Genomic DNA, 263,910 nt, shown 5'->3' on the forward strand with positions numbered 1-263,910 from the left:
AATAAGTGTTGCAGCCAGAACTTGTGTTAAGAACCGGTTCTGTCCCCGCTTTGTAAGTTAAACTAAACACACAATTCCTCCCCGGAATGTGGGTTTGAAGTGCACACCATTTCTCCCCGCTTTGTGCAGTGGAAGTTTACACACATTTCTCCTCGGTTTGTTCAGTGAAAGTGTACACACATTTCTCCCCTTTTTGTAGGTTTAATGCGTAATTTTTTTTTCAAGTTAACAGAAAAAAAAAGTTACAACTGTATTGAACACATATTAATATACTTTCTAAAACAAAAATTAAGTCTCCAACATGTGTGTAAATGTGTGTAAATCAGCCTCCCCGCAATGTATGTTCATTTCTCACCTCCCCGTTTGTTACCTTGTTCCAGTATGTGTGTGTGTATGTGTGTATGTCTGTGAACACGATAACTCCATTCCTAATCAACCGATTGACTTGAAATTTTAAACTTAAGGTCCTTATACCATGAGGACCCGACAATAGGGAATTCAATAAAATTCAATTCAAGATGACGGAAAAAATGACGGATAATTACTAAAAACCCATGTTTCTCACGATTTTCTCAAAAACGGCTCTAACGATTTTCTTTAAATTCATACCATGGATAGCTATTTATAAGCCCTATCAACTGACATGAGTCTCATTTCTGGGAAAATTGCAGGAGCTGCGTAATATTCTCGAGAAAAATGGCGGATATATTACTAAAAAACCATGTTTTTCACGGTTTTCTCGAAAACGGCTCTAACGATTTTCTTCAAATTCATGCCATGAATAGCTATTTATAAGCCTTATCAACTGACATGAGTCTCATTTCTGAGAAAATTGCAGGAGCTGCGTAATATTCTCGAGAAAAATGGCGGATAATTACTAAAAAATCATGTTTTTCACGGTTTTCTCGAAAACGGCTCTAACGATTTTCTTCAAATTTATACCATGGATAGCTATTTGTAAGCCCTATCAACTGACATGAGTCTCATTTCTGGGAGAATTGCAGGAGCTGCGTGATATTCTTGAGAAAAATGGCGGATAATTACTGAAAAACCATGTTTTTCACGGTTTTCTCAAAAAATACTCGACTGATTTATTTGAAATTCATACTCTGTATAGTTATTCATCAGCTCCATCAACTGGCATGAGTCTCCTTTCTGGGAAACTAATGGGGGCGTTCACCCCATCCTTGAGAAATGGACTTTGTAACCTCCTTCTCGTGCATGAGGTAGGTAGGTAGGTAGAGCAGTCTATAAAAATAACACATAGTCGAGATATTTCATCTGTAGAACAGCTGTTTTGACGACTTTTGAAAAATCATCGGATTTTACAATTCACACAAAGGGAAAAGTACTCTGAAAACAATTATATACTCACATATTATACAGTAGTCTGATCGTAGTTTCAAATAATTATGTTGCCGCCAATCGTCGTTATGTTATTTCTCTAAATTATTGTCGTTTAAAGAATGAGGCTCCCAGTTCAATGAGCAAGGAAAGTTGTGTGAGTGTACCACACCAGATTTTTTGGCGTACAGCGCATGAAGATGATATTCCAAAGTTGAAATAACCCTCTTAATTTCATAGATTCATCTTGAATTTTTCAATGATATTTCCATTGTTTCCATCATCAATGTTCTTATTCGGCTTGTTGTAACGGAGAGATTGGATTAGTCATTAAAAATCGATTATATAGTTCTATATGCGTTTGGGAAAACGCACCAGAAATCATGCAGGTTTTTCTTTGGAGGGCACTGGAGAACTCATTTTTCGGCGTACAGCGCATGAAGATGATATTCCAAAGTTGAAATAACCCTCTCAATTTCATAGATTCAAAATTACTCTGTATCTCTTGCACAGAAAAATTTATAATAGTTATAATTTGAAGTTTATAACTAAAAAAAAGCGTTTTAGGGGAAAATTTTATGAAACAAAAATTGTGGAGGAAGATTTTTAGAATATTTTCGTTCGAAAAGACGAATGAGTATCAATCAGATGACAAGTGGATTATATTATTCCATTGCATGCATTACACAGATGTCTAGAGAAGCCAGTGAACAGGTGACACCAGATACTTGTGGATGAGAAAATCATCACTTTCTCACTACATGAGGTCTACTGTTCACAGAACTACTAGCTCTATAGTCTGATTAATCCTATCTTCAAAGTAGATGCTCTGGACCCCTGACTGGATCGTCCTAGCATATGATAAAAATATGACATAACATTTAAAATTTGGTAGGTGTGTTCAGTTGGCCCTTCAGAGGCGCAATAAGAACGGATTTGGGAAAATTTCAAAAGATACGCCCAAAATCTGCGTTTTTTAGCGTTTTCTCAGTTTTATCGAAAACAAATCGGATTGAATTCGGTACAGAGGTTCCGCTGCGGTCTACATGCAGGCGAGCGAAGCGAGCCTGCTGATCCCATTTTTGGACAATCCAGTCGGGGGTCCAGAATTTGGTACAGAGGTTCCACTGAGGTCTACAGGCTGGCGAGCGAAGCGAGCTCGCTGATCTCATTTTTGGACGACCCAGTCGGGGGTCCAGGGGGCGGATTCCCCTGGCTAGACGGATATGGCAAGCGAAGCGAGCCTGACGGCTAGTAGTGATATAATAGTGTATTTATAATAAAGGTAGGCGCACACAGATCGTCATCGGACGGACGGCACGCATCGGACGGATCGTACTTTTTTGAGGTGCTGCGCACACTAGTCGTCATCGGAGCAATGGCATTTTAGTTCATTGCAACGTATGTAGAGTCGAGTGTGAATTAGGAATTGAATGAACAAATATTACAGTATATAAGACTGTAACTTAGTTACAGTATCACTTAGTGATGGATAGCAGTAGCGAAGAAGAAGTTATAATTGTTACTAAAACAATGTCTCAACTACTCAACTGATTAACTTGAAATTAATGTTGTGTATTGATTCTTAATTCACAGAGGATGGTTATTATTTAAGTTTGTTAGCTGAAGATGAAGAAGAGGTACAGCGACAGTAACCATTTCATTTATGGTTTTCTATATTTCGATTGAAAACTTATGAAGACGTTTAAATTAGCATTGACAAAAGGCAAAATTTCCAACTATAGTCATTCTCTTAAGTGTCATTATGCATAATATCGTATGCTCTTTTCTGGTGAGATTATGAAATTCTATGTATTCTAATATTATAATATAGTAAATATTCATTACCAACCAATTATAGTACATTTATATAATACAGTATATTAATAGCTGATATTTTACTCTACTGTATTTTGATACATTATTATGTTAAGGACATAGTTAGTTTTGATACTGATTTAGGACATATTTGATAACAATTAAAACTTTATTATATATTTTCAAAAAAGTTAAAACCCTATCAAATATTTATTTCTACACTCCAACACAATATACGAGGGAATAAATAAATGCCGGTGAGTCATTGAATACGATCGGAGTCGTCGGCTTCAATGCTCCTCTCGGAATTCCTGATGGCATTTCCGATCTACGATGCGTACGATGCGGATAGGTATAAGCACTTCACTTGAAAACAATGCAACAAATCTAATCGTCCGATCCGTCCGATGCTTGCCGTCCGTCCGATGACGATCTGTGTGCGCCTACCTTGATACTTCTATTGTGATATCGGAGTATGGAGGAATTCCTTTTCCTTATTTATATTATTCTTAAAATTAAAAATTTCAAAAAAACCTTGTGTATACATCGACGCGCAATTCAAAAAGGAATATTCCAACCAAATCTCATAGGATTTTATCAATGCGTTCAGCCGTAAATGCGTTACATACATACAAGCAAAAGAAAATCCGAGTTAAGTCTTTACAGGGAAATTGCTGAATACTTCTATCCTATACTATTAAACGAGCAACTTCTGTTTATATGTTTGTATTTCACCGGATCTCGAAAACGGCTCTAACGATTCTCACGAAATTCAGAATATAGTAGGTTTATAATATAAAGATTCGATTGCACTAGGTCTCATCCCTGGGAAAACTCGCTGATAGACATTAAAAGGTTAATTATTATCATTCATCCTTGGAAAAACAGCTGATAACAATTATTATTTCGTCGTCTGTTGGTGATGGAAGTGAGTGAGCGAGTTCATGTGTGTGGGACTGTGTCAAAATATTATGACTCAGCTGTTGAACTTTTGTAATCATTCAATCAGGTACTTAGTGCCGGTTGCAAAAAAGCCGGGTTATTTTCAATCTTGATTAATTCCAGTAGAACCATCGTTTTGAAATGGTCTTCTCTGATTTGGTTCACGTGAAGTTAATCAGGATTTAAATTTAACCGGCTTTTGTGCAACTGGGCCTTTGTGAGGGAAATTTTTGCATTCCTCTGGAAATTAATCTCAATTTACTGTGATTAGATAGAAGATTTGTGTATGAATGTTATTATAATTTCTTCTTTCGTAATAAATTGTTTATGCTTCTGTACTCCAGAGCGAAGCTCGGTCCCCAATATTTCGTTTTAACCCTCAACTGGTGACGTGTCAAGCTTGTGACATATCTGCTGATGCTGGGTCTGGTAGATCCATTTTGATAATCCTATTATATTAAGCGAGCAATTTCTGTTTTTTTATGTATTTATATCTGGTTATTCATGTTCGACGGATCTCGAAAACGGCTCTAACGATTTTACAAAATTTGGAACATAGTAGGTTTATGATATAAGAATTCGATTGCACTAGGTCTCATCCTTGGGAAAACTCGCTGAACGACATAAAAAGGATAATTCATCCTTGGCTGAAACAGCTGTGGATAGTAAAAAAGTGAGTGAGCAAGTGAGTATGAGAAAAATCAAAATATCGCATCCCCGAAATTCATAAGATGTGTTCTGTTTATCAATAAATAAAAATATCGGGCACCGAACTTCGCTCGTTATTTTTATTTATTAATGAACAGAACACAATCCTCTAGAATGATCGTGTTTATATTTAACAGCTGGCTATAATTATGTCATCTTATGAATTTCGGGGATGCGATATTTTGATTTTTCACATACTCACTTTTTTACTATTAGTCCAGTCAAGGAAAGGTTATAGAGGGAAAAGTTGGGAAGACAATTTTTGACCCTACAGTCCTGTTAAGGGTAGTGAGGAGGTAAACATATCAAAAGTCCCCACCCCTACCCCCTGTGCTAAGGGGGTGGAAGTGGTTTAAAGGTACCATTTCTTGGTTTATCGCATAAAATTCAAAAACTATGTATCTTAAGGACTTGACTGTCATATAAAATATTGAAGCTTACATAATTTCCTACAATATTTATGGTACAACTTTTTTTATATCTCCTATAATTATCGAGATATCCGCTCTTGAAGGTGTGACATTTTTGAAAAAAACATGTTTGCCACCAATTTTTTTCTATTTTCGCTCTTATAACTTTTCAAAAATCGATGGAAAAAATTCATGTCGATTATAAGCTTATAGAGCATTAAATTCTCTTCAATTTGATGTATAATTTCACACATTTACAAATTTCCCTATACCTTCTGCAGCAGCTTTAGTGTTGAGTGTGAAATCTCCATTTTTGCAACAATAGACCAATTGACAACGGAATTTGGAGGGAATGTTTTAAACAAAATTTTTGACTCTGCAGCTTTGTTGAGACTAGTTAGGAGGAGAACGTATCAAAAGTCCCCATTCCTAACTCATGTGCTAAGGGGATGAGGGTAGTTTAAAAGTTGCAATTTTCAGCGTTTTGCTTCCACGCTCATATCTTGAGAACAATGCGTTCAACAGACATTACCAACTATTCAAAAATAAAGCTTGATAAATTCTCTAAACTTTTTGTTCAATAGAATTTTTAGTAGAATTTTTCAGTAGAAGTTTCATGCGAGAAACCAAAAAATGATACCTTCAAACCACCCCCACCCTCTTAGCACAGTGGGTAGGGGTGGGGACTTTTGATATGTTTACCTCCTTACTACCCTTAACAAAACTGTGGGGTCAAAAATTGTCTTCCCAACTTTTCCCTCTACACCCTTTTCTGAGCATTCATTGCCTGGACTATATCCACAAACGACGAGAGTCTCAGCTGTTTCAGCCAAAGATGAATTATCCTTTTAATGTCGTTCAGAGAGTTTTCTCAAGGATGAAAACTAATGCAATCAAATTTTTATATCATAAACTTACTATGTTCCAAATTAAGTGAAAATCGTTAGAGCTGTTTTCGAGATATGTTGAACATAAATATATAAACATATACCCATATAACCATATAACCACGTAACCGTATAAATAAATAAATAAATAAATAAATATATATATATATATATATATATAATATATATATATATATATATATATAGAAGTTGCTCGCTTAATATAATAGGATAACGAGCGAAGCTCGGTGCTCCGATATTTTCAGTAAAACGACATCCATTTAAAGAAAATATAGTTTCTTGCAAGTGTATGTCAAAACATACAACTGTTGGAAGGCAACGTGGTTGTTTTTGTAATGTAAGCTGCAACTCATTTTCAAATATTAATTTATATTTTCAAAAAGTTGATGTACAAATTTGAAATAAGAAAAATTTGTGTTTGAAAAAAATTCAACAGCAGTGTATAGACAAGAACGGACGCCATTCAATAAATGTCATTTCTCGTACGTAATCAATTTTATCAAAATTTTCATCTTTCCTATTATAAAATTGGCAACATTGAAAGTACACACTAGAAGAATAATAATTCAGTTCCGTTTAAAAATGAGTGTGTAAATGCTACTTCAAATTATACATACTTCTTCCCACAACCTTATATAATCCAATGAATAGGTGTTACCTACTACCACTGTGAATTTGTATTTTGATAAGTCTATTTCTTGGCTGATAGAATCTTTCAGTATTTCTTCCTGGAGTCTTTGCTAGAGGTTATTCCTATCAGTGGCGGCTTTAAGGTGAAAAAGTAGGTACAGCCCAATAATGAGTAACAAATCGACCCCCCCCCTGTTATTAGATAACTCCCCCCCCTTCACGGATGGCTGAATCAATTCATATTTTATCATACACGTATATCAGAAAAATAATATAAACTGGTGGTCTGTTGAATCGGAAACAAAACAGTCTATTTAAATAATAGCTCCTTCATAACCATGAGTTACTCTTGTACCATGCATGATTGCTGGAAGTTTCTTCGGTCAGCACCACTTCCATCGGCCAATTTTTTAGTACGATGAATTGGTTGAGGCTTTTTGACAGCTAACAAATCTTTTCTGTCCTTTTCTTTCCACTTGGAAAACGGTGTTTCAATTAACAAGCAAACTAAATCGTTTTTAGGCTCCATGTTTTACGTTATTCAATTCACACTCATAACTTTAAGAACACAACAGCATGAGTCACCACGCGTGTTGCCACCAACAATCTAACATAACCTCAACAGGAGGAAATAGGACAGTTATGGAAAGAGAACGTCCTCAACGTGTACTAAGATGACCGACCTAAGCGAATACCTACAATAATGAGGATAGTAGGGCAGCCAAGAGGCAACCTACCATAAGCGGGTAGTACCTGGGCTATGAGTCATCATCACACTGAAGCTATGAAGCGAGCAAGCCGTTGTCATGGCAACCAAGCCATAGGTGCTGCCAGCTAGTCGGATCTGACATTGGGCTGTACCACAGAGAAGAAATTTTTACTCCTTCTACTTTGTGGCTGTACCTGGCTGCAATACAATAGTCATCTTTCGAACAGTGCTGCCACCAAAATGCATTCGCAGTGTTGCTAGCAAGCAGTAATGTACCAGCAATATTGTACGGTATGATATTTTTTCACTGCATTTACATTATATTCTAAGATCACAAATAAATATAAGGATATTTTATTAAGAAACCCAATATTTATTTGAAAACATATTGCACTATTTTCCTTCTTCAACTAGATAATTGAATTGATATTTTTATTTTTAAAAACTTGGTACGTCCGGCTGTACTTGCTGCCCCTGAAGAGCCGCCACTGTTCCTAATTAAACCTTGGGGTGAGAAGTACAGATTCAATATGAGTTGCATATTAATAAATTTACTTTTCTTCAAATTAGATGCACAATTTATTGTTTCTGATCGGTTTTTCTGCAGCCATCCAACCAAAAAAAGGTCACAGGAAAAGGATTGCAAATAATGATGAAGAAGCTAAGTCATAGAAAATGTTCTATTAAAGTTTGATAATTTATACACATTTGTACAAAATAATCATTAATTTACAATTGCATTGGTACAACTATCCTATCCGCACATAGTGGATAGAAATAAAGTCATGTTAAATAAATACATTACATTTAGAAATACAAGTAATTGGATGATTAGAATGACAATGACACATACACACTCACATTAATAAAAATTATAAAAATAATTCACATCTCTTAGTGATCAGATAAAACTATGATATAAGAGAGGTAACATATTTACAGTCATTAATAGGCTAATCTATGATAGGTTTTCCAAACATTCAAATTTTAAAGAGACATCCAATAAACACTTTATATTGTAATAATAGAAAAATTTACACATATCAACGATTGATTGAATTTTTCTATCTAGATTGAAATTATTAAAAAGTAGTGTTTGAATCCATTTATTACCGTACCAATGAAGTGATGAATTCTTACACCAATAATTTTAAAATTCACTACAATCACTCAGTTTTAGAAGGATAGATTCTTAAATAGATGATAAGATCTCTTGAAGTACAGCTCAATCATAAGTAAATCGAAACTAAGAACTCTAGCTTAACTAATATTCATCCATCAAATTCTAATATTATTTTTACAGTTATTCGAATGAATGTGATTTACAAAACTATGAAATTTGAACTGTAGGAAATAATATTGTAGAAAGCTACGACACCGAACTCTAATCATCTAAAACATATTATATGAACAGTTGGAAAATCATTAAAGATTCGTTTTCCAAACTAACACATCAATTTATCGCACAGATCATTAAGAATGAAGCATTCTCTTTGAGAATGCGCTTTGGAATTGCCGAATCATTCAATCAATCAATTTTTTTCCAAATCAGTCGTTTAGATTCTATATTCTTTTGTACGGTAAAAGCTACTCTATAATATTTCCTCAAACGAGCATTTGGTAAGATTTTCTATTGTAAGATCATTCTTGATCGAACCAGCAATATAAGACTCGCTATTTCCACATCAAAAGAGCGTTTCATGATTGCAACGAATTCATTTATACACTGAGCATAAATTGTCAATTTGAATGACAACCATCTCATTCTAGAAATTGAATAGACTGAGTCAATCCTAAAAGACTCAGTCAATCAAAAAATGGAAATGAAACGGATTGAATCTCGATCAATGCAAGTTCCCAAATATTAATGCACCATTACATTTGGTAGCTTCATGCTACAAAAACAATAATACATAATAGAAGATGTAGCCTGGTTTATCATGATTCATCAAGACTCAATTTTTTTAAAAAGGCTCATAGGGATCAAGAAGAAATTCAATTTTATTAGATCAATATCTGTTTTTGACTTGGAATGGAAGGATACAAGTGACTTGATGGTAAACATGAAAAAAAGACTGGATCATTCATAAACAAACCTTAATCAAATAGGATTTTGTGCTTTTTAGATTGGGGATTGAAGATTGAACATTCAAATGAAATTCTTTTAGCATTCCAAAGAAAAAAAATATAGCCTATTCCGAGCAGCTTGTTCACGATCAGTTTGCATCAAATTGAATAATACTTGGAATCTTGAATCTTCAAGAGTTCTTGACAATAATATAAATGTCTTGTCAGTAACTTTATATAATTTATGGGGTGAGAAATTTGATCGTATCCAAACCGCTCCAAAACACATAAATTATAGTTCACATCACATCTCTTCAACTAATTAATACACTCCATAATCCATACACCTGGATATAAGGCTGCCACTAACGGTAGAACATGCATGTACATGCACGGTTAACATGCCACACACATCTTCATCATCATGTATGTATTGTCATCAGCGAGAGTCTTCCAACATAAAATCATCAACCAATAACAATAAATAAATATCTGGAAAATTACAAATTATGATGATGGAAGAATAATTCAACCTCAAATAAAGCAGCCAAGGAAAAATGAAAATCGGAGATACAAAAGCCTAACCCAAAAAAATTGTTCTCGAATCCTTTCGCTATCATGACGCAACATTGTATGACATCATGTGTATCATGCATGTTCTACCGTTGGTGGCCAGCCTTAGAGAAGCAAGCCCACATAAATTATTTATTTTTTCAGCAAACAAACTGATAAGATAATCCCTGATAAACTACGATATCGCTTTAATACAATAATAGCATCAGCCAATTCGTTCTCGTTAACTGATTTTCATGAACGTCTCAGATTGTAGCAAAACTACAACCTGTCACAATACATCTACACTGTTTTGGAAAACCTCATGTAGTAAAGCGATCAGTCTTTTGTATATTACAGTAATTATGATGATATCATGATGATTGTTCAATAATCACAACAATATCTCCATAATCAACCATGAAATAACCCGAAATAAAATCAAGAACGTCCATGGAACACCTGAAAGCTCACTCAACGACATTACACAGGCTATCACATATATTATAATTCCTGTTTAGGAGAGCTAGTACACTAATCAAGACAAAATCAGTTCGAAGTAACATCGAATAGTCCCTGAAAGTACAGCACATCACACAAGAAGCGTTCACAACAAGCAATCAATCTCTTCGAATTTGGACAAATGAGTATCTCTGACTAGTCTATGAGACGACACGGAACACTGCGGCAAGAGTCAGCAGCAGGCTTGGCTGCCACATTAGTTTTGATGAGCTGGCTGCAACCAATTCCATGTCAACATGTGGTTCGGATGGATAATCTGCAACAAACAGAGAGAATATTAATCAATATGATATTCACATTGAAGAAATCATCACACTCTACCACCCACCTTGGCGACTTCAAGATTCGATGATAAACACTTTACAATATTTCATTCAATAAATGAATTTTGTATGTGAGTAACTTGTTACAAGTTACATAGTTTGAATGAATTACATAAGCCTTCGTTATATATTACAAAGCCTAGAATTATTATAAAAACACAATATATGACTTTTTATGTCTATTACTTGTTCCAAAGGTGGTATAGATACATTCATCCAAATCAGAAAGGCTCTATTGCAATCAATATTAATTGGATATCCAGAAGTACTCTGGATAGATAGATAGATAGATAGTTAAATATGTCTTTATTTGCACTTTATAACATTACAAGTGATGTGGGTGAAGTTTTGGCAATAAAAGCCCCGTCTTTCACTCGACCCACACTCTGGAGAGAGACATGGATTGATGCTAGTGGTCTTCTTAATCCAATTAGAGGATAGAGGAGTAGAAGACCTATGATCTAGTCCACTTTCTCATTTTAACAATATAGTTTTCTGTCCAAAAATTTTTGAATTTGATAAGATAAGAATAAAAAATAATCATTCATCTCTTATCTGTATTTATTGCGGATTGGAAATTCAAAATCTCAAGATGAGAGACATAATTTGCGAGGCAGTTGATGGAAGATAATATTTTACCATAGGTATCCTCACTCGGTCCTCTCGTGTAAAACTGCATTGACTCGGAGACCTCATTCCAGCCATAACGATTCTTTGCTTGAACAATAGCTTCGTAAACAGATCCAGATTCCAGGTTTCTGATGTCATAAGACATCACATGAGAGAAGGTTTCACCGTTGGATGGCTTCAGAATCACATCATGCCAGTTGCCTGGGTGATGTGGAGTCTCATTTATCTGAAACAACATTAGTACTGTAGTCCTATTCATTTATCTTGTATACTAGCTTTGGATTTACTGTATATAGTGACTACCATTTATAGTGGCTACTATAGTGACTAATATGAGTGACAACCATGTTGGTTCAACTTGAATATCGATTAGGTCTATAAGTGAAAATTTATTATGAAAGTGAGTATCATGATCTCGAGACTTATCGCAACTTTGCACATTGTTTATATTTTCAAACCTACAATAAAATTGATGAACTTCGATGTAACAGTCCTCAATTTATACTATCGAGGAACACAGTGTTTCATTATTACATAGTATCGCTTCACACTCAAGGTGGGAGAAGATGAAATCAGCTCAGATGCAGTGTGATAAGTCGGTTAGCGATTGCTTGCTGAAACAAACATCTAGCCAAAGATACCGGCGTCGTCTTTGTACCGTTTCTCTGAACTGTAAGTCGTTCCTTCTCTCTCATTCTCTCTCTCTTTCCCTCACTCTCTCACACTCATTATTACATGTCATTATTACATAGTATAACAATGCTTCTTGGATATTTGGGCCTCTTTTTCGGGCTCATGGGGAAGGAATTGTAACCTGGAAACCCCCCACTCACCTTCCAGTCGAATTAGCCAACAAGGTGAATTATGAGTGATGAGAACCAGGAAACAGACAAGAATAGAGTTTCTTTTAGTCTCTTTATTGTATGGAACCAGAATGCTTGATTTCATTATTATTGGACACACTAGGTCAATCAAAAGCTTGCGAATCATCTATCTATTTAATTCCAGTGTTAGGAGTAACTACACTATTATTTTATTGATGAGAATTTACGGAGAATTACACACAAATACAAGTTTGATACAGAGATTAACTAGAGGAATACCTGCAAACAACAACCACAATACACATTGAAAACAAAATGAAAAGAATGGGGTGCAAAAAAAGGGCAGAAGATTGAGAGGTTTTCCAACTATGGTTATACATGTACTAGGAAAACCTTCAATCCTTGTTCAAAATTTAAAATATTTAAATTCAAAATAAATTTATTAAATTCCAAAATATTTGATTGATTCATCTATAAGCAAAATAAGAGAAATTTAAGTGGAAATAATCATCTCAAGAAAATTTATAACATATATGAAGGCAGTATAGTTTTCCAGTGCCTCTATCCGAAATTGACAATTTCGATTCAGGTCGATCGGAAGGTTTCCATCAAACATCCAATTGCCTATTACATTTTCATCATCTATACTGCAAGTAATTCAAGCAATTACAATACCGTACTTACACCCTGTTTTGAAATGGACTGTAAACTTTTTATCCCGATTAAATGCACAAAGAAGGATTTTCTGGAAAGAAGGCTTCTCCAATAGGTTCTCGTGGAATTTAATCATGATTAAATGTTAACAGGCTTTTGTTCAACCGGGCACACTGCTTTTTAATCTGCTGTTTCAACTCAGAATTTATCAACACTTCAAAATCAATTGCATATTATGTTTTTCAGATTTAATTATTCAATTTACCATCAACTTCCTGTAGAGTAGCCTGACTTCCTCAAGTGGTGGGTAACTCTCCAGTTGCCAAGTCAAGTTGTAACTGTCTCTGGATCTACTGTATGGTAAACTGTTGAACTGTGCAGGGCTTGGTCTTCCTAGAAATCAAAATATATTATGAATAATATAAATAGATCCTTAAAATTATAATCTATCTTTCATTGAGAATATTGTAATTCAACCTATATACTAAACGACTTAGAATGTCTTAATAAACAGGTCTGAGATCGAGAAGTCAAGATCATCTTGTTTATTCTTGTCTTAATGAGAATACTTCAGTATTCAATGTAAATAAGAATACCTCGTCAATAATAACGATAATTTATAGATTCTATGACCTTTTTGTCACCATTTGGCACAAAAAATACATGAATTATTACAGTTTTTCACAAAGGGTTCGTCACGAGAAACAGACGTTTTATAAACATATCACTTCTCCACATTTGTCAGCGTGAAAATGTACAACATCTTGGAGGTATTATTTTTCATGAATTAATAGTTCAAAATACAACATGTTAACTACATGTATGTAGTACTTATTACTGACAATGAGTAGGATTTTATCTTAAAATTATTGCGGAGTGTTGTTAATTTATGAAGCGTACCTCTTCCATGGCGGACCCTAATCTTACTAATAAAGAGAAGGATTGTCTTATTCATGTTCGAGATAGAAGATACACGAATGACGCATTATCACTCTTATGAACTAATGAAATGATTAACTTGCATTTTAACATGAAGATTTACGTTCTGTTTAATACTGCTAATCCCAAGCAAGACAGTATGTTATTCTCCACTACTACTCCCAAATATTTCATGCTGAGTCTTCAATTGAACAAAAATCACAACTTGTGTTATTCCTATTGCAATGATCCACTTGCCTGGGATTAATAATGCAGTGTCATTAGCAAAACAGTATAATCATTTTATAAAGAGGGAGATATCCACTAATAATAATAAGTTATATACTACTAACCTAATTATAAATAGTATGACAAGAATGCACAAAAATAATATGAGAGTCACAAAAATAGTATGAAAAACATACAACAACAAACCTGATAATTCCATGTATTTTTTTGCTTTCCCGAGAGTGTTTTCAGCAACACAACTATAGTTGCCAAAATCAGAGCTTTGGACGTTGCGAATGGTTAGCGTATGTTTATTCCCTCTCGATTCCATGGTTCTCCTCTCTGTTGGTTCTAGTGGAAAGCTGTCTTGGTACCACAGTGTCTAGAAGAAAATATCGAAATTAGTCGAACTATAGGCATTTCATGTATGTATTATTTTAATGTATTTCAATTCAAATCTGCGAATATTCTGAGATTGAAAAATATAAGCACTCTGCTTAAATATATAACTTCTATAATAATATAAACACTATAGTCTAATTTGTAGTAGCAGAAGCCTTTATATCGGGGGAGTTGAAAGCATTACATTTGAATCATCGTTTTATGATGCTATCATCACTTTCCAACTGTAGGCTATAATATGGTTTATGCCAGGTTGACTGAGGTTACCAAGTAAGATCAATTTCTATTACTGTTGAGTACAATGCTAAGTAGGAATAGTCTAACACCTCACTTCGATGTTGTAAATTTACTTAGAGTGAATCACTGCTAAATTGCAATAAAATTCCACAAAGATCTATAATGAAGTAGCAACCAGAATGTTATCTCATTATTGTGATGGATTTGTGACTGTGAACACTGAAAGGCCCGGTTGCACAACAGCCGGTTAAATTTTAACCGTGATTAATTTCACGAGAGACAATCAGAGGAAGCGTATTTGGAAAGACTGCTTCTCTGATTGGTTCTCGTGGAATTAATCACGGTTAAAATTTAACTGGCTGTTGTGCAACCAGCACAAAGTCTTAATTCCATATCAGAAGTATGGTACTTCTATCACCTCCACTATCAATATAACACACACAAAAATGCATTCTCAATAAATGATCAAGTAGCAATTCATCAATTTAGTCTCATACTACAGCATAATATTATATCCAAGGATATTTTTGTAGAGCTTACGTTTGGATGCGGTTCACCATGAACAATGCAAACCAGTTGTGCTTCATAGCCTTCTCCTGAGTGAACCCAGCTTCTTTCTACCTCGACTTCTGGCGGATCTGTTGAAAGATATTCTTCTATTAGGATTTCAAAATGAGATAATAATTATTGTGCTGGTTAACAAAATAAATGTGTCAGGAACCCTGAGCACTTTGAGAAAAGGGATAATTTACACTATTTTTTGTGAGATTCTGTTTTATAGATGGATGAAATTACAGATTACACTGTACATTTTACAATGAGCTTGTGAGTACTCGTTTGACTTTTTCTCATATTTCTCAAAATCCCCTCGGGTGAATCTTCCAATCCATCATCACTATTATTCTGGAGAGAAGAATAAGACTGAATCAGTCATAATGCAGTGATTCCAGTCATTTGGTGCCCCGGCACAGATCAGCAGATTTTAACTATCTAAATTGTGCCTCCTGAGCACTTTCATGTTCCATCCCGAAGAGAGTTGTTCTTGCAATTTTCCCGACTACTCAGCAAGTACCCAAACTTCTCCAACCGGTGTCAACGATTGAAGTCAAAAGCAGAGAGGAAGATTTCGCCAGAACACAATGAATTGCAAATTAGCCGCTTTGTCAAGAAGAGAGTGAAGAGAATAGAAAGAATAAATCCACAAACACAACCCTCCAAATAGTCAAGTTCAGACTGTAAAAGGGTTGAACACCGCACTTTGAGCGCGCACATAAGCAGTTAATTAATTGAGAGAGAACAGCAGCGCCTGTCTTGAGTAAACCGGGTGTAGTTCCCTTTGGTTTGAAGCACGAGATCACGTTGAGCATGAAAATAGGAGGGAGGAGCGAGCAATTACCCAAGGGGAGAAATATCGAGAAGTACGGCCATTCAGTTTTGTTCAGGGAAGGGACACCGGTGTTCTTGCGAGGTCTTCCTAACCACATCCCCTTCAATTTTCTAGGCAGCTTCAATTCCATATCTGAATTTCATAGGTATGGTCGATCTTGTCCTATCTATAAACTGGAATAACAACGACAGTTTCATCAAGAATGAATTATGTATGCGAGTAAATGAAGCTGGATCAAGTTTTTTGTAAGCTTATGGAAGAGAATCTCTTCGAAGTTTGGACAGTCGGAAAACTATATTTACGGGGAATCCAGTCACTTTACTTGGAGGTCCAATTCTTTTGACATATACCAATAGGTCTATTTAATTGATAGAACGGGAATTACTCTCCAATAATTTGACGCTAACGATTTTTTAGATCTGAAATGATATTACACTTTGAAAAAATTGCAACGCAAGAAAAAATGTTACAGGCTCAGTTCGTATGAATACAGATTTTTTTGATAATTTAAGACTGGAATTGAACTTAAGACTAGTCTAATCTAAGATCAGGTAATTGATTACATAACTTTACTGTCCGTGTAATTGTACAATATTTACTCTCAGTACAAGACATTTTCGGGCACATGCTGCATGGAATAATTTTCTCATCCATGCAAATGTTGTATCCAATGAGAATAGGCTATTGAGAATAAGTATTGTTAATTGAATAGTGTATGTAAAGTACATTGATAAACAAACAATATCGGGGAACCGAGCTTCGCTCGTTATTTTTATTAATAAGCAGAACACAATTCTCTAAAATGATCGTGTTTATATTTTACAGCTGGCTATATGTCAGCTTATGAACTCCGCGGATGCGATATTTTGAATTTCCATAGAATCAATCGTTCACTTTTCACTATCCACAGGCGACGAAAGTCTTAGCTGTTTCAGGCAAGGATGAATTATTCTTCTAATAATTAGCGAGTTTTCCCAAGGATGAGACCTAGTGGAATCGAATTTTTATATCATAATCCTACTATGTTCCAAATTTCGTGAAAATATTGTTAGAGCCGTTTCGAGATCCGTTGAACATAAGTAACCAGATATGAAAATATAAACAGATATACAGAATTTGCACGCTTAATATAATAGGATTTATGCTATTAGAACAATTGGTGAAGTGGATTGATAATGTGGAATTTCTATGAATATTGGTGAATAGTATCTAATTTGACATGAATATTGGTGAAAAGTATCTAATTCGACATGAATATGTGAAACGTAGTGGATTATTGAACCTGAATCAGCTTATTAATATGCCATTACACAATAGTACCTAAATTATATTCAACAGTAAGAAAAATTATCAATCAACAATACCATTCTTATCATCATCATATTTTCAATAGATTGTTAGCCATACTTTGTAGTGCAGGCATATACTTACCATTACACATTTAAAAATATCAACTCATATCTTAATACGTTATCTGAGCTACATTCAGACTAATAACTAACGTTTCGTAATCTAAATATGCAACCAGCTGCTAAAGAGTCAGTTTACTGAGTGCACTGTGGAGTCATTTATCGATTCACCAACTACAGAAATAAATCAGCACCGAACGGAATACTCTTCTCCAACATCTCAGTTCAAACTTTTCGATAACGTAAGCTTATTCTAAGAGTTTTGTTAAAGCCAAACATTGGTTCACTCTCTCCTGAATCCATCCAATGTAAAGAGTTTCCCTGTACTTTCTTATGTTAAGTTTCAAAGGAAAGTCCTAAAGAATACAAGCCACTCATGAGTGTGCTATTTCTACAGATATGACTGCGAGAAGTTAATGTGACTGAATGACACTATAAAGTTTTGGGAGAATGATTTATCTTATTCTTAATTTTTTTTCGAAAGTGTGTCAACAAGGGAAGTGTCTCAACAGTGAGCTCTAATGTTGAACATGCAACGAAACAGAATGTTAATTCGAATTATTTATTATCATGGGAGCTTTGCATACATTTTGAAGGTGCTTAGACCAACATGGACCCTGTAGCACTGAGAAGGTTTAAGAGTGCAGTAGTGACCTGAACAACAGCCCTATTCTGGATATAAATTATGTCGTTGATCGTAAATGCCGAGCGCAGTCTAGACATGAAATTCTCTCGTAAAAATTCATTTGCAGAGTCCAAGAAGCCACAAATCGCTAATTTCTTTTCTGACGTAAGAGCACGCGATGTCAGTGCTCCTATCTCACCCATTGTTTTTATCGGCTGTAAATCTGGTTCCTGGATCCTCCTCTTACTACGGCCAACGAATGTGGAGCATGTGCGTGTATGCATTCATTTACCCGTCAAGTAGTTAACTTTATTTGTCGAGTTGGGTTTTCTACAACATTTGAGTGCAATTCTCTGTTAAAGAATGTCTTCAACTTTGTTAGTGATAATTTTGTAGAAGGTATTTTTATAAGTGTTCTTAGAGAGCCTGTACAAGAATTGTGGATCAGAATATTATAATTTAAAAATAATTTTTTAACTGATGATTCAAACTTGAAGGATCATGAAGGCTTCAGAGTTTGAAAAGCAACAAACGAAAAAGTTCAAGCTGTACTCCTACGAGTACTCATGCTCGCATCATGTGAGTACACGAATTAGAAATAATTCGATGAACGGCAGCATAAACAGAGTGAGTTAAGAATTATTATTTTCTATAATATCTGAATAATAATTTTCGAACTATTGGAAAGTAGATGATGAGTAAGAGCTCGATCATAGCCCGTGCAAATACAGATCTCAGACTGTCGTAATTTCATTATTTCAAAAAGAGAAAAAGAGAGAAATTCTTATCAAATAACAGAAAAATACAGTTTTCCCATTGGAACTACTTACTTAAACTCACCAAGCTACATAAATTATTCTCATATCTCAAGTTCGTGATTCTCAAGTCTTCCAAAGAAACCCACATATTAAGTTACTCTGGAAATTTTCCTTCCGCACTCACTGCACTTGATAAACTTTTATATAATGGGGCTTTATATAGATTCCTCATAACTCAACTAGCAATTTTCATAAATAAATCAAATCAAATTTGATTGATTTGATTCATTTATGAATGACTTCTAAGATTCCTTCAACCCTTTTTCATATTTATTCACCAACAGCATTTCAACGAAAGCATCAATATGAATGGATACTGTGGTGATATTCAATTCCCAACTACTTATTCAACTGAAACAATAAAATAGTATGTCAAAAATAATGTGTCAAATGAATTAGAAGGGGATGAAGGGCTGTAATAATATTTCAATCGAGGGGAAAGAGATTTAATAGCGGAGACACTCATAATTAATTCCAATCAAATAACCTAAGCAACTAATTTGATTTCACGCATTTCGAAAAGAATCTGTATTTTTTCAAGCTCTTGAAAGACGATAACTCAGGAAAACTCAGTCTGTGGCATTAAGACAAGAAGTGGTCGGAGCACGGAGGTCCATTTGTATCATGCTGCGGCAGCTCTCTGTTCTTCTGGAGCGCGCGTAAACCTTGAATTTTTCCAGGGTCTTTGGGAGCTCATCCGGAAAAATAGCCGAAGCTCCCGATACCTTGAAGAGTCTCTTCGTTTGTACTTACCCGGAACGTTTTCACCTGAGTCCTCCCTCATTTCTATAGAGAGCTGAATCCCCCGAACCCCTCCAGTCAAGCCTCGAGAGACTTTCATTTGCAAAGCAAAACGCTCCTAACCTTCCATTCGAATGTTTCAATATTTCGATATGCATTATTCATGGCTAGGAAAGGAGAAAACAAGCAGAAGCAGAAACGACTTTTCTCTTTGCGCAAACGAGAGCTAAACAGACCACTCGGCAAAGCGGAGAAGAAGTGAGGCAAATTAGCAGGAAGGATCCAGGAAGGTTTATTTTGGTTCTAAGCGCTCTACAAAGCGGAGAAAACATACTATGCCACTGCTGTCTTTATTTGAACTGAATTTTTTTATTTTTTTTCAACTTGCCACTGGCTTATTCCATCCCTGTGATCAACTTGATTAATTGTGTTAATTGATACTAACAAACATTGATTTGTAACTCACGAAAGATATTCAGGATACCTAGAGATGTCTCTCTGTTTCCAATAGCGAAATTTTCTTGTATTAGTAACAAAAATTGAACATACAGAGTGTAGATATTTCGTTGCCCTTCGAAAAATCAACGAAGCATACAATGTGACTTGAAATTTTTCAGATAATCAGCAAAAACCAGAAAGCAGCAAAACATAACAATAAGAACCGGAGAACTAGGAGAATTACGAGATTTTCAGTTTTCGAGAATCGTGGAGTTATCTGAAAATATTTTTACGAAAACTACTACAGACTACTTTCACGCATCCAAAGAATATAATGAAATTACTGGAATCCAAAAAACGGAACAAAAAATCAGAATACATCTGCAAAGTTCAAAACATTTTTGAATGTTCTCTAAACAATCACAATTCCCAATGAAATGTTTTTCACCCATAAACATCAGCTAAAATTTGAGAATGTGATAAATTTAGGATTCTAACGAAGCCTCGAATATTTTTTGGAACTACTCATTTAAAGTCGTCTCTTTCGTTAATTATTATAATAATTGTAACGTCAATGGCAATCGAGAGCATTTTCACAGTTTTATTATGAAGCGATGAGGGGGAACGGAGAAAGAAGTAAAAAGAAGATAAAAGCATGAACGGAAGATAAGAAAATCGTGAAACTCTTGGCTGTACAAGTCCCTCTCAAAGATCCGTAATAGTCTTGAGAAGCTTTTGAAAATCTTCCAGTCTCAACTCCTCATGTATTTTTACGCTTCTTTCTTCAGTTAATATGCAGAAAGAGCGAGCTCCATTAATTTGTAGCTCTACGTTCCATCTCCTGTCTCTTTAAACCTCCCATCCCTTGAAAAAATCCACTAGTTAAAACAAATTAAACTGATATGCAATGCAAATCGAGAAGACGCAACCTCGACAAAGTCAAGAGTCACTCTCAAGAATAATTAGTTTGCATAATTATTATAAAGTCGTCAAAGTTTTAATTCCAACAATGCCCTAAATCTTATAATCACTGTCGTCGTTCCATTATTTGTTGTCTTTAAAGATGACGATGTAAATTCATTTCTGTGCTTATTTAAGAGAGCATCTCGCATAAATTATTCAATAATGCCTGCCCTGGTACGAAGAAGTTTCATGTATATTCCATCAGGCTGAACATTTCAGAAATAATTATTCAATTGGACCCAAACCAACTTCCACATTGGTGAGATCACCAAACCATCCAGCTAATCATTATAGTTTTGGTGTACAAACCTCAAAATGAACGTATAAGGAGTGAACAAGTACTTCTTATCTGTTTTTGGTAGACTTCTTTCATTTTCAATTTGAATTCATAATATCGGTCTTTCTCAAAAAAATCAATTGAAACTTTGATCAAAAAATGATTCCAATTGTGACAAGGCAATTAATATTAGAATGTGGTGTTATAGAAAGAGTGAAGAGCCACATAACTTGGATCCACTATGAATAAATGAACAACGGGATAATTCACAAGAGATAAAAGTGCCAAATTGAAGTGTGTTAATAAGGATGGCATCAATCTTAAAAAGTAGAGATCTGCGATTGAATACTAAAGTTAGAATGTTTTGCTACTATGTTTTTTTCGGTATTGCTATATGGGGTCGAGTCATGGACACTGACAGAAGCTGCAACAAAAAGATTGGAGGCGTATGAGATGTGGCTGTATAGGAGAACGTTTAGGGTTTCATGGATGGATCGTGTGACAAATGCCGAAATTTTTAGAAGAATGGCCAAAGAAAGAGAGCTTCTGAATAGTATACAAGCGAGAAAGTTGCAGTAATTGGGGCATATCTCATCACCAATATACCAGAAGGCACTATACCAGAGACATTTCAATCATTTAGCACCAAAATTATATATTCTACTTCATGCACACTTTAAACAGATAAATCATCCTAGAAAGTTAAAAACAATAGTACACAATTGGTTGATGAGCAAATGAAGACAGAACATAGAAAACATTATATCAAACAATTTACCACCTAATGACTCACTAAACAGTAACTAATTAATAATCCGCACAAAAAACCTACTCTAGAACATGGTACGCCATAGTAGAGTAGGTCAATTTCCATACAGAAAACATGTAGAGGACAAATAAAGTTATAAGAAATTTTTATTGTAACTAACTATTGTATGTAATTGTAATTTATCTAATACTTTCTGTAATTGATGTAGTAGTTTTAGTCTTTTTTTTCTTGGGGGAAATAAACATTTATTTATTTATCTTTTATTTTTATCATGAGAAACCTAAACCTTTATCATTTCCTAGAGGCACGTTGCAAGGGAGAGTAATGGGGAAGAGAAGGGTCGGCAGAAGAAGAATTTCATGGCTCAAAATTTGAGAGCTTGGTTCTTCTCGAACACCACGAAATGGTTTGGTGCAGCTGTGGATAGGATGAAACTAGCCACCATGATAGCCAGCGTCTGGAAGTGGACAGGCACATGAAGAGAAATTTTGATTTGAAAATTCAATGGAAGAATGAAATCTTCTTCTATCAATTCATCTATTCCAAATTTTAATTGTGAGAATCCAGCTTCATACTACTTGTTTATTAGGCTACTAACGAGGTTTACTGTTTGAAAATATCATTTTTGAGTTCAGTAGCCACCATGTAGTACCAATTTGCTATTGCAAGAGAATCATTTTTTTATTGTTTCTATTGAAAATAGTTACTAGGACTAACCATTTATTTCGTTCTCTTATTTCTTATCCTAAAATATTATCTTTTATTGCTAAAGTATTCCAGTGAAGCCTACAGTTCCAATCTATAATTTCACTACTTTGAATTCTTTTACTAAACTTTTTTTCTCTTCACTAGCACTACACCAACTCGAAGGGCTTTGTTCTCTTCAACCTCCTTGTGAGTTCAGTGTTGTCTGAAGTGTTCAGTGTTGATGAAGACGTCTTATCTCGCTGGTTAAATAGGGGTTGTGCAGATTTCGGTGCAAATCGCTGCTCCTTATGTACCAGGGCGCATTAACCATTTTCCGCAGTATTTTGTTTTGGAATGTTTGAATCTGGTTGATGTTAGAAGTTCTAGAGCAGCCTCAATGATAAAATCTATAGGTCCAGACAAGTTTTAAATTTTTTTTTGTAAATCAATATTTTGTTGTCCGATGATAGTTGCGATTCTCGGCCCAACAGCCAATAGATTTTACTGTATTTGAGTCCTAGCTCGCTCCTTTTCATCCTGATAAGTTCTTCCCATTTCAACTTGGCGTCAAGAATCATTCCAAGGTATTTTGCTGTGTTGCTGTATGTTACTACATTCCCATTCAGATTTATTCAAACATTGATATTTTTGTTTGTGAAGTTTATATGAATGGACTTCATCTCATTCAATCGTATTCTCCATTTTTTAGTACAGTCACTGAATTGTTTGCTAGCATTCTGTAGTTTTGTGGCTGCTTCTTGTACTGTTTCCCCTTCTGCCAGTATTGCAGTATCATCAGCAAAAGTAGCAATTGTCACTGCATCCAATTCAGGAAGATCGCTTGTGTACAGCAAATAAAGAACTGGTCTAAGAACACTACCTTGTGGAACTCCAGCACTTATTTCCTTCAATTCAGAGACGTCATCACCATGCTTTACTCTGGAAAATCTGTTGGTGATGTACAATTTTAAAAGTTTAAAAACTGTGTGGGAAGAATTTTATGAAGCTTATTGATCAGTCATTTATGCCACACTTTGTCAAATACCTGTGCCACATTAAGTAAGATTGCTGAGCATATAGGTTTTTTCTCTAATGAGTTCTCTATTACATTGGTGATTCTATGTACTTGCTCCAGGGTTGAGTACTTCTGCCTGAAGCGAGAGAATGAATAACAATGATTTTGTTTGCCACTAACTTTATCAAATATAGATTCTTTCCATCTAACTTCGAAATCCTAGTGAAAAAGTACTGTAAATGTAATTTCATATGTTATGAATATGAGTGTTGGTTAACTATATATTCTGATTCCTTATAAATCTGATTACCTTATTCCTTTTTCCTAATTCCTCATTATTCTGATTACTACATAAATCTGATTCCTTTTATTGTTCATCTGGCGTGCCACAGGGCTCTCATCTTGGGCCTCTAATTTTTCTATTATTTATTAATGATCTTCCTTCATATATTAAAATTCTTCTTGCCTCATGTACGCTGTCGATGTCAAACTACTCACAGAAATAAAAAAATGTCAATGATTGCATTAACCATCAGAGGGGTGTTGATAGTTTATTAATCTGGTGTAAAACTGATAAACCGAAAATAAATGTGGCCGAGTGCAAAGTTATTAGTTTCACTCGACAGTTGTCTCCTTTTGGAAATATATATGATATTGGTGGCACCCCTTTGGAAGAGATGAAAACTTTCAAGATCTTGGTGAAGTGTTTACCTATGATTTCACTTTTAATTGTCATGTGGACTTCATATGCGGAAGGGCTAATCAGCAGATGGGTTTCATCTTAAAGACATCCTCACATCTAGTGATGTTGCCCCTCTCTTATTCTTATATAAGTCACTAGTTAGAAATCTCCTAGAATATGCCTCTGAGATCTGGAGTCCATATTGCCATAATGGCCAAATTCTCATTCTGGAGCGTTTACGGAACAAATTTCTAAGATTTATATGTATTACAAGAAGTTTACTGTCTACTATCCATTTGATTTCCCAACTGATACGCTGAGGTGTATATTCGGAATGGAAACATTAAAATCAAGGAGGGATGTCAGATCCCTTATTTTCCTTTACAATTCACTAAACAATGGAATAGATTCTGCTTATTTACTTCCTGAACTCAATATCTACATCTAAACCATAGCTCGTCGTTCTTCATTTCCTTTTCTTGTAGCACGCTCCAGAACAGAAAGTCATTATAACTCTCCAATTAATAGAATCCAGAGGCTTTTCAATCTCTTTTCTGGGCGCCTAGACTTCTTTTGGTGCGCTTGTGGCAGATTCCGCAACAATCTGAAGGGCTTAATTTAGGATAGATATTTGTGGCCAGGTTTCCGCATGACAATTTTCTTTTTTTATGACATTTTTTTCTTCTCAGTGCCCACATGATTCTCTGTTCTGTATTACATGGTTTGTGTCCATGTAAGATATTTTAAGTGCATATTTTCCCACCTCTCATCTTTTTTCTTGGAAAGTAGTTTCAGCGATAAATATGAAATAGAGTTTTTGTTTCATAAAAAATCATATTTCTATTGAAAAGACGCTTTCTTGTTATTTAATTTATTTTGTTCTTATTTTATCTTACTCTTGTTTCATTCTTAGCTTGTTATTTATTTTAAATCTAATTCCTGAATGAAGAATGTTGTAATGTTTCAAGGAGACATATAAGGGTTTAACCTGTTGTCTCCATGTATGTATTTATGCAAATAAATAAATAAATATTAGTGAACTCGTGATATTACAACTGATCACCTTGTGGAATGACAGATTCCTTCCTCTTTGAGCCGACCAGATAGATGGTCTTCATGGTAATTTGCTTTGGAATAGATAGATGGAAAGGAGTTGTGATGAGGGAGGCTGATGTCTTTAATAGCGAATTAATAAACAAAGGTTCCTTAGTAGTTAGAAGGTTACAACGCCGTTGTCATCCATTCGGCGATAAGTGATAGAATGTGATGAATAACTCACGTCGGATTTCCCCCTTCCAATCAGTATCCCTAGTGAGGGGAATAAAGGAAGGCCAGAAGCCGAGTCCTGGAGGTTTGATTACGGCCCAGCATGCGTCCATGCCACTGCCTGGGGACTACGGCTGAATTGATTACATCATCGCAGGATCAGATTGCAGCGGCAGAGCTGGATTATCAGCGCCGGTAAGCCACTGTTTGTCCACACGTTAAAGTCCAATGAATAATCCTTTGAAGCTGTTAGCTATTGCACCTCTACTGGATATACGATAACCGCTTAACGTTTTTTTTCCATTCATGATAAACACCAGTGATTTGCCATCAGAATTGGAAAAGTGGGCTTTAGACCAATCGCTCGTGAGTGATGCCTCAATTCCATTGTTGTTTGGTTTTACATAAGCCTTCCAGATTTCTCTCTTGATTAAAGTGCCTTATTTTTGTTATTTGATGTCACAACGATACACATGTCATTAAGTTGAGGTATGTGAGTTTGTAGGCGCTCAACTGTACGATATTGAATATTATACTCTCAGAATCTATCTCAGATGGAACTATTGAATCTATCGGGTTAAACCTATCTGGATGGGGGCATGGAACGGTCAAGAGAGAAAAATTGTGATTACCTTTTAAAATGAAAGAATTTGCTAAAGGAATAGTTAGCGACCGAGCGATAAAGCTTACTTATCAATAACTGTATATTTGATAAGAGTACCGTTCTGTACTGAATATTTTTCTAGGAAAATTATTCAATAAAATTATAATTATTTTGCAAATAAAGCACAAATTATTTACGAATTGCTCATTGATTTTGAGGTTACACTTTGTTTACTATCGATCAGATGTTTTTAAAACAGTTCGAACGCAGCTGACTGATTCAAAGTATTGTCAATGTCACGCTGGCTTCACGTAAGATATAATACCATCTCTAAAAATCAAAACTATCCATAAAGGATCAAGAATTTCAAATAAAAAAATAAAATGTATGTGTTATCGTTGAAATTATTTATTATTTAAGAAATTATATTATATGTCAGGTCTTATTGTAACTAAATAGGTCATAGCATGAAATTATATTATTGATAAACGACAGAAATTAATTATAACAGTCTCAAACCTAATAAAAATTGTATAAGAATATTAATTTATTAATGATTTAATTCAACTGAACCACATGGTAATTAAATCTCTTTGGCAGGTCTAAGCCAATCACAGTGCATAGAAATAGCACCAAGAAGGTGATCGTTTGAAAGCAACACATGTTAATCTATTATCAGACAACAACCCTGCCTTATCATTTACGCTAGCACATGTACATTGTATGAGAGGAACTATGTCTATAAGATTAAGCAGTTTTAAGAATTACATGAATTGAATTATTATTGTAATTAAAAGAATTATATTCTACTGCTTGCCACTGACGTCATGTCTACGTCACAAGCGTTCTACCAATGGCAAATTTTTATGCAAATTATTACATCGAGATTCTGAGAAGCAAGGTCTAGCCTAGAAGCTTGGAGAAAGGACAGCTCTTCCCTTTTGAAATCCTCACCGTTCAGACCTCTTTTTATAGTTACCAAGACCTATTTGTGAAAATTTCTTGTTCGATTTTAAATGTTCTATCTGTGAGCCGATATTTTAGGCCAATCTATTTGTTATTTGTAAATTTCTGTTTTCCTCAATCGATAAATTTAAAAGTTTAAAGTAAATTATCCCATAATTAATTTGGTGAAGGAAATATTAAATTAAAATTCCCCACGTGCTGAAACCGAAGCCTGGATTGCCGCCGATCAAACGATTTTTGATCTAAAGAAGAAAACCACGACCGCCAAGGAAATTCACGTGAGTTATAAGTTTTAAAAGGGGCCCCAATCTACGCTTCGAAAATATTTCAGTGCAGAAAAACATAAATTTTTCTTCGTTAAATTATTGGCCACGCCGACAAGCGCTTTTAGCATTTAAGAGCCTAGAATTTATTCAATATTTAATTCATACGAACTTTGTAGTTGATTAACTATCCTCCGCTGCCTGAACCACGACCCCGAGCATTTTTAAAAATATTTTATAAATTCATTTTTTTTTCATTATTTTTTCAAAAACTGTTAAACTTTATCAATTGTAAAATTCTGTCGAATCACGCATGGTATCAAGCAAGCACAAGAACATTTTTTAACTCCTTGTTAATGCTAAATTATTATCAACCTGTAAATCAAATTCTGAATCTGCACTGTATGATTACATATTTTATTGTAATATATTTCAGTTTTGTTAATTCGCTTTCTGAGTTCGATTATTTCTTAAGCCTGTCAATTATTGTGTCTGATACGTTCTATATCATCAAGAACCGATCGAATACGATCATTGGAATAATTGAATTAAGCTGGATATTGGAACAGGTCTAAGTGGATGTAGCGAGTGGGGTCAGATCGAGATATTTATTCTTTGTCCTTACCTGCTCATATATCAGCTTTTATCTGTTACCTACCTCGACTTTGGAGCGAACGCATCAATTGTACAGCAGTGGCAGCCATAGATCATATAAATTCCTACAATAGAGCTTAAAATCCGACAAGACTCTGTTCTCGAAATATATTCTGAACGATATTTGGTCCAAATACCGTATTTTTAATCCTTCAGAACTTATTAGAGACGCAGTCCCGTAAATTATCTACATCGGGATTTTTGCTCGACCTGTATGATTTTGTATGCTCATTCTTCACAGGTAATAATTTTAAGGTATCCGTATTCAGTGTTTAGCGTCCGCTACACTACTTATAAAAATTTCATCATTATACAATCTGTCATTAGAAGAATCAAGGGTGAGCGAGCGTTTAGGCCTCCCGCGATTCCGACAATTGTATGAATCTTGTAGTGAATCAATCAGTCTGGTGTTCACTCAGCGTCCACACACGCATTGCAAAATTTATAGCCTCTACACCATTGACTCAGTACAAGATTCACCCTACATGTGTGAAGCCGTTAAAAAACGCACCACATGATTTGGCGCCCCAACGTGGGGCATTGAAGAGGTGGATGATCGACTATGAGGATTATTTAGTTGCTCAGTATACTATAGCGCTGACAACGGGAAAATTTTTTGAAAAATTCATGGTTGTGAATTTCTTTGAATTTAGTATTAACTGTTCACTGTTATATAAAATAACAAGTCGTACCATACCCAATTTTTGAACAGAAAAGAAATTTATCGATTGATGAATTTCTAGAGAAAGAATCGAACTCAGAATTTTATTATTGTGTTATTCGAAAATTGGTCATACTATAAGTCATAGGTTTAAGAAATACCACAAGAAAGGTCATATTATTTGAAGAAATATTAGGTCTATATTGAAACAATTTATAAATATTTACAGAAAAGAGGATTGAAGTTATTTACATTTTTAAAAGTTTTTAAAACATAAAGAGGGAAGTAAAATTAAATCACGGATATATTGCGGAATAATTCAAACAAACACTGCCCCTTTTATATAAAAATTTGCAAAGAACACTAGCCTATATATTGAATTGCGGCAAGAAATTATAAAAGTAAGATATTTATAATAATAGTAATAATAAATTATAAGAGGCGTACCTGTATTACCGCATAAGTGTTCACTGTGTATCCTGTATGTTCTTGTCATTTTTATGTTAACGATATTGCTAACTTGACTCATTTTATCACTGAACACATTGCTAAACCACTTTTTCTGTATTTCACTCACTACGAAGCTATCACAATTTCTATTGGATTTCTTATTAATTATTTTGTATATCACAACACTTTCACGTTTATTCACTGCACACTTTCGTTGCGCTATTTTTCCGCAAACTATGGCAGGAAACGACCAGGTCAATCCAAGTCTGTCGGACACCGAAGACATCTCACCCGATTGTTCGCCGCCATCTGCATCTGCCACCGCATCCGCCGATTTCCATCCACATATACTGGATGACTTGTCATCGACGCAGGTGGAGGAGAGCTGCATTCTAGTGGAGGATCCGTTGGCCGCCCAAGAGACAGAGGATGTCACGCGGGATAAACGCCCATGCATTGCCGTTCCAGAAGTCCGGACGCCCGCATCTCATGTCATAGAACCATTGCCGCCAACCAAAGACCACACACCCGCCCCTTCCGTGTTACAGATGAGTCTCATCCTGGAAGCATTGAACAATATGATCAAAGAAAGGAAACAACTGAACGAAACACTAAACAATATAAATAAGAACTACGACCAAATAAAGGAAGTCAAACAAGCAAGCGGACGTGATACATGTATGGAAGACCAACCTACCGAAAATGTCAAGCTGAAGTCGCGCCGCACCCTGCAGAACGCCGAGAGGGACCGGACGACATCGCCCGCCAAGCTGAGGACGTCATCCAGGGCATAGAGGGACATCCTGTACCACCGCGCGCCGGACACCAGGAATCCAAGGACGTTGCCCGCCGAGTGGAAGAGCAGCCCGGACCGCCGACCGCCCACATCACCGTCCATCCACCGAGGACAGCGCCTGCAACATATGAACCCAGCATTCATGAAGATAGTCCAATAAACAATAGAAATAAAACAAAAACCCACCACAAATCAAAGTCACAACCAAACCCGAAAACCTATAAATCAAAACCATACACAAGCAGCAAAACAATTCAAGAAAGAAGAAAAATATCTGAAAGGATCTATCTACACCGCCGTCATGTTAGGCTGAAATCCCACATCAAACTCCCTACCAGCATGCAAGGAAAAAGGAAGACCATATCAAGAAGGACCTACAACCACCGCAGTCATGTCCGGTTAAAATCAAACAGACTGTACACCGGCATGCAAAAAAGAAAAAAATTATTTGAAAAAACACACAGACACCACCGGCATGTAAGGTTTAAGAATATCAAACTGCATGTTACCGGCCGACCAAGAGGAAATGAATTTGTAGGAAATGATTTACACCACAGGCACATTCGTTTTAAGCCAAGTTTGATAAAACGGATAGTTGCAAATCGGAATTGGACCTTTGAATAATACCGAAATCAAATTTAGATGGGGGCTTGAGGAAATAATAATCTTTTAATCAACTGGAAGCTACGTTGTGAATCACATGAATTATCAAACACTTCATATTCACAGCCTACCCATCGAATCATATCTTTGCAGACCAGCGTTTTCTACTGCAGCCTAATCAACAACATAACATAACTTCGCCGCATCTCAGCTAATAAGGGAATATTATTAATTCACATCAAATGAAGAAACTATTATCAACTCTAAGTCAACTAATTAATAATCCGCACAAAAAACCTACTCTAGAACATGGTACGCCATAGTAGAGTAGGTCAATTTCCATACAGAAAACATGTAGAGGACAAATAAAGTTATAAGAAATTTTATTGTAACTAACTATTGTATGTAATTGTAATTTATCTAATACTTTCTGTAATTGATGTAGTAGTTTTAGTCTTTTTTTTCTTGGGGGAAATAAACATTTATTTATTTATCTTTTATTTTTATCATGAGAAACCTAAACCTTTATCATTTCCTAGAGGCACGTTGCAAGGGAGAGTAATGGGGAAGAGAAGGGTCGGCAGAAGAAGAATTTCATGGCTCAAAATTTGAGAGCTTGGTTCTTCTCGAACACCATGAAATGGTTTGGTGCAGCTGTGGATAGGATGAAACTAGCCACCATGATAGCCAGCGTCTGGAAGTGGACAGGCACATGAAGAGAAATTTTGATTTGAAAATTCAATGGAAGAATGGAATCTTCTTCTATCAATTCATCTATTCCAAATTTTAATTGTGAGAATCCAGCTTCATACTACTTGTTTATTAGGCTACTAACGAGGTTTACTGTTTGAAAATATCATTTTTGAGTTCAGTAGCCACCATGTAGTACCAATTTGCTATTGCAAGAGAATCATTTTTTTATTGTTTCTATTGAAAATAGTTACTAGGACTAACCATTTATTTCGTTCTCTTATTTCTCATCCTAAAATATTATCTTTTATTGCTAAAGTATTCCAGTGAAGCCTACAGTTCCAATCTATAATTTCACTACTTTGAATTCTTTTACTAAACTTTTTTTCTCTTCACTAGCACTACACCAACTCGAAGGGCTTTGTTCTCTTCAACCTCCTTGTGAGTTCAGTGTTGTCTGAACTGTTCAGTGTTGATGAAGACGTCTTATCTCGCTGGTTACATAGGGGTTGTGCAGATTTCGGTGCAAATCGCTGCTCCTTATGTACCAGGGCGCATTAACCATTTTCCGCAGTATTTTGTTTTGGAATGTTTGAATCTGGTTGATGTTAGAAGTTCTAGAGCAGCCTCAATGATAAAATCTATAGGTCCAGAAAAGTTTTAAAATTTTTTTTGTAAATCAATATTTTGTTGTCCGATGATAGTTGCGATTCTCGGCCCAACAGCCAATAGATTTTACTGTATTTGAGTCCTAGCTCGCTCCTTTTCATCCTGATAAGTTCTTTCCATTTCAACTTGGCGTCAAGAATCATTCCAAGGTATTTTGCTGTGTTGCTGTATGTTACTACATTCCCATTCAGATTTATTCAAACATTGATATTTTTGTTTGTGAAGTTTATATGAATGGACTTCATCTCATTCAATCGTATTCTCCATTTTTTAGTACAGTCACTGAATTGTTGCTAGCATTCTGTAGTTTTGTGGCTGCTTCTTGTACTGTTTCCCCTTCTGCCAGTATTGCAGTATCATCAGCAAAAGTAGCAATTGTCACTGCATCCAATTCAGGAAGATCGCTTGTGTACAGCAAATAAAGAACTGGTCTAAGAACACTACCTTGTGGAACTCCAGCACTTATTTCCTTCAATTCAGAGACGTCATCACCATGCTTTACTCTGGAAAATCTGTTGGTGATGTACAATTTTAAAAGTTTAAAAACTGTGTGGGAAGAATTTTATGAAGCTTATTGATCAGTCATTTATGCCACACTTTGTCAAATACCTGTGCCACATTAAGTAAGATTGCTGAGCATATAGGTTTTTTCTCTAATGAGTTCTCTATTACATTGGTGATTCTATGTACTTGCTCCAGGGTTGAGTACTTCTGCCTGAAGCGAGAGAATGAATAACAATGATTTTGTTTGCCACTAACTTTATCAAATATAGATTCTTTCCATCTAACTTCGAAATCCTAGTGAAAAAGTACTGTAAATGTAATTTCATATGTTATGAATATGAGTGTTGGTTAACTATATATTCTGATTCCTTATAAATCTGATTACCTTATTCCTTTTTCCTAATTCCTCATTATTCTGATTACTACATAAATCTGATTCCTTTTATTGTTCATCTGGCGTGCCACAGGGCTCTCATCTTGGGCCTCTAATTTTTCTATTATTTATTAATAATTTTCCTTCATATATTAAAATTCTTCTTGCCTCATGTACGCTGTCGATGTCAAACTACTCACAGAAATAAAAAAATGTCAATGATTGCATTAACCATCAGAGGGGTGTTGATAGTTTATTAATCTGGTGTAAAACTGATAAACCGAAAATAAACAAAGTTTATTTGAAAAAATGTGTAAATCTAACCTTGAAATACAGAATCGATAGGAAAATCTATTCAGAACCAAAGCCTGTTCGATAATTTTCTTCGTCCCAACAACCAATGTGTGCGAAATCACAGAGTCAATGTATAGGAATCAAAGCAATATCGTTATTCAATTATTGTAACCTATTATTTAATGTGGAATTATATATAAAAAAAAAACGCAACCAAAAATATATATTTATGTTAATTTGCACGAAATGCGCATGTTCTGTGTTATATGAATGTATCTCTAAAAAACTCCAAAGAAAATGAAATTCTTACCTTCAAATGTGAAATTTATTACTGTTGCATCAAAAGATCATGAATTGAAATTCAAATTGATAAATATAATCTTAAAGACTTAATATTTGTAACCAACATTGATAAAAATCAAGAAAGCCATTTCAAGTGTAACCCTGTTTGTACGCAACATACTAAGCGCAGATAAGAAATTGCTCGAGTCAAACGGTAGACGATTGTCAAGTCACCGAAGTAAAATCACACTCTCACCCAATTTATGTAAAACCCAAACCAAAGAGTCGAAACTTGTAATAACCATGAAAAAATGACGAAAATCTATATTTGTTGCAAATACTGTTCAAATCTTAAGAAGTAATACGTGAAATCTTGTATATTTGTTATAGTTATGGGTCTGCTCATAAGCCACCCGTGAATGGAAGTTGTGGAGTTGTTTTAATGAAGGATCCAAAGAGACCTCATTAATTATTGTATTTCGATTGTATCCAATGAAAGGAACAATCAATTATTTATTTTCTCGTAGCCAAAAGTGCACGATATATTGTTTTTAGTGTTAAGTGTGGAGTTTTCGTAGAAGTAAGGAGATGAAATAGTGTATTCATCACAATATCGGATTTTTCAAATAGTCATTGTTTCGACTCATCTCCCAATTACCTATTTAAAATATCCTGGGGGCTTTTGTGTGATGAATCTTTCAAATAGATCTCATGAAAAGAGAGAAAAATTGTGATTACCTTTTAAAATGAAAGAATTTGCTAAAGGAATAGTTAGCGACCGAGCGATAAAGCTTACTTATCAATAACTGTATATTGATAAGAGTACCGTTCTGTACTGAATATTTTTCTAGGAAAATTATTCAATAAAATTATAATTATTTTGCAAATGAAGCACAAATTATTTACGAATTGCTCATTGATTTTGAGGTTACACTTTGTTTACTATCGATCAGATGTTTTTAAAACAGTTCGAACGCAGCTGACTGATTCAAAGTATTGTCAAATGTCACGCTGGCTTCACGTAAGATATAATACCATCTCTGAAAATCAAAACTATCCATAAAGGATCAAGAATTTCAAATAAAAAAATAAAATGTATGTGTTATCGTTGAAATTATTTATTATTTAAGAAATTATATTATATGTCAGGTCTTATTGTAACTAAATAGGTCATAGCATGAAATTATATTATTGATAAAACGACAGAAATTAATTATAACAGTCTCAAACCCAATAAAAATTGTATAAGAATATTAATTTATTAATGATTTAATTCAACTGAACCACATGGTAATTAAATCTCTTTGGCAGGTCTAAGCCAATCACAGTGCATAGAAATAGCACCAAGAAGGTGATCGTTTGAAAGCAACACATGTTAATCTATTATCAGACAACAACCCTGCCTTATCATTTACGCTAGCACATGTACATTGTATGAGAGGAACTATGTCTATAAGATTAAGCAGTTTTAAGAATTACATGAATTGAATTATTATTGTAATTAAAAGAATTATATTCTACTGCTTGCCACTGACGTCATGTCTACGTCACAAGCGTTCTACCAATGGCAAATTTTTATGCAAATTATTACATCGAGATTCTGAGAAGCAAGGTCTAGCCTAGAAGCTTGGAGAAAGGACAGCTCTTCCCTTTTGAAATCCTCACCGTTCAGACCTCTTTTTATAGTTACCAAGACCTATTTGTGAAAATTTCTTGTTCGATTTTAAATGTTCTATCTGTGAGCTGATATTTTAGGCCAATCTATTTGTTATTTGTAAATTTCTGTTTTCCTCAATCGATAAATTTAAAGGTTTAAAGTAAATTATCCCATAATTAATTTGGTGAAGGAAATATTAAATTAAAATTCCCCACGTGCTGAAACCGAAGCCTGGATTGCCGCCGATCAAACGATTTTTGATCTAAAGAAGAAAACCACGACCGCCAAGGAAATTCACGTGAGTTATAAGTTTTAAAAGGGGCCCCAATCTACGCTTCGAAAATATTTCAGTGCAGAAAAACATAATTTTTCTTCGTTAAATTATTGGCCACGCCGACAAGCGCTTTAGCATTTAAGAGCCTAGAATTTATTCAATATTTAATTCATACGAACTTTGTAGTTGATTAACTATCCTCCGCTGCCTGAACCACGACCCCGAGCATTTTTAAAAATATTTTATAAATTCATTTTTTTTTCATTATTTTTTCAAAAACTGTTAAACTTTATCAATTGTAAAATTCTGTCGAATCACGCATGGTATCAAGCAAGCACAAGAACATTTTTTAACTCCTTGTTAATGCTAAATTATTATCAACCTGTAAATCAAATTCTGAATCTGCACTGTATGATTACATATTTTATTGTAATATATTTCAGTTTTGTTAATTCGCTTTCTGAGTTCGATTATTTCTTAAGCCTGTCAATTATTGTGTCTGATACGTTCTATATCATCAAGAACCGATCGAATACGATCATTGGAATAATTGAATTAAGCTGGATATTGGAACAGGTCTAAGTGGATGTAGCGAGTGGGGTCAGATCGAGATATTTATTCTTTGTCCTTACCTGCTCATATATCAGCTTTTATCTGTTACCTACCTCGACTTTGGAGCGAACGCATCAATTGTACAGCAGTGGCAGCCATAGATCATATAAATTCCTACAATAGAGCTTAAAAGCCGACCAGATAGATGGTCTTCATAGTAATTTGCTTTGGAATAGATAGATGGAAAGGAGTTGTGATGAGGGAGGCTGATGTCTTTAATAGCGAATTAATAAACAAAGGTTCCTTAGTAGTTAGAAGGTTACAACGCCGTTGTCATCCATTCGGCGATAAGTGATAGAATGTGATGAATAACTCACGTCGGATTTCCCCCTTCCAATCAGTATCCCTAGTGAGGGGAATAAAGGAAGGCCAGAAGCCGAGTCCTGGAGGTTTGATTACGGCCCAGCATGCGTCCATGCCACTGCCTGGGGACTACGGCTGAATTGATTACATCATCGCAGGATCAGATTGCAGCGGCAGAGCTGGATTATCAGCGCCGGTAAGCCACTGTTTGTCCACACGTCAAAGTCCAATGAATAATCCTTTGAAGCTGTTGGCTATTGCACCTCTACTGGATATACGATAACCGCTTAAGGTTTTTTTCCCCATTCATGATAAACACCAGTGATTTGCCATCAGAATTGAAAAAGTGGGCTTTAGACCAATCGCTCGTGAGTGATGCCTCAATTCCATTGTTGTTTTGTTTCACATAAGCCTTCCAGATTTCTCTCTTGATTTAAGTGCCTTATTTTTGTTATTTGATGTCACAACGATACACATGTCATTAAGTTGAGGTATGTGAGCTTGTAGGCGCTCAACTGTACGCTATTGAATATTATACTCTCAGAATGTATCTCAGATGGAACTATTGAATCTATTGGGTTAAACCTATCCGGATGGGAGCATGGAACGGTCAAGAGAGAACAATACCCCTCCTTCAACGCTGGTGGAATGAGAAACAATACTGTCAACCCATGTCAATTCTCAACCAATATTAATCAATGGATCTCTTAATGCTCCATTCTGAAGGTTCGGAAGCAAAAAATATATTTTCAAAACCTACTTCAAAATCCACCAGTCTGGTCCACAAATTACAACTCGACATAATAATTATATGTATCGTTTACAAAAAATCAATTAGCACAAGGATATTAGTTCTTTTGTCTAATATTAGAATGGGCTCAAAATTGTGTTCCATAATGATGGAATACAACTATTTTTCTAAATTTGATAATAATGACTTGAAAATTATGTTTTGAAACAATTATGTACATCTCTGATACGAGTTATAAAATCGTTATATACTAAAATAATTTATTGTGTGAAACACACCATCTAATTTCAGGATTTGGTTTTCACCACAGGACGAGCATAATATCATTTGATTCGCAATTCGATTGTACATCAATAAAAAATGCTATATGCCTTCACTGTTTAGATCTTTGTCGCATCTTGATAAGCTCTGCAGGAACTCCATGTTACACCAAAAGCTACAGAGTATAGACTGTCCAATAGTTGGAAATAGCTTTGATAGACCTGTACACGGAAATAGGAATCCCCGAGTAAAAGTCCAAGTGTGGAATAATGTCTCTAAACGTAAGGATGGGGGCATACGCTTCATTGCACAAGGGTCGAAAATGTGCTAAATCTACCTGCCAAAGGGTCTTGCAGTTGGATTGTTCTCGCTTAACCGTCCCATGCCACCATTCAGATGAGTTTTACCCAATCTATCTCAGAAAACTTCATCCAAAGTAATCATTTAGCGCTAATCAGTCAATACTCTAAAATTATATATTAAAAAGGTTCTGAGGAAACACGAATCTCCGGTATGATGTATTGATGAAAAAATATATATTTTGTTGATTACTTTGATCAGCAATAGGTTTTGCTATCCCTGAAAGGCCAACGAGAAGCAATTTTGTGTTATGAATTGATTCGAAAACTCTAACAATGGAGAGAACATTCGACAAAATAATCTAAAAGCTGATTGCTATCTTCTGAAAATACCTTTGAACAGCTATAATATTCTCACATACTGGGAATAGAAGTAAACCCAGGTTGCAGGTTCGATCAGGACTACCCGTTTCGAAAGTTATTACAAACAAAGACTCAATTCACTTATTGGAAAAATTAAATTCTTGGAAAAATCAACTAAATGTTAATAACCGAGATGTAGTCTCCACAATAAGACATGATTGAGCTTATTCATTTGCTTACTCATGGAAATTAGTGAGAACACTTCCTCTTCCACATTGATATAGCTGTTGCATCAAAAAATTCATGAAACATCAATCATCAGCTAAATCATTATCCATTGATCATCTGCATTACAAATCATTTTGAGAACGTATTGGCATTCCATTGTCACCATTCATTGACCATCTAGGACGGAAAGGTTCGAAGATAAGGAGTAACAATTCCAGACTTAGAAGAAGATTCCTGGGCTTATTTACCCCTTCCACAGCATTAAAACGCTGATATGCATAGTAAATATTTATTATTATTGTCAACCAGCTGAGATTTTAGCCAGCTATCCAAGCGAAACCGCTTTGCAAGCCTCACAACTCATGATACAAAGTTTCTCAAACTGTTTGGTGCAATGATAAATTGTTTTCACTCCGTTTTTTCTTTGATAATTCGATGAAGAAATCATATTGTACGTTAGAAAAATTTGATACTCGTGACTGAGCACTATTTTCTGATACTTATCGATACATAAGTCATTAACATTTCGTTCAACAGCACTCAATCGTAGTTTGCCAATTATCAGGAATACGTCAGACTGCCATCTCAGTTTGCTTCCTTCTACCTCAACCCACCACCACACCAAACAACTACTAGGGATCTTCTCTTTAGTCCACTACTTCACGATATTTGTGAGAAGATTTGGCCTCAAGTCCCCGGCTCTAGCTGCAACAGACAAGTTACAGCGTTCCCTCCAGCTGCTGGATTTGATTATTATAATCCAGGGTTAATAATCCTCAGTCCAAGTCCGCTCCTACATTCTACATGCATCTACCTGCCTCTACCCTCCACCACTGAGAGTTCATAACAAATTCTATTGTTTCATGATCTATTTAAATGTTAGTTGTTTTCAAGAGGGAGAGAATATATTGTGTTATGTAGAGGAGGAAAGTTGTGATAATCTTACACAGAACGTGCAGCTGCATGTCGACAGTGATGGGTTCACCGACTCCATTGGAGGCCGTGCACTGATAGACACCCGCCTGGTGTCTGTCCACCTTCTCCAATGTGATCGAGAAGCCCTCCAACGCCTTTTCTCCACTTGGTAGGGAATCATCCTGTTCAACAGACAACGAAACATATTCAATTTGTAATAACTTCCATCAGAATGACAATAAATGAGTACATAGTACAGTGTAAGCTTGCATAATTGTTAACATCGTTGGACCGACATCTGCTTTGAAGTTCAAAGGGGTTTCTGTTTTCTGCCGCTGACCTTCACACTACAGCACACTGCAGTGTACATAGGTGAAGCTCAGCTCGCGACAGGTCTTGAATGAACTTTACCCTATTACCCGTATTTATAATCGATTTATAAGGAAGTTATCTGCAAAATAAGCTTCAAAAACTTCAGGAAAACATTTTAATGAATAATTGAGTTGATTCGCTTTTGTTTTCTGTCCAAAATTTTCTGTAAACATTCAATAAGTTGATTGTTTTTGAAGGTTTGATAATGTCCAAAAGACAAGTTCCAACTTGATCTCAAATTATGTCTGTCCACTGGAATTTCATGCCTGGATTATCATAGCTCACACCAATAGATGGATCATAATTACTTGTTTAGTCTATTTTCATTAGTTGCCTGGACAGAATACATTTGTAATTTAGTCAATGGCCTAATACCATATTTGTATGATAAATGGAAATTCAATTTCAATTTTCCAACTTTGAGTAGCGGGTTATTAAATGTCAGTTATATAGCCATTTGGAAGCTGAGGTAGAGGCAATAAGGAAAATTAGGTCGAGAGTGATCTTTGAGCGATGAGGTGGAGGAGGTAGAGGAGATAAGTTGGTGTGTGGATCGGTGTGGCGTACAGGTGAGCTGAGCGATTATCCAGTTAAGCTGGGCTTTAACAGGCAGTAATGGACGCAGCTGGCTGTCAGTCCATCCGTGGCTTGGCCCGGTCCTAATTAAGCAAAGAGATTCATTATCGATGCACACAGGGCGTCAAGTCGTGACCGAATTGCTCTCTCTCTCTCTCTCTCTCTCTACTAGATTTTCTCTTCCTCTCACTCACTTCCAACCACAAACATCCATAAGCGCACAGGCGTTCAACCACACAGTAATAAGAACTTGGAATCACCATAGTGGTAATTTACATATCATAGCGATCCATTACAAGGGAAACTGTTATGAGGGTAAGACTAACAATACTCCAATTTTTAGAGGAATACGGTTATATAAAAAATATAATAGTACCTACTGTAACAATGAAGAAGAGCTGATTATGATAAACCTAATCTGATCCCTGTATGTATTTTATGATGCGAGAGAATTCCATCAGTAATCCTCTTGTACCGAAGAATAATGTTCGGTGATTCTCTATGAAGCAGGTCACTGCAGCCTGGAAACCTCCACTTTGGTTTTTACCTAACTTGATAATTAAAATAGTCCGTTTTGCTCGACGAAGTATCGAATTGTATAAATTGTCCGCTAATTATTGTAGGCTACCTATACTGCCCATATTATCAGACATATAAATCAATCCATACGATACACATATTCCAATAAATTACTAATACATTTGCATCTAATTACTCAAAAATAACTGTATTGTATGATTTATAGAATAAATTAATATAGCTCATTATGAATGAGTTAACGGGTATTTGTGAAGATAGCGTTAGCCCTTGAGCTAGAAAGGAGTTGAAGGTAAAAATCTATCTAACGAAGACTCATTTGATAATTCTCTGATAATTTTTTTGGGGCAATTATTAGATTGAGATTCATTATTGTAATCAACTACCTACTTGCTTAGAGAGAATGATTTGTGACCTATCTGGCTTGGAAACACATTGAGCTGTAAGTCGCGGCATGATATTTCAGTAATTACTACTAAGCATAGGCCTACTCGCCAATGGCGTAGAAAAACAATCGTAATTGAGAGGACTGTTATTAGTAATCTACGTTATGATGAGTATTATTACGAGTTCTGCATTTTCATATCCGAGTCGAACCCGTTCCATGTAAACTGGCTTCTAAACTCATGATTTAATACCTATCCATGAACTTTTAATTGGATGGCTACTCTTAGTTTTTCCATATTTATCGCAGTGTTTGAGGATAACAAGACAGGTCGGGTTACGCTTGTCATAGCACTAATGAACTTCGTATTCCACCGTGAATAATAAATAATTCGAAAACTGCGTCGGTTCAGTCCAATGTTGGTGGGTCAAGTGCTATGGACGATTGGGATTCGCTTTAAAAGCCAAACTGCAACAGATTATTGTTTTGTCTCTGTCTCTCATGATATTGTAGCAGGGGAAAATGGAAAATTGTATTTAAAATTATTTTACTTGCGTTGTGGAATTAAGGTACTGGGAAACATTTCAATTTTTTGTCTATTTAGTTTTTTTCAATGCATACATTGAAGGAGTGTCAATGAGGAACTTACTATACCTAACTTTATGAACCACATGAGGCTATTATTAGTGACTTCTATCATTCATAATCAATATCAATATCAATATTTATAATAATAAGAACTTGATAGAGCGTGGCTATGAAATGAATCAACGATTACAAAAATGTTCCATGTTTGTTTCCAGTAAATTTGAGCGTGGTTGAATTAGGTACTCAACCATCCTTTCCACTCATGCATTCTTTAAAATTGTTCAATGTTCGTCACATTGTCTTAAGGAACACTTTTTATTTCAGTTATTTATTCATAATGTCTCTTAGTGTATATTTCGTCAATAGTGTAAACACTTGACTTATGACAATGACCCATATGATGTTTGTCGAAAATTTATAAAGTGGGCCAATGACTGACCGAAAAAGGTTGATCAGATGAGGAACGATTTCAAGGCGGAATTGATGAAAAATGACATGATTAAATTCCAGAGAGGTTTATGACAATTTTCAGACACTAATATTCATGTCTGATGTTCACAGAACCACAAATCTGCCAATCAGCGAGCTGCGAATGAAGAGTTGTACATCATTTGTTTCATCGAATTGCTGAGCCGTCTCTGACATGGAATTCGTTACTCAGCATCGTAAATCGCGAATCAATCATCGAATATACGGTGGCGAATACACGCCGTGATCTATGGCAGTCGTCAGTCATATGTCTGTTGTAGTATCTCATCCGAATCGGGAATTCTTCACAAAGCTCTATGGTGATAGAATATTTCGCACCTAGGGCCGAAAATGAGACTTTTCCGGCTCGAAATCGGTTTTCAAGTTCGAGGCCGTAGGCCGAGGACTAGAAAAGATTGAGAGCCGGAAAAACATTTTTACCCATGGTGCGAACGCTATTTTTCGCCACACAGAAATATAAACAATATATATATATATATATATATATATATATATATATATATATATATATATATATATATATATTTATTACTTTATTTTTGAATTACTGATTAATCATATTATGTATTAATTCAAATGTTATTATAATCGATGAGTGATGATTCTTTTGTAGAGTTTAATGATCTGTTGGAGGTTCCGAACAAAATTAGCATTTTCCATCAAAATATTAGAAGTTTACGTGAAAACTTTGATCGATTTTCCATTTACTTACACTCTTTAATAACTAAACCAGCTGTCATTGTTTTATCAGAGATTTGGATATTGGATTTTGAAACGGATTCCTATCAGTTGGACAGTTACAATCAGTATACGAAATGCAATAATACGTACAGATCAGGTGGTGTATTAGTGTTTGTTTCGAAAAAGTATTCGGTTACTTCAATACCGTTAGATATGATAGCAGCCGATGCAATCAAGGTTACTCTTGATCTCGCCTCTGGTCGCAAATTCTCTGTTATCGCTGTTTATCGTCTTCATTCAGTATCTGTGTCAACTTTTATTGAGCAGCTTAACGATATTTTACCTTCATTCAATGATAGAAATTTAATGCTAATAGGCGATATAAATTTATGCTTACTTGAATCTTCGCGAATTGTAGACAAATACCAGACTTTAATGAGTAGCCACGGCTTCACGCAACTATTAAATTCTCCCACACGTGGTAATCGATGTATAGATCATATCTATCTCAGGTCAAGAGACAATATATTATCTGAGGCCCATGTATTATCTTCTGGTCGTAGTGATCATGATGCAACTATCTTAATAAAAATCAGAAAACTAAAACTATTGATAGGACTTTGCTTTCTAATCTGTTGAAAAATGCAGTTTGGACTGAAGTTTTCAATACAATGGATGTGTCTGATGGATTTGATATATTTTTAAAAACTTTTCACGAAATAGTAAATAAAGCCACCATTGAGAGTAGTAAATTAAATGAAATAAATAATGTCAAGATTTTGAAACCCTGGATGACGGTTGAGCTATGTAAGAGACAGCATCATAGAAATCGGTTGTATAAAAAAGTAAAGAAAAATCCACTAAATTTTAGATTGAAAAGAGAATTTGACATTTTTGCATTTAAATTTAAACAGGATATGGCAAATAGGAAGAACCAATACTACCATAATTTGTTTGATATGAATAACCCACGAAAACAATGGGATACAATTAATAAAGTTTTGGGTACAGCGAATAATAAGAAAAATGCCCTTTATTCAATTAGGACATTTGACAATCCACATTTGACTGTTCAGCAACCGCTTGAAGTGGCTGAGGAGTTTAATAAATTTTTCGTCACAATTGTAGAAAAGCTTATCGATCAAATCGATGACTCTAGCAATATGAACCCTTCTGATTTTAATAAAATGTTTCCTCCACTTTCTGTGCAAAACTCCTTTTTCTTTTTCCCAACTTCTGTAGATGAGGTAAAACGAATAATTTCTCAATTGAATCAAAATAAAGCATCTGGAATTGATGGTATATCAGCGTTTATCGTTAAACTTTCCAGTGAATTCATAAGTCCTGTGCTAGCTCATTTGATCAATCTAAGTTTTGAAAGTGGTGAATTTCCCGCATGCTTGAAGAGGGCGGTAGTCATCCCATTATTTAAAAAAGGTGATTGCATGGATTTGAATAATTATAGGCCTATTTCACTATTATCTGTGTTCTCGAAAATTATAGAAAAAATAGTTAAAGAAAGAATTCAAAAATTCTTCAATTTAAATAATTTTCTGAGTGAGAACCAATATGGCTTTATTGAGAAGAAATGTACAGAAGATGCATTATTATCTTTCTGTTCAGGAATTTTCAATGGGCTAAACAAAAACTTGAATGTCTTGGGCCTGTTCATTGATATAACCAAAGCTTTTGACTCTGTGGACCATAACATTTTTTGCATAGATTGAGGGAGGCTGGAATAAGAGGCATTGCTTCAAACTGGTTCAAAAGTTTCTTGGTGGGCAGAAGCCAGTGTGTTCGGGTTAAGAATGTTCTGAGCTCTTATTGAACATCCCATGTGGGGTACCCCAGGGCTCGGTATTAGGACCAATTTTATTCCTGGTGTATATAAATAAATTATGCGCAAGTAATCTGAGTGGAACAGTTACTTGTTTTGCGGATGATACGGCTCTGCTATATTGTGAAAAAGAAATTGATACGGCAACTTCTAAGATGCAAAGTGACTTAGATTGGATAAAAATTTGGTTCTCAGTGCATAGGTTGGCTCTGAGTACTAAAACCGAATTTGTCCGTTTCTCTTTGAGATCAAAGCCCATCTTGCAGGTTCCCTTACTATTCAAGTGTGGTGTCTGCCTATCTAATCTTAAAATATCAAATATCTTGGTTTAGAGCTTGATGAGAACTGCAATTGGAAGGTTCACATCCAATCACTCAAAAAGCACATGAATATGATGCTTCGTAAATTTTATTTATTGAAATTCATTTGCCCTAGAAAAATTCTGAGATCTGTTTATTTCGCTATTGCAAATAGCAAGCTTCAATATGGGCTGAGCTGTTGGGGGGGGGTGCATATAAAACTAATTTAAACTCTATACTTATTGCACAAAAAAGATTGATTCGAATGATGACATCATTACATAGGAGAGCTCATTCATTTCCCTACTTCCAGGCCTTGGATATATTGCCTTTAAGGCATTTATATATTTTCAGGGTCTTGAGAATATTCTTTTTAAGAAGTGGTCAGATTACAGGGAATGCCTTAGTTTTCTCAAACAGATTGAGAGACAGAAATTTGGTTGTTCTTGCAAACCCTTCATGTGAAGCCTTCAAACGGTTTTACGATTACAGTGCTCCAAATTCCTTTAATAAGTTACCTCTACATATTACATCCACAGGCTCACTGATAACATTTTTGAAGAAATTGAAGCACTTTTCATTCAATTTTGATTTTGATGAGATTGAGGAGTTCTTTTCACATGAATTTTTTTTTACATTCTTTTGGGAATTTCTACTATTGCTTCCTAGGCTTCTAACGATTTTTCTGTCTCAGGATTTTTATTTATCTATTTTTTCATTGATATATTATGACTTTAGTTCATATATTAATATAAAAATGTATTTATCTATTTTTTCATTGATATATTATGACTTTAGTTCATATATTAATATAAAAATGTATTTGTCCTCAAATTCTTCTTAATTTATTTTCCTAGGATTGTATTATACCTTTTGGTTTCTATAAATAACTTCTGTAATGTTCACTCCTTTCAATAAATTTTCTGTGAATAGACAAAGATTTTCTGTTAATTTTTTTTCGAGGGTTCTGTCTCTTGCAAAGGTCAAATAGTTTAATTTTCAGAGTAGGTAACTTCAACTCAGCTAATAGCTTACAAAGTACCTTAATCATAACTCTGACGCTACATAATGTTTTTGTTAGTTTTTAATTATTTTCATTTATATAAATAGTATAAGAAGATAATATTATATTATGTATTTTAGTTTTTATTTTTTCAAAATTATTGTACTGATTTTTTAAGTTCAATTACTTTTGTTTGTAAATTGTCAGTGTTATGAATAAATTTCAATTTCAATTTCAATTTCAATTTCAAATTTCAATATATATGAGAATAATTGTTTATTAAGCACTTGCAAAAGCAAAAGTGGAAGGTCATAGCTCTATAGTGAGGTCCACGTTATAATAACAGTATTTGATCAACTTTGGTTTTGCTATCCTTTTCTACCGACAAAGCCGGTGGTACTATCCTTTTCTAGGTCCACAACGATGCCAATTATGTTTCTGACAGTGTAGAAATATAATTAATTGATGCAGAGAATTGGCATAGCTATTCTCCTATCTTTATGTACTGCCATTATAACGTGGACCTTACTATGGCAAATCTGAGGTAATCTGAATATCAGGAAATTTTCCAAGTATTTTTATTTTTTATTCTGAATCGTCTGAATAACCTAAAAGATTATGTTCAATTATGTGGGAGGTTGGGTTTATACTTTTTTATTCTTTCAAATGACAATAAGATGATATTATAATGAATGTTTTAATTATTATTGAATAATAAACACAAATAATGAAAAGTTTTTTGATCAGCTGTTTTAGCACACTTGAAATTTGGCCAATCTGAATGTCAACGTCAACAATGCTTGTTGTTGTCGAGTTTGGAAGTTTAGGTTAGAAGTTCTATCCTACTCTGAAAATTGAATTTGAATAGTTTATAATATCTTATTTGTATTTCATTCATCCAAATAAAATTATAGTATCTTATTGCAAAATACTTTATTCAATTCTAGAAGCATAAACTGATTCCGTTTCATAAACTATTTTGTAAACACGTTCACATCAAATCAGAATCAGCTGACTTCAAGGTTATTTTACAGCCCTAGGGCCGTAAAAATTTTACTGGCCTGGTCAGAAAACAATCATTTTCGGCCTCCATATGACGCACGTAAACCAGCTCATTACATCCAAGTGGGGCGAAAAAGTTGTTATCGCTTTTATGGAGAGAGAAATATTAATATTTTTGCGTCAAATTTAAACAGAGAACAGTTTTCTTCAACTCATTAGAATCATCAACTTTCAAAGCAAAATCTTTTTTGATAGAATCTTGGCATTTTCTTAGTAGATTATGCTAAGAATGATGTTTATATCACGCAAAAAATACAGCAGACTAATTTGATTATATGACATAGACTTCCTAATCCATCCCATTATTGTTACATTCAGACTTCATTATTGTTGTTACATACATTCCGTAATATCTTATTTGCCGTAAAATAACCAGTTCAAATGGGAACTCTACCTAAAATAGTTATCCATAGCTACTACCTATGATATGCCAAGACTACAGCTAGTGTTCCTGTTCAGTCTCAGCATCGTAGATTGTTCGAATAAACATTCCCACTTACATGCGCGCACGTTTATATTGCTGAATGACGTTTAACTATCAACAATACAGTCGTACAGAGCCACTCGCACAATTGAGTTACCATGAGATTGTTGCTGCAGGCATCAGCAGTGCCTCAGCTGGCGTAATCTGAATGAGAATGCAGGTCAGAGCGTAAGGACTATACTGGATACTGACAACGGCAACCAGGGAAGAAATGCTGCTACTCTCCTGACCTAACAAGTACGACTTCTCGCACTTTACGAGCTGGCCGCTGCGCTCCGGGTGCAATTTGCAGATAATAAGCGTTCTGTTCCAACCCCACAACAATTACCCGACAAGTTACAGCCGCTTACCACCCGCACGTCAGTCGAGTCGCAACCTGTTCACTCTTCCATTATTTCCTTAACGCTATCTTGGCCCGATCCTGAAACCCGTACGTTTTTCTGTTTATTGACAAAAATGTAGGTTGAATTCCAAACTGGATGAAAGGCAATGGAAGAGAATTTCAAATTGTTGGATGGAAGAGGGATTCCTGTTTCTAGAATTGTAATTTGAATATGCTACCAGGTAATCCCGTCACAGAATTATTTAGATTAACTCTATGCCAAATTATTTACTACTACTCACTCCATCGAAATCATTTTGTTAAATTAGCTCCGGAATAATCCGGGAATTGATAGACATCAGGCTTCTGATCAATGAGGATGAATCCACTTCTATGAATAAGAGGCCTAATTCTAATACCTTCAAATTCCTCCAATTTTTCATTAAATTTAATATTGTCTCACTTCTCTATGATTCGCGATATACTTGTCTGATCGTATCGTTTCCTGATTAGCAAAAGTTATTTGATATTTAATGAAGGAAGATCAATCAAACCTGGGTCTCAAGTGTTGGACACATGACTGATGGAAACGCCACAGTGGACTCACAGAAGCAAACACGCTTCCAGCTCCCGCTGTTGAATTCCATTCTCTGTTTGCTTGGATGAATGAACAGTGGAAAGTGTAAGTATGGAAATTCGGGCGAGCAAGCCAATTTTGAAGCAACCTAAACTACCAAACGGCCTTCCGGGGGAATTGGCGTTAGATCGGGCTTTTCCGTTATTTCGTCCCAGGCGATAATGCTGGGCTGACGCCAGTTCATGATCAACCCTCTCGATCCTCTCCACTCCTCCATTCCGCTCAGAGCACGTCACTATAGCAGAGACGAGTCCCATGTCGATTGATGCAGTTCAAAACAAACCGACAAAAGAGCGCACGCTTGATCGATAGACGCACACAGATGGAGACAGCCGATTATTAATCATTGGTCCCACAGTTGACAAGAGTGCCTCAATGTGTGTTAGATTGTTAATCGCCAATCGCAGATATCTGATAGGACAACTTTTGGCATATTCAATCCGATTCCATAATTCCAAAGATTATTATGATATCAAATATCCATTCCAAAAAGAAACAGCAGAGTTTTTGGCCTTTCTAGCTTGAATTGATTATTTGAAAACAACTGCATAATACCATCCCAATTTATTGGGATGATATTCTTGGAAAGATCTAATAGCATAATACCATCCCAATTTATTGGGATAATATTCTTGGAAAGATCTACAAGGCACCTTGATATTGATCACTTATAGATATTATTCCCAGGAGAAGCTTGTAAAGCCGTATTTGACCTACGTATATGCCCAGCTGGCAGTCTGTCGGTAGAGCATGAGATATTTGAATATTTTTGATAACTTGACACCTGCTGAAATAGAAATAACATATGATTCTTACCAGCTCTTCAAGGAGCTTATACAAAATATTCTGCTAACAGTTACTGCAAGCTTATAGATATTATAAGTTTATTATTCAAGCTAGTATTACTTTATATTATTCAAGCTAGAAAGGCCAAAAACTCTGCTGTTTCTTTTTGGAATAAATATTTGATATCATAATCTTTGGAATTATGGAATCGGATTGAATATGCCAAAAGTTGTCCTATCAGATATCGGCGATTGGCGATTAACAATCTAACAAACATTGAGGCACTTGTCAACTGTGGGACCAGTGATTAATAATCGGCTGTCTCAATCTGTGTGCGTCTATCGATCAAGCGTGCGCTCTTTTGTCGGTTTGTTTTGAACTGCATCAATCGACATGAGACTCTCTGTCAATCGGCTGCTCTGTCAATCGGTAATTTTTACCACTGCTTTGACTAGTTCTGTAATTATAAATGTTAAAGAGGTTGTAATACTGCTTCGACTTAAGACTCTACTAAGTCTACTAAGACTCTGTATTCCAATCAATTTGATTTCAGTGATTGGGTTGAATCATTTAAATAAATCTTGAGAACATATTATTTCTGAAGATTTAGTGATCGATACTGTATATCGCTGATTCATCCAACTTATCCGATGAAGAATACAGTTGGTTGATAATTATTCTACTAATTTGTCAATAATGATAATAAAAAATACTAGTACAAGATTGATCATGCAAGAAGACAGGATTAAAAATGAAGAGAACACCATTCAATCAATAAATATATAATTACAATAAAATCAACGAGCAAAAAATAATATATGAAATAATAAATGCTAAAACAATATGAGAAAATACACAAGAAAAATAACACAGCTCGCTCAATTAATTCTCTTATTCTGCTCAATAGCATCAATTATCAATTTTCATAGTTTTTGTATCAGCATACATTTTACAGATTTCTATAGCTCGATTGTTTGACTCGCTTCTGCTTATCAACTTAGAATTTCATAATTCAAATTTTCAATAATATAAAATAATTCAATAATATTTGATACTTCAAATATAAAATCTCAAGGCATAGGTTCGGCCGTCAGTGGAAGTTAGATAAATAATTTATCTTATGAACTTTGAGCTTCTATAAATCTCATTATGCAAACAATAATACTGATATTTATGTACATTAACTGAGCATACTTAATAATCTCAAATAGTGATATATAATTTAACATTTAATTCTCATATGAACTCTTAATATGACTTTTCCCTTATTAATAATACTTGCGCAATTATCGTTGACTCAAGCTTGATTTTTAAGTTATACCCTCGACGAGCTGGCTTTATGAAAATTCTATCACTTTGTAGCCTCTTAAATAATCATGAACCCCCGTGTAGATTTTTCATAAATTTTTGATGATGGCCAGGATTCGTCTCATGTGTCCTAAGCCTTTTCTGGTGGGTTGCTGTCGTCCTCTCCAATGGGGATATTTAATTTAATAACTCATGTCATACAGAGACATCACTGAGTTATAAGAAGATATTTTCAATAACATAAATCAAAACTTAAACTTTTGTAAAAATTAATTAATGAACAATGAGGGATTCAGTCTAATGCTCTCATAATTGGTGGGTGTTCCTGGTGACCTCTGGCAAGCAAGTGGGCTGTTGGTCTTCCCCTATTCTCTTTCGAATATATTCCCCTTTTTAATTTACATGAAAATTAAATATTTTTTCCTATTGGTGGATTTCAAATAATCCCTGATGACGCAATTTGGTGCGGCCAAATAGTCCGCATTTCTAGAACATATTACTATCTTAAAATTGCATATCTTTATCCTTAATTCTTATTTCATTCTAATTACAATGTTTTATGTATCCTACAACACTTACAAATTTTTATGATTTTAATAACGACCATGTGGAAATTTTGAATTAAATAATTTTTAGCGCCGAGCAAATACTGTATTATGATTGGTACATCCCCAGACTGTAGTATGTATTAATGCACTCAAAATAATAAATCCCAATTCCTTTACCTTTTGTTTTGTTTTTAATAATTTTTGTTCATGCTATATGATACAATAAATATTTTTGTGTTTTCTCAATCGTTTTTGTGACATTTATTTGGCATGCTTAGTTTACAAACCCTCTTGTCCTCGTCTTAAGGAATGCTACCTAGATGCAATTTATTTTGCTAGCGTGTATCTAATTAAATTGTAGATGTTCAGCTTGGTCGTTATTGATATTGCCGACAAGCGTTGTTTATACCTAATAGATACCTAATAGGTATAGAACCTAACCTCAAATTCATACAATATATTATTATTTTATTGAATAATTGATTTTCATTGCAATTTGTTAGCCATAATCTTGGCTTCTCTAGTCGTTATCGTCTTATCTATATCTTCGATTGATAACACCATTGGTGACAGATATCTCTGCTATTCTGTCTGAGACCTAGTAATTCATTTCAGTTAATGAAATTTTTATTGGTATCAAAATGTACCGTCAGAAGCTTTAGCTGGTTAAAATTATTCGTCTAAATTGAAACATAAATAGTAAGCCAATGAATAATAATAAAAATGATAAATTGAGCCAATAAATAATAATTAATGTCAATGCATGCTTTTTCTATCAAACGATGGGGAAGTGTTCATTATTCATCAAAATAACAAATATCTGTCGAACTCTTCATTGGTCTTCCAATACCATATTTTGCTATTCACTTTACCAAATAAGTCATCAGTGGTATCAGATCAGAAGTGAACTCAACTTAGCTGATGAAAAACGTGTAACAAGCAATGTTTATTGCTGAGAAAGAGATGAGAAATCTTTTATTTTAAGGAGGAAGTTTTCATTCAATGAATAATTGACTATGAGAAGATTACATGTTTTTGATTGGATTATTTCGTTCTTGGAATAGTTCAAGGGATTTTGCGGCTCTTATTCTTGTTGGAATCAAAAGCTTATGGTGCGCTTATCACTACTTATAATAATTCCACGCAAACCCTTCTATTTCTTGGATAACGATGAATAAAATTAGAGAGTAATAGAGAATACAGAAAAAGCTGCATGAGAGAATGCAATCGATTTCTAGAAAAGAAAAACTACCACTGTTCAATTCAATCACCTCCATTTACCATAATACCATCTACTCTATCAACTTCACCAATTGAATTTATAGTTTGTTATGACCATGGTCTCCAGGAAATGGTCCCATGACACGAAGGAGTCCTTCTAGCGACGGTGCAATTGCCAAGGGGAAGTCTCCCCGGCCGGTAGCCCCATGTTTAATTCAGTTGGCTGGGCGAGCAGCCCTACGAAAAACCTCATAAGCACCTCAGCTATCTCCCCGGACACAGAGCAATATGTGGTCGACTAACAAACCGTGAATTATGGATATAATCATATTCATGATAAAAAAATCATAGTGTTCGTTCCTCAACTGCACTGCTCACTGCATTCTAACAAGCACCATCATGAATGTTGAAGGGGGTTCCGTTCTCGTATTATATCAGATTGTTTCTTTTCCCCCGATAAGCACTGAGAGCACCGAGTAATTGAAATGACTCGTGCTTTCAACAATTAACTTTTTCGAGTAATCTTCCTAGAATAACTTTGAAGAGAATAATATCCTTCAATGCTTTCTTGATGATGCAGCCCTAGTGTTATGTGAATATTTTGGACTTAAGTTCTGATAATACAAGAAGTACTGTCTCATTTAGTATCAACCTTCAACACCAACCTCTGATATTGATCTTACACTATTTATTACCGTGGAAGTCATATATTTGAATTTATAGTAATATCAAATAAATTCTAGTAATACCGAATAAACTGTTTGCAATGGTATTCCAGCAGCCTGTAATTTATATTTTCTGATTCCTATCGACTGTTTGCAATAGTATTCCAGCAGCTTGTGATTTAGATATTCTGATTCCTATTCAAATATTTTTTTCCAATGCTCATATTATGTTAGGTACTGATTCAATACTTTATTGCAATTTCATTTGGAACTTTGAATTTGTAGCAATATATAGAGTTTTTTCCAGCAAAATGGAAAACAATCTCAATTATTTTTTGTTGTATGGTTAAAAATATATTATTCCATTCAACTGAAAGGAGTTAGTCATCAGATACGTTACCAAATTCAAATGATGTGACATGCCTTGCGTTATAGTGATATAAGTACCTGTCATATTGGAAGCTAACTGATATGATTGCCATCAATGTATAATATACCCGAGCTATGTTCAGTCAATTCATGGAACAATAGATCCACATGATGTTTTAATTTCACGCTTGGAAATATTATGGGTGCCCTTGTTACGCGTATTTTCACACAGTTCTACAATTGATGCATTGAGTCATGAGAGGAGAGCTCTTCACGCTAATAGCAGAGGAATATTGTACTGTAGTTGAATGGATGGAAATGAGGCAATATGTTCAAGGATGAATACAGATAGATCTTACACGCTTTTGATGGATTTTGATGGACGGATTCACATAATATCATGTTGCCCCAAGTCGAATTCTCTAGAACATAATATACAGTTATAATATATTATGTTCAGTCTATTATCTTTAAAGGCAACGTTGTCTTCCATGGAAGTTGAAATCTGTTGAGCAAGCTGCAATGTATCAAGAAATTAATTTCTGGGAAGCGAAAGGACAACACCAAACCAATTAAATTTGGAGTTGAATCAAACATTTGAAGTCTGTGGAGAGCTGCTGTAATCAATGTATAGTGAAATTATCAACATCTAATCTATTATGTTTCTTACAGTACACTTAGCCTATAAAATGGACAGTGTCATAGTATGTGTAACAATACACACACTATTCAGTAGAGAGTGTAGCTACTGGAGTATCTGGAAAGTTGATTGGAGAAGTTATGTTCTAAAGGGGTTTGTGAATATCCGGACAATTAAAATAATTAAGTGAAAAATATTTCAAATTTTTGCAAAAACCAAGGAATCATTTTTTATCACAATAGAACCGAATGTAAACGCAGTTCAGCCACAGTTTTGTTGTAGCACATGAATTGAATAAGTGTAATTAGATCCAGTTGATCACAAACGAAAATTGGGAGAGTGTGCTGCTATATCAATATAAACAATATTCCGACCACTAATATACCGATTAGACTTTTTTCCTTTATTACTCTTTGAATGGTGAGAACTTTTCAACATTTTTTTGTTCATTTAAAGGAGAGTAATATGTTATTAGCGTGAGAGTGTGTAAAAATTCCAACAATACCTTAATCTGCGAGGTAATGTACATTCGAAACCAACACTTATCCAAAGTTGATAATCAAGGAGATTCAATAGTAATGATACTTCCAAACTGAATTTCATCTTGAAGAGAGATAAGGATGAAGAGTTTCACTCACCTTGCGAGACCAGAGAATGGTAGGAACGGGATTGCCCGATGCTTTACATTCCAAAGTGACAGTGCCCCCTTTGCGTGCCGTCAGCTGGCCGCTAGCTGGAGAGGTACGCACACTTGGAGGAACTGTAACCAATAATTTGTAATTGATGAATCATTCTTCCCTAAAAACAATCAACAAGAATAATTTATCAATAGAAAATCCTGGAAATAAATAAATTTAAAATAGTAAGCAATTGGAACAAGTTTGTTTCTCATTCGTGACTAGTAAAAGCTAGCATAGATTCCCAAAACATGCTGAGAGGTTCTTCTACTGTCGCTATATTTCAGATCACACTAGAGTTGCTAGTAGAGCACGTGATTATTCGCGATTAATTCGGGCTGATAGAAAACAGCAATAGGAAATAAAAATACACCACAATATAAGACTGTGATGAATGTATAAGACAATTATATATTATGTGAGAATATACAAGAAATGGTTCAATTTTACATGTAAGCTATCACTGTTTACTATTCACAATGCAAACTAATAAATTGAAGGAATTAGTTTATGGGTCTGAGTACTCCTAGATTGTAATGAATTGGCGTGGTAACCGATTAATATATGTTGAAGGTTTGACACGTTCATCCGAATGAACGTGTCAAACCAAAGTGAGAAGGCCTCTGACTTGTGATGTCTATTCTTGAAGAGCATTCAGGCGCCTAATGAGATAACCCTTGACCGGGCACTTCGCTGAATAAAGCGGAGTTTCGCCAAGAAAAAGATATTGTTGGCGCGTGACGTCATATAAGCTCACGAGTCCCCCCGCAATAACCCCCGCATAGAACCCCTCCACCACTCCTCAAAGCCTAAACTCGTGAGAAGGCCCTTGACGACTTACAAATACCTACGCGTAGATCTCCAAGCATTCGTGAGCTTTCCCAAATTACTGCCGCCGATGAATGCAACAGTAAATTGGACTATGATTTCAATTTAGTTTCAGAGTACTGTTGTGTGGATGACTTAATAAGATTGGATTGTTGAAGTGCAAAGAAAAATTTCACCAATCGAATAAATGATTTCTCCAGAAAGTTCCTCTCCATTCGAATTTATGGAGTGATATTGACCATTGTGAGAAAATGTTATATAATGGATCTGATCACATTTTACAGATGATGAGTGTTATTCATGACAGAATGTTGATCTTCATTGACAGTGAAGACTCCATTGAGAGACCATTTGAAGGTTTATTGAGGAAGATATAGTTCTCTTCGACCAATCGAAGAGATATCGTCCTCGACCAACTATAGTAATTTATTCAAGGGCTTATATTATCATCACCAAAAAACAAACGAAACAATTGGATCATCATGTATCAATCGATAGAGAACATTATTGAATTGTTGAACCCGAGTTCAAGTGAACTCGTTGAATAAAATTTTATGAAAAAAGAGAGACACATGAAAAGAGAGAGACACATTCATCGTAGTGATTCCCACAATCTCCCACCTCTTTTTCAGTGTGACATAAATTGGGCTGCTTGCTGCAATAAGTACAGAAATATTGTTATTACAGCTAGATCCAGCTGTACCAGCTTGTACCAGTACAAGAAGTACTATCACACATTCAGCTTTACTAGATCTCTTGTGTTGTCCAAGCAGTAAAGCACCGGCTTCACAATATTTACGACTGGAAATGGGTTTCTCTACAAGCCAGCACACGGTGTGGTGCGAAGCGATCCGGTATTGTTCTATCTTGCATCCAATAAATTCCAATTACCGTAAATGCAGGCAGCATTGAATCAAGAATGACTCAAGAAAATGGGTGCGATCTGTTGAACAATGAATACTTTAATAGACAGTGCTCTACTTTCTACAATAGAGAGTTTGGCTTATGTTTCTTTATACTTCTCTGGATACATTTTCCCATATCATGAAGGAGTAAAGCAATATTTTATAACGTGATAACGTATTAATGGATGGAATTATTGATATACTTTCAAACATAATTATATATTATATATTCATTATTCTTGCTTAAACAGTAGAAGAAGAGAGGTTCATGAGGAATGAAACTGGAGTATGTTAGATATACAGCACAGAAAGCAACGAAGCAGAGAACGAAGCGCAGAAAGAAACTTTGATGGGTTTTTGGAAGTTGATTACGGAGACTTAATTAGTGATGGAGTTGGAATAGTTGAAGCGGAGTGGCGCTGTGGAAACCGCCAAGGTCGCAGTGAAATCTATATGCAAATTGTGGTCTAGTTGCCTATGGTTGTTTCGGCAACAGTGGTGTAGCCCACCCCACAGGGCAGCCGCCGATAATCAAGCCCACGAGGGGAAGCTGATGAAAGGGAGTCCACAAAGCATGATGATACTTTCTCAATGACCTTCCACAATTACCGTGGGCTGTGGAATGACCTTTTTGCAGTGGTTGAGCTGAAAGACAATGGCGGGTGAGTGGAACCAGACCGATTGGCACGCGGTCAAGTGCCAGCCACATCAGTTTTTGACAAAGAGCAGGACGCCTCTTGATCAATTTCTATCAACTATGCTGCTCGTCCACTCATTGAAAATCTGCCGCATAGAAATTGGAGTGTATTGATTGGTTCTATTCAAATATATCATGGCGTTGTTGAATTCTATTTCGAATCTAACATGGGATAATAAATCATTCTTAAACCATAGTCGAGTAACTGAACTCATTTGGAGATATTTTTGAAGTTAACTAGCCTAATTATTAACCTACACATCATCATGTTTGTAGAATAATGCAAAATTTGTTCTAAAATTCACATGATATAAGAAAATATTCAATATAATCATTATTGTCATAACTGATATGAGCATCATTTTCACATTGCAAAAATTTTGTTTAGATTAGTTATCATTGCAAGGATTAGTCCATATATGTGGTATATATGGCTCTGTGAGCCTGGAGTTCAAAATATTCAAAAGGCAAATTGAATTGATCAATGTTGCTTCCAAATGTATTCAAAATAGGAACCATTTTTTCCCTTATTGTAGAAATTATTCCAATTAAAATTTGTGGATTGCAAGGAAGAAAAATGTGTAAAGCTGTAAACAATATTACTGTCATATTTTCGTTCGAATTGAACCAATTGAGGTTCTCAGAACCAATACGCCCAATTTATTATTGAAATAGCTTATTGGAAAAAATATCATCCGTAATATAAAGCTTATTATTATCCAATCGTGTAACAAAAGCAACTCGTTTTTCATTCTTATCAAGTTGCGTTATTTTCAAGTATCTATTTAGTTTTACGATCTCTATCGCCTTGGGTCCATTATGCAGATACTCGGTTTAAACGGAAAAATGTCAGCTGTTCCTATAAACCCGTAAGAAACATATTATGATAAATAATGCAACCTTACCTACAAGTAAACGTGCTTTATTGTTAAACGTAGTGTTAGCATATGGCCCTTAGCTGTTACACAAGATTCACTTCCATGGAGGAGTACTGAAGGCTGAACTGACACTGAACTATGGAAACTCCATGGTTATTGATGGCTCCTCTTCTGACTTTCTTCTAAAAGGCTTTTTACTGATACACTTTATTATTTTTGTTCTTTATTCTCATTGTTCATTGATTCATACAATAAGTGCATCATCAAAACACGTGTTTTATAGCCTACTATCACAGAGGTTTACCTATTATCTGTGATAATATCTATGTGACAACCTCAAGGAAAGTAGTTACTGATCTCGTTGGGAATGTACCTGTAGGAGCTATAAATCTGTGTTTTCTCACAGTTACTCGAGATAAAACATTTCGCATATTATATTGAAAATGTGTAATGCTTTTTGAAGCTCTTTTCCTTGTACAACCCACTTATTATAAATGACCGAAGCGAAGCTGAGGTCTTAGTTTCGACTCGATCGGCTTTTGTCTGTTTGTTTGTTTGTACCGCAGTTACAGTCGCAGTTATTGTCCGATTTGTATGAAATATGGGATGCAAGTTCTTTGAAACAAGGTGCAGAAACGTATGTATGTGTAACGAAAAACTTCCGGTTTTTTTTGTAATATTTAAAAAACCGTAGAATAACCTCAAAAGTATCTTTGAAGATACAACAACTCATCTTCCTACTTTTACGCAAGTACAGTTATCAGGGCATGGTGTCCAAGACAATTAGAGCGTAGTTAATCACACCGTGGGATTCAGGTTCAAATCTCGTTCTGACCAGATTTTTTTTGCAGACGATACTAATTGTTTTATCTTATTCTAATAATATATCATTATAAAATGATCATTATGACTATATAGAATACTAATATTGAATCATCTTATTATTATTGAATTGATTCATCAAATTAATTGGATAGATTATTTTTAAAAAATCTTTAATATCAATACATAAATAACTATTATTATCTATGTTACAGATAACTCTTTTAGTTGTGGACAATTTTTATAATCATAAAAATAAATCAACAACTATTTTAGTTGTAGACAATATTTAACATCATAAACATTTCTTTAATCTCCAACTTCTTTTTATCATAGCTATCAGTTATTATTTAAGTTATTTTTCAACTGGTTTTTCAGTTTATCAGGTACAATAATTATTGTATTGTATGCATTTCTTGTGCATTTTTGTGTCGCTCTACAGTGTCAAGTCTTTTGTTTTCCTATTGGTATGAGATCGGAAACCGATTTGTGAGCATTAACATTCTGCATAGGCATAACAAGCCATAACATTGGATCCACTTTCCATGAGAAACATCATTAGCAACCTCCTGTTATTGTCACCAACAAACCCATCTTATTTAGAATCATTTTCCATCACACCATCGTCTGTGAGACGATTCATCATCTAAATTGCCTACTACATATCCCATTTTTCCGTCAGTTGACCGATTTCTCATAATTAATTATTAGAAAAGTTGTAATATATGTTTATATTGTGAATATGGAGACGATATGAAGGTACCTCCTTGATAAGTCCAGTGTCCCTGCAAAGTGTCTCTAGCACTTTCAATGGAGAAAATAATAGATGATATGGCTAAATCTTCACAATATTATACTGTACTTACTGTCCCTTCTCATTAGATTGAGAGTTGTATTCATGAGCGAGGTCTACTGTTCGCACCTTCGCAGAACTACTAGTATAATTGAATATGTGAAGATCAATGCATTCAGGTAGGCCTACTCGTCAATACTATAGCCTACCTTATTTCTTTTAATATCACTTTTTTACTAGAAATAAGTTGATATAGTAGAGTTGCATCTTCTCCTGAATCAGTAATATAATTTCCATTTAGAACTGCTTCTGTAATGCTCTTTTCCGATTATTGTTTATCGTTGTATATATATTTTTCAATCAAAACTGAGTGAACTAATTTCTCGATAATTAAAATATTTTGACTATCTTGACTGGAAAGATATCAATGGAATATCAATTTATCTGATATCAATGACCGTTATCGAAGTAATTCGCCAATTGCCGGCCATTATTTTTTTTTCGTCCTTCGATTGGCTGAGAATTAGCTGTTGGTGAGAATTAGTGAATCGGACATAAATAATTTTGAGTGTCGGTCGGCTGACAATCGTAAGTGTGAAAGCGTCTATGCATTCGAAAGTGACATTCGTAATTCTCCCAACCCTCACTTAGCAGACACAAAAATCACAAACATGAAAATACAGTATCACCATTCTTTGAAGATTCCAGTATTATTCTCACACCAGCTTGCTCAAATTTTTATAGAACATTCAAAATTCTTCATCCCAAATTTCATTGCATTCTCTTAAAGAAATATGACTTTTGGAAGATGTCAGTGACAGGTAACAATCTTTGTGACATAACAGTCCGATTCTGTACCTTTCCAACGCCAATGATTGCTCTGTAGATAGATTGATTGATACCACGGCGTAAGGGAGAGCGGAAGTAGGGGCGTCGTGAGAACCTGTTGCAAAAGGAGAAGGGAGGATAGAGAATAGAATTTGTGAGAGAGAAAAGCAGATAGGATGAGCCCGTATTGTTCGGAGGTCAGACCGGTTACGGACCATTAGGCAACAATTACTGAGCCTCCGCGATCATTGCCAGCGAGCAGCGACCAGCGACCAGCCAGGTCCTCGATCGTCCTGTGTATCGGGTAATGAGCGGTAACGCCTGTCAATTTTTAAACTGGCTATTAGCCCTCCTGTGCGCGCGCACTCACACACACCCACACTCAATGCTTGTTTCGGCAATGATGAAGTGCTCGTCGCCTTGTCTCTCCAAGCCATTCCCTCTTTTGCAACACACCTGATCACCAAATCATTGACATCATCATCATCATCATCATCATGAGGAAGAGCTCAGTCTTATTAGGCGTTCAGTTTATTGCGGTTCGGCAATCGCTCGTCTGTTCTACCGACCAATTACCACTATTCCCCTCCACCACACCATCTTAGCTCAATCTCATTCCTCTACTCACACCCATCTGAACCTCATCTCTCTGTCTCAACTCGTTCCTCTTCTCATACTGGCTCATCAAGCCGGTCACATCTTTCTTCTGAAGGTAATAACTAAATGTCTCATTTTCTCACTCCCCGCTAATCACCTTTTTTCAAGACGCTCGGTCTCTCTCTCAACTCAAACAGCAATACTCTTAGTGCTCACTCAGAGCTGCATCAACCTCTAATTTCAAATGAAGAGAAAGATGATACTATTATGTCGCTTCCACATACACATAGACTATCATTTCTATTAATTTGAAATCTCCTGGATCTTCCACCCCCTAATGACCTTTCTTCACATTTTCCTTTCTATTATCTCTCTTCTACCCTTAGAAAAAATTAAACTATTTCAAATCATACTATAATATTCTGGTCTCTTGCTAATTGATTATCACTCTTCATTTTCCTTTTGACTCACTTCATCAAATCTCAAATTCATCGCTACTCAATTTCCCTCACTCTCTTTACTACAGGCATCCTCTCCTCTTTCACATACGATTCCTCATTCTATCCCTCTCTCCATGGAGCATGACTGTAGAAAAACATTTATCTATTTCTCCTTGTTCCTCTTTCTATCGAATCGTATTCGTTCTCTTCTGAGCCGTTCTCCTCCATTACCCATCTCTTATTCACAGCGAGGAACAGCCATAGATAACCAGATATAATTGCACCCGCTCCCTGGTCACTAATAACCCAATGAACGACCGACAAACTGCTCGCTTCTAATTTATCGATTGGAAATTAGTGGCTGTTCCAAGACGATAGTGATGTCTCTTTTCTAATGCGCCTTTAATAATAATATGTAATCCCTCCTATTTTATAGCCTGTTCAACAGCTCTTCGTCATTCACGCTCAATGGCTCGCATCTGTTAAACAAAAAGAAAATGCTTCAACATTTTCCTCGTGTTTCGCTATTAGAAAGTAGCTGTATTAATTGAGAAGACTATACATACACTAGCGGCCCTTTGGGTTGGAGCTCATGAACTGTTGTATTGATCTCTGAAATCTGCAACTTGTAAATATACAGATTTGGTGAGAATGAGAATCATTATGTAAACACCTGAATATCTCTTTTAGAAGTATGATATGACAGTAGGCTCCATGGGTGTTCTCTATTCCGATTGAAAAAAAAAATACTTCCTGTCCCTTCAAAACTTTTGTTCGCCATCCTGAATCCGTCATATGGATCAAACTCCATTTCGAATCCAGCTTGATTATTCAAATGAGAGCATGGTCATGTGATACAGAATTTGGAAAAAAATTAATGGCGAAACCCGTACTTCGATATCTCAAACCTTTTCAATGATCTAAACATTTAAAGATACTAATAAATGATAAAAAAATAAGATAAATGAGTACCTACTTACATTGGATAATCAAGTGTTATTGAACACTAATAGTAGCTTCTACTCACAAATTTAATACTTTGAACATAAACATTCTTCATAGCATATTTGTCAAGTCACACCAACTGCTATCAAAAGTAGTATTATTAATTATGCATAGCCTATGTTACAGACAGACAATAGACAGGAAAACAGTTAACGGAAGCGAGAACTTATAGATTGATATGTTTGTATTATTCAGCTGAGTTTATGTGTCGGCGCATAAAGTCTGTCAGTCTGTGTGATAACTCCCAAATAGCATCAGCTTTTTAAATGAATGGGACAATTATAGAAATAGCATGCAATTAATTCCAGCTGACTAAATGAAAAATCAGAAATAATTTTTTTCCTTTTGCACTTTCAATGTTATTTTTATATCCTGGAAAAGGACAAAGGAGTTATCAATTTCGTTTTTCAACGAAGTTGACCTGTAAAAAGGTTCGAAGAATAAGTGTTCAATATTTGAAGCTGATTGATCAATTTTAGTATTTGTAGAACATACAAACAGACGGACAACGACTTTGGGCTTCACTAAGTTAAAAGTAAGAACTCGCTCATGCTCGTTCAAAAAAACAAAGTTTCAAAACATAGTATGTAATGGTAATCTAATTTCATTTATAACGTGGAGAATCATCTGATGTAGTATATGAATGATCACAATACCTCGAATTTACTGAAGTCTCATGCTGAACCAATAATCACCACCTAATCTTGCATATGAGTTCCATGACGGCTTTGTCAGTTATAATTTGGAATGATCAGTGTTGACTCTATCAATCCAATTTCAAGAAATTATTTATTGGAGGACTGTGGATTTTACTCATTGGGAAGTGGAATTCATGAAGTATAAAACTTTATTTCATACTCCCAGTCACACCATCAGTCATTTATTTTCCTTTATGTTCATTGGTTTCGCATTTTTTGATACTTTTGTTTTCTCAAATAAGGGGGAGAATATCCAACATGAAATTAATGCTTTGGAGAAAAATACTATACTGTACTTCTTATCGTTCAAGAGTCAGAGATGGAAAAATATATGAAAAGAGGATCTACGTTTCTTAATTTATAATGCAAGTCATCTTCTTCATTATTCAGAGAATTTGAATAGACTACGAGATAATCACACAGAAAAGACTAAAGTGAGAAAATTCTTCGAAAATGAATAATTCTTCACTTTTAGGAATATAGTAGCAGGAGTGGATGAGACCGAATTGAAAATAGCTACTAAAATACCTTCAGAGCTTAGTAGCCATTAAGACAAAATTTCAAAGAATTTTTAAAGCTTTTTTCTACACTTCTCTCCAGGCTCGCATGCAATTATTGTAAACTCTTCAGTCTTCACTTTCTTTTTCAGTGCCTAGCTTACAGTTTTTTCTCTTATTACATTTCTCTTCCATCACCGGGATTATCAATGAATGATTCAAAACTCTCTTGAATTATGAAATTGAATATAGATAAGTTCTGTTCAATCTAGAATCTTTTTTTTTTTGAAAAGTCTAAACCTGCTACATAATATTCAAGGGTTTTTGTAATGAAGTTTGTTTTCTCGGTCCATGAAAATTTCTCTAATATTCGAATATTATTCCCTATTTTAGTTGGCTAATAATGATGTGTAGTATTCCTTCTATTTTTGGTTTTGAAGCAACTAAATATGAAAATCTGCTATGTGAAATTATTTCAGGACTGAGAAGTTTAGTGAAGTGGAGAACAAGAGTTTACCATTTTTGGACTATTTATAACCGTACTAACTTTGTATGAGGAATAGCACAAGGTTACCTTATTTTTCCTCCCTGTACCATTTGATGATGCAATTATTGTAAAAAAGAATGTATGAAGCAATCAGAACAATAGAGCTTGAATAATTGATCCTATTATTGGTCAAGCCCATTCTTACTAGAACTCTAGTATATTCTAGGTATAACCTTCACTGAGTAAAGCCATAGAGAGAAAAAACATATTTAAGAAGATATCCTTACAGCAATCCCATGGTACAGGGAGTTCATGTTCCAAACTTCAATGTTATGTCAATCCGATAGTCCCCGTGTTGTTCTTTTTGTGAAGTTATGTAACGCTGGTGGTCTATAATACTGTGCATTTTTTACACTATAAACACTGGTCAAGACAGTAATAATTGAACAAAGTCGACAATATTACAGGTTTGAGATAACTGTGAAACTAAGAAAATGAACGACCCATAACATGGGATATCCTCTTATTATGCTCTATGTGCAATTCATAAATATTTGCAAAGCAGAATCATTCACAATCTTCATTCGCTAAAGCTCTTGCACGATACATGTTTCCTGAGAATCATAATAATTGAGAATAACAATTTTTTACGGTATCAATGTATATTCTGTATGAGAATTTCATTTTTTAATAGTAATCGGTAATGAATTCGTATTAAATATGAGAATAGTTGATCATTTATCGAAGACGCCAGGAAGGCGTGTCTGAGTCTGAGACTCCCTTACGCGTTTCTAATGAAAATTCAGACGGAACCGCTTGTCGTATAAATTTCCAGGAGCGTAACAGTCGTACTGTTTCTTTAACATATGCGAGGGTGGAAAACTTTGAGACTTATATCAAAAAAGAAGGAGGGCCGCCCCTTGTAGCCAGAGGAAGGAAACAAGGAGAGTTGTAGCAAGTTTCGTTTTGCAAGGAGAAGGGGGAGTTGGGTACAAGTCAATAAGTGAAAGTATTTCTCGACCGGCGGCGACTCAAGCCGTGTGTTCCCACTGTGACTCGGGTCCGGAACAAGAAGATTTTGTCACTCTCTTTCCTCTCCTTTTTTCTCAGATTCCTCACGTCCCTCCGATCTCCATGCCTCGACGAAGGAAGCTGTTGATGGCAGAGCAGTAACACCAAGACTGCAGATAATAAAAAAGGGTGATTGTGAAATACTCAAATCACCTAAAAGATCAAGGCGTGAAAACAAATTCTGGAGGGTGCAAAAGATGGGGTGACATCGCAGTCTGTTGCGAATTCCTTTAGAGATATGGTTCACCGCTGCACTAAGAAACAATGGCACAGCTTGTTCAAAACATACAACTGAGAGAACAAGGGAATATTAGTATTCCATGAACATCGAAAAACTTAATACTAACAACTGTGGTTTATTGGTTATTTTTCATAAGTGGAACTTGAAAGCTGCAATGTTGATGAATGATAATTTTGAGTATATATTCATAGTCTTTGCTATGAATCAATTATTTCATCTCTTGATCCATGCATCATACAATCATTAAGTGAATAAAACTGTATTAGATTTTCTTAACTATATGATTATTCCTTTCATCTCTGATACAATCTAGATGAAATGATGTAACGATCATTTCAAAATTTGAAATCATGTAATCATGTAACCATAATTTGAATCATTTGTGGAAACATTTCTCATTGTGAGTCTTTAGAAATTGCTGGAATGATGTGATAAATACTCCTGCGTTCTCAATTATTTTTATGCACTTATGCTGTTTCCACACTCCAACTATAGAATGCACAATGAGGATTGTTTATTGTATGCTCCAACCTATAAAGTTCGGCTAGAAGATGCAATATGAATGCCACTATTACATAAGATAATACGTATATCATCTATTCAATAGTATGAATTCCAAGTGTACATCCTTTTTTCTTCTTGTTGATTTCATATTGAGAATAAAATACATATTGAAAAAAAAACAAAACCTAATGCTGATTTTTCCGAGCAGGATCAAACTACAATATAGAACAAACTTGATGATTTCAAAGTCTACAGTATGAAGCTAAGACACATGGGTGCTCGGTGGATGATTGATAAAACCTACACTACCAACCCCGGCAAGCAATCGCTCCCCCGCACATGGTCTAATCAGCCATCATCTATTACATCATTCCTCACCTATGTGGCCAATTTGATTTGGACAATTTTGACGAAGGTTTGGTAGAGAAGAGTGTAGATAGCGCATAGTCTCTCTGACAGTGATGGAAGTTATAGTTGATGATTCAAGGAAAACGAAAAAGTAGTGAGATAAGAGGGTTGATGTTTAGGCGCCGTGAAGAAAAAATATGTGCATATTGAATACCAAAGTTCGAGTTTGCGTTCATCTCTCGACCATTTGCGCTGCTCCCCATGGATGTTATCTCTCAAACGCACCATAAATAGGGAGAAATTCTTATTGATAGCGAAGGGAAGAAGTCAAAATGCGATTCTTCAATTCTTTATTATTATTCGAGCTATTCGTGGTCTTGAATAATAATCAATAATCAATCATCACCAATAGAACATTAGAAAGAATATGTATGGAAAAGGAGGTTGAAGATTTCAGAAAAACATATTCAACGACTTCAAGAACAATTGGATATACGTTATCTGAACTTTACCGTTCAATTTTTACTATTGGAAAAGATTCGATCTAACAATTTTTGTCCCTTTTTATTGTGAATCCAATTCGAAAATTTTTATATACATCACATACCAAACATAAATAGTTTGAACATTGAACGTTTCGAATATATCACTAGGTCATATTCTTATAAAAAAACACCAGTGTTATAGGGATTATAAGGTAAAATAATACAAATTCTCATCATTTTAATATTTCTATTTTCTAAATGAAAATGCTCAGGCTCAGTCCCTCGTCCAACAAAGTTTATTTCTCGATGAATTTCATAATTGAATTTCACAATTTTATTCCTTCACTCCACGTGTACGGTACACATTTTCAATAATTCTCGTCAAGTTCCATTGACTCTCAAATCTCAAATCAGTTCATTTTGCTCTCAGATATTATTTTCACAGTATTTCTCCAATCCAATTAACATTGCGAATCGAACACTGCAATCGACATTGTTTATATCCTTTGAATTTTATTTTTTCAGGCTAGGCTATATCATTCATTTCCAACTGGATGATAGCCACATTTATACAGAAGTCTTCACTTATACGAGATTGATAAGATGAGATGTTCAAACAACCATGCGCTTGACAGGTTTAGAACCCACTATAATATTAAATGAATGCATTGATAACGCCTTATACCGTGCTATATTTGTACTGATAGAACTCGAATATTAGAGGATTGTTTGATAGGTTCAGTTCCCAGCATTGTTAAATCACATTATAATTCTCTCCTTCGACAGTTCACATTGAGAGTTTGGGGTGAAATGATGTCTCATTTATTGATTACTCCAATCCATTATTTTGAACTCCCTTCTATTTGCAAGTTAATTGAAGAACTTGATTGGGGTAGAATAAAATGACATATGCTCTCTCATATTCATGATGAGACTGCATTGTTCGCTAAATTGATTGAATTGAACAAGGAAAAAGAGGGAAAGATGATTCGTGATGAGTCGAAAGTTTACCGAACGTCTATTCTGGCTGGATACTCGCCTCGAATACGGATTGCAGGGATCAAAAGATTCATAGGGATTTTTGAAGATTACCAACACATTACAGATTGTTTTTCTTGTCGTGAGTGGATGAAGTTGTCGTGGGGGGGGAGATCTATCTCGTATCTCGTCTCCTCACAAGGATTATGCTCGGCGTCCAATTTTCCGTCATCCATGTTGACACAGCAAGTAATTGCATTGCTCAGAAGACGGTGCAACCAAGTGTGCACAATTTTGGAAGGGAGCTAGTCTCGTGATTAATGTTGAGCAACTTTGTGAAGATTATATACACGTCACGTGACGTGGATAACGTGCAACTTGTGCTCGAAATTATATACAGAATTGTTCAGCTCATGTAAAGAAACAGCCTCACCAGTTCCCTTCAACATCGTATCAATATCGACATGACTTGCGAGTACATCCCAAGTAGATGCTTGGATTTCAAAGAATTTTCAAATACAAAACATCGCATCTTCGTTCATAATGTTTCATATTTGATCGATATCAATTTCATTTGAAGGTGACAATTCCAATTGTGACTTTTTAAACTTAACATTTTCGACTGAAAAAGCTGTAGGCCCAATAATTACTCCTTCATCTTAGCAAGTTCAAAGGTTCAGTAATGTAGGAGCGTTGGCAGAAGAACGTATAGGGTTGAAATTTTGGTCAAATAACCTGATTATCCTCATCAATTGAGCAGAGCAGATATTTCACATTCTGTGTCTCGCAATGATGCCAGAATACAGGTACGTTCGATAGGCCTAATTTTTGCGTCAATTCAAGTCAGGCTATTTTTGATCCTTTAACAAATAACAGAGTAATGATGAACTCTATGCTGCATGTCAATCATGAGTGCATGTGGATCAGTCTCATGAGTGGCTCCATTATTTGACATTGTATTGAAATTTTGTCAAAAACTCTTAAACAAGAAGTGTCATAATCGATGCTTGTCAAATTTGACTACTGTGTGCAAATATAAATTGGGATTTGCGTTTGATATTGCCGTGACAGGAGATCAACAACAACATCGAAATTGTAGCAATTTTAATCTCTTGTGAAACATCCATTCTCAAAAGCTATGACAAAATGTATCAGCTATGGAAATCGATATGCGAAATATGATATGTTTGCCAGCCCAACCCCAAACACTCCGCACTACATTTTGTTGTTCAATTGAGCTCCCTGACAACAACTCTCATCAACATCGATATTGTCTAATGAATTTTTCTCAGTTACTGTTCGAAATTATTGAACTTCCACACCCATTGATTATGCAATTTGAAAAATTGAATTATCAAACTGAATATCAATGTGAATCTAGGAAATTTATAAGCATAGGCCCATTCGTAAAAGATCATGATCTATTTGAATTACGGGGCGAAATTCTGTACAAAATCTTAGCAGCAGTGCATAAATCAAGTTCACCCAGTAATTCAAGTTCATTATCACAGAAAAGACTATATTATTATTAGTTCTGAATCAAATAATATCAACTTCCAATTCAATGTTTCTTGGACAGAGAAATTGCAAACCATTATCATGAAAATGTTTTACCTGTCGCAGAGACAAAAATAAATCCTGTCTGTCATTCTGTCAAAGGTGACACGATCAGTCAACTGTACGTCTCCTTTCAGAATATTATATGATCTGATGAGCAATTACATCATTATAGGCTTCCGGCTACTAATACAGTAGACTTTGATACACGAACTCACTGTCTGGAACATGTTGGTTGATAACCTTTCATCATAACAAATTGAGGTTCTCATCATAATCATAAATGACAACCACAGATAATATTATGCGATGAGGTCTTCTCTTTTGCATTCTGTGTTTCTGTGATCCAATCCATTTTTCAGAAAACTGAATTGTAAGGGTGATAGTGTAACTCTCATATCAGTTCATGAGAAATAATATGCTTGAATCAAAGAGGAATTCGACTCATTTATGTGCGTTGCATATTTCAGCAAGCCGTGATCTATCCGAAAATAAATAATCAAAGCATTTTAACAGCCTGTAATTCTGGGATGAGCCATTGTGATGTATTCATCAAAGTTCATTTGGCTCACAGCACCAAGTATAGAAATATGGTTCTATACTCTGTCCAATTTCACATGAGCTCTGAAGGATTAGGCCGACCCTCCTACTACTCACACACACAAGGGCAGTTTCATTTTGTGTGTGTGTGAGTAAAGGGACGGTCTGTCTACCTGTATACTATGTAGTATACATAGTATATCAATGGCGCAGGTAGACCAGGCGTGTGTGCCTGCGCGTGGGGGAGCGAGGGTCGGCCTAATCCTTTAGAGCTCATGCGAAATTGGACAGAGTATAATATTAGATCCCCGGGTATAGTATAGTCCTGGTCGGCCGATGATCTGTCATTATTATCTATGATATCGCCTCAATTTCATTTATTCGAATATAAGTAGTCCTTCAGATCAATATTATTGAATTCATAAGGCTAAGGACTCTAACAGTTCAAGCAGCTGAAATAATTTATTGGTTGAGTTGCCAGACTAGATTGTATGGAAATAATTGAGTTGAATAGTTTATTTCAATGTATCAATATTTTGTGCGAAGGAGGAGATCTCCAAAACCTAAAGTGATATAGTTATTGACAAGGTTTGTCTCTCTAGAGTGTTGTGAAACTCAAACTTCCTCTCATAATTCTCTTGAAACTAACATGAAACAGAATCGAAAGACAGGTGATGCAAACTAACTAAAAAGTATTTACTGTTCTAAAATCAGATTACCAATAAATTTCATGAGGAATAATTGAATTTGTCACTTGAGAAACAGCTTATGTTCAAAGAAGTGAATTTTTGGGGAATGACAAAACATCTTTTGATTCGATTCTCAGATATTTTTCACACATTTGAAGTTTATATTATAGGATTGTGAAGGTGTTTGATAGGCTAAGAATAATAACAAATTATCCTTATACTTTCATTTTATGATTAAAAAAATTAATGAACCCACTAGAGATTTGTTGTTTTTCCAATTAATGGCCTGACAGTGTTGAAAAGTATGAAAAGGCAAGACATTAGAGATAAAACCACAGAAACTATGATAGAAATCACTCATTTATCCTACTAAAAGTAGAATGTGAACTATTCAAACTGGTAATAATTGATTTAAAGGTTTTTTTCTTTATAGTTCAATCTCATCTGCTTAAGTTGTTTTCCAATCATACATTTTTGAGTGAAATTCACCAACAATGTCTTCTAGGATGTCCAATTCAACCTTCTTGTGATCATTCCTTGAATATTGATTGAAACGCAGTTTTCTTGGTAGGCACCAAGGTTGCCAACTTGTGATGATATATTATCATCATCACAAACTTTTATTTCATCAACTATAATATCTGTTGATATTTCATGAGATACCTGAATGATTCCAGTGAATCTAGTAAATAATACCCAAAGTTTCAAATTAAAGTAACGCAAAGAGAAGTATGATAAGGTTGGAATTGGTGTGAGTAGGACTAACTTACCAAGTATTTCAACAGTATTGATCTGGTCACGGTACTCGCCAATCTGACAGACGTAGTCTCCGGCGTCCTGCGGCATGACGTTGCCGATCTCCAGGTTATAGCCGTCGACCAATCGGAAGCGAGGATCCCTGGTGACCATCATCTTGTCAGCTGTCACCACTGCGCTGCCTCGCCGCCACAACAGCACGTACGAGCCTGTCACAAACAAACTTAATTGAATGGCAACTCTGCAAATATCAACAGGCTAAATCCAACTACACAACTTTTGATTACTATTCTCAGTAATATGAACTAAAACGGTATGTTCTATCAGACTATGTATTTTGAGATATCTATCTGCTGAGGTTCAGTTACTTTTCTATTATTGGTTTGTTCATCCCACATGTCACTCAGGTAATACACGGACCCATCTGCCAAAGTCTCTTCTGATTGTCGAAGCTAATTTGATTCAAGAACAGCTCGAATTGAAGTGGAAGATGAGTTAATCACAAATTCCCGTTAATGAAATGAAAATGCTAGAATTGGTCCAGTCACTATATACATTGGTGGCTGCAATTTATACTGCTCTGACATTTTAATAAATATATTGTTTGGATACATAAGAGACGTCCACAACCAATTCATTCATGCAAAATTCCCTTGTGCCAGACACACAGTGGCCCAAAAACCTCGTATTCTCGGTTCATTTTACAGTTTCCAGCTATTTCCGCCAAATCCAGTAACCAAACAGAAGAATTTGCAGCTGTCTTTTTTTCAAAATGAGATCATTCGGAACTCTTCATCTTCAATGAGTACTGGGTTACAATTTTCCAAAAATAAGTAAAATTCCAAGAAAAACAATTTTTATGAATTTTAATTTTTTATCAACAATAACTTCCGATGTTACCGTTGAACTGTAAAATTCGAGAACCAGTATTCCAATACACAAAAAAGTTACCAATTTTCATATTTTAAGCTGCGTATCTTATACTTCAGATAAAATTTTAAAAAGTTCTTAGTTTTTCAATTTTTATGAGCATATTAGTAGCCCTGAATAAGGATGTTATAGGTAGTATAGTGAATATGGAACAACTTTGAATAGTTTTCGTGAGTTTGTCCAAAATTCATCCATATCCTGTTACCATAATCCCAGATAATCATTGAATTATTGTAAGGAGAACTCATATGAGAATATCAACTCGAAGATGAATCATCATGACAATTCAAAGATTCATAAATGATCATTGATCCTTAATGATGATGAATGCTCATCTGAGATGTATTTCTGCAACGAGGATGACCATTGTTTTGAGATTCGCCCACATTCAGTTAGCCTATTATACTTGGGTATGAGCCTACTTTGTTGTTTGTTCCTTAGTTAAGAGACTACCTGAGGCTATTCGGCTCTCGTCAAGTCCAACAATTGTGCTAAATCTTCCACGTTATAACTTTGTGGCATTATCCTTTGCAGGAAGTTGCTGAGCAACGTGGGATTTACAGAATGTAAATCAACAGTAGGCTGTCCCAATTGTTTGTTGTTATAATGTTTGTAAGCGCATCTAGCAATTTCTGAATGAGTAATTGTTCATGCAAATGGTGATATGATTAATATGAGTGCAAGAACAGGACTTTGAACCCCATAAAAACTAAAAAATCGAATTACACGAGATGAGGTTTTCCACAACAAGTTGAAGTTTCTTCCATATCAACTTTAATTGGATTGATGTGTGAGGTCATTTATAGGTTCTGAATGAATATAAATAGTATAAGGTCGAGCATTTTTATACTCTGTACAAAATAACTTTTAACTTGGGGTGGCCATGCGCAGCAGAGAATGCATAAAGCGGTAGAGATGCAACAGTGGTGACGTTGCCGTTTTGAACCTGCCAGCGTTCTCCAATTTCAAGTGAGTATACAAGCGCTCATGTTAAACTTACGAAGTTTCCTCTCTGCAAGCGCTGACTCGACTGATTCTAATCGAAAAATTGGCAGCTCCGCTTCCACCTATGACTCTATCCATCGCTGTTATTTGCTGATCTCCCTCCGTTTCTCTGCACCGCATATTCCTCCAAGTCAGAAGTAATTCTGTACGGAGTATGGTCTACTACCTTCTCGCACACGTGCTTATTGATAATTCTCCAGTGACGCAACCTTCTGGAGAGAAGAGAAATGTCGGTGTATGCTTCATGTAGACCAATTAAAAAATTGGGAATGGAGCATATTTCTTCCCTTGATATTCCTGCTAATTTTATCAGTTCGCCAAGTCACGGTTACTCGTGAAGGTAATCTATACTATAATAAAGAAAAGAACTGGCTTATACACGTACGGGATAGGACAATTATGTTTGACGCCAAACGTCCATCACTTCTGAACAACTGGACTGATTAACTTGAAATTTTGCATATAGATTCTTAATTATTATCCGAGGATGGTGATCCTATTCACCTGGTAAGCCTATTTTGAATTCTTCAAGATTTCATTACGTCAAGTTTGCAGCTAAAATAGACCCTTGCGGAGCACGGGCTACCTGCTTGTGGAATGGTGAATCTTTGTTCGTTTGAATAGGATATTATGTATGATAGAGAAAGAATAGTATGGAATGGATGATAGTTATTCATATCCCCTACATCAGCCAATAATATTTTATGATTGGCACCACTGCTTCCTTTACAGAACTCTGGTTACGTGGCTGCAGCAGAAGCTGAGCTCTCTGAATCCCAAATTTTTAAGCTATAGACGTTATTCATCGATTGAACTGGAATTTTATTGAGGCATGTCACAGCTTATAATGTTCAAAAATATGAAATATGATAGAGCTATCGGCTGTCAAGACCATCGTCCTCCCTGTCAAAAACTGTTGCTTTGCAAGTCGCTTTCTCAACAAAGCCTATTAATCCCAGTTTGAACGTTCATATCATAGCTTACCTGTCCGAACTCAACTTTTTCAGTTACAAAACTGCGCTCTGTTTCCAGATAGAGTTTCTGTAGTGTAGTGTTAGGCTAGCCTCCTGTCAGTTGCACCAGAATCAGCTTCAACAATAGATGAGGGAGTTTGAATTATTATTCAAACTCTTTTGTGATTTTGATCCAGAATGAGAAAATTATGCTTTGCCAGTGGATTCAGGGTATGCAAAGTTATATTTCCAGAAAATAAATTTCAAATTGAAGTTATGATGAGAAGATCAAGGCTTGAAATCATTTAAATACATAATTTGAAGAAAAGAATGCTGTGCAAGAATCGCAATTATTGTTGAGGAACAGGAAATTTTTAACTACTGACAATTATCATCACTTTAAATACAATTATCATCACTTTCAATATCCATGATGAAATCAAACAGGATTGAGAGTGACAAAGAAATCATGGAAAATATATGAATCAGAAACAGGAAAAATCAATCATGGAGAGAAGTACATTAATTTTATCCAATGAAACAATAAATTCTTCATGAGTGCAAAAATTATCAATTCAGGTCTATTTCAACTCTTTGAAGATATCCAAAGCAACGATAAACCATTGAAGGACTCTCCGAAGAATATTATCAATCCTGGATACAGTCAATTACTCTTAGATTCCAATATTTCAAAAGCCTACATATTATTTACTTATTCACTAGCAAATGTTGAATGGTTGCGTTGATCATTCAAAACGATTCGAGATTATCCAACATTGATGAATCAATAAATTTAATATGTTAACAGAAATCAGTACATACTTTCATCGCAGTATACACTAATATTTAAAAGCAATTAGATGTGGAGGGAAAAGCAGTGTAGGAAACGATTTTAGAGTAAGAATTGAAAAATTATAGCATTCACAAATTTCCCGATATATATGCCAATCCTTGAAGTAACTCAATATGAGTTTAGATTTTAGATTGAAGATTAGTCCAGCCTTTGTCCCATGGTATTGACCATATCTCATTCGAACAATGCACTCTAAATTTTCGACAGCCACTGTTAACAATTTCTTGTCCTCTTTATCACTACGTCTACCTCATAGTGGAATGAGTTATTCCCTTTCCCGTTGAATATAGAACCCTCTATCTAACGGTCGTTCTCCCAAAATGGATACATCATGCTATTACGCGTTCTGCTGAATATTTATTGACCGATAAATTCCAATTTCAGCTCCCATCATACTCAACATCACTGTTCAAACTGTAAATATTCATATTGATTTACAACTTACACACAGGTGAACATCAGACTATCAGGTGAGCTTTTGTAGGAACTCGTTGTTTGGCGATGGATATCATAGGGATAGATACATATACTGTAGTATGTGTCAGCGTGTGATGCTCATGTGAAGGTTTTTGTCAACTAGTCATAGGAGAACATTATAGTGGACCTACTTAGTAGACCACTAAATTGTATTCGAAGAAATAAATTATTATAATTATTATAATTATAAATAATTGTATTCGACATAAAAAAGCATTTATTGATTCTATCTACACTGTGCAAATGATCCTTAACCGTATATACAATTATTATCATATACGGATTAACAATTCATAACAGCAATGAGGGTTAGGAGAACAATTACTTATCCAATCCTCTTTGATAATAGAGAGACTAGCTGTACAATGATCATCTCTTTCTGAGAACTCCAGCAGTGTAGTGAATTTTTCAAAATCCAATTTCAGCTGTGCTATGCTCATTGAGGCTTTGATCAAGTCAATTGAAAGGCGAGAATAATAGAATAAATGATAAAGAGTCTATTGATAGCGGGAATTGAAAGAAAGTTTGAAGATTTACTGGGTACACATGTGGCCAAATTAGATAGAAGAAATTTAGTATTCCATTACCATGAATACCTAGAGAATGGTTATGAATGTTCTCATAAATAACTTATAGACTGTGTGTGAATCACAGATAGAAATGGATTGGACAACGAGGAATAATATGAGATATTTGTGAGCTGAGAGAAACGAGCTGTAAGAGCCTCCAAATCGTAGTTTGGGAAGGAGAAATTCTCATTTCGTCGGACAGATTTATTGCTCAAAGAGAACTCAGTTGCTTTGTGAGAGCCTCATTGGAACTGGTTTTATTTATTGTCTACTATCTAATGAACTGGCCATTTGCTTATGCTACTAGAACAGCAGAATGGAATTCACAACATTGTTGTTTGTTGTTCACATTGGTCAAAGATTCGTGGAATGAATTGAATTTACAGATATACTATCACAAAATAGGCGCACATGAACGTATGCTTCATCTATGATGATACCATGGACTGCTCACTTCAATCATATGAATGTGAGTGAAAACAAGATGTATTTCCAGGAATTTTGAATGTCTAGTTTCATAACAAATGAATTCAACAGAATTTCGAACCTTTGAGTCAAAATGTGATCTTGTCACTGATTCTGTTGTTGATACATTCAATCGATAATCATCAATAGATATTGTAGCGTTGTAGCGTATTGAAGTCATCAATTAGACAAGCGCCTGATCATCTTGCGAACATAGAGAAAATCTCTCACGTCCCGTTCATGTTCGGCACGTGTTCGGCACGTAATCTATACTCACCTTGAGGAGTCAGACTGGAGGAGCCAGGTGATGAATCGAAAACTGCCATTTAGAAGCACAGTCACTTATACACATTCAAGTCAATACAAATAAATAAAACAATATCATGTTTCTGAACAAATGAATCAATTTTATTCATTACATAATCATAATATGTTTCAAGTTCGACATTAATTCTTCAGTATTGTCTTGATAACTCTCAAAATATCATTGCTCAAACAAATTTTGCAACGGTACAGTACCAAGTACCGCACATACAGCGTTAAAGTCAGAGATCGTACGAGGGTTCACAGTTTACCTAATGAGCATGCCACAATTGGTCTACAATGGAATGCTGTTTAGAAAATAATACTTTTATTGGGTGAAAACAATTGGTCAGAACAAAGACGCCGTGGGCTTATCTTCTCTGTGGTTAACAATGACTGCGGCCACGGCTCCCCCGAGATGACAGTGTAGTCTAGCATAGGTCTGAATAGGAGCTTCCTCTGCACTTCCTGCAGTTTCACACTGCCTTGCTTTATTGTGATTGTGATGCTGCAAGCATAGCTACCACCGCCGAGTATTGTACTGCAGCCTCAGTGCCTGTCTATGGTGGCTTAACGTCGGAGGTGGAGACAAAGCTGAGAAGCCATATCTGTATTATGTGTTATTACGGAGACTAGAGCATGGTGGTTGATGCTGATGAGCAGCCACTGATGAAACTGACATTAATAGGAGAGTATCATCCGACAATAATTTCAGTGAATCGGGAAAAACTTTTCTTAGAGAAGGCCAACAATTGAAAAAATTAGGTGGAAATTAAATTTTTTTCATTATTATTATCATCATCATTCCAATCGTTTATTCTTTCCATGAACGATCAATACATTGGCTTCATTTTGTTCCACATTGAGAATAATGTGGACAGAACACGTAGGTCGCAGTTGAGCTTTCAGATTCGATCGATGCAATAGGTAACCTGGCAATGATAAAAACATTCAAATGTCATCGTGCTGAAACTCTATCACGTGAAGTTCGATCGCGAGCGCGACCTGAAATGAAATCTAAACTTCGACCTGACCGTTCTGTTATTTCCCTAGGAGCGAACTTATTATCATCTACCATCGATAGAAGCATGTATTTAAGCAAGACAGTCGAATTTTGAGTAAGGATGTTTTCTTTATTCTTGCATAGATATAGCTGTTTGAATTGTGCTATCGACGTTTAACTGGTACAAATTGAAGGAGCTTGAATGGAACAATACAAGAAGCTTGAGAGAAATACACTATTGTTTCCTGAACTCTCAGCCACATTTTTGTTCAATTATTTCAAATGGGCTGATATTGATTTTAGGATAGTATTCAAATTCTTTAGTTGACAGTAAACAGAACGTTAAGAGGAAAATACATGAAGCCTAGTCTTTCTGATAGTGAATGACATTTCTGAAAGTAGCAGTCAATAAAGTCATTCTCTTTTATCACTCAGCTTTTCAATGACCACAAGCAACGGAGTGCACATCTAGGAGCGGAACAGTATGAATTCGTAAAGCTGCAGCCTGTAGCCCTGTTTACGACACCTATTCGACGTTGTGGTACACTCGATAATATTATTTTTGTTGATCGCCAATCATTAAACGTCGGTGATGATCGGTGAAGGGGGAGGGTCTACCTCAATCGCCGGCAAACCCAGCCTTGCGACTACTCAAACCTCAGAATTGCTTGCACTAAAAATAACAAACCTCCAAAACGAGTGCTGTTATCAGTCTGGCTGTCCACAGAGTGGTAACTATCGGCAGTAAAGGCAATATTCAAACAGGAAGTAGTACTGACTCACAACCAGGAGGAGCTAGTGTTAAGGGTCTGTTTGTTGGTAAGGGAGGGGCGGAGACCCAGCTCGTCGGAATAAATTACCCTTTTATTTCTCTTATCTCTCTTCATCCTGTCTGGGTGACGCCACCCCATCTTCCTCCAAGTCTCGATTGTGCTAATAGGCAATTTTTCATCCTATGTTTCGGAAAGTAAAGAGACGAAAAAGAGCATACCCTGTCCTTCTCTTACTCCGCATGGACCGGATTCGGAAATAACGGCAATAGATTGTTGGTCGTGTGCCGCCCCCTGGGGTTGAAGCCGACCCTTTGCAAATAATGTACTCGCCACTTGCACGACGTTTTAGTGCCGTAGCTTAAGCCGATGAATTGGTGTCTGTTCATCTGCTGATAAGTCTTGTAGAGGTACTGATTGGGAGAGATTTCAATAGAACTGGCGATTATAAACGACAATATGCGATTGAAAAAGGTAAATTCACGTTCAAATATGGGGACATTCAAGTAAATAATCGATTATTGTTTTTCTCACAAACAGTATTACTCCTAATAACTCCTCACTACTGAGCCTATGTTTTCGAGAGTAAGCAGATTCAAATTCCTACGAAACTGTTGTTCAGGGTGGAAAAACCTGGAGAATACTATTCCATTTCAGAAACACAAACTATAGTAACAGCCTTGACGCACATTCAGTTATTGATGGAAAATGCTATAGTCCCAGGGAAGTGGCCTCTAATCAAGCAATGCTTACCACTCTCTTCTGAGGTACGAAAATATGAGTTATTATGTTCAAAAACGATTTAACGAGAGAAAATATTTTTTATAACAATAAAATTGTAAACTATGATTATGTTTAATGGGTGATCCATATTATTATAATAGTATTTGGGTTCGATTTTTTGTTTTACTAAACACAACAGAGAATATAAATTATAATAATGATCATATGGTATGAGAACATCTCGTGATCACGTAATTTTCATAACAGCTATTCGTATTCTGAGATAACGCGGATTGTACAGGGAACAGGGCACAACGACTTCATTTACGAGGAGATGGAGTTCCTGTTCTGAATTCCGTTTATTGAGAAATAATATGAATTGAAATACTGTATTTCGGATCATCATCAATCATTTTCGATCTCGATATTACATTTTGTGATGAAGATGACAATAGGCAATTGCAAACGAGAACAGTGCATTTTGAAAACTCATCTTAATATTGTGGGGACCAAAACACCGTTAAAACATTATTCTCGCAACAAGACATGTCTAGAGAGACAAGAGCAGGTGATGTTAGATGCTATCGAGGCCTATGGAAATGATAGAAGACCGGGGAGTGGAAGAGAGACGTCATGTTCGCGGGAAGGAAACCTCCTTCGCCACAACGATAACAATATAACTTGCTGAGAGTACACTTTTCGTCGCCGCTTTAATTAAAGTGTCTAGTGCTCCGTGATGAATGGCGTTTCGAACTCTCTCTGCTCTTGCCTCTAAAGACATGTTATAACCGTTGCAGGTGATTTCTAAGGCTGAGCCAGGGGGGGTTTATGCTCTATTCTCAAGTCATTAGCCACTTTACCTCCAAACAAGAATGCTACGAATCAAATTCAAATTCCAAAGCTGCAACAGATGTACGCGACTTATTTGGTTCCCTTAAGAGCAACATTAACTTACTGTCATATTCTAGGTTGTACAACCATCAAACCACAAACTTGTAGATCATGGAACTCTCAAACGCTTTGAGAGTTGTTCATCTTTATACCAACATAGTTTTCTCAAGAGCATCATTATTTCTACAGAAAATCAAACACCTCGTTAGTGAATCTCTAAATTTATTTAAAAATGAAAAGTTACTTTGTACTGGAAAATCTGAATCTCATGTAGATTCTCTTCATAACTATATGCATATGTATATAAGCTATCATCTAATATATAATAAATTCATATTATTGGATTATGGATCATAGATTATAGATTTGAGATCTAAGATTATAGATTAGAATTACGGATCTAAGACTCATTCAGCTTGAAATTTTTAATAGCTTGTTGTTCGAATTCATGTGAAATCCATAGAGATATTTACAAGAAAAATGCTTCTCCATACAACATCTCTTGTACTGATTCAGTATTGCTTACATCGAATAATATGCTTACTAAATGCGGAAGAAAAACAGATTTATTCAGATCAAGTTACAGTTTTATTCTGTTGATTTGCATACAATACCTTCCAACGCCCCCTACAAATATTATTCTCCTGGAATTGTGGAAAAGGAATCCACTTGATTCACTTCTTTCAATGCACTCTTCCCATATAATTTCCATCTTACTCATAGCACTATAGTATACAGTGTTATATGTACATAGATATATGGACTATATGAATAATAATCTGAATTCTCATCAATTTCATCATGTTCAGATGAGACTACAACATATTACTGAACTATTTGAATGGAGGGAGTATTTATTTCAACAGAACGCATTGCATTATTCAATAGGCATTGCAAACCATCAGAATCGCATCTTAATGTGATCAGAAGAATTTGAAGTAGCTATCACATCAATTATTATCATCATCCAATATATCTCCATTCCTATTTCATCTTCCAAATTATTCGTCATTTGATTTGAGAATAACAAATCCAAAAATTCTATTGGAAGATGAAAGCAGGCTCATCTGAAAACTGTTCTCCAGTTTTTCTTTTAATATTATTGTGATAGTGTTTGATAACATGAATAGAATGAATAAAAGGATGACCAGAGATTGCTCCAGAAATGACAATAATAATTTAGTGTTTGAAGAATTTCAGAGATTCTACAGTTGAAAAATGTGTACGAAAACTCAGAATACAGGCCAAAAATGTGTTGCTTCTAGAATCAGTATGAATGCTGGACATATCCTGCTTGTTGGAATGAGAAATAAACCTCTGTATTATATATGTATCTAGGGCGAAGTCACTGAACTAGCATTGAAACAGGTTCGAAAGAAAATACATTTCTCCATCCAATACAGCGATATTAGTTTCCTTCTGCAAGATCCCAAGCAACGAAATTCAGTCGTTAGCAACAGAATCAAGTCGGGGTTTGCTGGCACGCACTCAACGCTGTGACTTATATTTATATGCAAATAGATTAAATATCATTTCGTATATCTCTGGTACAGGCAGCAATAAATCACTAGCATTTTGTACAATCTCTTGCTCTTACTCTAGTAGAATCACTCATGAAAGCTACGTGGTGTTTCTTGTACATTAGTAGTAACCATAGGTAGCCTAGTAGGTAAATTTTCATTGCATGGTGAAACATTTTTCCATTCTTTACATTATTTTCACTCGTGGATAAGAATGTTGTTGCTTCAAGAATGCTTCAATCATCAATCAATTTATATAATATATTCCAATATTTTAAGGTCATGGCACATTTGGAAGCGAATAGTTAGGGAAAGTAGAATATTAATTCTAAATTATGCTATGAATCACGCGGCTGGCCATGAGCTTCATCCCTTTTATCCGAAGATAACGATTTCCTTGCAAGTAGCTGAGCTGCGGTGGAAGCTGATCTGTGGGTACAGCCGAGCTTATTTTGGAGGCAAGACGGAAGCCTGCAACTGGTCGGTCGTGCCTGCGTCTGTGTCTGCGGGGACTCTGCAAGTGTACGGTCAGGAATATCAGAAAAAGATTAGGAGAAATCCCTTTCCGATACCTGTAAGGGCTTGAGCTTATTGTTCGGGTGCTTAACCACGTTTGTAGATTGCGATGCCGAATTAGAAAAGCTCTTGGTCCTGCTTTGTTCCGTGGAAAAAGGAGAAGACGTATTTCTTGAGATACAGAGACGGAGATGAAAGTCCACTCAGTTTTCAGCAGCAGATTTATTTTTCTCCTTGAATCTTACAATCCTTCTCCGGAGCTGCATGAATCATTATACCACAGCTTAACCGCTAACAGCATTTCATCCAATCTCAATCAATTCCATCAATTTCATTAATTGTGATGGAGAAAAACTCATTTTGATTACGTATCATTCGATAATTTATTATCATTGGTATCAAAATTATCATAGTTTCTTATAAATATTGCGATTTCATCACGATCTTACATATTAAAAAATTTATCGTTTTGAACACAGATCACTGAGAATACTTTTAATATTCTAAACACTTCTCGGAACAAATGTTTTCAAATTCAAGTTTAATATTTTACTCGGTTCTCCAACGTTCATACTCATGATTGAACATCATTTCGATCTTTAATATTCAAGATAAATCATCATGACATTGATGATATGGTCATATTCAGCTCATGACATTGGGTTTAAGTGGAACTGTTGCTTGTTCATTCTGGTCTTATTTTAATCAATGGTGACGTATTTTGCTACAGATTGGATTGTAATGGGAAATAGTAAGTACATTCATTCACTCTACAATAGAAAAGTGTTTCCTTTCACTAATATTCGAAATTCCAAAGCGAAATGGAATAACGATCAGAAAAAACAAACGGATGAAATACTAGAAAAGTATAATCCCATAACCTTATCTACACTTTTATTTTCTACAGTTCAATCGTGAATTTTCAATTGAAAAGCGATTTACCACAGCAATATCAATATTCTTCAAAAATTTGCTTGAGGTATGATGCCCATATGCAACGGTAATTAACAACTATGATTTTCAAATCTTAAATATCACCGATCACCAAAGTGATAGATTTGAGGTAATCCAAGCTATTAATATTATGAAACTATTAAAAACAGATTGAGATCAACTCGTGCAGAAGGATTTCGAATTAGCAGCACTGATTGGAAACAAGCCGGTATTGAGATCAAAGGCTTGGCATAGAGCCATTTTGAGGCAATTGGGAGCCATTAAAAGGGTGAAGTCGGGCCCTGGGGGTTTGTGCACTGTCAATGACAGAGGAAATAAAGAGAAGTTCCATGGTGAGGTTGAAAGATCTGAAGGAGTAATTCGCTTTAAACCACAAAAGAGTGGGAGAAGAGAATAGGAAGTGTGTTGAGAAGATGAAGAACTACGAGAAATGCTATATATTCTTTGTATTGCGCCGTCTGACTGTCCAGGTTTTCGTTCGACACAACGTGAACGTCGTACCATTCGGATCAACTAATCTCCTTCAGATCAACTCCCTTTCTCTTCCCACTCCTCTTCTTTCCTCTCCGTCCTCACCATGTTCGGAAAAGTTCACGTGTGGGCTTATCTCAAAGGTAAAAGTAAATGGAGCCTTGATAAAAGAAGCATATAGAGAGGAGAATGAATTCGAGAAGATTTCGTTTGGAGGAAGATCCAAGTGCGGTGAGCTCCGAGAGATACGAACGATTATTTCATTAGGAAAGACCCTTTGGGTGCACTATTCCGCCCTCCCATCAGAGGGTTGAGGTCTATCGATAAAATTGGACTCAGTCGATGCTGTGGTTTCTTAGTTATCCGTGCTGAGTGAGTATATGTGAGAGAGTTCCTCAAACATCATTCTCATTTTTCCAACAAGCATCCCAGAGTTTATTTCATCCAGATAATTTATCTCAGATCTTAAAATGTGAGCGTGGATCGCGAAGGGTGATCTTAATCTTGATTTCATTCTAGAAATCTTTATATCTTTTTTGTATTAAAAAATCATGGCAATCATTAGTTCTCCTCAGTCTCAGCTATGGATTCCCCTAAAATAATTAGAGAAAATAGTTTCTTGGTATCTTCAATATTCCTTCGATAGTATTGTGGATATCTCTTTTACCAAGAGACTACATCATTAACTGCATTATTAGTTACGGTTTTCCACTTCAACTCATTAATTTCAACTGTTATTTGTGATTTTTTATTCTCCGAATTCTTAGTTCTTCATCAGAATTTAACTTTGAATAACTTTCATATATAAAATATGTATTATATTGAACAACTCCGAATGAATAACGTTCAATTTTCTATTAATGTTCTTGTTGGAGAAGCTCCTTTTTCAGCCTCCGTGGAGACAGATCGTAACAGATTGAAACGCATTCTAACTTGGTGGGATATGCGGAGCAGAGGAAAGTAGTGTTACAGCGCCCGCGATGTTGCAGAACGGAGAGGGTTCTGTAGTCTATGAGTGAGTGTTCAACACCACATGGGATCATGCTGTACCCGAAGCATACTGTACCCAAATATTATAAATAAATATTTAAATCTCAGTACCTTTTAAATTATTTTATCACAATATTTCGGACATTAAACGAATAATTAATGTCGACAGACATTATTAATGTCCGAAACATGTTGTGAAAAAATTAATTCAAAAGGGTACTGAGATTTATAATATTAAACGTAGCCCTGAAGAAAAAATACAATAAAATGGTGTACCCAAATAATATAATTTTCCCACTGAAAGCATTGCATCGACTGAGCCTATTTTCTCAACTCGACAACCGCGTTTGTGTCTATGACTACATTCATCACTTTAATTGGCTGAACTGATTTTCCATCTCCCTCCATCTCTAGGCTCCTCATATTATCCCTCATATCATATTATTTCACTGTAGTCTTTGATATCTCTGACCCACTCCGAATCCTGAACGGGGGATGAGAAACCTAATGTATCCAAACACTAAGTCAAAGCAGCTATTCTTCTGATAAATCATAAAATTGTTGTCGAGTATAATTTTTTTGGTGAATGTCTAGAATTGGCTTGATGTGCAAAGAAAAATTCGAGACGCATAACTACAATATTTAGAGAGGTTTAATGCAAGTTTTGGTGTTTCAAATCACTTTTCAAATTACTTACGTTACTTTCCACTTGAAATTTGTGCCACAAATCTTCTCTATAATGTGTCTAAGACATATTGGTATAGCTTTTTATGACTCAGATTACAAACTTTCAAGTAAAAATAAGCTATCTAAGATAATGGGAAACGGATTGAAAGATAACGCACTATGTTTTTTGATGGTCGAATAGTACTAAATATCGGGGCAGCGAGGTCGCTCGTTACTTTTATCCTATTATAATAAGCGAGCAATTTCTGTATTTACATTTTTATATCTGGTTATTCATGTTTAACGAATCTCGAAAACGGCTCTAATGATTTTCACGAAATTTGATACATAGTAGGTTTATGATATGAAAATTCGATTGCACCAGGTCTCATTCTTGGGAGAATTCGCTGAACGACACCAAAAGGATAATTCATCCTTGGCTGAGACAACTGTGGATAGTAGAAAGTGAGTGAGCGAGTGAGTACCTATGTGAAAAATCAAAATATCGCATATCCGAAATTCATAAGATGATATATAGCAAGCTGTGAAATATAAACACGATCATTATAGAAGAAAAAAACGAGCGAAGCTCGATGCCTTGATATGTTTTTGATAAACAGAACACAATTCTCTAAAATGATCGTGTTTATATTCAACAGCTGGCTATTTTTATGTCATCTTATGAATTTCGGGGATGGGGTATTTTGATTTTTCACATACTCACTCGCTCACTCACTTTTTTACTATCCACAGCTAGTTTTACTATCGTTAAGTGGCGTTTACACTGCCGGAGTTGATAACACGAGCTATTAACGAAAAGTTATTAACTTGACTGAATCCTTATAAATTTCCTTCAACAAAAGTTAATAATTCGTGTTTTTAACAGAAAATTTCTTGTTATTGATAAGATCTTGTTATCAATATGAATTCTACTTCCAAATGATTTCATTTAACGGGAGTATTCATATGATATAACAGCCGGAATAAAAAGCAAAAAATTGTCCTCAAAACACTTTAAATTGAAACAGGTGTTATCATTTACATAATGATCTCCATGTGATCTAATGTAAACAAATTATAATGCATTTACACCAGAGTTGAAGACAAAGGTTTTTAACATAATTATGTTAATAACATTTCCTTTTGACTGCTAATTTTGTTATCAACAAAAGTTGATAACTTTGTCACGTGTTTCGTCTGCAGCTGTAGTTATTAGGAAACAGCTTTAGTTGTAGGGTAGGGATGATGAGCGAGGGGGTTGCGGGGAAGATATAAACCTGCTATTAACAAAAGTTAATGCGATAGAAGAGGCTTTTGTTATTAACATAACACATTCCCTTTGATCTTTACCGACTCTCGATGGATAACATAAATCTTGTTAATAACAAGGAATTTTCTGTTGAAAACACGAGTTATTTAGTTTTGTTAAGAGAAATTTTTGTCGATCAGTGAAGTTGATAACTTTTTTTTAATAACTCGTGTTATTAACTCCGGTGTAAACGCAGCTCAACATGATGACTTTTGTAATTAACATCAGTTAATGACAAAAGTGTTAAAAACTTGTGTTATTAACTCTGGTGTAAACGCAGCTTTAGAGACGTTTTCGAGAACCTGAATATAACATAAATATCCAGATACATAAATAATTATAAATAACCAGATATAAAAGTACAGAAGTTGCTCACTTATTATAATAGGTGTCACGTTATTTTTGATGGAATAACGCTTAGCCTCCTGCTTGGCGACAATCGGTAGAGCATGAGAATTAATAACTATAAAATCTGGTCGTGGTTTTCTAGGCTATAATTTCACCAAGATCCTAAAAGGCTCATTCCGGAGCTCTCACGATAATTTAATACTGATAATTTATGAAAATATATGTATATATAAATATAATTTATATCCTATGGTATTGGGGAATAAAATGAATGGTACACCATGAAAAATTTGATACACATATTAAACAAATAATCTCAAAATTAGATCAAAGGAAAAATATATAGAGCAACAAATATCCAATGAAACAAGAAACGAAATCAAATAAAAATATCACAGATCAGTACTATTTTCTAGTTCTATAGCACAAAACTTTCACTTCATTGATCATATGCATTTATCTGCATGTAGCTTTGACAACAACTTGCTGTTGCTTGTCGATTTGGATAATCCTACTTTATATATTAACTTCCCAAATCAGAGCATGATAAATTGACAAATCAACAATTAAATATATATTAATTTCTACAGTTTCCAATAAATATATATATATATATATATATATATATATATATATATATCTCAGGGTGCAAGATTCGGCACCTGATAGAAATAGATAATCAATTTATCCCATGAACCAGAGCTACATTATATTATTGCAAATTATATTATAAAATCAATGATCATGTGAACATTAGTATTATTAGCTTAGAACTTAATATTCTTTCAATATTGGTGTATTTTTTGATATATAAATTGACTCGTTCCTATTCAATAAAATATTTCTTATACCATTTTTAGGACTTGCGCAAGTATTTTTATTAATTTATTAATTTTTAAAACCTTTCCGACGAGCTAGCTTTTATTTCTTATTTCACTCGAAGCACTGAGGGCGCCCTATTCTTATTTCGACTATTTGTCACTCACGTGCTGGATGTTTTATAAGTTGCTGATGGCGATCCGAATTCCTGGTAGTCCTGGATTATTGGTGGCCAAAGTCGTCTCTTCCAAGGGATTAAAAAATAGTTAAATGACTTTGGCTTTACTATAGCATCACAAAGTCTTATGGAAAATTAATAATTTGATTTAACTTTAAGTCATTAAAAAGGTACAGTAAAAGATATTGTGCTCTACAAATTTTGGTGACATTCCATGGTAGTGGTTGGCAGGCAAGTGGGCAAGTTCTACTTTCTTTTTCACAATTTTCATTTCCGACTTGCAAATTTGCATAAAATTTGAATAATTCGTTACTACGCCATTCAAGGCTCAAATAGTTCTTGCCAATCTATTAAATTATTACTTATGTCACCCATCTGACGTTATATCTGTCTTCGGGCCATATCCAAAACATAAACTGAACAACAATAATTCATAAACTCTTATCATTTATAAAAATTGTATAAGAATATAATTTATTAATGATTAATTCAACTGAACCACATGGTAATTAAATCTCTTTGGCAAGCCTAAGCCAATCATAGTGCATAGAAATAGCACCAAAAGGTGATCGTTTGAAAGCAACACATGTTAATCTACTATCAGACAACAAACCTGCCTTATCATATACGCTAGCACAGGTACATTGTATGAGAGGAACTATGTCTAGAGATTAAGCAGTTTTAAGAATTACATAAATTGAATTATTATTGTAATTAAAGGAATTATATTCTACTGCCTGCCACTGACGTCACGTCTAAGTCACAATCGTTCTACCAATGGCAAATTTTTCATGCAAATTATTACATCGAGATTCTCAGAAGAAAGGTCTAGCCAAGAAGCTGAGAGAAAAGACAGCACTTCCCTTTTGAAATCCTCACCGTTCAGATCTCTTTATAGTTACCAAGACCTATTCGTAGAAAATTCTTGTTCGATTTTATATGTTTTATTTGTGAGCCAATATTTTAGGCCAATCTATTTGTTATTTGTAAATTTATTTTCATCAATCGATAAATCAAAAGTTTAAAGTAAATTATCCCTTAATTAATTTGGTGAAGGAGATATTTAAATTAAAATTCCCCACGTGCTGAAACCGAAGCCTGGACCCGCTGCTGATCAAACGATTTTTGATCTAAAGAAGAAAACCACGACCACCAAGGAATTTCACGTGAGTTATAAGTTTAAAGGGGCCCCAATCTACGCTTCGAAAATATTTCAGTGCAGAAAAACATAAAATTTTCTTCGTTAAATTATTGGCCACGCCGACAAGCGCTTTAGCATTTAAGAGCCTAGAATTTATCCATATAGAATTTCTAAGAATTTGTAGTTTGATTAGCTATCCTCCGCTGCCAGAACCACGACCCCGAGCATTTTAAAAATATTTTATAATTCATTTTTTCACTATTTTTTCAAAACTGTTCAATTTTATCAATTGTAAAATTCTGTCGAATCACGCATGGTATCATGCAAGTACAAGAAAATTGCTAATCATTTTTGTTAATGTTAAACCACTTTCAATCTGTAAATTATATTCTGAATCTGCACTGTGAGATCATATATTTTATTATAATATATTCCAGTTTTGTTAATTCGTTTTCTGAGTTCGATTATTTCTTAAGCCTGTCAATTATTGTGCCTGATACATTCTATATCATCAAGAACCGATCGAATACGATCATTGAAATAATTGAATTAAGCTGGATATTGGAGCAGGTCTAGGTGGATGTAGCGAGTGGGGTCAGATCGAGATATTTATTCTTTATCCTTACCTGCTCATATATCAGCTTTTATCTGTTACCGACCTCGACTTAGGAGCGAACACATCAATTGTACAGCAGATGCAGCCAGAGATCATATAAATTCCTACAATAGAGCTTAAAACCCGACAAGACTCTGTTCTTGAAGTATATTCTGAACGATATTTGGTCCAAATACCGTATTTTAATCCTTCAGAACTTATTAGAGACGCAGTCCCATAAATTATCTACATCGGGATTTTTGCTCGACCTGTATGATTTTGTATGCTCATTCTTCACAGGTAATAATTTTAAGGTATCCGTATTCAGTGTTTAGCGTCCGCTACACTACTTATAAAAATTTCATCATTATACAATCTGTCATTAGAAGAATCAAGGGTGAGCGAGCGTTTAGGCCTCCCGCGATTCCGACAATTGTATTGAATCTTGTAGTGAGTCAATCAGTCTGGTGTACACTCAGCGTCCACACACGCCATTGCAAAATTTATAGCCTCTACACCATTGATTCAGTACAAGATTCACTCTACATGTGTGAAGCCGTTAAAAAACGCACCACAATATATAAATTGACTCGTTCCTATTCAATAAAATATTTCTTATACCATTTTTAGGACTTGCGCAAGTATTTTCAATACTTTATATAATATTATATAAGTAGCAAATTATTTCCATTTCTATTCGGCCGTTATAAATTTAGCCATGATACCTGATATTATCTAATCTTTAAAAACGTTATCGCATTTGACGATACCAGCCTATTATTCCACGTAGACCTATAAATTTCCTTCAAGTAGGGACTTCTATTCACCCATCAGAATTTGATACGTTACATAGGATAAACAAACTATTAGTTCTGTTCTCATGGAAATCCTATAACATCGCTCCCATATGAAATCGTTCCACATTAATCTACCATATGAATTGATACACGAAGAAGGAGACCTCTTCATATTGAGTGTGATGTTTATGAGGAATTCAATATAGAAGATCGTACACATACTTCTCTCACGATATTCTAAAATTCTCATGAAATTCTGATTTCCTCTCTACCTATAACTGACTTATATCTACCTATCTGAGCTCATGCATTCCCAGTGACTCTACGTTTAGAATTTTCAACTTCCATTTCAGATGGAGCATCTACCCACCCAATGTGGAATCATAAGATATAATAATGCATTTCGTGAAAATCCAAGTCTTGAGAAGTCATCCATTGTGCTATGGTAACAATTGTTCACAGTAACAATGTTTACAATGTAGCTTACATAATTTAAGTAATATAATTTGACGTTCTTTCTTGATTGACGAACAGTTACTGATGGAGACTGGAAATGATGTGTCTATCAATTGGTATGATGATGTAACAAGCTAAACTCAAGCTAGAGAGCGAGTTCTCTCATAATAGATGAGAAAGTTGAAGATTCTCTTAGATGAATGAGACGATTTCCATTATTGTAAATGTATATTTCTATTTGACAAAGAGATCGGGTGAAAAAGTTCTCAATAGGGATCCCTCTTGTTTAATTGTTTTCACATTCGAAAAGCAAAAAACTGAAGCATCAATATAACATGGTAATTGAAAGCTCATGCAATCCTAAAAATGTGACTATATGTACAAGATATTCTCATTTCATTTCAAAATCTCAATTGGTAAATGTTGGTAATATTAATATGTCCATCAGGAGTTTATTATTGTTTCCACCCAGAAACATAATATCATTCTTTTTCAATTTTGCAGATGAGATCCAGAACTGCACTACGTTGACATAATAATTGTGTAGTAGCGTGCAATATGTGCTACACGTCACTTTGTCTGAAAGACAATATCAGTAAGTTATTTGAGCTGGCACTTGCACTGGCACTGACCCGGTTTGCTGAGTTCAGCAACAGCTGTCCGAAATTAGCTCATAAAACTGCCTCTGTGTGCTAGCAGCATTTCCAATAGCTGAATCGACTGGGTTTCGATCTCAATCTGCGACGGTCGGAAATGGGGAAGCCCTGAGCCCTGATCCCTGAGCCACTGTTCACGGGGATGCAGTTTCCAATACTCCAGCACTCAGCCTGTGACATCGGATGTGAGTGGCCTGTGCACTTCATGCTATTACTTTTTTAAATGATGTAAAGTATCTGCATGTGAAGTAACATTACAATAACAGTACTTTCAGCTATTCTAGTACCGTACAAGAAATAATTAGGCTTACATACAAGAGTCAGTTAAGTCGTCACGATTGAAGTCGGTTCAAACACATCAAGATGGACTGAGAAATTATTTTCAACTGCTTGATATTTAAAATTGAATTATACAGTTTTAGAGTAACAACTTAGAATGTAACAATATTATATTCCAAATATTCATGTAGAGACTAGGTGATGGATGCATATTCCAATACAATAATTCAAAACTTCCAATGACAGGTAGCATATTCTTTATTTTTCGGGAAGAACCATTACTTTGCCAGAATGATAGTTATAAAATTTTGATAATACTGATGTCATGGATCGATTGAATGATCGATTAGAAATATGATTATAAGTGGTATTACAAATATGATCGAGTCAAAGTTGGAATGTATATTTGAAAAAAATGTAGAATTGTTACAGAGGATAGTTTTCCTTTGTATCGTGAACGATAACAAAAATTTAGCAGAGAATAATAATAGATGAAAATTGAAATATTTCGGCTTAACAAATACTCTGTGATATTTTCATCTAAGTTATAAAAGAAAAAGGATAACTCTCCAGTCATGACTTTGAAAGAAAATATTACGAGATTTGTTTTTAAAATTGAATAGAAGTTCAAGGGATGCCCAGGGAATAACTTGAAAAGAGGAATATTTTCTGTTTGAACGCGATAAAACGGGGGGGTGAGACTTTCATTAGCAATAATTCCAGCAAATCTCCTTTTTTCTCTTCATTACGCCCTGGAACCGTTAATGTTGAGCCCAAAAATTCGAGTTGAGTAAGCTTCCAGCTCTCTCTGCATCATTTCTCAGCTTTGCGCTTAGCATGTACCTAACTAGCAGTCCGGGCGAATCTTTGCAAGTTTTTCGCCTGTGTTCCAAAGTTTGCTTTTTCCTGTTAAAAACATGGCATGAAATTAGAGTGGACGACGTTCTATCAGGTATTACTGAGATTTTGTAGCGAAGGAAAGTAAACCCCAATAAGCCATGATAAGCTTTCTTAAAATTGAACGAAAGTTTCAACGTCCAGTTATCTCGTTTCTAATTGAATTGAAAGTTTGGGTTTCGGTACTATGAGAATCCATCGTTAATCCAAGTTCAAGAGTTAAGGATGATACAAATTATCAGAGACAATTCGTTATCCGATCAGACACATGAGATGAAAGTCCAATTTGCGAGATTTAAATAGATCTCTCATCATGCATTTGGATATTATTTGTTGTTTTACTAGCATCGTAGCAAATCAAAACTCAGATACGTAATCACAAATGGATGATTCACTCATCATAATATTCTACAATTATAATGTTTCCTTCAAATAAACACTATCATGTCACTTTTGAATATTATAAGTCACTATAATTTTCATGAACGTGTTTTTCGAATTCAATGGCATGATGCTGGATTCCCAGAACTTTTCATATCAACTCAATCACACATCATAGACTTGGAATATGATGAACTGAGATGCTATGCTTGTGTGATGCATGTCAGATGTATGTGATGCTATGGATACAGCTTTTCCTGATTTTCCACGGAATTGGTGCTTGCAAACTAATACAAGCACTCGTATCTGAAGATGGAACTTAACAAGAATCGCAAAGTTTTTCCAACTGACTGATCTCAATCAAATCATGTGCTTTATAAAGTATATGCTCACATGCAGAAGCAGCAAACTTTGTGATTTACTCAATTGCAGACATTTCCCTGACCCTGATCCCAATCGGCATCACTAACAAGAGCGAGTTCTTAACTTTTTCCATTCAATTTCCAAAATTACTTCCCGCTCCATATAGGAGTATTATAGAGTCGGGTCTTTCTCACACCCACACTCCTCTGATATACAACCCCTCCTTCATCCTAAAACTCATGCTATTCTGTCTCTAAAATGGAATTGAATTCAAGTTACTAATATTATTCCAACCTAGCTTAGTAGTTGCTATCCTTCAGCACCAAACTTTTTTCTCTTCATTACGCCCTGGAACCGTTAATGTTGAGCCCAAAAATTCGAGTTGAGTAAGCTTCCAGCTCTCTCTGCATCATTTCTCAGCTTTGCGCTTAGCATGTACCTAACTAGCAGTCCGGGCGAATCTTTGCAAGTTTTTCGCCTGTGTTCCAAAGTTTGCTTTTTCCTGTTAAAAACATGGCATGAAATTAGAGTGGACGACGTTCTATCAGGTATTACTGAGATTATGTAGCGAAGGAAAGTAAACCCCAATAAGCCATGATAAGCTTTCTTAAAATTGAACGAAAGTTTCAACGTCCAGTTATCTCGTTTCTAATTGAATTGAAAGTTTGGGTTTTGGTACTATGAGAATCCATCGTTAATCCAAGTCAAGAGTTAAGGATGATACAAATTATCAGAGACAATCGTTATCCGATCAAACACACGAGATAAAAGTCCAATTTGCGAGATTTAAATAGATCTCTCATCATGCATTTGGATATTATTTTTTGTTTTACTAGCATCGTAGCAAATAAAAACTCAGATACGTAATCACAAATGGATGATTCACTCATCATAATATTCTACAATTATAATGTTTCCTTCAAATAAACACTATCATGTCACTTTTGAATATTATTAGTCACTATAATTTTCATGAACGTGTTTTTCGAATTCAATGGCATGATGCTGGATTCCCAGAACTTTTCATATCAACTCAATCACACATCATAGACTTGGAATATGATGAACTGAGATGCTATGATTGTGTGATGCATGTGAGATGTATGTGATGCTATGGATACAGCTTTTCCTGATTTTCCACGGAATTGGTGCTTGCAAACTAATACAAGCACTCGTATCTGAAGATGGAACTTAACAAGAATCGCAAAGTTTTTCCAACTGACTGATCTCAATCAAATCATGTGCTTTATAAAGTATTATGTTCACATGCAGAAGCAGCAAACTTTGTGATTTACTCAATTGCAGACATTTCCCTGACCCTGATCCCAATCGGCATCACTAACAAGAGCGAGTTCTTAACTTTTTCCATTCAATTTCCAAAATTACTTCCCGCTCCATATAGGAGTATAATAGAGTATGGTCTTTCTCACACCCACACTCCTCTGATATACAACCCCTCCTTCATCCTAAAACTCATGCTATTCTGTCTCTAAAATGGAATTGATCAAGTTACTAATATTATTCCAACCTAGTTTAGTAGTTGCTATCCTTCAGCACCAAACTTTTTTCTCTTCAATTGATCACCGTCATTCGATTCCTGTCTATTGTCCCAGATTTGAAATAGAACTTCTCAAGATATATATATCTCAAAGAAACCATTTTACTTCTTCATTCAATAATTGCCATGCATAAAAGAGAGAGGATCAAAGAGACATCAAAAATTCAAATTTTTTCACTTCAAACTAAATTCTCATTACGTTCCATCTCTATTTGGATTCAATAATACATACAAGCTAAGTCCAACCTGCATCTACTCTGTTTGGTATTTATAATATTCCATTACTATCAAAGTTGTTTCATGATATGAAGTATTTGTGAATCAAATTCTACTTCGTTGTATATATTTTTTCCAATAATAATGGGTGATATATTACAACATTATATTCCTAATAATATCAATATTCTAATGGAACGATTAATCTCTGTGTTAAATCATCTACGTTGATAATATAAGAATAATATTTATATAAGTATATAATATATCATATCAGCCTGATAGTGGCAGTGAGATTTTCGATTTCTGATAACGTTTATTATCCTCTTTTCTCTAATAATTGACTTTTCTCAATGAATGTCTCTACTTTTAATATCATTTATAGATTATTATACCTCTTCCACAATAGAAAATGAATTTTCCTAATTGTAGAATTATTACTTGCTCGTTCCAGTCATTATTTAGTTTCAACAGTTATCTACCAATCCATTGAGCAATCACTTTGGATACAGTAGAACCTTGATATATAAAAACAAAAAATGTATTTTACAAGGTCTGTACTAAATCGGGGTGTAGCCTACTATATCAAGATTGATAGCTATATGAATGTTTCAAGAAACTGCTGAAAATTAAATATAACGGCGTGTACTATAATATCGAGGTTCAATTCAAGAAACATGTAAATTTTACATCATCGGTTTTTAAAGCGTTTGCAACTTGATACAATTTTTTCAATTTGCTTGTTGATAAATTAATGATATACCTGTATATTTTAACTCAATAAGACTTCATAGAGACGAAGATAGGAAGATTCATTTCAAATTCTCATTGAATACTCATTCATTACTCACTCCTATTTCTCTCGAGGTTTTTTCTCTACTGAGCTATGGAATTTGACTTGTGAGTTTATGTGCACTCTGTTGAACTCATCATTCTTAAAAAAATCCAATTTCATTTTTCCAAGTCCGACTAGCCCTAAATTCCACACACGTTCCAAAAGAAATTCCAGTTCTCTTATCTATCACCGATAGAATAGAAAATTTCCTGATCTCATTTCTCTCTCGCCGCGAATTCTCCCTCAAATCTCTCTTACATCCTCACCAACGCAAAATTCTCTACATCTTGCTCTATCTTTCTCTTTCTCTCTATCATCCTCATACACACTCCCGTTAGCCACCCTTGGAGAATATTAAATTCTTCCATGACCATTCTCGTGCTTCCGCAATTGTATTTTTCTTTTCAGTTGAAATTATTTATTCTAAGCAAGTCGCACTTCTCATCTTTCCCTACTTCTTCATTGCAACATTGCAACTGTCGCGCTTATCTCCGCTCACCTAATAGAAGTGTTCCTTTTCTATCCTTACATATCTCCTCTTATCTCATCAGGTCTCATTCATTCCTCATACCCGACGCGTTCTTTGTATTTTTAACTGTTATATAATAAACAAATGGCACACTATAAAAGCTTCCATCAAATAATTGTATCACTATCGTCATATAGAACTCTCTGGGTAAGTCAGCAACAATCAATATTCAAACAAATCAAACTTGAATATTATTGAGAATAGAACTATATCTTATCAATCATCAACAAATAGGCGAATCGATAAAGGTATCAATAAATAGTTTCTATTAATAAAGGCCTTACTTCACGAGCAATTCAATATTTCTATTCGGGTGGATGACTAAATAATCATGAAGATTATTGAAAAAAATACTTGGAAGAATAAAGGAATACGTTTACAATATTATAGAAGCATTCTCTTCTTGAAAACAATACCATATCAGTAACAACATTGTGTTTCTGAAATAAATAAACATAGAATTAATCAATTTTTACTGCATTTTTCCGTGAGTTCAAATTGCTATGAATGTGAGGGAGTTATTCATGTTGAGCAGAGCATGTTCAACACCACCCTAGAAAACACTTTATGCTAAGTTCTTTGAATTTGTGAGACAAAATCATAAAGCTTACATCTAATATATCTGAAATCGTATTCATTCTAGCTATAATCAACCTGTGATTGTATGAGTTCCTTGATAATTGAATATGATGCAAGTTTGGCTAATAGCAACTTCTATAATAATTAATGAATACCATAAGTGTAGTATAACTCTCATGAGAACATGGATTGGGAATCGCAATTCAATCAGGCAAGTGGACTACATTTGGGCATTTCGACAATGAACAAGAGCAAAATAGCCTGAGGGATCTGCACTGCATCCGTTTGGCTGCATTTGGATGTTATCCCTACAAACATGATGCCACCCCTGCAGCTAGTCTGTTTCCCCACCTATATACCTGTTCACAGGGTTTGACAAAACAATGTGCTCAGAATACTGAATTCCATAATTGAATTCGAAATGTTAAGCCGGCACTCAAATTTGTAGTGGCTCAATCACAGGTGGATTGTAGTCATTAAACTGACAATAATGCTGCCGGAAATTTTTGTCCATAGAATGCTTCTGAGACGAAGCTCTAGAATGTTTTAATTTTGTTCTAAACCAATTTTTGCAGTGAACTATGATACTCCACTGTAAACTGTAAACTTGGGAATTCTGTTGAGTAACCTGAATAATGAGTTCATACTTCTTGACAAAGTGGATCAAGAACTTCTCATCTCCGTTTACTGCCGCAATTAGGAGAATTTCAAAAGAGAGATGTTGCGAACGAAGCCTCGAAGCCTAGACTAAGAACCAGAAGTCTCCCAAAGAGGAAACGAAGCATGATTATTCGCGTCTTTCAGATCAAGCTCATTATTGAGAAGGATAGCATAATCAGAAGCACTCATCTCAAAAAGCTCTTCTTAAAGAGGATTTCATGAATTCAGTTCAACCATGACTTCTCTACACTCTAGAGTCACTTTATTTCAATTATGGATGAGTGATAATTTCAATTGATTCTCTTTCTTTGTTCCTAATCGAATTACAGAGGCGATTCAATCGAAAATGATTTTTTGTAGTCATAAAGCAAATACTATATCACAGTATATAGAGCGATAATTATTATACAACTATAAATCATTCATTCAATAATGAGTGACATAATTTATTTTCAAAAATATAAAAACTTGTTACAAGTTCCCCTTGCTGTTATCAGGAGAAATTTGATTGCTAAAACAAATGAAAACATCAAGCGATTGAGTCGGTCAATGAAATTCGTTAAAAATTTTCTTTTGGATCTCCCTCCAGAATCAATATTCTCTGTTAGTGGAAATGAATGAAAGGAATGTGAATAAAGAATCTCGAATATCATTTTATCTAGTGGAAAATACGAAATCAATTGAATTATGTATTATTCATTTGATCACTGAATCAATAATTCAAAACAATTGAATCAAGATTAGAATTGATACCGTTTTATTTATTTTGCCATTTTTTGGTTTTCAGTATGAAGTTTCTGATAAAATTAATTATCAGTTTATATTGAGTGTAATTTTAGAATGGTATTCATTACCGAGCGTCATAATTTCCCGATTGCATACAAGGTACGTAGAGACTTATTCGTCAAGAACACGCGCATTCCGCTTTTCATCCGCTTATTCGCACAGAATAAGGAAGATACAGAAATCAAAGCCATTAGCTGATCGAAAGAGGAATACGCGTGTTCGTGGCGTATACGTGTGTACGCACCTTTCTTTAGATTGTATATTATCACGCTTTGATTGCTCAGCAACAGATAATACGAACCAATCAGAAAAATTATTGTAGGAGCTATACTCCGGATAGCGCTTCTACCCATGACTCAATCTATCACAGTAATTCGCTGATCTCCCTCCATTCCTCTGCGCCGAATATTCCTCAAAGTCAAAAGTAGTTTTACACGGAGTATAGTTACAATCAAACCTCACTTGACTGATATCATTCTTGAGAATCCTTTTTAGATACGGAACTCAGTGTCATGATTTCAATTGATTTATCAGAAATATTGAAAAATGATGATCGTCACTCATCTTGAAATTGTTAAGTAGAAGAGTGAACAATGGAGTGCAAAGGATTGATATAGAGAAAACTCACATTCCATACTCCATGGTTGAAATTCGTCCTATTTTATTAATGCAGAACGTCTCGCCGAAGAACTGTCGAGGCTAGTAGCTGTTCCAATATTTCATCGGAAGTGAGCCGTTTTTCATTTCGGAGTCGGCTGCTCCTTGAAGACATCTGCATCCGATCCGAGGTGACCGGCCTTACTTAGTACGAGTCAGATGAAGAGATTGGAGCAGGGCTGGCTGCCTGGATAGCGCCCACGTTCAATAGGGCACAGATAGCGATAATTTATTCATGAAGCCTATGAGAAATGAATGGTTCGTCTTATCAAGAGAAACGTCTCAGAAATGTGGGAGTCGATACGATCCTGGTCGAATATTACGGCAATAGAGTATTGAGATGGATGCTAGGGAACGAGTGAAGATGAAGGCAGGTATCTGAGAGAGACGTTAAAATGAATAGAATAGAATGCGAGCTGGAGAGAGAAATTGGATCGAATCGTTGTGGAAGAGTGGAAAGACTGATGGCACCCAGCGTCCACGGTGTGGATAGTTCGTTTCAAATTGATTGGTCTCACTGTGTTATAGAACAGTTGAAGAATGAGAACGGCCTTGCGACTTCAAAGCTGGATGATTCCCAGGAGTCCTGGTCCTGGTATATAAGATGCTGACAAGGAATTCCACTCTTGTTAGCACCTCACGTTATCATAAATGCATTTCAACACGCTTATTAAGACGGCTACTACCATCAATGACGTGGAAGATTTTTTTGTGAGTCATTATTAATTACTTGGAGATTGAAGATTCACTAAAATGTTCATATAACACAGTTTTATTAATTCACCAATCATATCCAATCTAAACTTTTTTTTAAACTACTGACATCATAGAATTATGGTACATTTTATCATGATAATAAATTATCAAGGCACTATGTAGTGTGTTTTGAACTCATTAGTTTTGCTTGGAGAGTATTCATTGGAGATTCGAATGAATTGTTCAAAATTGTACTCGAAACTATTCTGCTTCACAAAGGAGTATGTAGTCCGAAAATTATTTCCAATCCCTATGTTTGAACCCTATTGTCTGGTTCATTCAAATTTAAATGAATCTATCGTGCGATATGCATGGACAGAATGTGAGATATTCATCTTCAAAGAACTAGAGAACACTATTCCAATATGAGGTATGGCATCCTTTGTTCAGCAAATCGTTGTCGATATTTTCCAAGCTGTGACAATATGTATGTTCCGCTGTGTGTGAGAGAATGTATAAACGAATGTGATACTTGACTTGAGAGAGATCAACGGCTCCTTTCTTGATATTTTTCCCAGTGAAGAAAGTTCTACATAAAAGACAAGTCTCTTTTTTCTGAATATGATAATGTCCGTTTGAAAGCTTTGCAAACAGTTAGGGTGACTGGTGACAGTTATAAGGATAGATTTCAATGTCCAAAGATACATCTTATAACTCGCCGTATATCTGATGGTGGACAAAAATGGTCGAATATGTTGGTGAGACAGGTAGGCTACTGTCGATGTCAAAATATTCAGCTGACAACTTCTTGCTTTATCTTCATGCTCGACATCTATGAATAAGATATTTGTAGCTCTTTTACAGTTACAAACAGAATAAAACGAAGTCTCTTCAAGTGAGACATAATTTAGTCAAGGAAGCTAAATGAATTGTATAAGCCCCATCATTGATTTTAAAAGTTTACAGTTACATTTTTCAATCACTCTTATCAAAAAGAAGTTATATAGCACTTCTTTCTGATAAGTAAGAGAGAAGTCAAAGAGGAGTAAGTACCTCTTATCTAGTATCTGGTGTGCTTTTATCATCAAATAACATTAGCTAAAATTTTTAAAATCGCTATGCTGATGATTAACAAATCGAATTGGCGTCTTATCCAAATTTATTCTATTCCACATCGCGTACACTGTTAATGTATAACATAACCAATTTATCAGTTATCTGTCTGAACTCAATTTCACAAAAAGAAACACTTTTTTGATCCTGTTACAGACTTGTTCTCAAACGCCACTTGATGTTTTACTGATACTTGATATTTTGAATATCGTGATTAAATATCCCTGCAAATTATGTTCTATTGTACGAAGTCTTGTCTTCGAAGAGCATGCTCAACAAGTTAGAATTCGAAATGAATCTCTGTCATACAAGTTGTATAGTGTCTTCTGATTGCGGGAATAGAACATCACAGCATCATAGCACTCGCTATTCACCACACACCAGGCAAATATCTTACTTCCTTACTTGCATTGTTGAATGTATGATATTATGTACTGTGAGCGCATGAACAACACCGCAAGAACAAATTATAATCGAGATATCATCTATCAAGAAGACGGCGAATTCGTCTGAACGGAGAATGGTGTTGACTTTCCGTAACAATTTGGACGTATTTCCAATAACACAGTAAAAGACTTATTTTATAACCGAAACGGCGTTAGGAAACACCGACTGTCAGCGTTGGAAGAGACAGCTTCACACATACATTCATTTATTATACCAACACACACACTCGTCTGCCAGTCAACGAATACAACTTCCGACATCTGGAGGCAAGTGAGAGAAGAACTTAACATGTTGAACGACAAGAAGGCTTCTGTTGAGATACTACTGTACTATCGTCAAGCTGGATATGACGAGGAATTATAATATTATATATAAATATAAAAGTGATAAAGGGTTGATATAAAAGTGATTGCTGCCATGAATAACTTGTTAATCCTGGTTGATAGCTGCTAAAAGTTAAATCTATGATGATTATTGCCACTGACATTCAACTTTTAATATTCGCAATGGAATTCTGATAAATCAGAAAGCTATTTATTATATTATTCCTTTACTGCCCCTTGTGACCTGAAAGTCTGTTTGAGAACCGATAATATAGTACAATCACTATCAGTAACTGCTCAGACTCACTTTTAAGGTTGGTTGCCTGAAAGAAATTCAGTGCTATTTGTTGACAATTCATAGATTTTCTGTGGCAAAAACAATCTTCTCCGGACATTGAGTGACCAGCTGACATCTTTACTGAACTCCTATGTGAGTTTGATTCTTCCATCAAATACTTCACTAAAATAAAAATTACTGATTATCTAAGAATGAAATTCACAGTAACTACATCGAAATGCTAAGATTCCTTTTCAGTAGTTTTATATGACTTGACAATTATTGGATTGTAACTTCACAGTCACAGCGGACAACTGAAACAGGAACTGGGGATGCCATACCATTTCAAACTGACCAGAATGTGTTTGGATTGTGTTGTATTGCAATAATGTTGAATGGTATATCAAACTCACTGTTCACCACTGTGACAGAACTAAACAATCTATCTTGAATAGAAGTAATCAATTTAAAGTGAAATTACCTATCATCAAAATATGAGTAATAATATAATAATTATTACTATATCATTTGAAATTTGATCTACTCTGATATTCAAGAGTATATAGTGAATGAAACCTATATGTGACACTATTTGACTACTTGGTAAAAGTAAATGATCTTTATTACAATAAAAAAAATATTAATAGTATTATTGTTATAATATTCATTGACATTTCATCTACTGTACATTGATATTTAAGAGAATAGTTATGGAACTTGTCTGTCTCTTTTCAACTGCTTGTCTCCACTCAGACCCACTGAGGAGAGGACTACTGTGACCTCGAGTCATGCTTCCTCCTGGGGGCCGCCATTCCAGGAAAATTGGAAAAATTTTCGGGACAAGCATGACTAATATATTGTACAAGGTTGAAATATTGAAATTATTTTTTCTCTCACATATCTGATAATGTGAGCAGTAGAGGGAAATTATAATATTCTCTTATTCACATTTCCACTTCACCAAGAGTAAGTTCTAAATAGTTCTATGGATCTTCAAAGTTCAATTCTCCCCTAGTTTATCCCACTAGGACTAGGATGATCGAATTTTGAATCGTGGTCTAACCTGAATTAAGTGCTAGAAGAGGCAAAAAAGTCTCAAAAGGAGGTTGAAAACTGAGATGTTTTTCACCCTGCAGCTCTGTTTGGGTTTGTTGGAAGAGAACATGAAATTCTTTTACCTACCCTCTGAGCTGAGACACCCCTCAAGCGAAAAATTTGAAGCAGAAATGTTTTTTTGAAAATATCATATTATGAGAGATATGAGAACATATTTGACTGAATTAGCTTGTATGAAATTTTGTATAGAATGTAATGTTGGTGAGATGCATAGTTTCAGAGATATATGCGGGAAAAAAATCATATACACTCCCTCGAAATGTAAACCACCTCCACCCCCTTAGAGCAGTGTGTGGGGAGTTGGTCGCTCGCTTTCAAAATGCTTACGAACTATTCCAAATAGAGCTGTAGGGTCAAAAATTATCTTCCAAACATTTTCTTTATGATAAAACTCTTCGTTGACTGGACTATAAATTACTCATCGATTATTAACTATTACCAACTAAAAACAAATACATTTTCTATAACTGGTCAAACGGTATAAGAAGAGAATTGGCTACGAATTAGATTCAGAGAATATTCCAATAGTTTATAATCTGCTACTTAATGTTCACAGAGTGAAGCTGTATTTTTTCGGGCGATTAGCTTTGTTGGTCATCGTTTATTATATTTGCATTAGGGGATAAGGATTTTATCAATCTTCAATATTTTCTCAACCCTATAACAAGTAACGTTTTCTCAATAACGAACATATTCCTCTCCATTGATTCTTTGAAGATTATTTGTTCCATGATACTGTACAAGTTGATTACACTTCTCACTGATTAATCACGTACATTGAGAGTCGAAGCTAGTATTCTTCGTACATGAAGGTGCAATATTAGCTCCTCTGCTAAGAGCATGTCAGCAATATCTACGCTTCAACAGCATTATGAACGTAACGCCAATTAAGATCCCAACTCTATAAGGAACCTAATTAGTGTGCTTTGATTTAACTTCTCAGCCGTGATCTCATCGAACAGCTCATGAAGTGCAACAGCATGGTGTGATCAACTACACACTCATTTGAAGAACATAGGATGTAACATACAAACTCTGGCAACACAGTTCAGATTGAATGCAGTATGCAGAGAAACTAATAATATCATTATTCTCCATACAAGGAACTTTGTAATGATACAAGGTAGAGCAGTGCACACGAAGACAAGACGATACCATTATTACAATGGATGCTAATTCCACAATAGGGGAGATAAAAATATTGAAATAATTCCCGATATCAGCATAGTACTCCAACATGTTAATTTATTCAAAGACAAATGATATTGATCCTATAAATCGCTTAACGAATCACAGATTTATGCAGTTATGCAGTCACGGATTTATTTTGAAGGGAAACTAGAAAGTAGAGCAAGATATTTTTAAAGCAGGATTTGAAAGACATCTGGACCTCCTGAGAGAATTCATTTATTTTCTTGAAAAATGGAATAATAGTATCCATCACGTAACACCTGTGGTATGAACTGTAGAACTCATTATTGTCTGCTATTTAGAAGTCTTCAAAATGTTCTCTTTTTCCCTCTTCTTCTCTCAAATTTACATTCGTCTTCATCCAATCTTCAAATCACCAACACCTGAACTACAGCATTAGTCTATGAAATGAATGAGAGAAGGATGATGGTGGAGAATTTCATTTTTTTTTCAATCGAAGCATCGCTTTAAAATCGCATCATACAGAATTGCATAACAATGGAGCTTGGTTATAACGTCATTTAAGGCAATCACAAATTCAATGATGCTATATCAGAGTGACACTATAAAAGAGGTTCCAAAATCTTAATTTTCAACCGAAGACAAGTTGAAAAAAAAGTTTTCATAAGAAAATACACTTACAATAAAGGTAATTTGGGAAGAAAATATTAATATAACTGAATCTTTATTAAAATCTTATTCAATAGAGGGAATTTGGGAAATACATACTTTAACATGAATATGAATATAACTCAATCCTATTTGAAAACTCAAGTCTAAAAATCAAAATACCTGTCTGGTTACGTTGCCTTCTCAGTTCTCGGCCCAATTTTCTTTACGTTATATAAACGTTTTTCTAATTTACTGACAATATATCCGAGGCTTTCTCAATGTGAATTACTTATAGTTTTGCGAGACTTGAAAATGATATCGTTTGATCCGTGTTGACGCTACCTACGGCTTAGGCTGCAGTAACCATGTTACATGTTATACTGTATAAAATATGCTGATAACATTGAATGAGGAATCAGGATAATAGACATCCTGGACTTGATAGGAAATTTCCAGCAATACGTATGAATATGTTGAAAGTAAATTGTTATAATTCAATTACGTATTTCTTGTCCCTGAATTTTCTCATTGACGAAATTTTATTAAATGAAAATCAGAATATTCCAATTAGAATGATTTGATAAATATATTACATTGAATAATAATGTTCCTGTAAAGGAAGAAACAAAATGAATCATTGTCATGACTAATGCTGGTTACCAACACATAAGAGTGTTTCTGTGAGGGGGAAGTGATTTCTTACGAGGTTCAGGTGTTGTTCCAAGTCGTCATCCACAATAATAGGATTTCACATCTCCCTGTAGACCTACATAAAAAACAAGCGTTTCATCCGAATGAAAAACAAAATTTCACGAAACAAATAGCTGAGTGTCTTGTTGATGAATGGTTTGTACCGTACAGGACAGGTGATCCCGAGTTTATATTAAAAAGGGAGGAAATTAGACTGACAAATTCGAATGGGACCAGGTAGCATTATTTGTTGTCTGTGGGGAGGTTTCTACTGTTCGCTTCATTTTTTCCCAGTAGTCAAATGAGCAGCAACTACAGTGCATGCATTCTGGATAGGAGGCAAGTGAAGGAAACATAGTCGACAATGGAAATTGCATTCATTAATGCCTGGCCGGAAATTTACGGTGAAGCTGCGACGCGTGGGGATTTCGGCAGTTCTTCGGCCTGTTATTGTACGCCATTATTCATTGTTAGAGGGTGCTGTGACGTCACGAGCAGAGGGCGCGTGCTGGGAGCCGTCGGATTATTTCGGATTCATTCGTCTTGTTAACGCGACAACGTTCACAATCCACGACCACTGCCTGCCTGGCTGGCTCATGGCTCATGGCTCATGGCTCTACTATCACAACTTTCCAACTACCAATCACTACCAATGCCAATTCCCCCACTTTATCACCAGAACTGTGCCAAATTCGCGAGCACTCAAGATTTTCAAAGTGCTTTTGAGAAGTTTGTGAAAACGGTCCAAGTATTAGATAGGTTGTTTTTTCAATGATGAATGATGTTATCCATTATACTCGACCATGGCTTACAACCAACAAGATATGTGGGCTAAAGAAATTTCTTCATATATTCATATCGTATGGGATCACCTTTCAGATTCACTTCTCAAACAGTTAGTCCCAGGCGACATCAGGCTCAATTAGGTAAAGTGTAGGGAAGCTTTAAATTAGCTCATTAGAAAAAATTTAAAGGTGCGTATACGCGCCGCGAACATGAGCAATTCACTTTTAATCAGCTGACTATATCTGTATTTTTACAGAAACGGTGAAAATACAGATATAAAAAGCTTGGCATCAGCTGATTAAAAGTGAATTGCTCATGTTCGCGGCGCATAAATCTGTACGCACCTTATAATTGAACGAATACAACATTTAATTTAATTAATTTTATTCATTTATTGAATTATTTTAAACTCGAATGCACTATCCAAATGCATTTGGATAAGTTATTATCAGGATCATAAATTGAGAAATTTTAAGGTGTAAACAGGGAGCACAGACTAGAATCTGTTCTGAATCTGTGAAAAGAGTGACAAAATGCGCACATAATTTATTGATGGGTATTTTAGAGAGAAACTAAACATTTTAGATAGGAATACACTTGGCCGATATCATTGCAGGCTTATAAATAGCAACTGTTCCACTGCCATAAGAGAAATTAAAGAGTATTTTAGAGGCTCTAGAGTCCTAGAGAGATGTCACGACAAAAATCGACATATTTCTTGTGAACCTCACAGTGATCTGTATACATGGCTGCTTCGAAACAATCTAGCGTCGTTGCAAACTTGCGATGCAAGACTCCATTTGTATGAATATTAACTGTCGTAGAATTGAATCTTCAGTGTCTGATAGGTAGGATCAACTTCAGTGGATGAATTCAGCAAACTTCAAGTTCAAATCTCATCTCTACTATTCTGGTACAGAGCCCTCTTATATTCACGTGATTCAGTAAAAAATGAATTCCTGACAAATTCTTGCAATGCCTGCGTATTCAATATCAGTTTGGAATTTCAGTGCAGAAGGGGAAGTCTGTTTTGATAATAGATGGCGCCTTGGTTTCGGACACCTCTGCACCAACAGCTTACATGCGAATAAATCATAGCTTCTCCCTCACCTCACGACTTATTGCACTATTAGTCCCCAAAGATTCGTCTCCCATTTCCCTCACGTAATACACTCAGAATTGGGGGAGTCGGACATCCCCTTCTCGTTTTCCACTTTATAAGGGGATTTGACTTGGTTTTGGAAAGGGCATCCTCACAACACAAAGACTGGATGGTAGGGTGCCGAAATGAAACGGAAAGTATGCCTCACCTCAGCCTCCACCTCATGGACACAGCAACTTGACCGCAAACGGAATAGGTTGATAACTGAAAATTTCTGCACATCATCACCCTCGAATCTCATTCCGTTGCAATATCCTCTCACAATTTCCAATCTTCAGGAATTAAAGTTTTGGAATTTATTAGACTTATTCATGATTCAATGAGACAGCTAAAATTTAGCTAAGACGACACAAAAGTGAATTATGAATTCCTCATAAAATTAATGTTCTATTCACTTGTTATGCAATGCAATTTCCTATTCGTTTGAAAATAGTTTACTTATTACCACTGATGTATTTTCTATTTTTCATCCACATTTGAGAAATTCAGAATCCCATCATTTCTTGATCATTCATTACTATTGAATAATCTATTGGTTTAGTCAAATTGATAAAAATCAATAGAGGACGAGCATCAGAGGAAGATGAAGCAAGATTCAGATAACTGGACCAATTATAGTTTTATTCCTAAGATCATATTCTGTCCAGAGATTTCCACTCGCAAAAGCATCAGTATCATGCGAGATTGAATATTTTTGTGAGAAAGAAGTCGAATCGTAGAGACTCCGTATTACCAAAGCTGGGAAAATAATCTAAATCCTTGAAGCACAGAATATTAATGATGCAAACTAGTCAAGGTCTTACATATGATAGAATCATTGATAACCTGGTTTCGAGGTTAAGAAAATTGAGTATTACGAGATAAATTTGTTAGAAAAAGAAATGATCTATGATTATTGAACAATCTACGAGTATATATAGCATGAAGAGGGTGAAGACGTATGCAGGCCACCACAATGTGAAAGCGTAGTCATAAATTGCTGTCGAGCTGAAGAAAGAGCTATTGGGTTGCTGTGCTTGGTTGTGACGAAGGGGAAAGCAGCCAAGAAAGAGGAGAAACGAAGAACAGCGGGAAAATGATAGGAGGAAAATGGTTAGATGAGGACGCGTGGACACCTGTTTGCCTTGTCACACACCTTTAACCCTACAACTCGATCTCTCGCCCAAGAGTGAGTAACTGATCTCCTCCTCCACAACGACTACTTACACCACCACATCTCCTATTTCGCTCCTATCATTTCTCCTCGGAGCCCGTGCAACTCACTTATATCACTCAGCCACAACATATTCAGCCGGAGTGTGGCGACAACGTGAAGGATAAATAAAAGGAGCTCACACACCGATACAAACAACCCTGGCAAGCACAAGAGAAGGCTTCCTTCTCGAAATTATTATCCTGTTCGTCTTCCGGCAACCACCTTTGCATCGCTTCCTCCTTCGTTCTCTGAGATCAGCTCCTTCGGTGTAGTTAGAATTAGGTGGAAACCTTTATTACCTCGCCGGAATCCATCTCTTTTGAGCTCCCTTTTTCGCAGCCATGCTTTACGGCATCCAGGCTTACCCCTGCAGCCTTCTCAGCTATTTGTAAATATCACCGTGGATATGCACAGGAATCTACCGGAATGGAATTACCGTACATTCGCTCGCTTTTTTCTTAGGCACAGTAAACACAGCCCATTACAATTTTGTTTCTGGTTTTTTGAGCCCAGCTCAGACGTGTCATTGAGAACATGCTAACAGGACGAAAACCTCTGATTTCATGTGAACCATGTAACGTTCAAAAATCCGAATGGATAAATTAAAAATTCCCATTTGAAGAAATTTATAGGTCCAAGTGAAATAATAGGCTAACATCGCCAAAGATGATAATGTTAAAGATTAGATAATATCAGGCATCACGGCTAAATTGTACAACAGCCGAATAGAAATGAAAATAATTTTTGCTACCTTATAATATTATATAAAATATTGAAAATTTGAGGTTAGGCGTAAAACATCTACTGACCGGCGACCTAATGATCGACCGAGTCGCATAACGTAGAATCTGACCAAACACCTTGGCAGAAACTTATTGTAGCGAAACAGTATTCAGCTTGAGGAACCAAAGGTTACACGTGGCTAATTGTTGTAATATAAGAATCAATCTATAACCTTTATAAAATTACTTTGCATGTAAAAAGCATATTAAAAAACCCAAACAAAAATAATTAAATGTATTAAGGAAGTAGGAGGTTACTAGGCGCATGAATACTATAATAATTTGCATGCACCAATCAAATGGTGGCAATTGATAGGCGGCAATAGTGAGCCGATTCAAATATATTTGTATATATTTCTACAAATGATAAGAATTTATAAATTATTATTGTGCAGTTTATGTTTCGGATACGGCACGAAGGCAAATAAATTATTAAAGATGTAACATAAGTAATAATTTAATAGTTTGGTACGGTCTATTTGAGCCATGAATGGCGGAGGAACAGAATATTTAAATTTCATGTAAATTTGGAAATCGGAAATGAAAATTGTGAATTAGAAAAGAGAACTTGGACACTTGCCTGCCAACCACCACCATGAGATGTCACCAAAAATTATAGAGCGCAATATCTTACTATACCTTTGATAGCTTAAAGTTAAATCGAATTTCTAAATTTTTTCATAAGACTTCATAAGTGATGCTAATGTAAAGCAGAAGTCATTTTTAAATATTTTTTTAACCCCTTGGGAGAGACGACTCCGGCTACAAATATCCAGGACCACCAGGAGTTTGGATCGACATCAGCAGCTCATGGAAAATTCCAGCACGTGAGTGAAAAATATTCGAAATAGTGATGGGGCGCCCTCACTGCTTCGAAATGAAATAAGAATCAAAGCTAGCTCGTCGAAAGGGTTTTATAAATAAAGAATTTGGTAAAAATACTTGCGCAAGTAAAAATAGTATAAAAGGTATTTTATTAGATAGTAACGAATCAATCCATATATCAAAAGATCCATCAATCAAAAGAATACTAAGTTCTAGGTAATTAATACAATCTTCATATGATCATTAATTTCTACAATATAATTTGTGATAATATAATGTAGCTCTGATTCACTAGATGAATTATTGATCTATCTATTCCGGCAGGTGCCGAATCTCGCACCCTGAGATAAAAAATATTTATTATAAAGAAATCTATTGGAAACCATAGAATTTAATATATATTTGGATTATTAGTTTGTCTATTTGTCATGCGAAATTTAGATTCTAAATAGAATCGTCCAAGTTGACAAGTATCAGCAAGTTGATATCGAAGCCACATGCAAATAGATGCATATGATCATGAAATGAAAGCACATGGTAACATTTCGTGCTATAGAACTTAAAGAATAGTATTAGCCTGTGATATTTTATTGATTTCGATTATTGCTTTGTCTTATATTATATATTTCTGTCGCTCTATATATTTTTGCTTTGATTTATTTTTGAGATATTTTATTAATATATGTATCAAATTTTTATAGTGTACGATTTATTTTTATTCCTCAATACTGTAGGATATAAGTTTTATATATATTTTTTTTTTATAAATTATCAGTATTATTGTGGAAGCTCATATCTGGGCCTATAAAGATTTTTATGAGACTATATCCTAGTAAAACCACGATCAGATTTATAATTATTGAAATATTTCTCATGCTCTACCGATTGATGCAGCGGGAGGCTAATCGTTATTCAACTATAAAAAATACTGTGACAACCAGTAAACAGTAAAGTAAAGCAACACGAAAGGTGAGAGACAAAAAATCCACTTGATTTGATTTTGCGCATCATGCTCGTCAATATTTACATGTCTCATAATTAATATTCAATCATAATAGTTTTTTCGTTCATAATCGACATACTTTCACATGGTAAGAATCACACGTGTTTAGTTGTGGAATGAAGAAACGGGGAATGTTTAGCAAGAGTAAATTTACTGATACTTTTTCAATTTCCATTTCGACTTTAAAATGAGATAATTATCAGTATTAATATTTATATATGAAAACAGATTGACCAATGCGACAGCGAACACCAATCATCCGGAATGATTCAAATCGGAAATCACAAAAATTGATAAAATTTTCATACCTACAAGTGAAAAAGCATAATGTGATTAAGAAACAAATCAGTGATATTTTTCTGCACTCACCCAAATCTTGAACTTCACACGGGAGCACAAGTGTATCGCCAATTACTGCCCGATATGTTTGACCTCTGGACATGAACTTGGGTGCTGCTGTTACTTGCTGCGGCTGGCTTTGCTGGTTGGAACTCGCTGAAATATGAACAAAAATTATCTATGAAAAACAAGTACACACAGTAGTAACTCATGAGAAACGATAATGATATCATGAAATACAAACTAAAGAGAAAATACAACTATTACATATATTTTCTATTAATACAATAAAACAACATATACAATAAATAAATATTTATATTAATATTATAATTTATTTTCTATTCCATTCTCCCAGTTTCTATAAGAAATGTCTATTAATATTTCAAATGAATAACAAGCAAATGCGGAAGTATCTCATAAAAGTCCACAGTTTTGTTAATGGACATTAATATAGATATCATTATTTTCGACAAGCTCAGTTCTACAAAACTTGAATGATTACTGAAAAGCGATCTGAATGAATGCGACTAAAGGATGTTATGAATAGACATTTTATAGCACACTTCATTGAATAATTCACATGACTTCCATACTTGTGTATGATTATTATTAATAGAAGGGGTTTTGACTAGAAGCTACACCAAATTTTAGCATGTTTGCTTTTGAACCTAAGTTGAGCTTGATGGAGTGGAATTGAAAACAATATGGATTCACAATGGGCGACTAAAAAATTAAATCCATGAGTACAACCTAATTGAATATCAAAAGAATCAATTTCTATGAAGAAGCAAACATCGGTACAGAACAATAGAAATGAATTATTCATGTGAAAGATGAGGATGCTGGGTGACCGTTCATTAAGAAGATGACATGCAGAATGCTTCTCACTGAAGAGCCACATGTTGTATATTAGGTGGATGGTTTTTCATGCGACATTCTTTGACAAGACAGACCATGTCTACAGGCAGGCAGGCATTTGCTTGCGATGATGGCATCCATTCTGTGACATGTTTAATTAAAAGTGATAGGCTCTTTTGGTTTCCGCCTTCTAGCGTTGATTTCATTAACGGCCGCTGAAGATGGAAAGGTATTGAGTCTAGAAAAAAGTAATACAAAAGTAGCGTTGACGTTTTCAGTCGGAATTAATTAAGGCGTATACGTTCCATGTTCCATTGGATTCTACTTCTCTGATTGCGTTCTGGCCAGAACGAGAAAGCTTTACGAATGAAGAGCACGTCATATTTTGAAAGGGACAGATATGCTTTCCCTTCCCACCACCCCACTTTTCGTGTCGATAATAATTCAGGTGCTATCGCTTCAACCCCTCCCCCACCCCACAATGCTTTGGCTAAACCATCCACGGAGCCAGCCGTTATTAATCTCCTTCTCTTATGTCATCAAACAACGGTGACGCGAAAGACAAAAAATGAGCTCTCATAACGAACACTTCCCCTCGAGAAAAATTGTTATTCTCTCAATGACGTTTACCGGCGATAAAATTCCAAGTTTATAGCAATCTGACATTAATTCAACTATCGTAAAAGGCTCGATAGAGGGTTAATCTGCACATTAATCTGTTGAGTCATGTTACCCCCCAGAGTATTAAACCTACTAAAACGTAGAATGTTTTACTTGAAAGTCGTTCGTGAGATGTATGTGCACTGTTCAAACAGTTATGACTTTTCAAACAACAGAATAAAATCTCCCTTCAAGAAAGTTCGGGCTAGCATGACTCGTGGCATTTTAAGTGAAAGGGGAAGTGATTTGATTCTTTTATGAACAATTATTTAATTCTGAGTTTGGTTTATGCTTTGTTTGACGCACTCAATTATTGTTTGAGTTAGTGGCACAACCTCTATCAATATTCAGTATTGAATATTAGCATTCTTTTGCAATTAACCAATTTTTATTCAGTTTCTTTAGAAAGTTTGATAACATAGAACTGATAATTCCACCTATTATGAGCCATATTGATGGCCATAGTCCACTCTCCATTAAGGCGTGCGAGACTTATCCAATAAGATTCTGCATGGACTCTCCTATATACACTGTGTTTCTGTAATAGACCGACAAACATGATGAGTCTGACAAAACTATCTTGACATTCTTTGACGACAAACGTTGAAAGTTGAAAGTTCTAGGATATATAATTCATTGAATTCTTTGTTTTCAGAATAATGATTCCATCAATTTTATAAATTTCGTTCATTTCATTTACACATTTATAAAATCAAAACAATGATTGGGGTGAAACAACCAAGTTAATGCGAAACTGTTCTCTCCCGAATTTGGATAGTTAAAGTCAGTTCAAATGAGATTTGGATATCTCACAATATCAGCAAAATAATTCAAAGTTCCAATATATAGGCTTATTAACACTGAGCATTTAGAATCTGAGTTGATAGGAATTTAAGTACCATACTTTAAATTTTTAATTTTTAAGTGCACGATAGAGATCTGCAGTACAAAAACAACACAATCAAGAAAAAAATTTTGAATGAAGAAAAAAAAACGGCTTCATGGTGGGGTGTGGTGATTGGAATGGAAGGAGGAACGATATCTATTCAACTACAACTTGTTTAGATAATGGGTGAAATATGCCAATAAAGTTATTTCTCAATTTGAAAGGGATATGACTGAAATAATAATTATTATTGGTCTAATGGTATTTCAAATTGATAAAATTGCTCGCTTCATGGTCAGGAGTAAGCTGTAGAATCTTTTCTATCAACAGATCATGTTGGAGGAGAGAGTTCTTCGAGAGAAGAGGCACACCCTGAGTTCTGACTGAAAAAAGAAGATAGAGTGAGATGAGTTCATATTATGGAATAGAATGATCAACCGGAGGAATGAAGGGAGGAACGGAGGAACGGAGGAACATAATATCTTTGAGCCTAGAAGATTTTTTCATTGATCTTCTGCACGATTAAAATGAGTCCATACATGAACTCAAAGACTTGGCATTGTATTCGGGCTGATAAGCCCACACGTGATCTGAACTTGGCTATTCAAGACTATTGTTAATGTTAATTCATAAGAACCAGCCATCCATTTGAATAATTTAACAGTTGATCCATTGTTCAACCATAATGCACCTACAACCAATAACTCCTATATTGAATTATTCTAACATACTTGAATGGTCTAGAGTGTTTTATAATGCCAGAAGCATGCCAGCATGATCCTCACAATTTTAGGTATGAGTTTTCCACGTGTACCAATCATTTCAACTTACAGTCCAATAGTCAAAATTTTCGGACCATGATCCGAAGGATGATCCTGTAGGAATTTCTAATTCATGGAGAGACTATTTACACTAAGTTATGAGAAATCGATGAAGAATGAACGGTTGAAATGATATTATGTGAGTGTTTGGACATAGTTGATAGAGGAGGCTATATTCTATTTCTCTATGGTTCAGATACCGTTCAATTAGAATACAAATTCCTATCGGTTATACTGTAGTAATTAAATGTTCCTAGTTCCTACAATTACTCAAATTATAACACTGTTGTATTTGAAGTACCTCAGTCATTTAGATCAGGTCTTCTCAATTTTTAATATGATAATCAACTCTAAATGCTGTCAATCGTCTGCCACAGCTCGTGGAGATCATGAAAATTTTATGAAATTGATAGCCGAATCGCCGAATGAAAGAATGCTAGCTCGTCTGGTAACAGGTTGAGAACCATTTTCTCAAGAAGTATGAATATTGCACTCAGTTTAACGAAAATGCTTGACATCAACTGTTCAATTATAAATATTTCAAATTTGAATATTAATTGAAAATATTTCAAATATGGCACTTTTCTACTTACCTTCCATTGATTTGATATTAAATTCCACTTCTAACTTCTACTTTCTACCTTCTACCTTCGATTTCTCGAAAATAAAATACAGTATCATATTCTATAGTGGAAAAAGAACTGAACAACGTTATAATCTCTCGTAGTTTATTCATGATATTATAATGAGGATGTTTACGGAAGAAATATGCAATTAAACAACAGAGGTGAATCTCAAAAGATGTTTGATGATATCAAGTTATCATAAATATGCATCATAGAAGCGACTACTGGGAGTTTACTTGCTAATTGGGAGATGAAAAAATGGAAGTGAGTGGGTATGTCTACAATGGAACTGAATAAGTGGTACTTACGACGATGTAAACCAACAAAACAGACTTGTTTGATCACAATTAGATGCATAATACCTTGTTTCCGAACATACAAGAGTAATGGCATAAGGTACCTTACCATAGACTTGAATACCCAAATGGATTGTAAATGAATCTCAGGTTTAGAGATTCAGGTATTAGTTACAATTTGTGTTTAATAAGATAGATTTGAAGCAATAAACTGCGAACAAAACGAGTATGTCGCGGTGTAGGTTCTTGTTTGGACCAATACCACTAATCGGCTGTATAAAACATTTGAATACCATCGTGCTGAACGAAAATCCAGACTTGACTTTACTGTTCACACCCAATTTCTTACAATATGTTTTTGTTACATGAAGGTCGATTTTGAGCGCGACCTACACTGAAAGCTCAACATGGACCTAACCATTCTAATCTGACAGGTATCGACCTGACCGTATTGTTCCCTAAAGAGGACGATTTCATTAGAACAGTATAATCTAAGTTATCACGCGTAATTGTATGAATACCATTGGAAAAAGTAAAACTACTGTTGATGAATCTATATAATAGTAATGAGAGTATTGCTGAAAGATTTGATTGCAAAGCGATCAAGTTTCAAGTTGAAGTTGTATATCACAGTTCATCTGTGTTGTCACGTCTAGGGAAATCCGAACGTGTGCTTTGCCACTGAATATTCATTAGCTGAGGCTTATTAGTTGCGAGTTGCCCTTGATATGAGGAGGGTGATGAGGAGGCAACCCGCTAAATTAAGAGAAGCGCGCAGCATTGGCGATTTGACCATCCAAAGCTGAACGAGACGCTAGAGATAATATAGTGGCACTAAGTAGACTTCTCGTTAGCACTCAATTGCTCGCTGCTTCACAACGGGTGTGCTGTGCTGTGCAGTGTGCGCTGGGCTTACGGCCATCATAATTCACCCCCCAAAATCCAATTTTGAATTTTACATAAAATATTATGAATTGAATATCGATTATCTATAATTTACAGCTTTAACTACAACAATAATAAAATACGTTTCCAATCAAAATCATTGATATGAATATGATGCTTCAAGTGTTACATCAAACATAAGCAATTATCTCATAGTGTCTTCTCCGAGGTATTATCAGCTACACTATATTATCGATTTGGTCGATACTTAATAATAAATTGTATGCGGTTAAAATTTACTCAAATAATGAGATATTGAAGTAATGTTTCTTTCATCAATGATTTAAATTAATGAAATTATTGTATCAGAGTAGCTGGAAATATTTTTAAATGGTTTCTAAGTTGTTTCTGTATTTCTATAGTTTGAGGTGTCAACTTACTTGACATCTTATTTGAATTCCCTATTTGAAAATATCGCCGTGAACCGATTAGATGGATTATTCAATCATTTCCCATCATTTAGTTAATGTTAACTTTGGATGATAGAAATATTTTCAACTGAAACAGTCAATGGCACAAAATAAAGCATTCAATGATAGTCTCCAGTTTTATATATTTTCTCCTCGCTCCAATTATGAGATTATGATATAGGAGTATTATCATTGCTTTTCCGTGAAATTGTGATGAGGCCCTCTCTGAGCGTATGGAGCTTTACTCACCAATTGACTTGAAAATTAATCCATTTTTGAATTATGATAGCAGTCTGTCTTTGCAGGAGAATCACTAAAAACTGTGATTTAACTTTGATCAACTTTCTTCTTTACAGAAAAGTCAACAGACAGTAATCACATCAAGGAATCCTTCCAGGCTGCTGAAGATAACGAAATATCTACAAGATTTGAGAGAATGAAGAGTTTTTCTCTGAAAATAACAAACTGAATATCAAACAAAGAACAGCAGTGCTTCGTTCATTAGGGATCAATTCATCTGAGACCTTCCGAACAAACTAAACGGAATCTTTTAACGAACCGATTCTTCTAAATCGAATAAACGAATACTGCTCCAGATAAGAAACACAGCTTGCAATCTTTGGAATTTTATCTGGCTCGAGATGATTTCATTCCCTCAACAATAAAATGCCTAGGCATTCTAGGGGAATGGGCCGAGGTCAAACAAATCACTGGTATACTTCTACAAAAAATTGATGATGGGGTATATTTTGTAGCAAAACTTTGAACATTTTCTATTTCAAAGTTTATAAGTTTCAAAAACATGCCAAAAATGCTGATTCAATAAAAAAATCCCCCTTCTAATGTGATTTCTGTACAAATTATCGGAAGTAGGCATCTAGGAGCAATCAGTTTGTCGCAATCTTACATCTTCAAATCATTCCACCATATACCATCTTGGGAAGATGTTCTCCATTCAAGATAAGCGGTTGAACCAGAAACCAGCCCCGAATAAGATGAACTCAGTTATTCTTCATTATCACGTTGAACTGTTGACTTGTGGGGAAATGTTATTAAGTATAACCTAAAATAGGATAAATTGATCGAATTGACGATCGATACACGATCATCAAATTGATATCAATTTACAAGGTATGTTTTCCAAAAGGGTAGACCTAGTGTAAGGTGGGATTGAACAGTTTTTTTTTTTTTTTTTTTTTGGTGAATAGAAAATGAATTAATCGTCAAAGATGCTAATTATCACTGATAATTTGGAGATGAAAAATACTGTTGACTATGAAAGAAATGAACAAGTCATCGGAGAGAGGGGAGACAGGTGACCAACCATGAATTTTAAAAAAGTAAATTAATTAAGAAAAAATGGTTTAACTTTGCTTAACTAGGATTGAGACGTTAATCTGGTTTGAATATCAAAGGGCAACAAAATTCAAGTGATTTCACTTCAAAAATTGATTGTTTGAGCCTATAACGAGCACAGCCATATATAACAATAGCCATACTTGTTAATATATATGGCCAAGTTATCGGCCTCTCCATTTCATGATGATTTTTACGAGATTGCTCTTCTGCCAATTCAAAACTCTCATATTTCTACCTCTTTCCCTAGCAACTCAACTCTCTCACTACACCTTTCAAGTTTAGAGTACTAATGATATCTTTTCAACAATCTCATGTCTTCCTCCGACTGTTATGGAACTGAATCTCTCTTTTCCCAAATCAAACCCTCCAATTTAACTGCCGTCACTCCCAACTACATAATAAAAACTCGTTTTCGAATAATTTACTTTTTCGCTTTGTTTCATTCTTCATTCAACTTGCTCTCATTTTTCAACCTGTATACCATCCGATTCAGATCTGTACATCTATTGAATGGCGATGGAAGTTGAACTAGGGGTGAAAGTTCGAATAAAAGGCTGAAGTAGGAAAAAAATTAATAGCAGCCCAATCCACTCTTGACCCTCGGGCCACCCTTTCCCGCCAATTCACGATCGAGATTCTGTCCAAATTAGGCCTATTAGAGTCGACATGCAACATTGATAAGCGAGAGTCACAGTCACCATAGGACGGAAAGAGCCTCGAGAATGATTCTGAAGGGGAGATGGAAATCAGAACGCAGAGCTTGGTGAGATTGAACGCTCTGCTTCATTAGCACTCATAAGAGTGTTACATTATACGTTAGTTCCATGAAGAGGGCCCTGCTCTATGCTCTATTATATCCATTCGGCCACTCGATATCTGCATTAAGGATATTCATGAATCAATATGTGAGGGGATATTTCTAGATCGGGAAGAACTGAACTATTATTTCAATGAAGTGAATATTAACTTGCCTCTTTTCAGCTCATTCTCTTGAATTAACATTCCGTCTTATGTAGATAATAATATTGAAATTGAAACCATGAATTGATCGAAACTAAGTTAATTAGGTTTTCCATGAATAATGAGTATTTTTGAGGCTCTTTGAATTTGCTGTATAATCCATCCATTCAGCAATTCAGTATCCAGAGTTTAGGACGTTCTATCTTATCAATTCTGCTCAAATATGATCTGGCATAATGGTCTATGCTCCTTCGTACATTGCATTGAAAACATTGATTTGAGCAGAGATACATGGTTCCCATTTGTGTGTGGTGAGATAAGTCGATTTGTCAATGATTCAAATGAATAATTTAATGATTTGCTTTATACAAATCCTGTGTATAAATCTTTATATAAATTCTTTAAACTTCATTCCCTTATTTCTTCGGACAGAGGGCCAAGTCTCAACCACAGTTTCAAAGAAAAACATAAAAAAATATTAAAGAGCATAAAATGAACGATTTTTCAAAAATTTTCATGAAATCCTTTCCTACTTTAAATGATATCGCAATTAGCCTAATGACAACTCAGATGCTATGCATTTTATTAATAAATCATTATTATTTTATTAATATAATATCACATCAAGATACACACTTCAAGATTCCTGAGCAAATGATCAGTCTGATAATGAAAAGCAACGATAAAATTGATTTTGTCAAATCTTCTCATAAATTGTAGAACTACTTCAACTTTACAACTGTAGAAATTCTGTTCTTGATTATCTTGGTCCAGGCTAAAGTATCATGATAGTAAAGCAAGAGATTCAAATTTGATTGTGATCGGTTAAAAATGTTGATTGATGATTTAGCTTCAACTGAATTGGAATTTATCTCAACATCCATTAGTTTAACAATTTACCTATATTACAGAAAAGTAATGTAAAAAAGTACTAAATCATAATTTTCAATGTTTGTGATTAGTATCATTGATTGATAGATCGATAGGTGTATCGTTATCATTGAGCATGGTACTCTTATTGCATATTATCATAGAATGAGATATATGAGAATATCAGTTTTGGACGCTAATTAGCCAAACTGATTAAATCAAATAAAATTGCCTGTTGAAATAGTACATGTCCATTTCACATAGAACGATGGGATGTGATCAATCATAATTTTATTCAAATTGATTCCTGCTTCAATAAATGGTCAGCCCGTCGAATAATATCCCATTACTCATTAAACAATTCCAACATAATACACGTTTGAATGCGTGATACAATTATCGTTTGGCAAACAAACAAGCTGTATGGAGTCTTAATGGTGCGGTGGGGTGATTTCTATGTAAATCGAGTGCGCTGCACGGATTGTTTTACGACATTTAGAGGAAAGGACGCATGGTGATTTTGCAGATGATATATTAGCGCAGATAACGGGCCAATGTTTTGTGTGGTGTTTCCAGAATCGGAATATGATACCGCCTATTTATTTTATTGGCTCGTTGTTCCGCTGTTGCTCTGGTCGTTATGTGGTGGATTGGAGAAGGGGGTAGTGTTAAAAGGTGAAAATGAGGCGGGAAGATCGATGCCGGTAATTCTGCTTATTTATGGCGTCGGGTTTTCCAGAAGGAAAGCAATCGCAGACAGCATGAGAGCCAGCACTATCTGGCCGAGATATCTAGGAGAGACTTTTTCTTCACGTTTCTTCTCATGCCGTATCCCGTACCACACAAGCAACTCCTCATCCCTCTGCTCTACACACTAAGAAATCGATGTCAGAAAAACCTAAACAAACTTTCGAATCCTTCTGAAAGCTGTTTTGGTCTATCGAGCCGCGTTGATAGTGCAGGATGCAGAGTCTCTGATAACGCGCTTTTTCGAGGTCCGCTTGATCCGGCACTCGCACTCAATAGGTTATTCTGACTTCTGCGTTCTGCTTTGTGATAATATCTATCTGCGTTCGTATTCGATCGGGTTTATAAGTTGAATGGTTAAACTCAATCTATTCTTCTGGTTCAGCATATCTCCATTTCTCGGCATATTATTCAACTTTTCAAACACATTGGATATTAGCGTTTAGACTGCTGAAAGTTATACAGAGTGAGATAACTCTCTTTGGAAATAGACCTAATTGCACGAGGCATTACTCGTTATATAATAATAATGATAAATTTGATTTTATTTCTGCGTGAAAATATACGAAACGAGTGAAAATTAAGAGTAAAAGCAAAATAAGCATTCAGTATTCTACATTATCATTCTGTTCCACTATAGAAAATACAATGAAAAGAAAAAGCAATACAGCTAATGGCTTACTCTACTAGAGCTACAGCGCATGAATATTTGTGAGAATAGCAAGCACCTACGCAAACAATACAGTAGAAACAAACGAAAAATACATCAAAAAGACTACTCTATTAGTACTACAATAAAATAGCAATGGACAGGAACTCAAGATAAAATTCACAAGTTACAAAGATACACCATGCAGAAATAAGTCATTACTGCATGCAAATGACCTTAAGATAGAGGTCACGTCCGCATACAGGAGCACCGGACAGGACAAGCTCAATAGTTAATTAAAGCTGTTAGTTCTATAAAATATAGAAACTAAAGAACACATATATTTTTTTTCATAGAATACAGAAAATAGAGAATAACTCAATCAATATTAAAAAGTAATATTTGTACGGTAATATAATTATTATAGGCTAACTTATATCAATCCTTCCTGATAATAATTTAAATTTCAGTAATTCAGCCAGACCTCTTCTCTACTTTCCAGTAATCCAATATGTAGGATGCAATACTCAGCCTACTTTGCAGTTTTCCTAATAATCGTGTTCATAATCCAATGAATTAAGAAATCTTCTTCAAATGTTTAAAGTTTCATTAAGCTTATATAACGATTTTTGTTTCTTATTTACATACTGATTGTCATCATAATATTACCTACCTGTCATGGATTTAGACCGGAAATCTATAAATTTCCTCGGGCAGTAAAGTTATCTATCTACTTGAATATAAGGTTTTTGAGTAAGAAATATGGATATGAATCATCCTATATTCTATATTATTTGTTATACTCTATACTGGCATGTAACCCAGCTTTGAACTGTGAGAAAATTTTTTTGTTGTAGAATGTAATGTCCTTATATAAAGGAATCTTGAAAAAATAGAGAAATTATTCATTATTTTGTTCAAAATCAAGTGGATCTTCATAAGAGTTGAAAAATCTCACCTAAAAATAGGTTTGGTATGTTTCGAACCCCCAACCTTTGATTCATCAACCGCGGTTGCTACCAACTAAACTACACACGTACAAAGTCACTTAGAAAAACCCTGTGTAAGTTGGATAAATTTGTTCAAATATTTATTCAGAATTAATTGATTAATAGCAATCAAAATGAGCCCATGTTCATCCTCCGCTCCTCGTTGAATTTAGATTCAATAAGCAAGATTTCAAGTTAATCAGTTCAGCAGTTCAGACGTGATGATGCGTCATCCGTGGATTTCCTATACTGTGAGTGTATGAGCCAGCTCTTCCCTTTATTATAATATAGATTATTTGGTACAAAAAGTGAAGCTACTAGGCTAATATCACAGTTCCGCTCCCTGTTTTCTGAGTGATTTTACAAATCATGAAAATAACGTGATGAATGTTTTTGAAGATTATTCTTATTCGAATTTGGTGTGAAACCAAGCTCTTCATAGCTAATGAACTACATAGGAATAGCTGTTGATGGTATTAATTAGTTAAATTGATATTTGCTTTTCACTTGTTCAAATTAAACCTCCATCAGGTTTCCATAATGGAAGAGAACTTTCATTCAGAATTACGTTAACAATGACGAGTTGCATTAATTTCTAGTAATTAGTAATTTTAATGTAATTATTTCGTCTGTGAATCATACAAATACACGTGTGCAGCGAGCTTATCATAATTAATAATACTTCGTTGCCTAATTCCATCCTCGTGAGGGGCGGAATAACGATAATACAATTGTGTTATCAAATTATTCAATATTCAAATTATGCCTGATGAGAATTATTTTTCTTTTGAATAATTACCATAAATTCAATCAACTGGATTCTGATGCTTCATATTACTATTGAATATTATAATACTGGTTCTGTTGAGATATCATCTCTACCAGAATAGCTGTCTATCATTGCTAGCATGTGTATAAGATTCCCAGATTTGATTAATTTCTAGAGCTAGAGCTCTATTATTGCTATCATAGGTTTAAGATTCCCAGATCAAATTGTTTTTAAGAGCTATAGAGCGATTGAGATGACATTTTTTGTTCAAAAATGATCAAAATTGCTTTGGAAGGGTCATGTTACATCACTCTGAGCCACTACCTTCGTAAACAAAGCCGTAGTGCATTCGTGTGACTGGAAGGGCTCCTACACCAATAAAAATGTGTGTATTCGAGCTGATCAGCTAGTGTTTTACTGGTGTGGGAGCCCTACCTGTGCTGACGTCACACGAATGCCCTATGTCTTTGTTTACGGAGGTAGTGTCTGAGCGCGATTTTAATATGGAATGGAAATAAAAATTGTTGAATGATAGAAAGTCAATGAGAAAGAAAACCTACATCGTTGTATGAAGCAATTATCCACATTGGAGAATATAGGCTATATGCTTTCAAGTGGGACTTTCAACGATAACTTGTGTGAAAAATTATTCGAAGAATCTCAATAATATATGTATAGACTATCGATGAATACTTGTTATGTCATTGATGATGATTTGATGAAGTAGATTATCATGAATCAAGTTATTATCATCGATTCTCACTATCAATGATACCCTCTGCAGTTAATGGAAGCGATAGATTCATGAAATTCCTCACAAACTTGATTATTCAACATGGTTTACTGCTCCTCTCATAGCTTTCAACCGAAAACGGTCAGAATTATCACCTTACAGATTCAAACAAGTACGTTTGTATTAAGTCGGACCATTAAGATCAAACTTGGAATCGCAATAATTGAGGGAGATGGGCTCTAGTTTTGTAGTATCTCGATTCTCATCGAGCTTGGCCCGAAGCTTATATTTGCTGCTGGGTGTGGGAGGTAAGAGGGTTCAGATCGATTTGATCCAGGTCGAGAAATTCCATTCCGCTATTTGATATCCGTGCGTACTCAAACTCCAACAAGCGCTTTATTAATTCTTAGCTGCTGGAGCAATGTGCCCAACAGCAGACTTCATCAGCAAGCAGTGAATGGTCAACTAGTTTCAAGTGGATGATGTTATGATGTTAGACTGAACTATTCAAACATGAGTGGTTCTCGGTGCAATATCAATTTGTTCTTGTTGCAAGAACATGGAAGGATGATAATAGAGGTAGATCTTACTAGAGAAATGGCTACTCACATATCATCGCAATACAAATACACTCCAATGAGGTGAACGTTACTAATAGACACTCCAATATTCTATAAAGGTTAAAGTTAGAATAAGCATTAAAAATTAATTCATATACTTTTCCAACATCAAATAAACAACATTCTTCTCAATTATCATGAAAAATCCCTTTGTCAACGGAAAAACATCATTGAAAATCAGGATAATAGGATAGAGAAAAGATAACATAATAAGATATCCCATGGTATAGGTTGTTTATGATCCAAATTCCAAGTCGATTAACTCAAGGCGATTACTGTCGACTACTATCCACATGAATGTTTTGGCCGGGTGAGAGTGTTTAAGGGCTGATAAACCTGTTTTAACCCTGTTTAAAATATTCTACTGGCTAAGTTACTTTCAGATCATAACAAAATAACAGGCTGTTTGTTAATTAAATTGTGATGTTTAAATGAAAATATACAACTAACTAATTCTCTCATTTATTACGTTTTCCTATCAGAAATAGTTGTATTTGTTTATATCCACTCATTCAAATAGCAAACAAGAGATAATTGAGTACATTACAGTACAGAAAACCCTTCCTATAGAAATTGGTCTCTCGGCACAGTATGAGAGACTACCAGCGTCACATAGCTTCACGAAAAAGGACTAATAGAACTATCGGCTTGAGTTGAACAGATTAGATTTGGAGAATTTTACTCTTGCCTAGCTTTAAGGCTGACATCAAAGATTGTTCCCCATGTATCCGGTGAACTCTTGAACCAGATATTGATTACCCCAATAAGACAAAGCCAACTAAGTCATTCATCAATTGGACACGAATGACACACCCTACACAATCTTAATTTATGAAGAGCAAACAATTCCTATAAAAAAAACGAAGATTCCACATCGTGAATTATTTACTAATGGACGTTGCTCTATCCATTATAAAGTGATAACGATCGATGTATGAACCGAGGGTTCATTCTATACTCTTCATAGTTTCTGGCATTCTAATAATGATGAAGAGGGTGGTTTGAATGTTATTCGAGGCCAGGATGACTGGGCGGAATAGGAATCACGCGGAGAGCACCATAAAAGGCTGTTACCAATTGTGATTGACATGCGAGAAGGTTGAAGGGGGAAGGGGCAGGCTGATGTCGAATCTAGGAGAGTGATTATGCGAACGAAAGAGAGCCGAGGAGGTGGTTGCCGTGGAAGAGGTGTTCAGCCGGCATGTAGAACAAGTACTAATCGTGTGAGTAGATACGTGTAGATCGTATCTGCCTGTATTCGGCCTGCATGAGTGTAGCAAGATAAAAGAGCTTTACAACTGCCTGCTTACTGCTGTCTTTGTGCGAGGAATGTATGGACACTGTTTTCTAATGCACGCTGAGAAGCCGTAGAGAACGTTACTAGCCCTAAAAAGCGGACAGGTGTCTTCCAGCAATTACACGGCAACCGACTTCTCAACTAGGAGAATTTAAAACGTTCTCTGTACTACTAACAATAAACTCATGCGATTCATAGCCTTATAATCCATGGAATTCAGTTCATTTCTTATTAATGACCACTGTAGATGGGTGGTAGCCCAACTCAGGAAATTAATGCACAGTGGAACAAACGACAGTCAAATAAAATCATGAAATCTAGAATACAATGAGCTGAAAACACTTGAACGAGGAGTTGAACGACAAAAATCAAAAGCAATAAGAGTTTTAACAATAAGAGTCCTGAGAATGTTGTGTGGATATTGAATTATAAATATTGTGAACAATGATGAGTGGAAAAGGTGATTATAGACATGATTCATTTATGTATTCAGTTAAAATCGAATATTCAAAAACGTTCAATCATATTTCATCAATACAGAGTGATAATTTATTTTTAAATTCAGTATTATTTATCCAATACTTATGTAAATGATGAAACCTACAGTTAACGTTTCGGAAATTTCATATATGTCCACTAAAATCATGATTCGATGGTGGAAAACAGAACAATTCATATTGAGCAATTTTCTACTCCAACAAATAATGCACAATTTTCTTGTTGCGGTTGGAGAACGCGTCTGTTTGTACATGATTTTATTGTTGAAATTCCCATGCAACATTGCATCAAGCTTCTAGCATGAGCTTGTTATTTTCAGGTATGGAAATATACGAGAGCCCAGTAACAAACGTATGGTAGAGTACCAACCGTTCTTTTGAAATAGGCTACAGCGATTCATTCCATCGCTTCTCTGAAATTTCATGTTTACTGTGAAACGAAACGACAACTCTCATTTTGCGACGATAGCATTCGCAGTCGAACAGTTATTATTGCAATGAGCAAAGCTGGACTCCAGGGACACTGGCAAGTGGCAGTAGCAAGCAACAGTGAACTCGGAAAAGTTTCAACTCACGAACATAATCGAAGAGGTGGCGAATGCCACACAAGCGGAAAAAGTGTCAATAACACTAGTTCTGAATATTCGTCGAGCGAAATGAGTTTTCTCAAATGCTCTCCTTTTATCGAGAGCGATTTGCGCTGAAAAAAGCACTCAGAAAGTGAAATGTTAATGAAGAGAGAAATTTTTGGAACCGCTGAAAATGAGTTCTGCTCTGACCACTTTCTGTGAACTCCATCAAACTCCTTCAGTTTACGATAAATATCAATTCCAATCTTCGATTCTGTCATAAATCTGATTTTGTTAATTTTTGCAGCGCAATGGGTGTTTTGGTACATACCGACTTAGATTACATTATTTGTTATTAGCTACTAATCTGTGACTGGTTGAGATTCTTCTCACCTTAGATATTTTAGTTTCGAGCCCTTTATTAGTTGAAGATAGTATCATAGAGAAACAATAGCGTAAGTAGATATCCCATGGTATTGGGCTTTTATGTTGCAACTTTCACTGTTATCTCAAGCCGACTACTGTCGATTATTTTCGAATTTTACTGTTTTGGCTGGGTAAGAGTGTATGAACGGCACAGTATGAGAGACTACCAGCGTCATAAAGCTTCACAGGAAAGAACTACGTGGACTATCAGCTTGAGATAACAGTAAAAGTTGCGACATAAACGCCCTATACCATGGGATATCAACTTATGCTATTCTTCCTCTATGATAATATATATCTTTCAGAAACACTAGACGTGTCAACAGCTGTTTCCCAAAGTCGTTTTATTGTAGATTTTGTCGTGTTCTGTGAGTCGTAATCTGTGGAATGAGAAGTCTCGAGGAAATATTAACTCGCCTCTATCGCTGTGAAGAATTCTGTATACTTTTCCATATCATGAAAGGTTCCACCTCTTCTAAATTTCGAAGCGTTCAGTTTAAATTCCAGAAGAGCGATTTGCATAATGTAAAATGGCTTGTTTAAGGTACCCCAAGTAATTCTTTTCCAAGTTTTTCAGAATCGAAGGTGAAATAGGGGTTAAGACTACAATGTAGATAAAGCACGTCAGGAAAACTCCGAATGGGAGAGAAAAGACACTGTATGCAAATAAATATCGAAGGACAGACGGGACGAGTTTCGTTCAGGTTTTCCCCTCCTATTGTTACAACTTTCCTTTCTGCATACACCTTCTTTCACTTGTCACAGAGGATAAAGTTCCGCTGAAGAGTGAAAATGGAATTCCTAGTGTACAGAAAAAAAGAGATCGGGATGAAAAACTGTCGTAGGGCCAGCGGGCGAGAAGGGATGAAAAATATCGGGGTCGAAGTAGAAAAGAAAAGAGGATGAACTAACTCTTCTTTTGCACTGTGAAAAGAATATTTTCTTAGAGCTCGAAGCCCCGGAAGGTAGAAGAGAAAATACTTTATTTGATTGAATTACTGTTCATTCTGAAACTTCATTGCCCATCCCTCTCCATCTGCGATCTCTCCTCACCCCACAGAACCCACCCTCAACCTCCTCACGGCGATTCCATCAGCCGACGGCTTGGACCGTCTACGTCTTGTGAAAACTCACCTTGATAGCTCTACATCGTTCGTCCCTTTGTTCAAATTCTTTCCCCTCTTCATGCCCTTTCCTCACAATGCTCAGAAGAATCGAGGTCTTTTGCAAATTTAGAACGAATTGAAAGCAAATTCATCTCCCCATAGAGCCGCCATTCATAGAGTCATTTCCTATGTTGATTAATGCAAATGAAAACAGGAAGACTATGAAGGGTTTCATTCTCATTGCAATCTTATCAAGAGGAATATTGTCAATAGTTACTCGAAAATATTCATAAAAATGACTGAGGCTGATGTACCAGCAATTTTTTCCATGCAATTTTTTTTTTCAGCATGAGCAAGGAACACACTACAATACACAAGTATAAAATGAGAAAGTTTTATTACATCAATTGAATGGTTACATGATAAAGTAACGTGAAACCCATATTCACAAAGTCAATAAAATTATTTGAAAGCAAACAAATATGATCTCTCATACAAGTATTTAATGAAACGTTTTCTAGAAAAAGTTTAGATTGCTACACAGAGTTCACTGGAGATCGGTAATGTTGCAAGAGGTTAATCGTTTACGAATCAAAACTGATTTTCAAGAACTTTTACAATAAAAATGTGGTAGTGACAAGAGTATCTTCATCTTGTTTGGTGTATAGATATCTTCATATCACTGACTACTACTTGGAAGACAACTTCCATCTGGTAAAAATCTAAGAATACTACTTTGTGAGTGATCCATCTTCATGTTATATCATTATAATGATGGATAGTTTTCATAGCATGATAATTAATAAATGAATGTTCCAAATTCTTATATCGTGGATGTCTACCATGATCGATGCTTCAAGGTGCGAACACAACGAGTGGGTCGCGGTTTAGCTTTTGGTTTTGATCGATGATGCCACTAATCAACTAGCAATGATGGAAACATTTGGCGTTGAAACTCGAACGGGACTCAACCTTTCTGCTTCATTATCTTTAAACTCACTCCCATGCTTTTCAATCTGTTTATATTATCAAAAATAAATGTCGATTGCGAGCGCATCCTAAACTGAAAGCTGAACATCGACATGACCGTTCCCTCACCGAACTTTGACTCTGTTAGAAAAATTCTGGGATATTATTGAAATGTTAAATTTATAAAAAAAAATTGTTATATCCTGGTGCAAAGTTGAGAACAATTTGGGGAAAATGGAATTCAAGAGAAACAACTATCGAGTTGTCGGATGTACGAATGGAATTTCTCGTGCATTGATCGTTTCTTCCATTGAACCCCATTTTTATTACCAGCAGCCCCCATGCCGGCTCGCTCTCCTCTCGGGACCATCCTGCTTTTTACGTTTCAATAACCATCCATCGTCACCAAAATTACGTGCCCAGTGTGCGTGCTATTTTTGAGCCACCACCGATAAAACAGAACAAAAACTTCAGTTGAATTCGAAAACACGGAAGGAAATGAGACAGTGGATGGATGTAGCCTGTAAAAACCCTCGTGGCTCGCGAGTGTCGATTATCACTGTAAATGTTTTCCGATTTTAATCTTGCTTCTCTGAACAGCCAGCTCCAAATTTGTATTATTGCTCCTATTTTCAATGAAAACTGTTGCTGGATCAGTTTCTGACCAGACCGTCTAACTTTTCATTAATGCCACTCTAATAAATCCTCTGCGAGTTTAGGCGAAGAATAATTCAATCGAATTAAATTCCATGTTGATGCGGGTCTAAAAAGCTAGGAACAAACATCTAACAATCCGGTGGATATCAAATAATAGTTAGCAATTTCAAGAGAAGTTTTTCTCAATTCGATTATTGAAATTGAGTACAATAATATTATAGATTACAGTTGATATTAAGTTTACAACATACAATTCATTAAAAATGTCCAATGAATGATATTTGAAACAATAGAGATTCCACGTACTGACTCCCATGTTATCGATTTATATAAATAAATGACGATTTGAGTTCCCGTTCAATTAACGAGGTTGATGAGTAACGAACATTTCCCATTCATGACGGTTGGTGCCACTTTAATAACAAGAGTGTTCTCTGATCCGTTTTAATCAGTATTGGCTCTGTTATCAGACTGCGTCCACAGTTCTGGTTTGAATAACCTATAGGCTACATAACTTCCCATTGATTACAAATATAATTAAACATCTATAGACTAGGTTCACCGTGGAGGAACGATACTGTAGATTGGTTATTCTATGACTTCACAGATAATTATTAGGCTGATCATGAGAAGTTCAACTTCTTCTTCAAGCTTATGAGAACACTGAGCGCTACATAAACAGCATTTTCCATGGATAAATGAGTTTTTGGCTCGATCATAAGTCCGGAGAATTGAAATTTCTAGATCGAATTTTTCCGCCTGTTTAAAACTTACACTCGATAAAAACATAGATGAACAATTATAGAATAAGTAGATATCCATGGTATAGGGCGTTTATGTCGCAACTTTTACTGTTATCTCAAGCCGATAGTCCACGTAGTTCTCTCCGGTGAAGCTGTGTGACACTGGTAGTCTCTCTTAGAAGGTAGGCGCTCACAGATCGTCATCGGACGGACGGCACGCATCGGACGGATCGAAAGATTAGATTTGATGCATTGTTTTCAATTGGAGTGCGCATACCTATACGGATGCGATAGGATGTGCGTCTACCTATATATTGTGCCGCTTATACACTCTCATCAGGCCAGAACAGTGAAAATCGACAATAATCGACAGTAATCAACAATAATCGGCTTGAGTTGATGTTCTCAATTGCAATTTTCTATTGATCATGGAATCATTAGTTCTACAGTCTAGAACTCAAATTAGTACCTAATATACTAAACCTGATCAGAATGGTTGCCCTGCAAAACTAGAACATTCAATGATTTCAGTTTAAAATCCTCACTCTTCTCCAAAGGGCTACTAAAAATATTGAAACACAACAGACGTTATCAAGAACCCTTTTTTATTTTAGCAAATCACATGAAATGAGTGGTTTTTTGATTAGTGATTTGTTAATGATAGCTTCTATTGTCTTTCTACAGTGTGGAAGTATGACAATCTTCGCAAAAGATAAATGATCTGTGAACATTTGATTGCTTCATATTCAAGAAAGGGAATGTTTTTGATTTTTCCTGCTTCTCAGAGTAATTGATGTAAAGGATGTTCAAAAACGGGAAAAATCAGGATGCCCCTATTTGTTTTAGGCTGTATTCATCCTCTGCTACTTTGAATGGAAAATACGAAATAAAAAACCGACAGATGGCTTCGACGCGATATCTATCTCTGGCTATCGTCAAATGCTCGTTTTTACTATTCAAACGAAACCTCCCAACACTTTTTTCTGCACTTTCCAGTCGAATCACTTCCCAAAAACAGAACTCAGAGGAAGAGATCAGAGAGAAAGGGCTCAATCAATCGCCAAAAGCACCCACGAGTTCGAGGCTACATTCATGGAAAAGAATTTCGAGGGGAAATGCAAAAAAATGAGCACTAGCATTTCAAGTTATCAAGAGAGCGTGATATATATCTACCAAACATGATTAGGTTGCCAAATAATTATTTATAATCCTTTCCGATGAAAAGAGTTCCAACAGACAGATAAAAGTTCCCATACTCAAATAGAAATTCACTAGCTAACATTCAGAAAATGAAGCTTGCCCCTTGTGAGCGAGTTTGGTTATTCTTAAAGAAGTCTTTCATTTTGACTGCACCTGTGGAGTTTCAAGAAGTGCATGTTAAAGCGTTGATATTCACTAAATGAGAAAAATGTAGCTAAGATGAATAAGCTTGAGTTAAATTCTGTTATATGTTCAAGCAACGCTATATTAAGTTTAATACTTTCCAATATTTTTCATGATTTTCATTGTTCCATCGTAACTATTACTCTCGAATTATACTTTGTACTCACTACGGCATTCGTAATCGGGAGCTGCTTTGCAAAATTTCATCAGTACTATCAATTGCCAAAGTCTCACCTGAAAAAAGAAAGGAATAATAGTTGTTAGTGAAATCTGATTCTGATTGGAGAATCAATAATTGAATTGTTCTAAAAATTTGAACGTGCGTTAGTGAGCTCTTACTTTTGACTCACTGAAGGCCAAAGTCGTTGTCCGTCTGTTTGTATGTTCTGCTATAACTCTAGAAAGAATTGATCTATCAGCTTCAAATTTAAAACACGTATTCTTCAAACCTTACTACAGGTAATGCCCGTTGGACAACAAAATTGATTGACTCCTTCGTCCTTTTCAGGTTATAAAAATAGCATTGAAAGTGCATGAGGAAGAAATTGTTGTCAAAATCATTAAGTCAGCTGGAATTGATTGCATGCTATTTCTGTATTTTTCCATTGACTTAAAAAAATCTGATGCTATATGATGATAATATGATAATAAGGGCTGACACATGATTTCAGTTGATTAATACACAGCACAATGTTAAATATTATTCAAATTATACGTTGTATATTCACTCGCTTCCGTTAACGTCTATCTGCCTATCTATCTATTGTCTATCTATAACATAATGGTAATCAACAATACTAATAGTTCTGTGAACAGTAGACCTCACGCAGTATTCTCATTCACAAGTACCTGTTTGAAACTATAGACCTTATGGAAATTATACAGCAATAGATTGGCTTCTCCACACATCTGTGTAAATCACTTGTCAGCTGATTTATGATGAATAATTCTATAGCCTGATTTTTACTCTAATATTGGCGTATGAAGTAGGCTCCTTTTTCCTTTTATATTATCCTTGAAATGCAAAATTTCCAAAAACCTTGTATATACGTCGACGCGCAATTAAAAAAGGAACATACCTGTCAAATTTCATGAAAATCTATTACCGCGTTTCGCCGTAAATGCTCAACATATAAACATTTAAACATTTAAACATTTAAACATTTAAACATTTAAACATTTAAACATTTAAACATTTAAACATTTAAACATTTAAACATTTAGACATTTAAACATTTAAACATTTAAACATTTAAACATTTAAACATTTAAACATTTAAACATTTAAACATTTAAACATTTAAACATTTAAACATTTAAACATTTAAACATTTAAACATTAAACATTTAAACATTTAACATTTAAACATTTAAACATTTAAACATTTAAACATTTAAACATTTAAACATTTAACATTTAAACATTTAAACATTTAAACATTTAAACATTTAAACATTTAAACATTTAAACATTTAAACATTTAAACATTTAAACATTTAAACATTTAAACATTTAAACATTTAAACATTTAAACATTTAAACATTTAAACATTAAACATTTAAACATTTAAACATTTAAACATTTAAACATTTAAACATTTAAACATTTAAACATTTAAACATTTAACATTTAAACATTTAAACATTTAAACATTTAAACATTTAAACATTTAAACATTTAAACATTTAAACATTTAAACATTTAAACATTTAAACATTTAAACATTTAAACATTCAAACATTCAAACATTTGACATTTGAACATTAAGAGAAATTCCAAACCGTCGACTTGAATCTTGGATCCCACTTCGCTCGATCAACTACTTGTGATAGTAGCCATGATTTTTACAAATTTGCCATGACAATTATTTCTGCTCAAAGGGTTAAATTTGTGAGTAGAAGCTATTAGTGTTCACTATTACTTGATTATTCAATGTATCTTTGAATGTTGAGATCATTGAAACGGTTTCAGATATCGATGTGCTGGCTTTGCCATTATTATTATTTTTTTTTTTTTTAATTCAGTATCGAAATCATGTAATCACATGATCAAGTTCCCATTTGAAAAAAAAGATGGATTCAGATTGAAGCTGGATACAAAATGAAGTTGGATTCATATGACGATTCCAACAGGATGGCGGACAAAAATTTTGAAATGAAATAGTTATTTGTATAATAATCTAGAATGGAAAGTACTGTTTTTTCTCCCTGAGGGAAAAGTTTGAAGCCCGAGGCGAAGCCGAGGTCAACAATTTTCCTGAGGGAGAAAAAACATTCTTCACTCGTGATGTTCACAACAATTTTCGTCCACCTACATTTACAGAAACTGCAAATCAAATAATTTTAATGAATCCCGTTATTGGTGACAATGTTTTATTTTACAACATAACCTGAAATTTAATAACTAAAAACCAGTCGTTTGGTTGGCACTGCCCATTGCGCTATCTATCGGCAAAAGTTGTAACAATTATCAGCTGTCTTTCAACAATGGCTGACTCCAGTTCGCGCGTTTCAGATTTGAATTACAGATTAAAAATATTCGTTGGCTGATAGTTTGAATAGTATAATTTATTTAGAAACATGTATACATTTCTATCGTCTACTGATATTAAGTATGTAAGTATTATTACATTTCATAATTTCATAAATTTGTACAGTGTATACATTGAATAGTGTCAAAAATATATATCTTTGATCAGATACAATTTAAAATGAAATACAAAACAATAAAACATCTACAGAATACAACAATACAAACATACAATACAATTAAACTCAAAGGAGCTGATCTCATTCATTCAGATATTCTTCGATATTATGAAGAGCTCTTTCAGTTAAATATCTCTTAAATTCCAATTTGAATTTATTGGGACTCGGTTCGGCTCTTGTTGGATTCGCGTCGGTAGCTTGTTTTAGAACTTGGCTCCTATGTATGTGGGCTTATCCTTGTAGAACTCAAGTCTATGGCCTTGTAAATGTAAAAGTTTATCTCTGTTTCTAGTGCTGTACCTATGATCATGTCCTAACTTTAAATTTTTTTTGTAAACTGTCATTATATTTAAGTGAGCGAAATGTTCTTCAACTGATGCTATGGGGTCTAGGTGTAAAATTATTCTTACAGCTTGTTTTTGTGCTTTGAGAATTGAATCTATGTTCTGATTTGAAGTAGAACCATGAAGACTCATACCAATAGTCCTTGGTAAAAACATTTATTTCATAAGTTGATCAAATTTCTGGTTGAGGTATTGAGTCCAGTTGGCTCAATGACAGACAACTCTATCATGTTTCCTCATCTAAGCTTGGAGTGAGTTTTTAAAATAGAGATGCATCCCATATTATATTTAAACGGAGTTACTTTTAGTCTGTGGGGAGTTTTTTTATTTTTAGTCCCGCAAGAGTGAAAAGTGACACTTTATCCAGGGAGTAGAGTAAGCACTTTAAACAGTAGGTGGATGAAAAGTGGTTTTCCGAATAGGATCCTCATGGAACCCAATGTCACTTGTAAAGGAAATAGTCTGCTGTTTCCATGATTCTCACCAACTCTGTATTATTACAAGTTGCTGATTTCAGAGATCAATACAACAGTTCATTAGCGGATTTCCTAACCCAGGGAGTCACTAATAATGTTGCTGTTAGGTTTTCAAATCTCAATTTATTCAATCCTCCTACATTGACAATGATTTTGTCAATAATATCTCTTCTAAGATGATATTTTCAGATAGAGAACTTGGGGGAAAATGACGACTTGAACTCATATTCACAACACGATCAAATATTTTCATCGAAGATCTCTTTGAATAGCCTAGGAACAAAAATGAAAATATGTACAATATATAGATGCTATTCATATATATCAATAGTTTAACTGACTTCTTCGCACACATCTACATTGAAAACCACATATTATACAATGTTCGAAGAAGAGAGCATGCATGGAAAAAATCACCAGCAAGCTTTTTGGCTGAAACATGCGTCTCCATTAAATATTAATTTTCACAAACAGATGTAGATTAAAACGATAAATTAATTTGAACTGTTAACAGTTGAACTTTGTTTGGGATTACTCGAGTTTGTTTTCGACTCTAATGCAAAACGTTAATGCATTTCTGAGCAAGAAAATTCTGCTGAACAGTATTCCGGTGAACGTAGATTACACATATGCATACGAAAGGCAGTGTTTGTAGGTTTGTTATGAGAGATGAAAATTTTATTAAATTTCATATCAAGCTCCTACGAGCCAAAGTCACAGTCCTGTTCTGCGCTCGGAGTTATCGTGGATGAATGTTAATGGTTGGTGTAGTTTGGGGAGGAGGGATGGAGGGATGAAAGTCATTTGGCCATTAGTTTTAAAGCGGTGGCAGCAGCAGCAGTGGCGGGGTGGCCAATGTACCTAGTGGCATCTCTCAGTACCCTCTCGACCGCAAATAATGCGCTGGTCCGTCTGAGCCCTCGATTACTGGCCAGAAGGTCGCTTCTAATTACTCGCCAGTACGTTTTCGCGATCAGGACACGATACAGCCTTTCCTTGCTCTAGGTCCGTTGTTACTCTAAAGCGTAGATAGGCGAATAAAGAAAGATGCTGTAATTAAGTAAGTGAAAGAGTCCGCTGCAAAGGGCTAGCCATCCGTTATCATGCTCTCTCTTGCTCCAACAAGGGACCGGACGATAATTGAACCGAGCAAGGAGGAAGAAAAGCTGCGGGTCAGATGAATAAACTGATTAAAAAAGAATGACGGACAAGAGAACAGTGGAACGAAAGAGGAGACAAACCACTGGGTATCAGTCTGCAGTTGTGAGATCACATTAAGGGCTGCTCTAATCAGAGGCTACGTTTTTCCAACCTTTTCCCTCTTCACCGTAGACAAACGTTTGCGGCTTGAGAAAACCTGTTAACGCTTCTACCACAACATTCTATGCTCTGGTTGAGGGTTGTTTGTATATAGCCTACTTTTTGCTTCTGTCTATAATCTCCATAACAATTACAACTACATGTTTCATTTCATCAACAGAAGCATTGTGGAAGATATTCATGGTGGATTAGGGACTAGAATTGGAGGCATGTTATTGGAAGATCAAACAACATGAGAAGGAGATATTTTCATGAGAATGTCGCTAAATGAATTACTCATGAAATTTTCCAAATAAAGAACACCAGAGAGATGTGATTAAGGCCCGTATGCAGATACTCGAAGAAATGACAGCCAAGCAATCTCTGTATGTATTTATTTATGTACGTCCAACGGATCTCGAAAACGGCTCTAACGATTTTGATGAAATTTGCAATATAGGATTGCTTTTATTATTCTTTTTGGTTTGTGGAAAATCTAAATTCGAACATTTCTGTTTTCAAATGCTTGGACTGAAAATTGGACTTGAATTCGAAAGTGTATGGAACATAACCTACGTTTTGGACAATGTATAGTGTATAAATCAAAATTCGGGGAAGAAACAGTTTTGGGCTGTGCCTGTTAATCCTTCCCCAATCATTTAAATGAATAAACTTAACTTTGCTTTTATGCTTCTATGCTTTTGTACTCCAGAGCGAAGCTTGGGGCCCAATATTTATGATAAATGCAACCACATCTACAAGTAAACGGGGTTTAACGTTTAAACTTTTTGTAGACTGTCCAGTTAGTGAGGAAGATTATAAGATCCAAGGAAATGAGCTTGGGCTGTAAATGGTTTTAATGGTTACAAAATAGATGGATGAATAGCAACAAGAAACTAGAATAAACAAGATTGAATTCTTCAATTAAATAAAAACCCATTCTCATTCAGTCATTAACGGATGAGGAGGTCCTGTATGAAACAATAACTTTAAAACAAAATGATAAAAATAATGAGTGATTAGTTACAATATACAATTCAAACTATTAAAATTGCATAACATAATTTTTCTACAAAGCGAATATTGTTATTTATTTTCAATAATTGTTACAATTTATCACAAAGAATTACCAAAATATTAGACACAGTAGATATAAAAATAGATTACTGTATTAGGGGAAATAAATACGAGTAATTAACAACACTACTTTCTGTGGCCACATCCTTCACTCAGCTTACTTTCTACTAATACTAATACTTTATCTTATCCTTCATTATTAGGTTCCAGAATATTGATGCTCTTGTTCTGAGAATGGGAGAAGAGAGAGGGAGATATTTTTTCAAGTCAGGCTTTCTTTCTTGAAAGATCTTTCTTTCCATAAAAGATGGATTTGATGGTGAGTTTGAAGTCGGAACAGGTGAATTGCCTAATACTTGTAGGAAGACGACGACGATGAGGCTTTATCATCCTCATATTTATACAATTACACATTTTGAAGTGGAATAATGAGCTTGTTTCGCGGGTGAACATACTGTCACCACAAACAAACACTTCAACAAACTCGCCAGATGTTCACAGACAATAAATTAGGTTCGACACTGAAGGATCAATAGCTCATATCGCTGAGTATAGATAGTATTACGCCCTGATGTCGATTTGTGATCACCACCAAGCAAACATGGGGTGAAAACCCATATTTTGTGGTTCCATCTCGGCAGCAGCGAATATGACACCCTTTCGGGGGTAAAATGTAGACAGCAACAGTGTATTATGAAGTATGACTTGCTCTTAGGACATGCTATTTTTATTGGAGAGATTCCACAATGTGTTCAGCAAATCGGAGAATCAGTAAGATAAATATTCCGAATGGGCACAAAACGCATATAAAAGTTGCAGTATATTAGTACAGTTTGATATCAGTTATGCAAGACCTTACCTATGCAGAAATTATCAAGTTCGAAGTGATGATTTTCCAGGGGAAGAAATAGTTTTTCCTGGAAATCAGTTGAATTCAATGATTCAGTCTGATTGAATGATTCCAATTGCATTCAGATTTCTACTGTCTGCTTGGAAACTATATTATCCATTGGAACAACCCTCACTTTTCAGTCTTAGAATCAGTATATTATGTCAGTAAACTGGAAATTCTCAGCTAGAGTGGCATTTATACAATTATTTGAAATACCAAATACGATAATGCTATGACAATTTTTTGGTTAATTTTTCAACCTTATTATGAATATGGATTAGGAGAATCATCAATACTACAAAATTATTAGTCAATGATAATTTTTATGCAATAAAATAATGATGGAAATATCACGCTCCTTTAATCATATGTTCTTAGAAAAGGTAATTGTCCTTTAAATAACTCATTCTTGATACATTTTCCGGTAAGAGAAACCAATGGAACTCGGCAGGAGAGTTGAGCCAATATAGTTATCACACCAGTGAAACCACTAGAGGGAAAGTATTAGCTCTTATTACATAAAACGAATCATTATTGAATAGTGGAACTATAGCATTATGTAATTGTGGGCCTCTATGATTGTGAAATAGTTCATTTCCACGACAAGAATATCATTGATCAATTAATTTTTTTGCATTCTGGCCTTCTCTGTCAACACATTCACAAATATAACGATTGATTGACAAAATATCTTTGTTAAAAGAGAGATATAGGATTCTACTTACTAAATTTGTAAATAATAGAGACCGTAAATATGAAACGCTCTTTGCTGATGCAAAGCATGACATAAGTGTTGGATACTTTTTTTTAGTCTGCCTCCAAAAGAATTTAGGAAATCACCTTGTAGAGTTGATTTGCGGTTGAACGATAATCACTCGTATTCGTATACGTCTACGACTATGGATGGTGAAAGCAGACAACTCTGATTCAAGTATTGTTTCTTCAGTTATGTTCATTTTACAGTATTCTCTTCTCAAATATGAGAAAACTTTCTCAACAAATATTGTTTTTCCCGGTTCTACACTAAAGGTTTCATATAGGTTTCATTCCCTATCATTTTGCTTTCCTGAACTATAAGCAGAGCAGACAGAGTATAGAAGAAGTTGAAACTGCATTTTAAACTGATAATAGGGTGAAGTGAAGTACCATGGAGTAGGCTATTAGGCAGGAGCCGAAGTTAATACCAAGTTGTTATACCACATTAACTTGAGCTGGAGCTATTGACAGTAAGGAGTGTGCTAAAAAACGAATTTGAGAACAGAAAATTAGTGTTGAAAAATTTCGTTCGATAAAGATATTCTTGTATAAATCAATGAATACAACCCACTCTCAGTCTTGGAAGATGATAATCAATGATATCTTGGATACCCAATTGGTGGTAAGACGCCTTGTTATGACTCCGAAAATTATTTCGGAGACATATTGTATTTGGAATTTAATTCAAACTAACTCCTTTTCAATCATAAGAAATGAGATTAACTAACTCACAGATAACTGTAATTCAGATTTCAAATTCATTTCTATATCTAGTAAATGTTTATCAATACAGTACATGGACTTGGAAAGATGATAACAGTCAGTACATTCGAAAAATATCGTCAAACTTTTTTCGCATGAAAGCTAATAATGTAAACGATAATTAGGTTACATCAACACGACGAGTCACATTGATAGACCCTATCAATATTTTCTTATACATTTCGAACTCTAGTCTTTCCAAACTTGTTTAGACAGTAAGTGGAATAACTATAGTATGAACTTTCATAAAAAGTTTTCAAATTTACAACGAAATTCAATTTCTTCGGCTGGGGGGCAAGCGAAGTGGTGGGGAGGATATGGAAAACAGTACAGCAACGTAGAAGCATTTCTTTCCAACGACTTTCATGTTTATGAACGAAGAAAATTTTGTGACGCTGGTTGTGTGTGGTCTCAAAGGATGGATAGTCGCCAATCGCAGAACAGAATCCATCATGGCCTCGAACTTTGCTCAACAAAATGGCTTTTTTTAAGACTTCTACATTCAAGAGACGGGAGTTAGGCGAGTATCTGAGTCTGCGTATGATATATATTAAAAGTTTGAATTGCTGTGGCATCAACTGATTCACTGAATTAAACGCTGGGGAAATTCCGCGAGAGATATAAAGAGAGGAACAGGTTGATGGTGGAGCGGATTCTCCATTCTCTCGGTTGGTGCTTATTGTCGATGGAATGGGCAATGAGAAGTTCAGTAACAATCTACAACCGATATTCAATCTACGTAATGTTCTGTTTTGACCCCGTTGTACGGAGATATTGCTGCACCAGATTAGAACTCAGTTCATAGCCTCATATTCCCGTACTAAATGGTGCAGAGATTATGGGATATGAATGCGAAACCAAAATGCAACCCCGAATTATGAATGCCATTGAATACCAATCCCTATTATGTTTCAAATAACATGTTCATGATTCCTAAACAATCATCAGTTCTCATCCATTTTAAATTTATAAATTCATCAATAATGATATTATCAGGAACTTCATGTTAGTGGAATGAGTTCTTCCATGGAAAGCACTGAATGTTTTTTTTACAAATTCAACACTCTTCAATATTTGAAGATTGAACATATTTTTTTCATCGCATTTGTATTATCATTTTATCATAGTCTAGCGATACAATTCTATTGTGATTCTCGGTTCTGTTCAATCATTTCTATTAAAATCATTCGAGAGATGAAATGTAGCTTATATATGGTATACTGAATTTATGCATAGTATATTACTAAGATGAATTTTTTCATGAACTATACGATCATTTTCTGGAATGATAATTACAATTTCAATAAAAAACTTATCAAGTGATGAAACAAAATTCCCTAAAAATTTATATTTAACGAGTTATTATAGCGATAAGTGGAGCTTTGTGGCTTCATGGCCTGTGTTATGGCCTTCATGGTTGTGTTTATAATCTTCTATTTTTTAGTATACAATTAGTTATAGGAATTATTATCATTATTATTGTTCTGACATTGTAACCTTCAATTTGAGTGATTCTCCAAATTTTATGTACCTTCTGATGATTGTGAATAAATAAATAAATCTTTCCACTTTCTAGGATTAATTACATTCAAGTTCATGAGTTTCAATCGAGTATACTTCACTTTCGTTTGGATGAACGGACAAACACATAGTTCATTATTTATTCACCTTGGAGGACTGATTAACAAACTTGATTCAAATTTGTGAATCTCAATGAACTCGTTTTCATAAGAATGGGAGTTCTTACTGACTTTAATTTTCAATCTATTATAGGAAAAGGTTTCTTTTGAAATGACCGTGAGACTCATATACAGACATTGTTCATAAACAGTTGCCTACCACATTGCCTACTGGTTATTTCTTCAATCGATGATCCTACTCCGGTTATTGGTTACCAGAGAGTGTAGAATGTGAATGTTACATTCCATACACGTTATAGCAAAATTGCTTACACAATCAAAATCCTAATATACAAATATACAAACCAGCCATCAACTGCTTCCATGTTTCGAGCCTCTACACAGCTATGAGATTATCTGTTCGTTACGACAATAGAGCAAATTAGGAACTTGATTCAAAAGACACACCAATCAGTGATCCATTAAACTGAGTTCAAGTTAGATGCGATTCGAGCGCTGGCTTCATTTGTTGTCTTGAGAAAGGGACTTAGCCGTGTTACGCAACAGAAACAGCAGCAACATCAGCAGCATCAGCTACAGCTTGATCGGAAGACAAAGCGCACCCCCACCCCCACCAACAACCATCAACCCCAACCCCCAACCATTCGCTCGCGTCCGGCTGCCAACAAAAGCTTCAGCTAATAATAATTGTGCACGCCGAACTTGACGCGCGCACACACATACACTTGCCAATTAGACGATTATTGTTCCAGCTTGGTTTGTTATAAGCAATTTGGATTGACTGCGATCGAACTAGACGTTCTTGAGCAGCCAAACACACGCACACCATAGCTGAGTTCACAAAAGCTGGGTTTTCGTTTGTGCGTAAATGCCGTCGTCGACCACGAGAGGATGAGCATCTCACATTGGGTAGATTTCAATTTGAACAATCATGAGCAAATCACTCCATCCACCCTTCTATTACTGATCAACTCTTGTCTCCTATTTCTTCAATTGAGACCGCTTAAAAATACTGAGATGATCAAATATTAGAAAAGTTCATTTAACAATCAATCACGCACAGTTGAACTTCGTCTTGCATGACGAATTAAACTTCCTCAATATTCTTATCCGGCCCCATAGCTGAGTTCACAAAAGCTGGGTTTTCGTTTGTGCGTAAATGCCGTCGTCGACCACGACAGGATGAGCATCTCACATTGGGTAGATTTCAATTTGTCTGAATAACCTAAAAGATTATGTTCAATTATTCATTTATTCATTTATTTATTTATTTATTCACAATATCAAGGAAGATTACAGGCATTACGCCCAAATCAGTCTTCACTACTATTTATGTTTTAATGGGGATCTTGAGTTTATACTTTTTTATACTTCCAAATGGCAATATGTTGATATTATTAGAAATGTTTTTATTCTTTAATAATAAACACAGCTGTTTTAGCACACTTGAAATGTGGACAATATGAATGTCAACAATGCTTGCCCCCGTCGACTGCGGAAATTCACGCACAAACGAAAATTCACGCACAAAGGCGTTGCACCCTTCAGTCTGCTACTGCTACCTTCGAATCCCGCCAAATTCCATCGAATATGCATGGACGTTTGATCATCTCATAACTTACCCTCGCACTTGCCATTACCCATGCACAAGCAAAAAGCTCATGTGGGTATCATAGACGATAAAAAATTTTAATGTATCTTAAACCTTCTATTAAAAATCGATTATATTAATTATTTCCACCATCATTCTCATTATTATAATAAGTTTACTTGTTTTGATTCATATAGAGTTGTTTCTAATAGACAGATAATTTCCATAGCCTTACACTATGTGCATGACTATCACTTTTATAACATTGTTGCTTTCATGTGGGATCTTCCAATCTCCTCATAAAATATCAACTTGTATCGAATATGGTTTTGTTTAGCTCCCAAATGATTCAATAAGTTATCCTGTTACATTGAATACGAAATTCTAGAGGAACCGTTAACAATCGTTTGTATGGTGATTACTGTCTAATTTCAGGAAGAGTACTCATGCTAACTGCATTTTGGGCAGCATTGATGACAGTAAATCGAAGTATTCACCACAATCACCAGCTATGGGGATAGTTTAAGGTGCAACAGTACGATTGCGGTGGGAGGAGGTGATAGAAGGGAAGGTCGTTTCGTATCGGGATGAAAATTCAATTTTGATAATAGCCGATCCATCTTATTGTAATGATAGGCTGTGTGCCTCCATCTGCCCGCATGACATCCTGTGCATCCACGTAGCAACAAAAAGAACGAAATAATAGAGATAATAATGACTAACCACCACAATAGCAGAACGGGCAACAATGTGAAGCTATACTTCTCAAGAGCTACACTCGTATTCCCTTCTCTATAAAACGTCATTATCAACTGAACCTCGGAGGGTCCCTCCTTGGGAACAAAATCCTCATTCGATATGAGAGAAGCGATTCAAAACTGAATTTATTCTGTGTTATGGCGTCAGGTGGAAATTAAGAAAGAAGTAAAAGTGTGCACTGAGGTCGAGTAGCATTCTCTGCCGATAATAAATTCCAATTCACACTATGAACAGAGAATGTGGATTTTCTCCATATTAAGGTGAATTGAAAACGATATTGTCAGTTCCACATAATTTTTGTAATTCCACCTTGATAATAAATTCGTCATCGATGAAAGGAGAGCTAAGTTATTTCTTACATTACTCTCAATTTTCACATTTTGAATTACGGTTGCACATCCATCTCTAATATCCCTTATTCCACTACACTGTAAGCATTGATGTCAGAAAAATACCAGAAAAGTATCGTTTTATTGTAGATCCCTGAATAATTATGAGTTTTCGGAGTTTTTCAAGAGCACCAGCTTTTTATTTACAAGGAGTTGCAGAGACAAACGGTTTTATTCACATCAGCTCGTTAAGAATACACCTTGAACTGCATCCACTGCATCAATTCTTAATCGTTTTTAGTTTGATTGGAGTTGATATGGTATACAAAATTGGATAAGAAATCAACCAGTTATAAATTCGTTGATTCATTCAATCGAAGTGATGACATAATAGCCTTTCCATGTTTGAGAGGGATTTGTTTTTAATGAAACTTCCAAAAATCTTCTGTTGTTTGTATTGAATTATTAGTTGAATAAATATCGATAGGCGATCGAGAGAGAGAAACTAACGAGGATTGTCTTAATAGGAATGCACACTATTCATAGTGTTCATGGCATAGTTGTCTAAAGATTAATTATTATCGTAACACGATAGAACTAAATACAGCACTCCACGCTTTTATTTTTCTGGTTCTGTTTGAATAATCATTCAAAACATTTTTTTAAAAACATTCCAAATTTCTTCTCTCGCAAAGCAAAAACATTCTACTGTGAGATTAATCAATGGAACTTATTACCAAAAAGTGTCATTTATATACTGAAAGTGGGTGAGAATGAACCGAAAGACGAGAGAGAGATTCCACAAGCAAACATTCACATGAATTAGAATTGCAATCCGGTCTGTCAGTTCAAGTTGAGGAAACTTATGTCAGCGTTTGTCAAGGTGATTCATATCTTCACAATGAAACATCATCAACAACATCATTGTTATCAAGCTGCATGCCTGGTTTAATTATTTAAAAGCGAACACAGACAATGGAACTTGACGCTACCCTGCTATTAACTAATTAAAAGTGGAAGGATTAGGATCACAACACTTTTTCCTGTTTATTTTTTACCTGTGCAGTGGCCAGGAACAATCAGGAATCAGGTGTTCGATTGATATCGGTCCAATCAGAACAAGAACTTTAATTCACTCATTCAAACTTTGATAACAGCTTTGCAGCTAGGAATGCAAAATTTATGGTCAACCACGTTGGTTATCATGGAATGGTTTGTCTAGTTTATCAGGCTTTTGCTCGCATTAACTCTAATTCTTCAAATAATTGTCTTAATTCCTGATTTTATAACTTCAAAAAGTTGACTAACATTTCCAGAATTCTCAAGATTGATTTGTGGGTTACAGAATCTCAATAGATATTCAAAATTTGGCACACATGAATCATTAAAATTATACATTCTGATGATACAACATTGTTCCCATGCGGACCTATGTATAGATATGAGAATCTCTACATAACATTAACTACACATGAACTAGGAGTTCGTTAAAATGAGAATTCCCTTGTTTATGGAGCGATTAGTAAGAGAATTTGTTAGAGATTTGGTTAGAGAATATTTTCCAACTATTTATAGAAATGATTCAATTGAAATTTCATGAATTTTCCATTTTCCTGGAGCGCTTGAATCATAAATTGAATTAATGTAAATACCATTATTTTGCATATTCTACTGCAAAGACATTGCAAATTAACGTCCTAAAAAGGTGATTTTGTAATCAAATTACGCGCTTGGATGGTTAATACCATTCATACTGATGAAATTTCTTGAATAACTACTGGAAAATATTCTGTTTCAACAGTTTCACTGATCGAAATTATTCAAAATCCCCATAAAATTAGAATATAAGTCACAGTTGCTCCAGTTTGTTCTCATTATTCCAACAACCAGAAAAAATGTCTATTTGTTGTCGACGGTGTATCAATATTGAATTGATTTTGTTTTCCAGGATATTATGATCAAATGGGTATGGAAAATAACTGGAATTCAGTTAACCATTTCACAAATGTATCTTCTCATTTACATATTATATAATAAAAACTCGATTTTTTCATCTTGTTTGTTTTATATTGTTATATTGTTATTCATGTTTGTTATAGATAACTTCCATGGGAGGATCGAAACATCCGAATAGAGCCCAGTTTCGATTTTTGTATGATTGGTGCTCTAATATGATTTGTTACTCGATAATAGATATTTAGTTATTTTATGCTTGAGTGTGATTCTGAAAAATTGATGAATTCCACAAGATCAGTTGGTAATCAAGAAAAATGTAAGTTTCTTGAATTGATTTAAGTATGTAGGTTGAGATCAAGGATATCAATCACTTTTCTACTCAGCTCACATTGAGAACTTTAATAACAAACTGAGGAAGCATTTTCCCAAAATTTCAATCAGTGGACAAAGAGAATTAGAAATTCGCTAGAGAGCAACGTGAGCAGCAAAACTTTGTTCTTCAAGGAAAGTGAGGAACAAAACAGAATTCACAATTACAAGCCTTATTTGAAAATTTTCAAGACCATTTCTTTTTAAGATTATTTTCATCCAGCATCCAACTAATTTACCATACAATACCCACCAAGAGTTCAACCGCATCATAAGATATATTCTTCCACTTTATATTGGAAATATCAAATATTTCCAATTTAGTAGGATACCAAACAAACAATAGATTTAAACACTTTTCAGACAACGTAAAACTCGTATCGCTTCATAATCACTGTTTATATGGATAAACTGGAGTTATAAATTTACTCTTGTGAAAAACAATATTTTGTTTCCCATTCCTTGTAAGTTATCAGTGAGCTCCAGTTGATATATTCATTCGGTACTGTATTTTCGAGGTATCACTCCGGAATTTATCATTACTCTAATGAACTCAATCTTCATTATGTATAAATGTATAACTGAATCGAACTTCAAACCCTCATAACTTGAGTCAAATTTTGAAGAATCTTCATAAGGAAAACCAACTCTTCAGGACCAATTTGTCCTGACAACAATGACAATTCTGTTCAATAACTTCTAATATTGGAAATATTTTATCCTACATGAAACAACTGCTGGAATATTATTACTGTATAATAACTATTTCAAATATCCAATTAAACTATATAAATAGAACCAAGGACTTCTTCTACTGCAAATATTGACCGATGGCATGTTTTGGACAGTTTCGTCCTTCAAATTTTCTTCTGCTATTCAGCTCTTCGGTCAATATTTGCAGTAGAAACCCTTAGTTCTATTTCTATAGCTTTCTAGCTTTCATTGAAATTTTGAAATAATTATTATACGGTTATGATATTCCAGCAGTTTGTTAACTGCACTATACAATGAATCTTCCATCTAGGATAAAGTATCTCCAATATTAGAAGTTATTGAATAGAATTGTCTTTGTTCTCAAGCATGCTAAAATGAATATCAATGAGAAATGAAAGTAAGACTGAATATGAGAATTATTGAATAGAAATACAAATCTCAGTAACCTTTTTGAATTATTTTATCACAACATGTTTCAACATCCATGCCATTTTCAAGTGATCTGTTGGAAATGGCATGAATGTTGGAGCATGTTGTGATAAAATAATTCAAAAAGGGTACTGAGATTTGTATTTCTATTTATATTACAAGTAGCCCTAAACAGAAAAGAGACTATGAGAATTATTGTATGTACTTAGGTTATTGGAGTTAAAAAAATTTCATATTCAGAACTATCAGGAGAACGGATGAGGCACCAACTTTATAATAAAGAATAGATATTGAGATATGATAATATTGCAGAGAGTTTCAAACAATTTATTGTAGTAGAAACACTTTATTCACTTTACGATCGGTTTGAGAAGTGCAAGATATAGCCTAAAGTGAGTTTTCACGACGATATGTTCTGAAAGTATTGACTAGATGCTATAGTAAACCATCAGCACTTTTATTCCGGGTGACAAAACACCAAATGCGATTCTTCCTTCTCAACGCTCAATAAGAACGTCAAGAACAGAAATTCTGAAAATAAAAGTTATGCAGTAAAATTTACTACCGTCACACATTATTTTGTGGCTTGTGTTTTACGTCGAAACGTTCGGCAGTAACACTCACTTTCTATTTGTCTTCTATATGAAGCGTTTTGGATTCGTTATAATCGTCATAAAACATTTCAGTCTGTGAAGTTAGAGTGATATGCCCTTGTCACCGTATTAAATGGATGGATTCAAAGGTAGACGAACTGACGAACAAAAAAAGCCAAGTGCTTTGGAATCGTTGATTTAGTGATGATGTGATTTCCACGTTGTAAACATGAAGTTTTTGTTGACAGTCCTCATCGCTGATGGACATATATGTAATATATTACACCCTAACAAGTATTCACTGATAAATCATGGCCATTTTCTCCCAACAGAGTGATAAATTTATGTTGATTTCGAATTAAATTACTCTGAATAGTAAGAGTTGAGAACATAGTTCGCATTCGAAGGATATTTCTCCATCGAAGAATTATTAGGGTTAGTGATTAGGCGATGGTGAGGGGGTGCACCAAGTCTCCCATTTATATTTATCAATATTTCATAGAAAAATGTACCATAGTAATGAATTATATACATGGAAAAATGTAAAAGTCTACACTTTGAACTTCAACAGATCTGGGGTTTTCTCAGTAAATGCCTATTCCTTGATATTTTCTCATAATAAATACTCATAAAGGGGTAGAAGTAAAAATGGGTGAAATCCTTTCGAATGCTTCAATTGTTAACATTGTATAAGTGACCAATAGGTTATAATACACTTCAAAATCAACAATCTTTGATCTCATTCCATTCAAGAACAGCTTTAAGAAGTTTTCTGTTTGATGCTAGTAATATAATTGAAAGGCAACATCGTGTTAAAAAACTAGATCCATCAGTTACATCAATAAATGACCTATTACGCCTCTCTATAATCCCATTTGAATCCATTAGCAAATTTCTCACTTCGACGATCGAATTAATAGCCGCTGTTCCCTGGTGTTACAAGACATTTATTGTTGTCTCTAATTTTTTCACCGGTCCATTTGCATATTACGTCGATGTATCTCAATCTTTTTTCAGAGCCGGTCTTCTCAGCAAGCGAGTTATTAGGCTAATTTTATGCCGTCGTGCGAGCATATGTTCGCATCCATACGATGGTCATTATGATCATTGTGAGTGTTTTTGTTGCCGTTGCATTTTTAGTGTATGATGCACATGATGCTATTTGGACTGAGGGCAGACAGTGGCTGGCTGGTTTGGCCGGCCTTGGATTGAGCTAATAGGTTAAGTGTGCGAAGGCACGAATCTGATAAGCCGTCGTGCAAGTACCCCTAAAAGGAAACACAGTAATCGCTCTGGTTCGTGAAAAAGTATGCAAAGTGAGTCTAGTTTAACATTTTCCCATCAACGAGTTGAATTATTGCAACAGCTGTTGGGGAAGCATAATGAGGCACATGATGCAGCTACGTGAAGCTACAAAGCACGTCCTATAGGCTACTACCAAAGAAAACTTCTATAATATATTGTGTATTATGAATTGTAAAATTCTAAAATGCTGTATTCTGTGCTACTACGCAACAACGTGTTTCTGTTATTTCAATAATAGTCTACAGATTACAATTAAATGTGAGATCAATCCACTTAATAATGTTATTGAAAAAGATAGGACAACATCGTTGCCGATTCTCTGTCTTGCCACTGCCTTCTATGTAAGATAACTAATTCTTTCTTGTTGAAAATAATCAACTATATTTTATTCGTCAAGAAAATATATTTTTAAATAATTCAATAATAGCATTTCCATAATCAAAATGGAATATCTTGTGAACTAATCACATTTCTGCATTGTAATCAAATCAGGAAACGTTACAGAGCTAGAGAAGGATATCGCTATCTGCTTTGTCGAATTATAGAAGATGATACCAACAACAATGTTGATCAAAATGCTGCTATTATTAAGTGGACCTCACTATAAATCAATGAATGATTTTTTCAGAAAGATATCTGATCTGTTCAACAGAAACAACATTATTTCATGGTTAAATAACAGAATACTTCTGGCATTTTATAGATACCTTTGAGAATTACTGTGAGCTACGCACATGGTTCATCTGGAGAACTCAGGATAACATCTCGGTACGGAATATTATCATGAATTTAGGGTACCGCAACAAACTATATTGATTATCTATTATAACTCTCAACATAGAGACTTGCATCATTGGTAAAAAAAGAGAACAATAGGATAATATTGACTAAGGAAATGGACTACATTAAAGGATACAAATGATAAACTATACCTTAGAAGAAGGAAGAAGGTTAGGCCTAGAAGTTTAGGGTTCTTGCGGTACCCTAAATTCATGATAATATTCCGTATCGAGATGTTATCCTGAGTTCTCCAGATGTACCATGTGCGTAGCTTAAAGTAATTCTCAAAGGTATCTATAAAATTCCAGAATTATTCTGTTATTTAACCATGATATAATGTTGTTTCTGTTGAACAGATCAGATATCTTTCTGAAAAAAATCATTCATTGATTTATAGTGAGGTCCACTTTATAATAGCAGCATTTTGATCAACATTCCTTCTATCTATTCCTTAGATAGAAGGAATACTTTTTCAAACACATGTTTGTTTTCTGCTGCTGCAAGTCATGAGATCAATGAATCATTGTTATTGTCCCCTGAAAGAGAATTGTGTCGTGAACCAATTATTGACAAAGTTTTAGCGCGTTATGTTCAATGGCTGAAAACTTTGAACTGGTACATTCTCTCTCCAGAAATTCATAACTACTGCAGTGACTGGATGTACTTCTTCATACGAAGAAAAGCAAAAACTCAGGAACTTGACTTTGCACAAAGTGATTATATGTCGTCTCCAACTTAATAAATCTCTGTCCAATGCATTCTGCTTCTCTCTCACAAAGAACAGAGGAGCGTTTGGATTATTTGGAAATACTACGCAACTGTTTACAACAGCGCGAAGTTTCTCAGTTTGTCTACTTTTCTCGTTTCTTCGTCTTTTCCAACGTTTGCTACCAGTCCAGTTACAAAATTCATACGTCACTGTTACAACTACTCTCAAACAACTTTTAACAATAACAATAATTTCAACCTCAGGAACTGTGTCTCGTTCTATTTGGCCAACAAATCTGATCATTTCTCATTCTCATGTAAAAGGAAAGTCATAATCCAAAAAGTTGCTTTTGATAAATCTCATGATTGTGTTCCATCAGTACCGATCACATATACCTCTTATTACTTAGCATAAATCGCATACTGGAAAATCAATATATAACGGATCGTAGTTGACGGAGATGTAATGAGCAGTTCTAATAAAGAATCTTCCATTAACATCTATAACAAAACATCGTCTTTCTAATCATTTCCACCAGAAAAGTTTCATCAACGCAGATAAAATTAATGAATCAATCAACTGAAACTCTTTCCAGAATGGAACAGAGAAATGAGAAATTCTTTTTGATAGAGAATGCAAACAATTTCTTTGAATAATGAGATGAGATGATTGGTAATGATATAAGCATGAAATATGCGTGATTGAACAAAAGACCTGGTGAAGCAATAGCAGATTGGAATAGCTAATGCTTCAGACACGGCTTATGCTAGAAACTCGATTTATCCTCATTGGAATGATCAGTAATCTATAGTCTAGTAGTACGAACTACTCAGCCGTTCCAATTTTCATCGGACTATTTTCTTGCGGTTGTCTATAGTAGTCTATAGGTAAAATAGTTCCTTTGAGTTCGATATCACTACCTGATTATATCGGATGATTGGAAATTTAATGCTATTACCTAATAAGGTGGAACTGGAATGAATCCATGTGACACGTTACTAGCAACTGATTTTTCTTCATTCTAATGTGATCGGATTGCAATTCCTCACTTTGACCCGATATATAGCCCACTGTGTATATTAATAAAATATATTTGATTTAGTATTAATAGAACTAATACTGCCATAACCTGTATATATACTGTACTGTATAATATACAAAGAGTGTTCATTATAGTAGTTCTGATATACTATCTTTATAATATCAAACCTGCTAAAATAAACAGACCAGTAATGTGTAAGCGTAGATTTCAGTAGTTTTCAAAACTATTTTATATTGATTTGAAATTTGGAGTTATCAGTACCCTAGTAGTAGTAAATATAATATTTATACCATAGAGAATATAACTCATGTTAGAAGTTCGAGAAATTCCAAAATTATTAACCATGCAGTTAAGCACTTCATGCTTGTAAATCTTTAATTTGATCGAATGTGCGTTCTGTATATTTATAAAATTCAATAGATGATTTTTGAAATATTATATTCAGCGTAAGTTTTCCACTGTGTCCAATCTTTCAAAAGAGTCTCTCTTGGATCTATGCAGATCACTAATGCTCACACTACTTTCCACCTTCACAATACTGAATTTCATAATACGTTTTTTTGTCAAGTTATCGACTTTCATAATATGAGATTTATATTTATTTCAAGAACAAGTGATATTAGAAATGAACAAACCTTACAGGACACGATTATCATCAGATTCTCGAGCTTACAAGTACAAAATTTGTGGTTTCAGCTGACTTGCATTCTTCATTTCCTTGCTCACATAATAGAGGAGTTATTCACGACGATTCTACGATTTGAAGGTATCGGCTGTGAGAAATCCAATAAAGCAGCTTTATTGTTGATTCTCCAATTCAATCCACACACCGCAGAAACTATTCGGACCGAGGTGGGAAATGACCAAAACGAATTTAATGGATGTGATAAACACCAAATGTAAAAGCTCAATCTCAAATTCCAATGTGTACAGCCTGTTGTTATGTAGCAGATATTGCACAGCGAGAACAAACCTGTCCATCCAAGCTTCTAGACAGGCCTATGAAATTTCCTTAGTTGAAATATTTCAATGCATATTTGATGGATCTGAATGAGCGAGAAATCAAACAGCACATTCGGAAGCACATGGTTGAAACGTTGAGAAAATCCTGTATACTGTACAGTCTTCCTTATTCTGTCATCAGTGAGTTCTAGCATAGAGCAAATAAGTACCATATCATAAGAACCATACATAAGAGCCATATCCCATGGTTTAGGGCGTTTATGTTGCAAATTTCACTGTCAACTCAAGCAGATAGTTCACATAGATCTTTCTCGTGAAACTATGTGACGCTAATAGTTTCTCATACTGTTATTACACTCGCACCCGGCCAAAACAGTAATAATCGACAGTAATATATTGTAGTTGGCTTGAGTTAACAAAAAATCGGCTAGAAAGTTGGAACCTAAAGGACTCTATACCCATGGGATATCTTCTTATGCTATCTTCTCTCCATGTGTCAAGCATCATGAATAACTCTAACGTGGAGAACATTAGGAAGTGTTGTGAAAAGAGTTACTACTTTTTTTGTTCAGTCAGTCACTCTTCCATTCCAGTGACACTCCATTCAGTCAGTGATACAACTAATAATAATCAAGGCTGAAGTAGGCAATGTAACGTAGACAATAATAAACATTTTTTTAGCAGAAGTGTAGTAATTTTCATTCAATTTCCTATTGAAAATATAATGTGTAATCTATCAATGGGAATCTCGAATTGAATATGAATAAGAAATGTACAAATATTATACTTTTTATATATAATAAGACGACCAACACAGAAAATGTTTCGTACGGCTGACAATAGCGTTGCGAGATAATGTTTTCAACTCAGCAAACGTTTCCGGTTGTGCGATTACAACAAACATACAGTACTACATTCCCAGCAGGCTTTTCCTGTAGGACTTTTTTTCTGTAGCCCATTAACAGGATTATGAATCTCTGTTACGTCAGCCAAGTCGAAGCCTGAAAAAAGCATGCTAAGCATTTCTGGCCGCTAATCAAGGCTTTTGAGCTTGCTCCCATAAGGCACCGGTTGGAAAACGTAAGGACACACAAGGCGCCATTAGCTACAGAGCTAAAGACGACGCTGCTCACTAATCCCATGAATGCTCAACGCTGCTCTGTGAGTGTGTGAGTGCTCTCCAGCGCGAGCGCCCTCCCTGGTTAACCGATTTTCCTCTTGCAAAAACTTCAGCTTTTAAAAGATTTTGTCTGTAACTTTCCTGCTCACGAATCTCTCGTGGTGTCTGGAGCTTTCCCGACTGTAAAGCGAAAGCATCTGCCGGAAGGGAATAATAAGCGAGCCAACAGAGGGCAGAAAGGAATCAACTCGTTAGCAGAGGGATTAACGCCTAACGGCATAAGTGCTCCTTCTAAGCTTCCACCTACTATTACACGTACTGCTGGTTCCCACCTTGATCTGCGACACTGAAGAACTAAGTATGACGAATACAAGAATGTAGATTGTAGAGGCTACAATATGGATTGCGCCTCTCAGGGTCTAAACTTCCAGTGTCAGCTTCCAAAAATATCTATGCCTGTCAAGGTATTAACACATTTCATTCTGGTATTGATTTCATGAAGTGAAAGTCAATTATGCAAAGGGGAACAAAAGAGTTATCAGGGAACAGTTAGTCATGGATTGTGTCTTTGAGAAATGTTCAAAACTAGTTAACTAGCGATTTAAAGAGAGTAATTGAATTCCTTCAATCATCACTGATAACTATTGATAAGAGTAAGAAGACTAATGTTCTCCAATAGTGAAATTCAACCCTCGAACCTCCTTCTCTTGTAAAAATATCATAATAATACAAGAATGGATGGTATCAATATTCACGTATCATCTCGAACGATCTACCTTATCCACGCTTTCTTATTCCGGATAAAGCTGTGTTTATAGTTGTTCAAATAAACTGGAAACGACTTTTCGACATCTGACCATCCAATAATAATGATAGTAATTACTATTGGTAAATGAGAAATTGTATGAAACATGTATATTATTTCATAATTGACTATTCATTTCCCTGAGGAATGATACATTGGAATACCTGGGAATAAATATATTTAGGCCTATTCTGTTTGAAGGGAGAATAGTTATTTGTATATCTAGAGTGAAAAGTACGACTTTTCCTCCCTGAGGGGAAAGTTTGAAGCCCGAGGCGAAGCCGAGGGCAACAATTTTCCTGAGGGAGATAAAGTATTTTTCACTCGTGATGTACACAACATTTTTCCTCCATCTACATTTTTTTATAGAAACTGCAAATAAAATCATTTTAATAACTTACGTATTGGTGACAATGTTTCCTAACAACATAACCTAAAATCTAAAACCTAAAAACCGGCCGTCTGATTGGCACTGCCGATTGCGCTATCTAGCAAAAGTTGTAACAATTATATCAGCTGGGTGTCTACCAAAAATGGCTGACTCCAGATCACGCGGTTCAGATTTGAATTGCAGATCAAAAATATTTGTTGGCTGGTATTTTGAATAGAATAAGATATTTTAAAAATTGTATAAATTTTTATCGTCTACTAATATTAAGAATATAATATCATACAAACATATATTTCATGAGTTGATCAAAATTCTGATTGTGGTATTGAATTCAGTTGACTCAATGACAGACACCTCTTTATGCTTTCTCATCTGAGCTTAGATCTTCTAACCTATTATAATGTAAGTTTTTAAAATAGAGATGCTTCCCATGTTATCCAAATGGAGTCACTTTTACTCCCTAGGGAGTTTTTCTGCTTTTTACTACCGAGAGCGAAAAAGTGACACTTTAGTATTATGTTTCAGGGAGTAAAGTAAGTACTTTAGCCAGTAGGTGGAGGAAGAATATATTTCTTTATAGACAACATAAGTATAATAATTTCAGAGTAATTCACAATTCTTTTCGGTTCTGTGACACAAGAGACTATTCAAAAGACGTGTAAGTCTTGTAAGACTATAGGATTGATGCGACTTTGAAGAAGATTGAAAGTCTTTGAAATTGGATTGATGCGATTTCTATTGAATGGGATTGATGGAATTGGAATGATATATATAATTTTTTCCACATAAATTGTCTATGTAAGAGAAATCTCATTCACATACCACATATAGATCATGTAAGTTATATTCTGTGTGAAAGTTCAATCTTCCGCTTTGGAAAATTCCCTAGAGGCATTGTGCTGTTCTCTCAAATCCATGTCAGGAATATCTCTCAAGATGTTGTCAAAGCTGCATAAATTCGCGTAAACCGTCACTCGTCAACGAAACTTGTTGGAGTGGCAGAAGCATTTCAGAAACAACTTTTGTGCCAGACGTTCAACCGGAATATCAATTTCAAAATTGAAGGAGTTTTCGAATCATTGAATGTTTGAAGGATGCATCTGTTTCGGTTCAGATCCCACTGGGACAATCTGGAGCTTCTTACTACAATATTGAAGTTCTATGATAAGATGTTAACTGGGAGAAATGATCATGTTAATGTTTAATTGAAAATTGAAATCATATCGCAAGGTGATGTAAGACTGGTTGAAACTTGTTCGAAGTTGAATGAAAGTTTTCCGAGGTTGGAGAGTTGAGCAACGTAGATTTAACACTCAATTTTTTATTCACCACATCAAAAATCAATCGAATACACAATGTATAATTATTTCATTGTGTTGATGATTCGCCAAAAAATATACGTTTACATCTTCTTTCAATATGTTTAATGAAGTTCATACTTTGAAAATGAGTTTTTTGAGCTCTGCAATTACTGGAGATTATTCACCAATCATCAAAGTAGATGATTGAAAGTAGTACACATGAATAGTATAACTCGACTTGGAAATTTCTTCAATGAAAAAATGGTTGAAATATGGTTTTGGTAAATAGGAAATCTAAATGATTGATGATTAAAGAGCATTGACTTTTGCTCATGAAATCAGGAATTGATACTGTTATAATAATGGAGTTGAATATCATCCCTATCTAATGCGGTCTCCCATGCGGGGTGGTTGCTGCTACAACAGATGTGGTGCGTCCCCCAAGCTCCAACAAGGGTTGTTCCCCACCATGTCTCCACATTCTCATCAATCTCAATATCGCGGTCGTTTCTCAAAGACACCAGAAAGCTCTCACTAGCATTTCTATTCCATTTCAATGATAATTGACTGCTCAAATCGCATAGACCTATCTTATAACAAGTTTATGTGTCAACAATAATCAGTCTTAGTTAGTGTTGTTTGAGGTGTCAAAGGATGGAATTAATAATACAATTGATCGTACACCGAAATAAACGAAGAGACAGAAAATAATAGTTCCATTTCAAAGATGAATAATTCCATCATTCCAAGGTAATAATCATGAGTTCTATCTAAGGAGGAGATTCTAACAGCACTAGATAGTGATTCTTTATTATTTTATCAACTCCTTCTAAATATTCTTCAAGTTTATCAAACAATGGTTGTACTTTTAAAATAAATCAAAACATTCTATAATATGGAGCACGCTGTAGTTGAAACCAAGTACCAAATACAACGTAACATGTTGTTAATTATGTTATGAAAATGGTATATTTGGAATAGAATTACATTAACAATCAACAGTTCAAGTTGAAATGGAAAGTTTAAAAGGAACAAACGTGTATTGTATCCTACACGAGCTCTTCTCGGGGGAAAATCAATAATTATAAAAATTTCACGGTTTCCCAGCTCCATGATGACTGTTCTATCAAATGATGATTCTTCTATCAAATAGATTTTATCTTCAAAATTTGAAAATATGTTCATGGTAAGATTTGAAAACAAACATTCAATAATGTTTCACCCAGCTCTACTTCTATGGATTCAAAGCTGAGTACAATGATTTGGTACTTGGATTCCTATATTCTTCGTGTGTGAGCTGGAGAACAAGTTGACCTTGTCAACAAAGTTTGAAAAATTAGCTTTTTCTGAGAGGGTCTTAGGTCACAGGCATATTCACTCGTGCAGGTTGGTAGGACTGTTCATTACGCGCTTTTCATTAAGGCTGACAGGATAAGAAAGGAAAACGAGAGGGGTCACTGTAAACAAAGGGTCGCAAAGTCTTTTCAGAGGGAAGAGATTGTGGAGACCAAAGCGGCGAAGGAGAGAGTGGAGCAATCTGCAATAGGCCGAGGGAGGCCCAGACACTGACCACAAGTCCGAGGGAAATTAAAGGAATTAAGTATTTATCTCTCTGTCCAACCGATCGTAAATTCAGCACTTAATAAGGAAAAGGTGTGGCAGAATCCAAGGGTAGAATTCATGGCCACAGCAAGTCTCCAAGAGACTGCTAAGAGAGAAACATCTCCTCTACTCGTTTATCTTGCTCTAGCATTTCCTCACAACTAATACACTCTTTCCTACTAATTTGACACTCGTTTTATCAACTCTTTTTACTCTTCCTCATACTCACGTAGCATGCGTATGAACAAAATCACAGAAATCGCCAAGAGAACTATCATCTTCGCTACATTACATATCCACCAGATTATTCATTAATACCAGTTAGAATATCAAACGACAGGGGCGTTAAGCTAAACCTATTTTTAATGTCAGATTTTTTTTCCTCTAGTTGACTAGATCTCAACTCAAACCAAGCCAGAATGTAAAAGGAGAGCATCATACGTTGAAAGCAAATAATATATTTTCTTGTGAGATAGAATTCAAAATTCAAAATAAAATTGAATCCAGTAACAGTCAAATTCTTCTACTTCTTTCATCCATATTCTCCCTACTCGCTTCTGGTTGCGTACTCAATTTTCATTATAATCTATTCAAGAGCAGTCCTTCAAATAACACTCAAATCAATTCCAGCACTATTCATTCATGGAAAACCATTCCACTACAGTTGAGGATTTACTGATAAGTTCAAGTACTTGGTGCTAGTACAAGTAATTATCGCACATTATACTTTGATAATTGTAAGGAATCATCTACGTTCTTCTCGTTTGATGTATATCATCCAAGAACGAGTTTCCTATGAGCGATAACCATAGGTGGAATTCGGCGTGGAGTGCAGCGAATCAAAAGGTAACCAAGAATTTGGAATCTTTAGCATCCTTATGTGAATTGATTAGTTACTAGCCCGTTCGATTGCCTTCGGGCTACTATTAAATCTCCATCCCTGAATCTCCTCCATTGTGGAATCTATTTTTATGGCGCTGTCCTTTTAGCAGCTGCTCTGTCAAAAACAACGGCGACGACATTCTCGAATCGAATGCCAGATTCTTTTCAGACACAATAAATTACTACATCTGGAATCACATTTCATGTCCACACCATGTCTAGTTGTGTTGTCTAGAAACCGCTGTTGAGGCTGTGTTGGAGCATTTCCGAGAATTCTTTCGACGCTGAGGAATGGCTCTAATCTATTATAGAGACTGCGATTCGAGAACTGATAACATTAAAATACCTTTATATAACGCCTTTCGCTCGGAGATAAAATTGAGAGGATTTCAAACCTGAATATTCGATAATTATGCTTTCTGCCTTTCTAATACATACTACTGGTAATTTTTCATTGAAAATGTAGATTGACATTAATTACTTTTGTTGCCCCCTTACATTGTTGACGCATCACATTTGAGCTGATTCATCTTGAAATTCGAAAATTTCTAATAATATCGATGATAGAATGATAAATTTATCATCCTGATATTTCATCTTCATAGAATTTTGAAACCTGCATTTTGTATTTTCAAAATCCATTCACTATGAAATATGAGGTATAACGTATTAAATTTTAATAGAAAGTATATTTTAATGACAGCCAGGAATCATATAGATATTCTAAAGCATATCAAATGAATTAAGAGATATTCTGTTCTAAAGTAGAGTATATAGCCTTTTATAGCCCCTAGTAGAAGTTTTATAGTGATTCAATAACATATAATTTATACTGGCACATTCCACTCATAGAAACCAGCATAGATTTGCTTACTAAACTTATCATACTAAAATCAACGAGTAAATTTCGAATAATGGAAATCTTATGCGATTACTGTTCTGTAATGACATTACAGAGAGACAGCAGAAATATTTTCAATTTCAGCTTTCCTGCCTGACTTGATGTATCCTACTCGCACGCTGTACTCAGGCTTATAGTGGGAGCAGATATAGAGCTTTTGAACCGGAAAGGCTTCCCAATAATTGAATCACAGAGTATAGTAACTGGATATTTAGAGATTCTATCGCTTCATGAATATTACAAAATTGGTGTATTTTCTCAGCTGGACAGATGAACTGAAAACCTTATGTACAATATGGGGAGATATTCCAATTGTTTTACTTTTGGCTCACGATTCCATGAGAATCAGTCACGTTCTGAAATATCTCTCTTTGAAAATTCCAGAATAAAGCATACTCTTTCATGCATTGAACAATGCTGCATAGGCTGCAAATCAATTTTTGAAGCCCGAAATATCATCAGCCTAATAAAACCAACTTGCTGAAACCTCAGCCTACACAGAAAGTGCGTCGTGGCTGCAAAATCAATATGGTCCACGCACACAATCTATTACTGGCAGACCCGTGGTTAGCTGAGCTGAGTCCATGAGTCATTCACAACCTGAATGTGGTCCTTGCCTTCAGTCTTCAGTCGAAAGCCGCGTTTATTTCAACCTCATTCACACCACATATTCATCAGATATACACTTCCATCTCATTTCATTCAACTACAGAACTACAAATCCATTCTACAAATCAATTATGATTCAATAGCAAGTCAATCCGAACTAAAAAACCTGACTAGATTTTTTTGCAAATACAGAATGCTAAGAAAATAAGTCTTTCAATGATATTTTTTAACAGGATGTATATTAATAGTAATATAAGTAATACCGAATTTCAAAACTCCTTCAAGAAATTGAGCTGAAGCACATTCGAATTTCTTTCTTGTTACTTTTGTAAATAGACTATTTCATATTTTCCAATGGACATAATTTTGTAGGATGATAGGAGGAGATGCACCGTTTATTTCCAAAGCACAGATACTGAGAAATAGCAAAATGAGTTTGGATTGATAAAATTACTGATAATAGTTGGAAATCCCTTCGTTATTTCGAAAATGGATTTATCGTTTTTACCTGTGAAGAGCTGGGATATAGTATTCTGAGAAAACAAAGGAGGCTAAGGTCTGAGGAAATTTCTAAAATCAAATAGTATTTAGCATGAATAGATTTAAAATTTTCAAAGATTGGTTTTGGAATAATATTTATATGGTAAGAGATGACTTGATTGCATTGTTACCAGATCACTTTGCCTCATATGCAAAATCACAAAATCATACATTCAACTGAATAATAATGAGATCTTATTTAACATTTCCAATCAAATACTACTGCTACTTGATCGGGAAAATATGAATCTTCATTAGATCAAGAAGATGATATTGGAAAAGAGACCTTCTGGAGATGTATGTAATTAGAATAAATTGTTTATCTACTCAGTACACATAACTATTTCTAAAAATGAATCTATGAATGGTTTTCATTCAGTGACAGAAGCTTGTGACCCTGTCGAAAGGGCCAACTATTGTTTACTAATCACGTCGCAGGTAGAGAACACAGACTTGGTCCCAAAATTCCTTTTTTCTAGTTGATCCGAAAATTCCTGGTCCTAAAGCTCTGGTCACCGTTATCTTTACACTATAATTTTGCTAATCAATAAGGAGGCCCGTGCATTCCATGAAACTTAGATCACTATTAGTTGCGTATTAGCATGTATTCATTGCTAACTACTAGTTTCAACTTGATGTGTTCAATATTGATTATGAGGGAACGATGTAGAGGAAGCAGTAGTTGGAGACGATAAACCGGGAGAAAGCTCTTCATCATTTCGACATCACCTTCATAATGAAATTCCTGCGCCTCTCGTGGGGAATTCGGTGCATCGACAGCAGCGGCCAACGACGATGATGCAGTCAGTCACCGAAAAACAACGACAGCAATATTCTGGCTCACACACAATAATCACCCTGATTAACAACGAACGGCTATTAATGAGAGCACCAATCGTCAATGCTCAACACTCCTAAATTATTCGTATTTTAATTTGCATTGGTACGTTGATTATTTATTTGGTCATGATTGATTACATACCTAACTCTTGATGAATTGCGTATGTGCTCTATTCGATACACCAGTATGGTCATATCAATTTACATATTCGATTGAAAATTATTGATTGATGGTACAATCTTTTTTCAGATCCGGAGTACGATGAATACGATAATTGTTGGTAGTTATGTTTGGAGAGATGCAAAATATTTAGCAAATGACATTGGACATATCAAATCTTGTTTACATCTAGAATTTACAAAATATCAATTTCGGATTTCTTTAGAGTACCACTTATAGGAATTTTCATTCTACCGTGTCGTGTATGAGTAAATATTTCTTACCTCCTCATTCCACAAGTATTATTGACTACGAAGTTTCAAAACAGCTGCTCTAAGACACTAGGTTATATCTTTTAAGTTACCTCTATCTTTACTTATATTAATATCTTCACTTTATACTAACTTGGCAACTCAAATCACACTACTATTAAAGTGATTGACATTGATGGAAATGTAAAGCAAGATATTGAGTGAGACTAAGACTAAGAAATTGTCAAAAACTACAGATTTATTGATACTTAGAAAGACCGGTTTCGGTTATTACACCATTGTCAATCTCTGATAAACTGATCAGAGTTGATCTGAATTTATCAGAGATTGACAATGGTGTAATAACCGAAACCGGTTTTTCTAAGTATCAATAAATCTGTAGTTTTGGACAATTTCTTAGTCCTTTTCATTTAATATGAATAATTACCACAATATCAACTTCTCAACTACACAAAAAGTAAAGCAAGATACACAATCGAATGTAGAAATGCTACGAATGTGAGTCATACGAGATATATGACAGATAGTTACTGTTCCGATACGAAATAGCAACAAAGCTTCATCATGGTTGATAACAGAAGCAGAGGGAAAGAGATAGTTTGAAATCATTACGATAGAGAAGGATAGAGTGAAAATTCGACGACACAAACTGTTACATGCTGGCAAGCTTGCATAGTCTCAGGAAACATACATTGTGGTACACACAACACATTGCACACATTCAATTCCATAAATTCACATTTCATACAGCGTAGCCGGCTATACGCCTCGATAAACGTAATTAGTCAAATTACCATACTTTGATTTAGCGTGTTAGTTTATTCGTGGAACTGCCTTCCATAAGCTACACAGCACCCCCACCCCTTCTACAGCAGCGGCTCCCTCATCCCTCCCCACAAGTCCACCAAACAAGAACAATGCAATGCATATTGATTAATCAAATTAGAGATGCGCTCCAGATCCACTTCGTCTTTGCACAATATTAACTCGCCTCCCCTAACTCCACAATTTGTTTCCTTTTTGCTTCCAATTTAGAGCTTTGAACGTCTTCTGCGATATTCTGCTAACGCCTGCTGTAAACACATATCTGGCGCAAAAATATGATAACTTTCCATGGAAACTGATTGTTCCGACAAATATGTTCAGCTGAATAATGTGTTCAACTCCGATCTAGGAAGATAGATCACAGCCCCGCCTCAACTTCTAATATTTATGTTATGAATATTGCTTATTTTAATACATCACTTATCAATAATTATTAGTTTTCTTTTAATAATATTATTACACTTTATAATTTTATAATTTTGATAGATATTACGGATACAATAATATGTAATGAATAATTGAATTATCCAGAAATAACATATTGGTCCCAAATCTCCCAAACTACAGGGTTTCAGTAAAGTGGAAAGTAAATGATTGTGTCCTAATATTACTTTTTATTGTATTTAACAAAATTTGTGAATTTATGAGTAATGACCATGCGAAAGGAATTGTATTAATTCATTTCTAAACTGAAAAGTGTGATAATTGATTCTTTATAGTGATATCTACGGTATGAATGATTAATAGGGGATATTTATTCAATGAATTTCCTCAACACAGTCTTGATACGAATTGTTGAGTTGCGTTATTATTTGTAGCCGTCCATAAAACTCAGAACCTTTTTTCTTACACTGAATCGAGAATTCTCCCATAATAACATTAAAATCCGATGAAATGATAAGTTTTCCATCTCTTCAATCATATTTTTTCATATTTCTTGTAGGTTGAATAGCTCAGCTTCATTGCACTCAATTTTCAGAATACGCAAGTGATTAATTAAGCATCATCCCTATTTTCCGAAAGAATGACTTCGTTTTTCTCAATTTACATTTTTAATCGCTTCGTACTAAGAAAAGTTTAATTCTCCACCCTTCACAATTACCCCTTTAACAAGTTCGCACTACTTTCAGAGACTTCAGCCGTCTACTGTTAGTGAAGTGTAAAGCCTTGATAATCGAGCGCCTTACTGAAGCAGTGGAGGGGTAGGTCCCTGTTGACTCTTACTTACGACACGGCCCTAAGAGGATATTATTTTCTATCTCGGTAGTCATCAACATCAACAACACCAACTCTTTCCCATTGTTTCTTCTCAGAATTTGATTTTATCTGGCAGAGCGATTTGCTGCTCCATTCAAAATTAGTACGTATCTGATAAAAGATAATTCATGAAAACACGAAAAATGTCGATGATGCTTACTCTTTAGCTCTGATCCTCCTTTAATCAGCAGTGTTTCCTTGACCGGTTGATCAAATTATTAGATATTATGGTATATATAATATTTGTTGTTTTGTAAGAGCTTTCACGAATGTATGTTAACTTTATATCGATGAAACATGGAGAACATTTAAAAGAGATTTATGCCTGTGAGAATCTCATATTTTACAAAATATGGTGTATACTTTAAATTTCAATGCGGGAGGAAATCGTCTATCGAGTATTTCGTATTGAACTCGTATTGAAGTCAAGATTGGTAGGCTACTGTCTGGTTTCATCAATAGGATCCAATGCGGCAGAAGCTTGATTAAATCAAGTGAATAACAGTTATTAATTAACAAATTCATTGCCATTGTTAACGTTCTTGTTACTGTTGATTCACTACATAACAGAGATTGTGAAGCGAAGCTGCTATTGGTCTCTCTAGTAATATGTTATCACGATGCTCACGCAATTCAAAGCATTGTGAACAATGAAGCGTGAGATATTGAGGAGATGAGAGAGTGAGGGGTTGGATGGGAGGAGACGACGGAGAGAGTAAGAGAGATAAATAGAGAGCAAGGATCTTATAGATTCTGTGTGAGAGTGATTATGAACGAGAGAGTTGATGAGGAGAAGAAGAGAGATTGAACAGACAGACTTCAAGGGAGACAAGCTGTGAGAGACAAAGAATAGGCTAGAAAGAGGAAAAGGGAGAAGATAGTGTACAGTAAGAGTTATTGAGAATAATTGAAGAGAGTGACAGTGATTTAAGAAGTAATAGAAGATTTCAAAAAAAAAATAAAGACAATTTCTTAGTCTTATTTTTAATAATAGAAGATGGTTTAATAAACGAGAGGTGACAGACAATTGAAAAAATTGAAAAAAAAACTTATTTGAGGAACTTGGTGTTTCAAATATTTAGAATATTGGAGAGGAAATACTGAACGATAAGAGAGAGATAGGTGGCGGGGAAGTGTGTGACTAAGTGAGGCAGAGCTGTATTCAGGTTGCATGAGCGACGTTTGCTCTGTATTGTGCGTCAGAGAAGCTAGAATGGCGTTGAGTGGGAGCGAGGCAATGGCGATCCTTAACAAGGGCCATAAATATCCCTCGATTTTGGCCGATGGAATGGGTTTGGCTGTATGCAAATGTGGAGAAGCAACGGGCAAGACAGGACTGAAGGTGAGGGGGTAGGCGAAGACAACGCAAAAGGCCCCGGCCTGGCGTGGAAGGCTTCCATGGTCGACACTCTGTAAATCAAACGCGCGCTTCGCTTCAGGCTCTGCCGACTTCCTCCGTGTCGATCCTTTGATCCGTAGCTCAGTATCAAACTGCCTAACGAGGTGTCTTCCAATCTTTGACACACTCTCCATCACATCAACACTCCCCACTGTCCTCAGCACGATAACACCTGTAGATCTGTCAATCACCTACTAATTCATTGCCATCCTTCATCAGAGACTGTATGAGATATGGCGATTTTTTCTCTTTAACGAGTGCCTCGATTTAAATCGTCTCCATGCTCGATTATCTCAAATCTTCTTTGATGGAATGCATGTATCATGCATTAAACGGCATCACACATGCATTTCAATCAATAACATGTCTTCAATGATAGAATTTTCGACAGTGAGCCAGCACCTTAGAATTCTTTAATCGAAGAAAAAATTAATATTCAGGTCTTTATTTAAAAACTATTTTTAGGAGCTTTCTTAGCCAAGCACGCTTTTGTTTCCCAACACCCTTTAACATGGATCAATTGGAATGATGCTATTATACAGCTGTTACATACTTTTTATAGTGGCTGTTAAACTTGAGTATCATTCATGAATACCGTACATAATGACGTCCCTTAGTTACTTTCGAATTCCAAACTTTCGATTCCAAATCTCGTATGTTGAATGTTTCCAATTGAAAATCATGAATGGAATTAGATTGTTTGTTCAAATGTCAATTTCAAATTCGTTACCTTTCCTTGACATGATTGTCTCGGATGTGCATTGTCTAATATATAGTAATGGATTGAAAAAATCAGTTTCTCTTCACAGAAAAAAAATTGACTGGAGATCTGATCTCTCTCATTCTAGAATATTATTATCTTGGAAGCAAAAAGTACCGTATTGTTTTTCAACTATCCTAATCACAATCTACAGCATTCATGTACCATTTTTGAATCATATATAGGAATTATTAATCACAGTAGAAATAAAGATATTCAAGTTCAGTAATAGGATTCAAGTGATGGTCAAAATAACGAGTGATAGGATTAATAGTCTGACATATTTTATGCGTGCGAAAATTAATATATGTTACTGAATATTGTATTACAATCAGTGAAATAATTCATTGAAGATTCTCAACCGGTTTGTTCATTATTATCATTCTAGAGAGTACCTCCATGTCTTTCAAAATAAGATTCTATTATTATACTCTCTTCTCAACAGCAGATGAGCTTTTCAAAAGTGAAAAAACGTACAATTGGGTTGTTGAAACTGCTGAAGGAATGATGATGATGATGATGATAATGATGATGTGGAAATGGTGGAGGAGGAGGAAGAGGAGGAGGAGTAAGAGGAAAAAGATGATGATGATGATGATGATGATGGACGAGGAGAGAGGGACGAGAAGGAGGAAGATGAAGATGATGAAGAGAGGGGAAGAAAGAGAGAATGATAAGGAGGAATTATTAAACACGTGGTCGATCGTTGTGATGATCGTAAAAGGGGAAGATGAGTCCCTTCATTAAGCTTTGTGAATGCTCTCAAAACATCTGAAATTTGCGCATCCTCCAAATTTCTCCTCCTACAGATGACCAAATCAAAATATTAAACTTGTAATAGAATTGGAAGCTTCGTGGTAGTATTATGGAACTCCAGTCTTCTCTGCTATTCCATTATCGTGGATCTGGGTTGAATAATAATAATTTAAATACGTATTAATCATGGTAACTGTGTTCATTATTTTTTGCTGCACGGTTTCACTCCGATTCAAGTCGAATTCTGAATTCCCACTGATTTAAAACAGTCAACATCAATCTAATTATCCAATAATGAACCGTTCTCAAATTGAATTGAATTGCCGCACTTGAAAATAAATTGTATATTAAAATTTCGAAGCGAGGTTGATGAATTCATTTTAACAAAGGGAATGGTCGATTGGAAGGGAGAAATATATTTACAACACGCTATGTTTGCATACTTCGTATTGCAACATGCTCTCTCATATTCATTTCAAGCAAAGTTTACCCAGTCATCAACAAATAACATAATACAAGTTTTGATGGATCGAGAGGCCCTGATTTTGAAGCCGTCCAATTTAATTCATTCACAATACCTTTCTCCATATATAATATGTCAAAGAATTGGTTCTTCATTGAGGATTTTTATCAGTACAAGGTAGAAATATGATTTCTGCTGTTGGTCTGATGAGTCAGATTCAAATTAGAGTATTCAATACCCTGATTCAGTTGAAAGAGCATTGATAGAAAATATACAAAACTTATCATCAGTCAAGAATAGGTGTGCAATACCATTGGAAATGTCTTTTCACTTTGTCACGTTATTCTTTATATTTAAATAACGATTAGCCTCCTGCTTGGCATCAGTCGGTAGAGCATGAAATATTTGATATAAAAATTATAAAAATTAGGTCGTGGTTTTTTAATAGGACAAAATCTTTATAGGCCCAGATATGAGTTTCCCCTATAACTCTTGTAATTCATTAAAAGAATAAATATATATAAATATGATACTTATACTATAGTGTTGAGGAATTAAAATAAATTGCACACCATAAACAATTTGATACATATATTAACAAATAATGCAAAAAAATAGATCAAGGCAAAAAATATAAAGAGCGATAAAAAATATATAATATAAAAATAGAACAATAATTGAAATCAGTAAAATATCACAGGCTAAACATTATATTCGAAATTTATAGCACGAAAAATTACCATGTGCCTTTATTTTAAATCATATGCATCCTTTTGCATGTAGCTGCGATATGAGCTTGCTAATACTTGTCGACTTGGACAATTCAATTAAAAATAGGTTCCTTAAGATCAACTTGATAAATTGGCAACTAATAATCCAAATATATATATTAAATTCTCTAGTATCTAGTAGATTTCTTTGTATTGAATATACATTTTATCTCAGGGTGCAAGATTCGGCACCTGATGGAATAAGTAGAGCAATTCATCTAGTGAATTAGAGCTACACAAATTATCGCAAATTATTGCAAAAATTAAAGATCATATGAATATGTTTTAATAGCCTAGATTTTATACTTCTTTGATTCAATAGAATTTTCTGAAATGTACTGATTCATTTACTCCTTTAATAAAATACCTTTAATACTATATTTACTTGCGCAAGTATTTTTTATTAAATTCTTAATTCATAAGAAAACCCTTTCGACGAGCTAGCTTTGATTATTAGATAAATTCGAAGCACTAAGGGCGCCCATCACTAATTCAATATTTCTCACTCACGTGTCGAAATCTTCTTATAAGCCGCCGATGTCGATCCAACTCCTGGTGGTCCTGGAATATGGTAGCCGGAATCGTCTCTTCCAAGGGGTTACAAAAATTATTTGAAATTGAAAATGACTTCTGCTTTATAAGAGCATCACAAAGTCTTTTAAGAAATTTAATAATTTAATCTAACTTTAGCTTTTACAAGTTATAGCAAGGTATTACGCTCTAAAATATTTAGGGTCCTCTCATGGTGGCATTTGGCTGGCGAGTCTTGGTTCTCCTTCCTCAATTTTACAATTCTTATTTCCGACTTTCAAATTTACATAAAATTTGAATATCCTAGTCCTCCGCCATTAAAGGTTCAAATAGATCGTACTAAAATATCAAATTATTACTTAGGTTGTATGTTTAATAATTTCTTTGCCTTCGGGCCATCTCTATAACATAGACTATACACTAATTTAACATAAATCCCAAACATTTATAGAAATATATATAAATATTTTTGAATTGGCATACTATTGCCGCCTATTAACTGCCATTATGCGATTGGTGCATGCAAATTGTTTCAGTATTCGTGCGCTTGGTAACCTCCTATTTCCTGGATACATTTAATTATTTTTATTAGGTTTTTTAAGTATGCTCTCTACATGCTAGTTAATATTCTATATACTAATATTTATTTCATGCTTCCCCAATAGTTAGCCACGTGACCATTTGTTCTTTCAAATTGCATACCGTTTTGCTGCAATAGATCTCTGCCAAGGGGTTTGGTCAGATTCTACGTTGCTTGACTCGGTCGATCGCTAGGTCGCCGATCACTGAATGTTTATACCTAACCTCAATCTTCAAAAATTTTATAATAATATTATTTATTAGCAAAAAATTCTTTCAATTCCTTTTTAGGTTATTGTACCGTTTAGCCAGAACAAGCTGATGCTATCTAATCTTTATTGTTATCTCATTGGCGATATTAGCCAGTTATTTTATTCAGACCTATTAGTACTTCAGCTAGGGATTTTTATCTACCCAAATTTCAAATACTTTACAACTTTCATCAACTTTCAAGTACCTGTCTACATTCATCAAGAGCAAATACAGAACAAAAGATTCTTATATATTTGCTTTCTCTCCTTTTGCTTTCTCAACTTTTCCACCGCGACAAGAAATTGAGAAACTCAAGAACTTAGTTCAAAAACAACTATTGGCTTCTCAATTCTAGCCCCAATTCTCACTTTCATGCCTAGCAATTGGGGGAGAATAGGAAAAGAACAGGCAGAAAGAAGTCGTTGGAATCTCAGTCAGAAATTGCGTCACAAACTTTATTCATATCGGCGTAAAGAACGCGTCGCTTGATCAACTACAATATTCAGCCAGTTTATTCAAAGTAGCAGCGCGAATGGCGGATGCCAGCCAGCCTTTGTTCTGCCATCATCATCAGTCGACGACAGTTCCTTGCAACTTCCTACCCACCAAGTCGAACCATTCTAATCTCAAAGTTCAGCACCTGCTTCATCTGTCGAAGTTTGCAAGCCGACTCTGATTTGCTCAACTCAAGCCAACGCCACCATTGATGAAGCTGCCAGCCGCTAAACGTAAATTCCCTCACTTATCTTATCGAGTAACTATAATAATTCTGAATTTTCGGAGTTTAAGTGGAATACAATATGAATAATAAAAATTAATTAAAACAATATGAAAACTTGTAGTACCCTTTTATTATCAAAAACTTTAAGTTATTCCAACGACTACAATATATTCAAAAATATGAAAAATAATAATATAAGCATTTGATGAATTCAATCATATTGTGAGGCACGTGACATTATGAGAATGGAAAATGCAATACAGTTATTTTTTCTATTCTAGTATGAATTTCACTTTTGAAAGCTTACAATCAAACTTCTAGGAATCTACTTTATTGGTTAAGCTTATAATAGAATCATGACTTGTGATTGGAAAATTGAAGTTTTAAAATCCGCCTCTTTCTCATCCTATTTACAGAAAATATGAAATTATATTTTCAACCCTAATCCTCAATCTTATTACTGGCTCATCTACAAAATAAGAGGAAAATTTTCATAGAAGAAATAATATTTCTGTGAGATACCAAATATAAATAATATTCTTGTGTGTAATAGAGCTAAAATTGTAATAATAATAATAATAAATCATTTTATTTGTACACGGTATAACCATACAAATGAGTTGAGTATAACAAATTCTAACAATGACTAAATTAAACAACATGAAAAAAATGTTTGGCAGCAGATCAAACTAATAACAAGATCCAATTATAAATCTGCATACAACCACGCACAATGGAAGTACCTACATTACAATCAATAAACAGTATTACTATGAATTGCTAACATTCAACAAGCTCACATTAAAAGGTACAAGGTAATTCCTAATCAATAATATAAATAGATTCAACATATTCAAACAACTCAGTAACTTAAATACATTCATCAAGATCAGCAAATCCAATAAATTTAATACATTCAACAAATCCACTAAACTCAAAAAACTTAACAATTTTAGTTAACTTATCTAATTCAATTAGTTTACAGACTTCACTTTCAATAAAAAGAACCTACTCAATTAACAAAAACCATTTTAAAATATTTCCATCGAAAAGAATCGTTATTGGTTATGTAGCCCTTACGATTTCAGAGACCATAGTATCCCTCCTAGCCAGTGCCTTAGTAGTATATTGATAAACATGTTCAATTTTCTCAACATTAAAATTAGATAATAAAACCATTATTTTATCAACGTTCTGAACTATGTTATGAACATGAGGCGCAATGTATTGAATCCTGAGGTCTTCATAAGAGGGACAAACAAGAAGAAAATGCAGAATTGTTTCTAAGTGTGATTCACAAGCGGGGCATATTCTCTGTGGCTCAACTTGATACCTGTTACCATTAATTTGAATGAATGTACTTTTTGCCGATAATCTCAACTGTGTTACGCATCTAATCATTCGAATTGGCAGCTGAAAAGTAAGCTGTTCTCCCAGTACCGAATCAGGATTGAACATTCCATACAAAGGAGACACCTGAGAATTGTCAGACCTACATCTATCCTCCTCTATCATCCTCCCCGAATACGCTTCCAGTATTCTATTTCTGTTGTTAAGCAGATCCACTGCATCAAATCCATATTCCGTCCATAAATCCCGAAACTGAACAGTTTCCAACTCCCTCCTCATATAAGACGTCCAATTACTTTCGAAGTTTGTTTTTAATAGAAGTCGATAACACACATGAGGGTACCTAGACTCTGCCATGTTTACAACTTTGATCAACCATGACAGGCATCTTTTAAAGACATGAAACTTGAGTTTCGGCCTACCAGTCTCCAATCTGACACTCCAACTCGGCGTCGACCGGATCAGCAGCAGTAGACGTTTCAAGAAGAATAACTGTGCTTTCTCTATTGCTTCTTCATAACCCAAACCCCAAACCTCTGAACCATATAGGCAGGATGGGATGACAACGGTATCAAACAACTTCATCTTTTCCATCCATTTCTCTGATCTGACTCTAGACAAAACATTAATCGCCACTGTTGATTCCGCTTTAGCCCTACTTATTGATCGTCTTAACATCTCTGTATATCTTCCTGAAGATTGAAATATAACTCCTAAATAATTATACTGGCTACACATTTCTATTTTTTCCTCCCCGAGCTTGAAACTGGATTTATGACATTTGCTTAATCGACCTCCATGGAAAGTCAGTATTTTGGTTTTGTTAGCATTCACCTTGAGACCTACTTCTGCACTGTATTGGTCCAATACCACAATATCCTTATTTATGTTCAACACAGCACTTTTTATTTCGGGAATGTCAACAATTATTTTTTCTATATTTTCTAATTTTTGAAACAAATCATCGACAGTCCTCTGTGGACCCGGGTTAGACTCAATGCCAGCGATGGCCAACAGAATTAAAATAACACACGCTGCAAGAATATTACAACTTTTACAATTTACTGCTGATTTACAGGCATTATTCAACCTAAAAAGAATAGCACCGAACACAGCAACAAACATTTCGACTCGTAACCGGTAAATCACACAATCTAACGGCATTATCAAACTCGATAAGAGAGCTTCCGAAAACACAACCGCTCGCTTCAACGTCTCCAACTCAACTTTGTAAGTTGAAGAGTTGTGTATCACATTTTCTTCCACCAGGCATGATTTTGGGTTATATTTATAATTGCATACAGTATTATAATTACGATTCAAGGATGCAAAGAAGAAAATTCTAACGTATTATTTTCATGAATTGCAAAGTAATTGAATCAAATAATCAAAAAATGAGGTATAATGTAGTATCAATTTCAAATTAATAGAGTAATTTTTTATGCTTAAACTGATTTATCTAAGAAAGAATTTTCAATAGAGTTCTAATCCTATTTGATTGTTATTAAAGCCTACTAGAGTTTCAAGGAAATAAAAATTAAAAGTTATTGTTGGTCGGTTCTATGTTAAGCCTCGAATAATAGATTTTTCAGTTCCTTTCATCATCACTTTTTGAAGGGATTGGAGCATTGAGATAATGGAAAATTTAAACAATTAACTATTCAAATCAAATTTCCATCACGCTGGAATTCCATATTGGGAGCTTAGTGCGATGAGTTTGTATAGAATACGATATCTCAATCAATAGACAATCAATAGCAAAGATTGTAGAATTTCTATTGAATTTCACGGCGCATTCATAATATGTGTGATTCTAAAATTCATATGAATCTTGATTTCCCAATTATTCGTTGATAGTGAATCATTGTTTGCGAAATTTGCCAATTTTTTGAAATGAATCCTTTTACGAATGCAAACGTTTTTTTAAGATATCTGAGAAGATTATACTCTTGGAAGGTAGAATACTAGATTCTCAAAAGATATCAATTTCAAGCAATGTCGATTACTAACTAGAAAGGGAGAAAGAGCAATCTGGAACAAGGAAGCTTGAGCAGGTAACTTTTTCATTCCTTGATTTATTTTTATGTCATTAGTTTCCAAGATATTTGATCCTTTTGCCTTTCATTATCTTCGATCAAGAAGAGACGGAACAGCGTTGTTCTAAAAGACCATTCTACTATCTGATGAATTCCATCTCAATCTCTGTCCTCTGGGGGGAAACCAATGATTGCCTTCTCTGAAGGTTAGTCGTATAAGAAAAAACACGATTGGTTCCAATATGAGACACTCGTTGACAACTAGGCTACAGACAAAAAAAATGTACGTTGATATACTCCCAACATTCAGGGATGGAATTGGTTTTCACAATGTTCTTTTTTCATGTGGATGAGATCGATCTATTCGAAGAATGATAGTAGTAATATGTTTTAATATTATGCTCGTGCTTTTCATGAAAAGTTATCGAACTTCACAGGTTTTCTTGTTTTGCTTTCGTGATGGAGAGTAGCCTAGTACAGTAGTACAGTATTCTTTATAAGTCTTCTAAGTACAGTAGTCTAGTAACAGTAGTCTTTTGCTGTTCTCCCTAGGAAAGACGAGAAAATACTTAATGATGAAAGCACAAAACACTCCAATAAACCGAGTGCTATGAAGATAGTGAGTGCACAACGGTTGACGAGTTCATCAATCAAGAGCGGCGTGTTGCATGCGGTTGCTACCAAGTAATTAGTAGCATCCCCATGTTTCGAGTTGTCTAAAAACATGCCCGCCACTCTTGCCAACCTGACGCACACAATTTTAATGTTGTCAACACATCAGGCAAAGAAAGACAGGCGTAACGAAAGTGTATCTGGTGCTTTTTACTGTCATCCTTCAAGTTGATGTATATTTTTACGTGAGCGGTTCTCTTTCACTTTCAGCTGCTGTTGTAGAATAAGAAACAAGAGAAAGAGGAGAGAGAAATGAGATGATGAGAGGTGGAGAGAACTAACGACCAAACTGCGTCTAGATGAGAAACAACGACCACATCCTTCCTTTTTAGTGGCAGACGACTGCCAGGAGAGACCCAGGGGACCACAATCGGATACTTGATTACCCCCTGGCTGTCTGGTCAATGTTATTAGTCAAAACAGTAGGCAACAACTCTTTCTGTCGTCTTCCTTCGCCTTTTTCGGCAGCTTCATATTCATCTCATAGTCACTAAACTACGTTGCGTACCTCACTCCTGCATTATGTCTCAAACCTAGGATTCATCATAATCAACTGAATTTTTCTTTAAAATTGCTACATAGTAACACTAGTTTAATATGAGAAAATATTTTATCATTGAAAATAAAAAAATAGAAGTATTGAGTGGTAATGCGTAAAAGCATTGAGAAGTATACCAATTACATCATCCATTTATTTAGCACATTGGCAGTTACAGAAGAAATGTTTCACCCCTACATGGAGCTTGTAATTCACATCATTATATTATTGATCTTTGCATTACTGAAGCAGCAGTATTGAAGACTTCTGCTATAAAGTAATCAAACAATTTAAGTGGTGTTATTTTTTATTTTGTGAATTGTATTTGTTTCATGTTTTCACAAAAGTTTTATTATCAATCTATCCAAATTAAAAAATATTTGTTTTATTCTAATTTATATTTTCAGATTGTGATTTGATGCAGAAATTGGAACCTATGTATAATATTTGGACTATTTGAAACTAAATTAGGAAATTGAAGAAGTTTTGGGCAATAGCCTGTTTTTCTTTTACGATTGTTGTATTTTTTTGCTGAACTAATAAATAAATAAATAACTGAAGTAATAGACCAAAATATCCCTGTGTAAGAACCATGGCGAATTAACTGAAAATTTTGAATGGAAGTTGAATGAGCTCACCAACAACACTAGGCTGTTACTCAAGCCAGAAACATCATCATCATCATCATAATTGAGTACATAGATAAAGACAAAATAAGATAATATGATTAATGTAACATGATCATTGATATCCATCAAGATTTTCAACTGCTGACTTACGTCACGTCATGTAATGTCGCGTCGCTTCTCAATTTGCTACAAGCCTTTATGCTCTATAAAATAATCATTGTAGTAGGCTATAGAACTTTCGTGATCGACTAGTGCGCTTGATGGGCTCAATTAAGAAATTCATAATAGATTCAGGTTGAGCACTGAGCAGTCGTAGGCCTACTAAGTGGAAGTGATAAGATGTAATTCCTGTTAACCAGCACTGGGTTGCGGCGAACAAACCATATACAACGATGACTCATGGGAGCGTGATGATGGCTGCAAGCCTATTAGCTGATTAATAGGTAAATTGATTAATTGACGACAGCCCAATTAGAAAGCGATGGCTTCGAATTCGCTGATCTGCTGTCGACGCGTTACATGCATAGATAAACGGCATATTAACGACGAACAACGCTCCGATTAAATGTTTACTGTTGCGTTAACTGTAGCTCACAGTGGTGCATAATTGCATTTTGCCAGTTTATTTTCATTCTCACAGTGATTCGGTTTGTCATGAAGAGGTAATACGATCGAATGCTGTAATCTTCTATCTATCCAAAATGTAGGATTTGTTCCCCACAATGGTACGTTGATAATCCGTTTTGAAATTTATTGCTATTTCTGTTTAGGGACCTGAGGTACTGAATGAGCACTACATCACCGATAGTCAGATTCGTTTGTAGCATTGAGCGAACGATTATTTGTCCCAATTATTCTTCGAATGAATTGTTGGGGGACGAATTGTATGGTTATACATTTTCAGTTTTCAAACGCAATGATTTTCAACTACTACAGTAAATAAGTTCAATTTGAGAATGGAATAAATTTATCTATTTGTGCCATTTCAATTATAGTGGAAATTTCCATTCTAATTTGAGAAAAGATAGAATGTCTTTTTCATTTGATAACGTGCTATAGCTCTCTACCACGTAGAGTAAGAGACTTTCTCAAGAGAATTGGAAAACACCTTATATATTATTATTATAAATCCATTCCATTCTTTGTATATAGTTCATGAGGGAAAAAACATTTCCATTCTGAATTCAAATAGTGAATAGTAAATTAATTGAACACGCTCATTCTCTTATTATCAGTTATCTGAGTTACCAATCAATTGAGGATGAGAGATAATGTGATAGTTTTCTACCCATTCTTAAAGGAAAATGAAGAGGCCGTTGATGAAAAAATATTCTTGTTCTGGAATCTCAACATATCCTCAGATAATCGGATTATAAGATGTTTCAAAATTTCTACACTTGGATATTTGGTCAGGTCTCTCACCTTTGCCATCATCACTTTGCTGATTTTGAGAGGCTAGACGGCGTGAAAGGCCCCCTGGTGAGCTAACACACGTCCAAGAAAGGCGACCTTTCAGAAATAAGAGCAACTGCCAGAAAGGAAGGCCCTTTTTCTTTTAGCACAATAAGGGCCCACCCATGGATTTCGAGGGTACTCCAGAGCGATTTTTGTCGGTCTTTTTCAGTGCTGTTGGATGCGTCACGCCTTGTCATCAGCCACTTTGTCGCTGATTCCCAGGTGGAACTAGGAAGATACCTGCCGTTCACATTCATACCTATATATGCCTTCAGCTTTCTCATGTGAGACTCTTTTCTGCTCAAGTACACATTGCTGAGCCGTTGTCAAATTCCTACAAAAACGTATACCTACTCAGTACCGTGCTTTGTATTTTTGTGGTCGGGCGTAACGTTCCCAATAGAATATTGAGTAACAAAGTCTCATAGTGTCACCCCTCAACCTTCTCCCCTGTTGTAATCTCTTCTCGTTGTAGAGGTGTAATCTTGGCATCATCTGCTATTACGTAATCCCTTCATCGGTATCCATGGCACTTATGATGCCTATGAAGCATGGCGGCTAATGTGATGGAAAACTAGTGGAAATGAAAGGAAAAGTGTCATATAATATGCACTACACAGTACGCTTGGTAAGAGATACACTTCTATAGCTCTCCAAAAGAATGCATGAATAAATTGAAACTGGAATGAGGAGATCGAAACGGATATCTTTTGTATCAATGAGGTGATAATAATATTAATGTGAGGTAACTAATTTTTCTTATAGCTTTTCACATCTCTTGGAATTTGGCTGGCAAGCTGTTTCTCCCAGTGAGTACTACTATTATGATGATGAGTGTATTGTTTATTTACTAGTGATGAGGACTAACAATGAATCAAACCAAATGCATGGTATTATCAATATCTTATTGATGCTCAGTAATCAACGTTTACGAACGTGAATTTTATGTTTCAATTTCAAGGAAGAGGGGTCATTTTGCTTATTTCAATTATTCTACTCTTAACTTATCATGCATAATAAAATACAACCATGATTTTCATCAAAACTGACAGTTTCCTGTATTCAAAACTGTACTAATTTAATATCTTCTTTTAAGTTATAAATTGATTTTATCCAAGATTATTCGACTAAGCTTTGAATAAATCATTAATTCCCTAAAATTGGATGATAGCCAATTCTTTAGCCCAGGAAGCTTACTAGTACTGGTAGGACTTGTACTTATAAATTCTCAAATTTTCAACATATGACCTAATTCCTCCTGATAACGTTGAACAGTAGCAATGAATTGATGGATTCATGTATCCATCATAAATATGATATCTTAGCTGAAGAGATTTGAGGAGATTTTTTGATGTATTACTTTCAATTGGCATCAATTATCCAAGTGAAGTTCTATGAAGTAACGAATTCTAATATTAAAGAAATTACTCTTCATTCCAGTCTTCACCCCATTAGGAAAGGAAAACTGTACAACACTTGGTACAATTCATCTAGAAGGTTAAAGTGTGTGCTGCGTTATGAGAAGAGCATGACCAATTTCTTAACCGACGTGAGATAAAAACTGTTTTCACTCAAGGGTTAGCAGAGAGGATGAACAGCAGGTATATGTGTGGGAGAATCAGAAGAAAGGATGATGGAGAATGGTTGCACGTGAGAGGTTCAGTTTGGTGGCCGGAGATTGATGCAGCCCTGATGACGTAGCATAGGCGGGTGGCCGGGAGGAGATGGGTTGACCGAAGAAAGCTCTCCCCGAAGGTGCAATAAAAGCTTGGCGCGGCGTGAAACAAACCTCACGTGGAGAGGAGAGCAGAGCAGACCGTCAACCGCCCCAAACCAGATCGCATCCCTCTGAGTCTTTGCAACTTGCCAAAACACAAACAGAGAAAGATAGAGTGTGAATGAGAGAGCAGTGCCATCAGCACCAGCAAGCGCGAATGCTTGCTTTTAGGCCGATATCGCGCGCCCCTATCTCCTTTGTTCCCGCCATAAATCCGACAACTGCAAACTTGAAAGCTGCCAACTAAGAGCCAGGGCGGGACGGGACACTCACTTTTGCACGTGATACATTGTGATTGTACAGGATGCACGAACATGCAGCTACAAGCTCATCTTTTTACCGCATGGAGATTTCAACCCCTTGGGCAACTACTTTGCTACACTAGAATCCAACTGTGGGTACTTTGTTGTCTTCATGAAGCTTTCGCTGTATAGCTGATGCAAAAGTCCATTCTCTAAACCTTGAATTTGTTTCTGTCAAGAACTTTTTGCACAGTACACATTCCGGTCTAGAACATGATCTAACCCTACGTAGATCAAAACTGAATTTATTACGCTTTTTATGGCAATTTAATCGTAATATTCTTCATACTTACTGTCGATATTTGTCGATGAAATCCCTATTCATCAGTCTAGGTCGTCCTCCTTATAGGCCTTGTAACAGATTTGAAAATTCGAATTTTAAATTTAGATTTAAATTTTCTTCTTTATTTTAATTGATTTAGCCTGCTGAAGACTATTTATTTTGATATTCAATTAATTAATCAATGATAAAACAAAACAAGACATTATCTTAGACAAGATAATCTTCGGATTCTTTGATAATCGACAAATTACATTTGTTTATTAATGGAGAAATCTACAAATCAAACAGTTCCAACAAAGCTTAATGAGTTGGGACGACCACTCATTGGTGATTTGATATAACTCATTCATTAGTAAACTCATTATCATTGAAACTCGTAATAATAATTCTCTATGGAGATACAGGCTATCATTTATTGATCGAAACATATTTGTATTTAAAACTCCAAGTTTCACTAGATTGGAAGGAAGAAGGAGTAAATCACGAGAGTCCAGTCATGGAGAAGGAGGAAAAGTATTTCTCAGTATTCGATGAAAATAATACAGATTGCGTTATTAGTTTTGCCCTTTAACATCATTGAAATATAGGAACCCGGACAAGATGTTATAAAGGGATTGATAAGATCACTGTTGGCTTTGAAGAGCGAGCGTTGGCGAGGATGAGGGCGAGGGCGGGTGAGGGTAAGGGCGAGTGAGAACGAGGGTGGTGAGAAGCGTGAGGGTGAGCTGAACCTTGCCATATCAGAAGAGCGAATCTCGAGTATGAATGCGAGTGATTGGATATTATTAGGCTGGCGATGTTTGTGTTTGAGCGATCGGAAAAGACGGAACGATAACCCGTGCAATGAAATTGAAAAGTTTTGTAGAAAGACCCGATGAAGGAGATGAAGTGGTGAGGGTCGGAAGGGTGCTGTGGGGTGGGAGTCGAAAAAGGGGGAAAAAGATCAAAGGCCCGTTAAAGACACCCCCACAGCTGTTCCAAGTTGATTTACTAGACTGATGCTGGCAGACGCGTCAAACAGCAACAGATAACCTGAGAATGTCTGGGCCTTGAAGTTTTCGAGTAGTAACCGGGGTTCAAAGTACGATTTTCCTCGAAATAAACCAAGTTTGCATGTCATTCGTGATCTAATTCCTGGAAGATTGATAACCTCACTATTGCATGAATGAAGAGACGGTATCAGTAAGAGTAGACGGTAGAGTCATAAAAACAAAATTTGCAGTAGCAGTAGTACCGTAGCAATGTTCAAACTCCTATCAATAAACCCATAATGCAATTTCACAGTAAGACAGATTATCGAACTCGAAATGATTTCAGAAACCAGAACCAAGAGTATCTGATCTATTATTAATCTTTCACTCTTTTATTCCAATTGAATATCAATGCAACTATTCAGTTTGGAGAATCTATATCCAAGCGCAGTTAATGTGTTAGATATTTGAGCCACGCTAATTTGAATTGAAATGAATCAAAGAAATCACTTTACACAATCTTCTTGCTTAATTTATCGCAAATCAATCCATCAATTCAACCCCTCAAAAAGATATCAAAAACCGAAACGATTCTTTTAATTTATGTAACTATTACTAACTGAGATTTCAAAACTCATAGCTGAAAACATTGTACTTACTACCTAGAAACAATCCCCTAGGCACATAAATTGTATACGTATCACATATCAAGAACGGAAGCAACTCATTTGGGGAGCATTCAGAACATCACGGATGCGGGCCCAAAGTATTTATCGGATGAGAGTCAGAGGCCCCAAGAGATGGGAAGTGAGCTGCATAAGGAAAACTGATGGGAGCGTTTATGCATAAACCGATGTGTTGCTAACAGATTTATTCTTGTAAACTGGAACGAAAGTATCTGGAAAACTGAAATTTTCAATCAAATATATTCCCAGCGTATCCGAGATTCTCTCAAGGGGTAGGGTTGTATTTTACTGTCGGGTTGCCCCTCCCCCCGCTTAGGTCCAATGACGCAACCCTGTACTGTCCATATTCTAGGAAACCCCTCAAAAATGTTTATGACAAACACTTTTTCACCACCTCAATATAAATTTTTATCAACTAACTAGCTTACCCGGAGAACTTCTTACCGCCAAAAAGTCAATGTATCTCATGTCACACTTGACTTTATTTGGTGAAATTTATCTGACAATCCATATTTTCATTTACATCTCAATACGGACTTCCTATGTGCTCAGTCATACAGCATTTATTATTCCGGAAACATATTCTTCTAGATCAATTGGTAGTAATATCTATCAGTAAAGTGTTGAATTGAAAAAATTGGTAGGTTAAATCAGTGTTTCAAAGATGAATTTAATGTTTTCATAGTTGATGATTGTCAATAGATGGTCCAGGGAATAAAATCAAATTTAAATATTAGATATAGCTGTTTCAAAGCAACCTTGAGTAACGGCGACTTTCAATAATATCAATTGCAATTCTATCACTTTATAAACTTTTAAATACTATTAATGCATGAAAAAACTTATTTTCTCTGTTGAATCGTTAATAAGAATTTTCTTCACACATTGAATGTTTCTAAAATCAATAACACTTTGTTTACTCATTTCACGTTCCTTGCCCTATCACCATAGGTAAGGAAAGTATTGCTTTCCGAAAAAAATTAAGGTACCCCAATTTCTAAGTTTTTATACGTCTCAAGGAAAGTATTGCTTTCCGAAAAAAATTAAGGTACCCCAATTTCTAAGTTTTTATACGTCTCAAGATCCCTGATTCCAAAAAAGTGGTTTTTGGGTATTGATTGGTCTGAGTGTATGTGCGTCTGTGTACACGATATCTCATCTCCCATTAACGGAATGACTTGAAATTTGGAACTTAAGGTCCTTACAATATAAGGATCCGACACGAACAATTTCGATCAAATGCAATTCAAGATGGCGGATAAAAAAGTGAAAATGTTGTCAAAAACAGAGTTTTTCGCGATTTTCTCGAAAACGGCTCCAACGATTTTGAACAAATTTATACCTAGAACAGTCATTGATAAGCTCTATCAACTGTCATAAGTCCAATATCTGTGAAAATTCCAAGTTCATAGAATCAAATCTATGCAAAGTTTGATTTTAGATTTACAATATCAGGCTCCAGATACAATTTGAACAAAAAAATTCCAAGTGGAAAAGATTGAGCATGAGAATCTCTACAATTAATGTTTAGTAACATTTTCACCTAAAATTGAAAGTAAGCTCGAAGTTCGAGAAAATGTTATTATTTCAATTGCAAACTGTTGACAACTGTTGATTCTATTGAATCATTCACTATGAAGAGATAGCAGACTTCGTGTCTCCAGCGTTATTGTCCTGTCACCAGCTGGCTCAGATCTTTGAATAGTAGACTCTTGAGATGCTCGAGAACACTAGCATCAGGTGATCAATTTTCATAACGGCAAGGAAAGTTGTGTGAGTGCGCCACACTAATTTTTTTCTTTGCATGTGTATTACTTTTTCGCAGGTCAAACACATAGCATACGGGAAAGAATTTCTAAGTCCAACCAAAAATATTTTAAAATAAAACTTTAATACAGTAGAAACTTTGGAGCAAAAAAAGTTGACTGTGACGGGATTTGAATCCGCAGCAACCTATAGCATCAGAATCAGAAGCTCTACTATGCACTTGGCTATTCAGGCTTGGAAAAAGAGGGCTAATTTTTGTGATCTTGAAACATTATCATCTTTTGGCATTATCATTTCATCACCATCATGTTTTGGCAATTCCAAAACATGGGTTTGTAAAATTTATTAATAAATTATTAGTCCCCCTATTGAAATTTTTGGTCAGAAACCATCCCTAATATTCACACAACATATCCCCAAAGTTTCATGCCGTTCTGTCAAGTAGTTTTTGAGTCTATAGGGAACAAACAAACTAATAAAAAAACACACATACTAGCAAACACACATTCATTTTTTATATAGAGATAATACATAATTGACAACATGCTAATATAATATCAGCTTATCAATTGAAAATCAAGAATATTATTCTTTTTGATAGGTATCTAGTCTATCCATAGGTATACATAGATATACCCTTCTCCGACCCAGTGTGCATATGAATTTCACACTATTAAGTCTGACCTCTCTCTCTCAGAACACAACTTTTCAAGATCTCCACAGCTGAACTGTGGCCACTGCTACCTGTATAGTTGTTATAATATCGATAGCTGACAATGTAAACTTCAGTGTACAAATCGTCTTAGATCCGAAAAAGTGGGAATCCACTACCCCATAACCACTATAAACTCAGAAAGCGAATGTACAGTATAGTGTACAAATCAACCCAAGTACGAGTATACATGATTAAGTGGAAGAAGCCAGTTCTGGCGAGGATGTAGGTCTATGAGAGTAGCCTATAGCTGTAAATCGAGTGTTTCAATATTTACCTACTTTACAACTTTGAAAATTCATATAAATTTAATGCAAGAAGGTTCAGAGCTGGCTCTAGATACGCCTTTGAAATACATCAATGAACCTCAAATCTGGGATTTTTGTCCTCCTTTCATAATTTAATCAAATAATTCAACTCACTTGGTGGTTTCTTGACGTTCTTGTCAGATGCTTAACAAATGTTTCTGTTTCCGAGATCTAGATTGAACGTTTATTAGAGATGAACATACCTGTAACAAAATTAAAGTTGTTGAAAAATTATAATGAACATTTGACTAAAGAAATCTTCCCAATAAGAAACAATTCACTGGAAAAAGTTTACCGTACATAATACACCTCTTATATCGAAGCAGCTCAACGTAGCGCAGAGGCTAATTCAAAGCTAATTGCTGGAAATGACAGTAGAGGAGGAAAACAAATAATGCTATTCACAAGCAGAGCCCCAATTTAGTAGCGTATCTGAGAAGACAACTGAATTTTTGAAATTCAGCATAGCTTGCTTGCTCGTTTATGCTACGGATAAAATAACATTTCACTTGAGAAGACTTTAGAGTTTCTGAAGTGGCTCGCCATTTCTCCTAGAAGTTAATTAGGAGGATCCACACTCTTTGCGAAGGGAAAACGTTTTCCAGACGATAAAACATTTTGTTTGTCAGAAAAAATCGGGTTGAATTGTTTTCAGTTGTGAATCATTTTCAGTACAGTTGGGCTACCAATTAGACGACTGATATAGTTCTTATCGACCAACTCTCCACTAAAATTCAAAACATTCATCTGTTCAACAATAATACCAGTAATCTGGAAACAGAGTTGATTATTACAACCCAATTTTTGAAGCTCAGAATATTCATCCCGTAAGTCATGTAGAAATAGAATAATGATCCGAGGAGATAGTGATCCATTGCAAGGTTTTTGCTCAAGTGATGTTTTGTGTAGAATGATAGATGCGCCTCAAAACTCGATTGTCAGAATTATCAGTTTCATTCTATGGATAAATGACTTAAATTGGCTGATATCGTTCTCAAACTCACCAATTCTTGCCAGAAAATATAATAGTAATAATAATAATAATAAAACACTACATCATTTCTATTGTCAATATTCCACTTAAGCTTAGAAGTTGCATTTCCCTGTTGAAACCGAAACATCTTAAGTTCAAAGTTGAGTGATAGAATAAAATAGACAATGAGAATTCAGTGCTTCTGAAGTATGAGGAAGATCAAAAATATCAATATTATGTATTCAACAAAATTTACGTAGAATAAAATAGACAATGAGAATTCAGTGCTTCTGAAGTATGAGGAAGATCAACAATATCAATATTATGTATTCAACAAAATTTACGTAGCAAATAATTTCTTTTTCTGAAATCTAAATTCACAAACCTCATAAGAGATCATGAAAGCTATTCATATTTTCATTCCCGTTATGAATCAGTCTCCTTCTTGAATTATACAAATTTCGATTACTTTCCAGAGTACAGCAATATTCAATTCAATAAATGATGCTTATAATAAAGAAGAATTAGAATATTCCTTTACTTTAAATAATAATTCATTTAACATTTGAAAAAGAATGAAAGGGTACAAGTAGTTCTTTGTATTGAAATCCTTTTAATGAATTGAAGTTATCTCCAACTAATGTATGAAAATAATTCGTTGTTTTATTGCTTAGAAGAAATCTAACAATTGATAATAAATAATTAGATTATTACATCACGTCTCATCCCATCATTCAGTGAAGATGAGTTACAGAATTATCAATTTATTTATTTATTTATTCACCATGCAAATGACACTAATGTGATAACATTGGAAGATGAAATAATAAGGTAGTCCTTGTGCTATTTTTCTTCCAAATTTATAAGTGACAAAGCCCAAGATAAGGTTAGAATTCCACGTGTATACAATTTTTATAAAATTTTAGTCCTAAATAAACATTAAAACTATAAATTTTGAATTTAGATGGCTTGAATTAATAAATCAATTAGAAATATTCTACTCAATTGCCACTTGTAACGAATAATATTGAGTTATTAAAGAAAATTTGGAACCATTCAAGAAACACAAACTTGTAAACACTAAAGCTCACTTTAATGAACAGAGAATCTATTACGTTCGGAATGTTTGTGGAATAATACGATAATTCTACAATAAAACGAGAGAACTTGTGGCACTTTTTTGGAATGAAAAAAGAATCTATTACTTATGTGGATGACGAAGGTTTGCGGAGCTGAACATTTGTTCAATGATAACAGTGTTATCATTGGAGTTCTCTTACTCCATTTTTCCCTCCGACTTTTTAATTAGAAGACACTGGACTGATAGTGAGTGGATAAGTGGGAATTGGGGATGATAAGGGAGCTGGAGGAATTAACAAGTAGGAAGTGGATAGGGGAGTGTGAAAAGAGATGGGGTGATGTTCTGTTGAAGATGAGAGTAAAGAAGAAGACTCAGTAGCAGCAAGCAGTAGTAAATGTTAATGAGCTTATGCAAAGTGGGCACCTTACTGCCTTTAAATCACACGCCTCTCTTAATTACCCACTGCATGAGTGAGAGGATTACGTCCTGCAGTAAGGCTCTCCTTCTCTTCTTGTCACATTCACCACAACCACCATGTTACGGACGACCAAACCACAGTCACACACACACTCACGATACGCATATACACTGTGGCAAGCAATGCTTCTGCCCGACAACCAACCTATCCACTGAATCTGGTACATTGAACTACTCCGCACACCCCAACCATAATAAACACATAGAGGATCAAGTTATAATGCACAGGCATGCTGCTGCAGGTGATTCTCGAATCCAGACCTGTGTGATCCTTGCCCTGGAAAATTCAACAGACTTGTAGTCGCACACGGCTTCATGATCTTGTTCCATTTCTTAGACTGACTTGCACACTTCTGAATGGTTACTCCAATTCTGTCAGATCCACAGCACTTGGGTTGAATCAGCTCCAGTTGTATATCACCAGTAACATGTTCCACTGAACATCAAGGAACAGCTTTGCAATTTAAATTTAGAATAATACTACAACCAATTGGAGTAATCTCCGACTATGACAATCAATCCACCTTCAACAATCAATAATTGATAATATTTAATTAGTATTTTCTGATGCAACTCTGAGAATATGCACACCATCACATAAGATGAAACTTATAATAATAAACTTAAAAACAAAGAATAACATTCATCAAAAAGCCAACTCTCATCTGCCCTTCTTACTCACATAAAAAAGAATCAGTTCCTATTATAGGTTTCATTATACCTGTTAGGAAGTCAAACTGAAGATTGAACACTGTAATATCTCTGTCTAATTTGTTGAGCTTAGAGAAACGGAATCTCCTGAAATGGATAGGGAGGCTAAACTCTAGGCTACTAGCTGTTAAGAAATTAATGACTTCAACGGTCTTTCTGATCAATGAATACTATTTTATATATTCTTTCTACTGATAATATTATGAATAGCCAATTTGAATTGATATCTCACTATCTGGACCAGTAACGTGGAATCATTTATGTGAAATGAAACCCTAGAGATATTAAGTTTATAGCCGAATTGATATCCAATTCTTGTTTGATGAGATTCTTATTTAATTTTCTAATATGAGAATTCAATCTCTAGAGACAGTCTACACGTACAAAATCACCATCCACTTGTATCGATATTTGCTGTAATCACGCGATCTATTGAATTAACACAATATTATCCATTCATCTGATATAGTTGCAGGTTTAATAACAAATAGATAATGGAATTTATCAATACATAGCCTCAGACCACTAGAGAATATTTAGGAGGATATAAAATTGTGTTTGTGTGTGTGTATTTTATAATTATAGATAAATTAATCTGCCTTACAGACGTAAACGAAATTTTCAAACCGCCTCGAAGGTTGTTATTGTGGATCAATCAACTCCTTTGATTTTTTTAGTTTTCTGATCACCTCCAGCGGAGAAGGATATAAGTATCTTGTTCGTATATTTTCCGGTCACCGTAACTTTTAATGTTGAATGACCGGTAGCTTGCGAGTAATGACCGTGCATGAAGCCAGTGCCAATCAATCGCTTTCATTTCAATCATCATAGTCGAGGCCACCAACCTCCCGCGTGGAAACATGGGCGCACCAGCAGCGATAAAACTTTATTAAAGATTTTTTTAGCTCCAGGTCACTGTCAGGGATTTTATTTGCCGGTAGCGCGCTAGCTAGGAATGAGATTTGGGTCTCCTCTTTTGGTCACGTCCGTTGCAACGCCTGCTAGCGATTCCGATCGCTTGTGAACGCTCAGTCTTCATTTCCTCCGCTCTTTTACATTGCGTACCCAGCGCTGATAAGCCGTTCGCTCGCTTATGGAGGGGGCAAAGGGTAAGGGTGGCAGCGGCTGCTGCGATACGCGGCTTAATTAATTTTTGCAAAAATAAAAAACTCTCATCTTGACAAGGCGTTCTCTTTCGAAAGAAACTGCCCTGAATAAGGCTGTTAAGAGCTCGTTTGCCGCTTAATTATTTAGAAGATTGAAATTGCGCAGATTGTTGCAACTGAGGAATAGCCCATCTGCAATCTATGAGGAAAATTGCTAAGAATTTTTTGGATAGCATTCTGAGAGGGCTTGAATCCTTTAAGTACACCTCGCATTATTTTACTTGAATGATTTCATAACATGAAGGGAAATAAAATGAAAGAAGTTTACTAGAGAAAATTCGTTCATATTCATGCTCTGTGGCTAAGTGGCAATGTTGTCCTTGCACCGACAAAAAACTTGTTTTCTATCAAAACTAGCCTGTGTTATGGAGTTTTTTTAAGTTTGCTCTTAGATAATGGAAAAAGCCCAAAGAATATTACTGTGAACTTGAAGGATATACATAACTACTTATGAAATTGACATGTTGAACAATGACTGACATTGACATACGATTTTTATGAAAATCATAAAATGTTAACCCAAACAACTATTCACATTTGGTGTGGAATGAATATTATTCCACGAACTGTGATGAAAACAACTGTGATAAATTGATATGAAATGAGTGAAATAATCAAATTACTCATGATTCTTGAATTGATTGGTGTTGAAAAACTTACTGATATCGATAATTTTCATGGAATATAGCTTTACCTATTTCACTGTAGAACTTGCTGGGAATGTATCCACACTCCTCTAAACGTCAATTCCATACACGGCAGACTACTTCAATCTATTCGTCACTATAATATTGTATGGAATCATTGATCAGTTCTGCGCCTCCGCAATACCACAACCGATGATTGCATAATGCCTCAGATATTACGCCTACCAACATCCCGTCACAAATTGCTTGTGGTTCAACAGAAAAAGAACATTAGTGAGGTGTTGAGCAGTGAAAACACAGTGGCGATGGCCTTACAAGAAAGCTCATTCGCCCTGGAGAATCCAACACCTGTTTCGGCGTGAGAAGTGAGCTAATGACAGCCTTCTATCTGCTTCGGATGGGATGAGATGGGGAGGACACCACCGTGGCGCTTCAAATTACTGGGACGAGGCAATCGGAAACGCACCTCCTGTTTTCATCCAGATTCGGACAGCAAGCACCCGCCTATTACGACTATGCTGTTGAGAATGACCACGAAAAAGGCCCGACACCGACTGGCTAACTAATTACGTAGATAATCTCGACCAACATTGTGCACAGAGTATTGTTTTTTCATCGCCTCACTCTGCAATCATCTGCGTGAGAGTTCCAACTTCGGAAGTCAGTAGCGATTGCTGCGAACCAAACTCATAGAGGAACAATTGTTTCTTTGTCTTCTCACGAACATTCCGGTACAGGTTCTAATCACATCTGGTTTCTATGATTATCGTGGGTATAAATGTATTGAGGTTTCAGGGGGAGCTAAGTAGAATTGAGCTTTTAAACCTTTTATGTTCATCAATTAGAGTTTATGAATTCAATAAACAAGTGTTCCCTTCATCTTTTGTTCAATTCACACAATCATATCACCCTTTCTACTCAAGCATAATGGAGATAGTTCCAGACAGTTTCTTATGATTGTCATATATCCAAGATATTGCCAGATTTATCCTGGAATTGGAGATGCAGTGTCTTTGAACTGGCCAATTTAACATGACATTTCCATCGACATATTCATTGCATGAAGCGAGTCCATTTCTATTGACTTGACCCAGACGTGCCTTTGTTTGCATTATCCAATATTGATCTTATATTTCAAGTCTGTCAAACTGTTCTCCTATAGTTTTGTATCACAGAATTTGATTCACAATAAAGTACAGTGGAACAATTTGAATAGCTCTCAACGTCTATATTCTCATAGTGAGCCACCTGAGAGATTTGGAGATTGAGAGATCATCCTTCTTAGATTATGAATGCAGAAATCCTCTGTTGCAAAATGCAGAACTTCTATGTTTTTCATGTCAATTCATGTCATCTGAATTTTTCCAATTCTATTAAATTCCTAAGATCAGCGATGGATAATTTCTCAGTTTCCCTGTACTACTAACAATATCCACCTGGTAAGTTACAGTCAACCCACAGTCATATCTATGAAAAGTTTACTCTCTAACGTAGTAATATTGTGAGTGGTAATTTCTTTCCACATCGTTCATTTACGGAAAATGTTAATTTCTTTCAATAATTCATGGGTAATTACCTTTAAAGTTATTTTTTAAACTGATACATGAATCTCATCACGTAATAATTTCTAGTATAAGTGATAGTGATCCATTAGCATTATGCCTGTTGAGTTATGTAAAACACAGCAATAGCTCATTTGGAATGATTCTTAATGCAATTTCGTGCCAGTGCCACATTATGAGATGGACCTTGTGCGTTGGTTAACTGACAATAATGGGTTTGGTTATTGTTAACTACTTAGAATTACCATAGCTATTAAAATCGTCATAATAGCTGTAACCCCATCAAAACCGGATGGCCCGGCTGCGTTTTTAAACAGGATGAAAATGATTGCAGAAGTTTTTTATTACGCTTATAGGATTCACTCCGCTTCTCGATCTTCGAATAAACACGTAATTGTTGGTTCTTAATCACATGATGAAAAAGAAAAAATCTGAAGTGTGAAGCACACGAACATCAATAGTTGCTTGGTGGATCTGTACAACCGAACTTCAAACTCCCAACTCTCTTTTATCAAAAGTACATTGTTTATAATCTTGAACTGTTTCAGAACCGAGAGAGCGTTTCAACTTCCCTGAGAGAATTTCAGCCAAGAGGTGAAGAAAGTCTGTGTTAAGAATTATGTGTTTTATCCAATCAAATGATCAATATCTAAATAATATTTGCAATAATTGTATTCATCATCAAAAAATAATTGATTATATCTCTCTAGCAACTTCTCAGTAGACTCACAAGGTGATTTAGGAATACCCACTTAAAACACGGATGCGTTTATTCAATGCATTAGAATAGATCTAGTCGGCATCAACAAAAATAGATAGTTTTCTTGTAATTGAAACCCTTCAAAATACTCATCATACATGCTTTACAAAGTGGATAGTATAATTATACAAAATATATCAAAGTAAGGGATAATTTTGTATTTGATAGTATCAAAATTAGAAAATTGGTGTTTTATTTTTTCTCTATCTAATATTCATCAAACTCTTCAGTGACTGGAGTATTTTTGTAAATCCTCTTGAAATGAGGATTTATTAGGAATCCTCTCAATTTTTTGAATCATTTTAATGGTTGGGTTATGGAAATGGTTCAGAAATGTTCAATGAAAGAGTGATTCATAGAAGTAAACTTCTTACTGAAAGCAGAAGACTCATATAAATATCCCAGCATCAGATGTGATTGAAAGAGTCGGCCACAAACATAGATCGGTGCGGATTGTCTCTATTCTTTATTTTTCACCTTCTATATTTCCAAGCTTCCATCTTCAACCCTTCAATGCACGGTCATTAACATCCCATTACGGCAAAGGCACGACTACGTTGCAGTTGCAGCATGGACAATAATTGAACTTCTAGGAGACGGACGGATACAAAACCACCGACATAATTTGGTTCGTCTTCACCCACCGCCAACATGAGTAATCTACTTCTTACTTCTCAATGAAAATAAAAATGCAGTCATAACAAGCCGGCAATGCCTTGTGACGAGTAATTTACTGCTACTACGTATGGAAAGTGGGGAAGGAAATAACCATGTCTGAGAAGAAGAATAATTGGTTTCTGTGACAACATTGTACTGATAACATTCTTAACGGCATTTTCAATATTATTCATTCAAACATGTCATTCCGTCATATTTAAACGCTTTACAAGCATTCCTATTATGCATTTTGAAAATACTCGCAAATTGATAGAACAGTACATTCAAATAACCATTACCAGTATTCAGGGTAATGGAAACCATTGATTATTAGGGGCCATAGGAGCATTCAGGAAGTAACCTCTAGCATCGACAATAGCATTAGGGGAAATTTGACAAGTATGAGACCGAATTATAAAATACTGGGAATCGCAGTCAATTTTATGCTGGCTATAATAGCAGTGAGAAGGGTAAATTAAGAATCAATGAATTGGGATGGATTCATTCCGCCAGAGTAATAATGTTACAGTGAAATGTTTGTACCGAGCGCCCACATATGAGTTGCGAAGATAACATGAATCCTATTAAAAGGGACTTACAAAGTTGCTGCGGGAATTCGAAGTTCAGTGCTCGCAACCGTTCCTTGGGGAAAGTGAGTCCTTCAAAGGTTGGCCGCAGATGTTGTTTGTAAGATAGAACAAAGTAGAAGTAATGTCGTCGAGGTCAACTTTTCCTCATCAATAGTTAACTCTTCTTTAACACTCTGCCGTCTGTCGCCCATTTGGTCCGCCTCCCCAGGATGCGCTTTCCCGCAGGCTATGATCATTTGAGAACTTCACTTGTAACTTACTTTTTCGAACAAACCGTATTCTGTCTCTCAATTATTCTTTTTTTCTATTTTCTTGTTTTTTTCTGAGTGATTTCCCATCAAAGCAGAGCAGCTGGAATAAATCGATACTTCAGAATTTTTGATCCAATCATTCCCGTTTCACTCGGTTTGCTTTACTTTCACGATATTCGTGAATTCTATCCAGTTGGTCTATTCAGTTATCTATAGCCCAGCCTTCCAAGATGATTTTATCATATTTCATGTACATCAGTATTGAATGATTAGTGATTAATATGCACATAAAGCAATTGAGAAACTTTTTATAGATTTTCAATCTTCATATTGTCATACATGACATCAAAACCCATTCAATTTTTGAAATATTATTTTGTAAATTGGAAATCTGGTCGCAGATTTAATTATTGAATGTAATTGATGAAGCGAGAAGATCTCCAATGTACAAAGATGAAACGTGTGTTTTATCACGTTTCGTGAAGGCAATATTATGGTTTTTAGCTCCATGCTATACAAACAAGAGTGAGTTGACTTTTGGTCTGTGAATCAAGGGTGCATGTTTTTTCTCATAAATAGATTTTGAATTTTGCTTTCGAGGCCCGTATTATTTGAACCGTTTGTGAAGTAAGTTGTTGAGTTTAGGCATTTGTTGCCTAAAGGATTATTAAAGAGTTTTGATGATATACCCGTCGCCTCCACCAAATATGTAAACAAGATGAGACGCCTCTACCAATGATGTAAAGTAGATGGTGGGAAGAAAAGAAAAACTATAGCTTTTGGTTTTTATTCAAACATCGAAAATTATTTATTTGATACGAATATTCCAATATGAAACGGTGCGAAACGGAAAACAAATGCAATTGAGATAAAGGAAAAATTACAACTATAATCAACAATCAAAATTTCTGATGATAATAATAATCGGATAATAATTTAAGGGCTACTCGCTTAGCTGATCTTTGGTCGTTCAGTTTTTTTGATAAATAAAACAAAATTATTATTCAGAATTATGGGTCTGAAAAATTTACAATGAACTTGAATCTTACTTTACCTTAAAAATTGTCCCTTGGCCTGCTCCTCAAGGTCCGGTTAAAACAATCCCGAATTTAATAAAAAAGATATATATAGGAAAAACTTATGCCAGCTGATGAATCAAAAACATCAGCCTTACCTACAAGACTACAAGAATCAAATCCTGAAATAGTTATTTGTTTATCTAGAGTGAAAAGTACGACTTTTTCTCCCTGAGGGAAAAGTTTGAAGCCCGAGGCGAAGCCGAGGGCAACAATTTTCCTGAGGGAGAAAAAGTATTTTTCACTCGTGATGTACACAACATTTTTCCTCCATCTACATTTTTTTATAGAAACTGCAAATAAAATCATTTTAATAACTTACGTATTGGTGACAATGTTTCCTAACAACATAACCTAAAATCTAAAACCTAAAAACCGGCCGTCTGATTGGCACTGCCGATTGCGCTATCTAGCAAAAGTTGTGTTGTAACAATTATATCAGCTGGGTGTCTACCAAAAATGGCTGACTCCAGATCACGCGGTTCAGATTTGAATTGCAGATCAAAAATATTTGTTGGCTGGTATTTTGAATAGAATAAGATATTTTAAAAATTGTATAAATTTTTATCGTCTACTAATATTAAGAATATAATATCATACAAACATATATTTCATGAGTTGATCAAATTTCTGATTGTGGTATTGAATTCAGTTGACTCAATGACAGACACCTCTTTATGCTTTCTCATCTGAGCTTAGACCTTCTAACCTATTATAATGTAGGTTTTTAAAATAGATGCTTCCCATGTTATTTAAATGGAGTCACTTTTACTCCCTAGGGAGTTTTTCTGTTTTTTACTACCGAGAGCGAAAAAGTGACACTTTAGTATTATGTTTCAGGGAGTAAAGTAAGTACTTTAGCCAGTAGGTGGAGGAAAAAGTATTTTTCGCCCCACTTGGATGTAATGAGCTGGTTTTCGTGCGTCATATGGAGGCCGAAAATGATTGTTCTCTGACCAGGCCGGTAAAAGTTTTACGGCCCTAGGGCTGTAAAATAACCTTGAAGTCAGCTGATTCTGATTTGATGTGAACGTGTTTACAAAATGGTTTATGAAATGGAATCAGTTTATGCTTCTAGAATTGAATAAGTATTCTGCAATAAGATACTATCATTCTATTTGGATGAATAAAATACAGATAAGATATATATTATAAACTATTCAAATTCAATTTTCAGAATAGGATAGAACTTCTAACCTAAACTTCCGAAGTCAAGCATTGTTGACGTTGACATTCAGATTGGCCAAATTTCAAGTGTGCTAAAACAGCTGATCAAAAAACTTTTCATTATTTGTGTTTATTATTCAAGAATCAAAACATTTATAATAATATCATCTTATTGTCATTTGGAAGAATAAAAAGTATAAACTCAACCTCTTACATGATTGAACATAATCTTTTAGGTTATTTAGACAAATCAGAAAAAAAATAAAAATACTTGGACAATTTCCTGATATTCAGATTACCTCAGATTTGCCAGAGCTATGACCTTCCTGTTTTGCTTTCGGAAGTGCCTAATAAACAATTATTCTCATATTTATATTGTTTATTTTTCTGTGTGGCGAAAAATAACGTTCTCACCATGGGCAAAAATGTTTTTCCGGCTCTCAATCTTTTATAGACCTCGTCCTACGGCCTCGGACTTGAAAACCGATTTCGAGCCGGAATTCTCATTTCGGCCCTAGGTGCGAAATATACTATTTCGCTCGTGATGTACACAACATTTTTCCTCCATGTACATTTTTTTATAGAAACTGCAAATTAAATCATTCTAATAACATACGTATTGGTGACAATGTTTTTTCCTAACAACATAACCTAAAATCTAAAACCTAAAAACCGGTCGTCTGATTGGCACTGCCGATTGCGCTATCTATCTGCCAAAGTTGTAACAATTATATCAGCTGGGCAGGCTACCAAAAATGGCTGACTCCAGATCACGCGGTTCAGATTTGAATTGCAGATCAAAAATATTTGTTAGCTGGTATTTTGAATAGAATAAAATATTTTAAAAGTTGTATAAATTTATAAATTGTATAAATATTAAGAATATAATATCATACAAACATATATTTCATGAGTTGATCAAATTTCTGGTTGTGGTATTGAATTCAGTTGACTCAATGACAGACACCTCTATTACGCTTTCTCATCTGAGCTTAGACCTTCTAACCTATTACCATGTAAGTTTTTAAAATAGAGATGCTTCCCATGTTATTTAAATGGAGTCACTTTTCCTCCCTAGGGAGTTTTTCTGTTTTTTACTACCGAGAGCGAAAAAGTGACACTTTAGTATTATGTTTCAGGGAGTAAAGTAAGTACTTTAGACAGTAGGTGGAGAAAAATACAATTATGTAGGCTTAAACTGCCCGAACTGTGACAGCCTATAAAAATATTGAATTCTCAAGACAGAATCCTTCAGGTAACCAATGCCTAAGCTCAACAACTTACTTCACAAACAGTTCAAAGAATACGGGCCTCGAAAGCAAAATTCAAAATCCATTTATGTGAAAAAACATGCAGCCTTGATTCACAGACCAAAAGTCAACTCGCTCTTGTTTGTATGGCATGGAGCTAAAAACCATAATTATTGCCTTCACGAAACGTGATAAAACACACGTTTCATCTTTGTACATTGGAGATCTTCTCGCTTTATCAATTACATTTAATAATTAAATCCGCGACCAGATTCACAAAATAATATTTCAAAAATTGAATGGGTTTTGATGTCATGTGTGACATAATGAGCAAATGTTATTTATGAACTATTCCGAGTAATCAATTGAATCCTGTATGATCAAGTCCATATATGCAGAAAGATTGTTTATCTCATGGGAGACACTATTATAATACAGTAGACTGGATATTTAAAGCTTGGAAGTTTTCGAAGCTATCGGAGCAGAAGTATAGATTGAGCTGAAAGGAATCAGAGAATTCCATTCTCAAAAATAAAAGAAAAAAAGAAACTTCTTTTGAGATACACCATCCTTTCGAATTGATATTATATGTATCACTATGATTTATCAATCAGAAAATCTCAAAGCTCTTGGTTCTAATGCCTTTCTAAGAGGTCGGCTGTTCTGGACTCTGATAACGGCGATAAGTAGTTACGAGACCGAGGACTGCTTGCTACAGCAGAAGGTTCTCGTAGAGTAATTGGCTTAATATACGTGACCAGGTTTCCAAGAGAATCACCCATCGTAGGGGGAGGAGAGGTGCTTCAAGAAAAGGAGAAGACATGATCAAGATGATAGGAGAAGAGAGGCGGATAAGATAGGATGATTGCAAGCGACCAACTGGCAGGTCCAGGTAGCTTGAGAGGTTCTCTCCCACCCTCCCTCCAACGCACCAGAGGCATTGTGTCTCGCAAATTGGTAAGCCTCGTTCAATAGCCAAGGTGTCCTGGAGCAGTACAGCACGACTTCAGATAATTCCTTATCCTCATCCTTGAGCCTTCTTGTATCTCGTACACTGACCGGCACCCCGCAATAGATGACCCCTCCTGCACTATTTCAACCGACCGCTAAATGAGCGCTCGTCACTCGTTACGCTTCTGGCATTGTCTTCATCCGATGACAGCTCCTGCGAAAGCAGCGTTTATCTCACAACCAGAAACATTGGCAGAATAGATGCCTGCCTTGATTTCCAACTATGGCCATCTCAATCCCATAGATGCAATCATTCTCCGAGATCCACTCATCATAATTTCAAATCAACTTTCCACATTTCACGATACAAATGCCTTATGAAATAGTCCTATTGTGAAATACAGAGAATTTTCCTCATATCTCAGAAGAAGCATCCTCTCATAGCATCCTCTCATGAAGACTGAAACGAAAAACTGATATATATTAATTATCGCGTAAGAAGTGGAAATTGTTGATGGGGTGAACATAACCCAACTTTGGACAATCAATAAGCTCAATTTAGGAAGAGAGAAAATTCTCGGCAAGAACATGTTTTTCATTTCCAATAATTCAATGTTTTGACCTAATAAATGAATATGCACATGTTTATGAGTATAAATGAATATGAATATCTTTATATTCATAGAGAACGAGGTCTCTGCTTCTCACTCTTTATTAATATTTCAATGACCACTTTCAACGTTTGATCGTCTCTGCATTATATTTTGAAAATTCAAAATATTTTCTCCATGAAGAGCAACAATTATTCATGAATCACTTAGAAAAAATTGTGATTTCTGTGTACCGTATTTTGATAAATTCAGTATTCAATGAATATTTAACAGACTGGTTCTTGTCTCTCTATATTCGCAAAGTACTTTGAATATTATTTTATTGATAAATCGACCTTCATGACCAAGATAGCCAATATAAGGGATAAACCCTCTTCAAATTGAGAAAGCTGATAGGTATAGAACACTGGCCTTAATTCCCTTTTACCGAAATCGAATTTGGTGGAATTGTCCCTGAGAGTAAAAGGCAGTCGAGGGTGATGCTGAAGGGAGAAGGGGAAGTGCTTTCGAGAGAAAGAGTGAGTGAGAATGTGGTGGGGAAAATGTAATGGAGTAGCATGCTTGGTTGGGGACAATCTCTTTAACCTGTGATAGTGCTGCGGTCTTCATTGCGAGATCCTGGGATACAGTACACATGAAAATATCTGACTGAGCCTTTTCATGAAGAAGATTTTGACATTTGTTTCATCAAATGCCATTTTATAATCCAGCAATCTTTTCTTTGAATGTTCTCATTTTCCTCGAATATGGACTCACTTCTCTTTGTTGTTGTGGAGCACTTTTGTGAAGTTCAAATTCCAATTATTCTGAATTTTGTTCATTTGTAATCATTTATCTACCAACTATCAGCTGAAGTGAACATCTGATATTCAATTATTCATTGGAACTGCAACATAAGAGAATCTGAGAACTTTTTTACTTTCCTTGCCCTATTATCATAGGTAAGGAAAGTATTGCTTTCCGAAAAAAATTAAGGTACCCCAATTTCTAAATTTCTATACGTTTCAAGGTCCCCTGATTCCAAAAAAGTGGTTTTTGGGTATTGGTCTGTGTGTGTGTGTGTGTGTGTGTGTGTGTGTGTGTGTGTGTGTGTGTGTGTGTGTGTGGTGTGTGTGTGTGTGTGTGTGTGTGTGTGTGTATGAGTGTATGTGCTTCTGTGTACACGATATCTCATCTCCCAATTAACGGAATGACTTGAAATTTGGAACTTAAGGTCCTTCCACTATAAGGATCCGACACGAACAAATTCGATCAAATGCAATTCAAGATGGTGGCTAAAATGGCGAAAATGTTGTCAAAAACAGGGTTTTTCTTGATTTTCTCGGAAACGGCTCCAACGATTTTGATCAAATTCATACTTAAACTAGTCATTGATAAAGTCTATCAACTGCCACAAGTCCCATTTCTGTAAAAATTTCAGGAGCTCCGCTCCATCAATGCAGATAGATTCCCAATTATCAGGCTTCAAATACAATTATAACAAAAAAAATCAAGTGGAGTAGATTGAGCATGAAAATCTCTACAATTAATGTTCAGTAACATTTTCACCTAAAATTGAAAATAAGCTTTAAATTCGAGAAAATGTGATTATTCAATTGCTAATTATTGTTGATTCTACTAAGTCATTCACTATGAAGAGATAGCAGACTTCGTGTCTCCAGCGTTATTGTCCTGTAACCAGCTGGCTTGAATCTTTTAATAGTAGACTTGAGATGCGCGTGAACACTAGCGTCAGGTGATAAATTTTCATAACGGCAAGGAAAGTTGTGTGAGTGCGCCACACCAGATTTTTTCAATATGATTTCCATTATGGTTACCTTGAAGACTTGATCGATTGACTATAAAAATCAATCAATAATCTTGATAATTATAGCCACTCGATGAGCAAATTTTGTAATTTTGTTATAACTTAAAATTTTGCAACATCGGGTTGTATATTCCTTTATACATTATTCAGAGACGAAAGGGAATACAATACATCTTTTAAATTCAACCATTAAATCCTAGCTGATGCATGCATACCATGATTGCGCAATGCTAGGATGAGTATTACACCTTTCAAGACAATGCTAAGAGCTCATCCAATACACATTATCTTAGCAATTTAGAACAAAGTTAGTGAGCCTGTAAGGAAGAATGAAGCGGTGATTTCGAAAAGAGATAAAGAGCAATACATCTGTTGAATGATCGACGGTTGAACAAAGAGGTACACAATCAGAGAAGAGATGTTGTCGATAAAGATCTGAGCGAGCAAGCATCACGATCTAGTCTATCACGGAGCCGGGACGGACCAGCAACACCGAACCGAATCGGACGGAGCCGGCTGTAAATTCAAATTTTAGTACGCCACGTCACATTAAGTGCCGTTTAAAAGTTAAGAGACGTTGTTGCTGTGTGCAGCTCACAGTACGGGAGTACGTAGGCCAAAGACTGGATGCTGAAGTGAAGAAGAGGGGTGTGGACCCAGCAATAAACTGAAATTAAACAGCAGAATGTCCGCGAGCCATTTTATGATACAGCCAGTCTCTCCATAGGCCACTCCCGCCTCTGTAAATACTACCCAGGAACAATTTTTCAAACTTTATTTCTCCTGTATTTTGCGTGACATATCTTAAATTGATAGTGGATCGACCACAAGCTAAAAGCGGGAACCGGTTATCAATACAATGAAACATTTGTTTTTTTCGAAAATGAGAAACGTTGGTAAATTACAATGTCAATTCTTGATTCTAGGAATATTCAAGTCGATTCATCTCTTTCAAAACTAAAATAGTTAATCAATAAAAAAAGGCCTATAACTATGCTTGGTAAATTCAGAATCTTCATGCCTTATTTTAATGATGTTAGTCAAGTAATTCAGACTTGATAATGCTTTAAACATTAATCAAGCTAAACACTGGTTGAGCTAACTCTTTCATTGATTGACAAGATTATTTCATTGAAATCCATACAACTATTGTTCGATTTTCTATTCTAACAAATTCAGTAGCAGTAGTACTTTTGTTGGTACTATTATTTAATTCATTCAGATCCCTGAATTTGATGAACCTCTATGGAGAATCTCCCCATTCTTCCATATTTCAGAATGAGCCAACTCTCAAGACAAGTAGTAATATTCCCAGCATAATTGCACGTACAGTTTAACGAGCATTAAAGCTTCAATATTCCTGCAATAAAGCTGTAGCATCCCAAGTTTTAGAAGAGGTGCTTGTTATGAAGGAGTTCCAAAGGTTACGGCGAATGGTCCCTCGGTAATAAGGAACACTTTATTAAGGGACAAATGATTTTTGGTTAATTAGCATTGATGTTGTAGGGGAGGGAGACGGAATGCTCCAATGCTCCAACTGTCCCTCGTTCATAACGGCAGCTCGTTACCCGACAAGTCGCAAAAGCTTTGGAAAGCACATTATGCACGCGCATTATTTGCTAAAGGGTCGAGCGAGGTAGGGGGGGTAGAAACACCCATTAAGTCCGAAATTAATATCAATTATTCTTGTAATTTATCGAAGTTAAGTAATGGTGCGTCCAACTCGCTAATAGTCCTCGCCAATGGCGTTTAATAGCAACTGAATCAATAGTATTTCAATTCTGTTAAAAAAATAAGGACCAAGAAAGTATGAACACTCAATGTCATATATGTCATCTCTAACTCTCCCACATGATGCCTAGTTGACACCATAAACGGGATAAGAGCATACATTTTTCAAATAGTATTATCTAAAATTTTATTTAGACTTTTAGAAATATGGGCTTGTTTGAATAAGAACGATTGGAGGATATTGTTATGCCCTTTCTGTTGAGAGAAGATAGCAATATTACTCATGAGATAAGAGCAAGATAACATGGTGGGGTAAGAACCCTCCCGAAACATTAATTTACCTTCATTGCCTCATTATTGAAGAATACAATTCTCCAGGGTACGTTAAAATCGCTTAATCATAGCCTCATGTTATTAGATTCAACAAGCGTCTGGGTTGTGGGCACAAACAAAATGCAACATTGTTGATGAGACATCGATTTCACGCATGAATGTCTCCTCTCTTCCATTTCAGGTAATTTTTTTCATTGTTTAAAGGTGATACGCTCCGTTAGAAGGACATTCATTGCCGTTAAAAATTCCTCCTATATTCATTCAAACGTGACAAATATCACAATAGATCTACAGTGTTATAAATGAAACAAACAGAGCTTTCCAACACATTGATAAAATGGGTTGACATGATTCGTATTGTTATCAATATTCCATATTTCAAGTTGATGGGAATGCAATACTGTGGCACACATCAGTGGAAATTAAATATCTTAAACAGAATGAGCAATGGACAATTATTATATCCCATTTCAACTACCTAAAATCACATTGTCAATGTGAATCAAATATTTCCTTTATATGATGATAGTTTGAAGTAACTATGAATGGAAGGACCAATGGGAATAGGATACACAAACTATGAATGGAAGGGAAGTTTTGAACCTTCCCCAAAAAAAATAAACCACAATGTTGTAATTCGAAACCGAAGTTTTTGGTGGATGCGTAGAACCTGTTCCCGGAGTGGCACCAAGGTGCTATCACAATAAGGAAGGAGTGTCTGAATATGAGCTTTCAGTTGTGTGTTATTAGGCGTAAACAGGAGTTACCAGTAAAATGTGTGTTATTGTTGGGGTTGCAATTGTAATGCTGATGACATTGTGTTATTGTTGGAGCCATGGGAATGCATAGAGTGGCACGAAGATGTTAGTCGTCTATTTCGTTTATGAATTTCGCAAGGAAGTGTTTCCTGAATCTCGCAACACTATTGAGTGTTGACATTATGCCGTTCTACTTACCAGAAATTACTTCTCATTGCTTATTTGAAGAATAAATAATTTGATATTTGATGTTATAAAATAGATGATAGATAATATTATCTAATTCACTATGAGAATTTTTGTTTTCATGTGAAACAATTTCAATTTTCTATCAATAAGTAGGAAAATCTATTTAATTTTCAGATTTCCTCTCATACAGCATAACTGAATGGTTTGCAGTGAAGAGTTAATATGTGACAAAGTCATATTCTATTTTCTGTTCCATTTTCATGCGAAATACAGCACCTGCAACTCATGAAAGAGTTCCAACTACACTTTATTATTATTTGATATTCCATTTGTCCAGCAATTCAAAATATGCTACCTGTCTCATTAAAAACCCAGCGAATAAAACGCTACCCAGTGCTACCCAAACGCTTTTAATATTGTGCTATGTTTCATCAATCTTATGGAGATTGATTCATCTCCTGGAATATTGAAATCGTCTCAAAAAGTGAAAAGTCAGTCAACCTTCAATAGAAATTTTCAGTTGTAGAAGCAAAAAAGAATGATTTAGACTCGTTTATCCAAAGATAAAACAGAAGAGCAGCCTGAACAACGTCTGAATTGAAACTTGTTGCCTTGTTATTATAAACTGATATTTAAACTGAAATATTCCTTCCTTCACTTCTTGCTCATTAGTAGGCTAAACATCATTCTGTTACTACTAGGGAAGAGTACAAGGTAGAATTTGAGTGGTTGATTGATTGATTGATTGATTGAGTACTTTATTTATGTAGATTACAATATATACTGGCTTATACACTTAAAAGCAGTGGTTTGGAGATTGATGACGAGTTCAAAGATTTTAAAGTTAAATTGGCATAAGATCCACGTGCAGAAGCAGCTGCTACACATCAAATTATCACAACGGTTTCCTAACAATCTATTCATTTTTCATGGTGTCTCATTCCTATAATGAAGAACTTCTAGATATTTTTGAATAAAGCATGCTTCTGAACTGAAATACGAAATAATGATACAATTTTCTATAATCGATACGGACGCATGTTTGACTGAAAATAGAAAACAAGTGATCAGCGATGCTTTGTGATTGGAAAAATGCTACAAAAAATCGCCCACATTCAATTCCTGTTATTGTTGACAATGTATTCTAACGAATTGCAAGAACGTGAGATTCGAATGTACCATACTTCATTTGGTGAATTTGTCAATGGCAACCTGATGTTTGTGCTGCAGCATACGAAACAGAAGCCAGAAACGAAAAGCTAATGATTTATTTACAGAGGCAAGCCGTGGGTAGAGATTGGGAGGCAGCAATTAAATGATTGGACGCGCGGACGATTGAATAGGGCCGATCATATGGAGGGGGTTGAAGGGTCGTAAGGGAGAGTGGAAAGGGAAGGTGGCGTCTGATTTCAGGACACGCGTCTAGGGGTAAGCGTCGTGACGCGTCACAGAATAATTAGACTGGACATCGGTGGTGTCTGAACGTCACTTCATCCCTTTTCCCACACCGCACAGCACTGTCACACGTTGAAGCTCCCTTTTGCGTCTGCAGGGACCGGCCTTTTGACCAGCCGTCGATCACATGCCATCTTCTCAAATATCTACCGACTAATACCTTAATTCGAGCAATAGCGCAAGCGATTGGGATAGTTTTTGATTTGTATACTCGGAAGAACAGAAAAACTGCATATTTTGATTTGGAGGTTTTTGACTTCATATTTGAAGAAATAGTATTCACGCAATTTTATGCCACCGATCCACAATGTTAGTTGTTCGTTTGCCGGGATCAGGCTTGGTAGGTTAGTACTTTTACATGATTGTGAGGAACAACTGATGACTTCATGAATCCTTTATGAATTCATTTACGGAACTTGGTGCTCATTTATCAACTGGCGTTTTTCAATCATCTGAGCTTAGTGCAATCTTTTGTCACATTGACATATAGCATACAAAATGAGTAGTAAACGGTAAGTATAGACACTGTGTGATTTTTATAGGATCACGATGAACTGTGCTTTCATCATCATCATCTTACGTACAAGGATTAGGCTAATGCCTGTTCCGACTTACAAACAGCTTATTAATATCTATATTCCACCTCCATCAGAGGCAGTCACCTTCATGTAGACTGTCGCCACAGTAAAACATGCAGACTGTGCTATCTGCGACATGATTCCTATTTTCAGAGCCCTTCTCCCACCTCCCTTCTTCGTCTTCTTTTGCTCTGGAACGCTTTTATATCTAGAATGACGGCTTTTTCCATTGACTAAGCTTTTTGCCATTCTCTATTTTCTCTCTTTCTTTCTCTGTCTGGTCTTCCTTGACCGATCTCTTCCTCTTTTCTTTTCAAATTTTTCCGGGTGGATAAGACGCATTAGCTGTGGTGGAAGCAACTTGTCTATAGGAGTAAACCTCATAAAAATCCTGTGAGTGAAGATGCAGCAAGGTGGCGCCCCCCCCCCCCATCACTGGACTTAACCTGCGCAGCGCTCGTAACGCGGCCAGGGGATCACTCTAATCACTGACAAACTTACAAACAGCCTCGGAAATAGGACCGGAATTTTGAACTGTGTTTTTATTCTAAATATTACTGGGACAAGAAATAGAGTCTCAACGATAAATCTCAATTAATAATCTCTCTGTGTTTGGTTATTAGACTATTTATTCACAAACGAACCAGGCGATTGGATAAATTTCTCAAATAACCAAGGGGTCTTGAACGAATAAGTATGTGTAATGATTAATATGTATACAGTTAAGTACGAAGAATCTATAGTGAGTGAAATAACTGAGAAAGAAATCAAGAAAACAGTTGGAGAGGAAGTAACAGCACCAAGAAAGGTGGAATAACCTCACTGGAGAGTTGGGACTGGGCGGAAGGATGACAACAGAAATGCATTTTCTCGTTGCAAAGAGGGTCCTTGTGCTATTTGGCTCCCCTAAAAAATGCGAGGGGGTGAATATTCCGACACCCTGCCACCTAGCCAGTTGTACGTACGTTATTTGTATCGCCTTTGTAATGGGTTTTCGGCTCTTATGCCTTTTTGTTTCGCAGTTATAATTCCCCTCCCCACAAGCAAGGGCCCCAGGGGTTGAAATCCGCAAAGACCTTACAGACTTTCCCGGCACAATGGCAGCTATTGCGGCTTTATATTATCGCCTTTACTATTACTGTTGCATTACAGTGTTATATTATTATTGTTGTTGACTTTGTTGTTGTTTGCAGGTTCGCAGCGGGTGTTTCCTGTGTGTTGCTTTCCTGTGTGTTGCTTTCCTGTGTGTTGCTTTCCTGTGTGTTGCTTTCCTGTGTGTTGCTTTCCTGTGTGTTGCTTTCCTGTGTGTTGCTTTCCTGTGTGTTGCTTTCCTGTCTGTTGTTTTCCTTTGAGTTTTCATTTACTTTGTAGTCTTTGACTTGTCAATCAACAGCGGCACTCAACTAACAATTTATCAGGAAGGGCTTTATTCGATTAGCAATTGCCATTCAAAGCTGTTACTTCCCAAAGCAAAAACTTCCGGTCTATTTGATTCGAGCCCGGAGTACAGTTGAATTCTACCTCTACCATGGAATGAAATTTCAATTCAATTATTTTGTTCAAAAAATGTTTGTTATTTTGAGTTCTATGAATTTGATAATTCATGAGAAATATGCTATACATGTATCACTCAATGTTATAAACGGAATAGGCTGCATTCCAAAAAAGAGTGAAAATTGTGTTTCATAGAGTATCAAAATGTCAGTTCCGGCTTGCTTCAAGATGAATTCTAAACTTCATAGTTCCTTGAAATCAGAAAATGGGTTTCTCCGTTTTATTAAATGAGTTTGTACTCGTCCAGGAGCAATTTAAAATTTGTAGATCCCATAGAAAACTGAAGAGAATGTACGATGTAAAGAGTATTGTGAACAACTGTAAAGAGTATTGTAGATTTCCTAGACTGGAATACCCAAAAATGTTTGTCGATAATAACCTTAATATGTTGCTTTTCCGAGTTCCAAGCTGAAGCAATAGCAAGCGTCTCACTCAGAATGTTTCTTTCATTGACGTCTTGATAAGAGAAAGAGCCGGTCAAAAGTTTCACTCAACTTACTAACACCACCCACACATACAAACATTGGCTCGCACGCACACTTTCGCTACAGGGTGGCCGGTGCAGGTCTCTAAATCCCTTCAAACAAATTGCGCCCTCCTTTTATAACGGAACAAAGCCGTCATTAAACCAACAAGCCACCCTCGCCCCCAATCTAAACTTAGATAAATCAAATAAGCTCTCCTCTTCTCTCTATCATTCTTTCTCTCTCCCTCCTCCCTTCACATACACTCTCTTCTTATATCATTCTTTCTCACTCCTCAAAATCATCCTTTTTCAACCTGCTCCTCTTACTCTCTCACATCAACTAAGTTGGCATCATTCTATCCCACTTCATTCTCCGACACCAGAAATTCTTTCTATTCCAAGATGTACACATTGCCATCTTTTTCACCGGAATCAGTCTTCCTCACGAAAACTCTGTGTCAAACTCATCTCAATTTCCCAAAATTCCCTCTCTACCTCTCACTCATTTTTCTTGTCCCACCAACAAACACTCTGTCTATCCTCCTCGCACCGATCAGACGGTACTCTCCTTTCCCTTCCCAAATTAATTTGAAAGATATATTCGCCTAATTCATTGGCTGTTTTTGTAAAGAGAAGTACTAATCCCCTTATTCATTATCAAGAGGGTTAAAACGTACGTAAATCTATGGGGCACAAGTTAATTTCATGGTTCCCTACTCCAGCTTCTTCCAGTACTTTGCAAGATCTTCGTTGGTGTCCCCTTTTGACGCTTTAGCGCCGACGAGCTTCCTTCCTTCCACAGCGCGACAGTACATGCAAGAAGGCAGCTCTCTCTGCACGGTCGGTAGCGTAAACCGATTTGTTATCCATCAAGGAGAGAGGAGGAGAGCCTCCTTCGCCTTCGGTAGCCATTATGTCACCAAGAATTCTGCGACAAACCTACAAAGTCGAACTATCTCACAAAAATGATAATAATAATAAGAGAATCAGGTTCAATTCATTCATGATATGAAGACAAAAGAGTACTGAAACTAAAAAAATGCGTCATTAGGAATCGTCACAAAGAGAATCAAGTGACAATAAGGCGGTCATAATTCTCCGAAAGCCCAAGTTTCCTTATAAATAATCATCACTCGAACTAGTATATTACTTATGTGTTATGTTACATATCCTCACTTTGAATTTCTCACCAACTGAATTGATTCGGTGCTATCCCAGCTAAGTATTATGCTTATGCGTATTGATAGATATATTTTTATTATGCATGGATAGAGATTAATGGAAAGTTGGTCTCGAGAAAACTATTTTCTTCTATGATCCACTATAAAGTAGGCTACGACTCAATTCGAGGTCTTGGTAAAAGCACTGTCAAATGACAGACCGTTACATCTATTCCAATGATCACGAACTATGAGGAAAACAATAAAGGTCGTGCTTCTAGGAATTATCTAGGGTTGTTACGTTTGGCGGATGGAGGATGTGCTGACCGTACGGCACAAGTGACGGTCAAATAAGGAGGAGGAGGTGAAGTAATGAGTGTGATTTAGAAGTAGTAGGTGAGTGAGTGAGGTAGTTGAGTATGAGAGGGGAAGGGAGGCGCGTGTATCGAGCCCTGCCTGATATGACCATCACGCAATGTAACAATTCGACTGAAATATCGTCTCCGGTTATCCTATAATGCGGCAACATTAGCAAGCCCTCCTATCGGGTCTCCTTCATCTGGTACCCTCTCACTCAGCCACACAACTCTCCAACACCCCGTCCCACTTCAACTTATTATTATTCATTTGGCCGGCCCGCCGACAAACGCAAGGGGCAACGTTTGCTGTAAATTCCCACCTTTCGAAATTGAATTACCCGTCATCATGACTGCGATAAGAGTCGAACGACGATGGTAATGACTTGCAGCCAGCGCAACCGAGGTGCCAACAGACAAGGAGAGGACGAGGCAGTGCAGTTGGTGAGTGAAAAGAAGGTAAAGATGATGAGATTTATGAAAACGATTACCAGAAGAAGTGAACCTTAACTATTTAGCGAGTGATGAGTCTAATTGGTTGTTAGGGATAATGGGGTGAAATTTGCAGGCCTTTATCGATGATGATCATTTTATTGGAACAACCGTGTAAATTGCTTTCACAGAATGGAAGTATCCAAGTATCACAATTTGGCAAATAATAAAACTGGTTGGAAGCGTTTGGTGATTAGCATGAGCGATTGAGTAACAGCAATCGAATTATCCCCAAAGACAAGTGGCAAATACAACAATCAAATAAAGTTTTCAGAATCTTAACTTGATTGATTCTCAAAAAAGAAATGTGTAAGATAATGTCAAGCCCAGATAATATGCATGTTCAATATACAAATAGAATGAGTTCTATAATGCTGATAAAAAGGGCTTCCAATCACATATTACGAGTATTATGCAATATGACGCTATCATTGGTTTCAAAAATAAGCATTACTGTATTACAACATGAATAATACAGTTTTTGTTTCTCACATAAGTATTTTACCACCTCACCATTATGAAATATAATAAGTATGCAATTATTATAATGCACATTTTTCCCAGTTTTCTGAGTAAAATCGCTCCAAGCAATTCTGACAAACATATTAAAATTACTTGGAGCACCAAGTAATTCTCCTCAATTAATTGAGAGAACTCCTACTGCTTTCCACCTAGCAATCTTTCACTCATACGTCTTGTTCTTCCGCCCACTTTGTCTGTTCATTATCATCTCCTTTCTATTTTATTTCTCCACAGCTCGGCACATGGAAATATGGAAGGCTGGTGTGGAATGATTGTATGCTTGCGTAGGTGTAGAACACTGTGAATGTCCGTAGGTGGATCATAGTCTGGGGTGAGTGTTCAGGTTTGATATACCCGCAGAGCAGAAACAGCTCAAGTGATAAGAAATGTAGGAGAGTTCAGGTAGAGTGACGGGTGGGGCGGGGCGAGACCATTCGTCATATCAAGCCATGGTCATCCTAATCATAGACTCCCGTGCCGACTCCATATACGTGGGCAGACAGCATTAGGAGACCAACAATCACTGAAATTTTTGCCAGTCAGTGCCTTCACTTAATTATCAACTGTCTTGAGTGATAGTGACGTGCGTCTCACCATCATAATCATTAGGCTCCAAACTATGTAACAGATTGTTGTCTTGTTCGTACATGTAATCAATATTTTATTATGCTGTAGATTGGTTTGACATGCTATGGAGTTGTAGTTTGGTTCGACTAAGTATGGGCAGGAAACTGGTGTGTGTCTGGCATGGACTTCGGCCTATGGCGATAGCAGCAAACATTTGCCATCAACTGCCCAAATACAAACAGAGAGAAATTTTTGGATGAGAATACTAATGTATTCCTACTAGACATTTTCTTGTCTATGAAGAAAGATTTGGTTAATAATGCCAATAACCAAAAAATTATGAAGTGAAATGCGTTTTTTCCAAGATAATCATTTCAAAGGATGACTCTTGATCAATAATAATTCATTCTTTAAAAGTTATCAACATGTCCGAAACCGCAATAGTTATTTGTGCAACTAGTGCGCAAAGTGACAGTATGCTGCACCGAAAGAAACGTTTACGCCCGAGCCGTAGGCGAGGGCGGAATGGTTTCTTGAGTGCAGCAAACGAACTTTGCGCACGTATTTCACATCAAATTTTTCCTACAGTTACCATTGAATATGAAAAGTGGGTAATTATGGGTAAAATTCCCTGAAATCCATCAAATGTTTTTCTGTGTAATTTTATTATTAATAAAACCCTTAATTTATCCAAAATTGAATTATAATGATTAGTAATTCAATTGAAAATTTATGTGACTGCTTGAAGGGGGTTTATGTTATGTAAGCATTGTAATGACTATAATGAAGGCACATAATGGCAAGGCAACGCTGTTCTCCACTGCCATTATAACGTGGGCCTCACTATGAGTGCAGTTACCAACTTAATTTGGATTTTGCTGCACTTGTGCTCCATATAACCTGCTAACTATTTTGCGTTGTCATGCTGCAAATCTGGAGTACGCAAAGTACTCACTTTGCGCACTAGTGCGGAAAAGTGATTCTTTGCGGCCTGCAATCAGTGCAGAAATGGTCACTTTTCAAGGTATCTGTAGGAAAAGCAATTTCTCCTTGAAGACAACTGGCTAACTGAAATGCATTATTATAATTTGATTCATTAATATAATTATTGATCTATGTATTGTGATTTGTCAACCTCAGCAGTATCAAAGTAGAATTATTTGGAACTTCCTCAGATTATCCTCTGAGACTGAGATTACTGTTGTAACTCAAATTACAACAATCGCGGTTGGAGGAGGCTACCTCTCCGGTGCAACAGAATGTCATGGATTTCCAGTTTTTTCAAGGTTTTTTTTATCAATATCTGCATCCAACATCAATAATAAGATAATATCATATAGCTGGAAAATTGTCATCGGAAATGTATAACTATCGTCGTATTGCAGTACAGGCCTTGGAAAAGACGAAAATAATGAAACTGGAAATACAATAATTGGAAGTACTCCGTAATATTTGAAAAAAAAATGAGTCGGAGGAGGTGATAGAAGATGACTCAATGAAATGTACCTATGTTTGTCATATCAACAGGTAAAATGCTACCGAATAATGAAATATCGTAGTAATGAAGAGAGGAGAATTTGAGTTATATTATACAATCAGTGCTGAATTAAAAATATTCACAATTTTTAGTCGATTTTGTAAAGTTCAAAAATTTAGTTGAGAAATTAAGTCAGATGACAGTGATCATTCATCCAATGCACTGAACCGGACGCAGGAAGCGTTCGTGTAAAACATTCAGTACAGCGGACGTATTTTAAGTGTACTTGCATTCTCCGTACACTTTAGTTTCCCACATTTATAGTCTAGTACTAGCGGTGGTAGTAGATTTCAAGTCTTTTACTCTCTTCATTTCCATTTACTTGTCACTGAACAGTATTTTTAATTTCAGATAAGAATGTGTAACAAATTCGTCTATATTTATTTTTCAAAAATACAGAGCAAATTACAGAGTGAACAGAAAGAATGTGTTCAGATAAGAATGTGTAACAAATTCGACTATATTTTCAAAAAGTACAGAGCAAATTACAGAGTGAACAGAAACTAAAAATTTGAGAGAGCTAAGTGAAAAATGAGGGCAAAACATTTTAAAAAATACTGGGCGCTGGGAAAAATACATTTAAAAAAAAGTTTATCAATTGAATATGAATGCATGAAAGTATATATTTATAATATAATAAAACACATATAAGTAAGGAAAAGTGAATACTATTAAATTCAATCTACAATTATTATTTTATAGTAATTGTTCATGGTTGATTCTTGTTCATAGTAGTAGCTTAAAGTACTACACGATTAAGCAAGCACAAGCCCTTGTGAAATTAAGCTTGATTTAATTGTGTCAATAATAGATGTACTATTATCATTCACTATCAACGAATAAAATAATAATGGTATAAATTGCAGTTGACAATCGAAATATGAGTTCAAAAGATGTTGTAAGTGATTATTCTGGGCAGGTATTTTCCCATGTTGAGAAAAATCTATTTCAAAAAATAAAATAGTATTTCAACACATAATTGCTATTTCCATGCCATGACTCTAAATTTCTTTCTGATTTAGTCTAACATCAAATTCATCACTTATCGTAGTTCTTTTTCCTATTCGAGTTGCTGATGTTCCGACATCGAACATTATAACCCCTACCTTCAAATTAAACCTATATTCTCATACTGCGTTTACACCCTAGAGATTTTTCTTGGTTGTCACCAGATCCTTGAAGACACAAACGGTTCACTCCCAGGATGAAACTACCTAGATGTTCACTTAGCTGTCGTACGTGACTAAATTCTCTCTTCAGGGAGATCTGAACAATTCTAATCAAATCACAGACACCTTTCCACTCCACAGCACTGTCAGGTGCTGACTTTCGAGACAGTCCAGTTCTCTCGAAATCGATCCAACCGTCCCACAACAGTGTCGCATCACCTTTTTATTCTCCAATGGTCACCTCTAATTTGTCATCATCTTCACTGCTGCATCTCTCAATCAATACCCACGATTACTAATTCATCCGATTACTATTGGAGTTGTAAATGAGTAAATGCATAATTTTTCATTGCAGAATTTGAATTCATAAATAGAAATGAGCAGCTATTTCAATTAATAATAGGCTTATACAATTGCAAAATAATTCTTATAAATGGAGTTTATGTCATGATTGAATGAGAGGTGGATCCTGAGGTGAATTTGTTCGTTATTATTTGAAATATCTTCAATTTTATATTTTTATTCTCAACCATAAAAATGTGAATTGTTTAATCCGTCAAGTTCACCTGAAGTTCCAGCTTTGGTCGAATAATAATGCCCCAATGATTCTCCTATAATAACGCGAAAGCCAAAAGCCTATTCAAAAATAAATGAGTGCCCATAAACGTTATGGTCGCTCTCTCTCTCTCTCTCAACAGTGTAGCCTACTGCGTTCCCATATCATAAAAAGTAGTTCGTAAATATTCATTTCCTGTTAATGCTGTCTTCGCAACCCTAGCTCGATATAATCCATTAAGACTATCGTGTTAGTTTACAAAATCTTATGGGCGGTACCCTTTTGAAAAGGGTGTTTGAAAATTTCGAATACGAGGGACGGATCGAAATTAGTTCCGCCTAGCTCGTTGATGACACTCGCACCTCATTCAAGGGTGAAGTGCTTATAATGCCGCTTACATCCCTTCTATACAGCCGAAAAACACCTTTTGTGCTCTGATGAACGTATTTGTAAGTCGACTCTCTGGTTGACCTCCACCTATAGCGATTCTCAGAGAGAATATTTCCATAAAAATTTGTGCATCAAGCCAGTTTGAGGTTCTAGAAAGAATACTGCAATCATTTTCCAGGAACACCGAAAAAGGGTAATCTCGATCCATAATAAAATTTGTTGATACTATTGTCCAAGCGTCAATCAATATCAGTCCTATTATTTGCTTTGAATGATTGGTTGGAGCGAAGCTGCTATATTGAGATGTTCGCATAAAATTTGAAGTCTTGGGTTGCTCAAACTGGAATTGAATTAGAGATTAAAATATATTGATTATTCTAAATGCTGTGCGATCATGAACCTCATACAAATCATTCCATTCGATTTTGTTCATTTTAACATGTCTTCCAGTTCAACGAATAAAGGTTCAAGGATGAGTAGCAAAGAATAATATGAAAGCTTTGGGAAAGGCTCTCTATTGTTAACCAGAGGCTGGTTATATTGTTCAATATTATGTGAGTAGCCATTTTTGCCTTGTTGAAAAGATAATGATAATAATAAATCTCGAATGAAATAGTAAAGTTGTAGAGTTTTTACGGTCACCTCTCTAGGTAAAAAGTTTCTGTGCTATATTGATCGAGTGTCAAAGGCTCTATCCATCAAACGTTTGCGTGAAAATACATAAATGTCATATATATATATATATATATATATATATATATATATATATAAGTTAAGTTGATTAATACTGTTGACGTAAAATCCAATATTGCATTTCTTTTTTCGAAGTATTGAAATATCAGACGCCTCTGTTTTCACCTGAATACCGATATGTTGAATTCTCCAGATCGATTTTTCAGTTATAGATTCGTCCTCTACAATAGGAACAAATAGATCTTTTAGTCTTAGTGATTGACTGTGTATTCTAGCACCGTACAACCCTTTAGCATGTCTGTTCGATTCTTAGTATGTTAATTCAAACCAACTATAAAATATTTTTCCTTTGAATATGTGAATAGTTAGTCTTATTCACATATTCAAAGAAAAATTATTTTACAGTTGTATGAATTAACATTTGTGTGATTTATAATAATAGTTTGTATCATATTTTTCGGCTGGCTGACAATGCAATTTTATTTATTTATTTATTAAAAAAGGTTGTAAGTTGATATTACAGCTATAATAAATACTTATCCTATAAAGTATTGATACTGATTGTAAGAATTATTGAAATACAGTATTTGAGTATTGGAATTAATTTTTAAGTTTATATCAATTTTCAACAATTTTTCATTCATTGAAGATCAGTTTGTTCAGCAATAAGGTATAAGAACTAACATTCTAACAAGAACTCAACAGCGCAAAATAAGAATTATTTTCATTCCTCTCAAAATTACAGAGAAATTAATACTGAAAGTAGTCTCTATGGACATTATCGATCTTAGTATTGATTATATTGATTGATTTCAGTATAGAAAAATTGATACAATAGACACTGACTTACCTCTAGCCGGGATAGCTGAACAGTTAACAGAGCAGAAAAAGAAAAATATGGAGAGAAGCAGCGACATGTTGATCACTAAACACGCGGATCGTCGAAACATCGCTGTGATAGCGCGAGGAGGAGTAGCAAGCCGCTACTAAACAACTCAGATACAAACTCGGCCAACGCGCCAGGCAGACTGAGCCCTGATCGCAGCAACCAACTTGAGCGGCTATTCCAGACCAGCCATGTGCGCGCGCATCGCTCATTCTCAGCCTGGAAGTATTTCATCTTCTGTGAATGAATCCTCAATGCCCCAAAGCTATTGAGCATGGAATATGTATCTATTACCACTTTTTTATTGCTCTCTTACTACTGTTATCAATGATAATTAGGCTACTGAAGAAATGAAATTTCTCTAATTCTATTATTTTTATAATTTGTGAGACTGAGTATCTGGTGTCAAATGACATATTTTTTCAATTTCAAGCTTTTTAAAAGTTCCTTCTAATTTATATATTCTCATTTCGAGATTCAGCGTAGTTTGATGGCTGGTTCTGGACAAAATAATGATAGAAGTGACATTAGCGTATTAACGGTGGTCCTCGGTGTTTTTTTTTTCTTGGAATTGGCTAAATCAGCTCAATGTCTATCAATAATTGAGTATTCTCGATTATTCAGTCTCATATTAATAAGATATATTTGGCTATGTTTATGTAATACTGATCTGTTTGTCAAATAGAAGTCTAGAAGGAAATAATTTCAATTAGCGTCTGTAAAGCGAACAATTTCCTTAGTTACTGAGAAGTAAGCTTGCAATTCCTTCCCATATTTCACATATATCACCTGGGACCCGGTGAACTTATCGTGGTGATATTATTAGAAATATTTTTATCGTGATCGTGATAATGTGGAGTTAGATTGGGGATTTCATCGTTAATTGAAACTTTTTGGGTATTTGTGTACTGTGAAAAATAGATATTTCTCGTTTTACTCTCATAGGTAGATGTGGAACAACATTGATAAGCTTTTGGCTTATCAATCAATACATGATGTCAAAATAATATTATGTTGATTGTATTTACAAAATGTATTACATTTGGCCTCAGGCTTCTTTAGTATTGAGAGGAAAGATCATAAAAATACAGATTCGGGTGTGAGTATATGAAACAATATTCTTTTAATTTTCAACAATATTATTGATAAATTTATGACAGCGGGGTAAAAAATGGTCGAATGACATCACGACTGACTAATCCTTTTTACGTGGCTCCCAAGAATATTGTTGGCAGGGGGAAGTGTAAGTTAGGTTGGTAGCGGGGGTGGTGGAAGGACGAGGTTTTCTGAATACCCACCCCTCGTCACAGGTAGAATCCTGGATACGCTAGTAACCAGCGAGTATATTTCTTCAAATTTCACATTACTATTTCAAGAGTAGTTTACGATGAAAGGAACCGTGGCTATTATACTATACAGATAATGCATTAATTTTATAATTGGTTATAATTAGTCTATTAATTAGATATAATTGAGCAGCAATCAAAAACCCGGTTGCTATAAAATTCATATGAATCGATCAAACAATAAATCAAGTTATTCCAATAAGGTTAACCTAATTGAACCAATAAGATTACAGACACCCAAATCGTTTCAAATATTCAATAGCAGAACTCTGATTTTCTCCGTTGTCAATATAACAATGAATATACAAAACTATTATTTGATCCACGCTCGACGCTCTTTATTATCTAGTGACAAATCTAGTGTCTTCAGGAATTTATGGTAGTCCTTTATAATAATCAACCTTGTCACAAAACATCTCTGGTAAGTTGAAGTGTCAGTAGAATGGGATACTGTAGGTACTTAGTTAAATTTGATAACCTGGATCTGTTCTATTTGTTCCTTTGCAAATCCATTCTTCTATGTTTTAGCAATGATGATGAAATTATGATTGCAGCTTGAGCTCTCAACATAACCAGATAAAATCCTGGATAAGCTGAACCTCGTATATCATTTACATTGAAATTTTTCTCTTCCATCATCTATTTTGAGCGGAGGCCTAATCAGGATTACTCGAAGACTTGAGTCTAATTCACGAAAGAATTTTTAACCAACCTTTCCTTCACGGTTCAAAATTTCACTTTTTTCGGTTTTCAATTTCCTCCTGAATCCCCATCATTCTCAGTGATTTTGCAAAAAGTAATCAGCAGGCTCTCATTTTACATGCCTGTATTCTATTCAAAGAAGCATGAATACCATAAAGAAACTACCTTGAAATTGAAATGAAACCTAGTTTTGAGATAAGCTCCCTCTTTCGATGCTTGTACTTCATTTTCTCAATTAATGATATACAAGATTTAGTAGTTTCTCACAAATAAAAATATGGATTATTCAATCTACACTTTTTTCATTGACCTGGTTCGCATCAAAACTCAATACCCGGGAAAAAATATATTATACTTTTATCACATTATGGATCAATATTCAACTACATCTCTGATAACAGAATCGAATCGATTGATTTTCTATTTCTGATCGTCGTGGTAAAAATGTTATTATGAATTGAAATTTTTACTGAAAACCTCATTATATATATTTAGAACTTATTTATAATAATATTGAACTTTCAGAATTGTGGTGCATCCAGGTTTTTGAGGACCTATTTTACAACGCTTTCGAACTGAATATTTTGGAACTTCTCAACATGAATGTGTTCATAAAAAAGAAAAAATATGTAGAATGAACATATTGCTCAAAAATCTTATAGTTGATAATTCCTGAAACTGTATTAAATGACATTAGCATATAAATAACTATACAGAGTTTTCTGAAAAAGGTGCCCATAAGTCAGGGGGTGATTCCTCACATCAAAAGAAGAAAAAAGTTCCAATTAACATAGGTCCGAAAATGCTTGGTTACCAAGTTATAAAACTTTACATATTCTTTACATAAATTCAATTTTGAAAATAAAAATGTTAAATAAGTCTATAATAGACAAACGAAACCTTTAAAAAAATAATCCTTAATTACATACAAAACACATGAAAAGCAAGCTTAACAGATTCTCCTACTTTTCATGCGTTCTGTATAAAATTAAGGATTATTTTTTCAAAGGTTTCGTTTGTCTATTATATTTATTAATAGTATTTACTTATTTTACATCTTTCTCTTCGTTTCTACATCTTTCTTTCATTTTTTACAAGTTCTGTAAAAAAATATGCTGTGTTTATTATACATTTAACATGGTAAATCTGCTTCAAACCTTAAATGAACTTGTTTTTCGAGACCAAGTTTCGCGTATTTCATCACATTTCTTGAAAATTGTCTTGAACAAGTGTCAAGTTGTCGGTATTCCACCTATAGCTCAGGGGTCAGGAATGAGAATTTTTCAATATGGTCAGCTCCTAACTAGTCTTGATGAAGCTGCAGAGTCGAAAATTGTGTTCCAGATATTGTGCCCAAATGACATTGTCAAAAATGAGCTATTGTTGCTGTATTGAGAATTTCACACTCAACACTAAATATGCTATAACAATTGATGGAAAGCATAAAATAGTGAAATAATACATCACACTGAAGATAATTGAATCCTCTACAACCCAACGTTCAATACTTATTTTTTAATGCATTGTTGCTGAGTGATAAACCCTAAAAGTTGAAAAAGTTAGGAAAACTGTCTTTTTAAAGATTTTACAGTTTTAAAAACGAATATCTCGAAAACTAAGGGGGATATGTCAAAACTCCACTGAACAAAACTTGTAGGAAATTTATCTACCTTCATTTTTGTTCAATTAGTCATGTCGCTGGAATGCATCGTTTTCAAGACACATGCGTGTACGCCGTAAATGGAAAAACGCAACTTTTAAACCACCCTCATCCCTTAAGCACAAGGGATAGGGATGAGGACCTTTGATATGTTCACCTTCCAACTAGTCCAAACAAAGCTGCCAAGTCAAATATTGTGTTCCGAACGTTCCCTCCAAATTTCCCTGTCAATTGATCTATTGTTGTTAAACTGAAGATTTTACACTCAACACTATAAGGGCTGCAACAATCGTAGGAAGATGCTTCAAATAGTAAAATACATGAAACTAAAAAAATTTTATGCTCTATGAGCTCATGATTAGCACGGATTTTTGTTAAAAAATTTATAAGGCCAAAAAGATGAAAAAATCGGAGCCGGAAGGGATTTCTTCAAAATGTGACACATTCAAGAGCTCATACCTAGAAAACTAGAAGAGAAATGGAAGAATGTTACAGATGAAACTTGTAGGCTAATTTGTAAGCTTTAGTTTTGTATTTCTCAAAAATTTCCGAAATATGTATATTGTTCGAAATATGTGCAAAAAAACAAAATATGGTACTTTTAAACAACTCCCACCCCCTTAGCACAGGGGGTAAGAGTAAAGACTCTTGATATGTTTACTTTCTTACTATATGTAAAAGAGCTGTGGGGTGTGTTCCAAAATTGTGTTCCAAATTTTTCCCTCTATAACCTTTCGTTGACTGTATACGTATACATATTTCGTTGACTGTATATGACTGTATACCTGTATATATCCCAGATTTTTTAATATAACAGTTGGTTTGAACATAGGATGAATGATCAGTGATGCTTTTCAAGCAGACCTGTGAGTGAGATAAACTGTTGCTGAACAGGCAGGATACTGCAATACCCAATTTATAACAGAGAGAACAAAAATATTATCGTTTCAATGACAATTATTGAAACTAAACATGGAAATAAGTTCAAGCAAAGAAATTTCAAGTTTCCATGGTGTAATGTATGACTAACATTGAATCGTGGCTATATAGTCAATGTAACAAACAACCTTCTACTGCGTGTTTTTTTCAAACAGAATGTGCCGCCTGTTTTTCTAATGCTTCTTCCAAAACCACAATCTCGTCTCAGTTACCTACCAGTATAGGCTATCCTGTCCATAGAGGTTTTACTATGCAGCCAATTCATGCAAATCGAAAGTTACGAACATGAAATCATTTTCCAATAGATGCTGTATAATATGAGAAATTGAATTAGATTTCATATTCGAATTGGAATTGATTATAATTATAAGGAAATGGAATTATAACGAATAATGATAATTAAAAATAAATTATAATTATAAATAGATTATAACGAATTGGAATTGATTCTAATTATAATTAATTCTAAATATAAGAAATTTGAATTTGGTATGTCTGATTTTGAATGTTTCCATCTTGATATATCATTCTTATTCTGTATTTGTATTGATAGGAGAATATCATTTAAATTTAAACAGAGAATCACAAGAGGATTGAATAGAACTTCTCTTTTTTCAAGAATACTTTATAATATTGGAACAAATATTCGAGCAAGAAAGAATTCTTAGAGAAACTTGGATGATGATAGTAAAGAATAAAGTGGATTTGGAATAATTCAATTATTAACAAGTAACTTAGTTGACTCACACATAGGCCGTTGAAACATCATAATAAATCCACATCATTCCACATTTTAGTGAAGGTTATAACGTTCAAACTCATCTAAATTCAAAAGCCTTAGTTTTTGTAGCTCATTACTATATTTTAATAGCGTTTAAACGCTTGATAGTTCCAGGTGATGACACGAATTATCTAGGTCTACCTAGATGAGGCACAGTGAAGTTGTCAAATTGAAGTTGGAGATCTGGTATGCTTCATCAAATTGACAACTTGTATTATTGCGGAATGTGGGAGGATAATTCATTTGCTAGGAAGACTTCATTTTCCCTACAGTAATGTACGTTGATATCAAACTTGGCCAGATTAGGTCGTCTGCTTGCAAGTCATTCGTCACTGATGATAATACACATAGTCTTTTTCATAGCTCTTTCCTCGTTGTTATTCAAGCCAGCGCCTTTCTTTAATGTCTCGCTTGTTTAAACTTTGTTATCATTTGCTGCAACTGGCATATCACACTCCTCTTGCAGTCACTCAAAGCGCCAGTGAGTTTCACGTTCAATGTGCCTTTTAAAACATTTGGAGCTGACAAGAATAAAACATGGAATGTAGATTTACTGGTTTATGTTATGTTATATAGCTTGGTTCAAAGATTATACTTTATCACTCATTGCTAATTTTCACCGTTTCATTCATGAGATTTCACTCAATTTATTCTCATGTGCTCACAACAGTACTCTCCAGACTCTTCCATTTTTCTAATTGATTTGAATAAATCTATGAATAATCTATTTACCCTAAAATTACACTTTTATCAGAACCAGTTATTTTTGAAGAAGAAGTTTATATCATTGAATTTTTAACATTATACGATTGAGAGTGTTGCATAAGCACTCATATTATTATTCTTTTCATTTGAATATGAGAGCGAGCTCTTGCTTCATTGAACGTGGACTAAACTTATCTCATCATGCAATGTGAAATGTTCTCTAATAATATTTGAAACAGTTTTTATTGGGAAAACTCATCTCAAACTGTTGAATTATGGAAATAATACTATCGGTATGATTCAAATAAATTATTCCAATCCTTGATGATTCCAGAATAAATCTATCTTATTTTATTATTGATCAATACAGAGAGTTACATACAAAAAAGCAAGAAGGGATAGGTGGAAATCAATTGAACAATAGATATTGAAAATTCAAAAACTCGTATTGAATAACGAGACTCAATCTAGGTCTTAGAAAGGGAGATTTGAGATCCATTTGATCATTGATTTGAAGCATGAAAGTGAACTCATGAATAAATCCTCTCATCATATTATCATAGATTCATGAAAACCGTCACGCTCTTGTGGAACTTTTTCTTTGAAACAAAGGGCATTAATTAGATAAAGAAATTTCATTTTTTGAAATATCTGGGAGTAGAACAGTTTTGGGCTAGGCATGTTGCTCTCGATCAGTCATATCTATAATTATTATGATTTGTGATTGCATTGATGAATTAATGGATACATTGAATAATGTTTCATGTGATATTGTTCTAAATATTTGTTCTAGGTACAATCAACAATTTGAATAATGATTAAGTTACTACTAGTGCATTTGATGATTTTACAAGAAATGAGATAATAAATTGAATACGATATTTTTATGAAGATAAATATATCAATACTAAATATCCATTAAGCAGCGTGCCAGTGGAAAGTCAAAAATAGCTTTGGAGGGAATGAATATGTAGAGTTCAGTCTTGGTTCGTATAATAATTACATTAGGCCTAAATTGAATCATCAATTATACTATAAAAAATATGCTATTTTTCTATAACAATATTAAATTATTATGAAATTAGAACACATTCTGACTATGCATCCTTGCTGTTGTAGAATTATTCGAGCATTGACTACTTCAGTTTGTCAGAGACCTACTACTGTGGCTTCTTCAGTATGTGGATGGAAACCAATGAGGTTGACGTGAAATGAATTATTTTCATGGAAGGGAATAGCTATTTAGAAACGGAATAGCCATGAAATGTAATTATTGAAGGTTGACTCGTTTCCATTTGATTGAGGTTTATCGATTCAAGGAAATCTCAACTTATCTGGAAGTCCCTACATCTACCACATGCTCAAATTTCACAACAAATGCCACGCTAATGCCCTGAATGAATGAGTAGATGAATCACTGAATTGACGGATGAAATCAGGATTACACTGACTCTGCACTCGAATATTGCCAAACAGAATTCTTGATGATGCTTTTGCTGAAAGTAAAAGGTTTTGTGGCTGGATTACTGCTGAGCGTTGAAAATGTCCCTCTGAAACCAAAATGATTTGTTTGGATTCATTTTTGAATTCCATTTGATAACGGTGAAGTCCATCTCATCCTGTATTACGGATAGATCAACATACAAGTGAGCCAGTTTCGTTAAATTTTGAGAGCAATCGAGGGAATGAATTGGTTTTACTAAATACTATCATCAGCAATGTGGCAGAGAAGTTTGTGAGTTTGAATTTTGAATTTTTCACTATTCATTGAGAGTAGAATTTCAGATCGAAAAGAGTTTAAGGGAATGAATGAGTAGTTGCATCAATATCTATGACAGGAGAACCGATCCATTCTGACAATTGATAATTGAATATCAAAATATCGGGGCACCGAGCTTCGCTCCAGAGTACAAAAGCATAAAAGCATTAAAGAATAGTTTATATTCATTTATTGATACACAGAACACAATTCTTTCAATTGATTGGAGAAGGACCAACAGGCACAGCCCAAAACTGTCTCTTCCGCGAATTTTGATGTATACACTATAAATACTGTAGTCCAAAAAATGGGATATGTTCCATATCAAATTCCAATTTTCAGTCCTAACGTTTGAAAGGAGAAAATTTCTAATTAAGATTTTTCCGAAGCCAAATTTAATGACCAAATACTGTATATAATATTAATATATATATATATATATATATATATATATATATATATAACCAAATATATACAGAAATTGCTCGCTTAATATAATAGGATTAATAATTCTAACCATTACTTTCCACCAAAATTCGGTCAACGAAATATAGAATAGAGAATAGTAAATTTGGAGCTCAAATTTTGTAATTTCATCATGTTATATAAAATAATAATAAAGAGGGAAAACAAGATTCTTGTATTCAATATCTATTAATATTCAACTAATAAACTAATATTTATTAGTATTCCCAAAAGATGAATACAAACGTATAAATAGTATAATACTCATTGCATCATTCTTCAGGGTTCATAATTATATTGTTCAAAATTTTCTGCAACCCACCCATTGAATGTGGTTTTTGCAACAGACACCATTGATGTATTCAAATCCTAGGATTCCTCAAGCACCAATTTTATAATATTGATGTTTCATTCCCTAATGGTGAAACATATGCTTGTATGTAATAATTGACCACGATTATTCAAGTCTGAATAAAAATCAAATTCCTAAGAGAAAATTCTCATTCTATTCATAGGATTAAACAAATATAATAATAAGATTTATGAGATTTTAAGATCTTAAACTATAAGAATTCATGGACTTCTATAGCCCAGTATGATAATCCTTCATCAGTCTTGGAAAGACTAATGCCGGAAAGTCGAGAGTTCGAATTCTACCATGATTTTATAATTAAAACATCATCCACCATTACCCAAACACAAGAAATTTTTTGTGAGCATTACTTATTCTACTAATAAGTGAGGTATGAATCAACTATGACTCGAAGTATAAATATTAGCGAGGTGGGATAGTATAGCAGACGACATTAATGTAACAGAGGATCATCCAAGAAACACCCAGGAACCTTCAATTCAATTTTTGTAGAGAATTGACTTAGAATTGATTGACTGCTTCTCCTCTCTTACCTCTTATATCCTCTCTTCCTCTGTCTCTAACTCTCTAGAATGTAGAATCAATATATTATCCTTCAGAACATCCTCGACATTAATTCAAATCAATTTTTCTTCTAATCAAATTTTATTTCCAATACTTACAGAAAAACACTTACATAGATATGTTTGACAACAACAAATAAATTAATGTAAAGAAACTAACAAAATATAAAGCATAATCACTTAAGAGCAGATCACTTAAAGCAGATCACTTTGAAGTGTTTATGGAAGTGTCTTTCTGGTCAATTTAATTAGGTCTCCAATACTAGAAATAAGACCTCTGAATTAGAAAAATTTGTTCTCTGTACTGGTTTTGTATTTTACATAAATGTTCAGCAGCTATCAATAATTTCTCTTTTTCAGTTTCTTAAGATTGTTATGATTTGAGTTGAACGCATCCATTAGGATTTTCATCACAAAGATGTGTTATGTTATTCTAATATTTTATCGCTACAGCTATGTAAACGAGTATTTTTGTTCCGTGGATATGGAAAAACTTTTGGGGTGAAAACTTTTCAGCTTCAGACCCATATCTGGAAAAAATCAACTTATTCATCCATTCGCTCTCATTTGTTTCCAATATTTAACATTTTCATATATAATCTTCACAGCAGTTTGTTTAGAACAGTAGTAGCGGATGAAAGTTTATCAGTGTTCGTAGTTTCAACAGCATACTGCGAAGTACAAACATGAAGAGCTAGCAAGGGTAGCCAACCCCTCTGCCAATCATGAAAAATCATTGTGTGGAAAATAGTATTCCGCTGGAAAGAATTTGAGTCGGGCAACTGAACGCTAGTCGAGCGACAGCAATGAAAGATCGATATCTTTTGTGGCGAAAGATATCGAAGAAGCGATGGCATCGCAGGTGTTGGTTCCCACAAGCACTACTGAAAGACTGGAAGGAACACTGGTTGACCGAGCACTTGTGATTGGATAATTTTCCGTTGCGTCACACAAAAGAACTGCAGCTAATGCTAAGGCGTTTGAAAAAGAAAATTAAAAGTCTCACTACGACCTCCAACGATGAGGGATTGCATGAGAAAGAAGGGGTTGAACGATGGACTTGGAAAGTAAAACGAAGAGAGAGGTAGAAGTGTATGATAAGACTTGAAGCGACTTGGTACTTTGTCAAACAACTCCACCACTACCACCTCTTTCCTAGACGGCTTGCGAAACTCATTCATAATTTATTCGTCAATTGTCCGTTCTCCAAACTACTAATTCGTAAAGTTTGCTTATGAAAAGTAATTCAACAATTTTGTCTTGTTCAGGCAATTTGTCTTCTGTGCAATCAAGTTAATTTTTTAACGACAGTTTCTTTGTAGACGTCAATCATGCACTATTCAACTTTTCTTGGAAAAAGGCTAGTTGGCTGGTTTTCCGAAATTTCACTCACAAAAAGTTTCTGTTCGATAGAAAATAACTATAACCATACTACTAGAGTCTTAGCATATGAGTTTATTATATTCCACATTGTGTTACAGTCAGATAGTCAGGCGGCCATATAATGTAGCCAATCGTTTGTTCGTTTCACACTGTAGATACACAAATATCGTTGCGATTCAATTTCAACATAAGAGATAAAAAATGAATTTATTGATAGAAGCCACCATTATAGCTTTGTCATTGGTTAATATCAATCTAGAGTACAGGTTCCTTGAAAGTCATTACACAAACCAACAGATGTCATAAAAAAATTGAAAAAGATTGTAGACTACTAAAAAGGTTTACTCGAAATTCATAACTTCACTACTTATCAACATAGTCTCACAATATAGTCTCAATATTGCAGTATAATTGAATCCATTTTGAAAATATATTGCCCATGAATTGACAATAATTGTTGAATTTTAGAATAGAACAGAGTTGGTACAACTTGCCTAGAACAGTGTTATAAATAGAAATACTACTCAGCACCTACTCAGCCTCATACTATTCAATATCGGGAAACCGAGCTTCGCTCTGGAGTACAAAAGCATAGAACATTATATTTGTAAGGAAAGAGGAATATTTCTCGTGAGATCAGAGAATTGAATGTAATAGTTCAACAGCTGAGGCATAATTTTGTCTCACTCCCACATACGCACTTGCTCACTCACTTCAATTTTCGACAGACGACGAAATTTCCAGCTGTTTTTCCAAGGATAGATTATTCTTTCAATGTCATTCAGTGAGATATCCCAAGGATGAGACCTAGTGCAATCGAATTTTTATATCATAAACCTCTCTCCTTGAAATGTATGAAATCAGGGCTACTTATTTTCATTCATAATATAGAATTATAGTAACTTTTGAGAATAATAAAATAATGGATTGAGATATAAATTATAACAACTATTTCAAAATAAATATGAAATTTATTTCATAACCTGAAGATGGTGTAAACACTGAAACTAGTTTTTATAATTCATATTCTTAATCTATTATTTTATTATTTTCAAAGGGTACTATAATTCTATATTATAAATCATAAACCTACTTTGTACCAAATTTTGTGAGAATCGTTATAGCCGTTTTCGAGATCCGGTGACATACAGACATAAATAGAAACTGCTCGCTTAATATTATAGGATTCAGTATCGATGATAAGTTGAGTTCTGGAACATTACATTCCCTCTTATCAGAGTTAGCATTAAGGAACCTCACGATTTATAGTGAATATTTGATCATCAAGTTGCCTTTGAAATGAATGAGTCATGTCATTACTACAATCGATTATAGCTGGAAAATATAACGTATTCATATCTTGTCGGCAAGGCAAATAATACCTTTCAGTTTGATGGAGGATACTTGACGAGGGTTGTACAAGACTCGTGCTGATTGCCGATTAAATGGAAGATGGGGTGAATAAGGATGGGCGTGTAAGAAGAAGACGTTGGTAAAGAAGAATAAAAGGTGATTATGAGGGGTGGAGACTAAGTGAGAAGGTAAAAGATGGAGAGTATACAAGTGCGAGAGATAAGGCGATGCAGTACTAATGCAGGGTGCGTAATGAAGAAGCACGGCTATCCCCATCGTTTCTTCTCGTCATCAGCAAACATTTTCAAATCCTGGACTAGAGTTCGAGTTCGGTCATTGAATAATTGATGGAGGATTTTAGTGGGGAACAGTGTCTCTTTTTCCAGCCCTAAACCTCGTCGATTGCACTCCCGACCAACGCTTGAAACCTGCACGCAGTTATAAGTGAGTTCCACCTTTAATACACTCGTCAATCCGAACCCTGTTTTCCAACTGCAATATAGCAGCCCCCCCGCATCATACCTTTCCACTCGTACCTCTCCTGGGTCCGCATCACCAATCGTCCGTTTCATCCACTTATCTACTTCACCAAGCTGAAGATTAGTCATCAATACGAGATGTGTACGCATCGTACACTTTTCATTTCACGCATGTTTTGAAGTGACTACAAGTTGAATACTTGAGTTACTCTTCGTCACTCAAATTATTCTCTATTCAGGGCTTACATTTGATGCACTCTACCTTTCCAATAGTAAAAACAGTTTCAATCCTTGTGCTCACCACTGCGATCCCTATGACGATGACAGGAGAGCAGAATAATTAATTAATCCGCGATCAAATTGTTAAGATATCCGCCGTTATGCGAATCGCACAAAGCTTCATTGAGAACTCAATTCAAGTTTAGAGGAATCATAAAGAACTTAACATTTTCATCGTGAAATATGAAATCCTGTGATACTCAGTAAGATAGCTTCATTTCCTATTAAATATTAAGGAGGTCCAACCTCAATTTAAGAAATTAAATAGCGAGGATTATGCTTTATTGAATGAATTTCTCAATTTAAACTGAAAAATTTCAAACTGCATGTGAATTTCTAAATAGCCTAACCTACAGCTGAATTTGACAAAGTTATTCAATTCAATTGTTATTATTCCCAAAATAACATGCATCAAGTATTTCAATTGTCCTATCTAATCAAGTGGTGGGTCTAGAATTGATTGGAATTGGCTCTCCTGTTTCAAATTGAAACGCGCGTTGAATTCTGAACTCCTCTCAACAATGTAATTAGCTCCTTAATTGAATACTGTAACCTATTCATTTCCACAACAATAATAATTAACTTGTAAATGAGAAAACCGCGAACCAATGAGCTGACTTCAATAAATAATTCTCAATTGTGACAATCTGTGAACAGGCCAAAATCAGATATCAAATCTAATGAGAGACGTTAATGATCGGTCCAGAACGCTGAACTTCTGATAATGATAATGAATTACCTTCACAATTTCTACTTCCCTTGCCCTATTACCATAGGTAAGGAAAGTATTGCTTTCCGAAAAAAATTAAGGTACCCCAATTTCTAAATTTCTATACCTTCCAAGGTCCCCTGAGTCCAAAAAAGTGGTTTTTGGGTATTGGTCTGTATGTGTGTGTGTGTGTGTGTGTGTGTTGTGTGTGTGTGTGTATGAGTGTATGTGTGTGTGTGTGTGTATGAGTGTATGTGCGTCTGTGTACACGATATCTCATCTCCCAATTAACGTAATGACTTGAAGTTTTGAACGTAAGGCCCTTACAATATAAGGATCCGACACGAACAATTTCGATCAAATGCGATTCAAGAAGGCGGCTAAAATGGCGAAAATGTTGTCAAAAACAGGGTTTTTCGCGATTTTCTCGAAAACGGCTCCAACGATTTTGATTAAATCTATACCTAAAATAGTCATCGATAAGCTCTAATAACTGTCACAAGTTCCATACCTGTAAAAATTTCAGTAGCTCCACCCCATCTATGCAAAGTTTGATTTTAGATTCTCAATCATCAAGCTTCAGATACAATTTGAACAAAAAAATTTGAGTGGAAAAGATTGAGCATGAAAATCTCTACAATTAATGTTCAGTAACATTTTCACCTAAAATTGCAAATAAGCTCGAAATTCGAGAAAATGTGATTATCCAATTGCAAACTGTTGGCAACTGTCGATTCTATTAAATGATTCACTATGAAGAGATAGCAGACCTCGTATGTCTCCAGCGTTATTGTCCTGTCACCAGCTGACTCAGATCTTTGTTTTCAAGTAGACTTGAGATGCGCGATAACACTAGCGTCAGGTGATCAATTCTCATAACGGCAAGGAAAGTTGTGTGAGTGCGACACACCAGATTTTTAAAAATCTGTTTCTGAAATGTGGAGTTAAGAATTACTCTCCATGTTTATTAGTGCTCTGAATTATATATTGAGGTTGTGGGATGCCTCCTCTTGCAGAGCAGACGAATTATAATAATATTAAAATAATGCTATCTATTTAATATATATAAAATATATATCACTTATAATAATATATTATTTTATAAAATAAAATATATAAAACTACCAGAAACGTACTAAAAAAGTATTGTCATATATTTTCATCGTACCATTGGAATTAATCATTATATTGTGTGGTATTGGATACAAATTTGATCAATCAGTATACATGATTGAACTTCAACTATCGATGAACGTCGGGACGTGATCATGGACACTGGTCGTCTGAAAAGCCCAGGGACGTATCAACACTTGAGTTACAAAAATTTGAAAAATATACTCCTTTAAATATTCTACATAGAAAACTATTTCCAAAACGAAGTTAATATTTTCAAACACTTCGCTGAACATTAAAAACTGATGAAAATGCATGGAATAATGTTGAATGATGATGATTATCCAGCAAAAACAATTAAAAGCTATCTGAGAAACCTGGATGAAAATATCATGAGTAGCTGGTTTTATGACTGTTTTACGGACCTTAAGGCTGTGCAAAGGCTAAGAATAAACTTTCTACTGGTGATATTTTTCAATTTTTACGATTTGTATACCAGCAAGCTATCAAAATGAAAAGGTTTTTTAAGGAAAACATTTTTTCCGATTATTACTTTTTGAGATATAGCGCATTTATTATTTTTGAGATATTATTTTTGGGACAGAACAATTAAAATCTGGTAAGAGATAAATCCTTGAGATTTGGAGGATACATTCTTCATGGTATTGTTGATTGAATAAAACAATTTTTCTAAATATCCATTTTTGAGAAAGTTATTCAATTTACTAAAAATGACAAAAAATAACTTTTAGTTGAGCTATTTTTGGTGAATTAAATCAAAAATTGATATTTTCGGAAAACTTTTGTTTTATTCAATCAAAAATACCATGAAAAATTCAACCTCCAAATGTCATAGATTTATCTTCTACCGAATTTGAAATGTTCTGTCCCGAAAATTTAAACTTTAGGCACTCATGTCTCAAAAGGTAATGATCGAAAAAATGTTTGCCTGAGAAAACTTTTTCATGTTGATAGCTTGATAATATATAAATCAAAAACCTTTAAAAAAAATTACCAGTAGAATGTTTATTTTTAGCCTTTGCACAGCCCTAACCTTCACTATTACGCTGATTTTCCTGTCACATTAACACTCCTGAAACGTCTCTACAATTTCCCCAACCTGATTTTATTCTATGATTTATTTCGACATCGAGACTTCCGTCTGATTTCAAATGTGAACCAAGATATTTAAAGCAAAGCATGAATATCATGCTAAGCATGAGTACAAATTATCGAAATCATTTTTCCCTTTTAATTATTTTAGTACACGATTGATGCTACGATAATAATGATTAATCCCCAGATACTCATCCTCGGACTATGGATAACGGAGTAAACCAAAGTCTTGGGCAGATATTTTTCTTTGAGAGACTGAATCTTCAAATTATTCTCAGAAGTCAAGTGCTCTTCTAAAATTTGGAAACCTTTATGCCATTCGTTGAACAATCTTTAAGGAGAATCAAGGAAGAAATTGGATATTAACAACTTGTATTTCAATCTTTTCCAATTTTCCCTGGTCTTATTTCAAACTCTAATACGGTGTAAAAAATTTTAATTAATAAAAAATCTACGTTAATAATAATTTTCAATTGCGTAAAACATCATGGACTCCAATTTTCTTGTACAGAAAGAAAACTGTCAAAAAAGTAACTTTGATTATATTTCATACTCTTGGAATCACGATTATTATTATAAAGATTCAACAGGGATTAACATACTGTATACCAATATCATCCAAGCGACTAAGGGAGGCGTAAGGCATCTTGCCTACAGACTTACGCAGTTTCCCGTTTATTATTTCTATTGAACAATTAAGCATTGAACTAGGGAATGCGAATCGATAATGTATAGTTAAAGATTATCTAAAACTAGATTCTATCTCGCAAAGCTATATTCTTGCCCAACAGTCAATCGAACGAAGTGTATTTGATGATTATGGATTGTGTTAGCCTTTTCTAAAAATATTTATTATCCTCAACAAGAAGTTACGCTAAGGCGTATCTCTCCACGAAGACCTATTCAATAATATGATAGGTTAATAGAACTTTTGGGAGTCGTCCATATTGGAAGGCAGAGAATGTTCCAGGCCCGAAACTACCAAGAAATTGTTTCTAAAGATCATAAATAGTTAAGTCGTAAAGCCCCTTCAATCGACTTTTCGATAAGATATTCACCTGCTTGTTGGACTTTGAACGCACCCGGTCTGAATAACAAAGTAACATTTTCTTGTTCTTTATATCATCAGAAATCTATCGTAGGACCATAAAAATTTATTTGGATCGTAAACTTAGACCTATCTAATTTCGAGGAGGCTTTAAACGGCGCCTTTTGAGTTGAAACGTCTTCACGCTTTTACTAGCACCTGAAAGGAAATTGAATTTTTCTCTGAGGGTAACAAACGTCTGGACCATAATCTGTCGTCTTTGTCATTTCATTCAAAAACTATTGTTCTTCTTCTTCTTCTACAACATAACTTTTACGCAAAAGTACTTGACCCATTTCTCCGAAAGATTGTACTGAAAGAGTGCTCTTTTCAACCCGTCACAACTTCTCAGTGATTTGTCTCCTTCAATTTCTCAGATTCATTTGAAAATTCAAACCTTTTTGTCTTTTGATATGATAGAGATATAAATGTATCATCGGATTTGGGTGAAGAAATGAAATCAACTGTTCAAGCATTCTTCCAATGGATACGATCTTGATACAATTACTAATTGCTATTTTCAATTTTCATTAAAGATATCAAGTTTGATTCACAGAGATCAAATTCCTAGCATGAATCACGAGAATCATGGTTGGTTCAATTCTCAACACTAAAATCTATGATCTTGATAGATTTTTCAGTTTGATTTTCAAAAATATCATCTTTTTGTGGGGAATGAGAGTGTTTCCCGCAAAACCTGGAGCATTGTTGATGAAGAGTCCTGGTAACTAACGACAGGACGAGTGGTGTGGAGACTGGCAGTCTCGCATCTTGCTTGAAGTTGGAAAGAGCTGGAGCTCCAGTACAGCGCGGCCCTGAGGCAAGTTTACAGTTTCCAGTTACGTCTGTCTGTCTTTCACAAGCGCTATCAAGTTTCTGCAACTCGGCACTTTACCATAACGAACCGAGTTCGGAACGATTTGAGGGTGAAGGCGAAGATCTGTCCTCTCAGGTTTTCAGCCACGCTTAAACTACACTATTTTATTGCGCTGCAATCACAAATTTCGAAGACGCTAGTCTAGCACCTTAGCACCTGCACCGTGAGCTGCAAACTTTCCCTAATTATAATATTCAGTGTCGAGACTTATCGATTTGCCCCTCAGAAGTCCCTCAGTACCCCGTACTCAACTCCATACGTGATATGATGATAGATGATAAACTACGTACATTTTATCAGAAGATCGCACCCATTTTGTAATAACTTTCTAGTAGATTTCTATACAGTTTTAATATATTTCTAGTACACTTTACAAGAAGGCAAGATCCATCTTGGTATTCGAATTATTTCGAAGTTGGAGTTATAACGGTACATTTTGGCACAAATCAAATTCATCCATTGAAATTGATTATTAGGTATCATTTAAGAAAACCAGAAACTTTTATCATCAATGGTATTATCAGTCGACAATAAAGATAAGGTGATAACGACTATAAAGGCTAAGATTATTGGTAACAATTCGAAATGGAAATCATTTTTCAATTATTTGATAAAAATAATAATATTTTATTTGAGGTTAAGTTCTTTGTAAATAATGCTTGTCGGCAATATCAACAACGGTGAAGCTGTACATCTGCAATTCAGTCAGATACTTTCTAGCAAAATAATTGCAAGTGAACAGTATTCGTTAAAACGAGGACAAAAAGGGTTTTGTAGATTCTAGCATGCAAAATAAAGGACATAAACGTTTAAAAGCAAATCTAAATATTTATTGTGTATATGTGAGCTGATAAAAATCATGAAAACATAATAAAAATAAAAGGTAAATGGGATCTAGTTTTATTAGGTGTACTAACTATTACAAAAGCACATTTTGTACAAAAAACTGGTGAAGTACCAATCAGAATTCAGTATTTGGTAGGCGCTAAAAATAAATATTTCAAAAAGTCACCACGTGGTTTTTTTTTAATTATAAGAATTTATAATTATCGTAAACTGCATGAGTGTTTGTTACTAGCATAGGATAAAATTTAAGTGTAAATATATTCATATATAACTTATTACTATACCTTTGTATTATGAACGATTTGACAGTATCAAATTGGGTCATTGTGGATTTGTTGAAATCCACCAATAGGAGAAGATATTCAAATTTTATGTAAATTTAGAAATAGGAAGTAGCGTCGAAAATGAATAAGGGAAGATCAACTGCTCACTTGCTTGCCAGAGATCGACCGGGACGCCAACCAATATGAGAGCATCAGACTGAATCCCTTATAATAATTGATTTTTATCTATTGCCAAAGTTTACATTTTAAAAGCTCCTATTGGATAATCGACATAACCCAGTGAAGTCGCTCTATGACTTGAGTTATTAAAGTAATTATCCCCCTTGGAGAAGACGACAGCAGCCCACCAGAAAAAGGCATAGGACAAACGAGGCAAATCCATGCCAAATCTTTGAATAAGTGAAAAATCAACGCACGTGAGTTACAGAAAAATATTTTTTAGAGAGCCCTCAGTGCAACGAATTAATAGAAATTTCATAAAGCTAGCTTGTCAAAGGTTTTATTCAAAAATCAAGCTTGATTTAAACTTAGTTGCGCAAATAGTTATAAATAAGGGAAAAGTCTTATTAAGAACATTGATGAGAATCAAATTTTCAAGTATATATCACTATTCAAATAATTGCATATGCTCACTTGATGTATTTGAATATCAGTATTATTTTAATAAGACTAACCAGAAGCTCAAAGTTCCTAAGATAAATCATTTTATCCAAATTCCACTGACGGCCAAACTCATACCCTGAGGATTAAAATTCAAAATTTTTGTTATTGAAATATATTTTTGATATCATACAGAATTATAAAATTCTTATTCGATAAGTGAAAGCAAGTTGAATGATTGAGTTATAGAAATCTATAATATAGGCTGCTAGAAAATTATGAAAATTATTAATCGATGCTAAGCAGAATAAGAGTTTTAATTGAGCCATCTGTGATATTTTTCTTGCATATTTTCTCATATTGTTTTTATATTTATTGTCTCATATTTTATTCTTGCTTATTGATTCCATTTGTAATTATATGTTTTATTGGTTGAATGGTGTATCTTTCATTTTTAATCCTGTCTTCATGCATGACCAATCTTATACTAGTATTTTCTATTATTATTATTGACAAATTAATAAAATTATCAACCAACTATATTCTTCACCGAATGAGTTGGATAAATCAGCGATATACAGTATTGATCATTAAATCTTCAGAAATAATACGTTCCCAAGATTTATTTAAATGGTTCAACCCAATTACTGAAATCGAATTGACTGAAACACAGGGTCATAGAATTAAGTCGAAGCAGTACTACAAGTCATAGAAAGTATAAGGAATTCTAATTACAATACCATCGTTGATCACACTCGGTATTATCTCACACTGCTGACACCTTTGTCAGATGGTAGCGATTTGGATTAATTTCGGTACCATATTGTCTCTTTGGAATCCTTATATTTATCTACTTCTTCAGCATCTATAATTGTGGAGTCAGTCAATGCAGCGGTAAAGATTGCCGATTGATAGAGCAGCAGCAGTTTGCAGCTATTGATAGCAGAATTTGGTACAAGATCCTTGAAGAGCTGGTAAGAACCATTTGGTATTTTTATTTCAGCAGGCGCATAAATATCAAAAATATTCAAATCTCATTTGCGCTACCGACTACTGCCAGCTGGGCACTTGTAACCCCAAAAGGACGTTACAGAGTGGAGGGGTAACGATCTGTTTATCAGGACTAGAAATGAGAATAGGATAGCACTAAATTACTAAATTGGCTCTTTATACTAGTTATCCATATAATCTAGTGTATCCGTATTGGCACCAATTTCAGTAATGTAGTATTCCATTGGTAAGAATGAATAGATTTTTCAGAGTACCACTATTTTTGATCATACTCCTTTACAACACGATTTTAAGACTTGTGTACTTCCAATACTTCACAGAGCATTTCATAGATTAAAAGTATCCTTAGGAGTCAATGATCAAGATAATCTTAGTGAAAATGAAAATAAAATCATGAGCTTCAAGTAATTCTATCAAACGCATCTCTCCAACTACTGGACTACTGCACTCACAAACTTGTAACTGATTCCTATTCATTCCCTTGATAACGCAATCAAGACACCAGGAATTGGGAAAACGTTTAGATGAATGTTTAGTTCTCAAGCTTCTGGATCAGTTTTTATTTTCTGAAAGTCTGTTTTCAAGTGACTTAGTTCAATTCTTCCAAGAATAATCTGAAATAGTTTTAGAACGAGATACAGTGATATTCTTCAAGATTGTAGGGGATTATGGATTTTATGAATTTATGAGGATGATAAAATTACCAGTAGTTCATGTGTGTCTATGAGACTACTCCAGTAATTCTTTTCCAGACATAATTCAATGTATGTTGGAGCCCCAAGGAAGCCGCCCCCTGTCAAATGTGAAGTACGACAAGTCATTATGTCGCTATCCATTCACTCGTTCCAGCCCTAGCACATTAACAATGAAAAGAGTCTTGCAACATTTTGTCGAAGACCCCTACTACATTCCATATGGAGAACATCGCCATAGTAAACAGTACCAGATTCCCCCATAACAAGTAGCAGTTGCACAAAAAAATAACTTAGTTCCGACCGGAAGTATTGTAGCCCTAGAGGAAGCTTCTTGGATGCATTGTGATTGATAGCGAAAACCTCAAGCTGAAATGGGACATAACATTCTAATTATTTGTCTGGAACAACAACTACAAAAACGATTAGAGATAACGATTAAAGGAACTTAATCTCTAATAGTTCACCTTTTCCTGTGTACCCTATGGTTGGCTATGTGAAATTTTCTGTGTTATCCTGTTCTATTCTAAAAAAGAACAAAGGAGTGAGTCAATATTATTGACCAACGTACTTGATAATATTTCAAAGAATATGTGTTGGGAATTTAAAGTTGATTGATGAAGCCAACCGAGAATAATTCTCGAACAAACCCACAAACAACGTTTCGAGGTATCAGTAGTTATCAGTGAGACAGTACTCACTATCGCTCATTCAATGACAGTAATACGATGCACTCTTCATTCATAATCTACAACATTCTCCTGTAGTAACGAGTAATATCGTTGCTCATATTGGATTATTTGCTCTACAATAATATGGATATACAGTACTTAGGTTGACCTTTGGTTGGCATGCATATTCTGTATTTAATTAATTTTTCGTTAATTTTCTGGTTATTTTCGATTTTACTTGGAGATTTCAGTTTTTCAATAATAGTCTGCCAAATCCTCTACTTCAAATATCTTTCTTATACGAAACATTGTGTCATGGTACAGAGATGCTGTTATGAAGCCCTATATTTTTATAATAGGAAGCCAAAGCAAACTCAAAGTGGGATCCCTTCAACAGTACGTACTCCTTCTTCATCAATCATATAACATACGCTTGAATAACAATGTAATTTTTTATAGTTGACTGGTCATCGCAATAAATGTCGCCCAAGGCGATGAATTAATTGTTATTGTGATATGTAAAATGGGCTTTCAAAATGAAAATGAATGCATTTGATGGGCGTTGCGCGGACAAATCGAAGCGGAAACAGGAAGTGGACCCTATCGTAGACATTGTTCGACTGCATTGTTTGTTTATTAGTGACATACAGATGTTTTAAAGAATGGAAAATCTCGAAAATGTAATTGAATATACATAGTTTGAATATTAACAAAGAAGATTTCTTTTTATACTTCTTAGCTTATTGGTCGCTCGATTTATCGACTCAGATTATATTGGATGACTATACGGATGATTTCATCATTGATTTGATGAATTGATTCATTGAGCCTACAGTTTATGGAACGATATATTATGTTATAGAGCAATAGAGAAGCCGGAAATTGTCATTGAGCCGATCAATATTACTACAGATTGCAAAATTCGTACCCGACTGAGAGGAAATAATAGTGAATTTATATGTGGGCTGATTATTGTATTATTTTTAATAATTTTAGATGAATACAATCACGAATTGTTTTTTGTCTCATTAATAAGGCAATGATGGAAAATACCTTGTTAATTGATGTAAAAATGATTATTAGTTTATGATAGATAACAACATTCTGAAACTATCATGAACATTCTACATTTTACTTCATATTTCTTTTTGAAATAGAGTGGTGGATCCTGAATTTTCTCTTTGATTGTTACAATCAAGATTGAGCCTCCATTAAGGAATATACCAGAAGAATATTGTTTTGTGAGCTTCCGAAATTATTGTAGTTCAGAAGTTCTGCACCAAGCATGTTGACAAAGCGATCCTCATTCTGCCAACTGTTGGCGATTGGGAAAGTCCAAAGGGTCAATATTTACTTCCGGCGAAAATTGGAGTGTTGAAGGGTTGAAGAGTGGAGACTTGGGGAAAAGAACAAGTGGTGAGAGTGTTCCACAGGTTTGATTTTAAGAGCGCGCGGGACATTTCTGTTGGTTTTTTTTGCAAAGGAAAGTCGGAAATGGAAGAGTGTGGAGGGAGACGCAACGCAGAAAAGCTAAAAGGAAAAGTAAATTTGGAAACATTCGAACCGGATATGAAGGGGGATTTCGCTAGTAGGTTGAGAATGGGATTCGAGGATGAGGAAGGAGATAAGCGATGAGTTGGCGGTAGGAGTGTGGGAAGAGCAAAGAAAACCGGAGGATTGATGGATAAAATGGGAGCGTAATCATTCCAGAAGTCGGGTCGGCGAGGCGAGAAAAATGCGCGCCATTGTTCACCATTATATGAAGGGGTGCCATGCCAAGAGAGAGAATGCGGCAATAGAGAGCAACAGAACGATGCCCCCCTTTTTGTTGTACAGGGGGCAATCCAACTGAAGAAATTGCTGCCCACCTCACCTTGGAGGGGCAATCTTCGGGCCCGGTCATCGTTCAGCGGGTCGATGGTCCGCGACAACAGATTCCAAATTTCATTTCCGTTTCTCGTTTGCTGCGCCCAGAACCCACCGACATCTTTTTCTCTCTCTTTTGCTCTGCTCTGCACCTTTTATTCCAATAACATCCCAATGCAAGCTACAAATAAAATTGATAGAGCTGTCGGACGAAGTAGACGCACCTTAATGCTTTTATTTTTCCAATAACTTGTCTCTGCGATAACTCATATAGTGTGCATCAACTAAATATTTTCATACTCTGATGATGAGTGGGGCTATTTAACATGAATAACTTTCAATTACCTATGTAAGATTTTGCACTTCAAAGACTGAATCACTCCTTACTATTTATCTTTCAATTTATCTTCCTGAGGCCTGGGTTCAAATCCCGGCCCGGGTAAGATTTTTTTTCGGACCACTCCCGTGTTTTGGAGGTTAACTCGGTCCCGGCTGCCTAAAAAGCAGTCGTTAGGTCATGTCAGAGGCCCTTAAATAGATCAGTTGCTACTTGAAAACTTTGAAACCAGACCTGAGCCAGCCAGGTAACTCGATATTATTATTATTATTATTATTATTATTATTATTATTATTATCTTCCACCTTTAACTGTGACTAAGAAAAATTTAATAATACAATTATGTAATACATCCACAACGTATCTTTGCTAAACAAACTGTAGTAACTATGTAACTTAGCTTGGAAACTACCCCAGTGAAACTTACGCTTGGTAAACAATAACAAGTCCAACTAATGTAAGAAATTCATCTCTAAAGATCAGTGTATCACAATAATTGGTCAAATTTATCATACACGTTTGATCTCTTCCTCTCTCTCTCTCTCTCACACACATAACACGTAACACATGTGTGTGTGACTCATGAAGCTGCGTGAGAGTAGATCACATCATGCTTTGTGCTTCCTGCATAAGATATTGAAAACCAAAACGCCTAAGTATCTTGCAGTGGAGTAGGCCTACCGTTACTTGGATGATTTTGGCCGTGGAGGAACACGGCATGGATCCCATCTGCTGGCTGTCCCAACACATAGGACTGTTATGTTCAATAATTCGTTCCTTGTGACAGCCTGTAGCTTATGGAATTCTTTGCCTGCTGAGCTGAAGCTAGTTGAGGGACATCGCCGGTTCGGCGCGGCTGTGTTGCGGTGGATCAGAGGTGGTGGACTCGGCTGGAATGCTCCCTAACCCATAATTAAAGTCTGTATGTGTGTGTGGGTGTGTGTGTATGTGTTTGTTCCTCTCTTTCTTCCTTCTTTCTCTCTTCCTTTTTCTATTCTTTCTCTTTCCTTCTTCCCTTACTTCTACCGGAATAATCTATGGATTTGGACTGAAAATTCTCAACTGTATTCACTTTTCTCTTCTTATTTTTGCATTACCCCTTTTACGTACTTAAATTCGAAAGGAGTACAAGTTTTCTCTTTTTTTATTTTTATTATATTTAATTTTCTTTCTTGTTAATTTTTTCTCTTTTACTTTAGTTCATTGTTTATGATGTTGTTTTAGTTGTAACTTAGAATTGTATGGAGGGTTAAGTGTAAGAGAGGGCCGGCTGCGCCCTAACTTCGCCCTCCTGGTTTTTTAATAAAGGCAGCGATTCAATTCAACTCAAATCAATTCTCTCTCTCGCTCTCTCTCTGACTTTCTCTCTCTCTCGCTTTCTCTCTCTCTCTGTCTCTCTCTGCAATGGCACTACAGCCCAATCGATTGATAATTCCCAGTTTTCTCTCACTGTAAAAATTATTTGTAAATAATACTATAAATATTTGTTTTCCATACTATTCAACTATGCAAGAGCATTCAAAGTTTTCATTTAGTCCCTGAATTTGTAACTTTAGACCTCTAAGTGGATGATATTTCTTTAATGTTACAGCTAAGATGTAGCAATTTTTTTTTTGATTGCACAATTAAAGGTCAATCTTGTATTTCGACCATCAATGCAATCAATTCACAACATTTTCGATTGAAATAAATGGGAGAAATAACTTTCGATAATCAAACTGGAGTGGGTTATTGATAAATCATTTTCGCCACACTGCACAGAAAGCAGCTGTTTTCCAGTCCCTACGTAGATCTGAAAGACCTTGTTTGCAGACGACGTCAGAAAAGGGTTTCTTTTCCGGTCTAGGCCAGAAAGTTGTCTCTTTCCAGCCGCTTATGGCTGGAAACAACGCGCTAATTATTATTAATAAGTCATCCGCTAGATCGGGCGAGTGTCCACTTTCATAATAAGCTGAAGTCGCCATGATTTTAGTTCCAGTTTCGAATCAAACTAATTCGCTTCGCAACCAGTTTTATTCAATTATTTATTGTTGATTAGTGCATTCCGAATTTTCAAAAATGCTTGAAGATGACTGTGGTATTCCAAGTGAAATTTTAAAAGAATCTGAAATCCTGACTGCAAATCTTCTACCACTAAAATCAAGAGATAGGTACGATAGCTTAACGAGTATTCTTTATTTTGTATTCTTTATTTATTTTGTCAGCAATACCTGTAGTGTGGCGAAAAATATCGTTCGCACCACGGGCAAAAAATGTTTTTCCAGCTCTCAATCTTTTCTAGTCCTCGGCCTACGGCCTCGGACTTGAAACCCGATTTCGAGCTGGAAAAATCTCATTTTCTGCTCTAGGTGCGAAATATACTATATCCTCGTGATATTCTGATTTGTAAATATCATGTTAGACAATAATCATTGTTCACAGCAAGCGAGACCTACTCCATTAACTGGAGCACTCGAAAACGAGGGTTATTATTAGACTTTGAAACTTTTTCTTTTGTCGAGATATCACCATATTAAACGTTCCATTAGCTCTCTGATAAATTAATATAAATTTGTAACTATGATTGATACGTCCCCAAATATTGTTAGAATGAGCAATAGCTTGTATACAATCACAAGAAGTCGTCGTCAACCTTGTTAATTGTTTGATAGCTATTAGCATGCAACTAAAGGGCCCCATACACTATGGAATTTGGATCGGCGAACTTGGTTCTTGCGAGTCAAGTTCCCCAGCGTAAGTAGAACCGTGAACCAAATTCGTGACGAACTTGGTCTTCAATCTGGATTAAAAACTTTGTTCGGTTCGTCCGCCAGGGCTATATATTCTATGTATATATTATATTCAATATATTTTCTTCCCACAGCAGCTGCAAACTTTGAAACACTCATCTCTAGCCCCGGAAGACACTGAAGTAACGAACGGTTGTTCGCTCTCCCCACTACGGTGTGTGAGCAAATCCTACACGAACTTGGTTCCCCGAACCAAGTTGGCCGATCCAAGTTCCTTAGTGTATGGGGCCCTTAATAAATTAAAAATTCTACTCACTTGACATAAACGCACATTATCAACTAACGACTTCCTGCACAATTTGCCACTAGCGTGCATGATTTGTTTTTTGCAAATTATGTTTTATATTTGATCATGAGATGAAGGAGTAACGCTGTGTTTAATCAATGATTCGTCGTTGATATAATTGATACAGTAGTAATAATTGCTAACAATTCTGCGATAGAGAGAGAATTTATGTAGTTATATTGGGAACCTGAAGAAAACCTCCGCTTATGTTCAAGTGGTTGATAATGATGAGTCTCAAATGCAAGACGGAAATTTGAAAATTTGTAGATAGTATTCATTTTTACATCATACATTTTTGTAGACGATTGAAATCAAGACTGTACCAATGAACTTAAGTTAGTTTAAAGGTAAACTTCCTATATCATAAGGTAAAGGAAATAAATAAAATAAGATATACGGGATAGGAGAAAAACGATTGACGCATCATCACATCTGAAGTACTGAACTGATTAGCTTGAAACTTTGCATAACGATTCTTTATTCACTGAGCATGATTAGAGGCCTATTTTCAGTTTTCAAATTTTTCGGTTGCAAAATTTTTAGTTCGTCAAGTTTCCAGTTTGTGATACTTTGCTTGAGTGGTGATAGATAAAATTGAGTACTCAACGGTTTTATCTTCTATCTATAATATTACAAAGAAAATAATTGGCTTATACATGTATGGGATAGGAAATACACGATTGACGCATCATCACGTCTGAACTACTGAACTTGCAATTTTACATGAAGATTCTGAATTTACCGAGGATGGATATAGGCTCATTTTCATTGCTTTTTATCAATCAATTTCAATTAAATATTTAAAACAAATTTATCCAAATCGTTATTCAAAGTTTACGCAACAACGAAAGCTCAGCCAAACTGAGCTTTCCCCAAGCGTAATTGGGTGTAGCGTAATTGGTAGCACACGCGACTCATGAATGAAAAAAAATGAGTTTGATTGGTCTCGAACCCTATATCCATCCTTGGTTAATTCAGAATCTTTATGTTAAATTGCAAGTATAGTTGTTCATACGTGATGATACGTCAATCGTGTATTTCCTTTCCCATATACATGCATAAGCCATTTCTTTCCTTCACAATATTGGTTTCGGTTTCGATACCAATCAAACTAATCTTTTTTCTCGAAATTTTCAACTCTGATAAAGATTATACACGTAATTTTGCCAAAATAATAAATAGTTTTTCTACTTTCCATGTTTCCTGTACATAAGGAGTTTACATTTTACAACACAACATTTTTCCCAGTGCAAAGCTTGGGTTACCTGCTAGTAATTCTACTCAATGTAATTTCAGTGTTGTCATTATCGGGAAACGTTTTGAGAGTCCTCGATCCGGTAATATTAAACAATACTGTTACGCTGACGACAGTCTTCGTACTTCAAAACAGTATTTCGCTAATCGAATATGTTTATCCTGAATTCGGACAAAATCTGACCCTTGGTACTCCAATGAACTTCTATCCTGGATATTTGATAGATTCAAGTCTGCAATGATGATTTTCGTATGAATGTGAAAATTCGTCACTCCTAGAAAATTCTCATATCTATAGACTTTGGAAGCCTTCATCCACCTAAAATTTTTTATCTTCAACAGAGATTGTTTCTAGATAGACAATGGTATTGAGTCGTGTGTTTTGCGATGGAAAGCTTTCATCCTAATTGCAAGGGTGAAGATGCAAGGTGGAAGCGTTTTGGGCTATTGGTATTCAACGTTGCAGACAACTATTGTGAGACCGCAACTTGATATTCAAAGCACTTTCGGTGCCAGTAAACATAGATGTCCCTGTTAATCATTGCTTACTTCTTGTCCATATCCATTTCAAGACTAACTCGAACATTCATTTGAATCATATGAGATGACAAGAATATAGCAGCATTGATTAGTTTTATATATATTCAAACAACTTCATACAGTCAACTCAACCAGTCAGGATGAGCTCAATCGAGTTCCTCAAGAACGCATCAGTCTGTGATTGGATATCAGAAATGAATTTATTTCTGTATTTGGTTATTGTATTAACTAGTAATTCTGTGAACAGTAGACCTCGCGCAGTTATAAACTGCAGCCTCCTCTTATACTGTCCATCAGAGTAAATCCTGTCTGTATGTCGTGTCAGCGAGATATCGGTGTGAAAACGGCTAATGGCTGTTCAGGTTTGTGTATCGGAAATGCTAACATCAAAAGCTGATCTTCAAGATATACTGCCAACAGGACAGCCCAAGTTCAAAGCAGAGAAAGTTCGAGAGATAATACTATGTTATTTTAGTTATTAATTGCATGCGTTATATTACACGCAATCAATAGTTCATTTATTTATTTATTCACAATGGAGACAACGGGTTTTCCCAAATGTGTCTCCTTCCTTAACAATAAAAATTGTACCAATGCAAATGAAAAAAAATGATAAAAATAATACGAACTTATGCAATAATAAATAATACAAACAACAAAAATACCACCTAATTCAAAAATGAAAAGTACAGAGATTTCAAATACTTATGAAAAAAATAAAAATAAAAAAAATTAAGAATTCAAAATTCCAAAACTTATAAAAATTAAAGAATATAATAACAAATAATGAACAAAAGATTTTTCAATAGAATAAATAACATTTATAACTGAACGACATCCCAAACCACATCCACACTGATACACCAACTATTTATTTGATCAGATCATGCTTACACAAAATTTAATTGACCGAGCGAAGTGAGGTCTAAGATTCAAGTAGCCGGTTTGGCATTTCTCTTAATGTTTAAATGTTTGAATTTATAATTTTTTAAATGTTTAACTGTTTAAATGTTTAACTCTTTAAATGTCGCGCATTTACGGCGAAACGCGGTAATAGATTTTCAAGAAATTTGACATGTATGTTCCTTTTTTAATTGCGCGTCGACGTATACAAAAGGTTTTTGGAAATTTTGCATTTCAATGATAATATAAGAGGAAAAAGGAACCAATATTAGAATAAAAATCTGGTGTGGCGCACTCACACAACTTTTCTTGCCGTTATGAAAATTGATCATCTAACGCTAGTGTTCACGCGCATCTCAAGTCTACTATTCCAAGATCTGAGCCAGCTGGTGACAGGACAATAACGCTGAAGACACACGATGTCTGCTATCTCTTCATAGTGAATGATTTAATAGAATCAACACTTGCCAACCGTTTGCAATTGAATAATCACATTTTCTCGAATTCCGAGCTCATTTTAAATTTTAGGTGAAAATGTGACTTAACATTAATTGTAGAGATTCTCATGCTCAATCTTTTCCATTTATTTTTTTTTTTGTTTAAATTGTATCTGAAGCCAGATAATTGAGAATCTAAAATCGAACTTTGCATGGAAGGGGCGGAGCTCCTGCAATTTTTAAAGATATAGGACTTGTGGCAGTTGATAGAGCTTATCAATGACTATATTAGGTATGAATATGATCAAAATCGTTGGAGCCGTTTTCGAGAAAATCGCGAAAAACCCTGTTTTTGACAACATTTTCGCCATTTTAGCCGCCACCTTGTATTGTATTTGATCGAAATTCATTTGCATTTTAGAAGCGAAATTGCATTTGTTCGTGTCGGATCCTTATAGTGTTTAAGACCTTAGTTCAGAATTTCATGCTATTCCGTTAATTTGGAGATGAGATATCGTGCACACACACTCACATACAGACCAATACCCAAAAATCTGGTGCGGTACACTCACACAACTTTCCTTGCTCATTGAACTATAAGCCTCATTATCAAACGAGAATAATTTAGGGAATAACATAATGACGATTGACGGCAACATATTTGCAACTACGATCAGACTACTGTATAGCCTATGTGTATATACAAAATTGTTTTCAGAGTACTTTTTCCTTTATGTAAATTGTGAAATTCGATGATATTTTTTGAAATTCGTCAAAACAGCTGTTCTACAGATGAAATATCTTGACTATGTCTGTGTTCTTTTTATAAACTGCTCTACCTACCGTACCCACGGTATATGGAAGAAGAAAAAGTAAAAACCGTGTACCTACCTATCTCATGCACGAGAAGGAGGTTACAAAGTCCATTTCTCAAGGATTGGGTGGACCCCCCATTAGTACCCCAGGAAAAAGACTCATGTCAGTTGATAGAGCTAATAAATAACTATACAGGGTATAGATTTGAAAAAATCGTTAGAGCCGTTTTTGAGAAAATCGTGAAAAACATGGTTTTTTAGTAACTGTCATTTTTCTCAAGAATATTACGGAGCTCCTGCAATTTTCTCAGAAATGAGACTCATGTCAGTTGATAGGGCTTATAAATAGCTATTCATGGTATAATTTTGAAGAAAATCGTTAGCCGTTTTCGAGAAAACCGTGAAAAACATGGCTTTTTAGTCATTATCCGCCATTTTTCTCAAGAATATTACGGAGCTCCTGGAATTTTCCCAGAAATGAGACTTATGCCAGTTGATAGGGCTTATAAATAGCTATCCATGGTATAAATTTAAAGAAAATCGTTAGAGCCATTTTCGAGAAAAACGTGAAAAACATGGTTTTTTAGTAATTATCCGCCATTTTTTCCGCCATATTGAATTGAATTTCATTGAATTTCTTATTGTCGGGTCCTCATGGTATGAGGACCTTAAGTTTAAAATTTCAAGTCAATCGGTTAATTAGGAATGGAGTTATCGTGTTCACAGACATACACACATACACACACACATACACACACACACACACACACCACACACACACACCACACACAACACACACACACACACACACACACACACACACACACACCACACACACACACACACACACCACACACACACACCACACACACACACACACACACACACACATACATACACACACACACACATACACACACACACATACACACACACAGACCAATACCCAAAAATCATGTTTTTGGACTCAGGCGACCTTGGAACGTATAGAAAACTTAAAATTGGGTTGAAATTGGGGTACCTCAATTTTTTTTGGAAAGCAATACTTTCCTTACCTATGGTAGTAGGGCAAGGAAAGTAAAAACCACTATCTTGGACTCAGGGGACCTTGAAACGTATAGAAATTTAGAAATTGGGATACCTTAATTCATCATAAATCAGCTGACAAGTGATTACACAGATGTGTGGAGAAGCCAGTCTATTGCTGTATTCCCATAAGGTCTATAGTTTCAATCAGGTACTTGTGGATGAGAATACTGCGTGAGGTCTATTGTTCACAGAACTACTAGTTATCACAATTATAATGCTTTCCGGAATTTAGCGCGGGAAAACCAGAAGACATCTAGGCGCCCAGACAAGCTGTTATAAGTTCTTTGCATCCTATTTAAAAGTGCATAAAATTGCATTCAATGAGGCATGCAATATGTATATTCTACACAGCTGATTATTACTTACCAAGTTACATTGAGATATTGAATTGCATGCGTCATGGCATGCAATTTATAATCCACTCGATAGCTGATTTATGATGAATGATTCTAAATTCTGATTTTTTCCTGTAATATAGGCGTATGAAGGAGGCTCCTTCTTCCTTTTATATTATCCTTGAAATGCAAAATTTCCAAAAACCTTGTATATACGTTGTGATGAATCTTTTGAGTAAATCTCATGGAAGGAAAGAGTTAACTAGAAAAACTATAATTACCCTTATCAAACAGAAGGTTTGCCAAACAAACAGTTAGCACCCGAGCGATAAGGCTCCCTTATCAACAGCTGAGTATAAGATAAGAGTACCGTTTTGTACTACGCATTTTTTCAAAGAATCATTTAATAAAATTATAATTATTTTGCCAATTATAAGTACAAATCATTTATGAATCGCTCATTGAACTTTTGGAGGTTACACTTTTGTTTACAATTGATCAGATGTTTTGTAACAGCTCAGACACAGCTGACTGACTTAATATTATAAATGCCATGACAGATTTTAATGCAAGCTATAATATTATTTCTGAAATTAAGAACTATTGGAAAAGGATAAAGAATTTCAATAAAAAAAATAAATGTATTATTGTTAAAAATTAATTATTACTCACGAAATTACAATGTCGAATGTTGTAATAACGAACAAGGTCATAGAATGAATATTGTATCATTGATAAGAACAGCAAAATTAATTATAACAGTTTCGAATATAATAAGAATTTTATAGAAATATTAAATTATAAATTATTGTTTCAACTGAGTCACATGGTGAATTAATCTCTTTGGCAAGTCCAAGCCAATCATATGTCATAAAAATTGCACCAAAAGGGATGATCGTTTGAAAGCATGCTAGTGCATGTACACTGTATAGGGGAACTGTATATAGAGAATTAAGCAATTTACAAAATTAAACAAATCAAGTTATTATTGTAATCAAAGGAATTTTACTGCTTGCCACTGACGTCATGCCTACGTCATAATCATTCTACCAATGGCGAATTTTCATGCAAATTAATTACACAGAGATTCCAAGAAAAAGGTTCTAGCCCAAAGGCTTGGAAGAAGGCAAGACACTTCCCTTTTAAAATCCTCACCGTTAAGAACTTGTTAAAAAGTTACCAAAGACCTATTAGTGAAATTTTATTCAATTTTTGTATTTTTTATCTGTGAACCAATATCTTAGGCTAATTCATCTATTATTCTGTAAAATTATTCATTAATTGATTGTTCTAGAAAGTCAAATTTAATTATTCCCTAATTTAAATGGTGAAGGAAATATTTAATTAAAATTCCACATGTGCTAAGACCAAAGCCTGGACCAGCCACCGATCATACAAAATTTGATCTAAAGGAACCACGACCGCCAAGAGGATTCACGTGAGTGCAGAAAAATATAAAATTTTCTTCATTAAAGTAATGGCCACGCCGACAAGCGCTTATAATCATTAAGATCCTAGATTTTATCTGGTATAGAATTGATAAAAACTTGTAGTTCATTAACTATCCTCTGCTGCCAGAACCACGACCTTGAGTAATTTTAAAAATCTTTTATAATTTGTTTTCATTATTTTTAAAAAACTGTGTAATTCGTCAATTATAAAGTCTGTTGGATCATGCATGGTATCATGCGAGCACAAGCAAATTTCTAGTTATTTTGTCGATGTTAAACTATTTTCAATTTGTAATCCAAGCTTTAAATCTGCACTGTCAAATTATATATTTTATTATATTATATTTCCACTTTGTCAATTCGTCTTCTGAGTTCGATTATTTCTTAAGCCTATCAATTATTGTGTCTGACACGTTCTATATTATCAAGAGCCGATCAAGTACGATCGTTGAAATAATTGATTCAACCTGGATATTGGAACAGATCTAAGTGGATGTAGTGTGTGGGGTCAGATCGAGATTACCTATTCTCTGTCCTTACCTGCTCATATATCAGCTTTTATCTGTGACCAACCTCGGCTTGGGAGCGAATTTTTTGACTGTATGGTAGATTCAGCTGGAGATAAATATAATTTCCTACAATAGAGCATAAAGCCCGACAAGACTCTGTTCTCAAAGTATATTCCGAACGATCTCTGGTCCTTAGCACCCTATCTTAATCATTCAGAACTTATTAGAGACGCAATCCCATAGATTATCTACATCGGGATTTTTGCTCAACCTGTATGATTTTATATGCTGTTTCATCACACGTAATAGTTCTAAGATATCTGTATTCAGTGTTGAGCGACCGCTACTTTACCTCTGAAATTTTTATCATTATACAATCAGTCATAAGAAGAATCAAGGGTGAGCGAGTGTTTATGCCTCCCACGATTCAGATGATTGTATCGAATCTTATAGTGACTCAGTCAGTCTGTCATTTTCAAATTCCTAACCTCAATACTGGTAACTCAGTACAAGATTCGTTATACATGTGTCGACTTAACCTTGGAGGTGATAGTAATTCCCCAAGAAGAGCTTCACAACGTCGACGCACAGTTTAAAATGGAACATACCTGACAGATTTTAATGCAAGCTATAATATTATTTCTGAAATTAAGAACTATTGGAAAAGGATAAAGAATTTCAATAAAAAAATAAATGTATTATTGTTAAAATTAATTATTACTCACGAAATTACAATGTCGAATGTTGTAATAACGAACAAGGTCATAGAATGAATATTGTATCATTGATAAGAACAGCAAAATTAATTATAACAGTTTCGAATATAATAAGAATTTTATAGAAATATTAAATTATAAATTATTGTTTCAACTGAGTCACATGGTGAATTAATCTCTTTGGCAAGTCCAAGCCAATCATATGTCATAAAAATTGCACCAAAAGGGATGATCGTTTGAAAGCATGCTAGTGCATGTACACTGTATAGGGGAACTGTATATAGAGAATTAAGCAATTTACAAAATTAAACAAATCAAGTTATTATTGTAATCAAAGGAATTTTACTGCTTGCCACTGACGTCATGCCTACGTCATAATCATTCTACCAATGGCGAATTTTCATGCAAATTAATTACACAGAGATTCCAAGAAAAAGGTTCTAGCCCAAAGGCTTGGAAGAAGGCAAGACACTTCCCTTTTAAAATCCTCACCGTTAAGAACTTGTTAAAAAGTTACCAAAGACCTATTAGTGAAATTTTATTCAATTTTTGTATTTTTATCTGTGAACCAATATCTTAGGCTAATTCATCTATTATTCTGTAAAATATTCATTAATTGATTGTTCTAGAAAGTCAAATTTAATTATTCCCTAATTTAAATGGTGAAGGAAATATTTAATTAAAATTCCACATGTGCTAAGACCAAAGCCTGGACCAGCCACCGATCATACAAAATTTGATCTAAAGGAACCACGACCGCCAAGAGGATTCACGTGAGTGCAGAAAAATATAAAATTTTCTTCATTAAAGTAATGGCCACGCCGACAAGCGCTTATAATCATTAAGATCCTAGATTTTATCTGGTATAGAATTGATAAAAACTTGTAGTTCATTAACTATCCTCTGCTGCCAGAACCACGACCTTGAGTAATTTTAAAAATCTTTTATAATTTGTTTTCATTATTTTTAAAAAACTGTGTAATTCGTCAATTATAAAGTCTGTTGGATCATGCATGGTATCATGCGAGCACAAGCAAATTTCTAGTTATTTTGTCGATGTTAAACTATTTTCAATTTGTAATCCAAGCTTTAAATCTGCACTGTCAAATTATATATTTTATTATATTATATTTCCACTTTGTCAATTCGTCTTCTGAGTTCGATTATTTCTTAAGCCTATCATTATTGTGTCTGACACGTTCTATATTATCAAGAGCCGATCAAGTACGATCGTTGAAATAATTGATTCAACCTGGATATTGGAACAGATCTAAGTGGATGTAGTGTGTGGGGTCAGATCGAGATTACCTATTCTCTGTCCTTACCTGCTCATATATCAGCTTTTATCTGTGACCAACCTCGGCTTGGGAGCGAATTTTTTGACTGTATGGTAGATTCAGCTGGAGATAAATATAATTTCCTACAATAGAGCATAAAGCCCGACAAGACTCTGTTCTCAAAGTATATTCCGAACGATCTCTGGTCCTTAGCACCCTATCTTAATCATTCAGAACTTATTAGAGACGCAATCCCATAGATTATCTACATCGGGATTTTTGCTCAACCTGTATGATTTTATATGCTGTTTCATCACACGTAATAGTTCTAAGATATCTGTATTCAGTGTTGAGCGACCGCTACTTTACCTCTGAAATTTTTATCATTATACAATAAGTCATAAGAAGAATCAAGGGTGAGCGAGTGTTTATGCCTCCCACGATTCAGATGATTGTATCGAATCTTATAGTGACTCAGTCAGTCTGTCATTTTCAAATTCCTAACCTCAATACTGGTAACTCAGTACAAGATTCGTTATACATGTGTCGACTTAACCTTGGAGGTGATAGTAATTCCCCAAGAAGAGCTTCACAACGTCGACGCACAGTTTAAAATGGAACATACCTGTCAAATTTCATGAAAATTTATTACCGACTTTCGCCGTAAATTCAAACACATTTACACATTGAACATTTAAGCATTTAAACAATTAACATTTAAACATTTAAACATTTAAACATTTAAACATTTAAACAAGAAAAATAAGGAGACTGGAAAAATAAAAATTGTTGCTGACAGTCATGGCAGACGTTTGGTGAAGCTGGTGGCTGATGCGTCCGACGGTGCCGTAGAAGGTGTCATCAAACCGGGGGCCACATTCGATCAAGTAGCATCCAGCTGTACCCAGGAGGGTTCATCCCTATCCAACAAGGACCTCATTGTTATCATCGGTGGAACCAACGACATGCATAAGGATCGATCTGGCGACTTTCTAACTTCATTGAGGAATCAGCTGCAGGGTTTAATGCACACTAATGTATTGTTAATGAACATTCCATATCGTTATGATCTTCCTAAAAATTCTTCTATTAATTGTACTATTAAGAATACCAATCAATCCATTCGTAAGCTTTGCGGTGGTTTTTCAAATGTTAAGGTCTTGAATGTTGAAGACATTGGCCGTCGTTTCCATACCCGCCATGGATTGCATTTCAGTTTCATGGGAAAGCGCTACATATCGGATTCTATAGCAAAAGCGTATCATAATTTGTCACTGGATCTTGACTCTTCTAGCACTGTAGATTATTATACTATTTCCACTGATAAACTGGCTGATAACGTTGCTGATGGTACACTACACTCACATAGACGCACTTTAAACGGACAGTAAATGACAAGGCTCAAAAGAGAGTTACTTCTCCTAATCAGACTTCTATTCATAAAAATAGATCAGTTTTTGACAAGATTTCTATATTACATCAAAATGTTCAACACCTACCATCACGATTGGAAATGTTGAAAATAAATTTACAGGAGTTGGAGCCAGAGATACTAGCTATTTCAGAGCATAAAATGTCAAGTGCTGAAACAGAAATACTAAATCTACCAAACTATCTGATAAGTTCACAATTTTCTAGACTTAACAGTACTGGGGGTGGGGTCATGATTCTAGTGCACAATAAATTTTTCTCAATATGTAAACGTGTAAATCTACCTGCTATTCAGTCAATAACGACTGAAAAAGAGTTTGAATGTTGTTTAACTGAGTTTTCACTTGATAATTTTAATTTTGTCCTGGCTTGCTTATATAGAACACCTCAGCATTGTTATTTAGATCCATTCTTAGAAAAGTTAGAAATACTTCTTGAAATTCTATGTAAAAAATATAAAAAAGTTATCGTTGCAGGTGACATAAATATCAATGTTCTGGAGAAAAATAACACATATAATAAGTTCATGAATGTACTGAAAATGCATAATATGATTTATAAAGTCAATTACCCTACAAGAATTACTACCACATCTGAAACAGCGATAGATAACTTTATTACCAACATAGCTGATGATAGTTTAAAGATATCGGGTATAATCACTCATATCTCGGACCACGATGCGCAGCTGCTCGAGATCCGAGGTATGAGTGTGTTCCGCGATAAGCCAATCAGGAAATTTTGTCGTAGATTTGATGACTGCCACTTAGAAGTGTTCTATAGAGAGTTAGCTCATTTAAATTGGATGGAGGTTTATCAATCACCAGTGGATGAAAAGTACAATGTCTTTATCTCGACTTTTTCACATTATTTTAATATTAATTTTCCAAAAATCCTGAGAACTATGAAAGAAACTGATAGTAGGAATGGGATAAGTCCAGAGGTCACTGATAAAAAAAGAGAATTATTAGAGTTAGAGAATTTACATAGACAAACAAAAGGAGAAGAATTAAAGATTCAAATAAAAAATAATAGAAAAGCTCTTAAACTTATGATTGTAAAGAATAAACAAAAATACTTTGATGGGAAAATTTCTAATTCTAAAAATAAGAATAAAGTAACTTGGAAAATTATAAATGCTGAGGTGGGTAAGAATGGGAAGAACAACTCAAATCTAAGTGTAATAAGCGATGGTATACACTCAACGAATCCTAGTACTGTGAGCAATATATTTAACGATTTTTTTGTTTCGGCTGTTGATAGGTTTGTTAAACCAGATATTCCCAATGGTTCTAGACCTGTAACTGTACAAAATCCACGTTGTTGTCAATCTTCATTGAGGTTTAGATTTGAACCTATTACTGAGTGTCAATTACATAAAATAGTGATGTCATTTGAGAACAAACACTCTTCTGGGCCAGATGATATCCCAATAACGGTAGTGAAACGAGTTTTACGAGCTATAATCAAGCCATTAACACACATTATAAATTCATCCCTTATAGCAGGTAAATTTCCTGATAAACTGAAGATAGCTAAAGTTCTTCCAATATTTAAAAAAGGTGACATCAAAGATCCAGGTTGCTACAGACCAATAGCGTTGTTATCAGTTTTCTCAAAAATCATTGAACGTGTGGTATATATTCAATTAATGAAATACCTAGAAGCAAACCATTTATTGGATAAAGAACAGCATGGTTTCCGCTCAAAAAAGTCAACAATTACAGCAATGGTGGATTTCATAGATACCATAATTAATACAATAGATAAAGGTGAGAGAATTATTGGCATATTTTTAGATATGACACGTGCATTTGATAGTGTGTCTCATAATGTTCTTTTGCGCGCATTAGAGGAATTGGGAGTACATGATAAGGAGAGGAAGTGGTTCTCATCTTATTTGATTGGCAGACAGCAATTTGTTGAAATAGAGCATGCTGAGGAGAAAAACAATCATAGTTACAAATACAGTTATCGCTCTAACCTAAGAAGTTTAAAGTATGGTGTCCCTCAAGGGTCCATTTTGGGTCCCTTACTATTCCTATGTTACATCAAGGGTCTGCCTGATGTGGTTCGAGCACATGCCTCTGTGTGTCTCTATGCAGATGATGCTAACATCATATTTTCAGGAAAATCGATTGAGGATGTAGAACTCTCATCTGCTGTAGGCCTGTCCTCTATTAATGAATACCTGAATAGCCGAAATCTCTTGCTGAACTCAAGTAAGTCTATTGTAGTCCCCTTTTCAACAAGGCAGAACAGGAGTGAATTGTGTCCAAGCGTAGCTATGAATAACACCCTTTTGGATTGTAAAGATCAAACTAAATTTCTTGGTCTGTTAATAGATAGTAACCTTTCGTGGGAAAATCATGTTGCCAATGTTGAGAAAAAAATATCCCCAGGTCTATATGCATTGCGTCAAATGTCCAGTTTATGTAGTATACAAATATTAAAATCAATATACCACTCAGTAGTACATGCACATCTATCATATGGTCTCTGCATATATGGTAGTACAAGTAAAAGTAACCTTGATAAAATTCTAAAACAGCAAAAACGAGCAATAAGAATTATGCTGAACCTCAATAGAACTGATTCTGTAAAATTAGCTTTCTCAGACCTGGAAATTTTAACAATATATGGACAATACATATATGATGTTATAGTCTTTTTCAAAAAATTTGGTGACACAAACTTGAGAAATAACACTCACGATTATAATACAAGGTTTGGTCGTATAACAGAGAGGCACAGATTAGATCTTTTTACGAAAAAAACCATATACAGAGGTAATAAGTGTTTTGTAAAGTTGCCAAGCAGTCTCCAAATATTAGAAGATCCAACAATGTTTGCAAAGTATCTAAGGGAATATCTGGTAAAATTGTCGCTGTATTCGTTTGAAGAGTTTAACATTGATTTTTGACGAAACGTTTTTGTCTATACTAGGCTAGCCTAGTTATTTATATCTATATATATATATTTAATCTATTGACACTGTTCCAATGTATTTCTTACATCTGATGAATAAAGACTATTTCTATTCTATTCTATTCTATTCTACATTTAAACATTTAAACATTTAAACATTTAAACATTTAAACATTTAAACATTTAAACATTTAAACATTTAAACATTTAAACATTTAAACATTTAAACATTTAAACATTTAAACATTTAAACATTAAACATTTAAACATTTACATTTAAACATTTAAACATTTAAACATTTAAACATTAAACATTTAAACATTTAACATTTAAACATTTAAACATTTAAACATTTAAACATTTAAACATTTAAACATTTAAACATTTAAACATTTGAACATTTGATCATCAAGAGAAATGCCAAACCGTCGACTTAAATCTTAGACCTCACTTCGCTCGGTCAAAAAGTCCAAAAAAAAGTTTGTTATACAAGCAGACCAACATAAAAATCTCTTAGAATGGAGCAAATTCAAAATGCAAGTACAAAAGATATCACAACATATTATAACATATTGTTGATTGACGTCAACAATGCAGCATTGAGCAAGAGTCTGCACAGGTGATGCATTTGAAAAAATTGAAAATATAAAAATAATCATAGTTCATCAAAATATGTTAGAGGAATATAAAGAGAATAAAAATCTCAGTACCCTTCTTTTTTGAAATATTTTATCACAACATGTTCCGGACATTTATGCCATTTTCAAGTGATATTAAAAAAAGGTACTGAGATTTTCATTTTCTTTATATTTATATTACAAGTTGCCCTATACAGAAAAGAGATATGATAGAGGAAGCCCATATTGTATCAAGCTGAAGTTTAGGACAATTTTGGAGAATTGAGAATCTTCTTTCAAACTGATTTCAATATGAAAATGTAACTGTAATTGAACTACAATAGGCACGAATCCCACATGAATATGTAATAGCATCAGAATTACGCGTTTGGACTAAAGCGGACGAATTATTTCGGCATTATGGATTTTGATTGACGTTGTTACATTTGCCATTTCTCTCTATTTTGCAATGTAATTTGTCTCTATCACTGTCGATGCTCGCTCCTTGTCTTGCTCTCTAACATGTGATGGACATCGCATGATGTAATAATGTAATGTAATTGAACGCCATGTGTGGATTGAGTGATTTGGAAGGGTTGAAATTGCAATATTTGTGATAGAGTCGCCGTTATCGTTGAATCCACTTGCAGAGATTCCAGGGTGGTGGGGTGGGTGGATTCGCCCTAGGCCTTGTGCAGCCGTCGGTCGTCCCCCCCCCCTGCTACAACCCCCGACGGTCGAAGGGTGGCGGACTCGTACTTGTTAGTAATCCCACGGTTTGTCCAACCCTTTGCTCAAGGCTATGTTGAGCCTCTGAGGGTCCAGTTATCGGAATATGCTGCTCCAATCATGATCGGCACCCGGCAGTAATTCGTCAATTTTTGACAACTAGAACGTAAATCAATTCTCTGATTAGAATAGGATAAAACTGCATGTCTGCCTCTAAACTCCACTTTCCCCATCAATCTTATATCCCAAAAGGAATCTGTAGAATATGATAAGTTGAACAATATAAAACCGATGCCTCTCTGCAACGTTGCTCTTATTTGTTTTACAAGGAACCTACTGAAGCTTTAAGATATTTTTCTCAACATTGATGTAGATTTTTCCGAAAGGATGAAGTGTGATACAATTCTCAACGTATGGAAAAAATTGCGCTCTTCTGAGTTTATCACAGTTAGTGGATGAATGTAGATAATAATTTAATACTTTGTAGTAACAGAAAAGGTTGAATGGGAATGCAATCTTTGTAATACCACACCAAATATGTTTGATAAAATGCATGGGATAGAAATGGTTTTCATATTCATATCTGATTGCGAATGTACGCTGTCATGTGATCAAGTCTTTTGCCAGATTTATGTAGAGATGTATTGGAATTTCATTCAACTAAGAGTGATCGATAGCATGGACCGCAGTTATAATCTTTCATTTTGCTTACGGTATCTTAAATATTTCTATTGTGCACGGTAGTCAGCTGTCACTTGGGTCCAGTTTCTGTAGTGCAGGAATATTGAGATCGTACGCTTTTCAAAGACAATGGAATTCAATCATATCCATCGATAAACAAATTCTAATCCTTCAGGCGATTTCTGTTTCTCCTCTCAATTAAAGTGCTGCTTGAACACGCACAGGAAAAGAAGGGTAACACCGACGAAAAACTATAATCGGATCTGGAATCCTATTACAGCACACGCCAATAATGTTGTAGTAGGGTTCTGCCAATAGGCTTAATCAGCTGGGATTTAGAGAATACTGTGTCCAGATCCAGATACAGAACCAAGAGTGTCAAAAACGAACTGGAGACCGGAAACGATTCAATTACGAGCTACTAGAAACGATGATGAATTTTAATCAGTTGAACTGTTGAACTATAGGATTAAACTAACAAATAATTTGATTGCCAACGCCTTTAGTTGACAATAGGCTTAAGCACGGTGACTTGCCTGCAGATCAAGCAGGCTCATTCATTCAATAAAGGCGATTCAATTGCAGACAAACTGGTATCATGTTTCCAGAAAGGCTTTCACCAACTTCACTCCGAATACAGCTCCATAGGGATTGATTGGTGGAGTAAAAGGATTATCTGAGATGAGATAATGAAGATAGCTTCTAATGAATTAATAAGTTTGGTGAGTGATTTTTATTCATCGCGAATAATTCTAGAATCTATATAGATGTTCATTAGTTTGGTGTTCATCTCTAAATCTTTGCATTGTAAAATACATTTTTCGTTTATAAATTATTAAAATCAATTGGAATTGATTAACAATATTATTATTCAACAACTATAACAATGAGTTATCTCCTTCAGGCCGAGCCAACAGCAGACCACCATTCAAGCCAAGCGAAACTCGATCCTAAAGCAGTTGAAATCAACGTATAGTATGTTACTAAATGGAGCAGATTCGCACTATTCATGATCATTCCAATTCAGGATAAGGCCGAACAGTCAGTAAACTCTACCATCAATTCAGCAGCGAATTGCAGCGACATGCGAAAATCGTACATATATCACATATGTAGCGACCGCAGTGGCAGTCAAATGTCTCGAATGCCGAACACAAACGATTACTAAACTATCAGAACCCAATAATTGTCAACTAACGAACTAGTGTGCTCAACCACTTCACTGTTCCGTAAGCAACAGCAGTAGAAACCAGTAAAAATAGGAAAAGCGGAAAAGCTTAAAGAAATAGGAAAATTCGGAAAAGTAGTAAAAATTAGTAGTAGAGAGAGGAATAGTGCCAGAAAGTGCGTATATCTACAACGCGCCTGGCCACCTTCCATTATACATTGGATAATAGCGAATGAAGCTTGTGGGCATCATACAGCAAAAAATGCATTGTAGGAGAGTTTTTATTTGTAACATTGACTGATTTGAAGGAGGGGGTACTCTCATCGTACTCTCAAATATTGATTATATCATTGATGACAATCTCGATAAACCCCTATCTAGACTGTAGAGTATTTTGACGATGAATATCACCAGAATGCCAAGTGACTAGGGAGAGAGAACATTAAATGCAATTCTGACGTCGAGACGGTTTTGTTGATAAAATAATAATTAGAACCGTGACCGAGAAGGTGGTAGCATGCACGTCCGGTGCAGCTGAAATAGTGATTCCAAATGTGCTTTTCGAAATTACCACGGAAAATGAGGCGACAAGAGGCAGCAGCATGGTGTTAACGACCTTGAAATGTTGCCGCCGTCCAATTAGGCCGTAACTGTGTCGTTTGTGGCTTGGTAGCGAGGTGAGCACAGAAATTGCAAGAGGGTTCGAGTACCTACTTAATTGAGGAAGATGAAAAAGGAAAAGCTACAGAGTACAGACTATTGTAATATTATGAAACGCAGACTACTGACACTGGAAAGAACATCGAAGATTGTATACAACATTGATTGTTGAACTATCTATTCATCTTTGTGAGAATGAAATCAAGTCCTACTCAATATCTTGATTGAGAGCTGAAATATACCAGATTTACGGAACACTTGCAGTTTCATACTTCGAGAGGGTCATAGGGAGGAAAAGCAAGAAGGGTGACGCTGGGTACTTAGCAGTTCTAGGCTATGTAATACAAGTCTGTATGAATACTAAAACTCTGCAAAAATTCAGCATTCCCTGTTGTTATGAAAGCCCATCCTTTTATGTCTTCATCAACTGGGCTTGAAATTCACGTGTGGTGTAACTCTGCTTAATCATTTTAATTTCTCAGAATATTGTTGATCTTCGATATTCAAGTTAACAGATAAATTCTACAGGCAAAAACAATAAGCTTATTAGCATCTACGGCATCTCTTTGTCTCTTTTAATAAGCTGAGACAGTATCTCTAATAAGACAGTATCTTAGCCTCTCTTAGCTTATCTTATTCTAGAAAAGACATCCAAGAAGACAAATAGCAAATAATTCCCAATAAAAAATGTTGATTTCTTCTAAAACATTTTCCGTCATGTAATTTTCTTTAAACTGTTCAAAATAATTATTCAAATTTTATTTAGGTGTAGCCTACCACGCGTTAGTCTACATCACCGAAGTAGATAGGATAGAATTGTACTCAGAGTTCTTGTTTTTCCACTCAACAAAATTATCTGTCTGTAAGCTCATTTCTTCTTCCTCTATTCGTTTTTCCCTGATTTTTTTCCGAGAATTCACGAGAATCAGCTTATATCTGTCTGTTCCAACAATAACAATATAGCTTGATGAATACGGTGCACGGTCGAAATAATGAGATCATTAAAACTGTGCTCCACTTCTCACTCTCTATCTCCCACCAGCTTCAACTACCAATTTCAACTGCAGCTAATTTTGAGCTCGACTGCGAACAAAGTAAATTTTTCGTGCTGAACTCCTCCTCTCATAATGTGTAATCGCTAAACACTGGATGCTAAACGCTGGATGCTGGATGAAAAAAACTGGGGGAGAAAAAGTCGACAAGCGCTGGCTGCCAAGTTTACTTACCGGAGCTCTCATTTTGAAGCTGATGAGCCGAATAAAAAATGCAAATTACATTGTGATTGTTCGGCTCCTCTAAAACTATGCTTAATCACAATGCATAGAACCCAGTAACTAATTAACTCAACAAAAACTTGCTGTAGATGATTTAATAGTCATGATATTCATTTTTTGCAGTCAGACAAATCATTTTTCTTGTCCAATCATTTGATTGGTTGGGAGCTTATCATCCTTTTTGTCCAGTGTTAGCCTTGCATTGATCATGCGGCTTACCTTACAGTTCTGGACACATTAACACTGGCCCTCTGCACTACTACAACTGTTCTCTCTAAGTTTAATTTTAACTGTGTTCTGTGTTTTAAAGTATGTTCTAGGCAACATGAAGTTCCCTATGTGCTTAATTGATTGTGCTAAATTTAAAACCTGCCTGGTATAAGACCTGTTACTATAAGGATAGGAGGTATCAGTATCATACAATTGTCAAAGCTCGTTTCAACCTTCTTCAACATAGAAAGCATGATTGCATTCTTTTCTTTCCTCATCAATGGTCATTGCTACAATTTCTGAGCTCTCTTATTTGGGGGTTCGCATCTCAACTGCACGTGTCATTCAATTACACCTTATTAGACCTCAATTACACTTGAATTAGAGGCCAAAATGTTGGATTTGATATGCTTTGACTCAAGCGGAACCCACATTCAAGAAATTTTGTTGATAAGATGATTAATGAAATGTAAGAGTAAAATGCCTATGGTTTGTGACATTTCGGACACTGTATATTGTTCAATCTACTGCTCAATTGTCACATCGTATTCGTACACAAGAAATACTATAGCCTACTTGCTCCTCTCATTATTTTATCCTATGTACGGAGAAAGTACCTTCCTGATAAGAGTTTTTTGGTTAACAGAGTGGGGTCGGAATACAATCTAGCGTTGCCAGTCTCCCCAGCGGGCCGGGGGCCGAATCCCCAGCAGACGTGTCTTGGTCTTGGCAGATGGAAGGATTCTTCCCCTCCTGCACATGACAGACGGCTCGATCACAGAAACTCCTCAGCCATTCGATCGGAAAATAAACTTAATGCTGCTTTAAATTCGAGAGTAGGGCTGTCACCAGAACAGAACTGGATATTCACCGTACCCCGCCAGAGCAGTCAATCTTGACTTCATTTTGTTTGTTATTCATGATATAGGACTAGGTTCAAAGGGAATTATATTGCTATCA

General features: G+C 35.2%; 1 protein-coding gene across 2 annotated transcripts; it reads right to left on the reverse strand.

The window, feature by feature from the left end:
• Window positions 1-8,130: 8,130 nt before the first annotated feature.
• Window positions 8,131-217,000, reverse strand: LOC111055642 (limbic system-associated membrane protein). Of its 2 annotated transcripts, none has more exons than XM_039423482.1 (10): window positions 216,819-217,000; window positions 112,191-112,316; window positions 71,520-71,714; window positions 54,823-54,944; window positions 39,407-39,557; window positions 15,367-15,464; window positions 14,395-14,569; window positions 13,307-13,434; window positions 11,573-11,789; window positions 8,131-10,866 (listed from the first exon to the last, which is right to left on the reverse strand). In XM_039423482.1, the coding sequence occupies exons 1-10, from the start codon at window positions 216,916-216,918 to the stop codon at window positions 10,751-10,753; spliced, it is 1,428 nt and encodes a 475-aa protein (XP_039279416.1). In that variant the 5' UTR covers window positions 216,919-217,000; the 3' UTR covers window positions 8,131-10,750. The 2 variants fall into 2 exon arrangements, with proteins under 2 accessions (XP_039279416.1, XP_039279417.1); XM_039423483.1 differs by lacking the exon at window positions 216,819-217,000 and adding an exon at window positions 117,915-118,041.
• Between the last annotated feature and the right edge of the window lie 46,910 nt (window positions 217,001-263,910).

This window comes from Nilaparvata lugens, chromosome 3 (genome assembly GCF_014356525.2).
Source record: "Nilaparvata lugens isolate BPH chromosome 3, ASM1435652v1, whole genome shotgun sequence".
In the NCBI taxonomy this organism is placed as follows: Eukaryota; Metazoa; Arthropoda; class Insecta; order Hemiptera; family Delphacidae; genus Nilaparvata; species Nilaparvata lugens.

Excerpts from the sequence above, each read along its gene's own strand:
- LOC111055642 (XM_039423482.1), bottom strand. The coding sequence starts at position 216,918 with ATGTTTCGACGATCCGCGTGTTTAGTGATCAACATGTCGCTGCTTCTC. Across the intron at positions 112,317-216,818 it reads TTCAGCTATCCCGGCTAGAG|CGAGTTCCAACCAGCAAAGC; the intron begins GTAAGTCAGTGT and ends TTCATATTTCAG. Across the intron at positions 54,945-71,519 it reads CAATACTGTTGAAATACTTG|TTCCTCCAAGTGTGCGTACC; the intron begins GTAAGTTAGTCC and ends TATTGGTTACAG.